General features: G+C 44.5%; 4 protein-coding genes and 1 non-coding gene across 10 annotated transcripts; 4 read left to right on the forward strand and 1 right to left on the reverse strand.

The window, feature by feature from the left end:
* Positions 1 to 24920: 24920 nt before the first annotated feature.
* On the forward strand, positions 24921 to 32036 carry RPS10 (ribosomal protein S10). The gene is made up of 6 exons (XM_059178597.1): positions 24921 to 25030; positions 25867 to 26016; positions 26243 to 26414; positions 28357 to 28434; positions 30980 to 31035; positions 31945 to 32036. Exons 2-6 carry the CDS (start codon positions 25867 to 25869, stop codon positions 31984 to 31986), a joined length of 498 nt encoding a protein of 165 aa, XP_059034580.1. The 5' UTR covers positions 24921 to 25030; the 3' UTR covers positions 31987 to 32036.
* A 21496-nt stretch (positions 32037 to 53532) lies between these two features.
* Positions 53533 to 166230, forward strand: NUDT3 (nudix hydrolase 3). The gene is made up of 5 exons (XM_059178595.1): positions 53533 to 53890; positions 116427 to 116537; positions 156440 to 156484; positions 161395 to 161479; positions 164469 to 166230. The coding sequence occupies exons 1-5, from the start codon at positions 53792 to 53794 to the stop codon at positions 164645 to 164647; spliced, it is 519 nt and encodes a 172-aa protein (XP_059034578.1). The 5' UTR covers positions 53533 to 53791; the 3' UTR covers positions 164648 to 166230.
* Positions 166231 to 185030: 18800 nt separating this feature from the next.
* Positions 185031 to 185137, forward strand: LOC131834903 (U6 spliceosomal RNA). The gene has a single exon (XR_009354997.1). It is a non-coding gene; the product is annotated as a U6 spliceosomal RNA (small nuclear RNA).
* A 7139-nt stretch (positions 185138 to 192276) lies between these two features.
* SMIM29 (small integral membrane protein 29) lies at positions 192277 to 194609 on the forward strand. Of its 4 annotated transcripts, none has more exons than XM_059178600.1 (5): positions 192277 to 192379; positions 193430 to 193553; positions 193797 to 193822; positions 194125 to 194230; positions 194405 to 194609. In XM_059178600.1, the coding sequence occupies exons 2-5, from the start codon at positions 193503 to 193505 to the stop codon at positions 194468 to 194470; spliced, it is 249 nt and encodes an 82-aa protein (XP_059034583.1). In that variant the 5' UTR covers positions 192277 to 192379; positions 193430 to 193502; the 3' UTR covers positions 194471 to 194609. The 4 variants fall into 4 exon arrangements, with proteins under 4 accessions (XP_059034583.1, XP_059034581.1, XP_059034582.1 ...); XM_059178598.1 differs by having other exon boundaries at positions 192279 to 192379; positions 193430 to 193613; XM_059178599.1 differs by lacking the exon at positions 192277 to 192379 and adding an exon at positions 192386 to 192659 and having other exon boundaries at positions 193430 to 193613.
* Positions 194610 to 195981: 1372 nt separating this feature from the next.
* Positions 195982 to 204444, reverse strand: HMGA1 (high mobility group AT-hook 1). 3 transcript variants are annotated; one of them, XM_059178592.1, is made up of 6 exons: positions 204292 to 204444; positions 203934 to 204047; positions 200477 to 200661; positions 198453 to 198536; positions 197768 to 197822; positions 195982 to 196391 (listed from the first exon to the last, which is right to left on the reverse strand). In XM_059178592.1, the coding sequence occupies exons 3-6, from the start codon at positions 200609 to 200611 to the stop codon at positions 196129 to 196131; spliced, it is 537 nt and encodes a 178-aa protein (XP_059034575.1). In that variant the 5' UTR covers positions 200612 to 200661; positions 203934 to 204047; positions 204292 to 204444; the 3' UTR covers positions 195982 to 196128. The 3 variants fall into 3 exon arrangements, with proteins under 3 accessions (XP_059034575.1, XP_059034577.1, XP_059034576.1); XM_059178594.1 differs by having other exon boundaries at positions 196165 to 196394; positions 197772 to 197822; positions 200510 to 200661; positions 204292 to 204442; XM_059178593.1 differs by having other exon boundaries at positions 196165 to 196394; positions 197772 to 197822; positions 204292 to 204441.
* Positions 204445 to 237494: the final 33050 nt, after the last annotated feature.

Here is a 237494-nt window from a genome sequence, read left to right on the forward strand (position 1 = left end):
GTCAAAGGGCTGTGGTTCAGGGCCAACCAGGAAGGCTTCCCAAAGGAAGCAGCATTCCAATGAGGGTGCTGGGATTCTGATGAGCAAGATGCAGCAAGAGGCAGTGAAGGATTACTGAGACAGGCCAGCAAAGCCAGGAGACATTTGGCAGATGGCAGGGCTGGGGTCCTGGACCGTGTTGGACCGCCTCCGTGTAAGGGATGTGCTCGTGTCTGGAACTAGGAAATCCCATGCTCTTCCCCAACGCAGAAGTTCTTGGTCAGCCTGGAGTTTCTCATTGCCAGGAGGAGGTGTTTTGAGCATGTTGTGGGGGGAAAACATAGATTCACGCAGTTGCTTGTTTGTTGGGTTAAAAAGGACATATTCCTTAACCCCTCTGAGGTTCAGCCTCCTTAATGCTCTACGGTCGGCTTATTTCATTGATCTGTGCCTTGGTTCCCTTGGTTCCCTCATTTGGAAAAGGGACACAGCAACAGCTCCTGCCTCACACAGGTCGTGTGAATGTTACCCAAGACAACAAAGACGAATTGTTTAGCACATAAGTACTCAGAGAATTTTGTTGTTTTTATTACCTTGATAATTACACTTGCTTTGCAGGGTTGTTGGAATTAGGCAAAGGGTGTAAAGGACCTAGCCTGATACCTGGCACATAATAGGTGTGCAATAAATCATATCGATTATTATCATTAACTACACATACTCCTAAATCTTTCCCCTTTGGGTCTCCACAGCGCTGTGAAATTCCCCTGGTGGACAGAATTTTCTCAGTGTGAAGAGGCTAATTCCCCAAGCACTCTTAAAAGTGCACTCTAGGATGGATAGATCTGATACCCGCTCCTCCCCTACATCAGCATGCCTAGTGTGTCATGGGAGACTTTGACGCAGACGGAATAGAGCCCAGGACTGGTACATTTTGAAAAAGCAGTGACTGGATCACCGCTGATCACAGGACTGATCAAAGATGCTCAGTGTCCCTTGGCGCTCAGGCATTTGGTGTTGGATGGCGAGAGTGGGAAGGGTACAGGCATATCCCAGGCAGATGGTAAGAAAGGCTGGGGGGCTGGAGGTTCACAGGAGCTGGAACCAGTGAGGGCAACTGTGGGGAGAAAAATAGAGAGACAAACCTGATCAGGCAGATGATGGAGGGAAGGGTGTGGAGGTGAGGGAGCCGACGAGCTGGGCTTACTCCCTTTGGAGTTGAGGTATGCCCAAGTGAAAAAAAATGAGAGTAGAAAACACATGCACACACACACCTGTCCGTGTGTAAACCAAAATAAAATGTTATTTTGGAAATTGATACAGAACTTCCCTGCTTCTTAAAATTGAACTAGTTTCCTTCTATCTAGATTTTCTGATTGCAAAACTTATGCTCTTCAAAGCTGACCCCTCCATCTCCCTCTCCCTCTCTTACTCTCTGCCCCATCCAGAGAGTAAGACTTTTATCCATTTTGCTCCACAAGGCACTTCTCATATCTCTTGTTTCCCCGACAATTCACTTTTCTCAGTCCTACTAAGTTCCAACCCATCTGGGATTCAATCGGAACTTCCTCCTCACTGAGAGCCCCAAAACCATGCCTTGGTCATGCTAATCTCCTCTGCTAGATTCTGCATGCCCCTCAGAGCCAGGAGGCAGCCACAGCCCTCCCCAGATGAGTTTCTAATGCAGACAAGATAAAAAGGTCATGTAGACAGGAGGAGAAACCAGCACTGAGCAAGCCTGTGGAATAAATCAAGGAGCAAATAATGAATTAGTGATCCATTAACACTGGGAGAGGTGGAGGGGAGATGGGAAAGATTTGGAGTCCCCTTTGTTCCATCCAATATGGATGGCTTCAAGGAGGAGGTGAGGTTTGGAGGAGTTTCTCTATATGCACCACATCCCTGATCGGAAAGGAAGGGCAGGGAGTGTGTCCCAATTTGGGCAGAGCAGGAGTCTGAAGTCCAGAGAGGAAAAGTGACTCGTCAAGGTCACACAGCACACTGGAGACAGAGCTGGGCTAAAAACAGGTCTCCTGACTTCTGGTCAGGTGCTGTCGTCACCAGATGCCTCTATCTCCCCCGAAAACCTGCACAGAGGTGGGGCAGGACAGAAGGGGGAGGGGAGAGGGAGCTATTGGCCCAGTGGCCCATGATTTATTTTCTGAGCAGCCTGCCAACAGCATGTGCAACTGTAAGCAAGACAACCCCAAGGGACAAAAGTACTTGAAAAACAGCCTCACAGCCCCTTCTGCCCTCTCCTTATCTTCCCACCAGCTGGCTTCACACTTGCAAATCGGTTTCCAACACTTGCCTGGTGGACAGAGGCTGTTGCCAGCTGTGCCCCTGATCCAGAGACCAGGGTGTTGGAAGTCTTGGAATTGTAGCTTTCTCTAGTTATGACTCATGCCAGGGGGGTTAAAAATGCCCTGAAGACCTATTGTTTTGACAAGGCACTGTATTTTGGGAGATGCCCAGATTTAGGACCCAGGCTATGCATGAAAGAGGGTTTGCCCTAGGACACACACAGACAGCAGCAAACTCAGAGCACTCTTCTGGGACTGGACACTTTCTAAGCCCTTCGTGCATATTAACTATAGATATAGGTACAATTACCAGCCCCATTCACAGACAGGGAAAAACGAAGGCTCAGAGAGGTGAGGTAACTCGCCCAAGGTCACACAGCTGGTAAGTAACAGAGCTGGGATTCAAACCCAGGCAGTCTGGTTAAAAAAACCAAGCTCTTAATCACTTAAGTAGGAAAGAAGCAAACACTTCCTGAGATCTTACTGTGCACAGGTAGACTTTACATGATCTCATTTAGGCTGTTATCCCCATTTTACAGATGAGGAAACCGAGGTCTCCATTCAAGCCCTCTCAAAGTACAGCAAAGGACTTCCAGATGGTCGGTAGGGTTTCTGCTCTGGAGCACAGCCCAGTGGCCTGGACACCATCGCCACCTAGTGGCACTGTACCTTAAATGCAGGCAGACTACCTAAACAGATGCTGGGTATCAACTTTGACACCCAACAAATATTTTGTGTTTTGGCTTGGATTTTTAATTTCTGTGTCCTGAACAATACAGAGATGTAGTTCACTAATAGTCTTTTACATTGAATATGTGGTAATGGGCAGAGTTCACCATTATCAGCCTCAAAGTGAATACCATTTTCTAGTTTTTTTTAGTTTTCCAAGGGATTTCATATACATTATCTCTCTCTCTTTTTTTTTAAGATTTTATTTGTTTATTTGACAGACAGAGATCACAAGTAGACAGAGAGGCAGGCAGAGAGATAGAGAGGGAAGCAGGCTCCCCGCCGAGCAGAGAGCCTGATGTGGGACTCCATTCCAGGACCCTGGGATCATGACCTGAGCCGAAGGCAGCAGCTCAACCCACTGAGCCACCCAGGCGCCCCTCATATACATTATCTCATTTGACTCTTAACACATCTGGTATTACTTTGACTTCTATGTTAATGAGAGAATGAGACTTTTCAAAGGAGCCTTGACTGAGCTGGCATTGAACCTAATCCCAGGGACACCTGGGTGGCTCAGTCGGTTAAGCATCTGCCTTCAGCTCAGGTCATGGTCCCAGGGTCCTGGAATGGAGTGCCATGTCAGGCTCCCTGCTCATGAGGGAGCCTGCTTCTCCCTCTGCCACTCCCCCTCCTTGTGCTCGCTGTCTCTCTCCGTCAAATAATAAATAAAATCTTAAAAAAAAAAAAAAGGAAGAGAAAAAAAAAGGAAGGAAACCTAATCTCAGTGGCAGCTCTGAAACCTAGATCTTGTAACTGGAGAGGCCCCATTGGGTCAAGCTTCCAACTTCCAGGCCCAGAGAGACTAGGTGATTTGCCCAAGGATTCCATGAGTCAGTGACTCATGTCTCAATCCTAGGTCTCCTGAATTATAGGGCTGGGCTCCTCTCCACCCCAGGACTGTGTTCCAGGTTCTACTTCCTCCAAAGCAAACACCCCCTGAAGGAGCAATAAGGTTCATGCAGGGGCACGGCCATGAGGCTCCCTGCAGCAAAACGCCCCCTTCAGCCCATGGTCTCTGCTTGGCTGCTTTCCACTCTGAGGGCCTGGGGTCTTGCTTCCAACTGGTTCTTCAGCACGCAGCCAGTGTTCGGCTTAGGAGGAGAAAAACACAACACTGGTAGATTGGCTTGCTCACCACCTCCGTCCCCAGCCACGTGTCCCCTTTCATGCTGGACCCCTCCACCCCCAATTCCAGAGCTCAAAGGCCCAAGTCAAGATTGGATGAGAGTATATACCTCATGGCATACAGAGCCAGGGGTCTAGAAGCTGATCCTGGTTCCGCCACCAACTGTGGCCATGTGACCTGGGGTGGGGGTGGAGAGGAATTTTGCCTCTTGAACCCAGGTTTCCTCATCCACACAATAAGTTTGGATCACAGCATAGTGTGTTAGAACTGAAGACTGCAACCCAGCGAAGTGCCCCCTGCCCCGCGAGGGTGTATCAGAGACACCACGACACAGCCAAGCAATGAAATGTATTTTTTTTCTTTTTTATTTATTTTCCAAGTAGACTCTACGCCCAAATCAGGGCTTGAGGTCACGACCCCGAGATCAAGAGTTGCATGCACCCAGCACCTGGGTAGCTTAGTTGGTGGGCTTCCTGCTCTTGGGTTTGGCTCAGGTCATGATCACAGGGTGGTGACATGGAGTCCCAAGTCAGCTCCACGCTCAGTGGGGAGTCTGCCTGAGATGCTTTCCTCCTCCCTCTCCATCCCTCTTTCCTGCTCTCTCTCTAAAATACATTTTTAAAAAAAGAAAGGAAGTAGTAGTGGAATAATATATGTCTACATTTGCTTAAAAATGCACAGGGTATTTCTAGCAGGACAGGGGACCTGGAAAGGTAACTGGAAATTTACCTCCTGGGAAGAAAAGCATGTGGCTGGATACTTGTATTCCTTATTGATATCTGAACGATTTCAGCGTGCCACCTATTTAAAAAAAATTAAATTACATATTTTAAAGGTAGAAATAAATACCATGGGGAGTAATAATCATAATCACCACTCCCATGGGTTTGCTTTATCCTTGACTCTAGTCCAAGTGCCCCACTGACAATACCTGCCTTACTTCTCACAATGAAGCTATGAGCCAGGCATCATTATTAACCCATTTTGCAGATGAGGAAACCAAGGCTTAGAGAGGTGGCAGGTGGTAATAAGTGCTACGAAGAATAACAGGACCCAGGAGAGTTACAGGGGATAGCCTTTACGAGGGAGGTCAATGAACATACCTGAGAAGTCATCAAAACAACATAAAAATGACTCTAAGAAAGAATCGAAACTTCTAGACAAAATTCACATCTGCAAAATCTGATCAGGGAAATTATACTTGGTAGAAATATGAGCACAGAGAAAACTCACAATCACAGGAGTGCTAGACAGTAAAACTTGATATGGATTTTCCTTCCACAAAATAGGCAATAAATCACGTGGGGTTTTTAAAAATTATTAGAAAAGAATTGATCCCATGATAATAATCTCAACAAAGTAAAAATCACAGTGGACAAAATTTCACCATATACTTTAGAAAATTGTTCAAAGAATTATCTCATCTTAATACGATTCACTCCAGAAAATGTTTTCTCAGTGAAAATTGATAATGGAAACAATATGATTAAAATTTTATATTTAAAAATGGGTCAATAGGCAAATCTGTACAGTCAGAAGGTAAATTATCAGTTGCCAGGGGATGAAGATAGGGGTGAATGAAGAGTGACACCTATTGGTGCAGGACTTCTATTTTGGGGTGACGGAAATATTCTGGAACTAGATAGTGGTGATGGTTACCCAACATTCTGAGTGTACTAAATGTTACTGAATTGTCTGCTTTAAAATGGTGAATTTTAGGGGTGCCTGGGTGGCTCAGTGGGTTAATCCTCTGCCTTTGGCCCAGGTCATGATCTCAGGCATCTTGGGATTGAGCCCCACATCAGGCTGTCTGTTCAACGGGGAGCCTGCTTCCCCCTTTCTCTCTGTCTGCTGCTCTGCCTACTTCTGCTCTCTCTTTGTCAAATAAATAAATAAAATCTTAATAAATAAATAAGTGGTGAATTTTATGTTCTGTGAATGTCTCATATCATTTATTATGTCATGTACATATTACATATGTTACATATTGGTTACAAAATTGTAAAAAACCAAGATCAGAATTTTCACTAATCTCTTGATAGAGTCCTTTGATGTACACGGTTTTTAATTTTGATGAAATCCAATTGGTCTGTTGTTTCTTTTTCAGTTTCTTCTGTCGTCTGTGTTTTTGGTGTTGTAGCCAAGAAATCTTGCCAAATCCAATGTTGTGAAGCATTTCCCCGAAGTTTTCTTCTAAGAGTTTTCTGGTTTTAGCTCTTATGTTTAGGTCCTTGATCCATTTTGAATTGATTATTGTATATGGTGTGAGGTAGGGATCCAGCTTCATTTGTTTGCATGTGACTACCAGTTTTCCCAACAATTTACTGAAAAGAATGTCCTTCCTCCTTTGAGGAGGCTTAGTACCCTTCTCAAAAATCATTTGGCCATACACACAAGGGTTTATTTCTGGGCTCTCTATTCTGTTCCATTGATCTTGTGTCTGTCTTTATGCCATTACCACACCATTTGATTACTGTTGCTCTTCCATTTGCAGGCTGTGTGAGATGAGCCTGAGCCCAGGCTGAACCCCTGGGCTCAACTTTCCCACCTGCAACATGGAGCAAACAGGCACCTCTTTGCCAGTGTTGTCAGAGAGACTACTAGTAATGTGAGGGCGTAGTGGTGATTACTCCACTAATCACACAGCATATCCACCTCTATAAAATCTGGATTATGGCTGGGAAAGAGAGTTTGGTGCTTTCTCCAAAGAGGAGAGCCGTTGTTCTTCTGCTCCTCTCTGGGTCTGGGTCCCTGCCCCAGACAGTTGAACTTGTACTTGGCCCGACAGGAGAAAGCTGGGCAGGCCATGGCAATGCTGAGCCTTGTCTGTCTCCCCCATCCCGCTCTTTCCCCTTCACCCCACCTGCAGTGAAGCAGGCCAAGGCAGGAGCTTAGTATAAGGTCCACTTGTGAGAGCGTACCACAGGCTCTGAACTCCATGACGGAAGAAAAGCAGCTGTGGTAACTGTGAAATTCTCATCCACAGACAGATTCCCTGTCCCATCTCCCAAAGTTGCAGCCTTTACTCAAATTATGACATAGCCCAACACCCTGAGCCCCCCAAGCCCTGCCATAGAGCGTAGCTGGCTCCTGGGCCCAGAGACAACACAGGCCCATGGCCTGAATCCCAGATCCACCGGAGGCCAAGCGTGCCTCTGTGCCCTGCCAATTCCTCCATCTTTGTGGGGGACCTCCTCACGCCTCACCCTGCACTGCGCTCCCCTGAGGGACCTCAGTGTCTGCATATTGCTCGGCAAACTCACAGAACAGACCTGGCCTGGCATTTTCACCTCTTTCACCCTCATTGTATAGCCTCTATCATTATGCCCGGGTCACAGATGAGGACACTGGGAACACCTTACCCGGGATCACACAGCTAACTGGCAATGACCTGAGGCCAGAAGATACTAATGATAGATCACCTGCCTCACTCCTCCTTTTTTCTGGGCCCTGTGCAGTAGGCCAAAAGATGGCCACCACCACCCTCCCCCGAAAAGATGTCTACATCCAAATCCTCAGAACCTGTGAATGTGTTACCTTATGTGGCAAAAGGGAGTTTCTAGAAGTTATTAAATTAAGGCTTCTGAGATGAAGAGATTATTCTAGGTTATCTGGGTGGACGCAATATAATCACAAGGGTCCTTATAAGAGGGAGAGACTTCTGACTACAGAAGAGAGGAAGGCAGGGGTTGGAGTGAGGTGGTCCATCTGTAAGTGCATAGTTCACTCGTGTTAAGTATCTATTTCTTAAAGATTTATTTATTTATTTTTAGAGAGAGGGAGAGAGAAAGAAACCACGGGGAGGGCACAAAGAGAGGGAGAGAGAATCTCTAGCAGAGTCCTCGCCCAACACAAAGCCCAGCCAGGGGCTCAGTCTCACAACCGTGAGACTGTGACCTGAGCCAAAATCAAGACTCAGAGGCTTAACCAACTAAGCCACCCAGGCACCCCAAGGATATTTAAATTACTGTGCCATAGATGTCTAGAACTTTCTCAGCTTGCAAAACTCTAGATCCATTAAATGCTAATTTCCCCTTAGCAACCACCCATTTTCCGTTTCTATAATTTTGACTACTTCAGGCACTTCCTATCAGGGCAATCATAAAGCATTTGTCCTTTTGTGACTGGCTTATTTTGCTTGGCATAATGTCCTTGAGTTTCATCCATGCTGTAGCTCGGGCCAGGATTTCCATCTTTTTTCAGGCCACGTAATATTCCCTTGTGTGTATATGCCACATTTTCTCCCCCTCTTCACTGAGCCTTGGACATTTGGGTTCCTTCTGCCTCTTGGCTACTGTGAACGATGGTTGCTGCGAACATGGTGTATGCAAATGTCTCTTGGAGACTCTGCTTTCAGTTCTTTTTGTGACATACCCAGAAGCAGGATTGCTGAACCATACAATAATGCTAATTTTCATTTTCTGAGGAACCTTTGTACTCCATTTTACATTCCTGCCAACAGTGCACAGGGCTCCAATTTCTCCAAGTCCACGCCAACACTTGTTGTTTTTTGTTTTGTTTTATTTTTTAAGATTTTATTTATTTATTTGACAGAGAGAGACACAGCAAGAGAGGGAGCACAGGCAGGGAGAGCAGGAGAGGGAGAAGCAGGCTTCCTGCTGAGCAGGGAGCCCAATGCGGGGCTCGATCCCAGGACCCTGGGATCATGACCTGAGCTTAAGGCAGACGCTTAACGACTGAGCCACCCAGGTGCCCCATTTTCTGGGGTTTTTTGAGAGTAGTCACGTTAATGTCTGTGAAGAGCTATTTCATTGTTTTGATTTGGAACCTGACATTTTCTAAAGCTCCCGGGTGACTCCCATAGGAGACTAGGGCTTCACATTTCACATTGAGAATCAGAGCGCAAAGATGTTTCCCACTTAAAAAAAAAAAAAAAAAAAAAAAAAAAAAAAAAAAAAACCCCAATGACACCAGATCTAGGGTGGGGGCAAAAGCACCAGGACTGGACAGCAGCAGGGGTGGCTCAGACCCTCCACAGCTTATGTGGGCTCCACACTCAGCCTGGCCCGTCTTTGCCTCCTGTGGTCCTGCTGACACCGTAGCTCACCATGAGCCCAACAGCGAAGATATTTTGGGAGCCCTGACAAGTAGAACTCCCTGTTTCTGATTCTTCAGGATGAAAGGCTCAGTCTGTGGAATTTGACTGGAGGCAGAAAGTCAAATCGTCACCTTGAAGGGAAAAGCCAGGCACAGAAGGCGGCTGGAACATGGCTCAGGACCTGCTCTCCAATTTGCAAAAAACCCACTTCTATTGCTGAGGAAGTAGAACTGCCATATGGCATCAGCCTTGCTGGCACTCCCAGCCAGCCCCAGAACAAAAGCTGAGGCATCAGAGAGGAAAATGCCCTGCCCTTTCCTCCATTGCTGTGCCGGGGCTCTGGGCAATGACTTGTCTCCATACTCAGCCAGGAGACTCACTCCCACGCACAGGGAAGCAGCAAGGCAGGAATCAAATGATGACTTCTGGAATGGCCCTAACATGTCACATTATCTGCCTTCCCCTTCAGCTGTCCTCGCCCTGCAGGCTCCAAGGAACTACTGCGGACCGCCCCTGCCGTTTCAGGCCAGAGGGAGGGAGGGGGTACCTCCAGGATACTCCCAGGCCAGTGAGATGGGCCCGCAGAGCAGCCCCTACGCCCAGGAGTGTTATTTATGGTGCCGGCCCTGCCGGCTGATTTGTGCCTTCCTCCAGCTCCATCTGGCCTCCCTGGCAGGGCTCCCAGCTTGACTTACCACTGGCAGGGCCATATGTCCTGGCAGCCCTCAGAGAGCCAATGAGTGCCAGGGGCGGGGAGGAAAGATGAGAGCTAATTCCTTCCCTTTTCACAGTGCTGACCCCCAAGTGGAAGGCCCACCCATCCTGGTGCTCCCCAGAGCCCCTGGTGGAAACTCCAACCTGGGTGGAGAATGGTAGAGTTGGAGCACCAGGATTCCCTTCTGGAACTGGAGGCCAGGAGCCCCCCCCCCATTCCTCCCTCCTCGCTTCACCCCTTAGTGACAGTGATTGGCACAGGCTTCTTATGGCTCCAAGTGAATATCCCAAGGGCCGGGGATGATACTTGCTTGGGCTCTGGGTCAGATAAGCTGGCATGGGATCTCCGAAGAGGACCCCCTCCATCTCCCTACGCCTGCACCTGAGGCTCCTCCCTTGACCAGGTGGAATCTGTTTCCTTCTCCTTGAATCTGGGAGGGACTTGTGGCTCAACCCACAGAACGCAGTGGGGGTGACCTTCAGGAGACCTAGCAGCTTCTGCCTTCTGCTCTCTGGGAAGCAGCCACCATGTTTTAACAAAGGTTTGACGACAGAAGGCAGAGTCACCATGTGGGGAGAAAGGCCATGTGGGGGAATGCTTAGTGAGACGTTTTGGACCTTCCAGTCGAGCCCGGCGACCAGCTGAGTGAGTGACCCTAGCTGTCACCAAAAGCCACAGACAAGGTTCACAACACAACCAGTGACAAGCTGTCTCCACGCAGCCTCAAATGCTAGGGGATGAGGACAAATTGCAGACACTAGGAGACTTGCATCTGTGGGGGAGGAAGCAGCATGAAGCAATGGGGGCAGCATCTGGTGACCTGAAAACAGGAGAACCCCAAAATAAGCAACAGATATTCGTGGAAAGTACGGCATCCAATTTGACAAGAGCAGCTGACACTAGAGTGTGGCCATATGCAAGGTGCTTGAAGGGGCTGGAATGGTGTAACCCCTATGAACTCCTGGAGGGGGTGCCCGGGGGGCCCAGTCGTTAAACATCTGCCTTGGGCTCAGGTCATGATCCCAGGATCCTGGGATCAAGCCCCACATCAGGCTCCCTGCTGAGCAGGAAGCCTGCTTCTCCCTCTCCCACTTCTCCTGCTTGTGTTCCTTCTCTCGCTATATCTTTCTCCGTCAAATAAATAAATAAAATATTTTTTAAATAAATAAATAAACTTCTGGAGAGTCAATCCAAGCCTCCCTGCCTCCCCTCTCCCCACACTGGGGAGAAGCTGCTAGTCATGGAACAAAGTTGAGCCACGGGGCAGGGACAACAGAAATGAAGGAAAGAGAAGGGCCAGGGGAAAAAGGGCATGTGCCAGTTATGAATTCATTTGCCTCTCAGCAACAACACCTTGTTTCTTCTTCCTATCAGACGAGCTCATGAGGAATTATATAGATTTCCTAGTCTGCCCACCAAAAAAGCTAGACACAGTGATCAACCCAACAGCGATGAGCCCAGATGATGGTCTTGAAATATCATTTCCTGAGAATAGAAATCAGGCTTCCTGGAGAAATGTGTGGTTTCAAGTCTGGAGCAGGAGGGTCCTAGGTGCACTGTCCACAGTGAGCCTCAATGGACCAGCTAGCAGGAAAATCTTGAAGACTAAGAGCATCATGTCAAAAAGACTCAGGAGCCAGTTTGGAGAGACTCACAGACCCTGTGAGCTTCAGTAAGGAGAAGAAATGCAGTGGATTCAAATCAATCACATAGGCTTAAACCCATGGGTTCACAATGGGGATGCCTGGGTGGCTCACTCGGTTAAGCGTCTGCCTTCGGCTCAGGTCATGATTCCAAGGGTCCTGGAATAGAGCCCCACATCCGGCTCCCTGCTCAGCGGAGATTCTGCTTCTCCCTCTGCCTCTGCCTGCTGCTCTGCCTACTTGTGTTCTCTCTATCTCTCTAATGAATAAATAAAATCTTAAAAAAATAATAATAATTGGCCATGCCCCGGTTCTCAGGACAACCTGACCTTGCACGTCACCAGTCAGTTTGGGAAACTCCAAAATGTGCTGACCCACTTCTCCTGAAAGTTTACACCAAGGAGGAGTTGGGTTTTGCCCTTTATAGGCTTGGGATACAACCCTGAGTGGCCATGGCTCTAGGAAAAAAAATGGAGTGAATCCCCCACCCACCCCTCGAATAATTGGCCACCTCGATAGGGAACCAATTTATTGTCTTGGAAATCAGTAAACAAAAGAAATGACTCAAGCATTTATCCTGCCTTCCCTCTAGGAGCTATGCCACTGGGTAAACAAGTAATAGATGAGGAGAAGCCTCTCTTTATAAAAGCATTGCAACCAATACATTAACTAGTAGAAATAGAACATCTTCGTGTCACTACATCCTGTGAATTAACTGATGGAGGCACTGAGCGTCAACGGCTGCAACCATCACAATGAGAGACAGCCACATGCTGAACGCCTCCTGGGGGAATATCACACTGCCACTGAAATTCTGCCAAAGGGATCCGACCTGAGTCTGATCCATCCTCTGAGCCCAGCTTCCGGTTTGCCAGAAACACAGGAGACAGAGGAACGTGTTGAACTGTGCATGCAATTAGAAAATCTAGACCGGAGGGGCCCCTGGGTGGCTCAGTTGGTTGAGCATCTGACTCTTGATTTCGGCTCAAGTCGTGATCTCAGAGTCTTGAGATCAAGCCCCATGTCGGACTCCATGCTTAGCACAGTCTGTTTGAAACTCTCTCCCTCACCTTCTCTCTCTGCCCCTCCCCTCAATCATGCATGTGCCCTCTCAAATAAACAAATAAATAAAATCTTAAAAAAAAAAAAAAAAGAAAGAAAATATAGACTGAGAAACTCTACAGTAACAGCCCAATACTTCCACAAATTAACTGTTAAGAAGGGTGGCTCAGTGGGTGAGGCCGCTGCCTTCGGCCCAGGTCATGATCTCGGGGTCCTGGGATCGAGTCCCGCGTTGGGCTCTCTGCTCAGCAGGGAGCCTGCTTTCTCCTCTCTCTCTCTCTCTGCCTGCTTCTCCATCTACTTGTGATTTCTCTCTGTCAAATAAATAAAATCTTTAAAAAAAAGAAGAGAAGTGGGTAGGGTGTGTGGCCAACATACCCAAATGACCCCCAATGAGTCATGCCCTTATATGATCGCTTCCTCTTGAATGCGAGTATGACCCATGACTTGCTCCTAGCCAAGAGAGTGTGGCAAAGGTGAATAGGATGTCACTAGCACAACTGTGCTTTATTAATGAAGACTCCATATTAACGGGAGGGAGAGAATCTCTTATTTGTTTTGAATAAGAAAACAGCCATGCCATGAACAGCCTATGGAGAGGGTCACATGGCAAGAAATTTTGTGCACTTCCTAGAACCTCAAGGCAGCCTCATTTGACAGCCAGTAAACAGCTGGGGTTCTCAGTTCTGCAACTGGTAGGGAATGAGTTCTGCCAACAACTTAAATGAACTTAAACATGGATTCTTCCCCAGTCGGACAACCAGACAAGAATGCAGCCTGGCCAACACACTAATTCCAGCCTACGAGACCCCAAATAGAGGACCCGATGCAATTATGCCCAGCCTCTTGACCTGCGGAAGGTATGAGATAATAAATGTGTGTTCAAATTAAAATCACAATGAGATATCACCTCACATGTGTCAGGATGGCTAAAATAAAAAAACACAGGGGCACCTGGATGGCTCAGTTGTTAAGCGTCTGCCTTTGGCTCAGGTCATGATCCTGGGGTACTGGGATCGAGCCCCACATCGGGCTCCCTGCTCTGCGTGGAACCTGTTTCTCCCTCTCCCGCTCCCCCTGCTTGTGTTCCCTCTCTCACTATCTCTCTCTCCCTGTCAAATAAATAAAATCTTTAAAAATTTTTTAAAAATTGGGACACCTGGGTGGCTCAGTTGGTTAGGCAGCTGCCTTCGGCTCGGGTCATGATCCCAGCATCCTGGGATCGAGTCCCACATCGGGCTCCTTGCTCAGCAGGGAGCCTGCTTCTCCCTCTACCTCTGCCTGCCATTCTGTCTGCCTGTGCTTGCTCTCTCCCCCTCTCTCTCTCTGATAAATAAATAAAATCTTAAAAAAAATTTTAAATAAAATCAAATAAAAAACATGAGAAATAACAAGTGCTGGCAAGGATGTGGAGAAAAAGGAACCCTCTTGCACTGTTGGTAGGAATGCAAATTGGTGCAGCCACTGTGGAAGACAGTACAGAGGTTCCTCAAAAAATGAGAAATAGAAATATGTGATCCAGGAATCACACTACTGGGTATTCACCCAAAGAATGAAAACACTAATTTGAAAAGATACACACACCGCTATGTTTAGTGCAGCATTGTTTACAACAGGCAAGACGGGACGGCAACCCAAGTACCCATCCACAGACAAATGGATTAAGAAGATGCAGTATTTATATGCAAAGGAATATTACTCAGCCATTAAAAAAAAAAAAAAAAAAACAGTGAAATCCTGTCATTGGCAACAATATGGATGGACCCAAATGTATAACGTTAAGTGAAATAAGTCCATCAGAGAAAGACAAATACCATATGGGTTGACTTACATGTGTAATTTAAGAAACAAAACACATGAACAAAGGAAGGAAAAAAAGAGACAAACCAAGAAACAGACTCTTGGGATGCCTGGGTGGCTCAGTCGGTTAAACATCTGCCTTCGGCTCAGGTCATGATCCCAGGGTCCTGGGATGGAGCCCCACATCAGGCTCCCTGCTCAGTGGGGAGCCTGCCTCTCCCTCTGCCTGTCACTCCCCCTGCTTGTACTATCTCTCAAATAAATAAATAAAATCTTGGAAGGAAGGAAGGAAGGAAGGAAAGAAAGAAGGAAGGAAGGGACTTTTTTAACTGTAGAAAACAAACTGATGGGGGGTGCCTGGGTGGCTCAGTCATTAAACATCTGCCTTCAGCTCAGGTCATGATTCCAGGTTCCTAGAGTCCCCCTGCCTGCCCCCCACCTGCTCACCTTGCTTGTGCACAGGCTGTCTCTGACAAATAAATAAAATCTTAAAAAAAAAAGTCTTTCCTTGTCTTTAATGATGCTTATCAAAATTTTTAAAATTTTTTAAAGATTTTATTTATTTATTTGTCAGAGAGAGAGAGCTCGCGCACAAGCAGTGGGGGCAGCAGGCCGAGGGAGAAGCAGACACCATGCTGAGAAAGTAGACTGATAGAGGACTCCATTCCAGGATAAGCCACCCAGGCATCCCTCAAAATTTTTTTTTAAATTAGCAAACCAAAACAATTTTTTTTTAAAGAACAAAGCTAAGGGGTGCCTGGGTGGCTTAGTCGTTAAGCGTTTGCCTTCAGCTCGGGTCCTTATCCCAGAGTCCTGGAATCAACCCCTCAGTTGGGTTCGCTGCTCCGAGGGAAGCCTGTTTCTCCCTCTCCCACTCCCCCTGCTTATGTTCCCTCTCTCACTGTCTCTCTTGGTCAAATAAATACCTAAAATCTTTATTAAAAAAAAAAAAGGAACAAAGTTAAGAAATGACCTGATTTCAAGACTTTCTGTGAAGCAACAGCCTCGAAGAAGTGTGGTGCTGGTGTCAGGACAGACCTATAGAAAGAGAGGAGAGTCCGGAAGCAGATCCACAAATTATGGTCTATTGAGTTTCAGCAAAGGTGCCAAAGTTGTTCAATGTGGAAAGAATTGTCTTTTCAACAAATATATTGGAAGACCTAGATGTCCATTGGAAACAAAAAGAATCTCAATCCTTATATCACACACAAAATTTAATTTGAAATGGATCATAGATGTAAGTGTAAAAGTTAAAATGAAGAAACTTCTAAAGGAAAACATATCCTTGTGACCTTCAGGTAGACAAAGATTTCTTAGAACACAAAAGCATGGTTGTTAAAACATTAATAAATTAGACTATGAATAATTAATTCACTACTTTAAAACTTCTGGTCTTCAAAAGACCCTGTTAAGAAAATGAAAAGAGGGGCGCCTGGGTGGCTCAGTGGGTTAAAGCCTCTGCTTTCGGCTCAGGTCATGATCCCAGGGTCCTGGGATCGAGCCCCACATCTTGCTTTCCTGCTCGGCAGGGAGCCTGCTTCCTCCTCTCTCTTCTCTCTCTGCCTGCTTCTCTGCCTACTTGTGATCTATGTCTGTCAAATAAATAAATAAAATCTTAAAAAAAAAAAGAAAATGAAAAGAAAAAGCCACAGAGCAGGAGAAAATATTCATAACACCTGTATCTGAAAAAAGACTGGCCACCAGATTATATAAGTAACTCCTGTAATTCAGTAATGAGGGGAAATGATCCAGGTTTAGAAACAGGCAAAAGACTGACCATATACTTAAAATGGTTATGATGGTAAGTTTTATGGATGCATATTTTACCGCAATTTTAAAATATCGTATTGGGCAAAAGATTTTATTTACTTGTTTGTTTATTTATTTATTTTAAGATTTTATTTATTTAAAAGGGAGAGAGAGCATGCGTGTGAGATGGTAGGGGCAGAGGGGGAGGAAGAATCTGAAGCAGACCCTGCACTGAGTGGGGAGTCCAATGTGGGGCTCGATCCCATGACCGTGAGATTATGACCTGAGCTGACACCAAGAGTTGGACACTTACCTTACTGAGCTGCCCAGGTGCCCCAGGGGCAAAATATATATATTTTAAGATTTTATGTATTTATTTGATAGAGATAACACAAGTAGGGAGACAGGCAGAGGGAGTGGGAGAAGCAGGCTCCCCACTGAGCAGCGAGCCCAATGCAGAGCTCAATCCCAGGACCCTGGGATCATGACCTGAGCCGAAGGCAGATGGTTAACTGACTGAGCCGTCTAGGAGCCCCTCATGTAAATTTTAACACACACCTATTATGCAATCTAGCAATCCCACTCCTGGGGGATTTACCCAAGAGAATGGAGGCATATGTCCATATGAAAACCTGTATACTAATGTTCACAGCAGATTTATTCACGATAGCGACACTGCTAAATCCAGATGTCTGTCAAAAGTGGAATGCATAAGCACATAGATATGTGTAGAATATCCCATATGATTTCAAGTATATAAAGTTTTAGAAAAGGGAAATTTAATCTGTAGTGACAAAGCAGAGAAGTACTTGCCTGGGCCCTGTGAGGCCCAGAGGGACACAAGGGAAGTTTTGGGTGATGCAAATGTTCTTATGTCATGATTGGTGGTTACATGACTGCATATATTTGTCAAAACTCATCGAACTGCACACTTAAAATTGGTGAATATTCTTGGATATAAATTATACCTCCATAAAGTTAATTTTTAAACTGGGTGAGAATGAATTCCAGTGTCTAGAGATGCACACATAGGGGATAACCCTCCATGGCAATGAATACTATGAGTCGAGTGGGTGGGCAATGTGGGAAGGAACCAGGGGTTGTACCTGGGATGGGGGAAGGAGGGGCTTCTGGATGGGGCGGGGCATCGCAAAGTTCTGCTTCTTGACCCAGATGGTAGTTACAAGGGCAATTGCCTTATAAAAATTCACAAACCTATACCTTTCTTTTCTTTCTTCTTTTTAAATTTTTTTTTAAAGATTTCATTTATTTATTTGAGAGACTGAGAGAGCACAAGCAGGGTGAAGAGGCAGAGGAAGAGGGAGAAGTAGGCTCCTTGCTGAGCAGTGAGCCCCATATGGGGTTTGATCCAGGACCCTGGGATCATGACCTGTGTCAAAGGCAGATACTTAACTTACTGAGCCACCCAGTTGCCCCTATACCTTTATTTTCTGTGGTTTCCTATAATAAAATAGTAAAAGATAAATTTTTAAAAATTTAAGATGATACATTGCTTGAGTGCTCGCCATGTGCAAGACACTGTTCCAAATGCATCACTTGTGTGAACTCTTATAATCCTTCCCACAACTCCACAAGGTTGGTACTACTGTTATTTCCAGAAGAGAGACGAGGAAACTGAGGCACAGAGAGGCTAAGATATTGGCTCAAGGCCCCACAGGGACAGTGGCAGAGCTGAGATTTGCAGCAGTCTGAGTAGGAGTCTGTGCTCTCCACTGCAAAGGTGGAGAGAGAGGTTCCAGCAGGCGCTGGGAGAGGAAATCCCAGAGAGAAGCGTGGTTACCTTGTTTGATCTGGTGGACTGTGCTCAGGAGGAAGGAAGCTCAGGAGAGAGAGGATATTGAGCTAGGAGTTTCTTTTCTGTTGTTGTTGTTGTTTTTTGTTTTTTCCAGATTTTAGTTATTTATTTGACACAGAGAGAGCACAAGCAGGGGTAGTGGGAGAGGGAGAAGCGGGCTCCTTGCTGAGCAGAGAGCCCGATATGGGACTCAGTCTTAGGACCCTGGGACCATGACCTGAGCCCAAGTCAGACGTTTAACCATCTGAGCCACCCAAGCGCCCCAAACTAGGAGTTTCAAAACCAAAATGCCCCACAAGCTTTCTTTATTAAGAAGCCTTTACTGAGCCCCTCCTGTTTGCCAGACACTGGCCTGGGCTGCTCAGCCACTGCACACTCTCCTGGCAAGAAATCCCTGCCCTCATGAACCTGACATTCCCAAACTTCCCAAGCATCAGTTTTCCCAGCTGTAAACAGGTATTCAAAAATGTATTTCGGCAGTTAAAAAGAAGACAAGGGAGTATGAGAAATGTTCAGAGGTTTGCAGGTGACAAGAGATGAACCCGACCTTGACAGCAACGTGGCTCATCTCCGGACAGCAATAGCAAGAGCAGGACTGCAAGACAACAGATCCAGCAGACTGTAAAAATGGGGCATTCCTTGACCTCTGCCTACCGTTTTTGCCTCAACTCTGATCATTATCAAATAACTCAGGGGAATAATCATGGCGGCTCCAAGCAGGTCAGAAGAGCTGCCCCAAACAATGACAGGCAAGCGGTGACAGTCACTGAAGGAGAGGTTGTCTCTAATACAGTTTGCCCACGTGGAGGCGATGGTCAGGCTCCATTCAGAGGCTACTGAGCTAGGAGAAATCCCATCGTCAGCGCCCGAAGGGGGTGACGCGGGCATACATACATGTACGCGCGTGCCCGCGCGTGAGTGTGTGTGTGTGTGTGTGTGTCCAGGAATGTATCAGCAGCCATCTACCTACATACCACAAACTCACATATGCTGTGCGAGCTATAAATGAAAATTCGCAGCACAGATGGCTCTTTTGAGGAGGTTTCTTCAGGAGTGGGAGGAAGTACCAGGCTACAGGATTAGAAAGCTATTCTGGATGTGGTGAAGGGAGATGTGGGGAACCGGTGAGGTCCCAGGTGTCTGCCAGGGACATGTGATTCCCTGCTGTTACAGCCCCGGGGGGCGAGGGGGGTGCTCACCTTACCTGGGCTGTGAAAGGGTGTGTCCACGCTGTTCCCCGAGACTCCCAAATAGAGGCCAGGCCACCCTGCTAGCCATCGGGGGCACTGCTTTCCAAGCCTTCCTCCATTCTTGGCGCTTTTCTATGAATTCCTACGAAAGGCTCTGGAACCACAACGCGGAAGGAACTGCAACTAGGAAATCTTTACAAGCCACGGTTTTACTCTTTTCCGACCTGGAGCTCCCCAGCGCCCCAAGAACCCAGACCCTGACTTCCATCCTCTGCAAGAGCACTCTTGAGTTTACAGATTCTTCCAAGTTGGTGGTTCTCCAGGTGAGCAGCTTTAGAAATTGCTGCTGCCCATGTCCACCGGAAGATGTGGGTAGAACATTCTCAACAGTTTTATTAATGGGGGCCAAACACTGGAAACAACTTAGATGTCCACCAACTGGCAAACAGATAAACAACTTGTGATATGTCTATACAATGCACATCACCTGGCAACAAAAAGCAACAAATGGCTGATCCCAATAGTGTGGATTCTCACAGACCTGATTAATGACGGGGGTGGGCGGAACCAGACACAAGCAGGTACATCAGCCACCCATCAGTCAGGATAGCTGGACCTGGGAGTTGGCGTGGGGTGTTGACTGGAGACTTTGGGGTTTGGTCATACTCCATCTCTTGATCCTCTGGATCCAGATGCTCATTAACATGGGCTCACATCCACACACACAAAAAAAATACATTGAGTTGGAAGCTTAAGAGTTGTACACTTAACTGTACATACATTACACATTGCGAAAAATGGGAAAATAAAATACGCTGGGGCTCCACCCCCAGAGCGGTGGACTAAATTGGTCTGGGGTGTGTGGCCTGGATGAATGGATTTTTAAAAACCTCCCAAGGGATTCTAACTGGGAATGAGGGTGAGACTAAATCCCGGATGAACCAGAGCCCCTTCTCTAGCTGCACCGAGTTCTGGGCTCTGGCTCCCTGCCTCTGCCCTTGGTCAGAGGAAAAAAACAAAACAAACAAACAAACAAAAATACACACAAAATAAAACACTGTAGAGGGACAGACTAAGGCAGAAGTCAGACACGGTTCCATCACTTCTTACCTCTGTGATCTAAAAGAAACAACTATTTCTCTAAGCTTCAGTTTTAGGGTTTTTTTTTTTTTTTAAGATTTTATTTATTTATTTGAGAGAGAGAGCACAAGCAGGCCGACTGGAAGAGGGAGAGGGAGAAGCAGATTCACTGCTGAGCAGGGAGCCCAATGCAGGGCTCTATCCTAGGACCCTGGGCTCATGACCAGAGCCGAAGTCAGATGCTTAACTGACTGAGCCACCCAGGTTCTTTGGGGTTTCTGTGTTTTTAACGAGTGGCAGGTGTCAGAGTTGTACCGTAGGTACCGTATAGCATTGGAATGGTAAAAATGATGTTGATCTTTACAAAGTTAATCTTAAATCCTACATCTGATCCTATCACTACTTCTTTTTTTTTTTTTTTTAACATTTTATTTTAAGTAATCTCTATCCCCAGTGTGGAGCTAGAACTTAGAACCTTGAGATCAAGAGTCAAATGCTCTATGTATGAATCCTTGTTCACCAGGTCCTAGCCATGCTGGCTGCCTTTCAATTCAAGCACTCCTCTGCAGCAGAGCCTTTCTCGCAGGTGCCTGAAACCAGCCTGTTCTCAACCCACGCTCAACTCCTCCATAGGTTTCAATCTTCTCACTCCCCATTACTCTGTGTCTCCCTGATCACTTTCATCATAGCTCCCAGCACGTAACAGAGGTATGTGATGCTTGGCATGTGATCCATGTATGTTACTGCTCCCACCCTTGCCCCACCCCCTTGGCCCAGCACTAGGGGCTCAGTGCGGAACTGCTGAATGGAATTCAAGTGAACTCAAGGAGAAGTGTTCTGGGAAGTCAGAGAATATTATTCGTCCTTCCCTCCTCAGTAACCTCTAGTCTTCCCTTCTCGATAACCTCTAATCTTTTCTGCTTCCCATGAGGTTGCTATTTATTCTGGAAACATTTATTAAGTATACCTATCGTGTGAGACATTGTGCTCACGGCTGGAGAGGACGCTGAGAGGGAAAAGCACGGTCCTTGCCCATCAGAAGGCTCTATCCAGGGAAGGAGACACCCACAGCAATGCCATCCATGTGCATTCCCAGCTCACCTAAGGGTGAGGTGGGAAGTTCTGTGGGGTACCTCCTCATCCTCTTCTCCCTCCACACCCTCTCTAGATGATCTCAGATCCTTACGACATCTTAGATGATTCCCTCACCTAATCTAACCCAGCTCTCTCCCATAGGACAAATTCTGAGCTCTTAATCTAAAATTATACTGGGGTTGAATCACTATACTGCATATCTGAAACTAATATAATACTGTGTGTTAACTAACTGGAATTAAAATAAAAATCTGAAAAATCAAAAATAAAATAAGATTATACTGGTATTTTCACCAGTGGGTCTCATAGGCACAAATGCAGCAAAATCTAAAACTGGATTAATCTCTCCTAACAATTTAGTGGTTATTTCAGAGAAACAGAAGCTTAGCTTATTGAGGAAATGAGGTTGAGAGGGCAGCTAACCCTTTGGAGGGCAAAAATTTACATTAGAAAACATTGCAGGAGGCTAAAAGATCTGAACATAATGTCAGAGTGAATATTTTTGCAGGTGACAAGGGAGTCATTGGGGATTTTAAGCAAGGGAATGACACGGATATTTGGGGTTTTTTGTTTGTGGGGATGGATATGTTTTTATGTAATCCAACTTGGGATTTGATGAGCTCGGTGAATCTGAAGTGCATCACCCTCTAATAATTCTGGAAGGTATTCTGAGGGTCTCTTTCTTACATTCTTTATTATTTCCCTATGAGACTTCACTTAGACATAGGAGACTTTCTCTAATCTTCAGACCTCTTATCCTTTCTTTCAAATATCCCATCTCTTTTAATCTCTGGACTGCATTTCTGAATTTTTTTGTTTGTTTGTTTCTATCTTCCATTTCACTGAAACGTGTGAAAAGTATTGTTCATTCTTCAAGCATGTCAAATCTATTGTTTATTTTTTTTAAGATTTTATTCATTTATTTGACAGACAGAGATCACAAGTAGGCAGAGAAGCAGGCAGAGAGAGAGGAAGGGAAGCAGGATCCCTGCTGAGCCACCCAAGTGCCCCTATAGCTTATTCTTTTTAAATTAAGTTTTAAATTTCAATCATTTTTATTTTCACATCTGGAAGTGTTACTGTATGTTTTCAAATCTTGACCAGTCCTTAGATTATGTTGCTTCTAGTCTATATGTTCAAGATTCTTTCTGAAAAACTACTGTAAACATGTTACGAGTATTTATTTTTTTAATTCTGGTAAAATAGACATAACATGAAGTCTACTATCTTAACCATTTTTTAAAAGATGCATTTATTTATTTGAGAGAGAGAATGTGTATGAACAGGGGGATAGGCAGAGGGAGAGAAAAAATCTTCAGGCATTCTCCAGGCTGAGTGTGGAGCCCAACTTCTTGCTTGATCCCAGGACCCTGAGATCATGACCTGAGCTGAAATCAAGAGTTGGATACCCAAACAACTGAGCCACCCAGGTGTCTCTTAGCCATTATTAAGGATACAGTTTCGGTAGTATTAATTCACATTTTTTGTGCAACCAAGCTCCAGAACTCTTCCCATCTTGCAAAATTGACAAATATTTCTTTTTTTTTTTTTAATAAGATTTCATTTATTTGGGGTGCCTGGGTGGCTCAGTGGGTTAAAGCCTCTGCTTTTGGCTCAGGTCATGATCCCAGGGTCCTGGGATCAAGCCCTGCATCAGCCTCTCTGCTCAGCGGGGAGCCTGCTTTCTCCTCTCTCTCTGCCTGCTTCTCTGCCTACTTGTGATCTCTCTCTGTCAAATAAATAAATGAAATCTTTAAAAAAAAGATTTCATTTATTTATTTGACAACGATCACAAGTAGGCAGAGAGGCAGGCAGACAGAGAGGGGGAAGCAAGCTCTCCACTGAGCAGAGAGCCCAATGTGGGGTTCAATTCCAGGATCCTGGGATCATGACCAGAGCCTAAGGCAGAGGCTTTAACCTACTGAGCCACCCAGGAGCCCACAAATATTTCTTTTTTTTTTTTTTTTTTTTTTTTTTTTTTTTTTTTTAAATTTTTTTTTTTTTTTTTTTTTTAAGATTTTATTTATTTATTTGACAGAGAGAAATCACAAGTAGATGGAGAGGCAGGCAGAGAGAGAGAGAGAGGGAAACAGGCTCCCTGCTGAGCAGAGAGCCCGATGTGGGACTCGATCCCAGGACCCTGAGATCATGACCTGAGCCGAAGGCAGCGGCTTAACCCACTGAGCCACCCAGGCGCCCTTTTTTTTTTTTTTAAATTTTTTTTTTTTTTTTTTTTTTTTTTTTTAAGATTTTATTTATTTATTTGACAGAGAGAAATCACAAGTAGATGGAGAGGCAGGCAGAGAGAGAGAGAGAGGGAAACAGGCTCCCTGCTGAGCAGAGAGCCCGATGTGGGACTCGATCCCAGGACCCTGAGATCACAAATATTTCTTTTTAAATAATAAGACCACAAAAAAAATACTTGAAAAACTAGGTGAATATTTATATAATCTTGAGATGCTAAGTGACTTTTCAAACATTGTACCAAAGTCTGAAACCATAAAGATTTGGATATAAAGAAATGTGAAGCTTCCATTTCAAAATATCATAAAAATCAAAACAAATGAAAAAATGGGGTAAATTCTTGAAGAAGTATGTGACAAAGGATTAACAGCTTTTATACGTAAAAAGTGATTTCAAATTAATAGGAAAAAACTTTCAATAGGAAAACTGATGGTGGAAATGAACCATTAATAAAAGAAGGAATACAAATGATGAGCTGCAGAAGTAGTCAATGAAAGTGAATTAAAAGAGCAATTAAATATTTCTTACTATCGGAGTGATAAAAAATGAATAAGAATATTATCCAATCCTAGCAGGATTAATAGGAACGTGAGCCTTGTTAGTCACTGTTGCCTAGAATGAAATTGATAATGCCTTCCTGGAAATCAATGCAGACTGTACAAAATGTACAAATGTGTGCTTTGTTACTCAATAATTACAACTTCCAGGAGCATATTCTAACAAAAATAGTGGACAATTGTGCACATATGTGTGTGGTATTATTACTGATAATAGTGAAGGGCTTTAAAAATATATATCCAGTCATAGGGTGTTGATTAAACTATCCTACAGTGGACTACTGTCATTACAAATTTAGATATTAACTAACATGAAAAGATTCACGATGTATTGTTAAGTGGAAAAACACAGGTCACCAACCACATCTTACATAACACAGGTATGTATTTTTCTCAAATACATACATATATTTGCTTGGATGCGTTTTAGTTTGGAAAAACATATACCAAAATGTGAATGGCCATTATCTTTAGCCTATAGGATTCTGTTTCATTCTTTTATTTCTGTTACTGTTCTGTCTATATATTCTCTCCCCGCTCAAAAAACATCTATTACTTCCATGATAATGTTAATTTGTCGATGAGAAATAAAAAAGTGGCGTGCTTCTAAAGTGCCTGTCCAAGAATAAAAGTAACCATGCTCCGAACAAGCACGCAGGCTCACAGGTTCCAGTGAGGGCTCCCATGTGCGCGTCTGGTTGGGGAGGTCAGCGTCCGCGGGTGCCTCCGATCCAGCCCCTTTTAGGCACCTCCGAGGCCACCCCAGGCAGCCCGCGGGTCCTCGCGGGGGGCGGAGCACGCCAGCCCGGAAGAGACGCCGCGCCGCGTCGCGCATGCCCCTTCCTTTCCAGCTCCGGCACCGGACGTAGCAGCCGCCGAGGTGCGTTTCTCCGCGGTCCGATTTCTATCGGTGTCCATCCTGGCTTTCCAGCTGTCGTAGTCGTCGCTCGTCCCCGGCGTCGGGGCGGGGGAGCCCCTGTGGCTCACCGCGCGCCCATTTCTGAATAGATGGGCCGGGGGCGCACGGCGGGGGGGTGCGGGGGGGAGCTGGTAGAAGATTGGCGGCCGGTTGGCGGAGGTCGAGGAGGGGAGGATTGAAACCCTGGTGCCGCGGCGACTCTTCTGGCGAGGTTAGGGAGACTGCGGTCCCCCTTGCCCGCCTTTGTTTCGCTCCGGAGTCCCTCATCCTTGGCCGCCTCCTGGTGGCCCTGGAGCTCTGGTTTGGAGGAAAGAGAGGTAGGGGATGAGGGTGCGAAGGCCTTGGCCTTTTGGTTTGGGGTCAGCGGCCTGTCACGAAGGGAGGGCTCCCCTCCAGGCCCACCCTGCGTCCTTGCCCCTGCAAGTATTCCGCGCTAGGTACAGTTGCTGATGTTTCCCCAAATAGTCCGGGAATACAAGGTTTGCTGCCCCCCGCCCCTACGTTATATTTCTGTGGGTGTGAGAGTAAAGTCTGTAGCGAGCAGTAACCCTACTCCTGTTTTGCTCAAACATCATGGCAAGTTTTTCCTGCAGCGTGTTTGGGAGGTGGAGGAGGGTAACCAGGGGCTTTCAGTTTTGCAGGGTTTGAAGTTCTCTCTGCAGGTTGATCACGGTGTGGTTTGAGGTACCCGCCCCTTGGACTGGGATTCCCTGGGGATCGTTCTGGGGTCCTGAACTTGGTTGCTGGGCCCTGGCTTCATTGCTCAGAAATGTTCCTGATGATATGCTTCCTTCCAGATGTTGATGCCCAAGAAGAACCGAATTGCCATTTATGAACTCCTTTTCAAGGAGGGAGTGATGGTGGCCAAGAAGGATGTCCACATGCCCAAACACCCTGAGTTGGCAGACAAGAACGTGCCCAATCTTCACGTCATGAAGGCCATGCAGGTAGCCTGGGGGCTGCTCGAGTGGGGTGCAGATGGAGGGATTTTCCACTAAATGTTCGAGGCACATTCCAAGGAGAGGTCAGGACAGCCAGAGCTGCTTGCTGCCTTGAAGGGCGCTGAGGTAGATACACCATGAAAACTCGTCTATGCAATTTAGCGTCCTTTTGCGCCAAGCTTCTAGATTGAAGCCTCTGGTTCTGTCTTGATAGTTGTGTTCTGTCTTCCAGTCTCTCAAATCACGAGGCTACGTAAAGGAACAGTTTGCCTGGAGACATTTCTACTGGTACCTTACCAACGAGGGTATCCAGTATCTGCGCGATTACCTCCACCTGCCCCCTGAGATTGTGCCTGCCACTCTGCGCCGCAGCCGCCCTGAGACTGGCAGACCACGGCCCAAAGGTATGTTGCCCGTGTAAAGGCCTGCTCTGAAGTTGATCCTTCTCTGGGGGAATGTATATGAAACTTGGGGGGATCAGACAGACAAGGTCTTACCATACACCATTGGTGTCCACTTAAGAGGGGGCTCTGGCTTGCAGGACCTGGGCCAAGGCCTGGAACCTTTGTACCTTGTCATGGAACCGCGATTAGGTCAGGTCTTCAGGGATGCCATTAAACAGAGCATAGTTTGTGTCCTGGCATGTATGGTTGGGCATTGAGTAACTCTTCAAGACCAGAGCAAAGCTGTTTACCACATGTGAAAGAGATGGAGAGTGTTCTAGAGTTTCTTGGCAATGAGAGCAAAAACAAAAGTCAGATAGGGGAGGGCGGGTGTGTATATAGTTGTAGCGTGAAAGGATGTGCTTGTGGGGGATGAATTACATTCTGGCTCAAGATCATGGTTGGCTCACAGTTGCAGGTTGTCAAGGTTATGGTTCTCTTTCTTTAGGTTCTGAAAGAACTTAACACAGGAACTTTGTAGGAGCAGCAGTTTGTGGGCTTGGGTGATGAGGTGCAGAGGGTCCTAAAACAGATCACCAGACTGCCCAGATTCCCGTGGAGACAGGCTTGGTAGCGCTCAGGAATTTGTATTTTTTAATGACAGCTTCCTGGTGGGATTCTGGTGGTTGGGTGGGATTATGTATCAGTGGAGGAAAGGTTCTCCACTACATCTTGGAATCCCAGGGTGGGGGAGGTTCCATTGTCTGGACCCCACTGATTCTGATTTGGTTGGCATAGATGGGACCTGGCATTTATTTATTTTAGTCACTCACTACAGGTTCAATCTAACTTCTCATACTAAAAAAATATATAGTTGACCCTTGGAACAACTTAGCAGTCAGGGCGCCTGTGACGTCATTGTCCCCATTCCCACCCACCCACCCCCATTGTCCAAGATTTTTGATTTTTTGAAAACTATTAATAGTCTGCTGTTGACCAGAATCTTACTGATAAGAAATAGTTTATTGATAGCCTTAAAATAAAGAAGAGAACATTAAGAAAATAATCAACATATTTACTGTACTACTATGCTTTTATCGAAAAAGGGATTGTGAACCCATGCAGTTCAAACCTGTGATATTCAAGATAACTACGATCTATATTCTAATCATGTGGATTTGAAGGAAAGTTCCAGGGTAACTAGGTGAAGAAGGTACCAGATTAAACTTCCAGTGTTGATGAGAGTATCTTAAAAGTAGCTTTTTTTAAACAAATGTTTTATTTATTTATTTGACACAAAGAGATCACAGGTAGGCAGAGAAGCAGGCAGAGAGAGTGAGGAAGCAGGCTCCCCGCTGAGCAGAGAGCCCAATGTGGGGCTCGATCACAGGACCCTGAGATCGTGACCTGAGCCGAAGGCAGAGGCTTTAACCCACTGAGCCACCCAGGCGCCCCTTAAGAGTAGTTTTTAAATCTGCCGTTATATCCACAATCTAGTGAGGTGTGTGAAGAAGCCCAGAGCAACTAAGGACTCTTTGGTGGCCTCTGTATTTACACCCTGACTACTGGAAGTGGGGCTTTCAGCTTATGGTACCTCCTTTTCTGTTTGCCCAGGAGATTTTCCACTTCAGAGATGGGTAATGTTCAAAATTTTGGCTGTTCAGATGTTTGTAGAAACGGTTGGATTGCTTAATTTGCCAAGTAATTGGAAAATGTGTGTCTGGGTTGAGAAATAGAACAGAAAAAAGTGATCCTTTTACAGATGGGTGGCATTTTAATTTTGCGTGTTCTAGGCTCTGGAGAAGCCAGTGTCGGTGATGACAAAATTTCTAGTTGATAGCTCTGGGTCCAAGAGTTCTGTCCCCTTTAACCCAGCATAACTAAGTTGTTTCCACTTTTCTCATCCTGAAGGGCACAGAGTCTGCACATTGCCCTACATTCACATGTCATTTAATTTGTATAGGTCTGGAGGGAGAGCGACCTGCAAGACTCACACGAGGGGAAGCTGACAGAGACACCTACAGACGAAGCGCTGTGCCCCGTGAGTGAAGCATCCTCTTCTGTCGGGGGCATTGAGGAAGAGTCCTTGGATTCTTGGGCACCCTGGCTGGGGCTCAGCCCTTGAAAGTGCCAAGGTGACCAGGAAAGATTCTTGGTCTCAATCTTCAGGTCCTTTTTAGCTGGAGTCCTTGCAGGGGTTTGATGGGTGGGGTTAGGACAAAAGCCTGCTTCATTGGGGATACAGACAAGTTCTGTTGAAGACCTCTAGAGCAAAATTGAAAACTTTCAAGAAAGCAACATGCTTTTCTTAGTTTTGTAGTTGTGTTCCTGTGTCACAGATTCTTGAGGGCGCCCACTTAAGTTATCCTTACTGTTTTCTTAAAAAATAGTTTTAAACAGAAAAAAATTTAGTTTTTAAACAGCAGGTGTTTGCATTGATTTGGAATAACAGATGTTTGTTCATTCAGATAATGTATATACATTGAGTGTGACTTGCCAGGCTCTGTTCTGGGAGCCAAAGACAGTGTGCATAACAGACAAAAGACGTTTCTCATTGAAATTGCGTTTTAGTAGTAGGAAACTAGTAAGCAGAAAGGACTGTCTAGTATGTCCATGGCATGGGTGCTGCAGGGAAAAATTCAAGCAGAGGGATCAGTGGTGCAGTTTTCAGGGAAAGCTGCAGAAGTACGATTTAATAAGCAAACACCTGAAGGAAGGAGTCAGCCAGTGGCTCCCTGGGGGACGACCATGAAGGCGCATGGCTTTCTGAAGCAGAAGGCAGCAGGAGAGTCATATTGAGGATGTAGGTCTCATAGCTCTGTGGGCCATGGTAGGGCTTGGGATTTATTTTATTTATTTTTTAAAGGGTTTTATTTATTTATTTGTCAGAGTGCACAGGCAGGGGGAGCAGCAGGCAGAGGGGGGGTGATGTAGACTCCCTGCTGAGTAGGGAGCCTGATGTGGTACTCCATCCCAGGACCCTGGGATCATGACCTGCAAAGGCGGATGCTTAACTGACTGAGCCACCGTGAGTGACTTAACCATCCCAGGGTTTGGGACTTTTTTTCAATAGTCCATATCTTTGTTGAGAAGCAGTTGATGGTGATATGAAAGCAAAGTATGAAGGGGCATTTTCTTTTCTTTTTTTTTTTTTTTTTTTTTTTTTTTTTTTTTTTTTTTTTAAGATTTTATTTATTTATTTATTTGACAGATCACAAGTAGGCAGAGAGGCAGGCAGAGAGAGGTCGCGGGGGGCAGGGAGCAGGCTCCCTGCTGAGCAAAGAGCCCAATGTGGGGCTTGATCCCAGGACCCTGGGATCATGACCTGAGCCAAAGGCTGCTTTAACCCACTGAGCCACCCAGGTGTCCCATGAAGAGGAATTTTCATTAAGTTCTTTACTCTTGCCTGTCTCTGGTCATGGCTGCTAATTGTTGAAATATGAAATAGAAGTGATTACTTGACTTGAGTATGTTACTGAATAGTAAGAATTTTTCAAACGAACAGGCTCTCAGTTCAGAAGAAGTTAATGGTTGCTCCTACTAGAGGTCACACCACGTGCGGAATCAGTCAGGGAGACGAGGTTGGGCCTGAGCCTCATGGGTTTCCCAAGTTGAGGTGGGGTGAGAGCAGCCTGAACAAAAGTAGAGTTGGGGACATGGTAGCTTGGGCTGCAGGGAAGTGAGGGGCAAGAGCCTAATGATGGATGTGGTCTGAAATGGGCCAGCGTGAGACCTAATTGAGATATTAGTGAGACTACGCCCCCTGATGGTGCTGTCTCCATCCACATCCCTCGTGAACCATAACATTTCCTAGTGGCCACACCTAAGACAAGTGGAAGGTAGTTTACAGCAATAATTTTTTAAATCCAGTATGGTTGTTTTTTTTTTTTTTTTTTTTTTTTTTTTTTTTAATTTTAAATGATATACACCCAACATGGGACTCAAACCTACAACCCCAAGAACAAGAGTTGCATGCTCTACCCGCTGAGCCAGCCACGCACCCTAAATCCAGTATATTTTAAAATGTTATTTTAACATGTAATCTGTATAAACATTAGCAAGATGTTTTGCATTCTCTTAAATTTTGACAACTTACATGTATGTTGCACACACCTCAGTTTGGACTAGTGGCCACCGTACGGGCAGGGCAGCACTGGGTCTTTCATCTTATTTTTTATCATGGTCATGCTGCTGGTTGGTTTTGCTTTTGTGGGCCTTCGTGTCCTTTATCTCTTCTGTAAGCTAGATGCCAATCTGAAGCATGTAAGTAACTCGGTGGGAAACGAGGGTCCTCTTTGGCCATAGAGAGGGGCACATATCCCAGGCTTTGTGGTCTGGGCAGCCTTCCTGGAAGTGACAGTTTGGGCTGTGAGTTTGGAAGGATGATTTAAGGAAAGCTGCCCCAGGAAAGGGAGGGGGCAGGAGTGGTTCACAGGGTGTTCCCACCACTCGGTGTAACTTACTTGTACTTCCCGGGGTACATTTGCGGACATGGCTTCTGCAGAATCATCCTGGAGACCTGTCTTCCCTTGGTCTGTAACAGATCATAACATAAGATGACTCCGAATTGGTATTTCTCCTTCCAGCTGGTGCCGACAAGAAAGCTGAGGCTGGGGCTGGTTCAGCAACTGAGTTCCAGTTTGTGAGTATCCCTGTTGGCTCTCCCTAGTCATTGTTCTGGCCTGGTCCTGGGGGCCTACAAGTTCTAGGGATCCTATGCAGTGTGGTGGGTCCACCCCTTGCTACAGTGGATCCCCCCAAAAATAACATGAATTCTGAGTTTTTACATGAAGATGGAGTATGTAAACTTTTGTAAATAGATATATTACTGAAATGAGTCTCCCAAATCAGTACTACATGTGGCATAGTGTTGGTTTCTTCATTAGTGAGCATCGTAATTGTGACTCCCTTATTTTCATGAATTAAGATTTAGGGTTAAGAACTCCAGACTAGGAAAAAAAAAAAGAAGAAGAAGAACTCCAGACTAGAGATTGAGTGAGTTCTAGAACCAAGATGGCTGGGGTCAGGGTCTTCATCTTTTTCAGATGATGTGATATTGGACACATCCCTGCTGTACTTCTATTTTCCTCCTCTTTAAAATAGGAGTTCCAGTTGTAGTTGTGGCAGGTGCTTGTGCGATTAGGCAGAGTGCCTGGCACGGGGCGAGCGTAGCCCTATTGGAGTGACAGCTGTTCTGTGGCAGGTCATCATGGCACAAGTGTTCTCTGTGGCCTCGTTTGTGGGAAGGTGGTGTGTGTGGCAGGCACAAGGTCTTGTCCTGTGCTGAGAGGGAGGGTGTGTGTGTGTGAGCGCGTGCACGTGCACGCGTGTGTGTGTGTATGTGTGTGTATAAACATACCCTTGCGTGGGTATCCATATTCCCATTTTACAGATGTGGAAACCGGCCTGGGTGGTGAATGTGGCCTCATAGTAAAAGGCAGGGCTGAATTTATGGCCTGAACTCTTGAGCTTCACGGGGCCCTGTCCTGTGATAACGAGGCCTGCTGCTCAGCCTGCTACTAATGCTCATGCTGTCTGTTTTCTCTTGCAGAGAGGCGGATTTGGTCGTGGACGTGGTCAGCCACCTCAGTAAAGTTGGAGATTGTTTTGTGTTGAATAAATTTGTAGCCAGAAAAAAATTAATCTTGTTGTGTACTATTTGGTTTGCATTATGTGGCCTGAACAGGAATGACAGAAGGATTACAATGTAAATGGGGCAAGACTGGACTGGGGTAAGGGGTCATCCCCATGCAGGGTGGCATCACATGTGGCTGTTTAGGGATGCAGTCCTGGCCCTGTGTTCCAGGACATGCTGTCCCATTGAGTGCTGTCCAGTGTGGTTGCTTTTCGGGGGCTACTTGGAGAGCGGGGCATCTTCTCTAGGCAGTTCCTGCTGGTGCAGCTCTGCAGTGGGGGCATGTTGCTGCTCTGTTAACCCCAGAATTTAGTCTCAACCTTCAAGGGTTAAGGTTTATATGAATGGAAGGAGGAAACAGTTAAAATTGCACAAACACCTGAAGGGAACCACCAGCCACAGGAAGAACCCATGGGAGTTTTTGTTTTTACATAATCACAATAGCTGGTTGGAACTCTTGCCATCCCAGGTTCCTTTATTTATTTATTTTAAAGATTTTATTTATTCATTTAAAAGTGCACAGGCAGAGGGAGAAACAGACTCCCTCTGAGCTGGCAGCCCAAGATGGGGCTCTGTCCTAGGACCTGGACATTGTGACCTGAGCCAAAGGCAGATGCTAACCATCTGAACCACACAGGTGCCCCAGTCCAGGGCTCCTTTAAAAGGAGGGAACACTTGTCCAGTGTCCTGGAGCCTTTTTAAGTGGTGGCCCTACCTACATGTGATGGGAGTAAATGGATTAGAGTGGTGACATTCCCCAGTGGGGCCAAGTGCCATCTTGGTAAAGATACCAAGGGACCTTGTTGGTGCCATGAAGGTGCAGCCAGTGAGAATTTCAGGGGCATAATCCTGCAGAGGTTTGCTGGGTCAAATACTGGCTTTGGCTTACAGATGGAACCATGACTGGTGATGGTTGTAGGAAGTACACAGGAATGGGGTCAAATACTTTGAGGCAGCAACTTCGGGCCAACAACTCAGGACGTGTCTGCCAAGGTGAGTTTTCTCTGTGGAACTGGTAACTAGTGGATCTTAAGGGCGTGGGGGGACTCTGCCAAGCGTTGTGCAGAGATGGACAGTTAGCAAAGTGAGATTCATAACATTTGGGAACAGGTGGTTTTGTGCTGGTAGCAGCAACCTGTTTGTCTCGGTAGGCGGCTGTAATATGGACCACAAGGTGGCAGCCGACAGCAATTCCAAATGAGGACTTAAAACACTAGTTTTAAGAGATGAGCTTTGTATTCTGAGCCACCAATAAGTAGAAGCTTGCTTTGGCAGAAAGGTGGTGTTTGGGGAAGCTGTTTCAGTGTGGCCTTGGCTTCCTTGCCAAAGATTGCTTTTTATCCAATTTTTCTGCTGGCTCAAGTGATGTCAAGTGGTTTGCCTGTGTTCACACGCCTTGTGATTGTTTAACCTGGATTCCACTATGAAATGCTAATAAGCTCCCAGCCTTTCTGTTTCCCACCAAAGCCAGCGAGCAAGCAGATGGGTTTCCTCTATAACCTTGCTGATTTTCTGGCCCTTAAATATCACTTTTTTGGCTAGGGCTCCTTGCCAACTCCTTTCCTCGTGACTTAAATTAGTTCCAGGATATATTCTCCAACATCACTCAAGGACTCTGGGAAAACCCAAGGAATATACAAGGTAGGATTGTAGCCTGTGGACATAAAGAACCCAACAGAGGCGGCTCTTCCACTGCTGGCCAGCCCCCTCCCCCTACATTGGTAGATTGAATACCACTAACAATCAATAATCATTGATTAGCTGTTCAGGGATCAGTGCTAGTGCTCTGGGAAACCAGCCTCAAGATTTGCCTTAAAAGACTTAAGTCTACCTAGGAAAACAAAACCAAAGCTAAACACTGAAAGTCTGTATGCCATGGGCACCTGACTGGCTCAGCTTATAGGGCATGTGACTCTTGATCTTGGGGTCGTGAGTTCAAGCACGTTGGGCATAGAGTTTAATTTTTAAAAGTGTATGCTAGCTACTGTTAAGTGGTAAATAATTATGTCCAGAGTGAATTCTACGTGCAGGGCGGAAGGGATGAATGACTGCTGGAGTGACCCAGAGTAGGGTTTGTTGAGCAGAGGAAGGGGGAGACCAGTCAGGCACCGTGAAGATGCTTTCCATCCTTTATAGGAAAACCAGAATGTAGGATGGTGTCAGGAAATTCTCGTCAAAAATTAGGGTTTTTTTTTGGGGGGGGGGTAAAAACGGATGTTGACTATTACAAATGCCTAGGAAGATCACCTGTACAGCCAGTTAGAAGGCAGGGAGAGGCCTCCTGGAGCACAACCTGTAGTGGGTGCAAATTTTGGGGCAACCTGGTCCATCATCCAGGGTCTGTTTGCATCACAGCTTCACATCTCCCCACCAGCCTGGAAGCTCACCCGCTAAACCCCACTACCACTACTACCACCAACAAAGGTTGCTAAGGATTTGTAAGGGATTTGGGGTGCTGACAGCTGAAGATAAATTTCCCTAGTTCAACACTGACTTTCCAATACATAAACCCCCTTTCCCTGAAACAGTCTCCCTTATAGGTAGTGCCGGTAGCAGCTTTAAGTCTGTGATTTGCTTAAAGTCCTAACTGTAGATCTTCAAGAAGCAACTACCATATGCCTATGTTAGGGGCTGGGAGACAGATGTTTTTGAGAAGGATGTGTCCTCTAGCCCCAAACATGAGGGCTCTCTGGGACACTCCTTACTCGGGTGCCTGGCCTGGGCCTCCAGCATGGCAGCGTGGGCCCATGGTGGCTAGGATTTCCCATCCCTGCTCTTGTTTCTAGAAGCCAGGCCTCTGAGAACTAAAAGACAGGCTCACTCACGATCAAATTCTTCTCCAAAGTTTGGGAATACGTGGGGTCATGGACTTCTGCTGCTTTAATGCTGAACCCTTAGAATTGGTTGATCCTTTTACTTCTTAAAACATTGGAGAAAGATGGGAGAAAATCTTGTTGATAGCACTTGTTTCAAAGCCCAAGCGTGAGAGAGATCCTGGTTTGGTCACTGTCCTGGGAACAAGGTTTGTCTATTTCCAATGAATGGTGAAGGACTCTTGGCTCTCAGAGAAAGTATCAACAACTTGGGTAAGAGGGCCATTTTTGGTTAGGCTGTCAGGACAAGGACATGGTCTTAGGATGCTATAGAAGGAATCTGGTGATCTACCAGCAAACAGACAACCGGGCTGGAGGTGGAAGCAAACGTATAACAGATCCTCCTGTTGCAAACTTTCCTCCTTGCCGGCACCTCAGGCAGCCGGTAACTTTCCCAGAACTGCTGTAATCCCTTCCTAAGAGGTTCCCTGCCTCCAGCTTTGCCCTGCCAAGGTTATTTTTTGGAAACACAAATGTGGACAAGATATTTCCCAGCTTAAAATCTTTCAAAAGCTCTGTGTTGCCTTCTAGAGTCTTCTAGAATCTAAACGAATGCTGAACTCCTTACATGGCCTGACAGGTGCATCAAAACTTTGCATCTGCCTACCAAACAAAACAAGGCTCCAAGTTCCAGGACCCAGCTAACCTAGCTTGCTGTCTTTCTCAGCTTCTTTGCATGCAATGGTCCATTTCAGGGAAACTCTCCCACCCCAACCCACTCAGGGTTCCTATTCATTCTTCGTTCTTCAGACTAAATATCACCTCAAAGAAGCCTTTCCTGAGAGAAGTTACTCCTTTAACATCAAATGAGGTGTCTCGTTAGTGCCTGCAGCATCTCTTAGCTTGAACAGGCTGTTGAAACTGTGAAAATTTCTTCTCCATTGTGACACTGAGCCTTGCTCTGGGGGCCTCGCTCAGTGCTTCGTGAGCAGTAGCTCCTTCGTAATTCTTAGCTGCATGAATTATGTCCTTAAAGAGTTGTCTCTGAAATGTTGTATTATCCCCTTATGTGGAAAGAACACTTACAAAATTAAAAAAAAAAATCTCTTCAAAACTAAATTGGGAATATGAAAGTAACTGAGAAACATCCTTACTACAGAGTTTCTCCAGAATTAGGGAAGGCAGACCTAGAAATACACACTAAGTGATAAGTGGCTTAGCCATTATGGTTGGTTGTATTGGTGGCTTTCAGGGAGGAGAGAGCAAGTGCACTCCACGGGAAGGCTGGTGGGTCTTCTGTGACCCGTGGGTCACCATGACCATCTGAAGTACACCTTACAGTTTGGACTAATAGCAAGAAGCAATAATGGTGGCTGGCCCAGCTGGTGCCCCGTGGAGTATTAGAGAAGGCTGGGGCTTCCTTGGCCAAGTCTTATTTTCAATTCTTTTGTTTTTCAGCTTTACTGAGGTATCATGGACATACAATAAAGTGCATCTGTTTAGACATCCAATCTGATTGGTTTTTACATATGGATATGCTCATGAAATCAAGGTAATGAACATATCTATCACTCCAGAAGTCTCCTTCTGTTTGTAAGCCCTCGCTCTTCCCCACCCTCATCTCCAGGGGAACAGCGCTCTGCTTTCTGTCATATAGATAAGTTTGCCTTTTCTAGAGTTTTATCAAAACGGCATTGTAAGGAATGCATTCTTTCATAGTCTGGGTTCTTAGCGTCATTGTTCTAAGACTCCAGTGTTGTGGCCTGCCTGAGTACTTCCTTATTGCTGTGTGTGAATTCCACTGTGTGGATATGCCACACATTTTTTTTTTTAAGATTTTATTTATTTATTATTTGACAGACAGAGATCACAAGTAGGCAGAGAGAGAGGAGGAAGCAGGCTTCTGCTGAGCAGAGAGCCCAATGCGGGGCTTGATTCCAGGACCCTGGGATCATGACCTGAGATGAAGGCAGAGGCTTTAACCCACTGAGCCACCCAGGCGCCCCACACATCTTTTTTTTTTTTTTTTTTTTTTTTTTTTTAAGATTTTATTTATTTATCTGACAGAGATCACCAGTAGGCAGCAGGAAGTGAGAGAGGAGGAAGCAGGGTCCCTGCCAATCAGAGAGCTGATGTGGGGCTCTATCCCAGGATGCTGGGATCATGACCTGAGCCAAAGGCAGAGTCTTTAACCCACTGAGCCACCAGGTGTCCCTATGCCACACATTTTTAATCCATTCACCTGTTGCTAGGCCTTGGCGCTGTTTTCAGTTTTTGGCTAACCGTGACCAACGCTGCTGTGAATACCCATGCACGAGTTTTTGTGTAGATGTACATTTTCAGCCCTCTGGGGTATCTGCCTAGGAATGGAGTCACTGGGTCTAGCAGTAATTCTGACTAACATTTTGAGGACCTGCCTGACTGTTTTCCAGGGCGGCTGCCCCATCTCACACTTCCCATCAGCAGTGCAACAGTTCCAGTTCCTTCTCTTCACCAGTACTTGGCCTGTTCAGTCTTTTTATCAGAGCCATTCTAGGAGGTGGGAAGAGCTTGGATTTTTATCTCGAGATGATAGAGAGTCAATTAACAATATAAAGGTGAGGATTGATGTGCCCAGGAATGCTGGCTGCTTGGGAAATACTTGAACTGCAGGCAATAGGAGGCCAGATCTGGGTCTGCACAGTGACCACACTGGAGCACTGAGTGGTCATGGGTAAACCACTCCATCAATAGTGACCACAATACACATTCAGCCTGCTAACGGGAAAGGGGGGGGGTGAATCCATCATTTGATTGCTCAGTTTTAGAAAGGGAAACTGAGACAGAATGAGGGCATTAAGGGGGAGAAATGAAAGGAATTGTTTTAAAAAGTTACAGCCCATAGAAAGCCTGGAGCCTATTTCTTTTTCAAAGTGCTTTATTGGAAGCCCGTGATAAATGCATGGCACAAATCCAAAAGAACAGCCACTTGAAAAATAAGCCCTGCATGGTTTACTGACATATCAAAGAGGCCATTGTAAGGAAAAGGGCATCTTTAAAAATAAATATTAAGCGGGAGAGGATACCCAAGCCCAGGGAATAAGGAGACCTTAAAACAGAGGGGGAAAAAAAAAGTGGCAGCCAAGAATCAAGTGGCATTAAAAATTTTTTAGGAATACCAGCAAAAACTGTCAAAGGAAAGAACTCTAGCTTATTTAAGTGTGTGTGGCGGGAAATGGGGGGGCCGGCGGTGATACAGGAAGTCAGTTTGACACTCCAGGGGCATCAGTTCATTCATGTGCAGAAAGTGTCCTGAGGGATGAACAATCAATGACTCTGTGACATCTTTGCCTCCATCACACAATTTCTCTTTCCTTCAAAATGAACAACCACAACTTCCTATCATGGAAAATTTCAAATGTTAAATAAAACAGAAGAGCAGAAGAGACAACCATATACCAACCACCGAGCTTCCCCAGTCACCAGCATTCTGCCTCTCTTGTCGTTGCTGTATTTTCTTTTACAATATTATCTATTTATTTGAGAGAGAGAGAGAACACGCAAGCATGAGGGAGAGGGAGAGAATCCAAAGCAGAATCTGCGCTGAGCACGAACCCAATGTGGGACTTGATCCTACAGCTGGGAGATCTGGAAGATCTGAGCCATAACTAAGAGTCAGAAACTTAACTGACAGACGCCCCTGCTGTCTTGTATCTATCTCTATACCCACTCCCTGCTCACCCCTTAGTTATTTTTTTTTAAAGTCAGGCTTATTGAGATCAAGTCCCACATCGAGCTCCACACTCAGTGGGGAGTCTGCATGAGATTGTCTTCCTCTGCACCCTCCCCCCCAATAAATAAAATCTTTAAAAAAATTTAAAAAGTCAGGCTTATGAGGTATAATTTACATGCAATTACAATTCATCCTTTATATGGGTACAGTGCTGAGTTTTGATACACAGATATAGTTGGGTATCCCGTATAATCATATTATCCTGTATTATGTGGGTGGCCATGGTGCATTTGCAAGGGTCCTTATAAGGAAGGAGGGAGACAGGAGAGGTAGAGATGGAGATGTAATGGCAGAAGCACAGGGCGGGAGAGAGATTTGACCAGGAGTGCTGGCCACGTGGAAAACACTTGAACACCTGCAGGAAATAGTAGACTGAACTTGGGTCTGCACAGCGACCACACTGCCACAGAGAACGAATGGAACCTTGCCATAACCTCAGAAAGATATCGCATGCTGCCCTGTTGTGGTTGATACCACAGCAACTGCTGTTTTGATCTAGTTTTGCCTTTTCCAGAACACTAGATAAATAAATGGGACCATTTATCTAATGTTTTCTGTCTGGCTTCTTTTGCTCAGCATCATGTTTTGAGATTTGCCCTTAATGTTGTATGTTTCAGTAGTTCATTCCCTTTTGTTATTGAGTACTGTTCCATTTAGGAGGACGTACTGCAGTTATTTTAGTCACCTTGATTTTTTTTTTTTTTTAAGTAAACTCTATGTCCAACGGGGGGCTTGAATTCATGATCCAGAGATCTAGAGTCTCATGTTCTACCGAGAGCCAGGCACCCCAGTCATCTATCTTGATTTTTTTTTTTAATGCAGGCATTTTTGGGTAAAATTGAAATACACAAATCTTAACTCCATTCTTCTTCTTTTCTAAGATTTATTTTGGGGGGTGTCTGGGTGGCTCAGTTGGTTAAATGTCTGCCTTCAGCTCAGGGTCCTGGAATCAGGATCCCAGGGTCCTGGGATCAAGACCCATTTGAGGCTCTCTGCTCAGTGGGGAATCTGCTTCTCTCTCTCCCACTGCTCCTACCCCCTGCTTGTTTTCTCTCTCTCTGTCTCAAATGAATAAATGAAATCTTAAAAAAATAAAAGATTGATTTATTTATCTTTAGAGAGAGACAGAGATGCGATGGAGAGAGGGGCTGAGGAAGAGGGAGAGAAAATCCACAAACATACTCCCCACTGAGCATGAAGCCTGACATGGGGCCGGATCCCAGGGCCCTGAGATCGTGACCTGAGCCTAAATCAAGAGTCATTGCTCAACTGACTGAATCACCAAGGCACCCCAACTTTGCCCATTTTTTGTCTTTTTTCTTATTAAATGGTGGGAGTTCTTCACATATCCTAGATAAAGTCCTTTGTCAGTAATACTTTTATTAATATTACTATTACCAGGAATAGAATTTTGTGAATATTTTCTCCCTGTCTGTGGCTTGGCTATCCATTTTTTTTTACTTTTTTCTTTTCTTTTTTTTTTTTAAAGTAAACTCTACCCCCAACATGGGGCTTGAACTCACAACCCTGAGATCTAGAGTTGCTTACCTACTAAGCCAGCCAGGCACCCTATGACCTCATGGCTATCCATTTTCTGATGAACAGAATTTTAAAATTCTGATGAAGTCTTATTTATCGTATTTTTCTTTTATTGTTACTGCTTTCTGGGTCCTGTTCAGAAATCTTTGCTTAACCTCAGGCCCTGGAAATATTCCCTATGATTTCTTCTAAAAATTTTATGGTTTTAACATTTACATTTAGCATTATGACCCATCATGAATTAATTGTTGTAGATAGTGTCAGGTATGTGTCAAGGCTCATTATTTTTCCTGCAAATAGCCATTTTTTCCACTATTATTTGAAATATTTTCCTTTTCATTTAAATCAGTTGATTGTATTAAGTGTTAGTCAATTTCTGGACTCTATTCTGTATAATTTCATGTCTATCCTGATGAAAATCAGTCTTGCTTACTATAGCTTTAGGGTGTCAGAGAAGTCCCCTATCATTTTTCTTTTTCAAGATTTTGTTGGCATTTTATATTCTATGTAAATTTTAGAATCAGGGGATACCTGGGTGGCTCAGTTGGTTGAACATCTGCTTTTGGCTCAGGTTGTGATCCCAGGGTCCTGGGATCGAGCCCCACATCAGACTCCCTGCTCGGCAGGGAGCCTGCTTCTCCTTTGTTTGCCGCTCCCCCTTGCTTGTGTGTGCTCTCTCTCTCTTCCTGAAAAATAAATAAAATCTTAAAAAAAAAAATTTAGGGACATCTGGTTGACTCAGTCAGTTAAGTGTCTGCCTTCGGCTCAGGTCATGATTCCAGGGTCCTTCAATCGAGCCCCACATCAGGCTCTTTGCTCAGCAGGAAGCCTGCTTCTCCCTCTCCTACTTCTTCTGCTTGTGTTCTTCCTCTGCTACTCCCTCTCTTGCCACGTCTGTCTCTGTCAAATAAATAAATAAAATCTTTAAATTTTTTTTTAGAATCAGTTTATCAATTTCTAATAACAACAACAAAAAGTGTTCTCCATGATTTTGATTGGGATTGTTTTGACTATAGGGATCAGTTTGGGGAGAAGTAACTTATTAACATTGCCAAACCTCTCAATCCATTCATATGATATATGTTGCCATTTATTTAGATCTCCTTCAAACTCTCTTAACAAAATTTTGTAATTAAAAAAAAAAAGATTTTATTTATTTATTTATTTGAAAGCAAGAGCTTGCATGAGCATGAGCAGGGGGAATAGCAGAGAGGGAAAGAATCTTAGGCATACTCCCCACTGAGCACAGAGCCACAGACACAGGGCTTAATCTCAAGACCCTGAGATCATGACTTGAGCCAAAAACAAGAGTCAGATGTTTAACTGACTGAGCCACCCAGGTGGCCCCCAAATTTTGTAATTTTTTAGGGCAAAGTCTTTTGTTAAATTTATTTCTGAGTCTTTTTGTGATTTCTTGGTTAAAGATTATTTATTTATTTATTTATTTAGCAGAGAGAGAGATATCACAAGTAGGCAGAGAGGCAGGCAGAGAGAGGGGGAAGTAGGCTCCCCGCTGAGTAGAGAGCCCAATGCGGGGCTGGATCCTAGGACCCTGAGATCATGACCCACGCTGAAGGCAGAGGTCCAACCCACTGAGCCACCCAGGCACCCTTTCTGTGATATTTTAAATGGAATTATTTTATTTTCCAACTGATTTTTGCTAGGATATGAAAAGTGATCAACTTTCAGATTTTTAATTAAGATATAATAAATATACAATAAAATGCAGAGATCTTAGATATTCAGTACAATGAGTTTGACAATTGCTCACACCTGTAGAAAACTGTGTAAAATGTTTCATCCCCCTGGCATGTTTTCTCCTGTCTTTTTCCAACCAATTCCTTTCCAACCCCCCTACAACTGCTATCAGGTTTCTTTTACCACTAATTAGTTAGGTCTATATTTAGATTTTATATTAGAGAAATTATGTCATGTATAGTTTTTACATGGCTGGCTTTTTAAAATTTAACATAATATTTTGAGGATTTATCTATATTGTTGCATGTATTCTTATTTATTTAGAAGTATAGTTGACATACTATATGATATTAGTTTCATGGATACAGCTTAGTGATTTGACATTTGTATACATTGTGAAATGATCACCATAGTAAGTCTAGTTACCATCTGTCACCATACAAAGTTATTACAATAATATTGACTATATTCCCTATGCTGTACCTTACAGCCCCATGACTCATTTAAAACTGGAAGACTATACTTCTTAATCCCCTTCACCTATTTCTGCCCACCCACCCCACCCCTGCCCACGATCCCTATAATACCATTGTTGGTACACTTGACATTTGTTGTATCAGAGGTCCCTCCCAAAATCCTTATGTTTTAAAATTCTTTTTTCTTTTTGCTCTTCAGCTTGGGTGATTTCTCCTACCCTGTCCACCAGGTCCCTGAATGATTCTTTTGCCTCCTCTAATCTTCTTTTGATCTCCTCCCACTGGTGTATTTTTCATTTCAGTTATTGTGTTCTTCAGCTCTCATTGTTTCTTTTATGTCTTTTCTCTCTTTGTTGAAGTTCTCATTGTGTTCATCCACTCTTCTCTTGGGTTTGATGAGCATTTAAGATAATTACTTTGAACTCTATCAGGTGGATTGCTTATCTTCATTTTATTTAGTTCTTTTTCTGAGATTTTGTCTTGTTCTTTTGTTTGGAACATAGTCCTCTGTCTCTTCATTTTGCTTGACTCTCTGTTTGTTTCCATGTGTAAGATAAATCAGCTATGTCTCTTGGTCTTGAAGAGGTGGCCTTACGTAGAAGGTATCCTGTGGGGCCCAGAAGTGTGGTCCCTCCTCGTCACTAGAACCAGGTGCCCAAGGTGCCCCTTGTGGTGGCTGGGCTACAGCTGGTTCATGAGGTTGGTTCCCAGCTGGCTGGTTTTGATGCCTGGATGTAGGTATGGAGTGTGCTGGTGAGCAGGGCTGACCCCCATCTCCCCACGGGCAGCAGGATGGAAACCACTTTGGAGGGGCATCTACTAAGGTAGGTGGGTTGGGTAGGTCAGGTCCACAGCAGCATACTTGGCAGGTGAGGGGTGCTAGCAAGTAGATGGAGAGTGTCAGAAATTGTGCCCACCTGTGCCAAGCCAGCTAGATAGAAAGAGGGTGAGTAGAACAGTGCCTGCCAGAGCTTCCATTCCCAGAGAAAGTTCCTACAGATCCTTGCCCCTCTGGCACATGCCCTAAAATTAGTCAATAAATTTCCTTCTCATATGGCCTAGATCCTTATAAAATGGCTGGCTCTGTACTGGGTTCAGAGCAAGTAACTTTGTGCAAGTGCCCTTTAAAAGTAGAGACTTCGGGATGCCTGGGTGGCTCAGTTGGTTGGACGACTGCCTTTGGCTCAGGTCATGATCCCAGAGTCCCGGGATCGAGTCCTGCATCGGGCTCCCAGCTCCACGGGGGAGTCTGCTTCGCTCTCTGACCTTCTCCTCGCTCATGCTGTCTCTCACTGTCTCTCTCAAAAAAAAAAAAAAAAAAAAAGAATAGAGTCTTCGTTTCCAATGGCCCTCTGTTCTCCCAGCGTCAAGCCCTGCTGATTTCCTGAGCCAGGTGTTACTTGGGCTCATCTTTTGGCGCAGGTCTCCAGGACAGGGGCGCCTGATGTGGGACTTAAACTCCTCCCTCTTCAGGGAGGACCTCACATTTGTGTTATCCCTCCTGCTTGTGGGTCCCTGCACCGAGCCTGTGGGTCCTGACCAGACCATGTCTCTGCCTCTCCTACCTTCTGATGTGACTTTTTCTTTATATCTTTGCTGTGGAAGAGCTATTATGCTAGTCTTCGGGTCATTCTCAGAAACAGTTGCTCTACATCTACCTGGGGGGTTTGTCCTGTCTGTTGGAAGAGCTGATCTCAGTACATTTTATTTTATTGTTGAGTAGTATTCCATTGAATCAGTATACCTCTATTTACCCTTTCTTCCACTAATGCACATTCAGCTTACTTCCAGTGTGAGGTCATCATGAATAGGACTGCTGCAAACATTCCTGCTCAAGTTTTTTGATGAACATTTGTATTCATTCTCTTGGATAAATCATTAGGACTAGGCACAACTATAACTTACTAAGAATGTTCTAAATAGTTCTTCAGTGTGCTCATTTCACTGGGCAACCACTATTGCATGACAGTCTCAGTCACTCCATAGCCTAGCTAGTCAATATTTGCTGTTGTGAGTCTTTTTACTTTACTCCTTCTAGTGTGAACTTGTATTTCATTGTAGTTTTAGTTTACGGTTACTAGATAAGTGATCTTAGCACTATTTTTTATGTGCTTGTTAGACATTTTTTAAAAAGATTTTACTTATTTATTTATTTATTTTGTGGGGAGCAGAGGAAGAGACAGAAGGACTCAATCCCAGGACCCCGGGATCATGAGCTGAGCCAAAGGCCAGTGCTTAACTGACTGAGACCCGTAGGTGCCCCTGTTGGACATTTTTTTAAAAGATTTTATTTATTGGGGCACCTGGGCACCTATTCGGTGGACATGCAACTTTTGTTTTGGGGTTGTGAGTTCAAGCCCCACATTGGGTGTGGAGATTATTTAAAAACAAAAAGTATTTAAAGAGGGATGTCTGGGTGGCTCAGTCAGTTAGATGTCTGCCTTCGGCCTGGATCATGATCCCAGGGTCCTGTGATCGAGTCCCACATCGGGCTCCTTGTTCACCGGGGAACCTGCTTCTCCCTCTGCCTGCTTCTTCCCCTGCTTGTGGCCTCTCTCTCTCTGATAAATAAATTTTTAAAAAAATCTTTAAAGAAATAAAAATAAAATAAGATGCATTTCTAAATAAATTGCATACAATAGTACTCTTATCCCCTAAATGTTTCAGCATGGACATATTTACTTATACATCAATACTGTTGACACAGGTGAAAAACACATATCCTAAGTGTACGTTCATTGGGTTGTGACAGTGTGACCTGTGTAACCCTAATCTCTAAGAGAGAGAATTTTACCATCATTCTAGAAAGTTTCCTCATCCTTCTTTCCAGTTAATCCCCATTGCCTATACCCAGAAAGCAAACACTGTTCTCTTTCATCTGTTTTTTCCCTCACCATAGGTTGGTTCTCCCTGTACTAGGACTTCATATAATGGAATTCTATAGCATGACTCTTTTGTGTAAGGCTTGTTTTACGCAGCATAAGTTTTCTGAGATTCATGCATGTTGATATGTCTATCAATAGTGCCTTCCTTTTCATGGATGAATAATATTCTATCATTTAGCTATACCACGATTTGTTTACCCATCCTCCTAAGGATGGTTGCCAATATCCTTCTGGGATGTTGCCAACTTTTGGCTTTATGGACATTCTTCTACAAATTTTTTGTAACTATATATTTTTAGTTCCCTTGGGTAAATACCTAGAAGTGGAATTGTTGGGTCATATGATAGGTATCTTTCTAACTTTTTGAGACCTTGTCAAGCAGTTTTCAAAAGTGGTTGTTCCTTGTTGCATTTCCACCAACAATGGATGAGAGCAGTAGTTGCTCCCCAATCTCCTGACAGCAGACATTGTCAGTCTTTTTAATTCAAACATTTCAAGATGTTAGCCATTCCGGTGTAATGCATGGGGTTTTAATTTGCATTTCCCTGATGACTAATGATGTGGAACACTTTTTAAGGTACGTATTGGCCATTCCTTAGAATTTGTTGGTGGTCTGTTAAATCTTTTGCCCAATTTTAAAAAAATTAGACTTAAAATTTTTTCAATTGTAGTATTACAAAGTTGGAAAAATACAATTGAACGTTCAAAAAAATTAATCTTTTTTTCGGGGTGCCTGGGTGGCTCAGTGGGTTAAAGCCTCTCCCTTCCACTCAGGTCATGATCCCAGGGTCCTGGGAGCGAGCCCCGCATTGAGCCCCACATTGAGCCCCACATCGAGCCCCACATCGAGCCCCGCATCGAGCCCCGCATCAGGCTCTCTGCTCAGCAGGGAGCCTGGTTCCTTTCCTCTCTCTCTGCCTGCCTCTCTGCCTACCTGCAATCTCTGTCTGTCAAATAAATAAATTAAATTAAATTTTAAAAAATTAATCTTTTCATTTTGAGATATTTGTAAATTTGTATGCGGTTGTAAAAAATAGTACAGGGAGAACTGTGTGCCTTCTACCCCATTTCTCCTAATGGTAACAGCTTACAAAACTATATCTTGAAAATAAAATACTGCAAAACACTATAACCACTAGAATATTGCTGTTGATGCAATCAAGGTACAGAGTATTTTCATCATCATAAGGATGTCATGTTGCCCTTTTATAGTCACACCTAACTTCCCTCCACCCCAATATCCTTTTTTTTCTCCTTTTAAAAGATTTTATTTATTTATCCATGAGAGACAGAGTAGAGGGGAGACAGAGGGAGAAGCAGGCTCCACACTGAGCAGGGAGCCCGATGTAGAACTCGATCCCAGGTCCAGGGATCACAACCTGAGCCGAAGGCAGATGCTTAACTGACTGAGCCACCCAGGTCCCCTGTTTTTCTTTTTAAGATTTTATTTATCTGGTTTTTTGAGCTGGAAGGAGCAGAGGAAGAGGGGAGAGATAATCTTAAGTAGATTCCACACTGATATGGGGCGGGATCCCACAACCCTGAGATCAGGGCCTTGAGATGATGACCTGAGCCCAAACTAAGAGTCAGATGCTTAACCAGTTGTGCCACCCAGGTACCCCAGACTATGCCCTGTTCCAATAGCTTATTCCTCTTTATTGTTTAGTAATAGTCCATGGCAAGGATGCACCACAATTTACTTAACCATTCACTTATTGAAGGACATCTAGACTGTTTTTGGTCCAGTAGCATGTGTGGGTATTGCATATGAAGTTGCTATAGACATTTATGTACAGGTTTTTGAGAAAACATAAATCTTCATTTCTCTGGGATAAGTGCCCAGAAGTACAATTACTGGGTTGTATGATTATTGCATGTTTAGTTTTTCAAGAAACTGTCAGGTTGTTTTCTAGAGAACATGGTAAAATATACCAAATTACATTCCCACCAGCAATATATGAGTGATTCAGTTTCTTTGCATCTTTGCCAGCATTTACAATTAATCCCTATTTTTAATTTTAGCCATTCTCAGATGTGTGGAGTGAGATTCCATATGTTTTTTTCTTTTTCTTTCTTTTTTTCTTTTAGGTTTTATTTATTTATTTGACAGGGAGAGACAGTGACAGAGGGAACACAAGCTGGGAGAGAGGGAGAGGAAGGAGCAGACTCCCAGCTGGTTGGGGATCCCGAGGTGGGCCTTGATCCCAGGATCCTGGGATCGTGACCTGAGCTGAAGGCAGATGCTTAACAGCTGAGCCACCCAGGCACCCCTTCATATGGGTTGTTGTTGTTGTTGTTTTTAAAGATTTTACTTATTTACTTGACAGAGAGATAGAGATCACAAGTAGACAGAGCGGCAGGCAGAAGGAGGGAGAAGCAGGCTCCCCACTGAGCAGAGAGCCCAATGTGGTGCTCGATCCCAGAACCCTGGGATCATGACCTGAGGTGAAGGCAGCTGCTCAACTGACTGAGCCACCAGGCGTCCCCCTTCATATGGTTTTAATATGCATTTCCCTAATGCCTAATGATGCTGAACATCTTTTCATGTATTTATTTGCCATTTGTATATCTTCTTTGGTGAAATGCCTGTTTCTTTTATTTTCTAATCAAACTGTGTGTTTTTTTAACGAGTGTGTTTTGAGAACTGCTTATTGTAGATACTAGTTCTCTGTCATATATGTGATTTGCAAGTATTTTCTTCCAGACTGTAGCTCGTCTTTTCATCCTCTTCACAGGGTCTTTCACAAGAGCAAAATATTTAAATTTTAATGAAGGCAGATTTATCATTGTTTTATTTTACAGATTGTATTTTTGTTGTCAAGTGTAAGAAGTCTGCCTAGCAGTAGATATGAAGATTTTACCAAATGTTTTTTTCTGTAGGTCTTATAGTTTTATGTCTTACATTTAGATCCATGATCCACTTTGTTTTTTGTTTTTGTTTTTTAAGATTTTACTTATTTATTTTTGCAAGAGAAAGAGAGCACAAGTAGAGGCAGGAGATGGGCAGAGGGAGAAGCAGACTCCCCGCTGAGCAGGGAGCCCCATGTAGGGCTCCATCCCAGGACCCCTGGGATCATGAGCTGAGTCAAAGGCAGACACTTAACCAACTGAGCCACCTAGGCACCACATCCATGATCCACTTTGAATTGATTTTTGTGTGATGCTTAGGTTGAGGTTCCTTTTTTCTTTTTTCTTACAGATTATTCTAGCATCATTTGTTGAAAAGTCTGTATTTTTGCCCAGTTTGAAATCAGGATATTTGTCTTTATTAATATTGAGTTATAGTAGTTACTAACATATCCTGGATACTAGTCTTTTGTCAGATATGTTTTATGAATATTTTCTTCTGTGGGCACCTTGGTGACTCAGGTGCCCCCGTTCTACGTACACTTTAAACAGATGTGTATTCTACACCTGATAGGTATAGTACTTTACACATATTAATTAGGTAAAAATGATTGGTAATGTTCAAATCTTTGACATTCCTCCTGCGTTTTATCCTTTACTGAGAAAGATGCTATGCAATCTCCATCTAAGACTGTGGGTTTGTGTAGGCCTCTGTTTACTTCTGTTTTTACTTAATGTATTTTGTTTTGTTGTTGTTAGTTGTTTTTTTTTTTTTTAAGTAATCTATACACTCCATGTGGGGCATGAAATCGGAACCCTGAGATCAAGAGTCTGTGAGCCAGCCAGGCACCCCACTTGATGTATTTTGATGCCGTTTCTTATTTATAATTGTTAGGTTTTCCTTAAATGTTTCTCTTTATCTCTGATGGTATTCCATTTTTGAAGCAGACGGGGAAAAAGCCTGGCCAGGTGAGATAAGCTACAGTCAAATAGTGATAAATATAGCGGCATCAAAATAGATGGGAGGCATAAGCCTAAACTTGACTGACCCTATAGAAAGGATGAGTAAACAAGTTCAATTTTGTAACTCTATTAAAAATTTTCCCCTTAGGGCTTCCCTGGACTTGAAAAGTATTTACTAGGGCTTTACCTATAGGGCTTTTTGGGAAATTGTTTATTTTTAGTAGAATTATATATTTGGGTTTTTTTTTTTTTTAAGATTTTATTTATTTATGACAGAGAGAGACACAGAGAGGGAGCACAAGCAGAGGGAGAGGGAGAAGCAGGCTTCCTGCTGAGCAGGGAACCAGATGTGGGGCTTAATCCCAGGACGTCAGGATCATGACCTGAGCCGAAGGCAGATGCTTAACTGAGCCACCCAGGCACCCCAGAATTATATATTTGTTAAGATTAATTATTTAAAGGGTGCCTGGTGGCTCAGTTGGGGGAGCATGTGACTCTTGATCTCAGGATTGTGGGTTTGAGCTTTGGTTAGGTGTAGAGATTGTTTAAAAATAAAATCTTCTTTAGAAGACTAATTTTAATTAACTAATTAATAATTTATATATTTATATTTTATAATTTATTTATATTTATATTTTAAATGTTTATATTTATTTATTTATAATTAATTAATTAATTCTTAGAAGATTAATTTATTTGAGGAACCTGAGGTGGGGCTTGATCCTGGAACCCTTGGACCATGACTTGAGCCAAAGGCAGATGCTTAACTGACTAAGCCACCCAGACACCCCATGATTTATGTTTTAAGCCACTATGTTTTGAGGAGATTTGTTATGCATGAATAGGTAACTTGTACGAAAGCAAAGATCAGAAATAGTAGGTGCTCCTGGGGGACTCGATGGGGTGAACAAGGCAGTCCTGGGAGGAGGGAGGAGAGAGAGGCATGCTAGAGGAGCAGGATGGACTAAGGAACCTATGAAAACCAATCTTCTGCATTTTGTTATTCACCCAGGATTCTCCCTAAAAAGTTATTACAGATAATCTCTGAAATGTGGGATCAGGAGAATGGTATCTGAGCTTCATTCAGAGGATTGTAGGTGTGTTGTATGGGGGTGTTCCTGCAGACAAGTAAGTAAGCTCTATCATCAAGATGGGGTTCTGGAAGGGCGGTAGTTGTTCTTCCATTAATACACTTTTGTTGAGGTGGGTTCTAGGTCAGGACCTGGGATAACTGCTGAGTAAAATAAGCAAGGATAAGTGAGACAGAGACCCTGCCTTTAGTAAGTCTGAAATATGAGACTGGTAAAACAAAGAAACAAACTGACCCAGTGACAATACCATGTGACAATGTGATAAATTAGCAGGACAAACTGAGGCAGTAGGAAGGACAGAGGCAATTAGGCAATAACTTTTGAGTTTTGAAGGATAAATATAATTTGGCTTCTCTCTAAGTGGATGGGGAGGGACAACGAAGTATGCAACAGTCTTGGAAGAAGAGCCTTCCAGACACCAGGGAGGAATGTTCAAAGACTCAGAAGATTCAAGGTTAGAGGTTCAGGAAACTGTAAGTAGTTTTGAATGACTAAACTCCTGCAGAATCTGGTATCTCCTGGTAGGATTTGGTTTTATCTTGAAAGCACTGAGGAGCAAGTAGGGTTTCATTCAAGGCCATGACCTATTTAGATCTGCATTCGGAAGGATTCATTCTGCTGCATGGGGAGGATGGACAGCAGCCCAGGAGGCCATGGTACAGGAAAGAGGGGGGAGTCCTAATGAAATAATGGCGCAGGGCAAGAAGGCAAGGGGCCCGGGTTGAGGATGTCAAGAAGGCGAAGCAGTGGAGCTCATTATCAATTGGAGAGAAGGTAAGACATAGATCACTGACTCCCAGTTTCTGACTTAGGCAAATGAAGAGCTATCTATACTCTAACTCGGTCATAAGCTTTAGGTAGCACTTTACATACCAGTTTTTTTCTTACAGCACTTGTGGAGATGTATTTTTTTTTTTTTAAGATTTTATTTATTTATTTGACAGACAGAGATCACAGTAGGCAGAGAGGCAGGGAGAGAGAGAAGGAAGCAGGCTCCATGCCGAACAGAGAGCCTGATGTGGGGCTCGACCCCAGGACCCCGAGATCATGGCCTGAGCCAAAGGCAGAGGCTTAAACCACTGACCCACCCAGGCGCCCCGTGGAGATATATTTAACTGGAATAATATGTTAACAAGTATATTTTTAAAATGAATTTAAGACTGATATCTACTATTGTCTTCCAGGAAAGGGTGGAATCCTTCGGTTAATGTTTCCCGAACAAAGGAAAAATAATTACTAGTAAGGCAAGAATTGTGGGAGTGGTCTTGTGGATTCTTGCAACTAGACAGGCCCATAATAACTGGGGAAGAATTAGAAACCAACAGAAAAACCCATCCACCGATTCAATCAACATTTACCAACTTCTTATTTTGGACAAGGCCCTGTGCTAGGAGGTAGAGGTATGAAGGTAAATGACACAGGGCCTGTCCATGACTTTACAATCTAACTTGCTTGTTGTCTTTACTGTGCTGCCCTGAGATCTGGGATGCCTTTGCAATTCTGCTCCCAACCCTAAGAAAGTGGCAGATAGCACAGTGTAGCTGTCTCGCTGCGGGAGTGATTGTACTCAGAGAACTTTTCTGGGAAGGCTTTGGCAACAGGCAGCAAAAGCCATAAATATGACACTACCCCCTTTCACCTGCCTCTGGGAATTTATCTTGTGGGAATATCTGAAATAGGGATAAGGATTTATGTACTGGAACATTCACTACCGTTCCAATGAAACAGAGGACACAACCTAAGCTTCTAACAATGAGGAAAAGGTAAAATAATTGATGGTGCATCCCTATGGTGGACTACTGGTAGTAGTTAGAAATGGTATTTAAAAAGAAAAGTAACAACATGGGAGATAGACCAGGAAAAAAAGAAAGAAAACAGGCTACAGATCTCTACAGAATGTGTTCAAAGATATATGATTTAGTTTTTTTATGCCCTCTGTATTTTTCAAATTTTTGACAACAAACACGTTATAGGATTTCTACAGCCAGAACTTTTTTCCTTCCTTCCTTTTAGAGACCTCACATGGAAGAAAAGAAAGCTAGAAAGACAGCCAAAATGACAAAGATTTGAGGAATTATATTGCATAAGGATTGACCCGAATTAACTGAAATCCCGCATTTTTGTGGCAAGGGTTAAATGAAATGTCAGTATTAGGGGCACCTGGGTGGCTCAATGGGTTAAGCCGCTGCCTTTCGCTCAGGTCATGATCCCAGGTCTGCAAAGGCTCTCTGCTTAGCAGGGAGCCTGCTTCTCCACGCCCCCCCCCCCGCCCCCACCTGCCTCTCTGCCTACTTGTGGTCTCTGTCTGTCAAATAAATAAATAAAATCTTTAAAAGTGTAATTGTGATATATAGAAACAGATATTGGTATTAATTTTTTAAAAAGTCAGTATTAGTTGCAGTGTATTAAGCGACTACTAACTGCCAAACGCCAACTAGAGGTCAATAAATGATGCAACAGATTCCAACTAAGGTTTGGTTTCAAATCCTGATTTTCTTACTGTGCTAAATACAAGCAAATTAAAGAAGGGCAACCAGCAGCTCACAGACAAACTACACACACCGCGTGCAGGGAACGGGCATGGTATTATGTTTGGTCTGGTCTGCTGAGAACATTAACAGGTTATATTCCAATTTTCCTTGCTCCACTGCGTCTGGTTATGTATTTTCCCCTGGACAATCTGTTTGACATTCACACTATATAGTCCTTGTTGATTGCCAGAAACGATGATGCCCTTTGATCTGCATTATGTATCTTCCTTTTCTGGCCCTCCTGTTTACCCTAATAAGAAGCACTTGTTTTTGCACCACTCAGGATTGCAGTAGAAACATCTGTCAATGCCCCAGCCAGTAAGACTTCCAGAGCTTCTGGATGTCAATGCTAAGTGCACAACGCCCCTCCCCCCGTTCCCCTCACTCCCGTTGCCGTGCAGTGCCTAATTCTAGTTATCTCAGGTTGCACGCTCCAGAGCGTTCAATCGCATCCCACTTCTTCACCCCCACCCAGATGAACCGGCAAGGCCAAGGAGGGGCGGCCTGACCTTGGGTCATCTCCGGCCGCGGAATCGCGGCGTGACTTTGGGCAAACGCCTGCTCCACCCTCCGACAAACCGCGTGGCGGGATAGCCAGGTCTCCTCTCCCGTCACGACTCAGCCCAGTGGGGCGACCCTGCGCCGGCAACCCTTTCTCCCCCGACTTCCTCCGCGCGCGCCCCACCTTCCCCACTCCTACGCTCCTGGCGTTGCGGCCGCCTCCATTCACACGGCCCTTTCATTCCGGACGCTCGTTTACGCCGCGCAGACTGGGAGGGTGCGATTCCCGGACGCGGCCTGCGCTACGAGCGCGCGGCCGTCCCGCAGGCCCGCGCGGCTTTACGCCGCTGACGCAGCGCGCCCAAGATGGCGGCGCGGTCGTCGTCGGGGGTGGCGGTGGCAGAGGGGGCGGCGGCCGTGGCGGCAGCGGGGACGGCAGCCGTGACGGCGGCGGCGGCGCGGGGCCTGGGCCGGGGGGAATGAGACAGCCGTGGCGGGCCAGCGGCCGAGCCGTGTAGCGGAGAAGCGGCTCTCCCTCCCTGCTTCCCTTGGCCGAGCCGGGGACGCGCGCGCGCGCCGCCGTCCGGAGCGGGCTCCCCACCCTCCACTCCCGCGACCCGCACAGCACCCCCACCCGGGCCCGGAGGATGATGAAGCTCAAGTCGAACCAGACTCGCACCTATGACGGCGACGGGTACAAGAAGCGGGCCGCGTGCCTGTGTTTTCGCAGCGAGAGCGAGGAGGAGGTGAGGCTCCGGCCGGGCGGGCCGGGGGTCGCGGGAGTCGGCGGTCGCCTCGGGCCGAGGCGCGGGGGGCGCGGCCGCTGGGGGAGGGTGTGCCCGGGTCGGGCAGGGCCGCTCGTCCCAGCCCGAATGAAGTTCCGACGGAATTTCTTGAGGCAAAGAAGAGGAGGAAGGAAAAAGGACGGTGGGCGGAGGGAAAGCGGGTCGGAGCGTGGCCGCACGGCACGGGTCAGGCCGGGGGAGCTTCAGAGCCGACCGCCTGTAATAAGGGACAGTGGCCGCCGAGAGAAGGCGGTGGGTGGGGAAGTGTGTGTGGCCTTTGGGCTAGGCCTCCAGCTTCGGATCCGGGAAGGGCAGCTCCGCACTTGTCAGCCCGCACATGTGTGCAGAGGCCACCGTGCACGAGGCGCAGGCCGGCCCTTTGTGCCAGAGAAATAGTCCACTTCACTGGCAGGTTTGGGTGTTGCCGAGAGATTATGTGTCTGTGAGCCTAAGGAGGGGGCGGTTTAGGCAGATTTAGGGCGTTGTACGAACGCCAAAGCCAATTGTTTATTTTACAGTGCTCTGGGTAGCCTTCTGGTGTAGTTGAGAAGAAAGGACATTTGATAAGATAATCTTTATGACCTGAAAATATTTCATTTTAATTGGGAAGGCCAAAAGCAATGTTAACAGATCTTTGCCCTGACATTGCCCTACAGTAAGGCCTTTAGGATTAAATTTGCTAGCGAAATAGAAATACTTAGAATCAGTTTCTTTTTGCATGGGGTACTTAAAAAAAAAAAAAAAAAAACTCAGCCTCCCAAAGCCGTTTCTGTGGCGATAAAGGGAATTCAGAGACGGCAAACATTTTTGTAAATCCACAGAGAATAGCTGCTTTGGAAATTCATAAGATGCCTGTGGGAAAGCGTTTCTCTCCTGTGCATGGTGGTAAAATGGCAGTTAAACTGGAAACAATGAAGGACAGTGAAATTCAATATGCTATATTCTGGCATTCAGCAGTGGGCTATCGTGGCAGGGCTGCAAGTACAGTGCCTCGTGTTGAAATGGGGGGAGAGGAACTTGATCCGTTAGTTATGAAAAGAAGCTGTGATGAAAGAGGCAGATGGATTGCCAAGAGTTGCTGTCCAGAGATATTTAGGAGGAAGTGGGACTTTAAATTATTGCTTGAATAAAATTAGCAAAGCAGTAATTGTGCTATTGAGGGACTGTGTGTGTGTGTGTCTGTGTCTGTTTCCTTTCAGCAAAACAGAAGGAAAGGGAATTTGGAAATGTATATTTTGTGTCCTGTCATATATTGTAAAAGCCCCCAAAACCAGATGTATTGTATTGGGGTGCTTAGCAGGGCCATGCTGTGAATTATGTAGTTTTGGAATACATACTTGAGTAAAATAAAATTGTTGGTGCTGTTTACTGCTCCAGAGGCTTTGTTCTCTTCATTATCATATCATATTATGGGAAATCAGATGGGATCACAGTCTGTTTTAACTGGAGGGAAAATTAATTAGCATAATAACATGTCTTACTACAGTACTGCGGTTAATCCTGTGAGCACCCCAATTATAAGTAGAAGGTGTATAATTTAGTTGTATGAATGATGCAAGACTTCATTTGTTAAAAAAAAAAAATCAGACTAGGAATTGAGAACATGTGAGTATTTTGGATAAATTGGAAACTTTTCATAGATCATAAGCAAACTAAGACTTGATTTTCCATTTTCTTTTAGTTTTATCATGTACTGACATTAACAGCCTTAATGTTAAAACGTTTGACTGATTGTGGAGTTTCCTCTGCTGAATTTCTTTTTGAACATTGGTTAATGAGCAGAAGATTCATGCAAATTTTTAATTACAGATTCAGTGGATGTTATAGCTAAAGCCCAGAAAGAACAAGAAGATTAATGAAATGCACCCATTTTAGACTTGTTCAGTTCAATTAACAAGTATGTGTTAAGAGCCTACTATGGGTGTAGCCCTCTATAATGTGGGATTTAAAGGTAAACATCCCTTCTTGTCCAAAAAAGTTGGGTACTTTTCGATGGGATCCCTTAATTGGGAGGGATTTTGGACCACAAAAATAATCTCTAGGGTGCCGTTCAATTCAGATTACATAATTGTGTTAGAAGGGAAGTAATTTGTTAGTTCCGGGAGAACTTTTATGTTCTCAATAGAAGTGCCAGAAACTGGAAGTATTAGCTGCCACACATTGTGGGAATGTGAAATTCAAACTCAATAGGATATTCAACCCAATTTTATTTTTTAATGGGAACCAGTGGCTTTAATCAAGATAGAATAGTTTATAGAATATTATTAGCTTGAATACAATAGTAATGTAAGTATAAAGGGACCCTGGTTAATAAATTGAATTTATCAGTGTCAGGAAGCATACATACATACAATGTAAAGAGAAAGAGATGGAAAATATTAGCACATAATAGACTGGAATTAAACCTAACATTCTGTTTTTTCAGCCCCAGAAGATTTTATTTAGATGCCAGCAGTGATAGCTGAAATACTTACTGAGGTTAGGATGTATGAACATATTCAGCAAGGTTATGGAGCTAGTTTATTGAGATACTGTTACAAAGGGGACAGGTACATAGGAAGCTTAGAGTCTAGAGGGAGAGAGAACAGGCCCAACAGCATGAAGAGAATGCGCTTCCTTTACTTCAGATCTCAGGCTACTTTTCCTGTTAGTAAGCAAGAATCAAAAGGAAATTTCCCCCACTTCACAGTTTTACTAATTGTTACTGACGTTTTGATAAATTAAAACCTTTAAGTTTGGGACAGTCATGATAACTAAGGTGTTTATTACAAAACTTTGAACCTACTAATACACAGTAGACAGTGTCTTACCCAACCTCCACTTAAACAGCGTGGTACACTGAATGCCCTTGTTGCTCTGTGAGCCATTGGGTTCCATATATCTCCCAACCATGAGGCCTCTGGATCTATTGCATGCTTACAAAGAATCAGTTGTCTTTATTCCTGTTTTTATGTTCGTCATACTTGTTATTGTAATTATGTGGTGTAATTAAATATGATGTAAGCCTGTGAAATTTGAGTTGAAAAAGAACAGTTTTGTGAGAAGTATCCTAAATGCTTTGGAATGACTCGATAACTTCAAGTCAGTAAAAGAAAGTATTGCTCAATGGTATGGATAAACTACAAAAGATGAAGAGGGAGTCTTAAAAGTCTGGAAGGACTCTGCACATAGATCTCTTTGTGAGTGTTTTCAGGTGTTTGTTTTTCTTTATAGAAACCTGAATTGGAGGGGCACGTGGGTGGCTCATTTGGTTAAGCCTTTGACTCTTGGTTTAGGCTCAGGTCATGATCCAGGGTTTGTGGGTTTGAACCCCATGTATCCAGCAGGGAGTCTGCTAGAGAGTCTCTCTCCCTCCCTCTCTCTGTGCGCCTCCCCCTGCTTGCCCAAGTGCACACATATGCTTTCTCTCTCTCAAATAAATGAATAAATCTTTTTTTAAAAGATTTTATTTATTTATTTGACAGAGAAAGAGAGAGAGATCACAAGGAGGCAGAGAGGGAGGCAGAGAGGGAGGCAGAGGGGGAAGCAGGGCCCCCGCTGAGCAGAGAGCCCCATGCAGGGCTCAATCCCAGGACCCTAGGATTGTGACCTGAGCTGAAGGCAGAGGCTTAACCCACTGAGCCACCCAGGCATCCCAAATGAATAAATCTTTAAAAAAGGAAAAAAAAAAAACCCAACCCCTGAACTGGAAAACATAGGTCATGCATGATGGATGGGTGTGGTATATGAAAGACAACTCGCGGTTCACCAGTAGACCTATGCTCAAGACAAGGTCCTGGACCAACAAATAAGGATTAGCAAATAAATATATACTTATATTTTTAATCTGCCGTGTCTTCTAGTTAACATTTTATCGTAAACAGTGTAGAAGGCTGAAACTGGTTTCTTGAGTAAGATGTTACTGTTCTAGATTGGGTAGTATGACACTCATCTTTGTCGTATTATTCAACTTTGGCTCCCCGAAAGCACTTCAATTTGAGATTTTCCTTCATCCCTCTTTTTTGGAGCCTCTGTGATGACAGGAAGTGAAGTATACTAGAGGCGGGCTTGCTTGTACTCTTGTATCCTCCCAGAGTGGCATGAGGGAGTGCGGCAGGCATTTTAGATGGCTGAAATGTCTAGCAGTGTGAAATACTCTTTTAGAAAGGCCAGTGACACCGGCTGTACACCAAGTGATTTTACAGTGCTTAGTGCTTGAACGTTCAAGCTGCGCCTAAAAGATCTGTTTTTATTCAAGATAGAAATGGAGTACTGAGGGGCGCCTGGGTGGCTCAGTGGGTTAAAGCCTCTGCCTTCGGCTCAGGTCATGATCCCAGGGTCATGGGATCTAGCCCCGCATTGGACTCTCTGCTCAGCAGGGAGCCTGCTTCCTCCTCTCTCTTCCTGCCTGCCTCTCTGCCTACTTGTGATCTGTCAAATAAATAAATAAAATCTTAAAAAAAAAGAAAGAAAGAAAGAAAGAAATGGAGTACTGATAGGATCGTCTCAGATTTCCCCGTGTATTAAAACTTCTTTTAAAAAGAAAGGACAAAACTGTCCTTAAGGATCTTAGGTTGGCTTGTTGAGCTTTTCCATCTCTTGGCAAGGGACTGCTGCTTCTCGTTTTCTCAGCTCCTTGAGCACATGAGGTTGGGTGGGGAGATGATTGACATGGAAGATCCTCAGTGGGCAGAGACTCCGGTGGCCTGAGTGTTTGTCAGTAAAAATGTCCCTGAGGAGCAAGTGGAAGGACGTCACTGCAGACCACACCATCCCCTGGGCTCTAGAGAGGGGAGTAAAAGCGCAGGTGGCAATCCCAGAGGCGATAACCATGACGAAGAGCTTCCAGTAGATCCCAGGCTGGTTGGGGAGTTTTTTGGTAACATATCTTGGTCATTGTCCAGTATTATTACATTGCTGTAAGGTCATGGTGATCCAGTCATCTGATTGGACGTTTCTGATGCTCATTTCTCTCAGTCTTTCCCAGAGGCTTCTGGGGATGTGTGCTTTCCCTTGTGCCTACCTAATAATGCTGGCTAGTCGGTTAGGCATTTCTCCCATTACCTCCTTTTCTGACTATGTCCTGAGATGTGAATTCTGGTCTGAAATCATCCCGCAGCCTCCATTCTTCTTTTCCATTTTTTACCCTAACCTTTTTTTGCTCTTGAGTGATTTTCATTTCTCAGTAAATGATGGTGTTGCATATCTACTTTGTGTGAAGCAGTCTCTGTTTTTCTTCATTGCTTAGTACAAAAATGAAGAGTCCTTGTTCAAGAGTACATTAGTTTATTCATTTTTTTGAGAGCCCTATTATGGACTAGTCTCTGTATAAGATCCTGGGAATACACAGGTAAATAAATCTATTGGTCCCTCATAAAGTCAAGCTGTCTACCTGCTGTATATCTTTGTCCAGTCCCTCCAGCCTCCCCAGCAGCCTCACTCCCTGTAGGTGTCCTGTTTTTCCTACTTCATTGCCTTTCCTTCTCTACTTTATCATTCCCAAGGCAAACAGGCTGAAGTATAAATGCTCCCGGGGTGCCTGGGTGGTTCAGTGGGTTAAAGCCTTTGCCTTCCGTGATCCTGGGGTCCTAGGATCAAGCCCTGCATCGGGCTCTCTGCTCGGCAGGAAGCCTGCTTCCCTTCCTCTCTCTCTGCCTGCCTCTCTGCCTGCCTCTCTGCCTACTTGTGATCTCTGTCAAATAAGTAAATAAAATTAAAAAAAGAAAGAAAGAAAGAAAGAAAGAAAGAAATGCTCCCTTGCCCCATGTTCCCTCCAGCTACTATCCCATTTCTCTCTTCTCTTTCATAGAAACATTTTTCTGTACTCAATGTGTCCACTTTCCCTCTTCTAATTTCTCTTGAATTCATTCCCGTCAGGCACTCTTCTATGATTCTGCTGGAGCCAGTCTTCAAGATAACAAGTTAACAAATCCAGTGGCTGGTCCTGAGTCCTTGTTACCTCATCATTCCTTTCATTCCTTTCTTTACCTTGCTTCTAGGACATCTTTTTAGTTCTTTCTTTCTTTTTTTCTGGTTATTCCTTCTTAGTATTGTATTCCTCATTTTCCTGAAACTTTCATTGCAATGCACAAGGACACAATCTTTGAACTACTCCTTCACCCCAGCACACACCATAGGGTAGGTGACCTTATCCGGTCCCACCTTTAAATACCATATTTAGGGGCTCCTGGGTGGCTTAGTTGGTTGAGCGTCTGCCTTTGGCCCAAGTCATGATCCCAGGACCTTGGGATGGAGCCCAGCATGGGGCTCCCTCTCAGTGGGGAGTCTGCTTCTCCCTTTCCCTCTGCTCCTGCTAGTGTGCTCTCTCTCTCCCTCACTCTTTCTCAAATAAATAAATACTTAAAAATCTTAAAAAAACAAATACCATATTTATAGTGATTACTTTCAACTGTCTATTTTTAGCCCTAATTTTTCTTCTGAAATCCAGACTTGAGTATCCTGTAGTCTACTCTGTGTTTCCATTTGGATCTCAGATTTAAAATACCCAAACTGAATTCTTGATTCCATCCACCAAAAAACAAACAGCAGCAGAAACCTGCTTCTCCAGTTGTGCCTCTTTCAGTAAAGGAACTCTCCATGCTACCAGTTACTCAGGTTAGAAACCTTGGAGCCATTCTTGACTTCTCTCTTTCTCATACCCACATCTAATCTGACAGCAGATCCTGCCTAACCTTCTCCCGTCAGCCTCTACTGTGTTCTAGCCTAACCCATTATTGCCTATTGCCTGGACTACTTATGAATCTTCCTTACTGGTTTTCCTAACTGCTTCTGCCCTCGCTCCTCTAGTCTTGTCTGCCGCAGCTGCTGGGGTGATTCTTTTAACATAGATGTCAGATCATGTCACTTCTCCGCTCCAGTGGTATTCTGTCTCAGTGAATCCAACATCTTAATCATGACCTCTGAGGCTCTGGGTGTTTGGGTCCCCTGCAGTGGCTCTGACCTCATCTCTTACCACTCTTCCTCTTCCTCTTCCCTTTCTTGCAGCCTCCCTGGCCTCTGTGCTCTTTCTCCCCCATATTATCTGCATGCCTTGCTCCCTTACTTTAGGTCTTTGAAGGCTTAGTTTTCACCTCATCAGATAGGTCTTTAATGCTATAGAAAGTAACACCAGTCCGTTGTCACTGGGTCTCCTGGGCTTCTTTCTGGGCAGCACATGACCACCAAGACATGTTATGTACTCATTTGTTTGCTTCTGTTTCCTCTCAGTAGAATGCAGCCAGTTTATGAGGCTCGAGATTTTTGTCTGTTTTATGTACTCCCGTGACCTTGGTGCTTAGAATATAGTATATGCTCAATATGATTTGTTGACTGTGTGAATGAATGAATGCACACATTGTCCCTGCTTTTAAGAAGCTTACCGTCTAGTAGAGGAATTGAAAAATACCCAAAATACACTGAATGCTAGTGTCTACCAATAAGGGCTTGATAAAAATGTGTCAGGGAAGTCTTCTAGCTCTTCTTTCCAATGTCTTAGTAACAGAGTATCTGATAATGTTAAATAGCAGCCCCATGGCAGTGTATGAGTAATGGGTTGTTAATTTTTTCTGAATTTCAGTTGATCTTCCCATGAGAAGGCTCTTAGCCTTTCTTTCACGTGTTAACTTTTGAGTCTATGCCATCTTGCAAGATTTGTTTTGGGTTGTTGATATAATGTACTGATCCTCAACCCAAGTGATGGAGTGCCTGAGGAAAAAGGATTTTGATTTTGCTGATAGCCTGGAACCTTTTATTAGTAAGTAAATAAACAGGTTAGCAAACTACAGTCAAGTAGCAGGTACTTTTTTAATTACTTGTCGATAGTGGTTCATAGCCAACAATGGATATCAAATCTGAGTTCCAAAGTTTAGTTAGTAGTAGAGTAATCACTTTGCAAAAGAAGGTTGATAGGGTGGTCATAACATTTTTTGTCATCATCATTTTCTTTATCTAGGTCAGAATGAAAGAGACATGATGTAAAATTTTGAGTGTTGAGTTTGAAGCATTTGATTTACAGTGGTTAATGTATGAAACAGACAAGAGCACTGTCCTAGGCAAAGAAGATAATATGTGGATAAAAGAAGAATAAGGAATTGAATTTAGAAATAAAGTCCCCAAACTTTAAAATTTAGTAAAAAACATATGCACCCAAAGTCAGCTTGCTGAGTAACATCCTCTCGATACCCAGGAAGATTTTCTTGAATCCAGTTTGAGAATTTCTGTCTTAAAGTGACATGAAGGTTCCTCAAGAATATTCATGTTCAGTCTTTTTCCCAGCCTTCTGGAAACCCTCACTGCCTAACTTACTAAGCCTTTCAATAGGGAAAAAGGTTCTTTTTTTTTTTTTTAAGATTTTATGTATTCTGAGAGAGAGCACATATGCTTGCAAGCACAAGATATAGAGGGAGAGAGAGAATCCCAGGCAGATTCTACAGTGAGTGTGGAGCCCTACCTCGGGCTCATGATCCTGAGATCATGACCTGAGCTCAGATCAGAATGTTCATTCTTGAAGTCATTCATTCGTTTACACATTCATTGTACAAACCTTTATCGGGGGCCTGCTTGTGGTCCAGGCGCTGTTCTTGGAATGCAATGGTGAACAAAGCAGAATGGAAGCTCTTGCTTCTGTGAAGCTTCTGGTAACAGATGCAGAGAGACAGTAAATGAGCAAAAATATTAGTGAAGTTCATGATTTTGGGCAATGGTGGTGCTGGGCAGGAAGTGGATGTGTGATGGAACTAAGTGGTGGTAGGGGTGTTGGTAAATTGGGGTCAGTTAGTCTCTGAACAGCGAGGCAGAGGGAAGAGCATGTAATATGGAGGCCCTGAGTGGGAATGAATTTGGCAAGGGGGAAAAGCAGGAAACTGGCCAGAGTGGCTGAAGGCCAAGTGGAGGAGAGTGGTAGAAGATGTTGGAGAGGTGGGGGGCCACCATTTCCTGTGGGGCTTCATTACTTTCCCAGTTTTCCTGGTTCTCTTTTACTTTGTCCGGCCTCCATCAGTTATAACAACCCAGCGAACAAACCAGTAACATCCCATGAAACCACTATGTGAGGAGTAGACGTGATGGTGACAGTTGATTAGAAAAAGTTGGATTTAAGAAATGTCCAAGTGGAGATGAAAGTACTGTTTTGTAATCTTTTTAAGAGATGAGTCTGAAAGGACCCAAAGCAAAGACCTTTAAGTTTCTTTACACTTTCTTAGGGTAATTTAGTCAGAAAGCCTACTTTGAATAGGTAATAAATGAACACAGTACAAAATTCAAAAGGTACAAAGAGTCAGATAGTTAGCTTATAAAAGATAATACAGAGGTGCATTGCAAATAAAAGATTGGGGGGTATTTTTGTTTAATAAAATAAAGGTTTGCTAGAAATATATTTGAACCTAGGCCACTTGAGTGCCTGTGGTTTTTCAGCACTTACTAGTTTTATTGGCAGTTGGTTACCTTAAGTGCCAGGAATCCTTTTAGAATGGGGGAAATGCTGGGAGTTGAGGGGTGTGTGTGTGTGGGGGGCATGCGTGCGTGCATGTATAGAATTAGTGTTGGCAGTGCGCTGTGTGTATCAGGAAAGTACTGTGATGTGGAAGCTGCTTGTCTAACTAGCCTTCAAGCCCCTGAAAAGCAGCTTAGCAGTTGTCTGGGTCAGACTGGGCTTGCTGATTTCTAAACTCGCATTGTTTAGAGTTCTCAGAGTTGAGCTTTTTAAATTGCAGAACCTTCCTAGTACTGGTAGGAAGCTGTTTTCTTTAGCCATATGCTTTTGACCCCAGCGGTGGAATGGGGAGTAGGTAGAGTGAAATTTCTGAGTGAAATTGAGGCTTTTCAGCTCTTCCTGAGGGACTGGGAGATAATAGAAGGCATGTATTGGTCTTTGTCCCCTGGTTCCTGGCACAGAGTTCCCAATACTCTTGTGATGCTCTGAGTGATAAGAACATCTCTTATTCTAATAGTGGTCTTGTCCTCTATTCCTGAACCAGCTCCTAAAACCCTTGTAATTTTCTGGGTGATAGGCGTGTCTTTTGTTCTAATGAGGCAACTCTGGGTGGGATCCTGGATGGCCCCTGCATGAAGGCCAGTCATTAAAAGACCAAGCAAGCCATGATTAGAAGCTTAGAATTTTCAGCCCTGCCCCCATTGCCTTGAGAAGGGAGAAGTGTTGAGAATGGAGTTAGTGATCTATCATGTGTGGGTGATGAAGCCTCCCTAAAATCCCCAATAGTACAGGATTCGGAGAATTTCCAGGTTGGTGAGCATATTCACACCAGGAGGGTGTGAATCACATCCATATTCCATCTCCGTGGGAGCCAGAAGCCCCTTGCCCTGTATATCTGGCAGTTCATCTGTATCCTTTACCACATTCTTTAAGAAACTGGTAAACATAGGAAATGTTTCTCTAAGTTCTGTGAGCCACTCTGGCAAATTAATTGAACCCATGGAGGGGGCTGTTGGGATGTCTCATCTGTAGCCAGTTGGTGATAATGGGGGCTTGTGACTGGCATAGGAAAGGGTTGTGGCAGACTTATGGGACTGAGATCTTAGCCTGCAGGATCTGATGCTATCTCTGGGTAGAGAGATGTCACCCAGACACAGTGCCTGAATCAAGTTAATTGTGGACACCCAGCTGGTGTTGCAGAGACCTGCTTGTTGTAGGGGAACTCCACACATTTTGTGACCAGAAGTATCAAAAGTGAAGTATGCTTTGTGACTAGTGAAGGTGACTCTCAGGAAAGAGACAGAGTAGGGAAGAACAGGGTTTTTCCCTTTTCGTGAAGGAAGAAAACAGGGATTTTTCCTTCTTACAAACTGTGCCTTAACCTTCTCTTCTATCTCTTTGTACCAGTCCCCCAAACTGCCAACACAGAGCTGGGAATGGGAAACTTGACTGAAGAAGATCATCACAGTGCAGCCTCCTTATTTCTGAAATAGAAAAGAATTACTAGAATGATAGAACTATATTCAATTGCAAGCACCAAAAGTATTTGCAAAGCAAACATCAGTGGGTTTCTTTTTTCTGATTTTGACATTTTATTGTTAATACCATGTGTGCTGCTGCTGCTTTCTTAGCACAGTTAATGAGAAGAGGACTGTGTGCAAATCTGGTTATGTATCCCAGGCAGGTAAGACCATGCCTTTTGTGTGCTTTGTTCAAATATACTTTAAAAAATTCTCAGTTTAGGACACTTTTTAACTCTTTTTTTCTCCCCCAGAACATCATGATTCTTTTCATAAGTATTTGAGGTTTTTTTAGTTTTTAATTTTCATATTTTTATTATGTTTTATTTATTATATTTTACTTATTTATGTTTTAATATGTTTAGTTAGCCAATATTATTAGATTTTGATGTAGTGTTCTTAACTTTTTCGAGATTATATTCCTATGGTATTTTCAAAGATTCAGCAACTATTTCGAAAGGGCTTAATAGCTTGATTATCATAAAACGTGATTTTGCACGTTTATTTTGTGTTTATTTCTGTGTATTTTGTGGCATTTCCAAAAGGAGATATAGAGAGTGAATTTCTACTCCATGTAAAGAAAATTATTACAAAAGCATTAAAAACTTAAATCTAAAACAAGTAGAAACAAATTTATAGAGAAGACAAGACTATTATTAACATAAAAAAGAAATGATCCCTTAAATAGACTTTCTTTGTATACACTTAGTTGATCTCTTTGTTCATAGAACAGTAAAGTCCTTGTTAAGAACTGTCTGGAGGGGCGCCTGGCTGGCTGTCAGTAGAGCATACTATTCTTGATCTCGGGGTTGTGAGTTTGAGCCCCACGTTGGGTGCAGGGGCATAGAGGTTACCCAAAAAAAAAAAAAAAAAAAGGAAGGATAGTGATTTTTTTTTTTACCCTTTCAATATTTAGAAAACTGGGCGCCTGGGTGGCTCAGTGGGTTAAGCCTCTGCCTTCGGCTCAGGTTATGATCTCAGGGTCCTGGGATTGAGCCCCGCATCGCATCGGGCTCTCTGCTCAGCAGGGAGCCTGCTTCCCACTCTCTCTCTGCCTGCCTCTCAGCCTACTTGTGATCTCTCTCTTTGTCAAATAAATCAATAAAGTCTTTAAAAAAAAATTCTAGAAAACTTCTTTAAGAGAAGATAGGTACTTTTGTAGAACACTTCGTGTGTCTGAGTAGGTTGAATTAATATATTTTGAGTAACTGGAACTTTAATTATTTAATGTTTCATTTTCTTCCTCTTTGCAGGAAGAAACTTGTTAGACCTCTGTTCAGTCATCCCTTACTAGTAACTGTGCTGAGCCCTGACTTGGGGCTTTTACACTTCTCACTGCAGCACTGATTGTTTTTGCAGTTTGGGTAGACTGGCTTTAATAATAATAAGATGAAACTTTTAGATTTTATTGGTAAAATGAATTAGAAAAGCAATCCAGAGAGTTTTTGTGTGTAATAATTATATTCCTATGGTATTTTCAAAGATTGAACAGCTGTTTCGAGATGACAAAGCTTGGGGTCATCCTGCCAGACCATGAGTTAATTTCTTTTTCAAAAAGAATTTTTTTTTTTTAAATTACAAAAGTAGTTGTCGTATTTATAAAGAACACTCCAAACTGAGGAGGTTAAGATGTGTAGAACAGAATTTGAGCTCCTGAGGAGCTGTGAGCTGTTGGCAGGATGTGTGTAGAATGTAAAATGTAAGCTAATTAAAGAAGTGATGGAGAGGAGTGTTTCTGGGAATTTGGAGGAGTCTGTGAAGATGAGCTGGAGTGTCAGGGACGGTTTTATGAAGTGTGTAGGGCCACGTCTAGATGTCTTGGTTAGAATTGGGTAGCTGACAGAGAAGATTCCAGGTGTAGGGCATTGGGCCAGGTAGGTGACCTCACAGAATGCCAGAGGCCTTTGGAAACCTGTTTGCCCTGAAGTGTTGTGAGGACCACATGCTAATGGTTCATGGCTGTGTTTGGGATGCAGGATTATTAAACAGTTTTTAAAAATTAGTTGCCAGCATTTTAATTTGAAAATTTTAAATAAGGAAGCTGGTCTCTAGGTTTCTTTTGAAAAATCAGAATATCTGGGCCAGCCTTTCTTAAATTATGATTGTGGCCACAGCTGAGTAGTGGCCACTCTTTGGACTGCCCACCTCTCTTCAGTGGGCTATAGTCCTTACCACTCCCTGGGGCCCCCTTGATATTGAGGCCTAGTGACAGCTAACATTTATTCTGGTGGCTGAGGTGTTATTGCCTTTTGAAGATAGAGTGAAGAGAAAGGTCAAGTATTTCTTGTACCCTTGTAAATTTCAAGAAAAGTAGGGAGAGTGCATTTCTTTGTGGAGATGAAAATATTCCTGCCTCTTCCCTTTGGACACATGGCGAGTCAGTGTCAGAAGATTCTGACTGATTTCTCACACTTGTGCCCCTTGCCTAGGCCCATTAGAGTGGTGTTTGAGTTTCAATATCCATAGTGTCTAAGAGATTAGGTCCTGGAGTCAGGCACAGCTGGGGTGGAGCCCGGCTTTTACATTCACTAGTCTGGTGATCCGGAGCAAATCACATCTCTTCCCCTCATTTTCTTACTTGTAACAATAATACAAGTAAGTATTATGACCCCCTATTTCATTGTATTGCTGGAAGACTAAATGAAATCACTGAATGTATAGAATGCTTAGTCCAGTGCCTGGCACAACTTAACATTTGATGTCGGCTTTGTAAATATAAAGCTAAGAAAAAGGCAATTTCTGACTTCATTGCAACAGGGCTTGTAGTGAGCTGTGGTGGGAAGAAGGTTATGGGAATCTGTGAGCCCCAGTTTGCATTTGTTGGTTAAATCAGTTTGTGCTTCTTGAGCAGTGGGTGCTGTGCTGCATTCCAGTAGACGAGGCAGACACAGCCCCTGCTTTCACGTTGCTTACAGTCTGGCAGTGGAGACAGATGGCAAACCAGCAGTTGCCATACAATGTGGTATTTGAAGTAGAAGGTCTTAAAACAGAGTACTTCAGTGGGACTGTGGTTTCATATTTTATGACCGTTTTAATGTTAGGAGAGGTACCAGACAGGGCAGAGTACTTGGTGATGGTGGGCCCTGTTCGTAAGAGCATGGCGCTGTTAAGCGGTCCACCATCTTTCCTTCTCCTTTCCTCAGATCGTCATTTATGGAGCACCTACCATCATTTAGGCAAATGTCCAAGCCTGACACAGAAAAGAGAAAGAGAAGCCTTTCTCTGGATAAAGAAAGCTCTTGTTCTCAGCCTGCCTCCCCCCTCTCTGTCCCAAATCTGTACTTGGAGAAAGAGAAATTAAGAGGGTCCATTCCAACCAGTGTCTGGGAGAGGAATAAAGACACTTCTCATCCCCAAGGACTTGAAAATAAGATGCTCAACAGAGAATCCTACCAGTTTGGAACCTTGGAGCTGACCCTGGAACCAGGAAAATCCTTCAAAATTGAACTTTCTTTTTATTTCATGATATTAATACTTTGTACAATTAAAAATTTGTACTTTATGGCATGCCTAAGTAAATACTTTAAAGCATAAAAGAAAACTGATTTATTTTAACACCTTGAATTTTAAAATAATCCCCGTAGCTTGATTTTATAATAAAACTTAAGTTTTTAAACTAGAAATACAGTGCTGTGGGAGAAAGAAGTGGGGAGATGAATTCTTTGGTGTGTGTGTGTCTGGGAAGGACTTGGCAGAGGACTTGATCAAGGGACTTGCGGGAGGGTCTGCTGTGGTCAGACTGGGCAAAGATGCCAAAGGCAGCCGAGGCAGTAGCATGCCCATTAGAGCCTTTGGAGAAGAGTTTGTGGGCCTTGATGCAGGGATGTAGAGTGTACCAAACGATTGATTTTTCTGGCAGAAAATCAGAGAATAGAATGTAAAGTCATCCTGTGAGTGACTTTGCAAGAGGGTGCCTGTCTTTGAGAAGAGGGATAAGTGCTTATTATTTCTAGGGTCTCTGGTCAGCTCCTTTCCTCAGAGCATTCTTTTCTTTTTTGGAGAAATCAACCTTTGGGGAGGAGTACAGGCCCACTTTGCCATCCCAAGAACTGAATGAGCCAGTGTGCCAACTCCCTTCTCTTCTGTGTCTGTGTGGCTCTAGGACTCCGGCTCCATAGTCCGTGGCTCAGTGCTTTCCGTCCTGAGGAGGCTGGGTGGGCAAGGCGGGGAGCGGGGGAAGGCCAGTGGCTGTGTGCTACCAGATGTTTATGCTTTAGATCCAGGCTTTTGCTGCCAGCCCTGGTGTGCCATGGTGTGGGCCCATCTTCCAAGCCTGGCATTTTAGTCCCTGCCACTCTAGTATTCTGAGCCTTTGCTGTTTCTTTCAGTACATTCCCTTTGGCTACAGATGGCCAGACTTGGTTCCTGTTTCTTTCAACCCAAGAACGCTGTCTGATGCACCCCTGGGTAGTTGTTAAGATAACATCCTCACTAATGCAGTGTACCAGAAGAAATGTATATGTTCCGAGTCCAAGTTTTTATTAATTTCTTTAATTAAAGATTTTCTCTATTTATTTATTTATTTATTTATTTATTTGAGATAGAGAGCCAGCGAGAGAGAGAGAGCATGAGCATGGGTTGGGGGGAGGGGCAGAGAAAGAGGGAGAAGGAGGCTCCCTAAGTTGGGGCTTGATCCCAGGACCCTGAGATCATGACCTGAGCTGAAGGCAGATGCTTAACTGACTGAGCCACACAGGCATCTCTGTTTTTTTCCCTGGGAGAACTTTTTCATTTTATTCCTGATGGAGGCTTTAACTTTATTTATTTATTTATTTATTTATTTATTTATAAAGATTTTATTTATTTTATTTGACAGAGAGAGATCACAAGTAGGCAGAGAGGCAGGCAGAGACAGAGGGGGAAGCAGGCTCCCTGCTGAGCAGAGAGCCCGATGCGGGGCTCGATCCCAGGACTCTGAGATCATGACCTGAGCCGAAGGCAGCGGCTTAATCCACTGAGCCACCCAGGCGCCCCACTTTTTTTTTTTTTTTAAAGATTTTATTTATTTATTTGTCAGAAAGAGAGAGAGAGAGAAAGCACGCAAGCAGGCAGAGAGGCAGGCAGAGGCAGAGAGAGAGGCAGACTCCCTGCTGAGCAAGGAGCCCGATGGGGGACTCGATCCCAGGATTCTGGGATCATGACCTGAGCCAAAGGCAGTGGCTTAACCCACTGAGCCACCCAGGCGTCCCCATTTTTCCTTTTTTTAATGGTAAAAATTTCTTCTTGCTTGAGTTTGTAAAATTGATCCAAAGGCCAAAGAATAATCCAGTCAAATCAGAGCAAGTGTAACTAACACTGGCCTGAATGCTGGTATTTTTATGACATGCTGGTAAGCATCGTCTTCCCTCTCTACCCTCAATGCTTGTAGTTTCTCTTGTTAGAATTGTCCTAAAGAATATTTGAGACTGCGTGAATTTTTAAATATTTTAAGCCACGTGGATGTCAAGGACCTGATAAAAAATGAATTTGGCAAAAATTTTTCTAAATTTTTTCTAAAAATTTTTCTAAAAATTTTTAAGTAATCTCTGCGCCCAGTATGGGGCTTGAACTCACGACCCTGAGATCAAGGGTTGCATGCTCCATGGACTGAGCCAGCTCTTTAGTGCTCTGCCCCTCATTTTCTTTTTTTTTTGGAAGATTTTACTTACTTATATGGCAGAGAAAGACAGCAAGAGAGGGAACACAAGTAGGGGGGGTGGGAGAGGGAGAAGCAGGCGGGGAGTGGGGCTCTATCCCAGGACCCTAGGAACATGACCTGAGCTGAAGGCAGACGTTTAATGACTAAGCCACCCAGGTGCCCCAGGAAAAACTGTTTTAGAACTCTGGAAACTTAAACTCCATCTTCAGGAGAGGGTAGAATTTATAGTTTGTACATTTTCTATATTTCCCTGTCCCTTTGCATGTAGGAGCTGGAGAGAGGAAAGGAAACCAGAAATGTTTCAAGTTTGGGGACTGATTCAGGAGCATTACGTAAGGTTAGAGGAGAAGGATATTGACCAAGAGTCAGTTTTTTTCATCTGTAAATTGGGAGGAAATGGCACCTAATTTGTGCAATTCTGTAAAACTTGAATGAGGGAAAATAAAGTCCTTCTCAGGTACCTATTGAGTACTCAAGAATTGTTAGCCACTGTTGCTAAGACAGGAACCACTGAAGGAATCCCAGTGGTCAACAATTAATTGCTGTGCGGTGAGAGAAGTGTTGTACAGAACCCTGTCCAGAATGCTTAGGAAACGGAGTGACTAATGCTGAATTGGAAAGTTGGAAATAGGGAGAAAGGAGTAAATTTGGGTATTGAGGGATGCCTGGGTGGCTCAGTTGGTTGAGCCATGACCTTTGGGTCAGGTCATGATCCTAGCGTCTTGGGATCAAGTCCCACATTGGGCTCCTTGCTTGGCAGGGAGCCTGCTTCTCCCACTGCCTCTGCCTGCCACTCTGTCTGCCTGTGCTCATTCTCTCTCTCTCTCTCTCTCTCACTCTCTGGCAAATAAAATCTTTTAAAAAAAATCTGGGTATTGAAAGGGTGAGTAGAAGTTTGCTGCCACTATCTTAGTAGAAATTATATAGACCTTAAAAAAAAATCAGGGGTGCCTGGGTGGCTCAGTCAGTAAGCATCTGCCTTAGGTTTGGATCATGATCCCAGGGTCCTGGGATTGATCCCCGAATCCGGCTCCCTGCTAGGTGGGAAGCCTGCTTCTCCCTCTCCCACTCCCCATGCTTGTGTTCCTGCTCCCGCTCTCTCTCTCTGTCAAATAAATAAATAAAATCTTTTTTTAAAAAATCACATCAGGGGGGCACCTGGGTGGCTCAGCGGGTTAAGCCTCTGCCTTCGGCTCGGGTCATGATCTCAGGGTCGTGGGATCGAGCCCCACATCGGGCTCTCTGCTCAGCAGTGGGCCGGTTTCCTCCTCTCTCTCTCTCTCTCTCTCTGCCTGCCTCTCTGCCTACTTGTGATCTGTCTGTCAAATAAATAAAGAAAAATCTTAAAAAAAAAAAAAATCACATCAGGTCCTAATCATAATGGCCTACCACAACTGCATAAAGAAAGACTTGAGAATGGGATAGGATCTAAAAACATAGGAAGTGGGAAAGAATTTAATGGAGTAAACTTTAAAAAGGATTTAAATGCAGTAAGTGGGGCAGTGTGAGTATACTCTGAAAGGGCCTTATGGAGGGAGGTAAGACCTGAGGTTATAGAATCTTGAAATTTGTAAACCTGGAAGTAACTTTAGACAAAATCTATCCAGCCATTTCAGTGATACAAGGGTACTGAAACCAAAAAGGTGTTCACATCTGTCTCCTGTGCTATTTCTGGTAAAATAGTGCTTACCCAGGAAAAGAACATAATTTTTTGTAGAAAAATAATTGTGTAGAAAAGAACACAATTTTTCTTTCCCCTGACAGATCCACAAGAAGGAGTTAAATAAGTGGAAATGAAGAAATTTGAATAAAAAATACATTTCTAAAGTTGATTCCCAACACCAGCATTGAAAACAAAACAAAACAAAGCAGGTGGAATGTTACAATTATAGAAGGATAATCTATACTGACTTTAGCAGCATCTTTTGCTTACTGTCACTGTTGGCTGCAGCTGATCACGCATCCCAGAGCCAGCACATGTGTGTCGTGGGAAGAAAGCCGAATTTATCAGAAACATGGATATTTTGGGCAGAGTTTGAATGCCAGAGACTTTTTTCTGAAGGCAGTTTTATTAGTCTTCCTTGCATTGTAAAGCTCTTTCATGCTCACTGTAGTGAATTTGGAAAACATCCCCTCTTTTGAGCCTACTGGATTGTAAGTTACCAGAGTTCTAATGTGTCTCCTCTGCTTACTTAGTTCACCTTTCCTGGTGCCTGCATGGTGCTTCATGCACAGCAGGTTCACAATTGTTGGGAGGATAAATTTCTCCAAATCATTTCTTCCCAAACAAATGGAGGAAATTCTTTGTTCATTATGGTTTTTAGTTTTTACAACATTGTGAGTGATTTAAATACAATTTTATAAACTGGTTTTTCACATAAACTTTTTTTTCCCTAATCTGAATTCAGCATGAACATTTTAATGGCTGTGTGCCCATTGAGTGGGTGAAAGCATTTACTTAAATGTTTCTGTTGTTGTAAGTGACGTTGTTAAATCACATAAGAAGGTAATATTGGAACCACGGTAATTATTGTTTTATCTTTCTCTGGTCTCATGAAGTACACATTTTTAAAAAAATATGACCCCCCAACCATCTTAACCATTTACTGTCCTCTTCCTCCAGTGCTCATTAATAAGAAGCAAGTATGAGATTTAGTGAAAAGAGTGGCAGTATTTTACACTTTTTACAAATCTCCTAGATTTACAAATCTCCTAAATTTACAAATCTCCAAATATCCTTAGATAATTGATAGCTGGGATCTTATGTGCTATTTAGTACAGATTCTGTGTCTTTTGATATGTTGTTTTGAAGTATCCAAAGAAAATCGAGTCTCACAGAATGTGTAGTGAATTATTTAGTAGAATGTTCCTTAATTTGGGTCTCATGGTTTTGCATGATTAGATTGAGGTCATGCATTTTTGGCAATAGTGTCATAGACGTGATGCATCAGTACATCATATCAAAAGGTATATCTATGTCAGTGTATCTTATTACTGTTGATGTTAACCTTGGTTGGTTGGTTATGGTGAAATCTGTCTGGTTTCTCCATTGTGACATAGTTACAATTTTTCTTTTTCCTGGTGTTGAGGACTTTGAAGATTTATTTTCTTAGCGACTTTCAAATAACTATTCAATAGAGTATTGTCAACTATAGTCACCATGCTGTATTTTATGACCCCAGAACTTACTTATCTTGTAACTGAAAGTCTGTAGCTTTTGACTTTGTTCACCCTCCCACACCCTCCTCTGCCAGCCCCCACCTATCTGTTCTCTGTTTCTGCCAGCCTGGTTTTTTTAGGTTCTACATGTAAGCGAGATCTATAGTGTTTGGTTTTGACTTATTTAAAAAAGTACAGTGACTTCAGGGTCCATCCATGTTGTCGCAAGTGGCAGAGTTTCCCTTTTCTTTGGCTGAATAATAATCCTCTGTGTGTATGTCACATTTTCTTTATCCATTCATCCATCTGATAGACATTTAGGTTGTTCCCACATATTGGCTGTTTTAAACAATGCTGCAGTGAACATGGGCATGCAGATACCTCTTTGAGATAGTGATTTTGTTTCCTTGGGATATATACCTAGAAGTAGGATTGCTAGATCATGTGATAGTTCTATTTTTAATTTTTTGAGAAACCTCCATATTGTTTTCCATAGAGTCTGAACCAATTTACATTCTCAGCAGCAGCGTACAAAGGTTCCATTTTTTTACACATCCAACACTTCTGATCTCTTGTCATTTTAATGATAGCCATTCTGACAGTTGTGAAGTGATATCTCATTGTGGTTTTGATTTGCATTTCTCTGACAATTAATGATGTTGAGAATCTTTGTATGTACCTGTTGGTCATTTGTATGCCATCTTTGAAAAAAATGTTTCTTTGGTTCTTCTGCCAATTTTTTTTTTTTTTTTTTTTTAGATTTTTTATTTATTTGAAAGAGAGAAAGCATATAAGCAGGGGCAATAGGAGAGGGAGAAGCAGGTTCCCCACTGAGCAAGAAACCTGACACAGGGCTCAATCCCAGGACCCTGGGATCCTGACCTGAGCTGAAGGCAGAGGCTTTAATCCACTGAGCCACCCAGGAGCCCCTTTCCAGCACCATTTATTGAAGAAACTGTCCTTTCCCTGTTAACAGATTTTTGACTCCTTTGTCATAAATTAACTGACCATAAATGCATGGGCTCATTTCTGAACCCTCTGTTCTGTCCTATTGATCTATGTATCTGTTTTGATGCCACTGCCATTCTGTTTCGATTACTATAGCTTGGTAATACAGTTTGGGATTGGAAGCATGATTTATTCTTCCTAAGATTGCTCTGGCTATTCAGGGTCTTTTGTGGTTCCATGGAGATTTTAGGAGTGTTGTTTTATTTTTGTGAAAAATATCATTTGGAATATTGGGAGGGAATGTATTGAATTCATACATTGCTTTGTGTAGTATGGAGCATTTGAACAATATTAATTCTTCTATCCATGAGCATGGAATAACCATTTATTTGTGTCTTCAGTTTCTTTCATGCATGTCTTACAATTTTCAGTGTACATATTTTTCACCTCCTTGGTTAAATTTATTCCTAGGTATTTTATTCTTTTTGATGCAATTGGACATGGAATTTTTTTCCTAATTTCTTTTTCTGATAGTTTATTGTTGGAGTATAGAAATGCAAGTGATACTTTTGTATATGGGGTTTGTATTCTGCAACTTCAACTTTATTAATTCTAACTTTGGAGGAATCTTTAAGGTTTTCTTATATATAAAATCATGTTATCTGCAAATAGTGCAAGTTTTACTTTTTCCTTTCCAACTTGGATGTCTTTTATTTCTTTTTCTTGCCTCGGTGCTTTGGCTAGGACTTCCAGTACTGTGTTGAGTAAAAGTGGCAAGAGTGTACATCTTTGTTCTGTTCCTAATTTTGGAGGAATAGCTTTCAGTTTTTCACCTTTGAGTATGATATTAACTGTGGGCTTCTCATATATGGCCTTTATTATGTTGAGGTACATTCTCTTTTTACCCACTCTGTTGAGAGTTTTTATTATGAATTGATGTTTAATTTTGTTAAGTTCCTTTTTTTGTATCTATTGAGATGATTATATGATTCTTATTTTTTATTTTGTTAATGTGTAGTGTATTGCCTTGATAATGTGAATGTTGAACTCTCTTCACATCTCTAGAATAAATCCCACTTGATCATGGTGTATAAAATATTCAATTCTTTTTTTTTTTTGAAACTGTGAATGATTTATCTCAGAATGATACCTCAATAATATTAGAAGATGCTTTCTTACTGGAGGAGCATCTGGCTGGCTGTCAGTAGAGCACATGACTCTTGATCTCAGGGTCTTGAATTCGAGCCCCATGTTGGGTGTAGAGATTACTTAAGGAAATTAAAAAAAAAAAAAGTGAAGCTCAAGAAAGAAAATACCTTGTTGGGGCACCTGTGTCGCTCAGTAAGTAGATCATGGGACTCTTGAACTCAGGATTGTGAGTTTGAGCAAATACCTTGTTGCATAAGACATAATAAGGTAAATTATTAACATCCATAAAGCTAAGGGTAAGGTGGCTGCCATCATATTTTTGTTTCTTATTTACAGTTTTACCCAGTTTCCTTGGAGTAGACTCCTCCCTTTCATGAATCCGACAACTCACTGATGTGGTCAGTTTCATCATTTTCAGCATCTTTAGACATGGATGGTGCAACTGTGGGTTGAGAAATCAAATCTTCTGATCTTTCCTTTTTAAAGAAATTATCCATCCTTAAATATTAAAAAGTTACACATTTTCTTTTATCGGAGAATAAAATGTTGTTGAAGTCATGAAATGTTGTTAAAGTAACAGTTTTAGAGACAGTTTAAAAATTTAGAAAAATATGAAAATTTGAAAAGTACATTGTAAAACAAGACCACAAAATGTACTGCTTGTGTTTTTGTGAAGGCATAAGCAAAGCTTCAGAATTCATAATTAATGATATGTAGGGCAATATTCAGGTTAAGGAATTTATAGAAGGTTTAAATGATAATAGCTGGTAAGAGCACAGAATGGAGCTCAAACTGAATTAGTCTCTGAAAAATATATTTGTACTCTAAAGCTGTTGTTATCTTAGAAAATTCTAGATAAAACAAGACTATACAAGCACACATTCCATTAACGATCGGAGTGATGGCATCGTTAGCCTGTCACGTAGCCTCTGGAAAACTCCACTGTACACTCAGGAGAGAATAGGAGTATAAAGGGCAGGTAACATCATAATATTAATATGAAAATAGTATTGGCCCCTCAGGGGCCTGTGGTCCCCCAGGAATCTTTGAGAACTGCTGTTTCTTTCTCTCTCTCTTTTGGTTTTTTTTGTTTTGTTTTGTTTTAGATTTTATTTATTTATTTGACAGAGATCACAAGTAGGCAGAGAAGCAGGCAGAGAGATTGGGGAAGCAGGCTCCCTGCCCAATGTGAGGCCTGATCCCAGGACCCCGAGACCATGACCTGAGCTGAAGGCAGAGCCTTTAACCCTGAGCCACCCAGGCACCCCGAGAACTGCTGTTTCTAAGTGATTCTGTCTGTAGCCTGACGTGAAACTGGTGAAGAAAGGGCATTGTTATTAGTCAAGTGCTTTTTGTGCCAGGCACTGTTTTAGGAACTTTATAAGATATAACCTCATTTAGACAAGGTCTTTGTAATGGTGGCAGTGGAAGTGATAGGAGGTCAAAATTAGGTAATATATGAAGGTAGGTTTTTGTTGATTGATCTAGTGTAAGATGTGAGTCAGGTCAAGAGTGGCCTTACTGGTTTTGACCAGAGTAACTGGAAGAGTAGAGCTGCCATTTCTCTGTGATGAAGAAAAGTACTGAAGGAGCAGTTTTGGGACAGGGGAAAGACCAGCTATGTATAGAAAATGGTGTTCAGGGGAGAGGAATGGGCTGGAGGTATAAATTTGGAACTTGTCAACCTATCAGTGGTATTTTAAGCCACAATCCTGGACAGAATCACAAAGAGAATGAGTAGGTACAGAAGAGAAGACACCTTGAGGACTAAGCTCTGCAACACTGCATGATTTAGAGACGGAGGAGGTAAGCAAAGAGTAGTAAGCAAGGGAGCAAGAAAGTCAGAAGATGTGTGTCCTGGAAGCTAAGGAAAGGTTGATTCAACACAGAGTGACTGTACCATGACAGGGGCTGCTGATGGGTCAAGTGGATGAAGACTCAGTTGACCATTAGATGCAGCAACAAGAAGGTGATGAGTGACTTTGATAAGGGGGAGAAATTCTGTTTGCAGTGGGTTCAGGACTGAGTGGGAAAAGAAGAATATATATCTGTAGTTACAGACAATTTTACTGAATAATTTTGCTATACGGAAGAACAGTAGATAAAAGGAGGGGATATGGAGTCAAGAGAGGGTTTTGTTTTATCTCTTAAGAAGGGAGAAGTACAGCATGTTTTGTGCTGATGGAAATGATCTAATCTGATAAAGAGGTAAAATGTTACGATGCAGAAGAGAGGAGGAGAATTGCTGGAGCAATGTCTTTAAGAAGGATGGAGAGAAGATCCTGTGCACAGATGGACAGATGGAGGGATTGATTGTCACTGGGAGCCGCAGAGGCTGCCTCTGTAGGACTGGAAGGAGAGGCAGGGTTTATGGGCATGGATGCAGGCAGTAAGTAGATGTAGACGTGAAAATGTGGATATTCTTTTTAGATTGAGTCAGTATTCTCAGCAAAACAAAAAAGAGTGAGGGTGAGGTAATTAAGGGTAATGTGGAATGGCAAAGAAGCCACAGAAGGGCAGTCTGCTATAAGAAGAAATAGGCAGTGTGTGAATTTCACATCTGATTATCTTAAGTGAATTCTAGAATTAACTGTGACGGAGCTTCCATTTTGGCTGCATATTCTCACTAAATGAGATATACTTACATTTCTTTGAGTTTATTTAAGTCTCTTATATCTTACCTTTCATATCCAGGGATTTTTTTTTCCCAAGGAACATTTTTTTAAACATACTAGCTGATTAGTGTGTGGTATTTTATTTGTGTTCAAAAGGTTTAACTTTTGCAGTCAAGTTGCATCTTAAAGTTATCCTTGTTTTTTTTTTTTTTTTTTTTTAAAGATTTTATTTATTTACTTGAGAGAGAGCATGAACGAGGAGAAGGTCAGAGAGAGAAGCAGACTCCCCGTGGAGCTGGGAGTCCGATGCGGGACTCGATCCCGGGACTCCAGGATCATGACCTGAGCCGAAGGCAGTCTTCCAACCAACTGAGCCACCCAGGCATCCCTTAAAGTTATCCTTGTTTTAATGGTTGTATTATACTTCACAGTTCTTGTAAATAATATACAAAGGTGTTGGAAAACTTTATCAACTGGGAAGTGGAAGGGCAAAAACAGTTGATTATATCAAGTCTGTTTTATATGCTAATAGCACTAGTGAAAACAACAACCATTAGTTATATAAAACGTGTTTTTGAACTTTGATACACAATACAGAGCTGTAAAATCAGTGGCCAGTTGCTTTCTAGGGAAGGAAAAGCAGATCCCATAGATCACATTTTTGTCAAGTTATCCATTCCTTGAACTGTTTAAGGACTTTGCCTAATCAGAGTGATTTATTACACATTTGAAAGTGTATGGCTTAATAGTTACTCTTCTGTGTGAAACCCAGATTCATTTTCATTATTAAAGTATATAATGAAAGCCTGTAAACAGTTAACTTTAGGAGAAGCAACAAAACGAAACAAAAACCAGCCCTGCATCATTCGTGCTTTTGCAATTCTTTCTTTGCTCGGGATCCTTAGCATGTAATAGTATATGGTCATGGTTTTTGTATTTGCAAATACAGCTGTAAACTGGTGTTATTTTGTGTGTATGTTTGAAAAACATAGGTGACTGGCCGTTTTCTCACTGTGACGTGGAGAAATGTGCAATGTGACCAGCTCCAGGATTTATGAACACCTCTTATTCTTTGCATGTCCCTTCAGAAAGGGTCAGGCGGATCAGCTGTCACCTTTCTCTCTCTGCATGTCACAAGTCTTTTTTTTTTTTTTTTTTTTTTTTTTTTTTTTTTTAAAGATTTTATTTATTTATTTGACAGAGAGAGATTACAAGTAGGCAGAGAGGCAGGCAGAGAGAGAGAGGAGGAAGCAGGCTCCCCGCTGAGCAGAGAGCCCGATGCGGGACTCGATCCCAGGACCCTGTGATCATGACCTGAGCCGAAGGCAGCGGCTCAACCCACCGAGCCACCCAGGCGCCCCGCATGTCACAAGTCTTAACGTTGCTGTAGGTTGGGTTTCAGTGCCCTTAACATGTTTGTTTTGCATCCTGGATTAACGATGCAGGAGTTTTTTGAGAATGGTAATTGCCTTAGTTGCGTGCAGGAAGATGACAGCCCGCGCTGCAGAGTTCGCACTGTATGCTGGACTGACAGTTATCCTGAGGATTGCTTGGCATATGGCTTAGACATACCTGGAAAACTTGTCTACAGGCAAAGCTTCTCACTAAGAGTGCAGAAGAACTTGAAGCTGTCACCTGACTCTGCCTGTAGGCAGTAAGCTGAAAGCTAAAGAAGTAGACTGATCAAAAAATCTCTACATATTGTGCCTGGCTGGCTCAGTTGAAGTGTGCAACTCTTGATTTCAGGGTTGTGAGTTCAAGCCCCACATTGGGCATAGAGCCTCCTTTAATTTTTTTTTTTTTTTTTAAGATTTATTTGTTTTAGGGAGAGAGAGAAGAGAGAGGGAGAGAGGTGGGGGAGGGGCAGAGGGACAGGGTGAGAATGAGGGAGAGAAGCAGACTCCCACTGACTACAGAGCGCAACATGGGGCTCGGTCTCACAACCCAAATCATGACCTGAGCGGAAATCAAGAGTTAGACACTTAACCAACTGAGCCACCCAGATACCCCCACCCTTTAAAAAATTTATTTATAAGCCTACTTTAAAAAAAAAATACACATTTTAAAAGATTGGCGGACAAATTGTACAATGCCTGTGACATCAGATTAGTTCTTTGGAACGATAGACATGAACAGCTTTTTTTTTAAGATTTTTATTTAGTTATTTGACAGACAGAGATCACAAGTAGGCAGAGAGGCAGGCAGAGAGAGAGAGAGGGAAGCAGGCTCTCCGCTGAGCAGAGAGCCCAATGTGGGGCTCAATCCCAGGACCCTGAGATCATGACCCGAGCCGAAGGCAGAGGCTTTAACCCACTGAGCCACCCAGGAGCCCCCATGAACAGCTTTCTTAAGGGCTCTGATCCTGGAGGCTGGCACAGACAAATTGAACAGCTTATTTAAACATTTGTCAGTGCCACCTCGGAACCATACATATGATTAATTGACAATATAGGGTACCACTTTAAGAGTTCTGCTAGTAACCACCAGGTGAAGAGCCACACTCCTTTTTTTTTTTTTTTTCCTTTTTAAAGTACATCATTTATTTATTTGAGAGAGAGACAGGAGGAGAGGGGGACGCAGACTCCCTGCTGATCAGGGAGCCAGATGTGGGGCTTGATTCCAGGACCCTGGGATCATGACCTGAGCCAAAGGCAGCCGCTTAACTGACTGAGTGACCCAGATGCCCCAAAGAGCCACACTTCTTAAAGAGAAAAACAGAAGAGGGATTACTCAAGAAGTGGTCTGGTATATGTAACCAACTTAACCTCCAGTAAAGACCAAAATGGGAATGGGGGGCGGGGAATTAGTGAAATATAAGGGCAAACATCTGACCCTAGTGACAATCAGCAAATAAATAGTGTAATAGGCTGTCAGGTCTTTCCTTAACCATAGGCTCCTACTGTCTGAAATTGAAATGCAGCCTTTCCTGCATGTAGAGAATGGTCTGGTTTTCAGGTCTGCCCTTTAGCCTTGGTTTTGTAATTAGCAAATAATAAAGCAGTCTTAAGAGCTTTCCTTATTAGATTAGAATTTCTGTTAAACTGTTTTACTGAATTTAGCAAAAAAAGTTTCTTTTTTAAAAAAAAATTATATTTACTTATTTGACAGCGAGAGCACAAGCAGGGGAGAGCAGCTGGCAGAGGGAGAGGGAGAAGCAGGCTCCCTACTGAGTAAGGAGCTCAGTGTTGGGCTTGATCCCAGGACACTGGGATCATGACCTGAGCCAAAGGCAGATGCTTAACTGACTGAGCCATTCAGGTGCCCCATGAAAAAGTTTCTAAGTATGAATGAAAAAAAAAAATTTTTTTTAAGATTTTATTTATTTTTTTTGACAGACTGAGATCACAAGTAGGCAGAGAGGCAGGCAGAGAGAGGGGGAAGCAGGCTCCTCGCTGAGCAGAGAGCCCCGTGCGGGGCTTGATCCCAGGACCCTGGGATCATGACCTGAGCCGAAGACAGAGGCTTTAACCTACTGAGCCACCCAGGCGCCCCTGAAAATCTTTTAATGCCCTTATTCAGCTTTTGAGTAGTTAGTCTTATTCATGTACGTTCAGTAGTTGTTTAACATTTGTGAAGACCAGTTGCCCCAAACTTTTAAAAAGAAATTTTAAAGTTTTCTTACTCTCTTGTTCTGTGTTGGGCCAGTTTTGTATCTAAAAATACGATCTAGAGGGGTGCCTGGGTGGCTCAGTGGGTTAAAGCCTCTGCCTTCGGCTCAGGTCATGATCTCAGGGTCCTGGGATCGAGCCCCACATCTGGCTCTCTGCTCAGCGGGGAGTCTGCTTCCCCCCTCCTCTCTCTCTGCCTGCCTCTCTGCCTACTTGTGATCTCTGTCTGTCAAATAAATAAATAAAAAAAAAAATCTAAAAAAAAAAAAAAAAAAAAAAAAACGATCTAGGGGCATCTGGGTGGTTTATAACCCTGAGATCATGACCTGGGCCAAAATCAAGAGTTGGATGCTTAACTGACTGAGCTACCCTGGTGCCTCTAAACATAGCTTCTACATGTACTGGGAAACCAAAAAAATTCATTTGACTCACTTTATGGAAATACTATTTCCATTGTGTGTGTGTGTGTGTGTGTGTGTGTGTATTATTTTGGTGGTCTAGAAACCAACCCTTAATATCTTGGAGATACGCTTGTGTTGTGGCGCTTTCTTGATTCATAAATACATAGACACATAGCATTTGAGTATTTCCTAGTGAATGAAGGTCCTTGCTATCTAGCTGTAATTGACAAGAGTAATTAGTAGTTAACATGGATTATTTTGAGCAAGTGCTTGAGGGTGTTTAGATTTTTTTGGACCCTACTATTGATTACTTAGCAGGTCATAGAATATAGGTTAAATTTGTAGTCAGCTCCTTAGTTATAAATTTGGATTAATGATATCTGAATTAATTGGTGAAGTCTGTTCCACATGCTTCATGCAGTTTTTGTTTAAAAGATATTTTGAGGGGCGCCTGGGTAGCTCAGTGGGTTAAAGCCTCTGCCTTCGGCTCAGGTCATGATCCCAGGGTCCTGGAATCGAGCCCCCCGTTGGACTCTCTGCTCGGCGGAGAGCCTGCTTCCTCCTCTCTCTCTCTCTGCCTGCCTCTCTGCCTACTTGTGATCTCTGTCTGTCAAATAAATAAAATAAAATCTAAAAAAAAAAAAAAAAGATATTTTGATAATTTAGTTTCCTCGCTGGCCATTCATTTCTTAGGTTCTTAATAGCTCTATAGTTCTAAGAGGTATTGAAATTAATGTTCAAGGTGCCACTATCTAGACATGAATTTTTACACTAAATGTTAACATGTAAAATAATCAGATTTGAGTCTGATTTAATTTCTAGTTTCTTTTGCTTTCTGACTGTCACCCAGAAGTTTTGATAAAAAGGTAAACCCTTTTAATGGCAGTTTACCACAAAGTACAAGTTAAATGGCACTGTGATGATGGCTGGAATACAGTGCAGAAGGAATGTTGGTGATCACAAGGGAAGCAGAATGGAGTGAAGTCCTGGGGACCTCCACTGAAGCATTCCTAATAGAAATCTGTCTGCCGGCCATCTGGAGCAGGACTGTGGAGGGAAGTTCCTGGGGTCTGACAGGGAGTTTATCCCCACATGTCCTCCAGTCCTTTGATCTCGATTTTGGGGAGGGAGAAGAAGCAACTATAAAAGAAGAGTGAAAAGAGACCAGGCCGTAGATTTATGTGGTTATTTTTGGTGGATAATCAGGATACTTCCATCACAGGAATGTTAAGGACTCCAGTATCTCAAAGGAAAAGACTGCAAAGGGAATAAGTAAGAATGACTTCTCTGTAGCCAGTTGAGGAAAACTGAGACCAAAATAGCAAATTTTTTAAAACTTTAGAATGTGTTTTGTTAAGGGAAGTTTGAAAGCAGTTCTCTTGATAGTCTTAGGTGGTAAAATAGATCATTCACCAATTATCTTTAAAGCACTGGCTGTCTGCCAGGTCCTGTGCTAGACGCAAGGTATTCACTGATAAGCAAAAATATGGACTCTGCTCTTTGAACTTCAGAGTTAATCACACTCAGAAATTTTTTTTTTTCACACTCAGAAATTTTTGATCACAAACTGAAATTACATTGTCTAGGAGAAGAACGTCAGTCAAGTGATGTATTTGACAGAAAACCTTGATGTGGACATGGCAGGCTGGGGTATATTATGGAAGGCAGCTGTGATCTCGGAAGAATGAGTAGGAGTTAACTAGGCATTGGGAAGGGTCTTTCAGATTGAAATAATATGTACAAACGCTCTGTATCAAGAGGGAATGGAGTGTTTAAAGAATTGCAGTTAGGTTAGTGGTGCAGAGGTACAAGCCTGAAGTGAGGTTGGTGGGGCCAGATCACAGAGGTCCTTATGAGCCATGGTATTTGGCATTGGGTCTTTGTTTCTTTGCTTCTTGTTATTTCTTTTTTGACTTTTTTTTATTGGAGTCACCAATTTTTAAAAATAAACCAGAAAAAAAAAGTAACACTTTGTAAATATTGTGTTTCAGGTCCTTATTCAGGTAATAAATTTACGATAAACTGCCTCTAGGAAAAGCTCAGATTTGTTTCCAGGATTATGAGAATTACGTATTTTAGCACGGGTGCATGTGTAAGTCATTCCAGGAAGGGGTCAGGATTGGAGTCTCCTGACTTTGGAGTCTGCGCCAGCTAGCTGCTTGATAACTCCTGTCTTTCTCTGACTTACTCCACTTAGCATTATACCCTCTAGAACCACCCATGTTGTCGTAAATGGCAAAATTTCATTCATTTTTAGGGCTGAGGAACATTTTATCATTCATTATACGCACACACATATCATGTCTTCTTTATCCATTCATCTGTGGGTGGACACTTGGATTGCTTCCATATCTCAGTTATTATAAATAATGCTGCACTAAACATAGGAGTGCACACATCTTTTTGAATTAGTGTTTTCATTTTCTTTCAGTAAATACTTGGTAGTGGAATTACTGGATCATATGATAATTCTGTTTTTCATTTTTTTGAGGAACCTCCATACTGTTTTCCATAGCAGCTACACCAGCTTGCATTCCCACCAGCAATGCATAGGGGTTTCTTTTTCTCCACATCCTAACACTTGTTTTTGTGTTGTTAATTTTAGCCATTCGGACAGGTGTGAGGTGCTATCTCATAGTGGTTTTGATTTGCATTTTCCTGATGATGAGTGATGCTGAGCATCTTTTCATGTGTCTGTTGGCCATCTGGGTATTTTGGAGAAATGACTATTCAAGCCCTCTGCCCATCTTTTTTTTTTTTTTTTTTTTTAAGATTTTATTCACTTATTTGACAGAGACAGTGAGAGAGGGAACACAAGCAGGTGGAATGGAAGAGGGAGAAGCAGGGTCCTCATTGAGCAGGGAGCCCAATGTGGGGATCATCACCTGAGCCGAAGGCTTAATGACTGAGCCACCCGGGTGCCCCCTCTGCCCATATTTTAGTTGAACTATTGGGTGTTGAATTCTGTGGATTCTTTATATATTTTGGATATTAACCCCTTCAGGACATATCATTTATAAATATCTTCTATTTAGTATGTTGCCTTTTTGCTGATGGTTTCCTTCATTATACAGACAAGTACTTATTTTTTTTTAAAGCTTCTGTAGAAGGGATACACAGGTTGAACTGCTTTTGGAAATGTAGGAAATAATGCAGGAGCTTTTTCAGTGCTAGAAAACAAAGGAATTTAGCTTTTAAAGGAGAGCATTTATTTAATTTTTATTTTTTAAAAGATTTTATTTATTTGAGAGAGGAGAGAGAGTGGGAGAGAGAACATGATGGGGGAGAGGGTCAGAGGGAGAAGCAGATTCTCCACTGAATGGGGAGCCCAATGCAGGAGTTGATTCTGGGACTCTGAGATCATCACCTGAACCAAAGGCAGTCACTTAACCAACTGAGCCACCCAGGCAACCCTAAATGAGAGCATTTAAATTTAGTTATATTTGCAGTTATTGGCAATAAGGGCAACTTAAGACCTATTTCTGTGTCCTCTGTCAGTCTTGTTTTCTGACTTTAAAGTCCTCTGAAATATGTCTCTTGATTCTTGATGTCCGACAGAGGTAGATGAAAACAGCCAGCAGAGAAATGTATGATGTAAGATAATGTATAGTCAAGTTTGGTCTTACTTGAGAGCTTATCTCAATCTGGTTAGTTACCAAATAGCTTCCTATTTAGCCTCCCAAGGATGAAGCCAGGAACAGATACTGGGTGACAGCTAGGAGTCTTGGCCATATTTTTCGTCTTTTCCTTCCTGCTTTCCTTAGGTTGCCCCATGGCCATGTCCACCCACAAACCAGATGTAGAGCATAAAGGAAGTTCCTTTTGACTGGAGGCAGAGGATGCAGGGTGAGTGAGGAAGAAGGGTGGGAGTAAACACTGTACCTGTCAGGGTGGCTTTTCGAGCTCACGGGGCAATGACAGAATCAGGGCTGGGCTTTGATCTGGTAGTTATTTCCATTGTGAAGACGAGTGTGGGGGCAGGAATAATTTTTCTGGCATTTTAAAAGACTGGTAGCTAAACTAATTTTGAACTGGACATGTGAGCATTGTAAATGTGCAATTACTAAAAATACGTGCTGATCAGAACTCTCACCTAGCCATGTTTAATACATCTATTTTGGGCCCTCTTTTCCCACTGCCAAGACTTCCTAATCTCCCACGACTGCTGAGTTTGCTTCTTACCCTTAAATGACAAGCCTGCTTTCCTCACTCCTTTTAGTGGGCAAGGATGAAAACTGAGTTATTTTTCAGTGCTGTGGGTGGGTAAGGCGTTCAGTCTGCTGTTTGTGTTTTTTCTTTCTCTTTGGTTATTTGCAGTTTTTGCTGCTCTGTCTTACATAGCTACCTTCCTCCTGTGGAAGTGATGAAATGCTAATACTTGTTAACTTGCAAAAGGACCCAAGTAACCTTTTATCCTTGTTAAGGTGAGTATGTGGCTCTAGAGGACTCCCAGGCTCTGCTGACTTAGAACAGAATGAACGTTAGGCTGCTAGCATGTAATGCAGCCACGTGGTTCATAAACCAGCTGTGAACATCTGTCAGCTTTTGGTCCCTCAGAAAAATTGAGAGAAAGATGGTATTTTGCTGGTATTCTTTGAGTATTGTGATTAGTCATGATCATATACTGAGCACATTTTGCAAATGGAGACTGTGTGCTGTAGAACCAAAGCTACAAACGTAATTTGTTCCTTATCCAGACACAGACTCCCAGGATTCTCATGAGTGTTAGCTAACAGTGTGGTGCTGCAGCATTCGGCCAGAGTCAGATGGTGGAAAGAGCCTGGTGGTAGAGTCAGGTCTGCACTTCTGGTCTGAGTTACCCTCCTTAAACCAGTTCTTCAAATGTGAAATAGAAATACCTCCACTAACAGCATCTGATTCCTATGGTTATTGTGAGAATGAAGTAAGACCGTATTTACATGCGCAGCATTTAGGACATTTTAAATTGCTATAGATAAATTAGTTACAACTGTTACTAATAATTCCATAAGCTTAGATTGAACCTTTATTGATCCTTTAAAGTAATCCAGCAATTGTTTTTTAAAATATATCCAATACCTTTAAAAATATTTTAACACTTTTTAAATAGACTTTATTTTCTAGAGCAGTTTTGGGTTCACAACAAAACTGAGTGGCAAGCACAAGAAGTGCCTCTATGCTCTCTGCCCGCATGCACTTAAAACCTTCCCCATTGTCTGCGTCCCCCAACCCAGTGGTATGTGTGTTAGCGTCAGCGTTCCTACATTGACGCATCACTAGCACCCCAAATCCATACTTTATAGTAGGGTTCATTTTTGCTCTTGTACATGCTGTGGATTTTGAGAAATATTTAAGGACACGTATCACCATCATAGTATCATACAGAATAGTTTCCCTGCACTAAAAGTCCTCTTTGCTCGTGCTTTCATCCTTTCCTGTCCTGTTCATCTTTTTACTGTCTCCATAGTTTTGCCTTCTCCAGAATAAAGCCTTTTCAAATTGGCTTCTTTCACTTACAAATATGTTATGCCTTTTCACAGTTTGATAGCTAATTTCTTTTTTGTGCTGAATAATATCCACTATCCGCACGCACATGGTTTGTTCATCCATGCAGCTGCTGAAGGGCACCTTGATTGCTTTTGCATTTTGGTAATCGTGAATAAAGCTGTTGTTAATGTTTGTGTGCAGGTTTTTGTGTAGTCATGTTTTCAACTCCTTTGGGTGAATATGAAGGAACGTGATTGCTGAACTGTATGGCTAGAGGAAGTTTAATTTTTTAAGAAATCACCAAATTGTCTTCCAAAGTAGCTTATACCATTTTGCATTCCCACGGACAGTGAGAGAGTTCCTCTTGCTCCAAATCCTTCCCAGCATTTGGTGTCAGTATTCTGTATTTTAACACCAGATGGATTTTGGCCTTTCTCGTAGGTGTGTAGTGGTATCTCACTGTTGTTTTGATTTGTAATTCCATGTTGACATACGGTTGAGCATTTTTTCATGTTTATTTACTATCTGTATATCTTCTTTGGTGAGGTGTCTGTTAGGTCTTTTACCCATTTTTTTTAAAAAAAGATTTGATTTTTAAATAATCTCTACACCCATCATGGGGCTTGAATTTACAACCCTGAGATCAAGAGTCTCATGCTCAACTGACTCATCTAGTCAGGCAGCCCCTCTTCTTACTCATTTTAAAATCAGGTTACTCATTTTCTTCTTGAGAGTGTTTTTTAAGATTTTATTTATTTATTGACAGAGAGACAGTGAGAGAGGGAACACAAGCAGGAAGAGTGGGAGAGGGAGAAGCAGGCTTCCCGTTGAGTAGGGAGCCTGATGCGGGGCTCCATCCCACGACTCTGAGGTCATGACCTGAGCTGAAGGCAGACGCTTAACTGACTGAGCCACCCTGGCACCCCTCTTCTTGTGAGTTTTAAGAGTTTTTTTGGATGAGTTCCTTATCAGATACGGCTTTTGAAAATGTTTTTTCCCAGTCTGTGACTTGTTCTCTCATTCTCTTGATATTTAGTATATTTTTACTTACTTTCTGGGAGAAAAAGTCAACTTGAGTTTTCTGTGGGATAAGAAGAGGAGGAGGAAATAGGAGTTTAATATTTTCTCTGCTTATAGATCAGCATTCTACTTGCCTTCAGAATTTATGTAATTATTAAGACATTCTTAGAAGTAGTTTTTATATGTCATACCCAATACGATAGCTATAATATTTTAAATGGAAAACAAAAATTTAGGATGTGGAGAAATTGGAAACCTGGGCATTGCTGGTGGAAATGTAAAATAGGTCAGTCCCTATGGAAACAGTTTGATGATTCCTTAAAAAGTCAAAAGTAAAAATTATATTTGAGGGGCGCCTGGGTGGCTCAGTTGGTTGACCGACTGCCTTCAGCTCAGGTCATGATCCTGGACTCCTGGGATCAAGTCCCGCATTGGGCTCCAGCTCCATGGGGAGTTTGCTTCTTCCTCTGACCTTCTCCTCACTCATCCTCTCGCTCACTGTCTCTCTCTCAAATAAATAAATAAATAAAATCTTGTTAAAAAAATTATATTTGACTCAGGAATTCCATTCCTAGGTATGTACCTGAAAGAATTGAAAACCGGTACTCAAATATTTGTACACAAATGTTCATCACTATTCATGATTGCTGAAGATAAAACCAGCTAGATATTTATCAATGAATGGATAAACAAATTGTAATGTATACATACAATGGACGAATATTCCCCATAAAAAAGAATGAAGTACTGATCCATGCTGATACAGTGTGGATGAACCTCAGAAACATACTAAGAGAAAGAAACCAGATTTTTTGGTCACATATGATTCCGTTTATATAAAATATGCGAGTAGTTAAATCTATAGTTGTAGAAAGCCAAGATTTGAGGTCCTGGATAAGGAGTAACTGCTTAATGGGTATGAGATTTTATTTTGGGGAAATAAAGATTTTGGAAGTAGAGGTAGTAGTTTCAAGACATTGTGAATGTACTAAATGGCACTGACTTGTTCACTTTAAGATGGTTAATCTTAGGGGTGCCTGGCTGGCTCAGTTGGAAGAGCCCATGACTCTTATCTAAGGGTTGGGAGGTCAAACCCCATGTTGGGTGTAGAGATTACTTAGGTAAATAAATAAAAACTTCAAAAATACGGTTATTTTATGTTGTGTGTATTTCACCTCAATTTTTGTTTGTTTGCTTTTAGTTTTTGTTTTAGAAAAGCTAGTTTCAGGGGGTGCCTGAATGGCTCAGTGGGTTGGTCAAGTGTCTGCCTTCAAGGACTCAGGTCATGATCTCGGAGTTCTGGGATTGAGCCCACATAGGGCTCCTCGCTCAGAGGGGAGTCTGCTTCTCCCTTTCTCTCCCTCTGCCACTCCCCCATTTGTGCTCTCTCTCTCTCAAATAAATAAAATCTTAAAAAAAAAAAGAAGAAGAAGAAGAAGAAGAAAAGTGGTTTTAAGCTTAAAATAATTTTAAAAAAGTATTCTCTTAATAGTTTTTTAGAGTGTTCTGTTATTAAATGGCAACTTATAGTTCATTATAAATTCATGAATAAGAAGGCTTTGTTTTCTGCATACTTCATTGGGTGGGTGTTGTGAGGGTATTTCATTCTCCAAATGCTCTGAAGTACAATTGAGAGGCAAATTTAGGATCAACTTGTTAAAATTAAGTTTTAGAGGCACTACAGATATGTGGCCAAATTAATTGGTTCAGGAATGATGCTTTTCCCAGGGTAGGGCAAAGTAATTTTTGTTTTGGTCTTTTAATGGTAAAAAAAAAAAGAATGTAAAGAATATTTTATAGTTTTGGTTTCCTTTAAGAAAAATATTTATGAGGGATTGCATTAAAAATATATGAAATTGGGTGCCTGGGTGGCTCAGATGGTTAAGTATCTGCCTTTGGCTCAGGTCATGATTCCAGGGTCCTGGGATCGAGTCCCACATAGGGCTCCCTGCTCAGCAGGGAGTCTGATTCTCACTCCTCCTCTGTTCCCCTTGCTTGTGCTCTCTCACTCCATCAAATAAGTAAATAAAAATAAAATGTTAAAAATATTTGAAACAGGGATGCCTGGGTAGCTCAGTTGGTTAAGCAACTCTCTCTCTCTTTTTTTTTTTTTTTTTTTACTTTTTTTACTTTTTTGTTTATTTGGTAGAGAGAGAGCAAGAGTGAGTAAAAAGCAGGGGGAATGATAGCCTCAGGAGAAGCAAGCTTCCTGTTGAGCAGGGATCCCTATGCGGGACAATCCCAGGACTCTGGGATCATGCCCTGAGCCAAAGGCAGACACTTAACCAACTGAGCCACCCAGGTGCCCCTAAAATTTTTTTAATGATCAGTAGAAGAGATACCCAAGAATGGGCATTTTATTTGTCCACTAAATCTAGCTCTCCTATGGGTTAGCTGAAAAGAAAGAGGAAAATATGATAGGACTAATGGCTTTTTAGTGACTGATAGAGAAAAAAATCTGAGCTACTCTAGAAATAGACTTTTCCATTAAAATGTAATGTTAAGATGCATTTATAGAGTAAATTCTCCTCTTGGCAATATCTTTAAATGTGGTTTTTAGAAGATTCAGACTTGTTCTTCGTTTGGTCATTTTGTAGCATTTAATGGGCTCTTAAAATCAGAAAATTTTTAAAAGATTTTATTTATTTATTTACTTATTTATTTATTGAGAGAGAGAGAGAGAGAGAGAGAGAATGTGTGTGTGTGTGTGTGTGTGTGTGTGTGAACAGGGGGAGGGACAGAGGGAAAGGGAGGGAATCCTAGCCCAGCGCTGTGCTTGATACCACTATACCAAGATGATGTCCTGAGCTGAAACCGAGAGTTGAATGCCCAACCAACCGAACCACTCAGACACCCCAAAATTAAAATTTTTTAAAAAAGTTTTTAAGTAATCTCTACACCCAACATGGGGATGGAACTCATGACTCTGAGATCAAGATTTGCATGCTTTTCTGACTGAGCTAGCCAGGTGCCCCAAAATTAAATTTATTTTTGAATAGGCAATACATTTACATGGTTTAAAACTCAAAAGGCACAACTGGAATACAGTGAAAATTCCCTTTCCATACGTGTCACCCCAGTTACCCAGTTTCCTTCCCCACAGACAGTTAGCTTACCAGTTTCTTATGATTCCTATGATAGATAATTGATTACATAAGATTTATTTATATTAATTTTTTATAGAGTTGAAATAATTAAAGTGTCTTGGTCTGTAATGAACTCTTGCTCTGCACCTTTACTCCTATTTATTCTGGTCTTAGAGCAATGGGTTATCTTAAAGAACTCTCAGCCAAGGAGCGCCTGGGTGGCTCAGTGGGGTAAGGCCTCTGCCTTCAGCTCAGGCCATGATCTCAGGGTCCTAGGATCAAGCCCCACATTGGGCTCTCTGCTCAGCAGGGAGCCTGCTTCCTCCTCTCTCTGCCTGCCTCTCTGCCTACTTGTGGTCTCTGTCTGTCAAATGAATGAATGAAATCTTAAAAAAACAAAACAAAACAAAACTCTCAGCCAAGATTGCTCAGTCGTAATGCATTTGCTACCGAGTTTTTTCTGATTTCTAGTGATAGCCTCCATCTTCCTAAGTAGTATAATGAATGAAGTGTAATTTATGGTAGAATAAAACATTTCAGGGTGACTGGGTGGCTCAGTGGGTTAAGCCTCTGCCTTCAGCTCAGGTCATGATCTCAGGGTCCTAGGATCGAGCCCCACATTGGGTGCTCTGCTCAACAGAGAGCCTGCTTCCCCCTCTCTCTCTTTGCCTACTCATGATCTCTCTCTCTCTCGCTCTCTCTGTCAAATAAATAAATAAACAACAATTTAAAAAAATTTCAACAGCTCGATTATGTTAGAAATTTGTAAAATACAGTATTTGAAATTACATAAAAATTATTTTCCTATCTTAATTTTCTCATATTAGTTAAATATTTGGTTTAAGTCCTGGAGCACCATGTATGTTTGATCATTTTTTTGGTTATCATTTTTTGCTAAGGTTTTATTTATTTATTTGAGAGAGAGAGCACAAGCAGGGCTGGGGAGGGGCAGAGGGAGAGGAAGAACAGGCTTCCCTCTGATCAGGATGATATGGGGCTCGATTCCAGGACCTTTGTATCATGATCAGAGCTGAAGGCAGATGCTTAACTGACTGAGCTACCCAGGCGCCCCTTGTTTTCATTTATGTGAGAATGACAAGCGGGAATTCACACATATGTGGTCAGAATTGCAAAAGAATAGTTACTTGTGAGCTGCCTGCCCTTGCTTACTGCTCATCTGACCCCACCATGTACTGGCTTTCCAGTACATCTGCTCATGGCTGTAGTTGAGCAGCTCTAGCCATGGTGTAAATCATCATGGTTTACAATACATTGAAATAAGGTAAAAATTGCTAATTTCTTAAAGATTTTATTTATTTATTTGACAGAGATCATAAGTAGGCAGAGAGAAAGGAGGAAGCAGGCTCCCCGCTGAGCAGGGAGCCCAATGTGGGTCTCAATCCCAGTACCCTGGAATCATGACCTGAGCCGAAAGCAGAGGCTTTAACCCACTGAACCACCCAGGCTCCCCAAAATTGCTATTTTACTAAATATAATTACCTCTTAATCATTTGATTGTGCTTATATGTGGATTTAATATTATTTTAGTAGTAATCTGTAAAAATTTGGTGTGACTTCTTTGAAATAAGCAATAGAGTAGTTAGGAGCCCAATAGTGACAAAATATAATAAACTGAAGAAAGAGGCAAGATCTGTGCAAAGAAAACTTTTATTTTTACTTTATTTTATTTTTTGAAAGATTGTATTTATTTGACAGAGAGAGACATAGCAAGAGAAGAAACACAAGTGGGGGCAGAGGAAGACGGAGAAGCAGGCTTCCTGCTGAGCAGGGAGCCTGATGTGAGGCTCGATGTTTGGATCCTGGGATCATGACCAGAGAGAGCCAAAGGCAGACACTTGGAGCCACCCAGGCGACCCCAAAGAAAACTTTTAAAATGTCACTGGGAGGACTTGAATAAATTGAAAAATGTACCATATTCTTAGGTGGGGAGTTTCAGCATCATAAAATGTCAATTCCTGCTGAGTCAATGTATACATTTAACTTGTATAAATTATAAGTGTTTTATTTAAACCACTCCAGCAGTTTCTGAGGGTCAGACGGATAAACAAACATGGAAGAATAACCAGTAAAATTCTGAAACAGAAGAATGACGGTGGGAGTGGTGATGTCTGGTCCACTTAAACATGTTGTACGGCTATGGTACTTTATATAGAATGCTTGGAATTCAGGTTGGGCAAATGAGTCAGTAGAGTAGGATAGATCATCCAGAAGCAAATTGGCAGGTCATTTAGGAAAAAAAATTGGATTCTTTTCTTATACTTTTTTTTTTTTTTTCTTAAAGATCTTACTTCTTTATCAGAGAAAGAGCAAGAGGGCAAGAACAAGCAGGGAGACAGCAGGCAGAAGCATAAGCAGGCTCACTGCTGAGCAAGGAGCCTGATGTGGGACTCAATCCCACGATCCTGGGATCGTGACTTGAGCTGAAGGTAGATGCTTAACCAGCTGAGCCACCCAGGCACCCCTTCTTAGGTTTATACCAGAATAATTTCTGTTATAGATAGGAAATATAAACATTTTAAAAACTAAAACCATAAATTTCTGTAAGAAGACATGAGGTCATTTTGTTACAGTTGTGGCTGAAGCAGGACCTTCTAATTATACCATGTAATTCAAGTCATAAGAGATTTCAGGGTCAGCCTACATTAAGTGGAAAACTACACTTTGTTAATGAATTAGAAGACATTATAATTGTTACCAAATTAACCTATTAGTTTTGCATTACTAATAAAAAATCTTAGCAGGTTTTTAAGAATAAATTAATTCCCAAATATATATGGAAGTACGTGGCTAAAAATAACCAAGACATTTAAAAAAATGTTATTGCAGATTTCAAATCTGGGGGTTCCTGGGTGGCTCAGGGTTAAACCTCAGACTCTTGACTCTTGATTACAGCTCGGGTCATGATTTCAGCTCAGGTCATGATCTCAGGGTGGTGAGATCTGGCCCTGGGTGGGACTCTGCGCTCAGTGGGGACTCTGCTTCTCTTCTTCACCAGATCTCCTTTTGCCCTTCCCATCCCCGCCACTTGCATGCGCTTGTGCATACACATGTTTGCACGCTCGCTCTCAAAAATAAATCTTCAAAAAAGAAAAGATTTCAAGTCTGTACAAAGTAGACTGGATATTAAAATGAGCCCACATGGGGGTGCCTGGGTGGCTCAGTGGGTTAAAGCCTCTGCCTTCGGCTCAGGTCATGATCCCAGGGTCCTGGGATCGAGCCCCGCATCGGGCTCTCTGCTCCGTGGAGAGCCTGCTTCCTCCTGTCTCTCTGCCTGCCTCTCTGCCTACTTGTCATTTCTGTCTATCAAATAAATAAATAAAACCTTAAAAAAAAAAATGAGCCCACATGTATCTCTCATTTAGTTTCAGCTGTTACCAGCTCATGGCCAGTTTTGCTTCACATGTATCCCTAACCACCTTTCTCCTCCTCTATTACCTGATGAAGGCTTAGACATCATGTAATTTTACTCATAAATTTTTAGCGAGTACTTCTGAAAGAGAACACTCTTTTAGAAACTCCCCACAATATCATAATCATAAAAGTTTGTGTAGGAGAAACAAGGTTTCCCCTCACTGTACCATTATTCCCCTAAATAATGAGTTAATATGCTTCAATCCATGAGTTCATCATACTGATTTTTGACTTATGGGAGCCTCTTCAGGTTAATTCCTGAGTCCCATTTATATTTATTTAACCAAATATTAGCAACTTAAACCCACTAGTACACAAAAAGAGTAATAAGTCACGACTATGAAACCATTTTTATTCCAGAAATGCAAGGCTGATTTAACATTTGAAAATCACTCAGTGTAATCCACTACATTAAAGACTGAAAAAGAAAAACCATATCGTAATATCAGCTGAATTAGAAAAAGCATTTGGCGTTTACGATAGAAAGCCTCAGCAAACTAGGAATAGGTAGGAACTTCCTCAACTTGATAATGGGGGTCTACTCAAAACAGCTACCATTATCCTTCAATATATTTTTTAAAGATTTTATTTATTTATTTTAGAGTGTGCAAGTAGGGGAAGAGGCAGAGGGAGAGGGAGAGAGAATGCCAAGCAGATTCTCGGCTGAACAAAGAGCTCATCTTGGGGCTTAATCTCGTGACCCCAAGATCATGACTTGAGCTGAGTCAGGAGTCAGAGGTCCAACTGACTGAGCCACTCGGGTGGCCCTATATTTTAGTATTGAAAAAATAAGTACATTCCCCCTAAGATGGTGAACCAGACAAGGATATCTGTTCTTACCACTTCTATTAATCATTATTCTGGAAGTCCTAGCCAGTACAATAAGGCAAAAATGAATGAATGAATGAATGATATATAAATTAGAGAGGAAGAAACTATTTGCAGATGACTTGTTCATCTATTTATAAAATCCTAAAAAACCTATCAAAAAGTTACTAGAACTATTAAGTGATTTTAGATTGACCAGGATAATAAGGTCAGTATGCCGAAATCAATGTGTTAGTGTATAGAAATAATTAACAGAAATTGAAATTTTTTAAATACCATTTAAAAGAGCATCAAAAGATAGTGCAGGCCAAGGATTGGCAAATGATGACTCATTTTTGTAAGTAAAGTCTTTTTTTTTCCTTTTTTTAGAGAGAGTGGAGGGGAAGGGGATGGCCATAGGGAAAGGGAGGGAGAGAATCTTTTTTAAAATTTGATTTCAATTAATTTACATCTAGTATATTATTAGTTTCAGAAGTAGAGTTCAGTGATTCATCAGTTGCATAGAACACCCAGTGTTCATTACATCAGCTGCCCTCCTTAATGCCCATCACCCAGTTACCACGTCCCCCTGCCCCACCACTGCTCCAGCAACCCTCCGTTTGTTTCCTCTAGTTAAGAGCCTCTTATGGTCTGTCTCCCTTTCTGATTTTGCCAGGGAGGGAGATAATCTTGGGTAGGCTCCACCAGCGCCTGAGCCCAGCACAGGGCATGATCCCACACTGTGAGATCATGACCTGAGCCAAAATCAAGAGTTGGATACTTAACCAACTGAGCCACCCAGGCGCTCCTGTAAATAAAGTTTCCTTGAATCACAGCCACATTCATTTATGTGTTGTCTCTGACTGCTTATGCTGCCGTGGTAGAGCTGAATAGTTGAGACAGAGTGTACACACAGCCCACAGACTGAAAATATTTACTACCTTGCCATTTGTAGAAAAAGTTTGCCAACCCCTGATGAAGAACTTTATGATCTCAAGGAAGGGGAGATCTTACACAAGAAACAGAAAACATTAACCATAAAGGAGAAAAATATCCTTATCAAAATAACAACTTGTGTTCATCAAGAGATATAAAAGAATGAATGAAAAAAAAAGTCCTCAAGAGTGGGAGAAAATATTTGAATATATAACAAAAACCTATGATGACAAAAACCTATGAAGAATTCCTACCAATCAGAAAAAAACACACTAGATAAATGGACCCTAACCTTGATTGATTAATCAAGTTGTGATAAAAGTAGAAACCCAGATGGCCTGAGAACATTTTTGAAAGCACTCAACCTCATTAGTAATCAAAGGAATGCAGAAATCCCCACAATGACATACTCTTAAACCCTCAGCAAAGAGAATGTAAATTGGTACAGCCATTATGGAGAACAGTGTGGAGGTTCCTCCAAAAATTGAACTACCCTGTGGTCCAACAGTCCTATTTCTGGGTGCATCTAAAGGAAATGAAATGAGTATCTCAAAGAGATAACTCCCACCCCCATGTTCATTGTGGCACTATTTGAGGTAGTCAAGACATGGAAATAACCTAAGTGTCTATTGATGGATGAATGGATAAAGAAAATGTGGTGCACATGCACTCACACACAGATAATATTCAGCTATAAAAAGAAGGAAATCCTGCCATTTGTGACAATGGTGGGTAAACTTGAGGGCATTGTGCTAAGTGAAATAAGTCCTACAGGGGAAGACAAATACCATATGATTTCACATGTGAAATCTAAAAGAGTTGAACTCAAGAAAAAGAGTGGAATGGCAGTTACCATAGTGTGGGGGTGGGAGAAATGGGGAGATGTTGATCTAAAGTATAGTCTTTAAGGGTTTTTGGTTTTTTTCTTTTTCTTTTTTTTTCCCCAAGTAAACTTTATCCCCAACTTGGGACTTGATCTCACAACCCAGAGACTGAGTCGCATATGCTACCGACTTAAGCCAGCTAGGCATCCAAACTTTTTTTTTTTAAGATTTTATTTATTTATTTGACAGAGAGAGATCACAAGTAGGCAGAGAGGCAGGCAGAGAGAGAGAGAGGAGGAAGCAGGCTCCCTGCTGAGCAGAGAGCCTGATGCAGGACTTGATCCTAGAACCCTGAGATCATGACCTGAGCAAAAGGCAGTGGCTTAACCCACTGAGCCACCCAGGCACCCAGAGGCACCCAAACTTTAAGCTATAAAATGAGTTCTGGAGATCTGATGCATAACATGGTGACTATAGTTAGTAATACTGTGTGGCATAGTTGAAATTGAATATTCTCATCACACAGACAGAATGGCAGTTATATGAAGTGATGGGTGTATTAACTAACTTTATTGTGATATTTTTAATGATATTTATATATCATTTTATGATATATATGAGCATCAACCCATTATGTCACACTGGTCAATTATGTCATACTGGTCAGTGAACAGTAAATAAATATTACCTCCTTAAAGCTGCAGAGAAAAGCAATCATCTGACTGGCAAAAAAAAAAAAAATTATACAATTAATTACATATAGAAAGCTTCTTCATGGCAAAATCACCATAAAGTCAAATCAGCAATCATAAATCAAAACAACCAGGCTAATTTACTTAATAATACATGAAGAGCTTCTCCAAGTCAGCGAGAAAAAGACCAATAATCCAATAGAAAAATTGGCAGAGGGTATGAAAAGAAGATGCAAGTGACTCTCAAATCATGAAAAGATGCGTCACCTCTCTTATACTAAGAGAAATTCAAATTGAAACTAAAAGGAGATACCATGTTTTTTATCTGTCAGATCAGCCAGTGTTAAAAAGTTGGATAATACCATGTGTTGGCAACAGTCAGTCTCTCATGCCACTGGCAGGTATATAAACCGATACAACCTCTATGGAAGGTAAAGTGTCAGCATTTATTAAAATTACAGATCCGTCTTATCTTTGACATAGCAGTTCTTAGGTTCTATAAAGAAAATAGCTTTATCATCATACAAATGACCTCTGTGTTGTCAAAATCAGTTCCTACTAGTCTGCCTCTTACTTGATTAGTGGCATTTAACCCAGTTGATCATTCCCTCGTCTTTCAGACACTTCACTTTCCTTCTTGCCTGCCCCGTTGCTTGGTTTTCTTTCGTGCTTGCAGTTCGTTCCTTCTTTGATTCCTTTGTTGGATCCTGCAAAATATTGAAGAGCCCCCCCCGCCCTGCCAGGACTCAAGCCAGGAGTGCTCCAGACTTTCTCTCTAAGTGATCTCGTCCAGCCCCAGTTCTGCACACTGCTAGATGTTAATCTCCAGCTTCTGACCTCTTTGCCGAACAGCAGACTCATCTGTCCAACTACCTCCTCAGAGCTCCATCTGTTTGTTGCATAGGCAGCTCAGACTTAACATGTGCAAAGTTCAACTCCCTGGTATTACCTACCAAACCTGCTCCTCCAGTTGTTTTCCCATTTTGTCCATTTACTCAGGTCTAGGAACTGAAGTCATCCTTGACTTCTTTCTTTTTCTCGTAGCCCATGTCAAGAATTCTGTTGGCTCTACCTTTAGAAGAAGAGTCAGAATGTTTCCACTTCTCATTATCCTCCCTGGTACCCCTTTAATCTAAAACCATCTTCAGTTCTCTCCTTGGATCCTCCTAAGGGTCTTAATCCCACCTGTGTTCAACCTTGCAGTCTGTTCTCCATGTCTTCCAGTGACTGTTCAGATGTTTGCTTCCAACCCCTTGGGCGGGGCAAGCGAGGGCGGGGCATTCTTCCTTTGGGATTAGATCCTAAATCCTTACCTCCTTAGCTTGTTTGTGAAGCCCTCTATGACCTCTCCCCTCCTCCTATTCTTTCCTTTGCTTATTATTCTGCTATGCACTCTGGCCTTCTTACTTTGACCTGGTGGCCTCAGGGCAGGATCCTTGTTTCTAAGGGTTCCTTTCCTTAGAGAGCCAAAGGCTTGTTTTCCTCACTGCAGTCAGATCTCTGCTCAGACATCCCCTCTTAGGAGAGACCTTCCCTGACCTCCCTGTCTAAAAGAGTACTCTGTTAATTTCTGCTTCCTTATTTGGTTTTATTTTTCTTGTTAATACTTCTGACCACCTGACTTTATTTTTGTGTATTGTCTGTCTTCTTCCATTAGATTATACATTCCAAAAGAACAGGAACTTTGTTTTGCTTATTGCTGTATCCACCATGCCTAGAACAGTGATTGACAACTGAGTAGATATTCAGTGACTATTAGTTGAATGAGTGAGTGAATGAATATGAATTCTACCAGGATATTCACATTTAGGAAGTGATTTATGTATAGGGTTGTTATGGTAGCATTATTTTCATAGCAGAAATTAGAAATACCCAAAACATCCATCACGAGGTCTGATTCAGTAAATTGTGGTACAACCATGTAATATAGTCCCCAGTGGGGATATGTATGATTTCATTTATATGAGGACCCAGAACAAGCAAAACTAATCTGTGATGGTATAAATCACAAATAGCAATTGCCTCTGGGTTGGGGCATTGACATTAAAGAGTCACAGGGAACTTTCTGGAGAGATGGAAACGTGTATCCTTATAGGACTGTGCATGGGATCAGGTGCATGCATTAGACTCATTAAACTGTACCTTGAGAATCTGCAAATGCCAGCGAATGTGAATTATAATTCAGTTAAAACAAAATACATTTTCTAAAAATGAAAAAACAAAGGTTTTGTGTATCAACCTAGTGGCATAATCATACCGAAAAAGAAATCTTACATGTGACTCTGAACAGTGTTTTGATTGAACATCTTTAGTGGGATCTATCCTTAGGCTGAGAAGGACTACAAAGAAACCTTGAACTGTAGTCAGTAGTTTTATGGTTAATAGTGCTATTAACTTGAAACTATTAAATTATATTACAGGATGACTCAGATAATTATATTAATGTTATTTTCAGCATAAAAATATATAAGCATGAAATCCAAGAAGTTAAAAGCTCAGTAACTGTTTTTAAGATTTTATTTTTAAGTAATCTCTCCACCCAGCATGGGGCTCGAACTCACAATCCTGAGATCAAGAGTTGTATGCTCCGTCGACTGAGCCAGCGACGTGCCCCCAAAACTCAGTAACTTTACTTTCTTATTATTATTTTTAAGATTTTATTTATTTATGTATTTGAGATAGAATGCATGCACAAGAGAGGGGGAGAGCATGAGAAGGGGGAGGGGCAGAGGCAGAGGGAGAAACTGGCTCTCTGACGAGCATAGAGCCAATGTGGAGCTTTATCCCAGGACCCCGAGTTCATGACCTGAGCCGAAGGCAGATGCTTAAGGATTGGGCCACTCAGGTGCCCCTAAAACTCAGTAACCTTAAATCTGAAATAGAAATATCAGTATAACCCATAATTCATTTTTCTCTAATGAATTCTCTAATGAATTTTCTAATGAAGGTGAAAGCATCAAAAGACTAATGCCTGCCATCAACTGAAACATGAGAAGTATTAAAACTTACTAGTCTATGATCCAACTGTAACAATAAAATATTAGGAGATTTCTTGCCCACTGTCTCATTTTTTTAAAAAGTAGTAATCTAGGAGGGGAAAAAGCATTTATCTTACCTTTCCTATATTAATCAGTTAATGGGGAAGTTTCTTTCAAGTGGAAATTTCAGCTGACATATATGAAAAGGACAGTGGAATTAGAAAAGTATAATTTGCATTCCCTAATGCTGTTATGGATGTAGATGGATGTCATTAATAGATGCTAAAGTCAGTCAAAGAAAGGCTGATCATAAGCTCTGTCTTGAACAGATCATATGACAGTACTTGATACCAGTGTCGTCTCATCACTGAAGGTGATGTCAGATCTTATTATCTGACAGTGCCATGCTGTAGCAAGTATGTGGTACAGGCAGGGAAGTTTTCTTGCCAAAGCAAATCCAAATCTGATTAGGCTTCAAGATCTACCCACCTGGGTACAGGAACTATGGGAGAGAGGGGACCAAGTTGAATATCACCACTGAGGGAAGGCATTAGCAAATGCAGGAATGTGGGAAATCTTGCAAGATAAAGAAATGATCTGTTTTCTTCAACAAATAAGTGGCTTGAAAACAATAGGTCAGGAGAGGGAACTCTCCTTGTAAGACTAAGGCTTACAAGTCATAGCAACCAAATGGAATGTGTGGCCTTTGTAGGGATCTTCATTTAAATAAACCAGTTGTAAAATAACGTTGTTTAAATATTTGGAGAAATTTGGATATGGCCTATTAGATGAGTGTAAGGAATTGTTCATTTTATATCATTGATACAATAATGACATTGTGGTTATATATATTTTTTAAAGATTTATTTATTTATTTTAGGGAGAGAAGAGGGTGTTGTCATATGTGAATCGGGGGAAGGGCAGAGGATGAGGGAGAGAATCTCAAGCGGACCCAGCCTGGGAAGGGGAGATCCTGAAGCAGGGCTTGATCTCCTGAGGATGAGATCATGACTTGAGCCAAAATCCAGAGTTGGACCCTTAACTGATTGAGCCACCCAGGTGCCCTAAGATCATATCTTTTAAAAGTCCTTATCTGTAAATGATAATGTAACTGAAGTATTTAGTGATGAAATATATTGATATCTGAGATTTGGTTTAAAATACTCTGGGGGCTGCCTTTGGCTCAGGTCATGATCCTAGGACTCTGGGATTGAGCCCTACATCTGACTCCCTGCTCAGCCGAAGCCTGCTTCTCCCTCTTCCACTCCCCTTGCTTGTGTTCCCTCTCTGGCTGTGCCTCTCTCTGTCAAATAAATAAATAAAATCTTTTAAAAAATAAAAATAAAATGCTCTGGGAGTGGGGTTTAGGTAAATAAACCATGATAGGCAAAATGTTAATAATTACTAAAGCCGGGTAATGAATACTTGGAGATTCATTATTTTTTTCCTTTGCTTTTGTGTATGTTTAGAATTTTCTAAAATAAAGAAGCTTTTTTTTTTTTAAAAGATTTTATTTATTTATTTGACAGACAGAGATCACAGGTAGGCAGAGAGGCAAGCAGAGAAAGAGGAGGAAGCAGGCTCCCCGCTGCGCAGAGAGCCCGATATGGGCTCGATCCCATATCATGACCTGAGCCAAAGGCAGAGGCTTTAACCGACTGAGCCACCCAGGTGCCCCAAAATAAAGAAGCTTTTAAAACTACCACATGGTTATTAAAAGAGAAAAGAGAAGGTTCTTTGATATGTAGTGATGAGATGATTGCTGTGATTTAAATGAAAAACTAAGGACAGTGTGTGGCTTACTATTTGAGATAACAAAGAGGAAAAATAATAACTGTGTATCTGTTTATACTCATATATGCTAAGATATTTCAAGAAGCCTTCATAAGAAGTGCCTCTGGGGACAGACTTAGGAGAGGCTTACTTTTCACAGACTGTCCTTCTGTACCTTTTTAACAAGTGCAGTATGTACTATTAAAAAAATAGGTCATAAAAAAAGAGGAAAATGAGCACCCACACCTCTGTAAACTGAGAACAATAGAATGTTAATGCTTGTAATGCTTGTGGGGATTTTGAGATTATTTGAACAACCTCATTTTAAAACTGGATTTTAAAAAAAAATTTTATCTTTTTTTTTTTTTTTTTTTTTTTTGCAGTGGCCTGGTTAATTGACGTGAGGCCAGCTTGTAACCCAGGTCTCTGACTGCCTTCCTCTATAAAGTAGACAGCATACAACTGGTTTTAAACTTGCCATCTCAAGGTAGATTGAAGTGTGACTGATTTGTTCAGGCTACTCTGAGGATACGATACATACCCGCCTTTGAGTCTGCAGTGAGGATCTTTTTTAGTGACCTTGTATTTTGGAAGACTTCATTTGTGTATGGCTCAGCAAAACCCGTGTCTTGATGAATAGTGATTTTTACAGTGTATTCCTACAGTTCTAAGATCATATGTGGGAAAATAATGCAGTTTATGGATGTCAGGAATGTTGCTGTGGTTTCGTTTGTTTTAATGACCTCAAGAAGCTTGAACATTCTAAATATTTCATTCAGTCTTAACTTGGCTTTCAGAAATTTCCTAGGGAATAATGCTTGGCATTCTTCTTGGCCCGTTATAAAAATCTTACATGCTTGTTCTAAAATATTCAAGCTGTGCACGAGGTTGGTTTTTTTGTTTGTTTGTTTTGGGTTTTTTTGTTTGTAAAGATTTTATTTATTTATTTGACAGACAGAGATCACAAGTAGGCAGAGAAGCAAGCAGAGAGAGAGGAGGAGGCAGGCTCCCTGCCCAGCAGAGAGCCCAATGTGGGGCTTGATCCCAGGACCCTGAGATCATGACCCGAGCCGAAGGCAGAGGCTTAACACACTGAGCCACCCAGGTGCCACTGTACATGAGGTTTTTTTTTTTTTTTTTTTTTTTTTGTTAAAGATTTTATTTATTTACTTGAGAGAGAGACCGTGAGAGAGAGCATGAACGAGGAGAAGGTCAGAGAGAGAAGCAGACTCCCCATGGAGCTGGGAGTCCGATGCGGGACTCGATCCCGGGACTCCAGGATCATGACCTGAGCCGAAGGCAGTCGTCCAACCAACTGAGCCACCCAGGCGTCCCTGTACATGAGGTTTTAAAGAAAGTGCCTTCTCCTTAGTGGTACCAATTGTACTGTACGGAGACAATCATTGTTTCTGGGGTGAATGCTTCTAAATGGACATTGAGGTGGTGATATTCCCGTCATAGAGGGCAGGAAGCTTAACTTCTCCTAGAGGTGCTTCAAACTTCTTTTCTTTTCCCATCTGCTCCCCTCCTGTTTATCTCTTGAAAACAGGTATTTCTGACCACCTGTTGACCCCAGTAAAAAGCCTTAGCCTCGACATCCTTTCACAGCGTCCTCCTTTCTGATTAATTATACCAGTCCCTGCCTGCCATCACTGTCCCTGAAATTCGACTATTAGCCACTGTTGCTCCCCATCTCCAGGAATGACAGTTACAGCCCTTATCCTCTCTACCAGACCTCTCTGTCCCAACTCCAGCCCATCACTCATTCAGCTTCTAGATTCAGTAGGCTTCTAAAACAAATGAAATGGCCATCTTCCTCTTCAAACACCAAGGAGGATTCCCAGTTGCCTTCAGTTGCTGTAACTCTTTGGTAATGTATGCTGTTGGAGTTTTTTATACTGGTCCCCATCTAATTTACCAGTTTCCTCTGTTCCACTCTTTTTCTTTTCCCATCATGTACCCTACGCCATTATCAAACTACTCGGATTTCTCCGCCTTCTCTGGATATAACACAGGGTTTGCACATCTGTGCTTGGGCAGTTGCAGTACCCCTGTCTGGAGTACCTCTCCTTCCTGGGCTCAGGAAAGACCTCCCGGCCCAGTTCACATATTCCTTCCTGACAGGTGTTCTGGAACCCTCTCAAAGTCTTCTCCCCTCTCATAGTCCTTATCCACGTGATGTCGTAGCTACTCGGGCCCTTCAGTAGGTCAAGTGTTGGCAAACTTTTTCTGTAAAGGACCAGATAGAAAGTAAGTTTGGCCTTGTGGGCCCATGATCTTTATCTGGGCTCTTCAGCTTTGCCCTTGTAGCTTGAAAGCAGCTCTGCACTGAAGGTAAATGAATGGGCATTCAGTGGCTCTGCCTCAACAAACTTTATTTATGGACACTGTAATTTGAATTTCATGTAAATCCACATGTTCTCAAATACTCTTTTTTGACTTTTTCCAACTTTTTGTTGTTGTTGTTGTTGTTGTTTTGGCCCATTGGCCACAGTTTGCCAATCCTTGCATGAGAGAGTGGGCCATTCAGGGGTAGGCTTTATGTATTTTTATACATTTCTGCCTCCCACTTACCCCCATTCCTCCATGCCTCACTTCTTTTAAAGCAAGTGATGACTGGACAACAGTTGTTAGGGAAGAAATGAATTGTGGTAGTGTCTAAACACGTGAAAAATAACGGAGCATCATATCGTATATTAGTAGCCATTTTTTATATTTATTAATAAACATTTTTAGAAAAGAAAGTGTACGGAAGTTGCATAGCATGGGGGAGTTCACAGGCTCCTTCCCTGTAGAAGACAGCTCTGGCCAAAGAAGATGTAATAAAACACAATTTCTGCTCGTACAACTGGTACAAATCCTTGATTTGAATTCAAGATTAGATTAGAATGCCTTCTTCATCTTTTCCTTTTATCCAGTGGCAGTTAGGTTTTCGGAGGGCTTTTCATATAGGGCTGGCTACGTATGGGTATAACAGGCTCTCAGTGGCCAAGTGGTTAGAGTCAGACAGATAGAGTGGCTTTTGAATCCTGGCTCAGCACCGTCCTTTTCTCTGCCCTTTGCCACATCAATGAATCACCTAAGGCTTGGTTTCCTCGTTGCTGTAATGGCAAGTATTAAAAAGTACCCGCTTATGTGCTTGTTTGAAAATTAGGAAAAGTATATTAAAAGTAGAATGTGTAAAATTCCGCTCCTGGCACAAGATAGGCACTGAATAAACTCTGCCTGCCCTTGTTGGTATTTATTCCCCCTCAAGGTTCGTCTGCTTTTTTTCGGTGTATACAGGGTTGTAGGAGTGGGTTAAGGTTTATAGAAATAGCCTGGAACATTCCAGTAAATTATGTTGAGACAGTGTAATCCAACAACTTTCAGTCTTTTCTTTTCTTTTCTTTTCTTTTTTTTTGTATAACCTGCAAATTTAGCCAAGTTTATTGGTTTCTTCAGTCTTCCTTTTAGAGATAAAGTCATTGACTACCGGGTGATATGAATGTTTCATGTGGTTATCTTAACATTTGGACAGTAGGGCGCCTGGGTGGCTCAGTTGGTTAAGCATCTGCCTTCTGCTCAGGTCATGATCCCAGGGTCCTGGGATCAAGCCCTGCATCTGGCTCCCTGCTCAACAGGGAGCCTGCTTCTCCCTCTCCCACTCCCTCTGCTTGTGTTCCCTCTCTCTTTCTCTCTCTCTCTGTCAAATAAATAAATAAATAAAATCTTTTAAAAAATAAAAAATATTTGGACATTAGTTGAGGAAGACCACGCAGACCACTCACTTAGAAGGCTAAAGTTACACTCTGTATCCTGGAACTCACACTTAAGAATGCCATGCAGGAGAGTTTGTGTCTCTGACCACCTTTTCATATTGTTCTTAAAATACCTTGTTTCCAAAGCAAAACTGTCAGAATATCTATTCACAATATGGTATTTCTTTGTACTAGACAGGGAATTTCCTTTTATTAAATAAACAGCCTGATGCGCTAGATAAAGAGAAGGGATGTTTATAAGGCATTTTGTAAACTGACTGTTTATGTTTACTTGTTCCTTACTTTAGCAGTATTTTGAGCTCCTGTGTAGGAAAAAAATAGTCAAAGAGCAAAATGTCTTCAAAACACTAATGCTTGGCGCTGTGATAATTTATTGATTTAACTTGAACAAGTTATTTGACTTCATGCTGAGCTTTATTCATTTTTTAAATACTTTTATAGGGTCCTTGTGCATAAGAACTTGTGACAGCTGTTCTGTAAAATATTCTGTATGGGTAGCTTTGTCAGTAAAGCATCCAGCTTTTCATCTCAGCTCAGGTCTCCATCTCAGGGTTGTGAGTTCAAGCCATGCATTGGACTCCACACTGGGTGTGTATATGTATATCAAATATATCCTATAAAATATAGTAACACTTTTGTTTATCTGGAATCCAAGCAAGTGCAGTATTCACAATTGTTTTGGTCTTATTTTTTAAAATTTTATTTCTTTTTAAAGACCTTATTTATTTATTTGAGTGAGAGAGAGAGTATGAGCAGGGGGAGTGGCAGGGCAGAGGGAGAAGCAGGCTCCCGGCTAAGCAGGGAGCCCCAGGTGGGGCTCAGTTCCACACCTGAACTAAAGGCAAATGCTTAACCACCTGAGCCACCCAGGCACCCCTGGTCTTATTTTGAAGAAGGGACCCAGAAATGATTAGGAGGGGGTTGTCTGTAGAAGCAGTTTGCAGGGCATGTCATACGCAGATTTGATGGGGTACAGCCCTAATGCCATCTGGGATGCCCGCAGAGCTCTCTGTCATTTAATGGCAGTGCAGAGGGACTGTTGAATGTCAGGGGCACTGTGTTGTTGGAAATGAGATCATGTTGGGTATCTTACTGAATGTAGTTTTTTGGAAATTAGCAGTATGTCTAAAATCTGTCACTTGTTAATCAGGATTTCCCACAGTATAGACTTATCACCATAGATAATCTCACTTTTTAAGGAAAATATTTCCAGATCTTTAACCTGGGTTACGTGGATTGTGTTTCCCAGCATAGCACACTTTGCTCTCGGTGATGGGAATAGAAACTTCTCTAACACCAGGGAGAGTGGCCAATAGGGAGAATGGGGATAGCTCCCTTAGCTAGAACTTTGCCAATATGTATATTCTCTCTTGTGTTATTCTCATGCTGTCTCATCAACTCTAAGACCATTTCCCCCCCAAATCTCTTTTTTCCTCTTCTAAGCTCCAGTCCCACATTTATGTGCTTGTCCACTAGAAATATTCGTTAGACATCTCGTTATGCTCTCAATTCATATGTCAGAGGATATCCTCCCTCAGGTTCCCTCTTCCACTGACCTTCCACATTTTCAGCGGTGGAGGGCAGCTCTGCTGTTGACCTGGCTTACAGTCTGCCAATCACTTAGTCCTGTGGATGCTTCTTTCTGTTTATCTGAGAGCCTGTAACTTCCTTCCCACTCCCACTTCTGTCCTCATCCTTTCTCAACCTGAATTCTTCTCAACCAGAAGCGTGTTCTGCTACCAAGCTTGCCCACGTCCAGCTCAAGTCAGAGTGATCTTTCTAAAACCCAGATTGGAAGGAATGCTCCTCGCCACTTCCAGTTTGGCAGTGCCAGGAAGGAATTAATTTTTGTTTACATAAACTTTTAAAACTAAAAACAGAAACAAATTGGGTTATGTTATTTCTTTGCTTAAACAACTTCCTTGACTTACCCATTGCCTTCAGGTTTCAATCCAAACTCTTGATAATTAGACCCCTGCCTTTTTGTTCAATCTCCCTAAGTAAACCCCTTCTGTCTGCTTTCTCCACTCTTTCTGTAAAGCACTCATTTGTTCATTCCATCATTGGACCGTTTTTTCATTTGCTCACTAAACTTTTATTGGCCACTAATATGGGGCAAGCTCTGTGCTTAAGGCTTGGGTATGAGGCAGTCAGTAGAAGAGATCCTTAGACATTTCACTGACCTCTCACACTGTTAATCAGGATAGACTAGGTTATGCTGCAATGACAGATTAACCCCAAAATCTCATTGTTGTAACACAACACAATTGTATTGCTTGTGCTCTACACAGGAGCTCTTCCATTCAGATGCCCAACTCATAGCTATACCAACTGAAGCTCACTGTGTCCTTGGGCACTGTGACAGAGGAAAAGAGAGGCTGGCTGTGTGGGCTTCTCCCTGTCTTAGCCCAGAAGTGATGTGTGTCCCTTCTGCTCCTATTTCCTTAGCCAGAACTAGTCAGATGGCCCCACCTGATAGCAGGGGGGCTTGGAATATCATAAACAAGGACATAAAATATCTGGTGAACATTATGGTCTCCGCCACAGACACTGTAGTTACCCGACTTCTTGTCTGTCTTATCCACTGGACTTTAAATTTCTCAAGAGCTGAGGCTGTATCTACTTTGCTTTTGTGTCCTAAGCACAAGGGCACCCAGTAGGCTTCTGATTTTTGTTGAATAAATGTCCTTCTTGAGCTTGGATTTATTTTTTTTTTTTTTGTTTTTTTTTTTTAAAGATTTTATTTATTTATTTGACAGAGAGAAATCACAAGTAGATGGAGAGGCAGGTAGAGAGAGAGGAAGGGAAGCAGGCTCCCTGCTGAGCAGAGAGCCCGATGCGGGACTCGATCCCAGGACCCTGAGATCATGACCTGAGCCGAAGGCAGCGGCCCAACCCACTGAGCCACCCAGGCGCCCTTGAGCTTGGATTTAACTCAAGTCTTCTTCCTCTAAGAAATATTCTCTTATCATCCCTCTACTGCCTTTCTCCCTCTCCCCTGGCCCCCAGCCTGGGTTAGGTATCTCTTTTCAGTCTTTATGGTATCCCATGCCTACCTCAACCAAAGCATTCCTCATCGTGTATTACTACTCTTTTTCTTTCTCTTTTTTCTCCCCCTCTCCTCTAGATACGCCTTTCCTTTTAGGTCAGGGGGCTTTCTTTTATATTCTTTTTTTTTTTTTTTTTTTTGAAGATTTTATTTATTTGAGAGAGAACAGAGCAAGCAAGAGAACGTGAATGAGGGCGGGGGGAGCGGCAGAAGGAGAGGGAGAAGCAGGTTTCATGCTCAGCAGGGGCTTGATGTGGGGCTCAATGTGGGGCTCAATCCCAGGACCCTGAGATCATCATCTGAGCCCAAACCAAGAGTCAGAGGCTTAAGACTGAGCCACTCGGGTGCCCCTCTTTTATTTTCTTTTAAAAAGTTATATTAAGGTTTTTAAAGTTGCTTTAATAATGCTTAAGAATAAAACATTACTGTTCCAAGCTTAATTAAACCTTTTATGTAAATCTTCCCCCATTAGCTTTATTATTCCTACAGATCTTGTTAGTCTTTTCTTACATGTATTTGTCCCTCAATACAATATGACACATCCAATGTGTCCATGTGGATGGTAACTTGTCCCTGCCCTACCTGTTTGATTTCTCCCTGCTCCGTAGGACCACCTGTATTATAAATCCAGGAGTTGGGTGTGATGTGTTCTATGGGTACATTTATCTATCTATGTACAGATAACACCTGTCTTGGTGATAACAGTTTCATGAAAGGTCTAATACCTGGTCATCCAGTCCCCCACTCTGATCTGCCTTAAAATTTCAGAGGTTTAATCTGCAACTGTCATTAATGGTTTATAATGATGCTTAATGAATGTTTGTTGAATAAATAACAAGTTCTGTGGGGCTTTTTTTCTGTTAGTATATCATTTTCAGATTTAGGAGCTTTGCCACTTAATTTCTTTTCAGATAATTTTGTATTTAAAAATCAAGCTTCAGAATCAGAATTTGCTGACCAGAAACACCACTTAGTATTTTATAAGATAGAAGGAGTAAAGCCTCCGGCTAAAGTGAAGAATGTTTTTGGTTTTTTTGCAGTAAATTTGCAGTGGGTTGTCAAGGAAACTTAGCCAGGAGAATTGTTTACTCATAACAGTGTTTACTTTGAAGTGTGACTACAAAGTAATGAGGCTTGTTTTTCCCAGTAATACGTAGTAGTATTACCTCACGGCAGTCATACTTTGAATGTGCAAAGTAGTAATGCTTCCTAAATTTACTGATTGATATTTCACATTGATTGAAATTTAGAAATTAAATTATACTTTATGTTAGAGGTTTCCTTTGCTTTGGCTTGGAATTGTCCCTGTAAAGGTCTTTCATTTGGTCTATAACCTAATTGGATGGCCTTAGTCAGCCTTTCAAGCAAATGCTTAGGTTTGGAATGGCTGCCCAACACTTTGCCAAGAAGAGGGAGAACTCTAGGAAGAAAGACTGCATGTTGTTTATATAACAAATCAGTGAAGGATTAACCCATATTCGTATTCCTTCTTCTTGAGTTTTCCTTGCATATTGGATTGTTGACTTAAATGCCAATATGTGGAGTCTTCGGATGACTTTTTAGAAAAACATTTAACTTAAATTAACAAACATGATTGTGTTTGGGTTTATTTTTATTTTGATAAGGAATTTCTTGGTAAGTTTTTATCTGAATTCTAGTTAGTTAACATATAGTATAAAATTGGTTTCAGGAGTAGAATTTAGTGATTCGTCACTTACATATTAACACCCTGTGCCCATCACAAATGTACTCAATAGGGAATTTTTTAAAAAATGTAAAACTTGCCACAATTATCAGAGATGGAAGGAGTGTGGCAGTAATCCCCCCTTTTCTCTTATTTCAGCTCTATAACTTAATAGTTTATAAAACTAAGGATGACTTTCTGGGAGGCCACTTCCCTGGAGTGTAGATTCTGACGTAGAAAGTAGTAGCACTGACTCCTGAATTTAGCTTTTAAAATTTACTGTGTTCTTAAAACCAGTTTTATTTTATTGAGGTTAAGTTCATGTCACATTACCATGTGAACATTTAGAAGTGAACCATTTAGAAATAACCATTTAGAAGTGAGCAAGTCAGTGGAGTTTAGTACCAATTCAGTGGCATTTAGCAACCTTTCTACAATTTCAAAACACTGTGATCACTTCCAGACAAAATCCTGTACTCTAATGAAGGAATTACTCTCCAGTTTTCTCTTTTCGCAGTCCCTGGCAACCAGCAGTTTGCTTTCTATCTCTGTGGATTGACCCGTTCTACCCATTTCACATCAGTGGGATCTTACAACGTGACATATGGGCTCTGGCTTTCACTTAGCGTGATGTTTTCATGGTTGATCCACTATGTAGCATGGATCAGTGCTTCGTTCTTTTTATGGGACTCTTCCTGCGCATGTGTACGCCATGTTAGCCATTCATTCATTGATGGATATTCAAGTTGTTTCTGTGCTTTGGCTACAGTGAATAATACTTTTGTGACCATTTGGGTATAAGTATTTGAGCACCTGTTTTTGGTTCTTTGGGGTATATACCTACGAGTGGGATAGTTAAGTCATATGGTAATTTTTTTTTTCTTTTTAAGAGAGAGAGCAGGGATAGGGGTACAGAGCGAGAGGGAGAGAGAACCTCAAGCAGACTCCCTGCTGAGTGCAGAGCCGGATGTGGGGTTCATTCTCACCACCCTGAGATCATGACCCGAACCAAAATCAAGAGTTGGACGCTTAACTGACTGACCCACCCAGGCACCCCTTAAAAGTTTTTTATTTAACTTTCGAGGAACCACAAACTTTCCACAGTGCCTGAACTATTTGACATTTTTACCCAATGTCTGAGGGTTCCAATCTTTCTCCATCCTTGCCAGTTCTTTTTTTTTATAAACAAAAACTCAGTCGTGGCTCAGTCGTTAAGCTTCTGCCTTCAGCTCAGGTCATGATCCCAGCATCCTGGGATCGAGACCCACATTGGGCTCCTTGCTCCACAGAGAGCCTGCTTCTCCCTCTGCCTCTGCCTGCCTGTACTCTCACTGACAAATAAATAAACAAAATCTTTAAAAAAAAAAAAAAAACACTTCAGAAGGGTTAAAATTATAGCCATTCTTGGGGCGCCTGGGTGGCTCAGTGGGATGAAGCCTCTGCCTTCGGCTCAGGTCATGGTCCCGGGGTCCTGGGATCAAGCCTCACATCGGGTTCTCTACTGGGTGGGGAGCCTGCTTCCTCCTCTCTCTCTGCCTACTTGTGATTTCTGTCTGTCAAGTAAATAAATAAAGTCTTTGAAAAAAAAATTATAGCCATTCTTGTGGGTGTAAGTGGTATCTCAGACCAATTTTACTTTGCACTCTCCTAGTGACTGATGATGTTGAGCATCATGAATGTGCTCCTTGACTATTTGTAGATCTTCTTTGGGGAAATGCAGCTTGTCTTGTTGTTGTCGTAAGAGTTTTTATATTTTTATGTATTCATGTTTTAGAGTTTTTATATTTTTATGTATTCATGTTTTAGACAGCAGACCCTTATCAGATAATTTGCAAACATTTCCTCCCATTCTGTAAGTCATTTTTCTTCACACTCTGGGTCGGGTCCTTTAATTCACAGAAGATTGTAATTTTTATGAGGTCCAGCTTATCTAATCTTTATTTTTGTTCATGCTTTTGGTGTCATGTTCAAGAATTTGGCATATTTTACGAAATTTAAGGTCATGATGATTTACCGCTGTTTTTTTTGTTTTGTTTTGTTTTTTAAATTTTTTTTTAAAGTAAACTCTACCCCCAGAGTGAGGCTCAAATTTGTGACCCCATGATCAGGAGTCACATGCTCTACAGGCTGAGCCAGCCAGGCCCCTCAGATTTATCACTGTTTTATAGTTTTAGCTCTTACATCTAGATCGTTGGACCATTTGGAGTTAATTTTTGTATATGGTATGAGGTGGGAGCGCAGCGAGGATTCTTATTTTATTTTTATTTTTTATTATTTTTTTAAAAGATCTTATTTATTTATTTGACAGACAGAGGTCACAGGTAGGCAGAGAGGCAGGCAGAGAGGAGGAAGCAGTCTCCCTGCTGAGCAGAGAGCCCGATGCAGGGCTCAATCCCAGGACCCTAAGATCATGACCTGAGCCAAAGGCAGAGGCTTTAACCCACTGAGCCACCCAGGCGCTCCAGAATTCTTATTTTAAAAACAACTTCAGGGGTGCCTGGGTGGCTCAGTGGGTTAAGTCTCTGCCTTCGGCTCAGGTCGTGATCTCATGGTCCTGGGATGGAGCCCCACATTGGACTCTCTGCTCAGCAGGGAGCCTGCTTCCCACCCCCCTCTCTGCCTGCCTCTTGCCTACTTGTGATCTCTCTAATAAATAAATCTTAAAAAACAAAAAACAACTTCCTAGAACGTTCTACATCATACTTTTAATATCCCTTAAACATTTACACACCACCCCAGAACTCCTGTGGGTTTCATATTATTTTAAGTTATTCTGAATTGTGCAAAACAGAAACTACATGCACTTAAAAAAAGTACTTGTAAATGTAAAGATATTATTTTCTCCATCCATGGACTATATATTGGTTACTGTATGTGGGTTCATGGATTTCCTTCTTAACTCCACAGTCCCTCTGAGTCAGTGGATCACAGATTTTGTAGAGGAGCATCAAGAGACTCCTTCATGACATGAAGAAAAGGGATTAAGGATGAAAAATAAAAGGTAGAATTTCCAAGGGCTCATATACTTGCAGAAACACAGAGGAGAGGGGCGCCTGGGTGGCTCAGTGGGTTAAGCTGCTGCCTTCGGCTCAGGTCATGATCTCAGGGTCCTGGGATCGAGCCCTGCATCGGAACCTGCTTCCTCCTCTCTCTCTGCCTGCCTCTCTGCCTACTTGTGATCTCTGTCAAATAAATAAATAAAATTAAAAAAAAAAAAAAAAAAAGAAAGAAAGAAAGAAAAAACACAGAGGAGAGATGGGAGAGGACCAGAAGGTAGGTCACTGGAAGTCAGTGATGGAATCTGTAGGGGCTACAGAGAATGTAGCATTTTCTTTTTCTTTTTTTTTTTTTTTAAAGATTTTATTTATTTTATTTATTTGTCAGAGAGAGAGAGAATGAGAGTGAGCACAGGCAGACAGAGTGGCAGGCAGGGTCAGAAGGAGAAGCAGGCTCCCTGCCGAGCAAGGAGCCCGATGTGGGACTCGATCCCAGGACGCCGGGATCATGATCTGAGCCGAAGGCAGCTAGCTGCCTAACCAACTGAGCCACCCAGGCATCCCGAATGTAGCATTTTCTTCCAGGCAACAAGGATAACAGCAGAGTAGAAGTGAAGTGCACAGGGTGAATACGTTTAGAATAGGGAGGGAAGCTCAAAAGACCTCGTCAGCAAGTGATGGTGTAGGGAGCTATGTAGATGATCTTTTCAGTTTGGGAGTAATGCCAACTAATTCTGCCTCCAAGGAGGGATCCAGCTAACTGTTTAGCATCTGCACTAAGGAGGAGTAAGGAAAAGTTGCTGAGGACATTCTAGGATTTTTTTTTTTTCTGCCATAACTAGAATGCTGGTTAATTTTGCATTAGTAAACCATAGTCTGCAGGACTGTGTGTGGTGTGTGTGTGTGTGTGCATATGTGTTTTATTGGTTTTGTTCTCATTTCTTAATGAAAGTTCGTAGTAAAAAAAATTCTAGTTTTATCTCAGCTGAAAGCATGATGAAATTGTCCAACTTTAGCTGTAGATGAGGGAGTTGGGTTCTGAGTGCACAGTTAGAACTTAGGGTGGTGCGTTGTACTGGCTTGTGGCCATCGAGTGGATCAGGAGCTGGGACACATGGATGACGAGCTGGGAGGGAAGGTTTTGGGACTACGGTGCCAACCAGGGCTAAGGATTTCTTTCCTTCTGACCAGTCCTTCACGGTGCTCCAGGCTTATCAGTGACTTTTTTCCTCCCCAGTCCTTCTCAACTCTGTGTTCAAAGGGCTTTAGGGAAAGGGACAAAGGAGAGGATAGATAGCACAAGTGACTGACAGCCTGAGGAAAGGTAGACATAAAGGCCACTGGTTCAGATGCCTTTCTGCATCTGCAACTCACAAGGTAAGTTGTCTACTCTTTCCACTAGAAACGAAAGCCACCCTACAAGAAGTGCTCAGAGAGGTATAAACAAAAAATAGGTCTCGAGTGCTTACTCTTCCATGTTGTTTAGAGTTTGTACAAATATGCCTTTCTTCTTTTTAACTGTCCACGTGACTTCTATGACTTTCAGGTGCTACTCGTGAGCAGTAGTCGCCATCCAGACCGATGGATTGTCCCTGGGGGAGGCATGGAGCCCGAGGAGGAGCCAAGCGTGGCAGCAGTCCGTGAAGTCTGTGAGGAGGTATGCACAGAGATAAAAGGGCATGGCAGGACCTTGTAATCATGAATCTGTCATGTCTGTGTAGTTCTTTAATTCATCACCACTCACTGAGTAAACATACTTATGATCACAGAAAGAAGGCATTTAACAGTTACCATGTGCTTCCTTGATTAAAGGGCCGATCAGGTTGGGACATGGTAATGTTTATCAGGCACTCTGTGCAGGGAGAGGGCTCTAGTGGTGACTGTATCTGATATATCAGACAGTGTTTTGTGATTTCCCATGGAGCTCTTTCAGCATTGCCTCTGTTACCTGTGGCGGAAGATCAAGAACAAATAGTTCATCAGCCCTAAGAAATGAGAGAGACAGGCAGTATTGATGTAAATGGCTCATTCCCATTAATGAGGAGGAGGAAGAGGCCATTGTTCCCCTCTGTTTCCTGGGTCCAGGGCACAGAACAGTGGCTGAAGCAGGAGTTCTGTTGGCCGGAAGCTGTGATAAATAGTGCCATTAGAGAGAGAATAGTATCTTCTTTGTTATTTAGCCTCACGATATTCGGCATGTAGGTACTGAGTTCCTGGGCCTTGCCCAGTATATCTTACTAGATCTTCTGGAAGAAGTACTCAGAAGAGGCAAAGTCTTCATTCCCTTACTTCAAGGGCTTATGGTTTGATTAGGGAAACCAAGAAATAGATGGCAGTTCAAAACCAGGAGGAAGGAGTAACATTCCCCCATAACCCCCTGTGGTGATGCTCTGCTTACTTGATTTCACAGAAAATTCCTAACCTTGTGGTGTATGTGTTCTCACCCCATTGACTTGCCCTCACCACATGGCTAGTGCTTTTCTTTGTTCCAAAGGGAATTTAAAACTGATTCCAAGGAGATATAAAATAGGCCTATGAACAAGTCTAAATCCTTCATTTCTTTTGGGTTCAGCCCTTGCTGAAGTCCCCTGACACTAATCTTACCCTTGGAGTACTTAAGGAATTCTTCCCTTGCTCTGAACTCCTGCAGACTTGTGTTGGCTCGCACTCCTATCATTTTATCATATATCTGGCATCCATAACTAGGGTATGATCTCTGAGAGCAAAAAGTATGTGTTGTAGTTGGAACCCTCCCTGTGTGTTCCCATTACACAGCTAGGTGGACAGCAGTAATTGGTACATGCTTCTGTGACAGGTGGGGCAATGGATGGAACAGGGAAAGCACTGAAGAGATAGCCCAGGTGGAAATGACCCGAGCACAGGGAGCGATAGGTATGGTCAGAGAGGATGCACGAGGCATTCTCACGGTAGCCAGAACTGGTTTCCTTCTTTCTCACCAGACCTGGGATAACAGGGCTGCCCAGGGATGGGGCGCCCTGGAGGGGCTGATGTGATTCTGTGCTCTGCCTTCCTAGGCCTGAGGGCACCAGAATCTTTGCCTGCTCCTTTCTGGAGGATCCTAGAGGCTGGACTATTCCAGTTATGTGTGGCAGGGCCCATTGATGGACCTAAGCTACGTAACTTGAGTTCAGATCCAGTTGACGCTTATAAGATCTAAGGCTCCTAAAGCCATGTTTAAAAGAGCTTCCACCGCAGTTGTAGATTCAGAAAGGTGGTCAGAAGACCTGAAATAGAGTGATGGTTCTAGAACAAAGAGAAAGGGCAACGTTACAGAGACTGTGCAAAACTTGCTCCTTGGTTTTAGGAGTTTGGGGCAGATCTGACAGCTCTACCTTTGCGGAGCACGTACGGATTTGGCGCCTATCTCAGGAGAGCTCCAGTCATTTGCCATTACTGTTGTTGGATTCTGAGTATTACGGTTGAGTCAACCGTGTTTATAACGTGTAGCAAAGATGGAAGGAACTAGGTGACTGGAGTAGAAATGCAGCGAGGGGCAGGAAAGGGTATAGGGCGCCCTGTTCACTTTGTTCCTGGAAATGCCATGCGGCCCTTCAGTCGGTGAGAGGGAAGCTGCAGTGGGAGTAGGGCCAAGGGGAGTCTGAGGATCCTGTCCTCAGATGTTCAGGATCCCCCTTCGCTCCTGTTCACATGGGGTCCTTGTCTTGAAATGAAACCCTGCTCAACTCTGAGGAAGTCAGAGGACAGTCATATCACACTCTGTACTTTATTGAAAGCATTATTGAAAGGATAAATGTCTGTGAGCTGCTTGCAACTTCAGAATATGGTACTGAATAAATCAGATGTTTGCACAGACAATAAAAATTAGTGAAATGTCATTACAGAAACATTCCAGGGGCTTCTATCAAAATAAAATAGAAGTGAAGGTTTTTCCGATCCCACATCCATCAGCAGAGTACAAGACTTGGTATCAGAGAGGATGATGTACAGATAAATACATATATGATATATGTATAAAAAATACACACACACACACACACACACACACACACAAATATATATATATTTTTAGTTGCCCTTGAAGGATAGCTTTTGTAAGTAGAAATCACTATTCAGGAGTTTATTTAGGTTTCAAAATGTTATGACTTCTGTAAAGTACACATTCAGAAACTTAATTTTCTTCATAATGCTTACAGCTCTGATTGCTTTGTATATAAACATCGGAGATTTTACTAGTGTCTTTTGGGTAATACTAGAACAGTTAGTTGAAGAGCTTCAGATGTTTCAAATTGGATTCATACAGCTCATACCAAAAAGAAGTGCTTTCTAAAGAACTTCAGTTGTCTGACTTAAAAAATAAAAACCTGATGAAGCTCTTCAACAAAATGTCCTGTAAATCTCCTGTATTAAACCCATGGGCTCCTGGCTGGCTCAGTCAGTGGTGCATGCAACTCTCCATCTCGGGGTTTTGAGTTCAAGCCCCACATTGGGTGTAGAGATTACTTAAGTAAATAAATACTTAAGAAAACCAACTCACAAATGAGGTAAGTCTTAGATTCTTTATTCTCATAATATATGTAAAATTACTAAGATTTTCAACTTAAAAACACAAGGCAGAAAGAAATTATTCAATTATATTTTCAAAACTGAGGTTCTGATCTAATAGGCCAAGTTTTGGGGGGTTTTTTGGTGTTTGGTTTTTGTTTTTCAGTAATTTCCTTGCACAACGTGGGACTCAGAACTCATGACCTTGAGATCAAGAGTCGCATGCTCTTCTGACTGAGCCAGCCAGGCGCCCGGGCCAAATTCTTTTACACATTACAAAATCATAAAATAGGTCTGGTCTCCTTCTTAACAGAGAAATATCTTACGATTTTGATTCTCTTAAACATTTCTATATTTCATTCTAAATATTTCCAGGATTGAAAAATACTTACCCACCAAAGAAACCAGGCCCTTCCTGTTAAGTGAGGCCAAGACTCTTGGATGGCCTGTTTGGAAATGCTGATCTAGTCCACTGTCGCTCTGTCAAGACCCTGTAACTTCACAAGGCTGGTGGTCGTAGAGTCCACAATAGACGGGAGTGTGTACTTAGCGAACATTGCTCAGTGTCTCGCACACCTGGCTAACTTTGTCCTTCAACCTGAAGGTCCTTCCTCCATCAAGTCTTCGATAGAGCACTCACTGCTCTTCCTTGGTATCTCCCTCGTGGTCTGTACTTCTGGCATCATGGTTGTACTGTAATGATACTGCTTGTTTAACTGTCTTTTGTGCTAGGCTTTACATTCTGTGTAGCCAGATACCATCCTTTTCTGCTCACTGTTGAATCTCCATTGCTTAACATGTAGCAAGCACTTAACAAAATAAATATTTCAGTTATCGACGAGATGAATAGGGCAGCCCCAGAAATCTGAGGTAGGCCCTTTTGGGTTGGCAGGAGTAAACATACCTATAGGTTTCTTGGTTAGAGGAGGAAGAATATGACAGTGTTGCAGCATTTGTCCGACCAGGCCATGCAGGACTGGAAACTTGGGGCACAGGGGCACAGGTAGGCCCTGCTCAAAGTGGCTAGAACCGCAGCAGGAATGCATTGTGGCTCATGGAGCCTCATCACTGCGCCTGGGGCCCAGCCCCTGTCTTCCACGGTGAATGAGCTGCCTCTCCAATCTCTTCTCAGCCTCTTGGCTTCTGCTCACCACTTTCTGCATTTTCCCCTCTGAGTGTGGCACTCACCTGTCTGCGCCTCTCCGTTCAGCTTTCCCAGCAGAGATGACCTGACCTACGCAGCTACCAGGCAACATCATCAGCTCCTGGCCATTTTGAGGACGTTTGCCTTCACTTTGCTTCAGTTGCTGATTCCTTATTTCTCTTGATGTGCTCAGAGCATCGAACACAGGTGTTGTACAAGTATGGCAGCTCACACTGCAGACACCTGCAGCAGCTTTACTGCAAGGACCCTGTGTATGCAGGAAAAAAATATTAACACGGGAAGATGTTTGTTACTGCGTTCCTAAGTGGTCAAAGCATACTATGAAACTATTTATAATATAAAACCATTTAGCGGAAAAGAAATATGTGTGTCTATTTGTGTAGGAAAAAGTAACACTGCTTGCACAACTACTATTTGCCAGGCTTTGTTCTAAGCATTTTGCAGATGTCACCTCATTTAATCTTCTCCAGACCCTAGGAGATAGTGGAACTGTTACTGTCTGTATTTTACTGGGCAAGAAAAAAACAGATTCTGTGAGATTAAGTCATTTGTCCAAACAAACTTGCCCAACCAAGGATGAATCCAGAACATCTCATCTCAGCACCCACACATCTCTAAATGCTGTGCTCCTTGAAAGAACATCTACCAGAATGTTCGGGGTGGTTATCTTTGGGTTAGTTCAGAGATGATCAGGTTTTCTGCATTGAACATATATTTATTTTATTACTAGAAAAATGTTCTGTGTAAACATGAATGGAGTGAAATTATTAAGTAGTCTGTCATGGCCTTGTCGGGCCAAGATACCATTAAACTCAATCTGTTCGGCAGCTTTGTTTAACCTGGCTTAAGAATTTCAGCATATTGGGTGAATTTCAGAAACAGATAAATCTGTAGCACTTGAAACATTGGCAGTCACATTTCATGGGCTAAAATATTCCCTTTTGGAAACTGGCCTCATGATTTTTAGCTGCTTATGGTCAGAATCCTCTTATAGTGACCCCTCGGAGATTGAGAGGGCTGACACTCCCTCAGGAGCCTTGGTGACAATGCATCTCCAGCCTCGGGCAGCAAAGGCTGGTGTGAGCAAGCCATGTGTTACCCTCTGTTACCAAAAAGAAAAGCACCTCTTTGTGTACTTTTCAGAGCTGTTCTTTCTTGCTAATTCAATAGGAAAGGTAAAACTGTTAGCCGACAGGGAAAGAGAGAGAAACTGGATCCGAGATCGTTCTGTCTTCTGTTCATTTGTTTCATTCCCCATTCTCACCTCGGGAGAACCCAGAGTGTTATCACCAAGATAAAGAACATGTGAAAACAGAATTGAGAGGAAAAATATGTGCATACCTTCCACTGTATCGTCTTCAAGGATGACAAAGATGGGTGCCTTTTGAGAAGTGTAGTCAGTGATGACATTTGAAAATATGTGGCCAGATGCCAGTTCCTTTTATCTACTGCTTCATGTTCGGACAAGGCCTGTATCCACAGAGCCATTTCCCGCACACCAACTGTAAAGGAGCTGTAGGCAGCCTCATCATGAATCTGTGGCATAGGCATAGCTTAAAAAAAAAAAAGCGTAGGTTTTCTGACTTCCTCACTTGTGTCATAATATCACACTTTCCTGCTACTCCTCGGGCTCTTCACCACCTGCTGCTTTGCCATATAAACTCAGCAGCATAGAAATTTCTTCCTTTTAATGAGGTCTTCTGATAATTCCCTGTATTTCTTGCTGCCCTGTTTCAAGTTTTTAGTACACTGTCCGAAAAAGTAAAAATGTCACAGCATGTTTGACTTACTTCACCTTCATTTAGGAGAGTTTGTTTTGAACAGCTAGGTGCCTTAATATAATACCAAGGGTCATGGTTGCCTCAAGGGTCTAGAGGGGCTTTGTCTTAAGGCTTTGCCTTACTGATCTTACACCATCCAATCGAGAATTTCTTGTGAGCCTTCTTGAGATCATGGAAGATGCTGTCGTGAACTATATCTTTAAAATCTATATCTTCTTCTTCTTCTTCTTCTTTTTTTTTTTTTTTGAAGAGAGCAAGCACGGGTGCACAATAAGGGCTTGGGCAGGGCAGAGGGAGAAAGAGAATCTTAAGCAGGCTCCACATTTAACACAGAGCCTGACTCAGGGTTCAGTCTTGCCCCTGAGATCGTGACCTGAGCCACCCAGCACCCCATAAAAATCCGTATCTTCTTGGGGCACCTGGGTGACTCAGTTGCTGAAGTATCTGACTTTGGTCAGGTTATGACCTCCTGGGATCAACCCCTGCATTGGGCTGCCTGCTCAGTGGGGAGTCTGCTTCTCCCTCTCCCCTGGTCCCTCTTCCCTGCTCCTTCTCTCTTTCTCTCAAATAAATAAATAAAGTCTTTATTTTTTTGATAAAGATTTTACTTATTTGACAGAGAGAGAGAGAGATCACAAGTAGGCAGAGAGGCAGGCAGAGTGGGGGGGGGGAGCAGGCTCCCTGCTGAGCAGAGAGCCCAGCACAGGGCTTGACCCTAGGATCCTGAGATCATGACCTGAGCTAAAGGCAGAGAGGCCCCACCCACTGAGCCACCCAGGCAGCCCATAAGTAAATAAAATCTTTTTTAAAAAATCTATATCTTCTTATCCTAGTTCTTGTACTGTGTGTTCCCTGTCTCCACCAAAACAACAAAAAAAGTTTGTACGCTCTAATATATATGTGTCCTGGCGACTAGAAAGCTCCATATGGAGCCTCAGAACTGCCTCTAACAGAGAAGCAGTATTTCATGGCTCTTGTTATATACAAGCAGAACATTCAAAAAGCCTGTAACTAGTCGGAAATAAATTAAGATACTGTTTTGTCACCCTTTCTTTTTAGGTCATCAGTGTTTGACTCTGTTTGGGGAGGAGAAATACAGGAAGGTTGTGTGTGACTATGTTGTATTTTCATCTTTATTTTTTGGCCTCAGCCTGAACTGTTGTGAGTGGAAGGTGGGGATAGGGTATCATATAATTTATTAGGGAAATAACATGGTTCTTTTTAAATGCCAGGCTTTTAATCACAAAATATTTATAAGAATGTGTTAAGAATATTTTCAGTCAGTTTAACAAGATAGGTAGAAGGTGGGTAAATGATGGACCAGGGGGTCCTCCAGCTCATAAGCTGGTAGGGAAGGCTCTGGTTGGAGGCATCTCCTCCTCAGGCCCAGCCATGAAATAACATGGTTCTTTTTAAATGCCAGGCTTTTAATCACAAAATATTTATAAGAATGTGTTAAGAATATTTTCAGTCAGTTTAACAAGATAGGTAGAAGGTGGGTAAATGATGGACCAGGGGGTCCTCCAGCTCATAAGCTGGTAGGGAAGGCTCTGGTTGGAGGCATCTCCTCCTCAGGCCCAGCCATGAATTGTCGTGTGGCAGTCAAGACCCAGTATGGTTCTGATGTTTCAAGAGAATCTTTTTTTTTTTTTTAAGATTTTATTTATTTATTTGACAGAGAGATCACAAGTAAGCAGAGGCAGGCATAGAGAGAGAGGAGGAAGCAGGCTCCCCACCAAGCAGAGAGCCCGATGCAGGGCTTAATCCCAGGACCCTGAGATCATGACCTGAGCTGAAGGCGAGGCTTAACCCACTGAGCCACCCAGGTGCCCTCAAGAGAATCTTGAAAGCTAGATTCTCGTGTGAGAGCTCCTAGTCTTTTAATATAGGCAACTAATTTTTTTTGAAGATTTTATTTATTTATTTCAGAGAGCTAATGAGAGAGAGAGCACAAGGCCAGGGAGCAGGCAGAGGGAGAGGGAGAAGCAGGCATTCCGGTACAGGGCTTATCCCAGGACCCTGAGATCACACAACCAGAGCTGAAGGCAAATGTTTAACTGAGTAAACCACCCAGGCATCCATAATTATTATTATTATTTTTTTAAGACAGAGAGAAGTGCACAGGAGGTGGGAAGTGTGGGAAGGGGAGAGGGAGGGGGAGAGAGAGAATCTTAAGGAGCCCAAAGAGGGCCTGGATCTCCCTGGCCCTGAGATGATGACCTGAGCCAAAATCAAGAGTTGGAGGCTTAGCTGACTGAGCCCCAGATACTGCCTAGGCAGCTAATTTTTTAAAAGTTTCCAAAACCCTAAGCAAAATAATATTTAATTCATTTGCATAATGAATTAAAACAACAGTAGTAATACTGAAAAGTCCATAATGAAAAATAGCCAGGGTTGCTGGGTGGTTCATTCGATTGAGCATCTTACTCTTGGTTTTTCTGCTCAGATCATGATCTCAGGGTCGTGGAACTGATCTCCACATCAGGCTCTGTGCTCAGCATGGAGCCTGGTGGAGAGTCTTTCTCTCTCTAAAATAAAGATAAATCTTAAAAAAAAAAAAAAGTTTAAGGAAAAAAACCCCACAAAACATATGTTCTTAATGGAGTAAATGAGCTGTGTTGCAGATTTTTACTTTATTTTCAACTGTAAAGTGATAAGCTCCAGCCTCTTTGAAGAAGACAGTTGTTTTGTTTTGTTTTGTTTTGTTTTGTTTTGTTTCAGTCTCCTAAATGATAAGTAAAAGCAAATAAAGGTTTTTAATTTTGGCAGTATTTCACTCTTTAATGGAAATGTCAAAATGGGAAAATATATCCAGATGTAAATTACTATAAATCAAGAGAAACTGTAAGTCAACCTAATTTGTTGAAAAGTAGGTTTCTTTTAAATACTGTTATCTAAATTTCCAGGATTTAATTTTTAAGAAATTTAAAATTACCTGAATATGAGTTATTAATAGTGTACATTTATGGCTATGTGCCCCATAGATTTATCTTAAAAATGAGCATAAAAATAGGCAAAGAATTTTTCTGTATGTTTGAACTTTTTTGAAATAAAAAGTTCGTCAGAAAATAGCCATAAGCTTATTATGTGCCAGCTATATTTAGATCTTGAGGAAGAAACTATGAAGTACAATGATATGTTGGATTCCACTTTCCTTAAGACAGATTGTGTTTTTGTTAAGTACTACCGAGTCTTTATTTTTACTTGGGGAAGAAGATATTTTTAGCTCTTTTGGTCACAGCATTATAGAATGCAAGAATCATCATGTCTCTAAAACTCTTATTCTGATAATTAATTCCTTTTAAAGATTTTTTTTTTTTAGGTAGGGGACAGAGAGAAAGGGAGGGAGGGAATCCTAGGCAGGCTCATACCCAGCATAGAGCCTGATCCTGAGATCATGACCTGAGCTAAAATCAAGAGTTGGATGCTCAACCAGCTGAGCCACCTAGGGTGCCCCCTTTGAAGAATTTAATAGGAAATGTGGTTCAGTGGTGAAAACTTTCAGGAAAATTTTGTTTACTTAATATGGACCTACATTTGTGTGTGGAAGCATCTTTATTCTGACCTCCAAAGGAAGCATATATACAAAAAGTCAGTAAAAGAAGAGCTTTTCCTTAGAAGAAAAAATTTCGAATATAAGAAATGAACAGAGAAAGCACGCCATGTTTTAGTTTGGAAACCTGTGTGAGGCTGTTTCATGTTAGAGGACAGAATGAATCCTGTAGATCGCTGGCAAAGGCCTTCAAGTAATTCCGTATTGAGTCTCCTGTTTCTGGCAGCTGAGAATTTGGAAAGGGCCTTTCCTCTCAGTTACAGTTCAGGGATGAAAGGAGACCTTGGCATAGACACCACCTCCCGCAAAGGGCCTGGCTGAGGCGCCTTGTGCTAATCCTCGCGCTCAGCTTTTGCTTTGCGCTCACGTGGCCGAGAGTGTAATTCAACTCTGGCCCTAGAGCCCGGAGGCCTCTCTCTTCTTTCAGAGGAGGGCACCTCCCCGCTGTTACGAAATGGGAAATGGCTCCTCCTGGGTTACTTCCCTGATTACTTCTAGAGTCAACCTTAAAATGATTGACAGTTATTAGTGACTATCATTTTGGCTTTTGAAAAAACACTGAGGGGTGCCTGGGTGGCTCAGTGGGTTAAAGCCTCTGCCTTCAGCTCAGGTCATGATCCCAGGGTCCTGGAATCAAGCCCTGCATCGGGCTCTCTGCTTAGCAGGGAGCCTGCTTTCTTCTCTCTCTCTCTCTGCCTGCTGCTCTGCCTAATTGTGACCTCTCTCTCTCTATCAAATAAGTTTTAAAAATCTTTAAAAAAAAAAAACAACAAAAAAACACTGAGTGGATACTCTCAGCTTTATGAAAAGTGGTATTCAAAATGGTACTACATATTCATGTTAGTGAGCATTTTAAATATATAGGTGCTTTAGACTATGAATTTCCATTAGAGTAGTCTGTAAAATTTTTAAACTTAAAAATAGAAACAGTATAACCTGAGCAGGCCGTAGGGCACCTGCCTGACTTAGTCGGTAGAGCATGCGGCTCTTGATCTCCAGGTGGTGAGTTTGAGCCCCATATTGGGTACAGAGATTACTGAACAGTGCTCTTAATCTGAAGGCTTTTGTGTGTTCCTTGTAGCATTTAGTGAGGTTGTTAGCATAGCCAGTCTGAGTAAATGGTGACGACTATAGCTCACCATTTTTCTGATTATAAAAACAATTCCTGTTCCTAGCAGAATGAAAATCCAGAAAGCACAAAGAAGACAGTATATTACCATAATTCCATAGCTGGCTATATTTCCTCAATGTTTTATTCAGATTTTTCAAACATTTAAGAAAAAAATTTAAATACTAAAACACTGTATACCTTCTTCTAGATATATCTGTTGACTTTTTGCTTTATCTCTATACACACTTTTTTGTTGTTGTTCTGCCATTGAAAAGAAGTCATACATATTATGACATACCACTTCTTAATTCTGTTCTTTAGCTTCAGCATACCTCTTTTTAGAATAAAGCCAGGTCCCTACATTACCACATACCATTGTCACACCTAAGAAAATTCGTAATTCCATAATGTCTGTCTCCCTCTACCCTAAAAAAAAAAATAGTCCAGGGCAGTTGTCTAATAGAATATCTCAGGTTCTGGTTTTGCTTGATTTTTTATTCTTGGTGTCCTTTAAATTGCTTTCTTACCCTCTGTATTTCTAGCAACTTCATTTAGAGCAGTGCTGTCCAGTAGAACTTTTCTGAAATTACGTATGTGTCCTGATCAGTGTAGTAGCCCCTAGCTAGCCATATATGGCTACTTAAATGAATTCAAATTAAAAAGTTTTAAAATTTTATTTATTTATTTTAGAGAGAGCAAGGGGGAGAGAGCAGGAGCGCAGGAGCAGGGAAGGGGCTTAGGGAAAGGGAGAAGCAGGCTCTCTGCTCAGCAGGGAGCCCAATGTAGAGCTTGATCCCAAGACCCTGGGATTATGACCTCAGCCCAAGGCAGACATTTAATCAACTGAGCCACCCAGGCGCCCTAAAATCAGAAGTTTTAAATTCATTTTCTCAGTTATGCTAGCACATTTCAGGTGCTCCTTGGTGGCATGTGGATAATGGCCCTTGTATTAAACAGCACTGGGCTAGAGGCTTGATTACATTTAGGATAGGCCTTTTTTTTTTTTTGGTTAGGTCACTGCACAGGTGATGCTACATGCTTCCTATTAGTTCGTATCAGGAGACACATAATGTCAGATTGCCTGGCCATTAGTGATAAAATGTTTGCTCAGACAGATTTCTCCATTGTAACAGGGCATGTCTGCCAATGAGGCAGAATTGCTAAGTAATCTATTGGGTAATGCTTCTGCACTGTATGACTATCCTTTCAGTTAGTAGTTTTAGAATCTTCTGATGATCCTAACCAAATAGATCCTTATAGTAGAAACTAATAGTACAATGATTCTAATTTTCCTTAATTAATTGAAATTCTTCTCTGAAGGAAAGCTTTTTTCCTCATTCTCCTTCCATGCTCCCCACCTTCCCATTTTTTTATTTCCTGTCTTATTTTATTTTATTTTTTATTTTTAAAGAGGGATCCACACTGCGTGGAACTTGAACTCCTTATTCTGAGATCAAGACCTGAGCTGAGATCAAGAGTTGGACACTTAACCAACTGAGCCACCCCAGTGCCCCTTTTCTTCTTACTTTAAATACCCCTCTGGGCTCATGGACCTTAATTTTTTTTTTATTGTTTTATGATCAGTTACAATCTTTCTTCTCTTTGCTTTTATTGTCTCATATTTGGTCACTATGTACCCTTTGAAGCAGCCTTCCTATGTACTTTTGAGTCCTTCCTTGCTCTAAATGCAGTAAAATTATTCCCAAGCTCAGCTTGAATTTTCCTGTCCCAGACCTATTGTCAACTATTTCTCCAGAGAGTTTGCTTTGAGTGGAGAATTATTTTGAAACCAGAATTGGGGCTTGGTGTGCTTACTGATAACTCAGATGTCATGAACTCCCAGGCCCTTTCAGTAGACGGTAATAGAAAGCATATTAAAAAAGAAGAATCATGATTTCATGTTAATATTTCCACTTCAAATTTAACATTACAAGGTGGTTTTCCCCTTTTATATATTTTCTCTTAGCATAAGACTAAAGGTTTTTAATAACCTTAAAAAGGTTTTAATAATATTCTCATATTGTTACAGGTTTCTAATAACATTATTTGGTTTTTCATATTATAAGATAATATGAATCTGTGTGCATCATTGATACTTTAAGGAGAAGTATTAGGAATCTGACAATGTGTTCTAATCTACTTAATATGAACCTGGCAGTTTTAGGGAGGGCTACCTAATCTTAGGGGTAGGATTAATCCCTGGTGCTACTTTGTATTTAGGGATTGGATCTGGGTTGGTTTTTTTTTTTTTTTTTTTTAAGATTTTATTTGTTTATTTGACAGAGAGAGATCACAAGTAGGCAGAGAGAGAGAGAGAGGGAAGCAGGCTCCCTGCTGAGCAGAAAGCCCGATGCGGGACTCGATCCCAGGACCCCGAGATCATGACCCGAGCCGAAGGCAGCGGCTTAACCCACTGAGCCACCCAGGCGCCCCTGGGTTGGTTTGAATTGGTAGTAAATGACAAGATGATATTAAAGAGGAGGTAATTGGCACCAGCAGAGAGGTATCACTTACCTTTTCTTTGTAAACCTGGGTTATAGTTTGCTTTACATTAGGGACAGTTACCTAATATAACCCTTCTTTACCCCATTTGGGGGCCACTCTCAGGCATAGGAATAGTCAAATAAGTTAGGAAACATAACCTAAGAACTGAGTAGGAGGGTTTGTATTGCTTCTGTGTAGATTTGTGGTCTGTAGAGGCCCTCCATTGTGTGTGTGGATGAGCGTGGAGGCATGGTGTAGGGAGTACACTCGTGTCATTCTCTACCTGTCCTCTTGTATTTGTGAATGATTGTTTCGATTGGAGTGGTTTTCAAACTTGTCTTTTGGATTCTAAGCTCCAGTCATTAAAACGAGATTTTTCCACCCACAGAAATGTGTGGCAGGAGTTTGAAAAGTCACAGAGGATAGTTCTTGGGTGAGACCAGCCTTCTTATCGCAGCTTGTGCAGCACTTCTGGTCCCTTCCTACTAAGTGCCAGTGGTGCCCTCCAGTCCTCATGACAACCAGAAACACTCGTACATTTCCACAGCGTCCTGGGAGACAGTCGCACTTGTGGAAAACCTCTATGTTGAGTGGTCTGGGAGTTTCTTTTGTCCTCCAGATCCCAGTTGCTTACTTACTCGTTCTTAATTGGTAACTGTTTGTCAGGCTTCTGCTGTAGGCTCGGTTAGCGTTGGGACTCACATCCTGAATATGGCAGATGATGTAGAAGGGAAGAATAGGTCACGAGTACAGCAGGGTGGTGGAGAGCCTTGATACCCTTCCAGAGAAGTTCATAGTTAAGAAGGTTCTAGGACCCGGGTACTCTGAATGAATGTGTAGTACTGCTCAGTGACTGGCAAACTCATGGAATGGAGAGGGAAAGATAAAGATTGAAGAAAAGTAATTCTTCCCTGAGCTTTGAGAGGAAATGGTAAGTGAAAAAAAAATACAGATTTCATCCCACTAGTCAGATAAATGCCAGCTAAAATAAGCTCATATGTTGCTTCTATCAAATTAGCCAAGATTTAAAAAAAACTAATTCTATCCATGATGGTGAAGGAGGCAGCATGTATTAAGAGCCTTAAAAATGTCTGTACTGGGGGCACCTGGGTGGCTCAGTCAGTTAATTAGCCAACTCTTGATTTTGACTCAGGTCACGATCTCAGGGTCTTGGGATTGAGCCCCACATCAGCTCCACATGGAGACTGCTAGCCCCTTCCCTCTCTCTCTCTGTTTCTCTCTAATAAATAAATCTTTCTTTTTTTAAGATTAGATTTTTTTATTTGAGAGAGAGAGACAGCATGAGAGAGCATGAGCAGGAGGGAGGGGCGAGGGAGGGGCAGAGGGATAAGCAGATTCCTCACTGAACAGGGAGCCTGATCCCTGGACCCTAGGATCATGACCTGAGCCAAAGGCAGATGCTTAACCAACTGAGCCACCCGGGATCCCTACTTTCTCTAACAAATCCTTTAAAAAGACGTCTGTACTGTTTTTGGGGCACCTAGCTGGCTCAGTTGGAAGAGCGTGAGACTCTTGATCTCCGGGTCTTGAGTGCAGCCCCATGTAGGGTTTAGAGATTACTTAAATTACTTAAATTAAAATGTCTGTACTGTTTTGGACACTGTATCAGTCATTGCAAGTCCTTTCCATTTCAGGACATGCCACACATCTGACATAATACACGTGATTCCCTCCAGATAGAAAGCTCACCCTGTCCCCTTGCCATCTGGGCACACTTCTTTGAGGTTTCAGTGCAGTCCCTTCATTTTATAGAAGCTTTCATGACTTTCAAGGCTGATACGTAGGTGCTTTTCCCACCATCCCATTGTAACCTAAGTTTTAAATGTGTTTTTCCTGGGTATCCTTACTCACTGTGAACATTCTGCAAAACAGAAAAGTAAAAGGAACAAATTTAAATTTTCATACTCCCCACTGGTAACATTTTGGTGTATTTTGACTTCTGAATGTTTTTGCTTGTCAGCCTTCCAACTTGACTATAAGCTACTTAGTGGTATCCTTACATAGCATAAGGAGGTCCTGAACATGGACAAAAGTGAACTATTTCAGAAGAAATCGAAAACGAAAAAGAGGAGGCAGGGGTTTTCTAACTTTTCTCTTCGCTCTCATTTTCTGTTTTCCCTCCTCTTCTCTTGGCTTGGAGACCGTGACCAAATCTTGTGACTAACTTTTCAGTTCATATTGGAGCCCGACATTTTTGCTCCTAAGTGTCTGTGGAGAAATGCTTATTCATGGACAAAGAGACACACATACAGGAGGTTCATCCCAGCTTTAATGTGGAATAGCAAAAACCGGCAACCATCTAAATGCTCATCCATAGGATGATTACCTCAGTTGTGGCACATTTGTATTACATACTACCATCCAGCAGTTTATATAATAAAGGAAATCTGCATATCCCAACATGGAGAGCTCTCAGAGACATTTAGTGACATGAAATGGCAAGTATGATTGATTTGTGTAAAATAAAATGTCCTAAAACATATCTGTATGTGCATATGAGTATCTCTGGGGAGGGAAGTGGGACTAGGAAGCCTATGGGAAATTTTGCTTTATCTAAATGTTCTTGATTTTGTTTCTCACAACCCCATCACTCTTTCCAGTGTCTGGGCAGAAATGTGAAGCCATCAAGCAGTTGTGAAAACATCAGTATTTAAAGTGCTTAAAGTATAGCCACAATCCCCCATGGAACTCTGCAGGGATATATTTCAGCTCAGAAAGGTTAAAATTAGACTTGCTGAAATTCTGTTCTATATTGTCTTCCCCTGCAAGAAAATGCCATCTCTGGTGGCAGCCGTGGTAGCCAGCAGAGCTTCAGTTGGGTTTTTGTTTTTGTCTTGGATGCAAGCTTATTTTCAGCTTTGCAACCTGATCTTGCTATCTTCACATTTTTTTTTTTAGATTTGTTAAAATGATTAGTGAAGATAAGGTAGTTGAGAAAGGGATTGATTCATATGGAGATCTTTCAGACAGTTTGCTGTTTCCAGATGTCTAGATTAGTCTTGAAAGGAGTATGAGTAGAAGTGATCCATGAAAAAAACATCACATGGGCTCATCAGCCTGAGAACTAAAGACTATTGCTGTCAGATATGTTTGTGGGAACTCTTTTGTTGGTTTTGCGGACAATTATGACTTTAGGAACGGTGTCGTTTATTGTTGCCACACAAAACTTGAAACAAGACTAGAGTAATCATGTTATCTCACAGTTTCTGTGAGACATTAATTCAGACAGGGTGCAGCCATGACAGCTTGTCCATGATGACTGGGGCCTTAGCTGGAAAAATCAAAGGCTAGGAGCAGGATACTGTTGGGGGAAAAAAAATCTTGATCTTTCTCCTGCATCTGAGTGTCTTTGCTGATTCCTCCCTTAAATTTGAATGTCCTAGAGGTGTCCTTTTTCATTTCTTTCCTTGTGTGTCTGCCATTTCCTCCTCGGTGAGCTGGCCCAGTCTCAAGGTTTTGAACCTGAGAGGTGGTTAGTGGGTAGGTAGGTAGATGCACATTCCTCCCCAACCATAGCTTTCCTTAACCTGCCTATTTAGTATTTCCATTTGGTTGTCCAGCTGGCAGCTGAAACTTGTTTTTGTTGTTGTTGTTGTTTTAAGATTTTATTTATTTATTTATTTATTTGAGAAAGAGAGATCACGAGCAGTGGGCAAGGACAGAGTTGGAGAATTAGACTCACCGCTGAGAAGGGAGCTTGATACGGACTCGATCCCGGGACCATGAGATCATGACCTGAGCCTAAGGCAGATGCTCAACCCGCTGAGCCACACAGGCTCCTGAAACTTAATATATATAAAGCTAAACCTGTGATTCCAGTACCTTCTCCTAAACTTGCTCCTCCAGCCGTCTTCCCCATCTCAGTAAATGTACTCCTTTCTCTCAGTTGATTAATCCAAAAACTAGGGGTTATCCTTGATTTCTTTCATTTCTCACACTCAGTAGTTTACCAGCCAATCCTGTTAACTCTACCTTCCGAATGCTTTTATATCCAGAAGCCAACCACTTCTCACCATCTCTGTTACTACCACCTTGGTCCAAGTCACAGTCACTTCTCCTTCAGTTCTTACCTCCTTCAGTCTGTTTTCAACACAGCAGGCGAAGTAATCCTATTAAAAGAAACCAGGTTGCAAAACATCACGTCACTTTCTAAGCTGAAGCCCTTAGAATGGCCTAGGATCTGGCTTCCTCTGGGACTCATCTCTCACCTCTCTCTCACTCACCGTGCGTTGGCCATATACTAGCAGCCGCCTTGCTGCTCCTCCCCTCAGGCCCTTTGTACTTGCTGTTCTTCTGCCCAGTCATCATGGGATTGACACAGTCCCTAGATATTGAATCTGGAGGCGAGAGACCATCCTGCTGTTTTTTCCTAATGGCTTTTATGTGTGGCAGTTGCCTTTTATTGGTGATGAAATGTCATGGTATTGAGAATGAGACCTGAACAGTTTCAAAAAACAAATACAATCTAGTCATACTGTAAGTAGCAGATCCATGCTTTTATATCTGTGCCAAATGAAATGCTGTTTTTCATTCATCTACCTGCCTTTCTTGCTCAGCCGGATCTTGCCGCACTCAACAGTCCTGTCCTTCAAGTGGGGTGGCAGTTGTTAGAAGATCCCTTGAATACCTCTGAAATGTTCGCTTGGCTTGCTTGCCTTCCTTCTTTACCCCCTTTCAGGTTGAGGAGTGACTTGAGGGCATGAGTGGGCAGTCCGGGATGCCATCTGAACAGCCTGTTCTGAGAGAGCTGGTAGGGCTCCGAGTCAGACCCTAAAACAGAGAGGTTTTGGTTTCACAGGACGCCAACAAAACGTGCCAGAGGGCTATTTAGTACTAAGAGGCCGTTAAAGAAGGGAAGAGTATCATTTTCAACCAAGAGCTTCTTGGTGACATACTGTCACCGAGATTTATGAGAGCTGAGGGAAAGATGATCAGCTATTTATGGCGGTGTGAGCAGCAGAGTTCTGGGTGCAAAACCGAATGAGGACGTCACTGAGAAGATCCGCAGGCTTGAGAAACCTGAGGGAGTGTGCCTGTCTATATGGGGACTCTGCGGTTAAGTAGAAATTATTTTTATAGGGTCATAGAATCACATTGTTGAGAAGGACGTCCGGAGGTTATCTCATTTAAACCTGCACTTCTGGTGAAGTGGAGTCAAATAAACATGTTCACCGTTCAAGCCTTAAGGTTTCTTTTCGTTTTCCTCTTTTGAATGTATATTTATAAAAGATACTGATCCTTTTATTTTATTTAAGTGAGTAATTTTTTAATGTCTAGTTTTTTAAAAATGACTTTCAATGCCATCCAACAACGAGATAGCCACTGCCTAAATCAGAATAGCTAAAATAAAACTACATGGTGCCATTTAGCAGCAGGCTCGGGGCAAGAAAGGTAATCATAGTAGCTTGCTGCTTTCAAATAAACTGTTCCTCTCTGTTGGGCCAGTTGAAAATATGCAATATTAAATGCTATGAAAGAGCAAGATCACCTCTATGGTGATATTTAACAGTCTTGAATTTTTTGGGGGGTGGGGGGGTCATTTCAAACTGAAATTGTCAGTTCTGCCTTTAAAGTGAAGATTAGGTTATCGTTAAGAAAACCTTTTTAAAGCTGGTCCTCCAAACTGATTTTCCAGATTCTCAGGTAGTCTAGAAGGCAGGTTTATATAATACCCTTTTAGTAATTGTAAATTCACAAAACAATCGAAGGTTCCATTTATATAAGCTTGCCTGCCCTCCAGAAGGTGTCCTGATTTATTCTCTCCGCAGCAGAGAGGAGGAGGGCATTCATACATTTGGAATGTGTGCAGGCTTTGGAATTGGTCTCCTACGTTCATATCCTTGTGCTACTGTTTAACGGCACGGCATTGGCAAATTATTTATCTATCTCTAAGCATTGGTTTTCTTATCTGGAACATAGGAACCATGGTAATATTTGCTTTATAGGTAGACAGTAAGAACTCAAATGTTAGCTATTATTACTAGAAAAGAGGAGTAATTTGCCCTGAAATCACACAGTGGAACATGACCTGACCATACAAGAATGTTTCCAAACACTGTGTTGTTACCTCCCCAGTCCTCATCTACCCCATTATCCTCATCAGGAGGATGCGAGTCAGGTTAATGAATTGTATGAGCCTTTTAAGTTACTTTGAATACATAGTTAGGAGAGAAACTGGATTTATATTTTTGGTGTTGGGTTCATTTAATTTTTTATAGCTTTTTTTTTTTAACATGCTCACATAATTGAAAAATATGCTGCTGTCTTCTGTAGCATATTTTGTGAAGTCTGAAAGATTGAGATGGAAAGGAGAGTACCTTATTTTTAGATTCTAAAATATTATTTTTTCCTGCAAATTTTTAGGATTGACATTTTTTCCCAATATTATATTCAAACCCATTGCCTTAGTAAATGAATTTTATTTTAAATGCCCATATGCCCACCACCTACATTCTGCCATTAGCACTTTACCTTACTTGCTTTGATCCCATAATCTTCATCTGTTACTGAAACAGAAGTAACCAGTACTTGAGAACAAAAATCATTTCTCTTTCCATCACCTAAAAATAACCTTTGTTGACATTTTGGTAATCTCATACATGTGGCATATCCATAAATTGTGTGTGTGTGTGTGTGTGTGTGTGTGTGTGTGTGTAAAAATAATACTGGAATTTAGCCATTTCATTGGCTTATATTGTGGACAGACAACCCTTTGTGGTAATAGGCATATATATGAGTGATTATTTTGAAAGACCTCATAATAGTTCATCTATAAATATGCCATAGTTTAGACTATTCGTTGCTGAACATTTAGTTTGAGCCTAATTTTTCATTATTCTAGACAACATTGAGAATACTAGTCAGTTTGGTGGTTTTTGTTGTTCTTGTTGTTTTGGTACTTGCCTAGTTGTTTCTTTAGGATAAATTTCTTGAGGAAAAGTTGTTGGCAATGTTTAAGTTTTGTGTTTAATTGTCCAGTTGCTCTTTAGGAAGAGTACCTGTTTATGGCCCATCTCCATGAAAATGCAAATTTCTCCTATGTATTTGCATGGTACTTTTCTTTTTTACCCTAGCCACTTTGAGAGCTAGAAATTGTGTCTTACTCTGCTGATTTCCAAATTTAATTAGGGAAACAATAAACACCTTGAAATAACTCTTGAGTCCCAAAGAAAATCAAAACTGCAGTCTCATATGATTCAGAAATTAATCATGATAGAAAGGAGGGGAAGTGGCCTATAAAATTCTCTTGGGAATTTATTAAGAAAATTTTTTTTGCCAAGTATATTTAAGTTTTATAAATATTTTATTTTGTACACAATTAAAGATTATATAGTCTTTGTTCATATGTACAAACACAGTTGTTCCATTGGTTTAAGCTTTGAAATTCGGAGGTGTTATCCTTTGTTGTAATTGTGATTTTTGTTTGTTTCTCCTTATATTTTGCTTTGTATTTTTCTTTCTTTGTTTATGTAATTCAGCATATAAAGAATAATGGTTGTTTTATTTCCATAATGGATCATACAATATCAGCATAAAATTAGTTTCTTTGTCCTGTTTATTCTTTTTGCTCTGAATTTTAGCCTTTTCTGCTTTTTAAGGGGTGATGAGGTTGGCCATTTTGCTCATATCACTTAACCCTTTATTTTCTACCTTTTTATGTCATTTTGTTTTAGTTATATATCTCTTGTGACTGTACATCATTTTTCACTTAGCGTGAAAGTCTTTGACTTTGGAATAATGAAATCTAGCCTTATTAACATTAATTATAACTGTTTTTAAAGATTTTATTTTTAAGTAGTCTCTGCACCCAACATGGAGCTCAAACTTACAACCCTGAGATCAAGAGTGACATGCTCCACTGCCTGAGCCAGCTAGGCATCCTAATTATGATAACTTTTGAAAAAATATATTCGTCATCTTTTATACTGTGTTATTCTCATCTGCCTTTCTTGTGATGAGTCTACATTTTGCTAAATTGACTGTTCTTCCTTTATCTTCTCTAGTGACATGGAAGTTATATATACTATCTCTATTGCAGTGGTTACTTTCTTTTTTAAAAATAGATTTAATTTTCCCCATTTATTTATTTATTTGAGAGAAGGAGAACTGGGGGAGTTCAGAGGAAGAAGGGGAGAGAGACTCTGAAGAAGACTGTGCACTCAGGAGCCCAACACAGGGCTCCATCTCATGAGCCTGAGATTACAACCCAAGACAGAACCAAGAGTTGGACACTTGAGCAACTGAGCCACCCACATGCCACTAGATTTAATTTTTTTAGACTAGTTTTAGGTTCATAGCAAAATTGAGCAGGAAGTACAAGGTTCCCATTTACCCCCAATCTCCACACACACATGCAAGATCCCCTACCATCAACACCCTCCACCTGAGTTGTTCATTTGTTCCAACTGATGGTCCTATATTGACACATCATTGTCATCCAGAATCCACAGGTCATATCAGGATTCACTCTTGTATATTCTGTGAGTTTTGACAAATGTACTATGACATGTATCTGCTATTACGGTAGCATACAGAATGGTTCCACTGTGCTAAAAATCTGTGCCCTGCATTCATCCATCCTTCTCCCCTAACTTCTGGCAACCACTGGTCTTGCTGTCTCTATAGTTTTACATTTTCCAGAATATCATATAGTTGGAACCATATAGTATGTGGCTTTTTCAGATTGGCTTCTTTAACTTAGTAATATGCATTTAAGGTTCCCTCATATCTTTTCATGGCTTGATAGCTCATTTCTTTTTAGCATTAAATAATCCATTGTCTGGATATACCACAGTTTATCCATTCATCTCTTGTAGGACACCTTGCTTGCTTCTAGTTTGGGTCATTATGAATAAAGCTGCTATAAACCTTGGTGTGCAGGTTTTGTGTGGACATTAGTTTTGAATTCCTTTGAGTAAATATCAAGGTGCATGATGATGGATTGTATGGTAGAATATATTTAGCTTTGTACCTCCAAGATATCTATCGTTTTACATTCTCACCAACAATGAATGAGAGGTCCTCTTGCTCCACCTCCTCCTCAGCCCTGGGTATTGTCACTGTTCTGGTTTTGACCATTTAATAGGGGTGTAATAGTTTCTCCTTTTAATCTGAAAGTCCCTAACGTATTCCCTAATAACGTATGAGGTTGAATACCTTTTTATATGCTTATTAGCTCTCTGTATATCTTCTTTGGAGAGTTGTGTGTTCAGGTCTTGCACCCTCTTTTTTTTCCTTAAGATTTTATTTATTTATTTGACAGAGAGAGATCACAAGTAGGCAGAGAGAGTCGGGGAAGCAGGCTCCCTTCCCAGCAGAGAGCCCGATGCAGGGCTTGATCCCAGGACCCTGAGATCATGACCTGAGCAGAAGGCAGAGGCTTAACCCACTGAGCCACCCAGGTGCCCCTCTTTTACCCATTTTTAAATCAGGGTGTTCATTTTCTGATTGTTGAGTCTTGAGAGTTCTTTGTTGTTTGAATAACAGTCTTTTATCAGATATGTGCTTGCAAATATTTTTTTCACAGTCTTGTGACTTGTCTTCTTATTCTCTTTACACTATCTTTCACAAAGCAGAAGTTTTTAATTTTAGTGAAGTCCAGCTTACCAGCTTGTGGGTTTGTTTTTTTTTTTTTTTTAAAGATTTTGTTTATTTGAGAGAGAGGATAAGCAAGAGAGAGAAGGAGCAGGGAGAGGGGAAGAGGGAGAGGAAGAATTAGACTCCCCACTGAGCAGGAAGGCCGACCTGGGGCTGGATCCCAGGATTCCAGCATCATCATCTGAACTGCAGGTAGCTGCTTAACCAACTAAGCCACCCAGGCGCCCCCACCAGTTCTTTTATTTTATGGATTTTGCCTTTGGTATTTAAAAAGTCATCATCATACCCAAGGCATCTAGCTAGGTGTTCTGCTATGTTTTCTTCTGCAAAATAAGTTTTGCATTTTATGTTTAGGTCTGACCCATCTTGAGTTAATTTTTGTGAAGGAAGAAAGGTCTGTGTCTAGATTCATTGTTTTACATGTAGGTGTTCACTTGTTGCAGCACCATTTTGTTGAAAATATTCTCCTTTCTGTTGTATTGCTTTTGCTCTCTTTTCTGTTCCGTTAATACATTTGTCTCTTCTTTCAAAACCACACTGTGTTGTTTACTGTAACTTTATTGTAAGTTTTAAAGTTAGGTAGTAACAGTCCTTTATTATATAACTTCAGTATAGTGGTTGGCTATTCTGGATATTTACCTCTTAGTGTGAACTTTAGAATTCGTTTATTGATATCAACCACAAAAACTTGCTGGGATTTTGATTGGGATTGCATTCAATCTACAGATCAAGTTGGGAAGAACTGACATCTTGACAGTATTGAGTCTTTCTATTCATGAACGTGGAATAGCTCTCCATTTATTTAATTCTTTAAGTTCTTTCATAGAGTTTTATAGTTTTCTTCATATAGATTTTATACATATTTTGTTAGATTTATACATAAGTACTTCATTTGGGTGCATGTTAATATAAATGGTATTGTGGGGTTTTGTTTTTGTTTTTGTTTTGTTTTGTTTTAAGATTTTATTTATTTATTTAACAGAGAGATCACAAGTAGGCAGAGAGGCAGGCAGAGAGAGGGGTGGGGAAGCATGCTCCCTGACGAGCAGAGCCTGATGCAGGGCTGGATCCCAGGACCCTGGGATCATGACCTGAGCCAAAGGCAGAGGCTTAACCCACTGAGCCACCCAGGTACCCTAGTATTGTGTTTTTTATATCAAATTCCACATTTTCTTTGCTGCCATATAGGGAAGCAGTTAACTTTTATATATTAACCTTATATCCTGCAACCTTGCTACAATCACTTATTAATTCCACAAGTATTCTTTTTTTTTTTTTGCCAATTCTTTCAAAATTTCTTATAGTCATGTCATCTGCAAACAGAGTTTTATTTCTGCCTTCAATCTGTATACCTTTTATTTCCTTTTCTTGTCTTATTGCATTAGCTAGAACTTCCAGTATGATGTTTAAAAAGAATGGTTAAGAGGGGACTTTCCTTGTACTTGACCTTAGTGGGAAAATGTCTGGTTTCTCATCATTAAGTCTGAAGTTAGCTGTAGGTTTTTATAGATTTCTTTATCAAGTTTGAGGAAGTTCCCCTCTATTCCTAGTTTACTGAGCATTTTTATCATGAACAGTAGGTGTCCGATCTGATCAGATGCTTTTTATGCATCTATTGATAGGATCCTGTGATATTTATTTATTTATTTGGGCCTCTTGATGTGCTAATTGATTTTCAAATGATGAACTAGTTTTGCATACTTAGGAAAATCACACTTCATCTTGATTTATAATTATTTTTTAAAAGATTTTATTTATTTATCAGAGAGAGAGAAAGCACAAGCAGGGGGGAGGAGCAGAGGGAGAGGGAGAAGCAGGCTCTCTGCTGAGCAGGGATCCTGATGCGGGGCTCAGTCCCAGGACCCTGGATCATGACCAGAGCTGAAGGCAGATGCCCAACTGAGCCACCCAGGCACTGCAATTTATAATTCTTTTTTTTTTTTTTAATTTATTGTTGGATTTGATTTGCTGATATTTTGTTGAGGCTTTTACATCAGTGTTCATAAGAAAGAATGTCTGTAGTTTTCTTATAATGTCTTTCTGGTTTTGTTATTGGGTAATGCTGGCCTCATAGAATAAGAGGAAATGTTGCCTCTGCTTCCGCCTTCTGGAAGAGAATATAGAAAATTGGTATGGTTTCTTTTTAAAAGTTTAGTGGATTTCACCACTTAACCCATTTGGGCTTGGTGCTTTCTGTTTTAGAAGATTATTAATTATCATTACAGTTTCTTTAGAAATTGTATTTTTGGATTTAGATTATTTAGATTGCATGTTCTTGGGAGTTTGGGCAGGTTGTGTTTTTCAAGGAATTGGTCCATTTCATCTAGTTTATTGAATTTGTGAACATAGTATTCATTGATTCATAGTGTTCCTTTATTATCCTTTTGATGTTTATGAGATCTATACGGATAGCCTCTCTTTCACTTCAGGTATTAGTAATTTATGTCTTCATTTTTTCCTTAGTTAGCCTGATTAGTGACTTAGTGATTTTATTGATCCTTTCAAAGAACCAGCTTTTAGTTTTGTTGATTTTCTGTTTTGAAATTCATTGATTTCTGTTCTTTTTTTAAGATTTATTTTGAGAGAGAGAGCATGGTGTAGGGGACATAAGGGAGGAGCAGACTCCTGCTGAGCAGGGAGCCCGATGATGCAGGGATCCATCCCTGGACCTGAAGGCAGACACTTAACTGACTGAGACATCCAGGTGCCCCCGATTTCTCGTATAATTTTATTATTTCTTTTTCTTCTACTTTCTTTGGATTTAATTTGCTCTCTTTTTCTAGTTTCCTTTTTTTTTTTTTAAGATTTTATTTATTTATTTGACAGACAGAGATCACAAGTAGGCAGAGAGGCAGGTAGAGAGAGAGGAAAAAGCAGGCTCCCCGATGAGAAGAGAGCCCGATGTGGGGCTCGATCCCAGGACCCCGGGATCATGACCCGAGCCGAAGGCAGAGGCTTTAACCTACTGAGCCACCCAGGCACCCCAGGGCCCCCTTTTTTTAGGGATAGTCTCTTTCTTCTGCCTGTCTTTGCTTTTCTGCATCTCACCTGCCTCAGCCATCAGCCCTACTCCACTAGCCTGCCAAGCTCACTCCTTATAAACTCATCAGTGTTGCAGGGCCCGAGTTCCTGTCCACTGCAGAGTTAGAGCTCTGCTGACCGCTCATTCCCTGCTCGGCACAGGCAGAGTTTAGTAGGACACTGATGTGCATGTCAGGAGCAGTTACAGGGACTGTTAGGGGCTGGGGTAGTAGATTCCTTTACTTTCTTCATAGGTTTCACCTGTTTTTGATGCTTTTCCATTCACTCCATTCCTACCAGGCCAGCTGTCTGCCAAGATTCAAAGTTCCACGTGTGTCAGTTGTTAAGGAAGGAAATTAAGACCACTGAGTCAAATACATGGGCATAGACCATCTAAGAAGAATGTTTCTTTTTTAAGATAACCTTTCCCCCTGAATTCTAAAACTGTATCAAAATATTTTTGTGTATGGTCCATAGTTTAAAAATAAAATAGGACTGGAAGACTTAGAAAGAAAAGAAACATTGCTTAAGTAATTCCCTAGGGAAAACCACAAATAAGTAATGTCTTATTTCTTGCTTTATACTTGCATTGTCTCACTGAGGGTTTTGCCCTTATAATGAATATGTTATATCAACAGTCACATTTGTAAGTTTTATAATACCATTTTTATTCTTTGTCGCTTTTACGTACATTTTGTTCTTTTTAAGGATCCACAGCCTCTCAGATTCTTTGAAGATAATAACTACTCTTTCCTAAGTTTTCGAGCCCCATATCAGGCTCCCTACTTGGCGGGAAGCCTGCTTCTCCCTCTCCCCCTGCTTGTGTTCATTCTCTCATTGTCTCTCTCTTTCTCTGTCAAGTAAATAAATAAGATCTTTAAGAAAGAAAAAAATTCTTTAGTCACAATTGAAATTTTATTATTATTTATTTTAAACTTACTAGGAGAACCTAAAGGTCAGCTCTCTTTTACTGCAAATAACTACTAAATTATTTTTCAACCATTGTTTTTACAAAGTGGAATAAAAGAAATCTCTTTACTCAATTTATCTGTTTATATTATCACATATAATTGAATACTATCCACTGATGAATAGCTAAGTCAGTGGCTTAGTGTAGAGATTAGAATCTGCTCTGTTAGAGAATATAGCACTGTATTTGAGCTGGTTTGTGTTGGAATAGAATAGAAGTTGAATTGATGGGATAGGAGCCAGAGGCCTTCTGCTAAATGAATTGAGTCCAGATGACTCTTCCAAACCAGTTGTACTTGCTTTCCTATCCAGCTCCACATTGCAGGAAAGGATTTTTAGTCCTTAGGAAGTAGATCCACAGTGGACTTTCCATTGACTCCTATACAATTCGCCCTGGCTTCAGCAAATAGTAAATGCAGTTTTTGCTTCAGGAGACTCCATAATCTTTAAACCACCCGACAACCACTAGACCTGGGGAGATTTAACGGACCCAGCTGAGGTGCCACTTAGCAGAGAGCTTCCCACACAGGAAGTTAATTTAAGGACTCTTGAGTCTAATTCACCTTGAGGGGACACCATGTGACTCAGAAAAAGCTACGTTTCTAGGTTAAATATCACAATAAATGTAACTTGGTTACACTTTAAACTTAAATAATTAATAGACACAAACTTGTATTAAAAAGAAAACAAGGGGCGCCTGGGTGGCTCAGTCGTTGAGTGTGTCTGCCTTCCGCTCAGGTCATGATCCCAGAGTCCTGGGATTGAGCCCCATGTCAGGCTCTCTGCTCATTGGGGAGCCTGCTTCTCCCTCTCCTCTTTCTGCTGTGCCTCTCTGTGTCAAATAAATTAATAAAATTATTAACTAATAAAATAAGTAATTAATAAAATATTCTTTTTAAAAAAGAAAAGATAACTTGTCATATGTTTCAAACACAGTAGTACTGAATGACTAAGAATGAAAGGGTAGAAAAAGGCATATCAGGCAAATAATAACCAAAGGAAAATTTAGATAGTAATTATAACATTAAGCAAAATTGAGTGCTGTGAAGTGTGTAAACCTGGCGATTCACAGACCTGTACCCCTGGGGATAAAAATATATGTGTATAAAAAATAAAAAATTTAAAAAATAAATAAATAAATAACATTAAGCAAAATAGAATGTAGTTGAAAAGCATGTAGAGGGACAAGAGGGACACTTAATATTAATAAAAGAGATAGTATAGGGGCACCTGGGTGGCTTAGTAGATTCAGTGTCTGCCTTTTACCCAGGTCGTGATCCCAGGGTCCTCGGATCAAGCCCCACGTCAGGCTCTCTGCTCAGTGGGTAGCCTGCTTCTCCTTCTCCCTCTTCCTGCTGCTCCCCCTGTTTGTGCTTTGTCTCTGTCAAATAAATAAATTTATTTTATTTTATTTATTTATTTATTTATTTTTAGATTTTATTTATTTGACAGACACAGTGCAAGAGGAAATACAAGCAGGGGGAGTGAGAGAAAATAGATGGTTACAGGTCTTTTTAATTTTTATTTTTAAAAAGGTGTACAGGTACAGAATGGTGTGATTGGTTGTTTGTCCTTGTGACCACGTGGCCGACTGGGGATGCAGCTCACTGCCACTGTCTGGTATCACAAGAGAGTATCATACCACATAGCACTAGACCAGGAAAAGATCAAAATTCAAAGTACAGTTTCTACAGAATGTGTATCACTTTTGCACCATCATAAAGTTAAAAAACCATATGTCAAACCATTGTAAGTCAGGGATTGTCTGTATATATACTCTGACACATGCAGTAAAATTAGAAATCAACAATAAAGTTAGCTTGACAGAGAAATATATATTTGGAAACAGAAAAACTGTTCTAAATAATTCTTTTTTTTTTTTAAGATTTTATTTATTTACTTGACAGAGATCACAAGTAGGCAGAGAGGAAGGCAGAGAGAGAAGGGGAAGCATGCTCCCTGCTGAGCAGAGAGCCCCATGCAGGGCTCCATCCCAAGACCCTGAGATCATGACCTGAGCAGAAGGCAGAGACTTAACCCACTGAGCCACCCAGGCGCCCCCTAAATAATTCTTGAGTTAAAGCACAAATCACAATAAAAATTAGTAAACAAATAGAACTGAACAATTGAAAGCCCTTCATACCATAACTTACTGGGTATAGCTCATTCAGTTCTTTGAGGCTTAGAGGCTTTTATTAAAAAGCAAAATAGACATTAAACTAAGCATCCAGTACCCTAGAAAAAACAACAGGATACACTCAAAGAATGTAAAAGGATGGAAATAACAAGGAAAATGGCAAAAATTAATACAGGAAAATATAAATGATCAACAAAACCAAAAGTGGGTTACTTTTATTTTTCTTTCTTTTTTTTTTTTTTTTAAAGATTTTATTTATTTATTTGACAGAGAGAGATCACAAGTAGGCAGAGAGGCAGGCAGAGAGAAGGAAGAAGCAGGCTCCCTGCTGAGCAGAGAGCCCGACGCGGGACTCGATCCCAGGACCCTGAGATTATGACCTGAGCCGAAGGCAGCGGCTTAACCCACTGAGCCACCCAGGCGCCCCCAACTTTTATTTTTCTAATAAAATAGACAAGCCTCTTGCAGGACTATTGATAAAGGAAATGAGAAAAGGTAACAAATAAATAAAATAAGAAATAACCATAGAATATAATAGAATCTTCTGCATTGTGAGAATGCTGCTATGTAGAGCCATAAACACAAAAATTAGAAAACTTTGATAAAAATTTTCCAGAAAGGGACACTTGGGTGACTCAGTCAGTTAAACACTGGCCTTCTGCTTGGGTCATGATCCCAGGGTGCTAGGATCAAGCTCCACCTCAGCTCCCTGCTCAGTGGAGAGTCTGCTCCTCCCCTCCCTCTGCCCCTTTCCCTGCTCTTACTTGTGCACTCTTTTCTCTCTTTCTTAAATGAATAAATAAATAAAATCTTAAAAATTTTTTTTTGTTGTTCTAGAAAAAACTACCCAAACCTACACAAAAATTAGAAAACCTGAGGGTCCCAGGGGCCTTAGTCACTTAAGCAACTGACTCTTGATTTGGGCTCAGGTTGTGATCTCAGGGTTGTGAGATTGAGCCCAACATCTGCTACGGGCTAAGCACAGAATGAGCTGGAGAGTCTCTCCCTCCCCCTCTTCCCCTCCCCCATTCATTCATACTCACACTCTAAATACATAAATAAATAAAGTCTTAAAAGTTAGAAAACCTGGGGTGCCTAGGTGGCTCAGTGGTTAAAGCCTCAGCCCTCAGCTCCAGTCATGATCCCAGGGCCCTGGGATCGAGCCCCATATCACGTTCTCTGCTCCCGCAGGGAGCCTGCTTCCTCCTCTCTCTCTCTACCTGCTTCTCTGCCTACTTGTGATCTCTATCTGTCAAATAAATAAAATCTTTTTAAAAAAAAAAAAAGGTTAGAAAATCTGTATACAAATTATTAATGTTTGTCAAAATTAAGTGTTTAATCACCTGCTGACAAAAAAATACTAAGATTAATTGAACTTTACCAAAATTTCAAAAATACATGTTTTTATCATTTTTTTTTTCAAGATTTTATTTATTTATTTGACAGAGAAACACAAAGAGGGATGCGGCTGGCAGAGGGAGAGGAAAATGCAGGCTCCCTGGGGAGCAGGGGCCCTGATGCTGGGTTCAGTTCCAGGACCCTGGGATCATGACCTGAGCCAAAGGCAGATGCTGAACCAACTGAGCCATTCAGGCGCCCATATATATAAGATTTTATTTATTTATTTGTCAGAGAGAAAGAGCAAGTGAGCACAAGCAGGTAGAACAGCAGGCAGAGGGAGAAGCAGGCTGCCTGCTGAGCTGGAAGCCTGAGGTGGGACTCAATCCCAGGACCCCGGGATCATGACAAAGGCAGCTGCTTAACCAACTGAGCCACCCAGGAATCCCCCGCCCCTATATAGTTTTATCTTAAAGAACTGTTGCAGAAAAGAACTATACCTCTTAAGGCTGGTATAACTCTTGATCAGTGATCAGCAAGCTTTTCTGTAAAGGGCCAGATAATAAATACTTTGATTTTGGAAGCCACATGGTATCTGTCACAAATACTCAGTTCTGCTGTTATAACATGAATGAGCCCATACATAATACTTCAGTGAATGAGCCTGGCTATGTTCCAGTGCAAGCTTATTTACAAAAATCAATAACAGGACAAATTTATAGTTTGCTGACCCCGATCCTGATAATTAGAAGTAGAAAGATGGGCGCCTGGGTGGCTCAGCTGGCTAAGTGTCTGCCTTCAGCTCAGGTCATAATCCCAGGATCCCGGATAGAGCCCTGCGTTGGGCTCCCTGCTCAGTGGAAAGTCTGCTGCTCCCCCTGCTTGTGCTCTTTGTCTCTATCAAATAAATAAATAAAATCTTTTAAAAAAAAATCCCAAGTAAAAGAAGAGCAAATAGGATCTGCAGCTTTCTCAGAATATCACACAACTAAATTTTCCCCAAAATACAAGTCTCAGAAAATATGTTTATGTAATTTACTTCATTAAGAGATTAAAATTAAATTATCATCTCAGTAAATAAGGAAAAATTATTTTAAGTTCGGTATCCAGGGGCGCCTAGCTGGATCAGTCAGTAGAGCATGTGCCTCTTCATCTTGATATGACTCATAGGTCGTGAGTTTGAGCCCATGTTGGGGGTATATTGTACTTAAAATAAAAAAAGATCTTGAAAAAATAAAATTCAGTATCTCTCCATCTTGAAAGTTGTTAGCAAACTAAAATAAAATTCCTTAACCTGAAAGCTGGTCTTCATAAAACCGGCAATAAGCATCATAGTTTTGAAATCTTCTGGGTATTCCCAACAGACAGGAAAAAGGCAGTTACGTTTGCTCTCATGCTACCATTTAATACTGAACTGGGGTCCTAGCCACTGCAGTAAGACAAAAATAAATAGAAATTGTAAATATTTAAAAGGAAGAAACAAAATTGTTATTATTTGCAGATGATATCATTATTAACTTAGATGATAAATAATTATTAACTCAGAAAACGAACACAACGGAAACTGATACAACTAGTAAGAGCATTTAGAAAGGTTGCAAACATAAGATTAATATGCAGAGTCCAGCAATGTTTCTTTAAAGCAGTAATTGATTAGAAAATACATAACTTTTTAAAAATACAAACCATTCATAGCAACAAACTGAACTAAAACTAAAATGCTTTGCTGTAGACTAGTGCAGGATGTTTACAATAAAAATAATAAGTTTGTTGAAGGAATCAAAAAATACCTAAGGGAGAGATACAGTCTATTCCCTGATAAGACTATTGTAAAGATGTATTTCTTAAATTAACCTAAAAATTCAATAATAAAAATAAACATCCCAAAAGGATTTTTCAGAGATCTGAAAAACTGCTTTTTGATATTTTAATATTTATATGGCAGAATAAAAGTACAAAAATGGCTTTGAAGTTTTTGAAAAAGAACAGAGGAGAGGGGACTACCCTTGCAGGTATTAGGATAAAGCTGTATTAGTTCAAACCACACGATATTAGTATACAATTTGACAACTAGATTGGTAAAACAGAATGATACCTACTGGATCTATTCTGGAGCCTCTGGACCATTGGGTACTTGGGAATAAATTCCCAAATTAATTTTGATGCATCATATTATAAAACTCTTCAAATTATTAGAAAAAGTGTGGGAGATTGAAGGAATACTGAAAAGACAAAAGGAAAAGATAAGTAAAATCAGCAATATCTTACAAAATATGTTTAGCATAGGACATCAAAAATAAAGACATAAGTCAGAGAAAGGCAAATACATTTCATTTCACTCATATATGGAATTAATAAAAGAGAGAGAGTTAGACAAACCAAAAAACAGACTTGTGTTAACTATACAAAATGATGGTGACCAGAGGGAAGGTTGGCGGGGGGTGGTGGGCGGGAATGGGTGAACTAGGTGATGGGGATTGAGGAGTGCACTTATGGAAGACCACATATAGAATTGTCGAATCAGGGGCACCTGGGTGGCTTAGTGGGTTAAAGCCTCTGCCTTCAGCTCAGGTCATGATCCCTGGTCCTGGGATAGAGCTCTCTGCTCAGCAGGGAGCCTGCTTCCCCGCCCCCTCTGTCTGCCTGCCTCTCTGCCTACTTGTGATCTCTGTCAAATAAATAAAATCTTAAAAAAAAAAAAAATTGTCGAATCACTGTATTGTATACCTGAAACCAGTGTAACACTGTATGTTAACTATACTGGAATGAAAATTTAAAAACTTAATAAAATTTTTTTAAAAAACGGGTATCAGGCTGGGAGCAGAACATAAATGTTTATCACAGAGGCTAAGTATTAAGACAGAATTTCAGAAGATCATTACAATGGTCAATAATCAAATAGGAAAAATAGATAAAATAGTATGAATTCCCAAAAGAAATCTGAATGTCCATTAAACAGGAAAAAGTACACTGTTAGAAAAATTATGCAGTGTAATTTCATACTCCTCATGTTCACTTAAAATTTAAAAGGCTGACAACAAAAAAATATTCAAGAGGAACGAGAGTGATGGGAACTTGTACATTGCCTGTGTACTTGGAGAATATACCTGGTAGTTACTGCTGTATAACAAGCTGTCCCCAAACTCAGTGGCTTAAATTAGTTAAGTATTGGTTGTTACTCACAAGTCCATGGGTCTGCTTCCAGTGTCTACTCCTCAGTACTAAACTGAGTGGACTGCTCCGATGTCTACGGCCAGCTCTGGGCAGAGTAGGTAGCTCTGCATCTCTTAGCTAGGCTTTCTTGTTTGGAGGTCAGCCGGCTGTAGGCTGCTTTCTCTTACCCTCGGCTGAGACAGGTCTTTCATCCTTTAGGAGACTAGCTCACATGGCAGTGGCAGAGTTCTAAGAGACAGAGTGGAAGCTACAAGACCTCTTGAGGCCTAGTCTTGGAACTGGTACAGCGTCAGTCTGCATTCTCTTGGCCAAGTCACAAGGTCAGCCTCGTAAAGGAGTATCCCTTGATAGGAAGAACTGTAAAATCACATTTCAAAGGACATGGGGATAGGAAGAGGTAGAGAATTGTGGTCATTTCTGCCATTGATGTACTGCATAGAGGAACTTGATAATATGTGGGGAAATTGGTGGTACTTTTATCCTGTGATTCAGAAATTTGATCTTAAAGAAACTGATACAGGTGGTGGATTGTAACAAGGATATATCTACAAGAGAGGTTTTGGGTTTTGGTTTGGGGTTTTGCAGTGTTTTTTATAATCGCAGAACTAAATGTCTACCAACAAGCAAATGAATTAATTGTGGTAAGTTCCTAAAGTAGAATACTGTTCAGCAACCAAAATGAATTAATTTGAACTACATGTTTCAATATCTCTAAAACTCAGAACCATGAAATTGAGGGGACAGAGTTGCAGAAAGTATAATCCTTTTTTTTAATTGAGTAGAGGAACATACAGAAAATACTGACCAATACTACCATGAGTAATGGCTAGATACCTAAGTAGTACAAGTATAAAGACATGCAAGAGAGTGATAAGCACCAAATTCAGATGAGTAGTTACCTCCGAGGGCTGGGGAGTACACATGGGGTTTCAGTGGTACCACTAGTTTTATTTCTTTACAAAAAATTTTAAAAATACATGGGTGCCTGTGTGACTCAGTCAGTTAAGCGTCTGTCATGATCTCAGGGTCATGGGATTGAGCCCCTAATTGGGCTTCCTGCTCAGCGGAGAGTCTGCTTCTCGCTCTTTCTCTCCCCCACTCTTGTGTGCACGCACACTCTCACTCTCAAATAAATAAATCTTTAAAAAAAAAAACACACAAAATGGTACATCACTATTTGACAAAGCTGGCTACTACCTGAATGTCTGTTATTTCTTTACTTTTTTGATGTTTGAAATATTTCATTTAAAAAACAAAAAATCTCTGGGATGGGATTTCACAGGACTTAATCATGATGGCGTCCCATCTACTTTCATCTGTCTTTAGTGTGACTCTTTTCCTGCTGTTACTTAAGTTTGGCAGGTACCAGAAAGGTGTGTGTATTGAAGACCATATATTTTTGTTCCTGGGTTTCCTCATACACATACTTGCATGAGAGTGGTTCCCCTGAGCTCCTTTTGGATCTGGGCTTATTGGTTTAATAGAGCAAGCTGTTATACTGCAGTTCGCTTGGATGTTCATAATTGTTTCGGGATACTCAAGTCTTCCTCTGAGAGCTACCTTCTAAATCAAAGCAAGTAGCAGGAAGTGTTCTTATACAGTACCAGAGTACCTGCCTAGAAGCGGCTTCAACCATACCGATTATGTATCTCACATAGCAAGCCCAGAGGTTGGACATTCATTATGTCATTGCTTCAGCAGCTCAGCCACCTCAGGGCTCAACTTCAGTTCAGCTTCTCATTGAGTCTCCTGCCCTTCCCCTTAGGAGCACAAGGTGACTGTAGCAGCTCCAAGTTTTCAGGTCCCCACTTGACAAGCAGGGTGTAGGGTTTCTTTTTATGCAGCTCTTTATCATGGTGGGAAATCTTTTCCTTCCATGAGCCCCCAAGAGACAGCCTCCCAGAAACCATTGGTCCAGAACTGGGTCATGGCACGCCTGAACCTGTCACTGCAGAAGGGAGCAGAATTCCCTGCGCCATTCCAGGTGTGCCATAGCTCTTCCCTGAACAGAATCCAGGTCTTACTGGTAGAACAGTGGAAGGAAGAGTGCCGGTGCGCTAGACACCCGTCAGTGTCTGCCAGAATGTCCACCTTAGAGTAAAAAATAGGTTTCAGAAGGTGATGATCCATTTTGTACCCACTCGGACTACAGCGACACAGCCAGGGCTCTTCATGGTGGCAGATTGTCGGAGGGGCAGTCTCCAAGGCTGGTCCATTGGCAGTGCCTCCGCCTGAGTCTCGTGTGCTTGGTGGGAGAGCTTACTAGCAGGAAAGACGGCATCACGGGACTCTCGCTAGTTGGCACTTCAGTCTCAGCAAAACATCCCAAAAGGGGAAAAAAAAGAAATTTGTAGGGTTTTTTTCTTTTTAAAAAGTAAGCAGTTGCCCAAATTATTTTTGTTAACTAGTCCGAAAGTGCTAGAATTAAAGTATTATACTTAGAAGTTCAAGGCAGCACTTACCTGCATGTAGTTGGATAATGAAGGGCAATATATTTTTTTCTTTTTCTTTCTTTTTCCTTTTTTTTAAGGGGAGTTCTTACTGCTAGCTAAAATGAGCTTCTAAATAAAGTCTCCTTCTCCAGATTTTGGGGTTTTTGACATATAGATTAAAATTATAACTGCTTTTATATGATTTGGAGAAGAACAGGTCCATCCCAGCACCCTGCCTAGAACAGACTTCCATAAGCCCAGACTCAAATCTCATCCCGAAATGTTGGAGCCAGCTCTCTGTCTGATGTGACCCTGACACCTACCCCAGCCCACATGCGAGAATCATGTGAGCGACAAAAATAACTCTCTTCTGGTGCTTGTGGCAGCAGTTGACAGGGAGCTAGCTCAAAGCTAATTGGACGGTGGAGAAGCATGAAAACATAAAATGTTGCAGTGAACTCTGTCTTGGAGGACCTTTGCCTCTGAGGAATCTTCCTTTTGATCAGCACTATGACTTTCAAGAACTGAAATCCTCTTGCTTACGAAAGAGGCACCTCCTCCTAAGAAAACTGGTAAATAAAAGAATATTTATTTGCTTTTCATCATAGACTCATTGGCAAGATCACCTTAGATAGAGTTCTCCAAAGTAGATCCCCTAAATATTAGTATAAAACTTGAAACATTGAAACAAATAAAGCTATTGTTAATTTCCACAACTTGAAGTTTAATTAGAAGTGAAAATAAATGCCACTAAAATTTCTTTGTGCAGATGCCATTATTTAAGTTACACTAGACTTCGTAAGAAGACATCTATTTTATTTTTTTCAGATTTTATTTATTTATTAGAGAGCATAAGTGGGGTGAAGGGCAGAGGGGAAGCAGGCTCCCCACTGAGCAGGGAGCCCTGGGACTCCCGTGTTGTGACCGAAGCCGAAGGCAGATGCTCAACCGACTGAGCCACTCAGGCACCCCAGAATGTATCTGTGTGATAAAGAAAAATGCAAAAAAAAAAAAAAAAAAGAAGAAGAAGAAAGAAAAAAATGCTTTAATGCTTTTTCCAACTGCCTTTGTTAAAGTAAATCAGATATGTGTTGATGCAGAAAACACCATTATTAAACAAAAGTTTTAAATAAGTTGTATTGAACTGTAATAATATTAAATTAATTGCTCCCTTAAGAACTGGAGATTGGGGGGCAACTGGATGGTTCAGTGGATTAAGTGTCTGCCTTTAGCTCAGGTCATGATCTCAGGGTCCTGGGATCGAGCCCCGCATCAGGCTATATGTTTGGCGTGGCGCCTACTTCCCCCTCTCTCTCTGCTGCCTCTCTGCCTATTTGTGAACTCTTTCTCTCTGTCAAAAGAAACAAATAAAATCTTTAAAAAAGAGAATTGGAGATTGGGGCACCTGGGTGGTTCAGGCAGTTTAGTCCGACTCTTTGATTTTGGCTCAGGTCATGATCTCAGGGTCATGAGATTGAGCCCTGTGTCAGGCTCTGAGCTCAGCGAGGAGTCTGCTTGTCCCTTGTCCCTCTCCTCCTCCTCCATTCCCTACCCCCATGAGTACACACTCTTTAAATAAATAAATAAAATCTTTTTTTTAAAAAATTGGAGATCAGGGATGCCTGGGTGGCTCAGTTGGTTAAGCGGCTGCCTTTGGCTCAGGTCATGATCCCAGTGTCCTGAGATGGAGTCCCACATTGGGCTCCTTGCTCAGCAGGGAGCCTGCTTCTCCCTCTGCCTCTGCCTGCCATTCTGTCTGCCTGTGCTTGCGCGCTCTCTCTCTCTCTGACCCAAAAAAAAAAAAAAAAAAAAGGAGGTCATTTTCTTTTCTAAACTTCTGGTTTCTTTAGGAAAAAAAATTTTAATTTAACAGTTAAAACTGCTAAAGAGAACTATGTCTCTACTTTGCAGAAGAGAAATGTGAATGATGCCCTCTCTGAGCCTCTGTGAATCTCCTTACCTCCCTCCCCACCAACCTGACGGATGCTCTAGGCCCAGTCGGTGGTGACCACAGGCAGGAGCACGAGTGTCACATCTCAGGAGTTGATCTGAGTGTTCAGGCTACCGGGGTGAGGGTACTGAATTGGTTTTCTAGTCTAGGCTGGCCTGCCAGCTCGTCCCACTTGTTCAGGCAGCTACATTGGTTAATTCATAAAGTACAATCTTAGTCTTAACTGGCCGTGGAGTGCAATTATCTCTAAAAATGTAGAGTCAGTTTAAGGGCACCTGGCTGGCTCGGTCAGTGGAGTGTGTGGCCCTTGATCTTCATTAGTTCAAGCCCAACATTGGCTGTAGAGGTTACTTAAATAAATACAAAAAATTTTTTAAACATGTAGAGAATCAGTTTAAATAAGAAAAGGTAAACATTTCATTTCAGTAAACCCCAAAGCCACATGGGGGAAAGAATGGATAGGAAATGAACAGGCATGTTGGCAAGAGGAAAGAAGAGAATTCTTTGACAGATAATTCTCAAAAATTGATTTTAAAATATAGCTTACCTAGGAGTCTAGGCCTATAAGTTGGCCTTTATTTTAAATATCTTTGAAGAACTTCCGGAGTACTTATTTCAAAATTTTCTTCATTTTGTACAGACTTAATGAGTACCTCTTGTCTTTAGAAAGTATTTTTGCCTCAATTTTTAGTTTATTACAAATTTAGTTATAACATAACAAGGCAGTGGAAATTAAAAACAAGTTACAGCATTTCTTAGGCACTTCCAGGGATTCATCCTTCTCTTGCTCTCCTCACCTCTAGCAGGGACAGATATAAGATAGAAAAACCAAAAGCTAAAAAGACATAGCTTGGAAAAAAAAAAAAAAAAAAAGACATAGCTTGGCACAAAAGTTAGGTGGGTACCACCTCTATAGAAATAGGGTAGAACTCCTGAATGTCATGGGAAGACTGCAGCCTGACAGGCCTTGGGTGGCTAGTGTTCAGAACCCTTGGAGTAGGAGAGCCCAGGTTCCCAACGGAAGTCTCAGGAGCTGAGACTTTTAGAAAGGTGTGCACCTAGGTAGGGAGAGGACACAGAAGCAATGCACGGTAAAAGATGGAGCCAAACCACACCCGATTCCATGGCTCTGCCTGCAGTATTCCCTGGATATCGTTGGAGCAGAAGCTTCACAAGTAAGCCCTTCACCAGCTGGAACATGAATTCACTTCAGATGAAATGAATTTTATGGCATGGCCTGACAAGGAACTTAAGTATGTTCAAGCTGTTCAAAGGTGAATGAAAGAATTTAAAAGAACAAAAAATCATGGAAACAAAGGCATACATAATGGAAACAGATATGTAAAGAACAGGTAGAAATGAAAAACATGCCTAGAGATGGGATAGCCCTAGTTTTGATAGGCTGAAAAGAAAATTAATCAATTGAAATAACTGAAAAATGTGCCTGTGATGCATCAGAAAGACACAAATTTAAAAAAAAAAATACCAAAGGGCCAATGGGAGATAATGGAGTTTATGCACAAAAACCTCACCGCTGTATGAAGTTGCTACCTCCCTGTCACTCTGTCCATCATATCATTCTGTGCATCTCTGTCAATTCCTGTCACTAGCAGAATCACCAGGTTTATGTACTTGTTAACTTACGCCTTCCTGAGCTGCTTCTACAAGGTGCTGAGCCCTGTTTTTCAGACTTATTGTATGCAGACAGCCAAGAACGAGTCAGATAAGGATCCTGTGTTCTTGGATCCTGTGTTCTAGCCTATTCATCACTGTATCTCTGACACGTATTAGGCAGTCAATGTATTTGTTGAATGAATGAGTGAGTGAGTGAAGTAATTAATACCTCAAAATATCTTCCATGTGGCTTCATGGCCTTGATTACCTGCTGTGTTTGGCCGGCATGGCAGTGGGGAGAGAGACGGGGAGGAGATGAGAGGAATCCTCCCTCCCTAGAGCACACCCTGCTGTTACCAGTCTGTGACACACTGAAAATACTGGTGTGACCTCCATAGACCTAGTCATCCTTGGGTTTTTGGTTTTTAAGATTTTATTTATTTATTTGACAGAGAGAGATCACAAGTAGGCAGAGAGGCAGTTAGAGAGGAGGGGGAAAGCAGGCTCCCCGCCGAGCAGAGAGCCCAATGTGGGGCTCGATCCCATGACCCTGGGATCATGACCTGAGCCGAAGGCAGAGGCTTTAACCCACTGAGCCACCCAGGCACCCCCATCCTTGGGTTTTGATTCAGAATGAGACCAGCAATATAAACAATATTAATGTGTTAATTCTTCTTCACTTTTCAGGCTGGAGTAAAAGGGACATTGGGAAGATTAGTTGGAATTTTTGAGGTAAGCCTATTAAAATCTTTGGTGCAATTGGTATCATGTTAGTAACCATGTAATATGGATATATGTATTTCTTTGTCTTCGTCCTTTCAGGCTGCTATAACAAAACTGAGTGTCCTGTAAACAATAGAAATGAGTTTCTCACAGTTCTGGAGGCTAGAAAGTCCAAAATCAAGGCCCCAGCGGACTCACTGTCTGGTGAGGACCCACTTCCTGGTTCATAGTTACTAGTTTCTCCTGCTATCCAAAAGTAGCGTGTTCATAGGAAGCCTTTTGTAAGTCAAAATGGTAGAAAGTGAAGAAGCAATTAATTTATATGGTGATTTTTTTTTTTTTTTAGCACTTCCAAAACCAAAAAACAGTCTCTCTGAGGCTTTTCTGATACTTCAGGATCCATGTTGTTAACGGTTACATTAAATAAGTTAAGCTAACGCACAGATGTGCAGAGCCCCAGTCCACAGCTCTGGCAGCTCAGTGAGGGAGTGCTGAGTGCAGTTCCCAGGGAAGGAGCCCGGCTGACCACCCTCTCCTCTCTCACGGCTCCAGGTGGCCACTGCTTCTGATAGCTTGCTACAATAGAAATGCTGAATGCTTCTTTTGCTTTTCATTTTTTTTTAAATAAATGCAAATTCCTCTTCAGATTTCTTTCAGTTAGCAAAAGCAGGTACTGATGTAGGTCTTTCATAAAAGTGAAACTGAAGTGGCTTACCTAGAATTTTTGAAAAGCAGGGGGTTCTTGTAGCCATTTCTCTGTTTTCACACAGTGAAAGGGGGATGGTTGCTCACTGGGGCATCTTTTATCCCAAGAGTCAGCCCTTCTCAACCCAATCTGCTGCCAGATTGGGAGCTCCTAATACTACCTGCTAATACTAACCCATTGGGAGTTAGGATTTCAACATCCTAATCGGGGGGGACAAAAACATCTAGTCCCTTGAGGTCCGAGTCTAGGGTAGACGCCATCTTTGTTTTGCTGTGTTTTCAAAACAAAGCAGCACCAAGAGAATAGTTTTCTTTCTTTTTCAAAATCCCATAGTCCCCTCCAGACAAATAGAATTATTTCAAAGTACAGGCGTAGCCTCAGAGATACTGTCGGTTCAGTTGCAGACCACTGCAATAGAGCATTTATTGCAATAAAGTGAGTCAAATATTTGATTTTTGTCAGCGCATATGAAAGTTATATTTATACTATATTGTAGTCTATGAAGTGTATATATACACTTACAATGTCTGTATCAATGTGTATGCTTTAATTTAAAAATACTTTATTGCTAAAAAATGCTAATCATCATGAGCTTTCAGTAAGTTACAGTCTTTTTGCTGGGCGAAGGGATTGCCTCTGTGTTGATAGCTGCTGACTGATCAGGGTCATGGTTGCTAAGAATTGGGTTGGCTGTGGCAGTTTCTTAAAATAAGAAGTTTGCAGGGAGCCTGGGTGGCCCAGCCATTAGGCATCTGCCTTCGGCTTAGATGGTGGCCCCGGGGTCCTGGGATCAAACCCCTCCTCGGGCTCCCTGCTTAGCGGGAAGACTGCTTTCCCTTTCCCACTCCCTCTGCTTGTGTTCCCTCTCTCACTGGGTCTCTGTCTGTCAAATAAATAAATAAAATCTTTAAAAAAAAAATAGTTTGTTGCACCAGTTGACTCTTCCTTTTGTATATATTTTTTCTGTAGCAGACTATGCTGTTTACACACAGTACAACTTCTTTCAAAATTGGGAGTCTGTCTTCTCAAACCTACTTCCTGCTTTATCAACTACGTTTATGGAATATTCTAAATCTTCTGTTGTCACTTCAACAATCTTCACACAATTTTCACCAGGGGTAGACTCCATCTCAAGAAACCACTTTCTGTGCTTGTCCGTAAGCAGCAGCTTCTCGTGTCTTCAGGTTTTACATTGAGATTGCAGCAATTCAGTCCCATTTTAGGTTCCACTTCCTCCCTTCTTTCCTTCCTTCCTCCCTTCCTATCTTTTTTGATAGAGAGCATAAGCTCAGGGCAGTTGGAAGGAGAGAAGGAGAGAGAGAGAGTTTTAAGCAGACTCTCTGCTGAACACAGAACCCAGTGCAGGGCTCCATTTCATGACTCTGAGATCATGACCTGAGCTGAAACCAAGAGTTGGACGCTTTGGGTCCCTAGGTGGCTCAGGTGGTTGGGCGACTGCCTTTGGCTCAGGTCAAGATCCTGGAGTTCCAGGATTGAGTCCCGCATCAGGCTCCCTGCTGAGCAGGGAGCCTGCTTCTCCCTTTGGCCCTCCCCCTCTCATGCTCTCGCTCTCTCTCAAATAAATAAATAAAATCTTAAAAAAAAAAAAAAAAAAAGAGTTGGACGCTTAACTGACTGCAGACTCCACTTACTCTAGTTCCCTTGCTCTTTCTACCACATCTGCAGTTTCTTCATCCACTCAAGTCTTGAATCTCTCAAAGTCCTTCATGAGGATTGCAATCAGCTTCTTCCAAACTCCTGTTTGTGTTGATATTTTTTACCTTTTTCCATGAATCACCATTGTTCTTTATGACATCTAGATGGTGAGTCCTTTCCAGAAGGTTTCCAGTTTACTTTGCCCAGATCCATCAGAGGGATCACTCACTCTCTAGCCTTATGAAGTGTATTTCTTAAATAGAAGGACTTACAAGTTGAAATGACTCCTTGATCCATGGTCTGTGGAATGGATGTTGTGCTAGCAGGCATGGAAGCATTCATCTTGTCCATCTCCATCAGAGCACTTGGCTGACCAAAGGACACTGTCAATGAGCAATCTTTTTTTTTTTTTTTTTTTTTTTTTTTGGCTATTTATTCTTAGTAGCATATAATGTATTATTTGTTTTAAAAGAAATCTTTTTTTCTGAGCAGGAGTTCTCAACAGTGGGCTTTAAGTATTCAGTAAACCATGTTGGAAACAGGTGTGTTGTCATCCAGGCTTTGTTCCATTTATAAGAGCATGGCAGAGTTGATTTCACTTAATTTTTGAAGACCCTAGGATATTTGGAATGATCCTTGAGCCCTGGCTTCAACTTGAAGTTACCAGCTGCCCCTGACCAGAGAGTCACTCCGTCCTTTGAAGCTTTGCAGCCAGGCATTGACCTCCCTAACCATGAAAGTCCTAGATGACATCTTCTTCCGATAGAAGGCCGTTTCATCTACACTGAAAAACTGTTGTCTAGTATAGCCTCGTCATGGATGATCAGAGATAGGTCTCCTGGAGAACTCGCTCCATCTTCTCCATCAGCACCTGCTGCTTCACCTTGCACTTTTGTGTTATGGAGACAGCTTCTTTCTGGTTTAACCCACATGAAGCCACCTCTGCTAGCTTCAGACTTTTCTCCTTTGGCCTTCCCATCTCTCTCAGCCTTCACAGAACTGAAGAGAGCGAGGGCCTTGCTCTGGGTCAGGCTTTGTCTTAAGGGACGGTTGTGACTGGGTTGATCTTCCATCCAGAACATTCAAACCTTCTCCATATCAAGGGTAAGGCTATTTCGCTCTCTTGTCATGCATGCGTTCACTGCAGTAGAACTTTTAATTTCCTTCCAGAACTTTTCCTTTGCATTCACACCTTGGCTAACTGGTGTAAGAGGCCTAGCTTTCAGCCTGTCTTGGCTTTCAGCATGCCTTCCTCACCAAGCTTAATCATTGTGAGCTTCTGATTTAAAGGGAGAGTAGAGCTATGCAATTTTTTTTCTCACTTGAACATTTAGAAGTCACTGTAGGGTTATTAATTGGTTAATCTTGTCTTAAAGTTGTTGTTTTATTTTGTTTTGTTTTGTTTAGAGTTCATTTATTTATTTGAGAGAGAGAGAAGAGCACAAGCAGGGGGAGCAGCTGGCAGAGGGAGAGAGAAGCAGACTCCTCGCTGAGCAGGGAGTCTAATACGGGGCTCAATCCCAGGACCCTGGGATCATGACCTGAGCCAAAGGCAGATGCTTAACCAATGGGGCTACACAGGCACTCCCCATTGGCCTAATCTTAATTTTGTTGTGTCTCAGGGAATAGGGAGAAGGACAGAGAGATGGGAATGACCAGTCAGTGGGATTTATTGCTCGAGTTCATATCTTATAGGGGCATCCTTTGTGGGACCCTAAAACAATTACAATAGCAACATCAACAGTTATTGATCACGGATTGCCATAACACTTATAATAATAACGAAAAAGTCTGAAGTACTGTGGGAATTACCAAACTGACAGACACAAAGTGAGTAAATGCCATTAGGAAGAAGACCTCAGTAGACTTGCTTGACACCACATTGCCACAGACCTTCCATTTATAGCAGAGGCAGTGTCTGTGACGCACAAACAAGGTATGCCTAATATGGTTTATCCCGTCCCTACCTCTCTTCCTCTTCTCCGAGATACAAGGAAGGGACATAAAGTATAGAGAACACTGAAGGAAAAGAAGATAAAATAACTATATAGCAAAGGTGGAAGGAACAAGCTAAGAGGCTGGGTAGAGGTTTGGAGGAAGGTGGAAGGAAGTGAGAAGTGGGGAAATAAAGATGAGCAAAGTTAGTAGGAGAAGGGGAGACATGCCAGATCATCAGCTTGTTTGCGCTCATGGAAGCCCCACCCACCCACAGCCTCTTCTCTTCCTTGTGTTCTTGCGAGTTACATTTCTCAAGGGGTCACAAACTTCTTCTCACAGCCTTCCTGGGAAGTTGTACTTAGGGGAAGGGGAACAAAAAAAAGAGATTAAAGCTTGGGCCTTAGAAGGCCAGCCAAAGAGCACAGCCGTAAATGCAAGTGCGGCATGTTTTAAATAGGCCATCTGGCGCTATTCCCTTCATGACTGTAGGATGATTAAAAGTAAAAGGAATGCTTGTGTCTGAGCTCTCTGGACATACGGCTAAGAGTGTGTTTCACTTAAGTAATGTCAGCTCTCTGAGGGAAAGCTCTTCCTCTGTCCTTTTCTCTTTGCCCTTCAGAACCAGGAGAGGAAGCACAGAACGTATGTGTATGTGCTTATTGTCACAGAAGTGCTGGAAGACTGGGAAGATTCCGTTAACATTGGTAAGTTGTCCCCAGATAGCTTTCAGAATGCTCCCCACCACGGGCCCTTGCCACGCCACAGGTCATGATCCAGACCTAGAAACAAGCCTGATGAAAGAAGCCATAGAAGAATATGTTTATTGGAACAAGCATGTCCATTTTGATGAAAAGTAGTGTTTTGAAATATTCAGAAGAAAGCTGAAGGTGGGTACCTGGTCAACCAATAGAAACATGGTGCCTAAAAAATAAGAAATGTGGTTTCTAACACCAAACTGGTCCGCCCACAGCAGATAGTGACCCTCGTCCACAATGCTGGGGCCACCGCTGGCCACAAAACCCCAGCTGGGAGCAGGACCTTGGCTGTTCCTTGTGATGCTTATTCATACTGTTGGAGAAAGCTACTGGTTTGGTGGGGGGAGCCGCTTCCTCCAGAGTTGTGTGGTAGAAGCAGAGCAGTGGGAGCAGTTTCCGGTTTTACCCATATTTGCCTTCGGATGCCCCTCCTTTTCTCCTGAGGAGCCATTCTCTGATTGCTCAGATCACTATTGGGTGTGTGTCTTTGGAACTAAAAACTTAGTTGATTTAATGGTTGGATCATGGTTTAATCTTTTGCCTCTGAAGGAAAGTATATTCTAGGGAAGTGTAATATTAATTTAAAAACCGGTTATAAATCAGCAAACGGATAGAATCCAGTTGCTGAAACCTCTCCCTTTATGGTGCGTGTGGGCTTTGCCACCGTGCCCCTCACACTGCTGATGTGGGTGTTTTGTGGCCTTTCGGCTTTCAACGGCTTTGTATCTGGTAAGAATGCAATATGCTCAAGGAAATGAATTCAGTAGGGGTTTATTAAAAATAGGCTCCTTGACAGCCAGTGCTAGGGCTTAAAAAGGAGACAGAGATGAGTGTGGCATGGCCCTGTCCTCAGAGCATTCTGTCAGGCAGGAGTCACACACTAGTGATATGAATTGTCAAGGTACCGTTGCTCTATTAATATCCAACAGGACTTTCACCTTGTACTACTTGAGAGAATTGAAATACCAAAATAGTCTAAAATATGGAGAATAAGCCTGTGAGCTGTCCTTCAGATGAGCCTTTTTCGGGTGGAAATTGGCTTTTAAATGTACGCCTCAGTGAAGGATAAGTGAGCTGAGGTACATTCGTCTGATGGAATGTCGCACAGCTGTTAAACACGGGCTTCTGAAAGCTAATAGACCATGGCAGAGGGCTTGTGAATCATTGTTGGTGAATGAAAAAAGCAGGGTATAAACTTATATATACACTAATTAGAGCTACATTAAAATAGGAATGTGAAATGAAAACAAAAATAAGGTTCTGGTTTTCACCTAAAGAATAAGGCAGTGACAGAGGGAAAGGTAGCATTGCCGAGCGGGGCGGTGGTGAGAATGACATGTGGCACACACAGGCAGGGCTGGGGAGTGGGATGGCCCTGCTGGAAAGCAATTTGGCGTTACAGAACACGAGGCCTTTAGAGTCCACATGTTTTATTCTTAGGATCTCAGTTCTAGGCCTCTTCTGGGAGGTTAATAGAAAGAAAAAAACAGATAAAGGGTTTTTTTGTTGTTTTTGAAGAGCGAGAGTGCTGGGGGCTGAGGGAGAGGGGAAGAGAGAGAATCCTAAGCAGGATCCACGCCCAGCACAGAACCCGGACATGGGCTCCGTCTCACAACCCTGAGATTGTGACCTGAGCCAAAAATCAAGATTCAGACGCTCTACTGCCTGAGCCATCCAGGCGCTGCACATATTTTTTTTTATAACGTAGACAAGTAAGTAAGAAAGAGTGTGTAATAAAAAAAGAAGCAATAACAATAATAGTACTAATAAGCAAACTCTTATAACATATACTGTGTGCCAGGTATCTTACATATTAATCCTCACAACTAGGGCACCGGGGTGGCTCAGTCAGTTAAGCGTCTATCTGTAGCTCAGGTCATGATCTCAGGGTCCTGGGATGAAGTCCTGTATCGGGCTCCCTGCTCAGCGGGAAGTCTGCTTCTCTCTGGTTCCCCCTGCTTGTGTTCCCTCTCTCACTATTTCTCTGTCAAATAGATGAAATCTTTAAAAAAAAAATCCTCACAACTGACTTGTGAGATGGGTACTAGTTATTACCTCTACAAATGAAGAAGGTTAGGGGCACAGCTCAGTACCTAGTTCAGTAACTTGCCATGAACTGACCGTTCATTAGAGCCAGTGATGTTATTGGAGCCCAGCATGTTAGCTCCAGCATCGGGGGTTCTAACCACAACACTCTTCTTAGAGCTCTTCAGGACTCCAAGCATCTGAAAGCATGATCCCAGTTATAGTTGTTCAGGGCAGCCTCTTTTTCAGATACAATGGAAGAAAAGCAAAGACACGAAGATACCCAGGGTAGTCATTTGTGGTTTCTCGTGTTGTAGGTAATTGTATTCTTTATACTTTCTTCCATTTTCCTAATGTTAAGCAATGATCTTTTATTATAAGAGAAAAAAATAAAGGATTTTCAAAACAAATTTGAGAAAAAAGGAAGAAAACAGACTGAGAAGTTAGTAGGGATGGTTACTCTTAAAAATATTTTATGATATATGGATATATAACTCTTTAAATTCTGAAATAAATAACTGATTATAAGGCAGGCAGCCCCATAATTCTGGAAGCGGACGTTCGTGCTGATTTGTACAGAAGATGGGGGTGCTGGCTGGGCTTCAGGTGTGTACCTGCGAGCCGGGCAAGGCCCAGAGGCCCCGGAACGTGAGAGGAGACCAGGAGGGCGGGTTTCACACAGTCTGCTTCTCAGATGTCTTCCCTATCTTCTGCATCAGACATCTGTATGGTATTTAAAGCATATACTCTTGTAGGGAAAGAAAGGGAGGAAAAACATCTTCGTAATGCCCAGTTTTAAAGTCTTGATAATGTTGCTTTTCTGTTTTCAGCGACCCTTGCTCCCAAGCTGAAGATCAGAAGCCTGCAGTCGCTTCCCTTTTGTCCTCATTTCTTCTTCTGTCTGCCCCCACAGGAAGGAAGAGAGAATGGTTTAAAATAGAAGACGCTGTCAAAGTGCTACAGTACCACAAGCCGGTGCAGGCGTCGTATTTTGAGACGTTGAGGCAAGGCTACTCGGCCAACAACGGCACCCCGGTCGTGGCCACCACGTACTCGGTTTCTTCCCAGAGCTCCAGGCCAGGCGTCAGATGACTGAAGACTTCGCGTAAGAGGAATGGAAATTGGAAACTAGACTGGGGCACAGATCTTCCCTCCCTTGCTCTTTTCACCTCTCCTCACAGGCCTCCTCTCCAAATAAGGCATGATGGGCAGCAGAGAAAGGGGTTCTTGATGGTGTTGCTATTTGGTGTTAAGTGATGGGCTTTTTCTTCTCTTTTTATGGAGGGGGTGGGGGGTGGGTGTGTAATTTGTAAGTACTTTTGTGCATGATCGGTCCCTCCCTTTCACACCCCTACAATTGTCTAGAGAGACAGACAGCCTTCCCTCGGCCTTGGATTCTGAAGTGTTCCTGTTTGTCTCACCCCAGCCCTGGCCAGACGTTTTTTTCTTTGATTTTTAATTTTTTTTTATTAAAAGATACCAGTATGAGATGAAACCTTTCAAGAATTTGTCCTCTAATGAGCTGTTCAGTACAGGAGGTTGGTCACTTCCCCCGGCAGGGTACATTTATCTACACATTATATACTGGGCATATAATATGTAAATAAATGACTTTTAGAAGAGGAATTTAACTGTTTAATTTTTCAAGGTTTTTGTTTCGTTTTTTAAATTCGGGGTGTTTCTGAAACGGAGAGCCTCGCAGTTAATTTCCCTTTTTGTTTTTTGATGCTAGTGGCTAGGTAAATGTCCCTGTCCCCTCTCTTTTCCCCAGTCACTGACTGTAGTTACATAGAGTACGGAAAGAGTTTAGCTACCTTTGTAGCACTCCCAGAACTCATGGCCTTCTCAAAGTTGTGTTTCCATTGCCAAGAAAGACATAGAAAGAAACCAATTTTCTTTTCTATTACCAACCCTGGAGCAAATGGCCTCTGCTCAGACCTGGAGAAACAATGATAGAGATTGGAGTCCTCTGTACATGTTGACAGTAGGGATTTGAACTGGATTCTTGGGATCATTATCTAAAAATCTAGAGCATCAAGCACTGTTTCTATCCTGCGGGTTGGAATTTTTTCCATTATGCTACTTAACCGCCAACAGTGGCTTCTCTCCTCGTGCATCCATGCCTTACACCATGCTGAACTGGACATTGTCCTTGTGCAGAATCATCCGCTGGCCTGGGCCAGTGCAGGTGTATGGTCCCATCCCCTCCTTGGGTGACCATGTTTAAGTTCCCGAAAATTACATGGGAGGATGATCCAGGTGTCTGCTTATCTTTGCGATGTGACAGCACTTGGAATTGCACCATGGAGCATGCTCAGAAATAGTCAGTGTGTCTCCTCCTGAGATGTGAAAGGTCCATCTGCTGAGAAGTGGCATGGGAGAACGCTGGGTGGTTGACTAGAACGACATCGTGCATAAGCCTGCTGCAGACTCGTGTTGGTTTTTGATACAGGCTATGTGCTGGCTTCGTTTGCCAGTTGTGTCATTTAGTTGGGAAGTAAGCAGAACAGGGTCTTGAGATGGAGTGGTGAGTCTAGGAGAGCGGACACTGTCAGTCCCTGGCTTAGGACATGCCGTTAGTGGCATCTTCCTTTGTCAAAATGTAGCCAGGATGTGAAATGAAAATCGTAGTTTTCTTTATTTAAAAATTCTAATAAATACTCAAACTTTGAAAAGCTTTTGCTCTTCCCTCCCACTAAAAGAGATGTATGTATACATATATATATAAAGATGTAGGCCTGTGTCATTCAGTGTTCAACATTTTGAGGGGACATCTTTCGAAGAACTTTAAATTTCACTGTGTGTCTCTCAGTTTGTATCTTCTTTCCCAGTCTTGAGACACAGAACCACCAAAGGGTGCCCACAGTTTCCCTAGAATACCGTCCTACCTCTGGGAAAGGCATCCTGTCCCTAAACGGTCCCAGTGGACAAACCGCACCACGGGATCTGAGTTTAAATACCAACTCACTGTTCGCATTTCTTGCTCTAAAACGAACCGACTGCCACTTGTTGCCCAATGAAGAGCAGTCTGAGCTGCTGCCCATGTAAGCAAAGGAGAAAATGTAATAGGTTCAACCAAGCACTAAGTAGAATCCAAAAGACGTTCTTCCAACTAAATTCTGCCTTTACGAGATGGACTAAAAGTACTCTGCAGGAAAACAAGCAGGACTCCTAAAAAGAGAACTGCAGTGTTGCTAGTAATTTGTGCGTTTTTTCATGATCTAAAGATGTTTTTACTGGGCCGGTGTCACAACAGAGGACCCTACCAAGTCCAGTGTGGACTGATGTTGGCATCTTTGGGTCAGGAGAGTGAACTGTGCCCAGAGGTGTTTTTCAGTGACATGAATGGGTCCTATTAATGCAATTAACTGGAGAGATTGTGCTGATGCTTTCTTAACGGACAAAAAGAAGCTTTGTCCAACACCAGAATTGTGGAAACTGGTGCTATTTTTTGTTACACTGGGATCCTGATGAGCGAGAATTGGTGTTCCTCCCTCCCTGGCACCGTTAACAGCATGGCTATCTTCACAGCTGTGTAGTCATAGCCCTTCTGTGATAGATGACTCAGACCCATGGTTGCGGTGGCCGTTACTCTTCCCCAGAGAAAGAAAGCAAGGAGAAACAGAAGAACGCACACAAGTGATCCCACTCGCAGAAGCTTTCTTGGACACCACTTTGCTGTGAACTCTGCAGGTACGCAACTCATTCAAGCTTGACACAAAAAGGTTGCTGTGTGTGGCGCAGACGCAGTCTCACAGTGAGTTTGCCCTTCAGGATGCTGGTTTATTACTAGGGCATCCATCACAGTCCACCGTGCGCCGGATGGAGAAAGCACTGGGGATTTCACTTTGTTCACTTCGTTTTCAGTTTATCGTTTTGCAGCCACTGGGGAAGCATCAGTGAGGTCATGCCATCTTTTTGGACCAGGGCGGGGTGTGTGTGTGTGTGTATGTGTGTGTGTGTGTGTGAAAGAGAGAGAGAGAGAGAGAGAAGGGCTACCAGGAGTCGGCTGTATCCGATTTGTTTGTAGCCTTGCAGAATGACGTGGCCCATGAAACAAGAGTCCTGATCTTTCTCGTAGCAAACCTGGCAGGATGGAAAAGTTAACGAATTGACAGTTTTGTTTTTACAAGTGTCCGCTGCCCCATCTGCCCTGCGTGGAGAGGGCTCCTGCGATGCTGAGTCTGAGCTGAGGCCATCTGGAGGGATCAAAGCGTGTGGGAGGAGCACCACCCACCCCCCCACCCACCCCACCTCCCCCACCCGATGAGGCCGAGGAAGGCCTCGAAGGTGCAGGATTTCCGCCTTTCGCCTGGCGCGGTATAGCGCCATAGAGCCGGGAGGCCTTGCCTCTCGGGGCCTCTGGGGAACAGAGCGGGTCACTGCTCCCGGGAGGCTTCTGCAGCAGTTTTGTAAACGCATTGCTACACAGTCAAGTTCCTTCGTGACACATAATTTCTGTTTTGACATTAGGAGTCAGTCCATGTAAGGTCTTTTAGACTTGCTTAGAAGAAAAAAAAATTCACCTTTTGTTGCAAAAAGCGGAATAAAATGTCCACGCAGAAGTGTTCTTCCTCCTTCTTCCCCTTTCTCTTGCCCATACACAGTTCTTGTTGGAGGCCCCCTTTTCCCCCCAGAACATATGTAATCAGAGAAGCAAGCCAACTCTCACCAGACCTGGCAATGCATCTCACATTGTACTGTATGTGCTTGTCGTTTCCACCTAGTGCTGGGGGAGTGCCTCTGTTGGTCTCCCCACCTGACCTTTTTTTAAAACAGCTTAGCCTGAGCCGCATTTCTTTTGGTTCCTTAAAAAGGATTTAATAACCACAGTGCGATCTTTGCCACGACTCTGTGATTTTTAGTATTTCTGAAGTGTTCTCGAATCCAGCCTTGTTGAGAGGAAATTTGGAATTAGAAGAAATACCTAGAGAAGTCGTCACAATGGGCTCAATTTTGTTTTTAAGGTAAATGAGGATTAGCTCTTGTTTATACTCCAGCCTCGTCCTGGTCCTTTCTGCATTTCAGAACACCCATGTTTATAACAAATAGGAAACCTGTTAGCTCAAGAGGCTCTGGGACGAGGAGATTATCTAATGGTGATTATACAAGGCAAGGGCTCTTGTGGTTCTTGTTCTCGAAACTCTGAAAGAGGTCAGACCCGAAGCGACACAGGTCATACTGCCCTGCCGAGGTGACAGCCATTCCTTCTGAGCCCTGCTGGGATGGAACCTGTTTCCCCAAGGCCATGGGGGGGTGGCTTCCAGGCTGGGTAGCTGCCGATGTTTGTGACCTCAGCCTTGCTCCATCTGGGCACCCATCTCACTCAGAGTAGGTGAGAAAGCAGCCCATGGTCAGCCTAGGTTCTCTGGGGTGAGCCCTGCAACAGAGACTTCACTGTCCTGGAAGAGCTGGGTTCCATTGTCGTTTTAGACGATCACTCATAAAGCAGACATTGGAGATTTTCAGGGAGTAAATTGGGAAGCACTGGCTACAATCCATGAAAGCCACTGTTGTCTGTTGATTAGGTAACTTGAGGTGACCAGAGGCCCTGGGAACCTGGGGATGTGAGGCAGACTCTAATCTGGAGGCCAGCAGCCTTTCTGCTTCCACCTCGACAGAGGCAGCTTCACTCTTTGACCACATTTTTGCCGTAGCTGATGACCTTTCGGGGATGTGAGAAGCCTGATCAGAACATCCGAGCAAATGATACCTCTCACTCTCAGATTCATGAAATAGTTCGCCCTCCTAGTCCCCTTAAAAATGAATAAATAAAAAGAGAAAGAAAAGATGCTGTTTGGTGAGGGTGTGGATGCACTGCTTGAGCTGAGGCGGGTAGTCCCCTGATTCTGTGTCTGCAGTATGAAGCTTTCTGAGTCAAAAAGGCATGTCTCTCCCCGGAAGCTTTATTTATAGTGAAGATTTGGTGAGCTTTAGTCTTCTGAAAAACTGAGATGGTCCACTTGAAGGGGAGCTCCACAGAGAAGCCACATCAACTCAGAATTCACGCCAGGAGGGATTCTGCTACAGAAGAAAGTGCCTTTGGCCAAAAAAGCAAGATTAATATCTAAAAGGTGGACAAGCATTGCTTCTGTTCCTCCAGCAACCAGTTGTTTAATAATTAACTCTCGGTTTCCTTTGGTTTACATTCTCAGTTCTGAACCCCATACAGAAGTCCCTAGAACATACCAAAAAAGGCATCTAAAACTCTGGAGATTGGCTTTAAAAGACCCAAAAGCAGCCGCATTGTCATTTTCCAGGTTCCTCGCCATTTTGACATGCTGCCCGTCCTTTCACACTCTGCAGCCAGCTCATATGTGAAGACTGGATTCATTGACTTGAGGAACCTCAGTTCTGGTTCTGGAACAATTACCTGCTAAATTGCCTACTGCCTGTGGAAGTTATCTGTAGGGTGTACCTTTCAGAGAACATTTCAATGGTATAGTAAAATTCTTATGGGCTCACGGGCCCAATCAGGCATTTAGATCAAAACTGGAAGTCTTTGGGGCTCCTTGGAGAAAAAGCAAGTCACCTAAATCCCAGTGCTGGCCCTTGAGACCATACTCCCCTCTGCCTAGTATGGGGTCAGGTGGCACCTGCAGGAAATCATTTTTCCAGTGAGATTGCCTGTAAGTCCCTTGGGGAGGAATACCCATGTAAACCTGTTTTTCTGAGCACTTTTATGCCAACTTGAAAATGGTAAGCTAAAGTAGCCCTGACCCCATAGCCTCTGTCCCCCTCTTTATTGTCCCGAATTTGGGGGGTTAAAAGCTTTTCAGGGTTAAACCCTGGTCTTTAACCTCTTTTTGTTGTGGAGGAGATGAGTCACTAACAGATGATCTAAAGGAGACTCTAGTTTTGATTTCTCGAGTACACTGGCATAACAGATGTGACTTATGGCTGGGAAAGTAGAACCTGATGGACTTCTACTTTCCGCACCAGGACACCCCCACACCAGAAAGGAGCTTCCACCGGGGACAGATCTGAAGTCAGGTTTGGGAGAACCTCCAAAGTGCTGAAATGCAGAGAGGACTTCAGGGGCCTTTGCTCCGCAGCCGGGTGGCTTTTGTTCTCCCAGGAACATGGAGGAGCTCCAAAGGCTATGGCAGACAGTGAAGTCACAGCGCACAGACTCAAACCATCCCTTTTGCCGCTTCTCACATGGCTCGTGCATGTTTTGCTCAGAATCCAAGGGGACCCTCCTCCAAAATCTCACTGGCTTCAGGTGTTTTGGTTAGCCTTCAACAACCTCCCCCTTTCTCTCCCACCTGTGGGTGGACAGAACTGTGTCTGTTGCTCCAGGCACAGATGTGCGAGTCCAGGGCCCAGCAGCACAGTGTGGTGTTTAGTGGTCAGAAAAAAAGTCGGTCCACTCTGCTAACAGTGTGTGGTGCAGTTTCATACACGTCGGGTCTGTTTTTATTGTTTCGTGGTCTGAAAACCTTCAAGCTCCAACCTTACCCTCCAAGAAGAGGCGGATGGTTAGACTAAGAAACCTTCAGTTGGTACTTCTGTCTTAGGAAAGATTGCTGTCGGTTTGCTGGGTGCTTAAGGAGTCAGGAGCATTTGAGGATATTGGGAGCTGTTGTAAAATTAAAGCAAGTGGCTCTGGCTTACCCAAGTGTATCAGAGAGAGGGCGTGGAGGCCTATTAGTAGCCTCTGGAAATCAGCTCTGGCCAGCCCTGCCTTCGTTGCAAGGACCTTACCTCCTGTCCTCCAGTGATCTTGGGAGGGATGACGCCTAAGGAGGTGGCGAGGCTCTGCCTCCTGTTTGCTCAGCTGCAGGATGTGGCCTCCAAACAATAGGTTTTTTTAAGGTGCTTCCTCACCATGATTCCCTCCACATCACTCACCTACCATTAGCATCCGACAAGGTGAAATTCCCCGGGACCATTCCAGTTCTAAAATGGATGAACTAGATGTGCTGCCTCCCCTTTTGCAAGTGTATTGTCCAGATGCAATCTCCCTTTGGCCAAGTTGGACAAGTATTTCCAGGGAACCCCTTAAACTGAGGCAAATAGCCAAGATGTTTTGAGTTTTTCCCCCCAGAAGGCAGAGTCTTTGTCCCTTCTCCCATGTGCACAGACATTTTAGCCGAGTCTTAAAAGATCAAGTCCAGTAATGTCTCCATTACTTAAAAGATCAAGTCCAATAATGAGACAAAAGCTAGGGGCCCATGCCCCCAGGAACTAGTCCCCTGGGGGATCTCATGCTCAACCTAGACTGTTCTGATCCCACCAGAAGTCTGCTGCTGTCCCCACCCATCAGGGTCCCCCATATTCCCCAGAAAGCAAACAACTTGGGCTTCCTGTCACTAGGTCACCGAGTCCTTCGGTGACCAGTCTACAGACTGAATGTGTGTACCACCTGCATAGGTGGTGTGCCTCCTGCTTGCAGAAAGGGTAGAAAGTGGAATGTCCAGCGGCCTGAGTACTCACACCCTTGGAGAGGTTGGCAGGAATAACTCCAGTGAGTGCAACAAAACAGGAAACCAAGGAACCGCGATTGTACAGAAGGATGAGTTGGTTTTGGTCCTTTTACCTCTTGGGACCTGATGCTGCAGTAAACTGGGCTTTGAAATAATATCACACTTACCCCAACCCAAATGCACTCTGGGACTTCGGAGCTCCCAACCCATGGGTGCATGGTCTTTCCATTTTTTGTTTCCAAAACAACCTTGCTTGGTATTGCATGGAAAGTTCCAGTTTTCCTTCCTACCCACTTGGGGCCACCTGCGCAGGCCTGGCCCCTTCCCCAGTATCTTTACAGCACTCGTAGGAAGATCTATGCAGTGCCCTTTGGAGCAGGGGAGTGGAACTTGGTCCAGATAAAGCAGCAGAAACGGAATTTTCTTGTTACCTCTTCTCAAGGAGGGTGTTTTATGTTTTTCTTCATGCCTCTGTTTCCTGTGGGTACAGTCGGGTTGGGAGGGAGAGCTGAAAAGAAAAGGAAACGGGGTCCAGCCAGTCCAGGTTTGGGTCCGAGACAGGTGTCCAGCTGATGTGAGTCCCACTTTCCCCCCCTTCAATAGCAGGCCAGTCATACGTAACGATTCTCCTTTACTAAGGTGTCTGCTTCTGTGGTGCCCACAACAGAGGACAGACAGACCCCTCCCCTGTAGTCTGGATAGAGCTTCAGTACTTTCCCTAAAGTTCCATCATCCCCATAGCCCACTCCTTTTTGTAAAAACAAATGCTTAATCCTGTGAGCGTGCTATTCCTTTCTGTGTGTTAATCAGTTTCCTTCCATTGGAGCTGTGTGGGAGGGAAGGGCATTGGAATTGTAGGTTGTAATCTTGTGCCAACCAATAAAAACCAGTATTTCACACACGTCCCTGCTTAGTGTCTGGTCTCTTCTTTCTTGAGATTTTCCGTGAATTCTTCACATCAGTCTTGCTTTGATTTTTTTCCGCCACTCTCTGCTGAGGTCTTGAGAGTTGCCCTCAAGGTAGGTCACAGGTGGCCCTATGGACGGTCTGATATTCAGGAAATTCAAGTGAGAAGTAAATTGGAGAAGCCCCACAGCAGGCCATGAGAGACTCGGCTGCCGGGGCCCCAGGGAGACCCAGGTGGACTGCCAGTGCCCAGGGCTGAGAGGGCCTGTCCCCTAAGCCAGTAAGGCCTTCCTCAGAGCCCAGAGGACACAAAAGGGACAGAGAGGTGAGCCACATCGAAGACAACATGAAAGCACAGCCAGACGTTGCTTTCCCGCATGGGAGCAGGAGCTGGGCATGGTCAGGTTGGGAAGTCTTATGTCCCATCCTTTCCAGTGACTTTGATCGGGGCTGCTGATGGGCAGGAGCCGTATTTTGAAGGTATGTAGTGGTAGGACTTGCGGGCAAAGGACAACAGGAGGTCCACCATTGTTGGGAGAGTGGCACTGAGTGACCTAGAGACAGATGGAGAACACATTGAGCTGTTGTGAAAAATAAAGCATGGTGAGGCTAAATTTTGGAAGACTACAGAAGCCAGGCCAGGGAGTTGAGCTTCATACTCATGACACGTTCTTGACCAAGATAAGGATAGCCCTGTAATAGCAAACGTGTTTGAGGAGGAGGCAGCAGGAAAGATTGAAGGGGAGCAGATTGGAAGCTTGTGATTGCCTCGTGCCTGAGCTGATCCGGACTTGGGGTGAATGAACCTGGGATGAAGACAGGAATAGAGAAGGGGGAGTAAACACTGTATCACAATCAAATAAGCATGTCCATCCACTGAGGTAGGCTGGCCTTCCTGGGATTCTGCTGGCATCACCAGTGGCCAAGTTTTGGTACGTCAACAAACCTGATAGAATCCGTGTACCCAGGGGGTCACAACCAGGACGAGACTGCCACGAATCTAACTCATGAGACTCAGATGGACGTGCCTGGATGACAATTGGCTCTCTTGTACAATGGCAAATGTCAGACCAAGTTCACCGGGCTAGTGTACAGGCTATCTGTGTGAGTAGCCAAAAATAGGCAGGAAGTGGGTTGCTAAACAATAGTAACCCGATGACTTCATTCCACCTCAAGGCGGGTGCCCTACCAGCTGGTCGGGCGCCCTTTCCCTCTGAACTCAGATTCTGGGAGCCTCCTTTGTCCATCCTGCGATGATCCCCCCCCCCATCAAAGGATTCTTTCTTTTGCCAGATTCAGTGTGCATAATGAGGCCATGAGCTTATAAATACTGACACAAGTGATAGGCTATACTTCGGGAACTACCAGATAGCCATCTGTAACTGGGATCTGGGGTTCGTGGAACTCTCCACTTGCCGTGTCCAATGAGGACACGTTGTGTAGGGGTCCCATCCCCATCACTTCACAGCTTTACGTGTTGCTGGTTCCCCCATTGAACTCAGGGTAACTGCAGGCTCTAGGATTATCTTGGCTGCAGCCCAGGCTTGTAGCCACAGAGAGAGAGGTCTAAAGAGTTCCCAAAATTTGGAGTATGGGTGAGGAGAAGAAATGAGCCCAGAGGCCCCCGTGCAGCTATGACACTGCTGGAAGGCTCCTCGCGATGCCTACTCCCTTTGTTAGCCTGGATGGCAGCTCTGAGCACCCAAGCCAGACGAAGTAGGCACAATTCTTGCTCATCCCCCACTCAGGCTGGCCCCCGTCCCCACTAAAGACCTAATCACTGGTGTTAGAAACCATGGCCTTGTTTGCTTTCTGGTTTCAGACATATTTGGGGTGTGAAAGGTTTATTTTCTCTCCTAGGTCTTGTGACACCTGACTAACATCTCAGCCTCTGAGGGCGCAACCGTGTGGCCCCATGTTCTGTGTCCCGAATACCAGCAATGTGCTAAACCCAGGACACGCAGTCCTCACAGAGGCACCTGCTTGGGTAACAGATGGCACGAAATAGGAGAGATGACAGCCTGGGGATGTAAGCCACCAGGGGTGGGGCGAGAGGGGACAAGGGAGAGAGCTCAAGCAGGAGGACCATAGGAGCATGGGAAAGAGTAAGGGAGCCGAAAGAGGGAGGAAGGACTGTCCTACGTTGAGAGGCTGCCTGCCAGAATGGAAGGTGTAAGCGTCACAATTAGACCCCAGTTCGGGTCTCAGCTCAGCTGTGTGCCAGGCTCTTGGATTTTGGACAAGGTACCATCCCCATTCCCTCCTGTTCAGTGGTGGAGAAGTCCACTTGTGCTTGCTGTGAGCATTAAATAAGTGGAAGAATGTGTGTGATGTCCAAATTGCTGTGTGATCACTCAGTGGTAGCTGGGAGCGGACACCTGCTCAGAGATGGCCAGGGGCTGTTCTGGGTTCACTAAGTCACAACAGAGACAAATAATCACAGTGCAGAGTGACAAGTGTGATCCAAAGAAGGCTGAGGGAGGGACTGCCTCCTTCCCAGAGGATGCAGGAGGGGTGTAGGAGTTCTCAGCAAAGGGAACAGCATTGCCAGGCTAGGGCACAGCAGTGTGCTCGTGTGACAGCAAGTTTGCCGGGGCTGGAACACAATACAGAGAGTGGACAGGGAGGAGAGAGAGGTAGGAGGGGCCACAGGAAGATCAGCCGGGGTCAGGTGCCTTGGCAGGCTGTTTGAACTTTACTCTGCGTGACTGGGAAGCCAACAAAGGTTTTAAAACAGAGCAGTGACTGCATTGGGTTGGACATTTGAGGAAGACGATACCACCATCTGCTGAGCCCGTGTTCCAGGCCTTTGCACCAAGCAATGTGTTCACGACTTTACATTTAGTCTCTGCTTCCCTGCAGTGCACAGGGAAAGACCTGTGATCCCTACCAAGGTCTGGTAACGAGAACGGAGGCTTCAGGAAGCGGACCACTTTCGAAAGGAACTGGACAGACTAATTCGAAAAAAGTCGTAGGGTCAAGTGCCAAGGATGTCTAAAGATAATTTTGAAACACTTCAAGGGGAAATACAGGGGGACTACAAGGGAAGTCTTGTGTTCTGTCAGCATCAAGACTGAATATTGGGGATGCCCGGCTGACTCAAGTCTGAAGAGTATGCATCTTGACCCCGGAGTCGTGAGTTCGAGCCCCATGCTGGGTGTAGAGATGACTTCAATAAGTAAACAAACCTGACCTGAAAGAAAGAGAAATCAGGTGCCATAAAAGACTTCATAAGAAGAGTCATTAAAACAAAGTGATAGAGAAATGAAATGGGACAGGGGATCAAGGAGCAGACCCACGTGCATGTGGGAAAATGTTAAGAGCCAGAGGAAATGTGCACTGGAGTGGGGAGAGACTGGGTTCCTCGGTAAATGGTGTTGGAAAACAAAATTAGCCCCTTACGTCACAGCATGTGAAATTAAGTTCACAAATGTGTAAAATGAGTCCTAAAACTTTAAGAATAAAATACAGAAGTTAAGGGGCGCCCAGGCTCAGCGGGTTAAAGCCTCTGCCTTCAGCTCAGGTCATGATCTCAGGGTCCTGGGATCGAGTCCCATATCGGGCTCTCTGCTCAACAGGGAGCCTGCTTCCTCCTCTCTCTCTGTGTCTGCCTCTCTGCCTACTTGTGATCTGTCAAATACATAAATAAATAAAAATATTTATTAAAAAAATAAAATAAAATACAGAAGTTAAGTAATGTATCTGAGGTCACACAGGTAATAGGTAAAGAAACAGTATGTCATTGAACCTGAGGGGTCTGGTGTCAAACCTTGGCCTCTAACCCACTTGGCAGTACTCTGTCCTGGTCCCTTTAGACCCCTGCCTGCACTGGGTGTAGAGATGACTTCAGAATAAAATCTTCGGGCGCCTGGGTGGCACAGTCCCTTAAGGGGCCAACTCTTGATTTTGACTTGGGTCTTGATCTCAGGGTCACATGCTCACCTCCCGGAAATCAAGAGTTGCAGGCTTTACTGACTGAGTCACCCAGATGCCCTGAAGATACCTTTTTTAAAATAAATCATTATCCTTCTTTGGCCACCGAACGCTATCCAGCCAGTGGCAGGTCTAACCTGTCATCACTTCATTACTCACTTCCACACCATTATTTACTCCCATCTTTCTGGGCTGCATGTTCTTCCCCTGCAGCCTCCCTACAGAATTAATTCTAACCCCCAGTGAGTCTATTCCTTCCTGTACACCACTTTGCAAGAGCTGTAACTGCCCAGAGAAAACCAGATACCATGGGCTCATGCCTCCCCTCCACGGCCAGTGACTGCCACATTGGAAACCCCAAAGGCCACTTTTCTTTTCATCTCACTTCTCATCTGACCCCTCCCTTCTCACATTGTTGTCCCAGGCCATTCTTCTGATTGTCCTCCTCCCCAGAGCTTTCAGACTAGAGTTCTAACTCCTTAGCTGAGATCCCAATATCTTTTGTGATTTGGCCCCTGCCCACCTCTGCAGACCCTTTTCCTGCCCCCGACTTTGCCCTTTACCCCTGATCTCCTCGAGCTTCTTGCAGTTCTCTAAATACATCACACACCATCAGCTAGTCCACAGCTCACATAGGCCATGCCCTCCTTTGGGAAAGATCTGGGAGATTCTCTCCCCTTGACCTTGTTGTGGAATTCCTGTACATGCCCTTGTTCCGAAGGCATTCTCTGAGGCAGGGAGACTATCTTATCTCTCTGTTCTAGTTGTCCAGCTGGGTGGTCAAAGCAGCTACCTAGGAAATGTGAGTTAGAGGAAGCAAAGGGCCAGATGGTATTTGAGGAATGTGCCCAGCACAAGGAAATGTATCCTTTATGTCACCTTGGCTTTGGACAGCCATACCAGCCGTGCGCACATACGCCCCTTCACTTTCCCCCAAACTGGGAAGGAAGCCAGTGTGGACCTGCTCTCAGGGATCTAGAAGGGGAGAAATTCGGAGCAGGGGGAGTAGGAGCACCATAGCAGTCTCTCACCTTTCTCTTCCTGCCTGAAGTTTGTGAGTTAGAGGGGGGAATCGGGGAAGGTGCTTCTGTAGGGGTTGGAGACCTGCAATTCCTGCTATTTCCCTTCTCTCTCAGCCCAGGATTCTGTGAACTTTCCCAGACCTAGGGCAGGACCTAATGGAAAGCTGGTCCCTTCTGTGGGACCTGTGTCTGAGACTAGCAAGGGAAGCCAAGCTGGGTTTGAGACCGAGAAGGGTAGGACAGTCACGGGGATGTGCAGGTGGAGGGGTGGAGTCAAGAGTAATTACTTTAGGGAACTTGGTCTGAGAAAGTTGAGCATTAGAACAGCTAATATTATTTGAGCAGTTCACAAAGTACTCTCCCATCAGTTCAAACGATTCCTGGAATACTTTACTGCCTAATAATCGAGCAGGGCCCTGACCTTCACAGAGACCCTGAGATGCAGGCACTTTGGTCCCCACCTCCTTGTTGAGGGAGCTGAAGCCTGGAGCCGCCGAGCACAAAGGAAAAATAGGGAGGTGGGTCAGATTCAGAAGGTGAAGGACAGCTAGCTGGAGGGAAGCAAATACCTTGCAAGTCAGGCCTCTGGTGCTGTCAGGGGCTGGCCAGTCAGAAGTTCCCTCCAGCCGCTCCTTCCTTCTGATGCACCTTAGGACCCACTGAGTCCCTCCTCCCTTATCCCTTCAAGATACGAAGCTCCAGGGGCGCCTGGGTGGCTCAGTGGATTAAAGCCTCTGCCTTCGGCTTGGGTCATGATCCCAGGATCCTGGGATCAAGCCCCACATTGGGCTCTCTGCTCAGTGGGGAGCCTGCTTCCTCCTCTCTCTCTGCCTGCCTCTCAGCCTACTTGTGATCTCTGCCTGTCAAATGAATAAATAAAATATTAAAAAAAAAAAAAAGATACGAAGCTCCAGTGGGGACCACCTGCTGGGCCTCCACCTACTGGCCTTTGGAGGGAGGGTGAGTCTCCTTCCAAAGAGAAATTTCCAAAGAGAAATTACCCATGTGAAGGGGACTTCTGCATTTTGGGGGCCTGAGGTGGAACGGCCACGGAGGAACCTGGGCAGTCAAGGCAAGCCCAGGACTGGACGGAGGCCGGTTGCCAGGCTGGGACAGGCCGTCCTGCTGGAACTTCTCCCAGCACCTGTGGGGACCCCCCTGTGGAGGGAGCCCCCAAAACAACAAGAGATGGCCTTGCTCCAAGGCCCCACGCCTCAGCTCCTCAGACCACCAGGGATAGGACAGTGGCAGGAGCAGGGACTATGGGGACCCTCTGTGTCTCAATCCCTCTGGCCTTTATCCCAGAATGGGCTGGGGGCCAAAGCTGACCCCCGGCCATGGTCTTCTCCAAAGCTCTTCCTCCACTCCTCCTCACTCCTGCTGCACCCGCCAAGAGAGACCCCTGGGCTTCTGAAAGAGGTGGACCCCAGCTGGTGCAAGGCCTGGGGGTGGGGAAGCACAAGGCCTGCAGGCCACACACCAAGCAGCTTCACACAAGTGAGCCAGTGTGAGCAAAAGTCTAGAAGGAAGTATCCTCTGAAGTTGGGATTATGAGTCATTTTATTTCCTTCTTTCTTACATCATATATTCTCCAACTGTTGATACTAATTTTTTTTTTTTTCAATCAGGAAGGAAATAGGTGCTTTACTGGCTCAGTCAGCTGAGAGTCAGACTCTAGTTTTCAACTCAGGTCATGATCTTAGAGTGGTGAGATCAAGCCCTGTGTTGGGCTCCATACTCAGCGTGGAGTCCTCTGGAGATTCTCTCTTCCTCTTCCTCTTCCTCTGTCCCTCCCTATGCTCATACACTTGCTCTTTCTCTAAAATAAATAAATGAATCTAAAAAACAAACAAACAAAAAAGAAATGCACTATCATTATTTTTTTTCAAAAAAGAGGAAAGAAAAGAAAAAAAGGAAATAAGTCCCTTACACATAGGGAGCCTTTTATTATTTACCTACTATTTAGTCCTTTTATGTTATTTCTCTCAAGCAACAGTAATCTTTTTGTTTTTCTTTTAGATTTTACTTATTTATTTGACAGATAGAGATCACAAGTAGGCAGAGAGGCAGGCAGAGAGAGAGAGAGGAGGAAGCAGGCTCCCCGCCGAGCAGAGAGCCCGATGCGGGGCTCGATCCCAGGACCCTGGGATCATGGTCTGAGCCGAAAACAGAGGCCTTTAACCCACTGAGCCACCCAGGTGCCCCAAGAAACAGTAATCCTATTTGTGAGGTGGATATTATTAGTTAATTTTGGAGTTAGGTACTCTGAGATCCCATGGTGTCGAACGACTAACTGAAAGGCACAAAGTGGCAGCGAGGAGTGGGGTCAGGGGATTTTGAGCACGGCTGGGGAGGCTGAACGTGAGCAACATGATGGTGGCCAATAAGATTCTGCTGCAGTTCTTGGTTCCTCTTTCTCTGTGTGTCTTGCCTTTCCCAAACCCCAGGATTCGGTTCATTGAGTCACATCATTAAATCTAATAAATCATTTATAAGATAGGGGCACCTGGGTAGCTCAGTGGGTTAAGCCTTTGCCTTTGACTCAGGTCATGATCTCAGGGTCCTGGGTTCCAGCCCTGCATCTGGCTCTCTGCTTGGCGGGGAGCCTGCTTCCTCCTCTCTCTGTCTGCCTCTCTGCCTGCTTGTGATCTCTATCAAATAAATAAATAAAAATTCTTTTTTTTTTTAACAGATTTTTATTTACTTATTTGACAGAGAGATCACAAATAGGCAGAGAGGCAGGCAGAGAGAGAGAGAGAGAGGAGGAAGCAGGCTACCTGCAGAGCAGAGAGCCTGATGCAGGACTCGATCCCAGGACCCTGAGATCAGGACCTGAGCCGAAGGCAGAGGCCTAACCCACTGAGCCACCCAGGCACCCATAAAAATTCTTTTAAAAAAATCAGTGTATGCACTGATAACCCACTGGGCATTCCCTTATTTTTTAAGGCATTCTTTATTTATATATTTTGAAGCTTTACTGAGGCATAATTAACATATAATAAATTACACATATTCAAGGTGTACACTTGGATAAATCTTAACATATGTGCTCAAATAAAACAGTCACAACCAAATCAATGATCTGATCGTCACCCCCAGAAGTTTCTTTATGCCTCCATGATCCCTCTCTCGTAACCATCATGCCTCTATCCCCAAGAAAACATGAATCTGCTTTCTGTCACTCCCAATTAGTTTGCATTTTCTAGTTTTATAGAAATATAATCACACATCATAAATTTTTTATGTGTTGCAAAGTATAGATTCTAGTTGATAATTTTTGCATACAGATATCCAATTGTTCCAGCACCATTTGCTGAAAAGGCTGTCCTATTTTTAGTTTGCTTAGTATTTTTATCATGAAAGGATGCTGAGTTTTTGTCACATGCTTTTCTGCATCTATGAAGATGATCATGTGGTTGTTTTCCTTTGCCCTATAAATGTGCTGGCGTTGATTTTGCTAGGAATTCACCCTTGCATTCCTAAGATAAATCCCACTTGGTTACGATGCATAATCATTATTAATGGGCCATTGAATGTGATTTACTAGTATTTTCTTGAGAATTTCTTATCTATATTCGTAAGGAGTATTGGTCTAGAGTTTTCTTACAGAACCTTCTCTGACTTTGGCATCGAGATAATGCTGCCTTCATAGAACATGTTAAAAAGTATTCCCCTCCTCTTTTTTTTTTTTTTTTTTTTTTTTGAAGAGTCTGAGGAATGTTGGTGTTAATTCTCTTTTTGATTTTTGGTAGACTTTACAAGTAAAGCCATCCGGGGGACTTTTGTTTGTTAAGAGGTATTTAAATTTATTAAGATTTAACATATGGTCTGTCCTGGAGAATGTTGGGTGTATATTCTGTCATTGGAGGAGTGTTCTGTATGTCTATGTCTTTTAGGGCTAGTTGGTTTCTAGTGTTTTTTACGTCGTCTGTTTCCTTCTGTAAAGGCTATTCTGTGCATTATTGAAAAGAGGGTCCTGATGTCTCTAACTCTTCTTGTAGATGTGTCTGTTTCTCCCTCAGTTCTGTCATTGTTTGCGTCATACAGCTCTTTCGTGAACTGACCCTTTTATCAGTATATAATGTCCTCCTTTGTCTCTTGTAACAGTTTTTGATTCAACATCTGTTTTGTTGAGGGGCGCCTGGCTGGCTCTATCAGCAGAGCACTCTGGGGGTCATGAGTTCGAACCTCATGTTGGGTGTTCAGATGACTTAAATAAGTCCTTCAAAACAAATAAAATAAAATAAATTTTGTATAGTATTAGCAGAGCCACCCTGGCTGTCTTTTGGTTACTCTCTGCATGGAATACGTTTTCCCATCCTTTCACTTTCAGCTTATTTGTGTCTCCCTAAACCGAGTCTCTTGGGACACCTGGGTGGCTCAGTGGGTTATGAGTCTGCTTTCAGTTCAGGTCATGATCCCGGGGTCCCAGATCAAGTCCGCATCGGGCTCCCTCCTCAGCGGGGAGCCTGCTTCTCCCTTTCCCTCTGCCTGCCTCCCTTGTACTCTCTCTCTCTGACAAATAAATACATAAAATTGTTTTTTAAAAAAATAAATAAATAGGGATGCCTGGGTGGCTCAGTCTGTTGGGCATCTGCCTTCAGCTCAGGTCATGATCCTCGGGTCCTGGGATCAAGTCTTGCGTCAGGCTCCTTGCTCAGTGGGGAGCCTGGTTCTCCATCTGCCTGCTGCTCCCCCTGTTTGTGTGCACACTCTCTCTGTTTCTCTGACAAGTAAAATCTTCAAAAATTTTTTTTAAAAATTAAGCGAGTCTGGGGCACCTGGGTGGCTCAGTGGGTTAAAGCCTCTGCCTTCGGCTCAGGTCATGATCCCAGAGTCCTGGGATCAAGCCCCACATCAGGCTCTCTGCTCCGCGGGGAGCCTGCTTCCTCCTCTCTCTCTGCCTGCTTCTCTGCCTACTTGTGATCTCTGTCTGTCAAGTAAATAAATAAAATCTTTAAAAAAAAAAATTAAGCGAGTCTCTTGTAATCAATAGATACTTGGATCTTTGGAAAATATTTTTGACCATTTTAAAGTGTACCATTCGGTGGCAGTAAGTACATTTTTTTTTAAAGATTTTATTTATTATTTATTTGACAGACAGAGATCATAAATAGGCGGAGAGGCAGGCAGAGAGAGAGGGGGAAGCAGGCTCCCTGCTGATCAGAGAGCCTGATGCTGGGCCCCAATCCCAGGACCCTGGGATCATGACCCGAGCCGAAGGCAGAGGCTTTAACACACTGAGCCACCCAGGCACCCCTCCAGATCTTTTCTTCATCTCCCCAAACTGAAACTCCACACCCATTAAATAATAATTCTCCATTTCCCCTGCCCCATCAGCGCCCAGCAACCACGATTCTACTTTCTGTCTCTGAATTTATCACTAGAGTATGTAAAATACTAGGTATCTCATATAAGTGAAATCATAAGCATCTGTCTGTCCTTTGTAACTTTTTTTTTTTTTTCCCCACATAGCCTAATGTCTTCAAGGTTCGGAATGTTGTAGATATGTCAAAATTGCACTCTTTTTTAAGGAGGAATAATATTCCATTGTATTATATGTACCATATTTTCTTTATCAATTTATCTGTCCATGGGTGCTTGGGTGCTTCCATGTTTTGCCTACCGTGAATAACACCGCTAGAACACAAATGTACAAATATCTGGCCGAATCCCTCCTTTCAATTCTTTTGCGTAGAATTGTGTAGAATACTTGGGTAGAGTTGCTGGATCATACAGTAATACTATTTTTAGCTTTTTGAGGAACTGCCATACACTTTTCTATAGTACCTGTACTTTCTACATTATCACCAGCAGTGCACAAGAGTTCCAGTTTCTCTACCTCCTCACCAACATTCGCTTATTTTATGTTTTGTTGTGTGTGTGTGAATGGCATGTGTGTGTGTGAAGTGGCATCTTGTGGTTTTGATTTGCATTTCCCTAATTAGTGATGTTGAGCATCTTTTCATGTACTTACTGGCCATTTGTTAGGTTCTTTGGAGAAACATCCATTCAATTCCAGGGAGATCATTTGTATTCACTTATTTCAGTTAGATCATTTTTTAAAATAATTTTTTAATTTTTTATTAACATATAATGTATTATTAGCCCCAGGGGTACAGGTCTGTGAATCGTCAGGCTTACACACTTCACAGCACTCACCATAGCACATACCCTCCCCAATGTCCATAACCCACCAATTTCTCCTTACCCCCTCCCCCCGCAACCCTCAGTTTGTTTTGTGAGATTAAGCGTCTCTTATGCTTGGTCTCCCTCCTGATCCCATCTTGTTTCATTTATACTTTTCCTACCCCAAACTCCTCCATGTTGCCTCTCAACTTCCTCATATCAGGGAGCAGTTAGATCATTTTTAAATCCATTCTGCGAATCTGTCTTCTTTTGTGTATAGTAAAATATACATGAAAGTTACCATTAAGTATACAATTCAGTGGTATTAAGTACATTCATAATATCTTACCATCTTCACCAAGCTCTGTCTTTTCATTGGTGAGCTTAATCCATTTACATTTAAAGTCATTAATGGGGAGCCTGTCTGGCTCAGTTGGTAGAGCACAGGACTCCATCTCCAGGTCTTGAGTTCAAAGCCCCACGTTGGGTGTAGAGATTACTTTAAAAAATAATAATAATACAAAATAAAGTGATTACTGATATTAAAGGATTTATTTATTTATTTTTATTTTTTTTATTTTTTTTTAAAGATTTTATTTATTTATTTGTAAGAGAGAGAGAGAGTGAGAGCGAGCACAGGCAGACAGAGTGGAAGGCAGAGTCAGAGGGAGAAGCAGGCTCCCTGCGGTGCAAGCAGCCCGATGTGGGACTCGATCCCAGGACGCTGGGATCATGACCTGAGCCGAAGGCAGCTGCTTAACCAACTGAGCCACCCAGGCGTCCCTAAAGGATTTATTTTTGCAAGTGTTCCTTTCTAGATGTGATCTTTTTTGTTTCTCAATCCTTTCAATACTGCCTTTTTTCGTGTTTGACTTTTTTTTTTCCTAGTGTACCATTTTGGTTTCTTCTTCATTTTCTTTTCTGTATATTTCCTCCTTGTTTTCTTAGTGGTTACCATAATTGTAAAATTAACATCCTAAGGTTAATAGCTATTTTTTCATCAGACACCATGAAGGCCAGAAAGAAGTAGGATGATATATTTAAAGTATGGATAGGGTGCTCATTTCAGCAGCATATATATGAAAATTGGAATAATACAGAGAAGATTAGCATGGCCCCTGCATGAGGATGGCATGCAAATTCATGGGGCATTCCATATTTTTAAAGTTATGTTTACCAAAAAAATTAAAATAAAGTACTAACAGGAAAAGGGGGAGAACTGTCAACCAAGAGTTCTATATCTAGAAAAACTGTCCTTCAAAAACGAAGATGTTAAGGCATTCCTGGATAAACAAAAACTCATGGGATTTGTTGCTAGTAGACCTACCCTACAAGAAATGTTAGAGGGAAGGGTGCCTGAGTGGTTCAGTGGGTTAAAGCCTCTGCCTTTGGCTTATGTCATGATCCCGGGGTCCTGGGATTGAGCCCCACATCAGGCTCTCTGCTCAGCGGGGAGCCTGCTTCCCTTCCTCTCTCTCCACCTGCCTCTACTTGTGATCTATGCCTGTCAAATAAATAAAGTCTTTTTAAAAAATATGTTAGAGGGAGTCCATCAGAGTGAAACAAAAAGGCACTAGATGATAATTCAAAGCCACATAAAGAAATAAAGACCACTGGTAAAGGTAACACATGGTAAATATTTTAAAAACAAGTATTATTTTATTTTTGCCATATTTTTGCCATTTCTTATATGATATAAAATATGCATAAAACAATAATCATAAATCTATGTTCACATGTACACACTGTATAAAGATGAAGGGGGTATGGAATTGGACAGAAGGCATTAATGTATGCTATTAAAACCAAGATGGTATCAATTCAACCTAGATTGTTATAAATTTATCTATTTCTTCTTAAGTGAACTTAGGTAATTTGTGTCTTTCTATGTGTTTTCCATTTCAACTAAGTTGTTGAATTTATTGGCATAAATTTGTTCCTAATATTCCCTTATTATTCTTTTATTATCTGTAAAAATTATTGTGATGTCACCTCTCTCATTCCTGATAATTGGTGATTTGTATTTTTTTCCCTGATCATTGTGGCTAGAGGTTTATCTATTCTGTTGATTTTAAGCAGCTTTTGGCTTCATTGATTTTTCTTTATTTTTCTGTTTTCTGTTTCAAAGATCTTTGCATTGGTCTTTGTTATTTTCTTCTGCATACTTCAGTTTCAGGTGAAAGCTGAGGTCATTGACATGAAATCTTTCTTCTTCTCTTTTTCTTCTTCTTTTTGTTTAAAAGATTTTATTTATTTATTTGACAGAGAAAGACCCAGTGAGAGAGGGAGAACAAGCAAGGGGAATGGGAGATGGAGAAGCAGGCTTCCTGCTCAGCAGGAAGCCCAATGTGGGGTTCTATCCCAGGACCCAGGGACCATGACCTGAGCCAAAGACAGACACTTAACAACTGAGCCACCCAGGCACCCCTACATGAGATCTTTTTTTTTTTTTTTTTTTTAAATTTATTTATCAGAGAGGGGGGGGGGAGAGAGCGAGCACAGGCAGACAGAATGGCAGGCAGAGGCAGAGGGAGAAGCAGGCTCCCCGCTGAGCAAGGAGCCCGATGTGGGACTCGATCCCAGGACGCTGGGATCATGACCTGAGCTGAAGGCAGCTGCTTAACCAACTGAGCCACCCAGGCGTCCCTACATGAGATCTTTTTAAAAACAAAACAAAACAAACAAACAAAAAAAGCATTTAGTGCAATAAATTTCCCTAATAGAGGTGCCCCACAAATGCTATGTTGTGTTTTCATTTTCATCCAGTTCAAAATATGTCCTAATTATTATTTTTAAAAATTTATTTTAAGTAATCTCTATACTCAACATGGGGCTTGACCTTACAACCCTGTGATCAAGAGTCACATGCTCTCCCTACTGAACCAGTCTCGCATCTCCCTAGTTATTTTTTTTTATCTAAAGGTGTGTTACTCATTTTCCAAACATTTGGGGATGGTCCAAGGATCTTTCTGTTATTTGTTTATTTTTTCTTTCCTTCTTTAGAGAGAGTTTGAGAGTGAGACTGACTGAGGGGGAGCGAGAGAATCTTAAGCAGGTTCTACACTCATGCAAGCCCAATACAGGGTTCAATCTCATAACCCTGAGATCACAACCTGAGCCAAAATCAAGAGTCAGATGCTTGGGGCACCTGGGTGGCTCAGTGGGTTAAAGTCTCTGCCTTCAGCTCAGGTCATGATCCCAGGGTCTTGGGATGGAGCCCCAGAGTGTTGGGATCAAGCCCCACATTGGGCTCTCTGCTCAGCAGGAAGCCTGCTTTCCCCTCCCCTCTGCCTGCCTCTCTGCCTACTTGTGATCTCTGTGTGTCAAATAAATAAATAAAGTCTTAAAAAGAAAAAAAAGATTCAGACATTAACCAATTGAGCCACGCAGGCGCATAAAACATTTTACTTTTACATATGTTAACTTGAATCCTTTTAAGTTTGAGACTTGTTTTATGGCCCAGAATATAGTCTATTTTGGTAAATGTTCTCAGTGCACAAACCCCACCATACATTATTATTATTTTTTGAAGCTTTTATTTATTTATTTGACAGGCAGAGATCACAAGCAGGCAGAGATCACAAGGGGTGGGGGGGGCAGGCTCCCTGCTGAACAGAGAGCCCCATGCAGAGCTCCATCCCAGGACCCCCGGATCATGACCTGAGCTGAAGGCAGAGGCTTTAACCTACTGAGCCACCCAGGCACCCCTACATGATTATTTTTTAAACACAATTATTTTTTAAAAGATGTAATAAGAAAACAAGCAACATATACTTACTGAGGTAGTTACCATGGCCAGAGTTCTTCATTCCTTTGGATAGACCCCTATTTTTACTTGGTACAATTTTCTTTTTGCCTAAAGACCTTCCTTTAACATTTTTTGTAGTGCAGGTCTGTTAGTGATGAATTCTTTCAATTTATATGTATCTGAAGATGTCTTTGGGGGCACCTGGGTGGCTCAGTTGGTTAAGCAACTCCCTTCGGGTCAGGTCTTGATCCTGGAGTCCCCAGATCGAGTCCCACATCAGACTCCCTGCTCAGCAGGAACTCTGCTTCTCCCTCTGGCCTTCTCCCATCTCATGCTCTCTCTCTGTCTCTCATTCTCTCTCTCACACATAAATAAATACAATCTTAAAAAAAAAAAAAAAGATGTCTTTGTTTCTGGAAGATATTTTTTATGAAGTTTTAATTTGAATTTCAGTACAGCTAACACACAGTGTTACGTTAGTTTCAGGTGTGCAATATAGTGATTCAACACTTCATACACCACCCTGTGCTCATCACAACATGTGCTCTCCTTAATCCCTATCACCTGTTTTATCCATCCCCGCCCACCCTACACCCACCTCCCCTCTGGTCACCATCAGTTTGTTCTCTGTCATTAAGATTCTTTTTTTTTGTTTTGTTTTTTAAGATTTTATTTATTTATTTGAGAGAGAGAGAGTATGAAAGACGAGAAGGTCAGAGGGGGAAGCAGACTCCCCATGGAGCTGGGAGCCCCAGCTTCCAGGATCATAATCTGAGCCAAAGGCAGTTGCTTAAGCAACTGAGCCATCCAGGCAGCCCCTGTCATTAAGATTCTGTTTCTTGGTTTGTGTGTGCCTTTCTCTTTTCCTTTGCCCCCTTTTTGTTTGTTTCTCAAATTGTTTCTCAAATTCCACATGAGTGAAATATTTGTCTTTCTCTTTGTTACTTTGCTTAGAATTACACTCTCTAGCTCCAACCATGTTGTTGCAAATGGCAAGATTTCATCTTTTTTTTATAGCTGAAAAATATTCCATCATATGTTATACCACATCTTCTTTTTTTTTTTTTTTAAAGATTTTATTTATTTATTTGATAGAGATCACAAGTAGGTAGAGAGGCAGGCAGAGAGAGAGAGAAAGGGAAGCAGGCTCCCTGATGAGCAGAGGGCCTGACTCGGGGCTCTATCCCAGGACCCCGGGATCATGACCCAAGCCGATGGCAGAGGTCTTAACCCACTGAGCCACCCAGGTGCCCCTATACCACATCTTTATCCATTCATCTATCAGTGGGCCCTTGGCTGCTTCTATAATTTGGCTATTGTATGTTTTTGAAAGATATTTTTGCCTAATGTTCTGCATTGGGAGGTTTTCTTTCAATACTTTAAAGATATTGTTTCACTATCTTCTTACACAGATTGTTTTGGGTGAAAATCTGATGTCACTCTTAACTTTGTTTCTCTGTACATTCCATCTCTTAAGATTTTCTCTTTTTACTCATTTTAAGCAATTTGATTATAATGTGACTTCATATAACTTTTTTTCATGTTTCTTGTGCTTGGGGTTTATTATGTTTCCTGGATCGGTGGGTGTATGGTCTTCATTAAATTTGGAAACCTTTCAGTAATTATTTCTTCAAACATTTTTGTCCCCTTTTTTTCTCTTCTTCTGGGTCTCTAATTACTCATATATTAGACCATTTGAAATTGTCCCATAATTGACTGATGTTCTTGTAATTGTTTTAGATTCTTTTTTGTCTCTTTCATTTTGGATAATTTCTATTCTAATGCCTTTATGTTCACATATCTTTTCTTCTGCAATATCTAATCTGCCATAAATCTCATCCCATGTATTTTTCATCCTTGGACATTGCAGATTTCACATCAGAAATTTCAATTTGAGGCTACTTTTTTTTTTTTTTTAAGATTTTATCCGTCTGTTTGTTAGAGAGAGAACACAAATGGGGTGGCAGACAGACTGAGAAGCAGGCTCCCCTGTTTAGCAAGCAGCCCAACACAGGACTTGATCCCAGGACTCAAAGATCATGACCTGAGTAGAAGGCAGCCACATAACCGACTGAGCTACCCAGGTATCCCAATTTGAGGCTTTTTTTTATATCTTCCTTCTCTCAACTTTTTGAACATAAGAAATATAGTTATAACTGTTTTAATGTCCTCCTTAGGCCCAACTTCTTTCAGTTCTAGGTCAGTTTCATTTGATTATAGACTGTTTTCCTGCCTCTTTACATGTCTAAGTATTTATGGATCCATTTTTTTAATGGGTGCCATACATTATGAATGTGATCTTACTGAGGGCTAGACAGCTGCATTCCTATAAATCTTGAGCTCTGTTGTGTAATGAGTTTACATTACTCATTACTCATACATTACTCAGTCAACAACTTGATCTTCCTAAGTGTTGCTTTTATGATTTGTTAGCTAAGTCAGAGCAGGAGGACATAAAGACAAGCAAGGCATTAGTGAAAGTGGATACATAAGCCCAGGTACTAAACCATAGCAACACGGCTAAGGGGACAGTTAAAACTCGATCAGGGTGGCGGAGTGCAGCCTCGCCTCTGCCCTCTATCTCCCCTTCCTGAGGTAGTAGCAGCAGCATGAAGAGAGCAGGGAGGACTGGAGTATTCCCTGGGTAGGCTTGGGGGTACCTTCATGGGATCTGAAACCTTATCACAGGAACAAACTAGGCTTCAAATATAGACACGGAGCAGCTGCTGGCACAGAGCTGTCCAGGAAGAGGGTCCCACCCATCATTCCACTCTGCTTCACCCTTGCCAATCACATCAAGGGCCTTGGGATGTCATCACACTGCTCAGGAACTCAGCTTACTCATTTGTAAATCAGGGTGACCCCACCTGCTCTGCCTAGCTCAGAAGGGTGTTCTGTCCGGGGAGTAAGGTGTGCTTATTTCTGCAGCACATATACTGAAATTGTCCTAGGAGTCAGAGAAGTAAAAACGTGCTGAGTTTCTGAAACTGACACCCCAGTCCTTTCTACACACTGCCTTAGCCAACTGACTGCTAAGACCCCTCCTAGAAGGCCCTCAAGTTATGTGGTCAGAGATTGTAAAGAAGAGGACAGAGGACCTATCATTTGATTCTAACGTCCTTGCAGAGTAGGCTCCACCAGGGAAGGTGGCCCCTTCCCTCTGCCTCAGTTCTGATGGAAGCCTGGGATGAGTGGTCTCCTTAATCTTCAGGCTCAAAAGTCTGAGAACAGCAGGGAATCCACCCGTAGCCTCCAGATCCTGGCATTTCTGTCATTCCTTTCCCCTTATCTCTGATTTCCTACCTGTCAGATGATGGTGTCTGAAGGCAAGAGGCCAGAGTTCCCAACAGCCCTCTGGTTCTAGGCTGGGTCATCTCTGCATCCAACCTCCTTTTGGAAGGGCCCAAGGAAACAGACCAGACCAGATCAAGTGGCTCAACCATGTCCAAGCCATTGGTTATTTCTGGCAAGAATGAGGTGATCTAGGTTATCCCTCTATCTCCAGTAGCACCCAAGGACCCTGGAACGCCTCAGCCTAGTTCAGGTCCCACATCTTTTATGTTTCTGGGTGGCTTCCATCACCTGCCAGTCTGGAGCTTTGATAACGGTGTGTGATTTGCGGGGAAAGGTGGGAAGGTCTGGGTACAAAGCTACACACACGTACTTGAAGTAATTGTAGATTCACATGCAGTTGTAAGAAATAAGACACCCCCTTTGCGCTTTGCCTAGCTTCCCCCAATGCTGACATAGCAGGGTATCAACCAGGATGCGAACATTGGTACAATCCATCAGTCCATCTATGGTGTGTGCCACTGTAATGCTAGACCACTAAAGGTTCCAAATTTACCTACTTAAGTTGCTTGTGGCCCGGGGGTACTGCACCCCACTACTCCATCAGTGCCCCTGCAAACAGGACAGAGGTTAGCGAGGGATTTTAACAGGGCCTAGTATGTTCTGGACTCCTCATCCACGTGATCGCTTAATCCTCACCAGAGCCTGTTTCATAGACGTTAAGACTGAGGTGCGGAGAAGGGTGGAGGGTGAGTGGGTCTGGTAGGAGCTAACTCAGGCTTGCCTACTCTATCTACCCTCTGAGCAAAGCCCCGTGGGCCCCTGGGGGCACTAGGAGGCTTGGAAGGCTCCGCAAACACTAATGGAGTCCGTGGAGGCCCCGAGCAGGGTCCCAGCGGCGGAGGGAGCGGCTAGTCGCCGCACGCCGGGACTAAGCTTCAGGGTGTGGCCTGGCCCTACACCTGGTTCCACCCGGGAGGACGAGGAAGCAACGCCGGGCCGCAGTCTGCAACCAGAGCTCCCCTGCGCGGGCGCCCGGCCGGTGTCCGCCCCGGGGAACGCCGGGAAGCTGCCCCGCCCCTCCCCGCGCTCTTCTCCCCCCGCTGCGCGGCGCTCGCCTGCCCCCTACTGCCGCGGGGTGGGCCCTGCAACCCCGGCCCTCCCCGCCTTCGCCCCGCGCACCCCCCAGCTCCGGATTGGCCGCTCCAGAAGTCTCCGGGCCAGTAGCCTTCCGCCACTGGATTGGCTGCACCCCGGGGCTGAGGCCCCGCCCATTTCCCCGGGTCCTTTGATCACGCGCCTGCCGGCTCTTCCGGGGCCTGGGAGCCAACCGAGGGCGTTCCTGTCCGGGCTGCAGCGGCGGGAGGTAAGGCATGCTCGGGTTGGATGGGCTGCAGAGCGCCGGCGCGGGTCCACGTCTCGGGGTGCCGCGATTCCGGGATGTCCGGGCTCTACCTGCAGCCCCCCAAACTCCCTTCCCCGGCCTGAGGCGCCCAGCGTCGTGGGAACTATACCTCCCACTCGCCGATGCTGGTCCGCATCCTGGGAGCGGCCCGACATCCGCCCCACTTCGGCAGGTCCCTTCGACCGTGGGACGGCGTGCATGCGACCGTGCAAGCTCGGTGCCCCCACGGACACCGGGACAGGTAGTTCTTACCTTTTCCCCCAGTGGAGACCCAAGCGAAGCAGGGTCGGGGACCTTGGGGTCTGCGTACAGGAGCCCCTCGGCAGTCTCCTTGCATCTGTCGATGGGAGCTGACCCTCTCACCTCCGCCTGTCAGCCCACGCTAAAGAGGGGAGGGACCTGGGCGGAGCCCCGGCTGGGGACCAGAGGGAGGTGACATCACCTCGCAGATACCTGCCCACTCGTGTCCGCCCTGGCACGATCACAGTGGAGGAGAGGCTGTCCTGGCTGTATGTCCGCACTCACACCAGGGACAAGGAGGGCACAGAGAAGGCCTGTAGCCTAAGTGGGGGTATTGGACCAGGATTGGGGCAGGCTCCTTCTGATGCTCCTGCCTCACACGGAGGCCCTACAGCGCAGGACCCTCATATATCTGTCAAATCTTCCCCTTTTGCCCCACTGGACAGGTGCTGGCTGCCCAGTGTCCCCAGAGGTCAGAATAGAAGCTCCAAACGTAGATCTAAGCTTTTCCCAGGAGATGGTGCCAGTGTTTGGCCAGCACCTGAGCTGGGCCCCACCCTGGCTTGGGGACAGGAACCGGGCAGCACTCGGCCTCCCCTTGGTGCCCTCCACACCCAGGATTTCCCTGGAGTCACTGGAGGGTTAAGCCCAGCACACTGACCTGGAGGATCCCTCGTCCCAAGTTTTGATACATTACCAGCTTTGGGAAAGGGATCCAGAGCTTGGGTGGCACCCTGGGTCAAACGAATCACCTCCCTTTCTCCTCCGCAGGGAGCCCTGTGGAGGCGCCCTCCCGAGGCCCTACTGCCCATGCTGACGACCCAGCCCTTCAGCTGCAGATGTCATGAGTAACACTACAGTGCCCAATGCCCCCCAGGCCAACAGCGACTCCATGGTGGGCTACGTGTTGGGGCCTTTCTTCCTCATCACCCTAGTCGGGGTGGTGGTGGTTGTGGTAAGGAGCCCCCACGGACACACATACACACCCACACTTTGGCTGGGAGTGGGGGTGGTGGGGCTGGTGAACCTGCACCGCTCATCTCCGCTGTCCTGCTGTGATGGGTGAAGGGGTAGAGGTGGGTCTCTCACGGGCCGTCCTGGGCTCAGCAGCCTGCACAGCGCTGTGTCTCTGTTACAGGTAATGTATGTCCAGAAGAAAAAGCGGTGAGTGTCCCTGTCCCCAGTGTTACTTCCCCTGCATTTGGCTCACAAGTTTCTTCTCATAGGCTTGGTTCTCTACAGCCGAGGTTAAGATGCCCTTGGGCTTTCCTTATACCAGCCCAAAATTCCCTACACCCCGCTGTGAGGGTTTCCTGCCCAAACTGGGCTTGGAACCCACTGAAGAGGGGCCCCTTCTAGAACTGGGCATGTATTCTCAGAACCGTAGTGTGCCCCCAGAGGCCCCCAGGGCCTTAGGTGTTGGGAGTGGGATTCCCCTGGGCTGAGTGCCCTCCCCTGCTCCCTAGAGTGGACCGGCTTCGCCATCACCTGCTCCCCATGTACAGCTACGACCCCGCAGAGGAGCTGCATGAGGCTGAGCAGGAGCTGCTCTCGGATGTGGGGGACCCCAAGGTAAGTGCTGGGGGGTGGGTGGGTGCAGAACAGTTGGCGGTTGTCTTCCCCAGAGCCAGGTTCTGTCCTCAGACCTCCCTATGTGGGCCTGGGCTAGTGGGCTGCCCTCCTGCCAGGGGTGCCACAGCTTCTGCCCTGGACCCCAGCCCTGTGGCCCGGTCTCTGCCCCCACAGGTGGTACACGGCTGGCAGAGTGGCTACCAGCACAAGCGGATGCCCCTGCTGGACGTCAAGACCTGACCTCACCCCCACCCCCACCGCTCTCCAGAACCATGGCACTTGGGAGTGCTGGGGGGCCTGCGGTGTCCTTCCCCACTTGCACTCACCCAGTTCCCCCTGCTGGGAACTGGGTCTCCTCTCCTCATCCAGGCTGCACCTCCACCCCCCTGACCCAGGCCTTCAATCCTTGGTGGGCTGAGCTTTCCACCCACTCCCCCCGCCCCAGGCTAATCCAAGTTTTTCCTGCCTGGTTGGAAGGGTGGTCGGGAGACTTTTTTCCTAGGCCCCACCTTTCTCTTGAGCCCTCCCCAACCTGGCTTTGGATTGGTTTCCATGGTGACAGGGCCTAATATATAGTATTCAGTATATATATTTTGTAAATAAACTGTTTTGTGGCTAGGGGTGTGGTGCCTTTTTTTTTTTTTTTTAAAGAGAGGCTTGTTACCTTCCCTGGAACTAAGGCTTTCCCTGCCCCCTCCCTGGAGATCCACCCCCACCAACTCTGTCCTTGGCTTCCACTCTTACCTACCCCAGGTGCCCACCACAGAAGGATTCCGGTCCAGAAAAGGATATTTTTTTATTCAAGTAACTGCAAATAGGAAACCAAGATGGGGGGGCCCCAGGCTGGGACAAATAATGGCCACCTCCTCCCCGGCAGAACAGGGGACAGAAGGTAGCCTCTACACCCGACAGTCAATACAGCCCCCCCCAACTCTGCTGCAGCATCCTAGGGGCAGGGCCCCACCTTCCCTGGGACTGGGGTGGTCGGTAACCCAGCCTGTGCTGCCCCTGGCCCCTGCCCCTAAGAGTGCCTCGGAGGAGGGGACCGTGGGCAGGACAGGAGGCAATGAGGATGAACATTTGGCGCTGGTTGCAGCAGCAATGACGGATGTCTAAGAATGGAAACATTGAACGAAAACAACACAACTGTCCAGAGGTAGTTTGTGAACAGAGGAAAAGATGGAACCAGAACCTTGGGGGGTGGGGAGGAGCAGAAGGGTGGGAGTGGGCAAGGCTAGCTCCTTGTTATTAGTGCCCCGTGTGAGGAAGGGGGAAATTGAGGCCTAGGGTGGAAGCAGAGGGGATTGGGCAGCGGCTCCAGCCCACCTGGGGAGGCTGTGGCAGGGAGCCTAGGCCTTGGGGCCCTCACCTGGAAAAAGGGGGGACTGCATTTCCCTCACTGCAATAGATTCCAGGGTGAGGGGGTGGGGTGGGCTGGAGCCCATTTAGAAAGGGTAGGAGGCTCAGACCCCTCCTGCCTTCCTTCCTCTGCCCAAAGGGGGCTGTCTGACCTAGAGCAAGGACCAGGCAAGGGAAGAAGAAAGAAAAGTGGGTGTGAGCCACACCTAGTGAGACACAGGCTGGGTGGGGTGGGGGGCATCTCAGGGCCCAGCGCCCCTCCCCACTGGCCATACCTGCCACTGCTTGTGCTGTGGAGGGGGGCAGATCAGGAGATGAGGCTTGGGGCCCCTTTTAAGGCCAGGGAAGCCCTCCCAGGCCCCTCAGTGGGAAGTCAGAGGGAAGAATGGGGAAGGGACCACCCCCCCCAAACCCAGAGCCCAGTCAGCAACGTCCCCACCACAGGGTGTGGGGACACAGCAGGGGGCAGGGTGCGGCAAGGTTGGGGGTTGGCTTTGTCTGGAGCTGTGTGTGCGTGTGGGTGAGGGGTCGCTGGAAACCTAGACCAAAGGGAACTGCTCCCCACGCGGGCCTTGGGGCCCCGCAGCGGCTGGTGTGCTGTGTAGTGTGGCAGCGAGGGCGCAGGTGGGTGGTGGTGGTGCAGGGTAGGGGGGGTCTGGGGGAGGGGGCGGGGGCGGTGGGAGCGGAGCGGAGCTGTCCAGTCCCAGAAGGAAAATCGCTCCTTGGCCAAGGAGCAGGCGGCACGTCGCGGTCACTGCTCCTCCTCGGAGGACTCCTGCGAGATGCCCTCTTCTTCCTCCTTCTCCTGCAAGGCAGGAGGCAGGCAGGGCGGTCAGCAGGAGTGCCAGGCCTGCCCCCCGCCCCCCACTGGTGGTGCTGGGGGGTGGGGGCACAGGCCAGGAGGGCCCCCACCCCTCCCTGGGTTCCCTGGCTCTCCAGAAGGGGGATGAGTCAGGGCTGAGTGTGTGAGTGACTCAGCAACCTCCACAGCCCAGTTTCATTCATAAAAAGGGAAGAATTTAAAGGGAGGGAAAAAACCCCACACACAGGCTGCTCCAGCAAGGAGCCAGGCCCCCTTGGCCCCAGGGCCTGTCCCCCCTCCTCAACGCCCAGCTCAGGGAAGTGAGGAGGTAACTGGCTTTCTGTAGGAGGAAAAGGGAGAGGTGGCCAGGAAGAGGAAACGGGAAGGGGTGGCTGCTGGGTGCCTCCCCGGTGAACCAGGTGTCCTTGGGCTATAGGGGCAACTGAGGGGCTATGGAGCCAGGCTGAGGACTGACCCCAGGCCAGGGCGGGGAGGAAGGGGAAGTATGTGTGCCGCCGGGGCTCACTCACTGGGCGGGAATGTTGGGACACCACACGGGCCTGCGGCCCCCCGTGCCAGGCACAAACTCCCAAACAACTTGTTTCCTGTTACTCACTCCTGGGGCCCAGCCAGCACCCCCCGACCCCCCTCCTCACCCTGGTGGTGGCTCAGCTCTAGGAATGAAGGCCTCAGGGAGTTCAGGGAACAGGTTGGGGGGGACAGAAAAGGTCCAGGAAGAACAAGGCTGGGGTGGTCATTGACTTCAGTGGAGGTCCCAAAGGCAGCCTCCTGACTCAACCTACCTTCTTGCGTTAGCAGCTATTTGGGGGCTCAGAAATGGATGGTGGGTCCCAGTGAGGAGGTGCCTCCATGTGGGATCACCCCTCAGCTCACACACAGCACCGCCAGCGCGGCTTAGGGCTGAGCTCCTTGGCTGCCTCCTCCTCCCTACCCAAGACCGCCTAAGACAGTGGTGAGGACAGACCCCGCACTCTGCTCCCGTGGCCTTCTTTTCTCACTTCTATTATGGGGCTGGGGTGGGAGAAGGGAACTAGATGGCCTCCAAGTTCCCCCTAGAAGTTGAGTCTGTTCTAGGAGCAGAGGAAAAAGAAGGAGCCCACCCCTGGCTAGGGGAGGTTCGTACCTGGGACCCCTTGCTTCTCAAGGATACAGCCCTTTAAAAGCCCTGGGCTGGGTACCAGGACCCTGGGCCACACGCAAATCCCTTTCCCTCTAGGCCTGGGGAAGGGGACAATGTCCCACTACTCCCAGCTCAGGACAGGCAGAGCCGTCCTTCCACGCGGAGCACACAGGACTCAGTATCCCCCATCCTTAAACATCCTCCCCAGCAAACCACACCCCCGCCATCCCTTCACCTACCAGTTTTTTGGGTCTGCCCCTTGGTTTCCTCCCTGGGGTTGTGGTAGTTTTCTAGATGGTCAGAGAAAAGACCACTAAGTCAAAAACATCCCTCAGTCTTCATGCAACCACCAGTGCCCTGGTGGGGAGGGGCAGAACTCTCCACCTCTGCTTAGGGCAGCCTGGGACTCTCACCCCAGCAGGCCCACCCGAGTCCAGCTGGTGATGACTGGCCAGCCACACTGCACCCCCCCCAACATACACACACGCCCCCCACTCCCTCCTTCACCCATGACTCAGAGGATATGAGTCGTGTCTCAGAAAAAAAATAAAAAACAAAACAACTTCTCTGAGAGACTGCTGCCACTGTGAATCTGCCCTTCCCTGCTTATCCCCACTCCCTTGGGATCCATGGGGACCCCCGAATAGAACATTCTCCACACAGGGACTGGTGGAGCCACCCCTTCCCTCTTCCCGATTCGCCTGTTTCCAGACGACGAAAGCTATGGGACTTCTGACTTGATTGATTTCCCCCGAAGTGAGGCTTCGGTCATCATCCTGCCTTCCCCAATTAGCCAAGACCCCCTGCCACCCATGCCAGGAAAGAGCGGGCAGGGGACAGAATAAGGACAAGCCAGTGCCTTCTGAGACCTCCCCCAGCTGTGGCCATGGGCAGAGGGGGCCACCCTCCTCCATCCTTACCCGGGTCTTGGCGGCACCCTTGTTTTTGCTCCCCTTTGGTCGGCCCCGAGGTCTCTTAGGTGTCGGCACTTCGCTGGGCTCCTTCTGCAAAGACAGATGGGGTCATCAGGAACACAAAAGTCACCTGTCTTCCCCCTTTCAAAACACATGACGGTCTCCCCTGACCCCAGCAAGACTGAGTCAGCAAGACAGTGCCCCGACCCAGAAATCCACAGGCACCAGAGCAGACAAGCCCTTGTGATTCAAGTTCTCACACTGACCATCTTCTTCTGCAAAGCCCCTCCCAAGCCTCCCTGCACCAACAGGAGGGCAAGAATGCAGAAGAGGGAAAGGCGGCACAGGGGCACAAAGACACCATCAGGCAGCTCTGCCACCACGGGGCTCGAAGCTCTTGGGCAAGAAGCGGGATGCCCGGGCCTCAGTTTCCTCAACCGTAAATGATGATGAGACACCTCGCAGGGTATCCAGGGACTAAATGAAGAGTGTGGAAGTGGCCAGCACTGGGCCAAGACAGTTGCCTCCCCACTGTGAGGGATGCCGAAGAGGGTAAAGGATGCCCCCTTCGCCCCGCTAAAGAGGGCCTCCAGCCTCTCCCTGCAAACGGACTCCCTCCAGGCCACCTCTCGGAGAAGGAAGTATGCCCACATGTCAGAAACCCAGAGCTCCCTACCGTGGTTGCCGCTGAAATTTTAATAAGCCCAACAGAATAAGAAGCTGCTGCATGAGGCATAGAAGTCAGGCAGTGAAGGCACATCAGCTACGGTTTCAGGGCAGGTGTCCACAGGCTGTTTAGTGCCTCCACGGTCCTGTAACCCGGCACCCCCGCTCAGGCACCCCTCCACGGGCCCCAGCTAACAGGCACAGGGTGGAGGCTATGGGAACCAGACAGAGAATGACTTCCCTCCCCACACTGAGGGGCTCTGGAAGCCCACCTCTCGGCCTCCTCATGGCCTAGGTCCCCCCAAAGCCCGTACAGACCACACTGTCCATCCTACAGATGCAGAAGCCCAAGGTCCACCACGCTGAGAAAGCAAGGGCCGACCTCGACTCCTGTCCTCTTCCCTGGGAAAGGGGCCCAAGAGAATCCAAGATCCCCACTGCATGCCAGGTGGCCCCCCAAAGCCTGACAGGCCAGAGGCCAGGCTCCCCAGCGTGTCCCAAAGTGCCAGGTTGGTCTTTTTTTTTTTTTTAAGATTTTATTTATTTGACAGAGATCACGGGTAGGCAGAGAGAGAGGAGGAAGCAGGCCCCCTGCTGAGCAGAGAGCCCAATGTGGGGCTTGATCCCAGGACCCTAGGATCATGACCTGAGCTGAAGGCAGAATTTAACCCACTGAGCCACCCATGCACCCCCTGGGCTGGCCTTCTAACCCCATGGGACCTCAGTGCGGGACAGCACCACGGTTCCCAGGGTCACTCTCTCGCCAACTTCCCCACATTTTTAAGTCTTTAGGCTTCCATTTTGTTTCGTTTTGTTTTTTACAGGGCCGGAGCAGAGCCTGGCCCAGGGCCACACGAGGAGAGGCCCCCAACAGGTGCTGGCCCAGGACCTTTCTGTTAGGGCCTGGGAGGAGGAAGTCCAGAAACCGACAGTTAAGTTTTTAGAAATGTTTATGGTGACTGGACAGAGCAGTATGTGGAATGACTCTCAGGATTAGAAACCCGGAACTTGTACGTATATGCGACTCATCTTAACTATGTTTTTATAAAGGCCCTGGTCCCCAACACCCTGGGAGTAAAGTGTGGGTAGTTTAGCAGGGTGGGGGCATTGGCCCAGGCGACCACGGGGTCACTTCCGGCTTGGATGATCTGGCACAGGCTCACGGCTCAAGGTTTCTCAGCCCCCACTCCCCTCCGTGGGTCTCAGGATCTGACCAGGGTCAGTGTGTGCCAGGTGCGTTTTTGGAGGACACACACACACAGAGCAATGATTCTGCAGCCCTCTGTTCCAGTTTTCACTTGCAGAAACACCTGGCACCTCCCTAACCCAGAGAGGTAAACCGAGGGAAAGGTTTGGACACCCACCTGACTCCCTACCAGCGCTGTCCCGGGACTCACCGGAGGCTGCTTGCGCGGCCTGCCCCGCCCCCGCTTCTCAGTGCCGTCCTTTTCCTGCTTGGAGGCCAAGGGCTGGCTGGACTTCGAGCTCGACTCGCTCATCTTCTCACTCCCTTCTCTCTGGAGCAGGTGGAGGAGCAATGGCTAGGATGCTGTGAAGCAGGCAAAGTTGTTTAAAACACAACCCCTTGCTTTGGTCCCCTCCCAACCCCTCCACCACCAGTGCCCTCAAAGGGCAGTGGGGGACCCTGCCTGCTCCCAAGGGATATCCTTGCTTGCTGAGAATCGGGGTCTGCCCAGCCCCAGCATGGGCTACAGGGTGGGGCTTGGGCCTTTGGCCCTAATCAGCTCCTTATCTCGAGCAGAAGCATGCTTTGTCCTGCCACCCACACAGGGCCCAGGCCCAAGAGGCACAGCCAGCTCAGATGGGGTTCTGTGGGTGAGGCCACCTGAACAAAGGTGTAGATGGGGGAGTCCTCATGCTCCCCAGGGGGTCCCTCTCTCTAGCCAGCTCCCCTTTCCCCTAAGAGAAAACCCAGCCTGAGTGACTCAAAGGCTACAAGGGTGGGAAGGTTGGCAGAGGGAGTTAAGCCCCAGGCCACTGGGCCAGCAGCATGGCCTACCCACAAAGGCCCAAGCCTCAGGCCCATCCTCGATGCTCCACACCAATCACCGGGCTAGGGTTGTGCCTACCCCACCACTTAGCTCTCCTCCCTGCTCTCTCCCCAGGGTAGAGCCTTGGGGAATCAAGGCTGGGAATAATTTGGGGAAGATGGTTGAAACTGTAGTGGAGGGAGAAAAAGAAAGCCAAAGGTGAAAGAAAGGTGGCTCTCTCCTTTCCCCCCACCCCACACAACACCTGGAGTCAAATGAGATCTTCCCCTTCGGTCCTGGGTCTCCCCTGAACTCCTTCGAACGGATCCTAGCTGCCCTTCCCCACCTTGCAGGGCTGGTCCTCAAAGCTTGTTTTTTCCCCTAGCATCTTCCCCTCTTCTTAGAGACCCATTTGGATTTAATCAGCCCCACTAATTGTGAGTTTACTTAAAACCTCCCACTGCAAGGAGCACCCAGCACCCCATTATTTGGTAGCCTCTTCCAGAAGCTTAAAAAAGACAGTGAGGGTCTTCCCCACATCTATTCCGATCCCCCTCTGTCTTCCCAGGTGCAGACCCATGGCTCTCTACCTCCCTGGTAACCAACCCCTGGTTGCCCTGGGCAAAGGGTAGGCCCAAGCGCCTTCGCTTCTAACTGACCTTCAACCTATAAAATGGGGGGAATGCAAAGACATTTACCTCAACTACCTTTCCACACTGAGGCCAAGAATCAAACCAGATCATAGTGAAAATAGGCCTACAACAGGAAGTCCTCACTCCAATCAAAACGAGAACTAGAACATTCAAAAATGACTTTTCTTTCCCCTTTTCAGATTTTCAGACAATTTCCAATTTTAACTCAACGAGAGGAAAAAAAGTTTTTTGTGGGTTTTTTTTTTTTTTTTTTTTTTTGCGAACTTGTGACTTTTGGAGGGCTTGAGGCCCCAAGCCTCAAGATTCTCCAGACGGCGAGACTTTGTCTGGTAATTATTCTATTTTATAATATTTCAGACTTGAAGACCCTTTTAAACAAGGTGGTTGGTGATTTATCCTGCTCCGTCATTAGTGGCTTGGCCTGCTCTGTAATTACAGGCAGTGATTAGAATCTTATATTACACCACAGGTTCCCCTTCAAACTAAACATCAAAATTAATCAGCCTAAATGAGTGCTGACCTCACATGAGGTCTGTGAAGGCCCCCTCACAGAGGGGGGTCCAGTTGCTCCAAGCTAGCCCCTAATCCCAGAAAGCCTGGGCCCAACATGCCTGGGAATCCTGGTGGGTCTCCGGGAAAGTTTTTGCATCATCTAGAGCTTCCCCCCACCTCTTACTACTAGGAACCCTCTAATCCACTCTCCGACACCCCACCTTCCCCAAGTCTAGGCCTCCAGGAACTGAATGAAGGCCTGTGGCCCTCTCTGGCCAAGGGAAATGCTTGTCTCTTCCACCTGTTTCTGAAGATCAGAGACCTGGTTTAGGGGAAGCCATGTTTAATAGGGCCCGACCCGAACCCTCCAGTTTGTAATAAGCCCTTCTGGGCCTCAAGCGTGCCCCCCACCGGCCCCGTACACCGTGCATCCAATGTGTATTCCACAAAGGCTTAGGGAGTCTACGCGAACCACCCTAGGAAATCAGCATGGGCTCCCTTGTTTTCCGGAAAAAAGTAGCCCAGAGAGGCCTGAGGAGTTGCCCAAGGTCACACAGCAAGCTGGCGAGCAGGACAGAGTAGATTACGGGCGACCTCTCCAGCCCGCCACTTTCCTTAACCGCCAAGAGACTGGTCTCGGCGTGTCGCCCCCTGCTCGAGTCGGCCCCAGGGTGACTCTGCAAGTGCCCGCGCCGCGCCGCTGCAGGTCGGCGGGACTAGGGGCAAGAGCGCGCGGGGGGAGGGGCAAGCGCAGCTCTCGCAGGCGCGGGAAACTGGTGCACCCCGACCGCATGCACCGCCACGCGGGTGCACCCGGCCCCACTTCCTGCCAGAGGGGGCACCCAAGCCCGCCTTGGGGCAGGAAACCTGGCGCGCGCGGGCGCGGGGTAGAGGAAGAAAGCCACCACCCTCCGCGCCCTCCCCGCAAAATAAAGCCCCAGAAAAAAAAAGAAAGAAACGGGGAGTTAAAGGGACTAGTTCCAACAGAGCCCTGCAAAGCAGAGAAACCTGTTTGTGGGGGCGGACGGCAGGCCCGGCCCTGGGGGCCCGAGAGGCGCGGGCCGGGCCAGAGGTGGGGTCGGGGTGAAGCCCCAAACCCAGGCCCGCGATTCGGCCTCAATCTGCGTAGGGGGGCACCGGGAGGAAGGCCGAGCGGGAATAGGGCCGAATTGTGGGGTTCCTGCCCATCCCCCTCACTTCTAGAACTTCCCCAGGCTGCGGGGGGCACCCGGTCCCCCACTCGCCTGCTGCGCCGCTGCCTGTTCCTCTCCCCGCCCCCCCACAGCCCGGGCCCCGGCTCGGGCTCGGGCTCAGGCTCGGGCTCCGGCGGGAGCGGCGGCCGCGCGAGGTGCACCGGGCTATGCCGGGTGCACAACTCGCGCTCGCCGCAGCCGCGCGCCCCCTCCCCCACCGCGCGCCTTTCCCGGGTCCCCGCCCCCCGCAGGGCGCCCGCGGCGCGGGGGAAGGGGTGCGGGCGCCCTCCCCGCGCAGCCGGGCCCAACCGCCCGCCCCCGCGCCGCGCGGCCCTCCCCCGCCGGCGGCTCGCGCAGCCCCGGCCTGGGAATAAAGCCGGAGGCGCGCGCTGCAGCCCCGGGCGGGTTGCAGGAGGGGCGGCGTGCAGGCGGGGGCGCGGGCGCCCCACTCCGCCGCCGCCGCCGCCGCCGCGGGCCCGGGGGACGACTCACCGCGAGCTCGGCCGGCGGCCTGCGGTGCGCGCTCCGGGCTGCCGGGAGCGACGGTGCTGGGCGCTGAGGACCGGCCTGGCTCCGCCGCTGCCGCCGCTGGTAGCAAATGCGGATCTGAAACCGGGAGAGAGAGCAGAGGCGCTCAGAGACCGCCGCCGCCGCATGCTCGCCGCCCAGGCCCCCGCGGGGTATTTATCTGTCACATCCAGGCTGGGGGACAAAAATATTCGCCCTCCCCCGAAGGATGGCTAGGGGCAGGAAGCTAGGCACGGCCCGTGCGCGGCCTCAATAAATAAATAATTTAATTAAATGATAGATATTAAAAAAAAAAAAGCCACCGGAGGGGCCGCGAACTCACGCCTTCTTGGAGCCGCGCCAGCGCCAGAAATAGCCCGGGCTCGGAGTCCCAATTAGAGGAGCGCAGCCCCGGCTCAGGGGAGCTTAAAAAGAGCGACCCAGGGGCAGGGGGGACGGGCCCGCCCGCGCCAGCCGTGTCACTGTGGGGGCGGGGCCATGCAAATGAGCCCGGGGATTTAAAAGGGCGGCCGCCCGCCAGCCGCCGCCGCCGCGCGGGTGGGTGCTGACTACGGGGAGGGGCATGCGGTGCCGGGTGCCTGGGGGCGGGCCCGCGGGAGGCCTGGGCTGGGAACCCGTGGCGACGGCCCACTCCCCGCTGTCCGGGACCGGGAGACATGGGAAGGTGCACAGAGGGGGATCACCACGGAGCTTTTCGCGGGGGCTGGGAGGGGAGGGCGTCCTTACAGTCTGGAACGGAGGGGGGTCCCCGGGAGAGTCACCTCTAGGGGCCTTCCGGGCGTGTGGGCCTGACGCCCGCCGGGCGCGTTGGATGTGGGCGGGCGTTCGTGCCTGCGGGGTCCGCGCGGGCGCGAGGGGGTGGAGAGAAACGCGCCTGTGGGAGAATTCCGCGGCCTACCCGCCGCCCCCTGCGCCCAGATACGCGGCTCGTAGATTTCCCCTGGGCGGACAGGTGTCAGCATGTGCATTTCAGTGCCAACCTGCGTGTGGCTGCCTGGTGAAATACAAGTCTTGTGAAATTCAAACGTGAAACTTGTGAAATCCAGAGTTTTCGCTTATTAATGGCTGCGAGTGAGCCGTAGTCAAGGTGCAGCCTCCAAGCGAAACAAACGATTGGCTCGCTTGCAGGTAAACCTGAGGCTGGTTGCGTTCCTGTAGGGCACCCGGCTGGTGGTTTGAGATCATGCCTTCCCACTTTGTTCCCTGACTCTCTCCGCCGTGACTTTTAAAGGAAAACACGAAAGCGTGAGCTAGTGGTCGCCTGGAAGCACTTTGAGGGCAGGGACTGGGTCTACGCAAGCCGCACCCGCCACGCCTGGCCCGCCCGGCGCCTGGCGCAACAAAGACTTGTTGCACGCATGAGAAGGAAGTCTAAAGTGGAAAGATGGCGGGGAGGGCGGTGGGAGAAGAAAGGGCGCCGTCTAGAGCGGCGCGCCCTGCAGGCCCGGCCCGGGGCCCTCTCGGGCGCACCTCCCGGCCCCTGGTCCCCGAAGCGGCCTTCCACACCTCCCGTGATGCAGGGAAATGCAATGCGGCCCAGTGACACACGGCTGTGACTCATGTTTTTCTTTGCTCCCCTTCTTCCTCCCCCGTCGGCCGAGGCCCCGGCCCAGCCCCCTCCTCAGGGGGCGAGCCGGCGATGGAGGGGGACGCCAGGAAAACCCTGAGCCGGGCGTGGAGGCGGGGTGGGGAACCGGAGGGGCCGGGCCTCCTACTTTCAGGAATGTTTCAGGAATGTTTCCGGTGGGGGTGGGGAGCAGAGCCGGGAGTGGGCCCAGCCCCCACCCGGGGCGGCGGGCTGGCGCTCCGGGCCGGGGGCAGCACGTGCTCGGCCGGGTGGGGGCGGGGGCGCCTGGGCTGGAAGGCGCTGGGGAGCGGGTTCTAAGAGGAGGGTGCGGGCCTGGGGCCGGCCTCCGGGGGCCGGAGCTCGGGGTGGGCCGGGAGGCCGCCCTCTGCGCGCTGATTTCCCGCCCCGCGCCCAGGTGCAACGCAGTTCCTGCGAAGTGCCCAGGCAGCCCCTGGAGGGGAAAGGAAGTCACCGAAGGACGGCTGGAGGGGAGAGGAGGGTGGAGGGGAACGCTAGGGCGAGGTTGGGGGAGGGGCGGCCTGCCCCTTTGTCTAGAGCCGGTGGGTGGGGGTGGGGCGGGGTGGAAGGCGCGCTGCTCCCTCATCTTTGTCCCCTGAGTGCCGGGCGCGCGCTTAGTAGGCCGCGAGTTGAGTTGACTGGAGGCGTTGAGTTAGCTCGAGAACCTTTGCAGGGTTGGGTTTCTGAACGAGCCTTCAGTTCTCGCCCTACTCCCCTCCGGTCACGGTTCCCCGCCAGCAAGCCAGGCCCCCACATCAAGGCCCGGGATCGCCCTCCCAGAGCCGCACGCCCCTAGACACAGTCTTCCCAAGGCCTCCTGGGCTGCCAGGCTCGCCCTCTGGGGCCGATGACCTGAGAGGCGTGGGAAGGGTCCTGGTGGGCCCCTTCCCAGGACGCGGCTTACCTGGGGTGCCGCTCTGCCTTCCTGTGTGGCTTGTGTCCTGGGGCCTTCCCTGAGGAAGGTCGGGAAGGGAGAGGGACCTCTGCCTCCAGGGGCTGTGGGAAAACTTGGCCAACTTTTTGGCCCACTTCTAACAAGCCGACTTGATCTTATTTCTCATACTCTTATTTTTCCCCTCGTCCTGATTTTCTCAACGACTTGTTTTTTTTTTTTACCTTGTACTGTGGGTGTTTTTGTAAGCCACCTAAAACCCTCTCTGGAAGGAGGCAGGTATACAAATACATTTGTGGGCAAATATGGTAACCTGCTTCTCTTCAGGATTACCTACACCCTTGTAATTCAGCTAACTGCCCACTGACCTCCATGCTTTCTGGTTTAGAGATGCCCTGAATTCCCTTAACTTTCTGTCCTTCTTCATTAAGTATTAAGCAGCAGGGGGAGTGGTAGAAAGAAGATAAATAAAATATAGCCCCCACTCCAGTAGATTTAATATTCAGAGGAATCAGAGCCAGGAACACACCAGAGAAAGCTGAGGAGCGAGCCAGGAGATGCCATGAGGCGGCATCATTCATTCATTCATTCATTCATTCATTGAATATTTATTGAGGGCCTACTGTGTACCCAGAACTGGTCCAAACTCTTGGGGTATAAGCAGTGAGGAAAGTAAAGTTCCCTGTGCTCTTGAAACTTAAGACTGGTGGGGGTTTGGGGGGGTGTTGTCAGGTACTTAAACAGAGGCTCAATAGATGGTACAGAGGGAGAGGGGATGGGAGCTCAGCGTAGTCAAGGAAGTCCGTCTGCTGGAGGAGATGGGCTTGAGCCAGCCTTGATGGCATTTGGATAAGTGGGGAGCTATGGGGAACATACAGGAAGAAAGAGCTATTTGAGGCCTGGGGCATCAATCTGATTGGTCAAGGCCTGAGGGGTCCCAGGGGAATTGATCATGTCAGAACTGGTCTTTCCCACAGGAAACAATTTTTTAGTGTCGGAGTTGGGTTATGCCGTTTCTGCAAGGACAACCTGGTGAACTTGAGGAACCCAACAGGAATGTCTAGGGAATGGGGAGTTCTGATCAACTGTATTTCAGGACAGCTGAAGGTTACGCTCATCTTCACCAGAGCTGTTGGCGAATTCTTCCTGACGTTTGCTCGTTCTTCCCCAGCCTTGCTAAGTGGTGCAGTGGGAGCCCAACCATCTCCCAGTCCAAGCTTGGAGATGCAGAGGATGTAGGAGGTTGGGGTGTCCCTTAGCCTTTCCTAGGGATTCATTCTCAGTATATGTCTCTGGTTCGCATATTTACTTCTCAATTTCTGTCTTCTGAGTCAGCTACAGCTCTTAGAAGAGTCGTGGGAAAGACCACTGTGAATGGTTCCATGTAGTGTTTGACTTAGTCAAGGTTTTCTGGAAGTCCCAGGGATGAGGTTTGGTAATGTTCTACATCCAGCCCAACATGACAGGCAGATGGGAGGAGGCAGGAAGAAGAGGAATAAGAATAGTAAAGACTTTATTTGAGAGAGAGTGAGAGCAAGAGAAATCACAGAGGGAGAAGCAGAGCCCCAGCTGAGCAGAGAGCCCAATGCGGGGTTCAATCCCAGGGCTCTGAGATCATGACCTAAGCCAAAGGCGGACACTTAATCGACTGAGCCACCCAAGTGCCCCCTCAATGCATCTTCATAGAGGGAACACCCTTACATCACCAGCACCCAGATCAAGAAACTATCTCCAGTCCCCCTTGGGTACCACCATCCCCACTTCTAAGAGCCTCCTATACCTTCCCATTTTTACGTGTATTGCATGGATGCAATAATACTTGACGTCCTCCTGGGTTCATTTCCTTTGCTCAACATTACGTGTAAGTTTCATCCCTGCGGTGGCATGTGGTGGCAGAATGTTCCTTCTTGCTGCACAGCTGGTTGTGTGAATCGGCCACAGTTTATGGATCTGTTCTGTTGAAGGGCATTTGGATGGACTTTGGTTTGAGGTTATTACAAATAGTACCGCTGTGAATGTTCCAGAATATGTCTTGGTGATTAGATATGCAAATTTCTGCTAAGTGCATGCCTACGGAAAGAATGCTTGGATCACAGGATAGGTACGCCCAGCTATTACTGGGGAGCAGAACACTTATGAATAAAAAGGGGTAGTTGTGACCAGACAGTGGGCATAAACCCAGCCTGGCCCATCCTAACCGGGAGGGATCCAGGGCTGTATCAACCAGTATTGGCCCACACAAGTGAAATATAGGGTTGCCCTTGTGTGTGGTGTTTGACCACTCTGCTGGAAAGTCACCCAGCTACTAGTACATCTGGTCATCTGGCAGGATCAGGTCTCCAGGCCCTGATGACCACAAGTTCTGCTGCCAGGAGGCCTGGCAGGCCTAGAATGGGAGGAGAGCCTCTTCTTCCAACTTTCGAGGGAAAACCTCTCCAGCGAATTGGAAGGCCCAGGAGGCAGGCACCCCATGCCTGGAGCCAGCTACCCACGCTGCATGGCTGCAGCACACCATGGACTTTGTCAGCTTTCTTCTTCAAGGCTAAAACCCGACTCTTCTTCAGCCTCAGAAAACCCCGAGGAAAAGGAATTTATGAGCACCTACTAAATGCATATGTGTTCTCAGATCCCTCAACAGCCCTCCCGGGTCAGTAATGCTGTTGCTCCCATTATACAGATGTTAAAACTGAGACTCAGGGAGATGAAGCAGGTTGGCATTCTGCTTTCTATTCCTAGGCTGGATGGGCTTGCTGCCTTCTCCCAATCTGGCCAGATGGCTCCCTCCGGGCACCAACAGAGGCACTGGGGAAGTGACTTTGAACAAGGTAGCTACATTCCCCATCTTTAAGTGGTATACTTTGGGCAGGGGCAATGTGCTTTCAATAGTGCAGTACCTGCTGAGATCCCCCTCACCCCATTTCCATTGCCCATGCAGTTTTGAATGTGAATTAGGTCCCACCAAGGAAAGAGTGAAATTTGGGGGAATGGGCTGTGGAGACTCGTGCTTTTCTGTAACACCTACAATGTCCAGTTACCCACTTTACGGGGTTCAAGAGGCAGGTATGGGGCAGAGGGGCCTCCTGCCCCTGGTTCACCGCTCAGTTACCTGGATGGGGCCTCCAGATTCTCCCCTCTCCACCCCAATCAGAGCAGAAGGGGCAGTTCAGTTCTGTGGTACCAGGAGGCCATCTAGAGATGGCTCCTCCAGTTCTTCCAACAGTTTGATAAGCACCTAATTCCTGGTATTAAATCTCTTTCCATCTAAAACATAAGGTTTGTTCCACCTCTGCTTAACCCCTCCAGGAGGGGCGCCTGGGTGGCTCAGTGGGTTAAAGCCTCTGCCTTGGGCTCAGGTCATGATTGAGCCCAGCATAGGGCTCTCTGCTCAACAGGGATCCTGCTTCCCTTCCTCTCTCTGCCTGCCTCTCTACCTTCTTGTGATCTCTGTCTGTCAAATGAATTAATAAATTCTTTAAAAACAAACAAACAAACAAACAAAACACAAACCCAAAACCCTCCAGGAGTTCCCATCTCACAGAGTTAAAAGGAAGTATTCGCAAAGGCCCAAGAGGCCCTGAAATCTGCCCCACCCCCAACCTCATCATCTCCCTGCTGCTCTCCTTCAGCCACATCAGCCTCCCCATGTTCTCCCCCACCTTCGTGCACTTGCCCGGGCAAGAGCTCACCTCAGGGCCTTTGCACCTGCCATTCCCTCTTCTCGGCCTGCTCTTACCATAGATATTCTCAGGGCTCACCCTCTCACTGCCTTCAGGTCTCTGTTCAGTAGCACTGTCCACACTATGGAAAGTTGCACACTTGCTCCTGCAATCATTCATCTACTTTACCACCCACCCCCGACCCCACAACATTTATAATTTCTAACACACTATATCACTAACTTTTCTACTTAACGATCATCAGTAAGAGTGGTCTATTTATTTCCTGTCCAGTGCTCTCCATTGGAAGGCCAGAGGAGTGGATGTCCAGGATTCACAGGGGTAGCCCCAGGGTCTCACACAGTGTCCAAATCTCAAAAAAAAGGTGGAATGAAGAATGATTAGCTGAAGTGACTTACGTTCTCACAAAGGCCAAGCCACAGGGCATTGGGCTGGGGATAGGACATGAGTCCCCAAACCTCAAGGTAGAGAAAAGGGCAAGGAACCCAACATCTCAGGAGTGACAAGGTGCCTCAACCCCGAGACGGGGCTCCTAGACCTTCCGGAGACACCTGCTTTTTGTTAAAAGCACGGTACCTTCGTTGTCATGTGATCTGCAGACTCATCTCTAGAGCCCACTACCTCTAGAACTTCCGGTTTGCCAGCAGTCAGGGGAAATGAGTTTTTATTCCCTTGGTCTCAGGTTTTGTAATCAGGACCTGGCAACCATCTTGGCCCTTCAGGTTGGGGCAGACCGACTGGGTAGCTCAGTGATGGTGGCTCTCCAGAGTGTGCTTTTTTTTTTTTTTTTTTTTAAGATTTAAGCTGTGCACGGAAGACAGGTGTCCCTTTGGTCTAAGGGACCTGACCACATCCAGTACAACATGCTCTCCAGGTACCCTGCTCCGGAAAAGAAACACACACTTTAAACCTCTGTAGTCTGTGAGCCCCCGTGAGCCAGTGGAAGGTGGGTTAGGGCAGAGGCCCCAGGCTGGCTTTCTCTCCAGGCCACATGCCCTCTGGGGTTGGATGTCCCTGTCAGTTCATTAACCCGCTCTAGTACTTGGGGACTCAAGGGCTGTAGCTTTAGCCACCTGCTGCCACCTTGGGCACACTCTTCTGGGAACATGCCCGGAGGGTTGAGGAGAGTTTCCCCGTGGTCTCTAACTTGTTTCTCTTGTCCCTATTCCTTGACTAAGTGCTGGGACTGCGGAAGGGGAATGTGACCCCTGAAGCCTTCAAGAGCGACTATTCTCCACCGCTTGTTACGCGGAGGCTCCCTCCTTATGGGGCGCTGGGCTTGCGGGGGTCCCAGCCGGGTCCTTCTGCCCCTGGCATGTGCCCTGGGTTCCCCAGTGCTCCGTCTCCTCTAGGCCACCTGAACCTTTCTTAGGGCTGAGAACATGGCTCTGGGGTCCCCGTAGCGGGGACGGGCAGGAGGACGTGGGCCCTCCTGAACCCAGCAGCACGTGGGAGGCCCGGGCCAGACTTGAAGGGCACACAAGCCCGCGGAGTCTGAGGAGAGAAATGGCAAGCAGGGTGGAGGTCGAAGGGCGGGGGCCTGGGTTGCGGAGGAGGTGGGCTGGGGGTGAGGGGAGGAGCCAACACCCGGCCAGGGATTTGTCGGAATCCTCCAAGGGCTTTGTTTTGTTCTCCCCACCCTCGAGCCTCGCACCAGGGCCTAAAGGGGCCTTGGCGCTCAGCACAAGTTTGGTGAATGGATGGATCAATGAGAGCCAAAGGGGCTGGGGGAGGGGCGGAGGAAGTGGGTAGCTGGGGGAGGGGAGAAAAGCGGGGTGGGGGAGGGGAGGTCGCCACTGGCGGGAGGGCGGAGGAGGAGGGAGGCGGGCGGAGCAGGGTGAGCCTGCTGGTCTGGAATCTGGTTAGGAGATGGCGGCGGGGACAACAGGCCTCGTAGGCACCCCTCCCCACCGCACCGGCTTAAACTTCCTTACTCCCTGCTCACTCAGCCTCCAGGCCTCTCTCCCACCCCATGAAGCCTGGCGGGGGTCGTAGGTTCTCCTAGGGCCCAATGGACTGCGAATTGAGTGTTGCCCTTCTTTGTCTTTCTTTCTTATTTTCCAGGAACCCAGCCTCTAGGGGGTCTGGTGGTCCTAGAGGGGACTAAAACACCTGAATGGCCCTGGTGGGCAGTGTCAGTCTGAGTGAGGGTGAACCTAGGCTTGGACACCCCTTCCTCTTTCCCCACTCTGAGGTCTGGATGAGAGGAAATACAGAGACTAGGATCCGGGCCACCTGGGAGAGTCTGGGGTGGGTCTCTAGGGGCAGTGGAGGGAGCCGGTGGGCAGAGAAAATCCAAGGGCTTGCCCTCCGCCGGCTGCCAGGGACTCCTGCGGGAAGCAGGGGAGCTCAGTGTGGGCAGTGCCAGGCAGGAGCTGCTGACAGCCAGGTTTCTGGGTCACCATCCAGGGTGCCCTGCCAATTCCCAGGCCATGTGGGTGGGGTGGGGTGAGGGGCGAAGGCGGTCTGCGTCCCAAGCCCAGACCCTGCCATCTCCTTTGTTTGGGTAATTTCTGGGCCTGCTCCCATCCCCCACTTCCAGCCTTGCTGGGGCCTCCTCCCCACCACGGAGTCCCCCTGGAAGGGGCTAAGGGTTGATCCTGGAGCTTCGCTTGGGCTTGGGCTTGTGGGCCTGCTGATCTACCTGCCCTGAAGGTGGGGTGTGTAAAGGTGATTCAGAACCCCTCCCACAGCAACACCTGGGGCTTGGGGCCCTTTCTCCACATATCCCATCCCCCCACCCCCTACCCCCCCACTCCCGCTCCTGGGCTCTGCCCACAGCTGCCATGGGTCTTTTTCTGGCACTTTTTTGCCTTTGGTAGGAGGTTTAGGGAGCAGCATGTCTCACGGGCAGAAATTCTTCTACTAGTTCTCAAAGAGGAAATTCACCTTCCCAGTATGATGAAGTTGGCACCTGGTGCCCCCCACATGCCTTGGCATGGGCCTGGGTTCAGCTTAAACCGTGGTTTGGTCCCGGGAAGTCTACCATACTTTGCTCTTAGGAGCTCTAAGTATCCCTCCCATCGTGACAGCCAAGTCCAGAGGCTAAGTCATCTTGCTATAGCAAGGGGTAGAAATAGATACAAGGTAGAGGGATGGTGGGTGGGGTGGGAAGCGAGTCCGCCCTTGGTGGCCATTAAATGTCCAGCCTGGAGGGTTGTGACTCTGAGATTGGCAGCCTGTGCAAGCTGGTTGGCCACTAGGACAGACAGCTGGAGGGGCAAGGACCAAAATAACATTTAATGAGTGCTCGTTAGTCTGATGCACAGGGGAGGGTTCCTGTCTCTATTTTGTAGAGGAGGAAATTGGGGTTCAGCAAGGTCAGGTGACTTGGATTCAGAATACCTCCACCTCTCAGGGCTCTGAATCCCTCCCTTCCTCCACCCTGCGCTCCCCACCAGCTTACCCTACTCTACTTTTTTTATTCCATACTCCTTATTGGGCATCTAGACAGCACTGCCCATCACTGTTATCCCCAGACACATGTGCGGAGTGTGAATTGAGATGTGCAGGAAGTCTGAAGTACTCTGGATTTCAAGATTTAGGATTAAACACACACACACATAGAAATACTAATTTTCGTGTATGTTGAGTATATGCTGAAATGATTATATTTGGGCATATTGCCTTAAACGCAATATATTATTCAAGTTCATTTCATGTATTTCTTTTTTACCATTTTAATATGGCCACCAGAGAGCTCACGGATGTGCCTCAGCTTCTGTATCCATGGACAGTGCTGGTCTAGATTCTTGATTCTTCACTTAGTGTTTATTGTCCACCTACCCCCCGCCCCAATATCTGCTCTCCGAGGGTGGGAGGCAACATATTTCGTCCTGTCCCCAGTTTTAGAGTTTTAGAGTCTGGCACTGGATATTATTATAGGTGTCCAATAAAGATTTGTTTAATTGAATCCAGCTGATCTGATCCCAGGCCAGGCTCAGAGGGTGAGGAGGAGAGCCTGAGGGAGGGGATCTTTAACCCCCGAAAGGACCCCAAGTTGCCTATCTCCTGCCATAAGGCCGGGCTGCACAAGGTGACCTGATCCATCTGCAAGGGGTCCTTCCTGACACAGCGCCTGGACCGATGGGGGGAAGGCGTGTGAGGTCTGGCCGCCACCGAGGGGTGCTGGCTGGGGCATTGGCCAGGCCTTTTGGAAGCTGGGAGAAGGACTGCCTGGTGGAGGCACAGGGAACAGACAGTGTCTGCCACCGGGGCCCCAGTGGAGGTTGGGGGGGCCTTGCCGTGCACCCCGGGAGTGGTGGGCTGGGGGTGGGGGCGCGTGTTGTTGTCTGTGGATAGGATGTCGGGGGTGTGCCCAGCTAGGGCTCACACAAGGTCACTGTGTCAAAGGAACGTCCGAACACTTTCTCTTTTCCTGTGATTCGATTGCGGCTCCGAAAGCCCCTTCCGTAGGGACTTCCCTCCGCGCCTGACTCACACTGCCTCATGCGTGTGACTCAGGCCGGGCGCCTCGCCAGCCCTGCTGTCCCCGCCCCCGGGCCCTGCCACCGAGCCGCAGGGCGGAGGGACGGGCCGGCGACAGGGGGCGGGGCGTGTATGGACGGGGTGCTCGCAGCAGAGATGGGAGACGGAGGAGCACTGAGGACAGTCCAGAGGAGAGTCGCAGAGACACTGAGCTCTGGAGGGGTGGGGCGGGGTGGATGGCAAGTCAGCCATGCAGAAAAGAAAGGCAGAGAAATGTAGAGACAGAAAGCCAGAGACGAGAAGGCTCAGAAATTGGGAGGAGAGAAAGTGGAGAAGGACACAGAGACCCAGGAAGGAGACAAGCGAGAGGAAGGGACTAGTGACCAGTGAGAGGGAGGGAGGAGAGCAGAGAGGCAGGGGTGCCTGGCGCTGCCCACAGTGCATGCTGCTAACAGCAGGAGCCTCCTGTTCTCGACCATGCCTCTGAGCCTGCTGTCCTCTCCCAGCTCCACCTTACCAGCTCCGCAGCAGGGGGGCAAGTGTCTTCCTGTCTCTAGGCCTCAAGATCTTCATCTGCAAAATGGGAGGTGGTGGTGGACAGTAATCCTGGCCCCCGTTATTCCTCCTTCCTCCACCCCCTTACCCTCCCCATCTCTCCCTGCTCTCACCAGGTTCTGTGCCTGGGTCCCCTTGCCAAATGGCTTTCTGTTGGGCAGCACCCACTCTAAGGGATCGGAGGGAAGGAGAAGTCAGGATGCTCTTGCCCTGGCCCCTGCCTGACTTTTGCCTCTGGTCTGGCTGCGGCTGTATCCCTCCATGACTCCCCCTATATCTTCAAGCTCCCCGTACATCTGACCTTTATCCTTTCAGCCCTGGGAGCCACAATGACAACCTGCCCTTGCTGGTTCCGGAGCTGCACCCCCCCCCCCCATGGATCCTCTTTACTTCACTAGCGGCCCTCCCTTAAAGCCTCTGCGAGTCCCTGGGTTGGGTTGCGAGTCCTGCCAGGGCCCTGACTGCCGGGCTTCTGGGTGTGCCCTTAGTGAGGCAGCACGGGGCTGGGCACCCAGGGAATTGTAGCTCTCACCATCCTGCTCCTTCCTTCCAAGAGGAGGGGTGGGCAGAGAGGGCCGTCCTTGGCAGAGTGATGCAGAACATTAAAAAGCACTTGGATACCTATTAGATCTATCTATCTATCTTTCTTTTTTAGATTTTATTTATTTGACAGAAAGAAATCACAAGTAGGCAGAGAAGAAGGCAGAGAGAGAAGGGGAAGCAGGCTTCCTGTTGCGCAGAGAGCCAGATGCTGGGCTCGATCCCAGGACCCTGAGATCATGTCCTGAGCTGAAGGCAGAGGTTCAAGCCACTGAGCCGCCCAGGCAGCCCTAGAACTTTACATCATCACAGTGAGTCTGAACAGGTGTGCAGGGTGGTTAGCTTCATTGCAGTGAGAAACATGAGGCTCATGCATTTAAGAAGCAACACGGTGGAGTGAGATGAGTGGTGTGGGCAGAGCCCTGGAGGGAAGGAGTTTTTCCAGTGGGTTTCGGAAACAGCCAGCCACGCTGTAGTACTGAGTACAGGGGAGGGAAAGGAAGCCACAGAATTTGAAAGTGGAGTAAATGGGAGCTGATACTGGGGTGCTCACCTGTCAGCTAAGGCTTTATTCCAAAGGTAATAGGGAGCCATGGAAGGTTTTTAGCAGGGATAGTACAGGTTGCATTTTAGAAAGGATTACTTTTAAGTGCAAGGGAAATACTGTCTTTCTCCTATCAAATGGCAAAGAGCTTTAAAATGATAATTCCCAATGCTGGCAATGTTTCAGCATGCTGAGTGCTCTCACATGTAGCTGATGGGAATGAGTTAGTTTGACCTTTCTGGAAAGCTGCTGAGCCATGAGTAGTACTTGAGGACGGCACAGCCCTTCAACCAGCTAATCCCCATTTCTAGGAATCCTTCCTCTCACACAATTAGAAAAGAGGTCAGGGACTTATGTCCCAGAATCAAATTTATTCCATCGTTAGTAATAATAGTAATAATAATAATAATAAAAGAAAACAATGTGAGCATCTAACAGGAGGGAATTGCTAACCTAAAGAGTGAAGTATCTTGGAATGTTTTTAGCAATTAATACATTTTTTTCAAAGAGAGTAAATGCCGTCAGAAGTGCTAAAGAGAAAAAAAGAGAGAGAGAGAGAGAGAGAGAGAAGTACTAAAGATTTCTAGAACTCAGGGCGCCTGGCTGGCTCAGTTGGTAGAGCATGTGACTCTTGATCTTGGGTTTGTGTGCTGGAGCCCCATGTTGGGTGTAGAGATTAGTTAAAATCTTTTATTTGCAGGTTTTTATTTTTATTTTTAATTTTTTTAAAAGATTTTATTTATTTATTTGACAGACAGAGATCACAAGTAGGCAGAGAAGCAGGCAGAGAGAGAGGAGGAAGCAGGCTCCCTGCTGAGCAGAGATTCCCAACACAGGGCTCGATCCCAGGACCCTGAGACCATGACCTGAGCCAAAGGCAGAGGCTTAACCCACTGAGCTACCCAAGCGCCCCTTTAATTTATTTTTTATAAAGATTTTTATGTATTTATTCAACAGAGAGAGATCACAAGTAGACAGAGGCAGATGCGGGGTGGTGGAAGCAGGCTCCCCACCGCGCAGAGAGCCCCACGCGGGGCTTGATCCCAGGACCCCAAGATCACGACCGGAGCCGAAGGCAGAGGCTTAACCCACTGAGCCACCCAGATGCCCCCATTTGCAGGTTTTTAAAAATTTATTTATTTATTTATTTGAGAGAGAGAGAGAGCATGAGCAAGGGAGAGGGACAGAGGGAGAAGTAGACTCCCTGTTGAGCACAAAGCATTTAAGAGCACCTGCATGGCCCAGTTGGGACCTGCTTCAATTCAGGTCATGATCCCAGGGTCCTGGGATGGAGTCATCCTGTGTCCCCCCAACTCCCAGGGCTCTTTGCTCAGCAGGGAGCCTCCTACCCCCTTCTCTGCCTGCCTCTTTGCCTACGTATGATCTCTCTCTGTCAAACAAATAAATAAAATCTTTTTTAAAAAAAGAACTAAAATAAAATCTTTTAAAAAATTTCTAGAACTCTTACAAGCAATAACTGACTTCATCATGGCTGCAAGTTACAGGGTTTATACACAAATCAATCCTATTTCATTATGCTCACAATGATCCCTGGTGGTCTAGTGGTTAGGATTCGGCGCTCTCATTATGCTCACAATGAGAACTTGAAAGCGAATTAAAAAGACAATACTATTATATGGGGAACCTGGGTGGCTCAGTCATTAAGCATCTGCTTTCAGCTCAGGTCATGATCCTGGGGTCCCGGGATGGAGCCCCACATCCAGCTCCCTGCTTAGCAGGAAGTCTGCTTCTCCCTGTAGCACCCTCCTGCCCCATTGCCACACTCTCAAATAAATAAATAAATAAATAAGATCTATTAAAAAAGAAAAGAAACTCATGTCTCACAGGTCAAGAAGCTAGAGGTCGGAAATCCACAGGATTTGATTACTCTCTGAAGTCTCTGGGGAGGAAGGACCCTTCCTTGCCTCTTCCAGTTTCTGGTGGCTTGCCGTCAATCCTTGGTGTCCTTGGCTTGAAGTAGCAGCACTTCCACATTTACCTCTGGTCACCTGGCATTCTCTGTGTATGTCCCTTCTCCTATAGGGACCTTGGTCATACTAGATTAAGGACACACCCTGTTCCACCCCATGACTGCATCTTAACTACATCTACAATGGTCCTATTTCCAAATAAAATCACATGGTGGGGGGCTCCTGGAGGGCTCAGGCAGTTAAGCATCGGACTCTTGATTTCAACTCTGGTCATGATCTCAGGGTTGTGAGATCGAGCCCCAAGTTGGTCTCATGCACTGGGCGTGGAGTCTGCTTGAGATTCTCTAGCTCCCTCTGCCCCTCCTCCTGAGCACCCTCTTTATCTCTCAAATAAATAAAAAAATATTTAAAATAAATAAATAAAATCACATTCTGAGGTAAATGTGGCCCAGGTTGGGGTTTCAACGTTCTTTTTGTTGGGGTGGGCGGGACAACGTTCAACCCATAAAAGTAATCTGTAGGTTTAACATAACCCCAATACAACCCCAATAGGAATTTTTGTAGAGACAAGCTGATTGTAAAATTAAATGGAAATTAGAGAAATTAGAATAGCCCAAACAATTTCAAAAAGGAAGAATAAAATCGGAGGCATTATGTTGTCTGTTTTTAGCATTTACTACAACACAACTTGAAACAGGAATCAAGAGTGTAGTCCGTTCTGGGGCACTCAGGTGGCTCAGTGGAGAAACTCAGGTCATGGCCTCAGGATCCGCTCTGGGCTCGGTGGGGAGTCGGCTTCTCCCTCTCCCTCAGCCCCGCCCCACCCACTCTTGCACGCATGCGCGGTCGCTCTCCCTCGCAAATAAATAAACTCTTACATAAAAAAATAACACATATTATAAAGGGAAAAAAGAGCGTGGCGTGTTTTGAGGAGTGGACACAGTGAATGGGTCAGTGAAACAAAATAGAGTCCAGAAGCAGACCCGCACAAATTTGGTCGGTTGGCTTTGACGAGGTTTAACAACTTGCCAACAAACGGTGTTGAACACCGGGGCACCAATATGCAAAAACAGAACAAAACAACCCCCACCAAACACAAAAGACGCCTTGTCCTAAACCTCACACGTTAAACTAAAATTAACTCAAGATGAATCATAGATCTGAAACCTAAAACTATAAAATGTCTGGAAGAAAGCACAGAAGAAAACCTTCCTGGCCTGGGGTTCGTCGAGTTCTTACACATGACACTAAAACTAGGATCCCAGAAAGGAAAGAAAAAAAAAAACACCCCAAAACTGACAAGCTGGACTTCATCAATTTATTGACAGTGTATGTTAAGGGAAGGCAAAGACAAGTCAGATGCTGAGAGGGAATATTTACAAATCATAGATTTGACCAAAGACCTTTATCCGGAATACACAAAATATTCTTAAAACTCAGTGGTAAGAAAACGACCAGCCAATTTTAAATGGGCAAAAGGGTTAAACAGACACTTCATCCACAAGGATGAGCAGATGGCAAATAAGCACACACTGAGAAGCTCCACATCGTTAGCCACTGGGTAAGCGCAAATTCAAACGCTATGACACCTGGGTGGATCGGTTGGTTGGTTAAGCCTCTGCCTTCTGCTCAGGTCCGTGATTCCAGAGTCCTGGGATGGAGTCCTGGGATTGAGCCCTCTGCTCAGCAGGGAGCCTGCTTCCCCCCCTCTCTCTGCCTGCCTCCCTATTTGTGATCTCTCTCTCTGTTTCAAATACAATCTTTAAAAAACAAAAACCGCCATGACCCTTGCAGCAAGCCCACTTCCAGGTAGTTACCTCAGAGAAATGAACTCTTACATTCTGGAAAACACAGCCATGCAAAATGTTGGTAGCAGCTTTATTCAGAATCACCAAAGCTGGAACCAACCCAAAGGGGCGAGTGGGTAAATGAACTCGTTCGCTTATGGAGTACTATTCAGCAGTAAAAATGAACAAAACAATTTCTTCCTGCCTTCCCTCCCTCCCTTCCTTTCATAATTGACATAGAATATTATTTTAGTTTCGGTGTACATTAAGTGATTCTATATTTTTATACATTATGAAATGACTCCCCCCACCCTGGATAAGTCCAGTTACTGCCTGTCCACATAGGAAGTTATTCTTGGATTACCTTCCCTATGCTGTACATGACATTTATTTTATAACTGGAAGTTTGTACCTCTTAAACCCCTCTGCCTAATTTGTGCATCCCCCCACCCCTCCGCATTCTGGTAACCAACAACGTGTTTCTTGTATCTAAGAGTCTGTTTTGGTTTTGTTTGTTTATTTGGTTTTTTAGATCCCACATATGAATTTAATCATATAATATTTGCCTTTCTCTGTCTGACTTATTTCACTTAGGATGATACCCTCTAGGTCCAACCATGTTGTAGCAAATGGCAAGATTTCATTTTTTAGGGTTGAGTAATATCCCATTGTGTGTGTGTGTGTGCATGTGCGTGCGCGAGTGTGTGTGTTTGTATCACATCTTCTTTACCCATTCATTTATTGATGGACACTTAGGTTGCTTCCATATCTTGGTGATTATAAATAATGTTTCAGTGATTATAGGGGTGCAAATATCTCTTCGAATTGGTGATTTCATTTTTGGTATAATTTTTTGAGGAACCTCCACACTGTTTTCCAGGTGCCTGCATCAATTTACATTCCCACCCACAGCACACGAGCGTTCCCCTTTCCCTGCATCCTTGCCAACACTTGTTATGTTTTGTCTTTCTGATAACAGCTGAGCTGACGGGTGTGAAGTGATGTCTCAGTTTGGTTTTGATTTGCATTTCCCTGATGGTGAGTGATGTCGAGCACTTTTTCTGGTATTTGCTGGCCATCTGTGTGCCTTCTTCTTCTTTTTTTTTTTTAATTTTATTTATTTATTTGACAGACAGAGATCATAAGTAGGCAGAGAGGCAGGCAGATAGAGAGGGGGAAGCAGGCTCCCCGCTGAGCAGAGAGCCCGATGCAAGACTCGATCCCAGGACCCCAAGATCACGACTGGAGCTGAAGGCAGAGGCCTTAACCCTCTGAGCCACCCAGGTGCCCCCTCTGTGTGCCTTCTTTAGAAAAATGTCTTCTGCCCATTTTCTATTTTTTTTTAAAGATTGTATTTATTTATTTGACAGAGAGAGAGCACAAGCAAGGGGAGCAGCCAAGGGAGAGGGAGAAGCAGGCTCCCCACTGAGCAGGGAGCACAATGTGGGACTTGATCCCAATCACCTGAGCTGAAGGCAAACGCTGAACAGACTGAGCCATCCAGGAGCCCCTCTCGTGTCCATTTTTAAATGAGGGTGGTTTTTTTTTTTTCTTTTTAATGTTATGTTGTATGAGTTCTTAATATATTTTGGATATTAACCCCTTATTGGATATATGATTTGCAAATATCTTCTCCCATTCAGCAGGGTGCCTTTTTATTTTGTTGATGATTTCCTTTACTGTGAAAAAGCTTCTCAGTTTGATGTAGCCCCATTTGTTTATTTTTGCTTTAGTTGTCCTTGCCTGAGGAGACTTGTCCTAAAAACATATTGCTAAAACCAATGTCAAATTGCTTACTGCCTATGTTCTCATCTAGGATTGTTATGGTTTTGCGTCTTACATTCAAGTCTTTAATCCCTTTGAGTTTATTTTATTTTATTTTATTTTGAAAGAGTGAGATTGTGAGCACAGGAGGTGGGAGCAGCAGAGAGAGAGAAAATTTTAAGCATGCTCCACGCCCAACACAGAACCCAGCATCAGGCTCAATCTCATGACCTTGAGATCATGACCAGAGCCCAAACCAAAAGTCGGACACTTAAACAACTGAGTCACCTGGGATCGCCTATGATTTTATTTTTGACTAATCTATACCCAATGTGGGGCTTGAATTTATAAACCCCAAATCAAGAGTCACATACTCTACTGACTTAGCCAGTGGGGGCCCATCCCCTCTTTTTAAATTTTTTTTTGTAATGAGTCTAATTAGTGTTTTATCAATTTTGTCTTTTCCAAAAACCAGCTTTTTTTTTTTTTTTTTTAAGATTTTATTTATTTATTTGAGAGAGAGAGAAAGCAAGAGATCACAGAGGGAGAGTAAAAGGGAGAGGCAGACTCTTGGCTGAGTGGAGAGCCCAAAGCAGGGCTCGATCCCAGAACCCTGGGATCATAACCTGAGCCAAAAGCAGACGCTTAATTGACTGAGCCATCCAGGCACCCCTAGAAATCAGTTTTTAGTTTCATTGATCTTTCCTTTTTTCTTTTTTTAAAGATTTTATTTATTTATTTATTTTGAGAGAGAGAAGACAGGAGGAGGGGTAGAGGGGAAAGAGAATCTCAAGCAGATTCCATGCTGAGCAGGGAGTCTAACACAGGCCTCAGTCTCATGACCCTGAGATCATGACCTGAGCTGAAACCAAGAAGTCAGACATTTAACTGATTGAGCCACCCAGGTGCCTCTCACTGATCTCTTCTATCATGTGTATATGTCTTTTTTTTGTTTTGTTTTTGTTTTTTTCTCTATTTCATTTATTTCTCCTCTGGTCTTTATTATTTCCTTCCTTCTGCTAACTTTGGTCTTGTTTGTTCTTTTTTAGGTATAAGATTGTTTGTTTGAGTATTTTGTTGCTGAGGTAGGCCGGAATTGCTATGAAATTCCCTCTTAAAACTGCTTTTGATGCGTTCCATAGATTTTGGAAAGCTGTGCTTCCATGTTCACTTGTCTTCAGGTATTTTAAAATTTATTATTTTATTTCTTTGTTGACCCATTGGTTGTTTGGTGGCATGTTGTATAGTCTTTGCATGTGTGTGTGTTTTCTTCTTGTAATTGATGTCTAGTTTCATAGCCTTGGGGTTAGAAAAGAGACTTGATATAATTTCAGTATTCTTGAATTTACTGGGATTGTTTGTAGTTTAATGTGTCCTGGAGAATGTTCCATGTACACTTGAGAAGAATATGTTTTGTTTCTGATGGAAGTTCTATATAAATTTATCAAGTCCTTCTGGTCTAATGTGTCATTTAAGGCCAATATTTCCTTATTGATTTTCTGTCTAGATGATCTATCCATTGATGTAAGTGGGGTGTTAAAGTCTCCTGCTATTAGTATATTACTGTCAATTTCTCCCCTTATGTCTGTAAAGATTTGCTTTATATATTTAAGTGCCTCCCAAAGAACAAACTCTTGCTACACAGAGCGTGACTGCCAGAAGCCAGTCTCAAGGATACATGCTGTATGGTTCAATTTATGTGACATTTTAGAAAACACAAAACAGTGGTGCTGAGAACAGACCAGTGGTTCTCAGGGCTTCAGGGTGAGGGAAGGCATTCTTAGAAAGGGATAGCAAGAGGGAATCATTTGTGGGGCACCTGGCTGGCTCAGTTGGTTAAGTGTCTGCCTCTTGGTTTCAGCTCAGGTCATGTTCTCAGGGTCATGAGATCGAGCCCCGTGGCAGGCTCTGTGCTGGGGTGGGGGGAGCCTGATGAAGATCCTCTTTCTCCCTCTCCCTCTGCCCATTCTCTCTCTCTCTCCCTCTCAAAAATTTTTTTATAAAAGGAGCTACTTGGGGATGATGGAACTGTTCTGAAACCTGATTGTGGTGGTTATGTATGTATATACATGTAAAATTCATAGAACTGCACACAAAAAGAGGTTACTATGACTGTATGATAATTTAAAAAGCCAACTGTATCCAGTTGGATAATTATGCAATAAAGCAGCTAAAGTACAATGTTAATGGGAGACTCTAGGGGGTGGGAATAAGTGGTCACTGAACAATTATTTTAGCTTTGCTCTCTGTTTGAAAATTCTTGTAATAAATCTTGGAAAGAGCTACATCCAGAATGATCCTAAGTTAGGAGACTGAAGGCATCATATCAAAATATTAACAGTGGAGCTCTCTCTGAAGGGTGAAATTGGGGTAGTTAAAATTGTTTTCTTGGGGCACCTGGGTGGCTCAGTCATTAAGTATCTGCCTTCAGCTCAGGTCATGATCCCAGGGTCCTGGGATTGAGGCTTGCGTTGGTCTCCCTGCTCAGCGGGAAGCCTGCTTCTCCCTCTACTACTCCCCTTGCTTGTGTTCTCTCTCTGTGTGTCAAATAAGTAAATAAACTCCTAAAAAAAAAAAGGAGAACTTAAAAAAAATAAAATTGTCTTATATATTTCTGCATTTTCTATAATGAGCACCTGTCATTTTGTTTAGAGAGGGTATTGGCTGTATTTGATTTTAAGTGTCTATTTTTTCATTTATATGTGCAATCCATGCTTCTTGTAAGGTTCAAATGGTACAAAGATAGGTAACCCCACAGAGAAAGTCCCTTGTACTCAGTCCCAACCCTCTTAATACTCTGCGTGTACCTTAAAGGATAAATCTTAAATTCAGGTTCATTTCTTTCATATCATGTCAGCTTTGAAAAATGAAGCAGCTCAAACATATTCCGTTTTTGCTTCCCATTACTATCACCTAAAAGTAACAGATTTATATTTATAAGGAAGAAATCAGGCTCTGTTCTACAGGTTCGAGGCACAGAGCCTGAGATGCAAAGGTGTGATCATTTCTCCTGATTCCAAGAACTGAGCCAGGAAAGAATTTGCCTCCTTCAAATATGGGGGGCACCCTTCTTTGTTATTTTAAAAGATATAACTATAAATATTTTCTTTCAATTTCCTTTGTAACTTAGGTCGAAACTGGAATGTTCTTTTGTTGTGTGTTTATGTGTTTCATTGCCCCAATTATAAAATAATCCCTGCTGGGAAAACGGAGGACAGAGTGGAGAGGGATCATGGCTGTGGAGTCTACTTCTGGCACAGCCACCAACTCTCTGTGACCCCACTCTGGGTCTCAGCTTTCTATATTATATTATTTTTATAATGAAGAACAAAACCCGAAGTAATAATAAAACCCTTTACTGGGCAGCAGTGTGGAGGATGCTGCAAAGGCTGCTGATCAGCCTACATGCCTGAACTCCCCTTCTTCTTGAGTACAAAATTTCTGTATTTTTAGCTGAGTGCACGATGACTCTCAAAATAGACTGTTTCCTTGCCTCCCTTGCTAGAGGTGGTCAGGGGAAAATAAGTAAGGTGTTTTTAAAGGGAAGGATGTTTTATTTTTTTCCAGTTACATCTTTCTAATGGCTAGAATGTGGACATGATGGCTGGAACACTAGCAGCTCTTTAGAGCATGAGGAAACAGTAATGAAAGCCACACATTGCTGAGGCACGGGATAGAAACAGCCTGGGTTCCTGGCTCTGTAGTACACCATGCTAACCGAGGAGTCCCTGCCTTTGGACTTCTTCTTCTTCTTCTTTTTTTTTTTTTTAATTTATTTGTTTGACAGATAGAGATCACAAGTAGGCAGAGAGAGAGAGGAGGAAACAGGCTCCCCACTGAGCAGAGAGCCTGATGTGGGGCTCGATCCCAGGACCCTGGGACCATGACCTGAGCCGAAGGCAGAGGCTTTAACCCACTGAGCCACCCAGGCGCCCCGCCTTTGGACTTCTTGAACATGAAATATACTTCTGTCTAGTGTAATCCACTGGCATTTTGGGGATTTTTTTTTTAAGCTTAAATTCCAGTGACCATACAGTGTAATACAGTTTTAGTTGCACAATATACTGATTCAATACTTCCATATGTCACCCAGTGCTCATCACCAGCGAACACCTTAATCCCCATCACCTGTTTCCCTCATCCCCCACCTCCCTCTCCCCTGGTGACCATCAGTTTGTTCTGTACAATTTAGAGTCTGTTTCTTGGTGTCTCTCTCTCTCTTTCACCTTTCTCATTTTAGATCTTAAATTCCACATGTGAGTGAGATCATATGGTATTTGTCTTCTTCTGACAGACTTATGTCACCTAGCATCATACTTTCTAACTCCATCCATGTTTTTGCAAATGGCAAGATTTAATTTTTTTTTTTTTTTTGGCTGAGTAGTGTTCCATTGTGTGTGTGTGTGTGTGTGTGTGTGTGTGTGTATCTTCTTTATTTATTCGTCAATCTATGGATACTTGGGCTGTTTCATTAATTTGGCTATTGTAGATAATTCTGCTGTAAACATAAGGGTGCATGAATTAGTATTTTTGTATTCTTCGGGTAAATATCTAATAGCGGGATTGTTAGATCAGAGGATAGTTCTATTTTTAACTCTCTGAGGAACCTCCATACTGTTTTCCAGAGTGGCTGCACCAGCTTGCATTCCCACCAACAGTGTAAGAGGGTTCCCCTTTCTTTGCATCCTCGCCAACACCTGTTATTTCCCATGTCGTTGATTTTAGCCATTCTGACAGGTGTGGGGTAATTTCTCATTGTAGTTTTGATTTGTATTTCCCTGAAGATGAGTGATAATGAGCATCTTTTCATGTGTCTGTTGGCCATCTGGAGGTCTTCTTTGGAAAAAGGTCTATGTCTTCTGTCCATCTTTTACTGAAAAATGGATTTTTCATTTTTGGGTAATTGAAGGGAGAGTTGATGAGCCATGGTGGGAAGTGGATTTATGAGATATTTGAGACATGCTGAGTGCCCATACTGGAAGGACCTTAGTGGTGGTTACTGATTGCATTGGTCAGGTGTTCAGTGGAAGGTCTCAACTGGAGAAACCATATGCTCAGAGAGGTAAAGTTGTCCAGGGTCACACCGCCAGGAGGGGTTGGACCCCAAAAGAGGTGTGCTCTTATTATCTATTGATGGGTAAGAAATCACTCTGATATGTAATGAATGAATGGGAGTCAGGAGTCTGGGAGTTGCTGAGCTTCTAGCTTCTAGTTTGGAGTCTGTCATGAGATCGTAGTTCAAGTGTTGACCAGGGCTGCAGTCATCTAAAGGCCTGAAGGGGGAGCGATTTCCAGGATGACTCCTTCATTCAGCTGCCGCGCCCTGAGCTCTGTCGAAAGACTTACTGGAGTAAAGATTGATGTCGCTTCCAGGAGTGGAGGGGAGAGCCAGTGTAGCATGATGGTGACCCCTGATGGGCCCACCAAGGGTGGCTAGGATGGTTAAGGGGAGTGCTGTCCATAAGGCACATGGCCCAAACGTTAGCTCCTGCTGGGGATAGGGTCAGAGAGACTGAAGTTCAAATCCCAGCTTTGCTACTTGGTGATTGTGGTGCTTCCATCCCTTAGCCACATGGGATACTAATATCCATCTTCGAGCGCTGGCATGAGGATTAATAAAAGGAAACATGTGGCTCAGTCGGTGGAGCATGTGACTCTTGATCTCGGGATTGTGAGTTTGAGCCACACGCTGGAAACAGAGATCATTTTGAAAAAAAAGGAAATACATATAGAACATCCAAGCTGGTGCCTGGCATATCACAATTGTCCAAATAAAGCTCCACAGGCATATCTTGTCTTCTCGGGCCTTGCTTTATTGTTCTTCAGAGATACTGCAGTTTTTACAAACTGAGTTTGTGGCAATGCTACATTGAGCATGCCTGTTGACATCATTTTCCCAACAGCCTTTGCTCTCACTTGGTGTTCCTGTGTCACGTTTTGGTAATTCTTACCATATTTAAACTTTTTTTCATTAATACTATGTTTGTTATTCATTATTATTATATCTGCGATCAGTGATTTCAACTCACTGAAAGCTCAGATGATGGTTAGCATTTTTTAGCAATAAAGTTTTTTTTTTTTTTTTTTAAGTAATCTCTACACCCAGCGTGAGGTTTGAACTCGTGACTCTGAGATCAAGAGCCGCACGCTGTACTGACTGAGCCAGGCAGGCACCCTGCAATGAGGTAGTTTTAATTCAAGGTATGTACATTGTTGTCTCAGACCTGATGCTATTGTACACGTAACAGACCGCAGGATCGTGTAAACATCACTTTTATATAACCGGGAAACCACAATTCACTCGCCTCGCTTTACAGCAGTGGTCTGGAAGCGAACCCACAGTGTCTCTGAGGCGTGCCCCTGTGAGGCTCATATCCCTGCTTAATTCTCCAGGGGCTCCCCCATGCTGTCGCACCAAGGACAGCCAAAGCCTCTTCCGCCTAATCTTGCCAGCTGATTTTACTGACTTTGCTCAGGGCCTGGTCCCTGTCTTCCTGCACCCCTTTTCCCTCTCCCTCACAGGCCACTCCCATGCCCAGCCCTTGCTTTCCGTTCAACCCTTCCTGGAGCCTTTCCTGGTGAGATCTCCCAGATGGCACTCACCTTCCTTTGCAGCTCTCAGGCCATGACCCCCCTGCCCACTCTTTGGGCCTGGCATTGTGGGGGGCATGGCCTGGGGGGCTGAGGGAAACACCCACATTGACCCGGTTTTGGGGGAAGGGGCTGGCTAACTCAGCGGAGTTGGAGGGCATCCAGGGGGAGCAGGAGGGTAACCCAGCTGAGATGCTGAGCAGCGCAGCTGGGGGTGAGTGGTGCATCTCTGGAAAAACTGCCCAGAGGAAGCAAACCTGAGCTGGGGTGGGGGTGGTAAATGATGATGCTGCCACCTCCAGGTGTTGGGCCAGCACTAGTTAGCACTGGTGTCTTTTATCTGCACACTCTAGGTGCTCAATAATTGCTTTTGAATTTATTTTTTATTTATTTTTTTAAAGATTCTATTTATTTGAGAAAGAGAATACAAGCAAGGGAGGGGGAAGACGGAGAAGCAGACTCCCTGCTGAGCCGGGAACTGCACTTGGGGCTCGATCCCAGGACCCCAGGATCATGACCCGAGCCAAAGGCAGCTGCCCAAGGACTGAGTCACCCAGGTGCCCCTGCTTTTGAATTTAATTGAGAGGAGGGTCCTTTGAGGATTTGAGGAGTGATGAAATCCCTGCCTTTTCCCTAACTATGCCCCACCAGCTTGTTCAAGGTGCTTGAAATCCACCCCCCCTCCGCATTAGATTGATGTTTGGTTTAAAAGCCTGTGTCTCCAGAAAGCCCCCTTTCAAATGTTCAGATCTGCTCCCAGCGTGTTCCGTGGGCGGTAACAGAGCAGCCCATTAGTCCTGACGAACTGATCTGACAAGCCATCTGTCCCCCACAGCCCCAAGCCACATTGAAATTGCTGTGTGTGTCACCTGGCTCTGCTTCTCCTCAGGGTCCCCTTCACCATCCCCCACGTAACCCCACGGTGCTTCAAACTCCCCTCTGAGTAACCTTACCCCTAAGTTTATGCAGGCTCCCCACTGAGGGCCATCTGCATTGCACTGCTGGGGCTTCCAGTGGGAACAAATGCGAGGCAGAATCTGCTCCCCTTGGAGTCTGCAGGGGAAATGGCCTAGCTCCCATTCCACTCCCCCATGTACTTGGCCAGTAGAAAGGCAGGGGTCCCTCCCTGGAGCTTCCTAGGATGTAGGAACCCTGTGCTGGGATGGAGTGAGGGGGTGTCACCCAACTGTAGACCTCAGAGCTAGAAGGGACCCCAAGAAGCCAACTGGTTTAGCTTTCAGCTGTTAGGCAGGCCAGGTACTATCATCGGCCGATTGGGATGAGGAAAACCCCTCACTCAGTTGTCTTACGTCATCCCCCTGGATGAGTCCAGGGCCCTCTCTCATGGGGAAGCACTTCCCAGCTGGGCTTTTGTTTGGGCTGGCCTCCCCACACTTCTAGGAGAAAGGTACACCACAAAGGAGCAAGATTCAGGATGCCTCAAGCCGACACTTGACTCAAAGGGCTCCGACAATGAGGACACTTCTGCTTTCTTATAACAAGACGGCAAGAGGTGAAGTGGTTCCAGGGCTGGCTGAGTGGCTCTGCAGCACCATCAAGCACTGAGGCAGTTTTCAACCTCCATCTCCGCCATTGCCAGGGGTCAGCCATGTTTTTCTTTGCGGTCACAAGATGGCTGCCTGTCAGCAAGTGTCACGTCTTGATGTAACAACAGACGGTGAGAAAGGAGAGCTTTCCTGGAAGCTGCTAACAGCTTCAACAATTCATCTCCATATCTTAGTGGTCATAATTATACCACTGCTCATTCAAAATCCAATATTATTGCAATGCTGGAAAAGAACTCATTGTCCGTGGGTCCCTCCTGTTTCTGCACATCTCTGGAAGAGGTTCATATAGCAAACAGCCTTAGAAGATAGTATTTTCCTCTAGGTTGAAGGGCAAGTTTGTTAAGATTCAGGTTCCCTAAGCTCAGGGTTCCCCTCCTGTAACACAACTCATTGCAGTCACATGACCACCCCTTACTGCAAAGGAGGCTGGGAAATGTAGTCTTTAGCCAGCTTAAATTTCCATATCTATGAAAGAAGGGAGAAGGGATATGGGGGACCTTGGCAGTCCCTGCCATAGTTACTAAAGTGAAACTGTGGTTCTGTTAGGGAATCAGGAGGAATGGTATTGGAGAAGCAACAAGAGGGCCTACACAGTAGGATTGGCGCCTTGGCCCCACTTTACAGATGAGGAATTGAGTTCCAGTAAGGGAAGTGTTAGGGTCAGGTCTGCTAACTCTGACTTGGGTTCTTCTCTTCATTTTCTGCCTCTGCCTCAGTACAGGTGAGGGAAGGCCATGGCAGGGAAAACCTTCTCTTCCTCTTTTAAACACTGAATTCCCTTGGCTTGTAGAAGTCCTGTCTCTTCTGTTCATTTGGTCTTTGGCCTTTCTGTCTCCTGCACCACTTCTTCCCAGCCTGTCACGGGGGAAGTTCCCTGGCTCAGCCTTCCCCTTGCACTTCTGTGTGCTTTTCTGACCTGTGGCATTAAATAGCGTCTCTTCACCATGACCCCCTCAACCTATCTGCCCTTCGGACCGCTCTTTGTGCCCTGGACTTGTAAATCCACCTGCCTGCCAATGGCCGCATTTGGATGTCTTACAGGTACCTCGGACATCACAAGTCCAAACTGAACTCATGATAGCCCCATGAACTTGCTTCTCTTCCACTCTGGCCAGTCTTGGCTACTGTCCCACCCCTCAGCTAGCAGTTTTGGCATCTCTGATATCTTCCTCCATCTTCTCACGTCCACTCTCCCTCCATACCCCTGTGCCTGGGCCATTGTGGGAGTTTCCTTCTAGCTCCCTGCAGGCACCCCAGCCTGCCAGCCATTCCTTACCATCTTCAGATGAAGGTACGATCACACTACTCTTGTTCTTTAAACCTTCAGTGGCTCACTATTGCTTTTAGGAAAAAGGCTAAGCTCCTTTTCATGGTGTGGCAGACATGTACCCCTCCCCATTATCTTCATTAGAAGATAACCCACTGTGAGTGGCACAAAGCCATTTAAATAAAGGCTTCATTCCCCAGCCTCCCTTATAGCTAGTTTGTGCCAAATGATCACATCCCGACTGACTGGATGGAGGCAGATGTTGGGTTCTTATGTGTGTGCCAGGGTGGGGCTTCCTTTGTCCCTTCTCCTGTCCTGCTGACTAGAATGCATACATGATGGTTGACACTCAAGCAACCATCTTGGACCATGAGGAGGAAGCCAATACTGGGGCCAGTGGAGCAACAGGACAAAAGGGCCTGATCCCTGACACTGCCACGCACACACAGGCCTACCTTGGGGTTTTTCTTATGGGAGAGAGAAGTAAAATGTAATCTAATTTAAGTCACATATTTTGGGTTTTCCCACAGTCCAACCAAATCCCATTCCAATCACATGGCTCCTGTTGCCCTCTGGGGTCTCAGCTTGTGACCCTTCCCCTTTGCTGACTCTGCTCAGTGCTGTGTTGAGTTGTTTCCTCTGCCTTGATGCAGGACCTTTGTATATGCTCTTCTCTCTGCCTGGAGTACCCTCTTCTCCTGGCCATCTCCAACTCACCCTTCAAAGCTCAGCTGGGATTTCACTTACTCAAGGGAACCCTTCCCTGACTTCAGGGGGCACACCCAGAGTACTTGATATCCAGAATAGATTTTTTTTTTAAACATCCCTATTCTATACATAATTTTCAATCATAGTCATGACATGAATAGTGAACAGTGGCCAATAAAAAATGTAGCACAAATTTTCTTTTATTGAATTTTATATGTGTAATCATCATAGTAAAAAATAAAGAAAAACAGATATAGTACAATAAAAAATTTTAAGTAATGTATACTGCTTACTTACACAAGCACATTTAAAAATATTTTATTTATTTATTTATTAAAAGATTTTATTTATTTATTTGACAAACAGAGATCACAAGTAGGCAGAGAGGCAGGCAGAGAGAGAGGAGGAAGCAGGCTCCCCGCGGAGCAGAGAGCCCGATGCGGGGCTCCATCCCAGGACCCTAGATCATGACCTGAGCTGAAGGCAGATGCTCAACCAACTAAGCCACCCAGGCGCCCCTACATGAATATGTTTTCGAGAAAAGGGGAAAATGTATATCCATATCAATTGTGGGAATGAATGTTAGCAATGCACTTTCTGTTTTCCAGCCTTCTGCAAATTTGTCAGTGACTTTGTCAAAACCCATCTTTGCGGGGTGCCTGGGTGGCTCAGTGGGTTAAAGCATCTGCCTTTGGCTCAGGTCAGGATCTTGGGATCCTGGGATCGAGCCCCACATTGGGCTCTCCGCTCAGCAGGGAACCTGCTTCCTCCTCTCTCTCTGTCTGCTTCTCTGCCTACTTGTGATCTCTGTGAAATAAATAAATAAAATCTTAAAAACAAAAACAAAAACCATCTTTCCATATTTTTATGTTCAAGAAGTAGCTAAGGCAGATTTCTCAGTTTATCTTTGGTCATAATTAACTGAAGAATATTTTTTATTAGTTTTTATTTAGAAATGTTCTTTCTCACACGAAGCGATAGGTACACAAATAATTAGGGAAAGCCTTAAACAGAAGGATAAGTTTGGCAGAAATTCAGAAAAAGTCCATTTCACTATAAATTCCAGAAACTGCAGTCCTGTCCGCATGTAATTCCTCAGGATGGATTCTAGCAGCTTCCAGCTATCTTCCCAGGTGACAATTTTTAAACAACTAAGAGCTCCAAATGTGCGCGCCCGACTACACTACCCCTGTTTATTTCATACCGACTGTTTCAATGAAGGACAGTCCAACAGGGGTTGGAGACACAGCATTCCTCTCAAGTGAGAGTGAGCAATCTTGCATCCACATGACGGTGGGGAGCTGGTCCCGGGAGTGGCTCAATGGCTGGGAATTCTCCCAAATTAACTTCCAAGCAGAATACAATGGTTTTTAAAGGCTCAGTAATACAAGTGTACTAATTTAAAACTTACATATATATTACTAAAAATTAACAGTAACAGAAACCACTGTTGAGGTCTTAAACCAACAAAAGAATTCTGGGGGGAGATCGCTGTTTAGAATTGCTGGTATGTAGCGATAATAAAAAGCAGACCGATTTTTAGTGGGTTCTTACTGTTTTAAAATTTTTTACTGACGACACCCCCTCTCACTGCCTGTAGCTGGGCAGCCGCTCCCATCCCCCTCCCTCGGGACGCCCTCCTTGGGACCCACTCCTTCCATTTCCCTCAGAGGCACTCACTTCAATGACAAGTGCATCTCTGTCTTGACTTCTTTGTCATCTGTTCCACACTGGCCTGTGGGCTCCCTGCAGGGGGTCACCTTCCTGCTTGAGTGCCCTAGGTCCCTGCAGAGTACTCGGCACCTACGTGGGCCTCAGTACCCCTCGTGAAACAAAGGTAGGTGAAGAACCTGGCACAGGGCATAGACTCAGCAAAGGCTACCTCCACTCACTCTTCTCTGCAGCAAGTTTTGAGCCCGAAATATTCTAAATGTTTGCACGCCACCACATTTAACATCAGGAAAATGCCGCCTGAATTTTGAAGCCTGAGTTTTATCCGGCCCACAGTTCATTCCTGGAGGACAGCAGTCACCTCTCCTTCATCTCTGGGTTCCCTTGAAGCCCAGCAGAGGGCCTGGCACAAAATAGGAGTTGACGAATACCCAATAAGTGGACTTTGTTTGTTTATGTATTCATTTATTTATTTTAAGGAACCTCTACACCCAGCGTGGGGTTCCAATTCACAACTCTGAGATCAAGAGTTGCGAGTTCCTCTGAGTCCACTGGTGCCCTCGGATAGACAGTTTACTGAACACCCACAACACACCAGGGATATTCTTTCATGGGTATGGTTTCTTTTTTTTTTAATTATTTTATTGGGGCCTCTGGGTGGCTCAGTGGGTTAAAGCCTTTGCCTTTGGCTCAGGTCATGATCCCAGAGCCCTGGGATTGAGCCCCTGCTTCCTCCTCTCTCTGCCTGCTTCTCTGCCTACTTGTGATCTCTGTCTGTCAAATAAATAAATAAAATATTTTTTTTTAAAAGAACATTAAAAGTTTATAAAAAAATTATTTTATTGTGGCACCTGGGTGGCTTAGTTTTTAAGCGTCTGCTTTCACCTCAGGTCATGATCCCAGGGTCTTGGGATCAAACTGTGCATTGGGCTCCCTGCTGGGTGGGAGCTTGCTTCTCCCTCTCCCACTCCCCATGCTTGTATTCCCTCTCTCACTGTCTCTCTCTGTCAAATAAATAAAATCTTTTAAAAAATTATTTTATTTAATTTATGTATTTGTTATTTTTTAAATATTCATGGGTATGTTCTCTAACTGTTACAGCTCCCCAGGGTAAGATGAGGACAGTGAGACCCAGAAAGGTTAGATGACTTGCCCAAGATCACACAGCCAGGAAGTGCAGAAGGAACTTTACTCCAGGTCTCCATGGGCTCTAACGACCCCATTCTTTCCAGGTCTGAAGCTTACTTCCGCAACAGGGTCTGCGGGCTGTGAGGGAAGCGACTGCAGTTCAGGGGTGGGACTGGGTGGGGGTGGGGAGCCTGGCCCTGGGACCCAGCTTCCCCAGGCTGTAGGAGCCTGGGGTTCAAGGTCAGGCGTGTGCTGTGTGCCCGGGATGACTCCTGGCCCAGCACAGTGGGTCAGCACCTCTGCCCTTGCATGGGGTTGACGTGCGGAGGTGTGGATAGGGTGGCCCGGACTGGGGTTTGGGGCTAGGCGGCAGATACAGATGGGAGCTCCAATGCCAGCGAGCTCCCACCACTGAGAGCTGTGCAGCCTGGATAAGGAATGGGATCCCTTAAGGTCGCGGAGAATGTCTCGTGATCGGAACATCCCTGTAGAGATTAGAAATACTCAGGCTGGCCCAGAGCTAGACACCGGCAGAGCGGGGCACAGGAGGCTCTCTGCCAATGACAAGGTGCTCTATTTCTCTTCCACCTTCTATTCCTTTGCTCTCCCTTTCACCATCCAGGAGGATCAAGGGTCCTTGATGGGTCCAGGAGGACCTCAACGGGCCCTGCGGGGAGGGTGGGCTGCACACCTAACGGGCACCTCCAGAACCTGGGATTTGGCTGGTGCCGTCCAATCTCCAGGTGGCTCTGGACCGAAGCGGTCCTTAGGCTCCTTCCACGAGCATGTCTCCACGGCCGTTCGGCTTCCCCCTTCTCCTCCCCAGCCCGCGGCCCAGGGCCCGGGCTCCACCGTGAACTAGGGCCCTGGTGCGAGCGGAGACAGAGGGGACCTGGCCCGCGGTAACATAGGGGACCAGGCCCGCGGGAAGAGAGGAAGAGCAGTGTAGCTTGGATGGGGCTGGGTTTGGGCCTCTCAGGCGGTTTCCTGGCGCCACCTCGTGGCTGTGGCCGGCGTTGCCGCGCCTACTTCGAAGGGGCTGCGGGTGCCGGGCGCCTTGATGGGCTAATTAGGGTTCTAGGGCTGTGACCTTGCGAGGAACCTACAGCCTCTCTTCCTGTCCTTTGAGGAAAAACCAAGGCTCCGAGGGTCCCTGAGGCCTGAGGCGAGTAGAAGTGGAGGCTCCAGTCTAAGGAGGCAGGGACGGGGTGGGAGTTGTTACACCCTCCCCGGGGCCCAGGAGGAGAAAGACACCCTAGTACCTCAATGTGGCTCTCTTGACCATAAGTCTAATCCCACCATTTCCAGATGTTCTTCTGTGGCCCAGGTGAGACGACCTGGGATGGGGATGGCATTGTCCCCTCTCTCCTGATCTCTGAGGGAGGTCTCGGATCTCTTGCTGGGGACCGAACCCATGGTGTGGCCACAGAACAGAGGCAAGCCCCCTGGGCCAGCCCTGATCTCCAGTGCTGAGGCACCTCAGGCTTAGGCATGGGAGTGTGTCTGTCCATTGCCCTCAGCTGCCTCCAGGCCAGGCAGTCGAGGGCAGCAGAGCTGCGATGTGGGGGCCCCTGGACCCCTGAAGGATGTCTCAGGATGTCCCGGGATGTCCTGGGACTCTCACCATCAGTGCCCAGGGCAGTCCGGGAATGACCCCCGGGAGAAGGTGGGAGCATCTACAGGCCTGCAGGTTCACCTCCCAGACAGGCCTGGAGGCCCCCATAGTCCCCAGAGGTCAGTCCTCCAACTCACTGGTTGGCTTGTCTTCTTGCCATCACCTGCCTCAAACTTGCCATTTAAGGCACCCTCTTTGGATTCCTCTGCCCACTGGCTTTAAGACTTCTGGGTACACTCTTCTCTCACCTCTTCATTTCTTCTTCCATGGAAAGGAAACCTTGGAAAATTTGATCAGGCAGGACTTGCTTATAAATGAATGAAAAAGGTAGCCAACCTACAAACTGGGTCGAAGCCCTAGAAGGGCTGTCTAGTACTGTCAGGGGACGGCTGCCGGGGAGGGTTGACTGGACAGAGCCTCTGGTCACTGGCTGCCTGCCGCTTTCCTGAGAGGGGCCTGGAGCCCCTTCTGGAGAAGTCGGTAAGGTTATGAGTGAGTCCTGAAAATCTGGGCTCCATGCAGATCTGTGGTGAAGGCCTGTGCCTGGGTGTCCTGCAGGACTGGACACCCTGGGTTTCTGCTTCTCCGTTGCCAGGTGTCAAAGCAGGTCCCCAGCTGACAGAGGCGGCCTGGCCTGGGGATGCGAGAGGTGCCTCATCAGCAAATGATCAAGAACAGGTAGGAGTTGGGCCAAGCTGCCCTTTTCTGTACACCATATTTTCTATAATCAGCACTCATGATTTTATCTAGAGGACTACTGAATATATTTTTATTTAATTTTATTTTTTAATTAATTACTTATTAAAAAAAAGATTTTATTTATTTGACAGACAGACAGCAAGAGAGGGAACACAAGCAGGGGGAATGGGAGAGGGAGAAGCAGGTTTCCCGCTGAGCAGGGAGCTGATGTGGGGCTCGGGCCCAGGACCTGAGCTGAAGGCAGAGGCTTAACAACTGAGCCACCTAGGTGCCTATTTTATTTACTTTAAAAGACAGTATTGTCTGGCTGCCATTACAGCCTGACGCTCAGCTGGGACCCCGGGCTCTCCCTGCTCCACCTTTCCTGGTGTCCCTTTCCAGGACCAGGACCAGGTGCTGGACCTTCCCCTCCTTCCCTGTACCCGACCTGGTCTGGGTTTATCCCTTCCTATGGGTGGAACATGTCCTCTAGCTTTCTGAGAAGGGCTGTGGGAGGGAACCCTTTCACGATAGGGCAGGTCCCAGGACGTCCTTGGTTTACTTTCACATTTGACTGCGACTTTGGTTGACTGGAG

This window comes from Mustela lutreola, chromosome 6, assembly GCF_030435805.1.
Source record: "Mustela lutreola isolate mMusLut2 chromosome 6, mMusLut2.pri, whole genome shotgun sequence".
NCBI lineage: Eukaryota > Metazoa > Chordata > Mammalia > Carnivora > Mustelidae > Mustela > Mustela lutreola.

Bases quoted from the DNA above. Each gene is read 5' to 3' on its own strand.
- RPS10 (XM_059178597.1), top strand. From the start codon at position 25,867: ATGTTGATGCCCAAGAAGAACCGAATTGCCATTTATGAACTCCTTTTC. The intron at 26,017-26,242 runs GTAGCCTGGGGG...TCTGTCTTCCAG, and splicing joins ACGTCATGAAGGCCATGCAG to TCTCTCAAATCACGAGGCTA. The intron at 28,435-30,979 runs GTGAGTGAAGCA...TTCTCCTTCCAG, and splicing joins CAGACGAAGCGCTGTGCCCC to CTGGTGCCGACAAGAAAGCT.
- NUDT3 (XM_059178595.1), top strand. From the start codon at position 53,792: ATGATGAAGCTCAAGTCGAACCAGACTCGCACCTATGACGGCGACGGG. The intron at 116,538-156,439 runs GTATGCACAGAG...TTCACTTTTCAG, and splicing joins TCCGTGAAGTCTGTGAGGAG to GCTGGAGTAAAAGGGACATT. The intron at 156,485-161,394 runs GTAAGCCTATTA...TTTGCCCTTCAG, and splicing joins GATTAGTTGGAATTTTTGAG to AACCAGGAGAGGAAGCACAG.
- SMIM29 (XM_059178598.1), top strand. From the start codon at position 193,503: ATGAGTAACACTACAGTGCCCAATGCCCCCCAGGCCAACAGCGACTCC. The intron at 193,614-193,796 runs GTAAGGAGCCCC...TCTCTGTTACAG, and splicing joins TCGGGGTGGTGGTGGTTGTG to GTAATGTATGTCCAGAAGAA. The intron at 193,823-194,124 runs GTGAGTGTCCCT...CCTGCTCCCTAG, and splicing joins TATGTCCAGAAGAAAAAGCG to AGTGGACCGGCTTCGCCATC.
- HMGA1 (XM_059178592.1), bottom strand. From the start codon at position 200,611: ATGAGCGAGTCGAGCTCGAAGTCCAGCCAGCCCTTGGCCTCCAAGCAG. The intron at 198,537-200,476 runs GTGGGTGTCCAA...CTGTCTTTGCAG, and splicing joins CAGCGCTGGTAGGGAGTCAG to AAGGAGCCCAGCGAAGTGCC. The intron at 196,392-197,767 runs GTGAAGGGATGG...GCCTTGCAGGAG, and splicing joins CAGACCCAAAAAACTGGTAG to AAGGAGGAAGAAGAGGGCAT.